Below are 282,196 nucleotides of genomic sequence, written 5' to 3' on the forward strand. Positions count from 1 at the left end.
ATGGACAGACAATGTTAACCACTACCGTTACGGAGCATCAGTGTTTTGTGCCTGAATGCTGGGAGCTCGCACTACGGAGCGTCAGTGTTTTGTGCCTGAATGCTGGGAGCTCGCACTACGGAGCGTCAGTCTAAGGGTCACAGTGATGCTCGTCCATCTAAATGGAGCTTTAACATACTGATTTTGAAATGTGAGCTGTGCTTAAACCCAGCCAGTCAAGGCAGAGGGCTGCTCATCCTGAGTCTGGTTCTGCTGGAGGTTTCTTCCTGTTAAAAGGCTAAGCCTTACTCCGCCTGTCAGCGCCTGGGGATAGCCACACGCATGGTCCTTATGTTGGATTACTGGATCCCGCGTCTTCCGTACCTGGGGCTGGCGGAGTTACAGCAGGAGGCAGAGCGGGAACGCCGGACAGCGATCGCCATGCTGAAAGGTAACCCTCTGCCTCCCAAGCCGCACAGTCTCTCCGCCAGCCCAGACCCAGCTCCAGCTCCGGAACCAGTAACTCCAGTGTCTCCGGGACCCTCACCTCCAGAGTTCGCGGCAGCGGATCTTCCGCAGAACGGAAGATCTTCCGCCGCTGAGGATCGTGCACCTCTCGTTGCTGCTCCGGATCTTCCGCCTCTCTTCGCTGCTCCCGCGCCAGAGACTGCTCCAGGCTGACAGGCGGCCCCGGTTAGTGGGTTCTCGGCTCTACCAGACTTTCCCAGTGTTCCTCCTGAGCCCCCCAGTTTTCTTCCAGAGCCCCCTAGTTCCGTCCCTCCTCCAGAGACCCCGCCTCCTAGTGCTCCTCCCGAGACCCCACCTCTCAGTGCTCCTCCCGAGACCCCGCCTCTCAGTGTTCATCGCCGCCTCAGGGCAGCCCCAGAGACTCGTCGTTGCCACCTCCAGCGCCTGGCTGTCTCGTAAGCACAACAAGAGGAGGGTGTTCCTGGAGCAGCTAGGAAAGGCACTCGTAACTCCACTCATTGAAAGAAGGAAGCACATCCCCTGCACAGAAGCTTCAGCAGCAGTTGTGAAAGCTATTCAGAGTGCAGCAGCTCCTGATCAAGCTGGGGATCCATCTACCACAGCCACTTCCCCAGCTAGGGCAAGTAAGAGGAAGAGATGTCAGTTCTGCCCTCAAAAGAAGGACTGTAAAACACATACTTTGTGCTGCAGGTGTAAGAAATATATCTGCTAAGGCTGTGCACTTGCATACTGCCCTACATGTGCTAATTAGTTGAATGGGTTATGTTATTTTTCATATTTTTGTATTGTACAGTACATTCTCTTAAATTGTTCACTGAAGAAAAGTAAAAGAAAATGAGTCATTGAGATGAATAAAAATGCATTCGAAACTCCTTTTTGCACATTTTTTTCTTTTCTTAAGCTATAGAAATTCAAGTGGAGAGGGAAAACTCAAGTATTCACACATTTTGTGGTGAATTACACTATACAAGTTGAAATTTGGTGTTTAAAATTCAATTAAGCTGCTTATATTGGGGGTTTAGAGAAGATGGGTCATTTTGACCCAGAGGACACAGGGTGTATACAGAAAATGAGGACAACAGGAGGCTTTGGGAGAACTACCCCTCACCAGTAACACCAGTAAGAGGAATGGCGTTCTCTCAAAGGAGGAAATAACAAAAGGCATGACTTCTTTCACCTGCATTTACATCTGGTAACTGTTTAATTGTTGTCCCAGGATGAGCTCAATCTGGCTTCTAGAGAGGAGGAGGGGCTGACTAAATGTTCTATGTTAATTGGGATTGTCCAGACTTGCATATAAATTAGTGGTGCTCTGATTACAACAAAAGCTGTAGAGTTATCACTTAAAGAGAACCAGTCTGATAACATGAGACTCACAAAGCAACACATCATGTTTTGATCAAAATTAAATCAACAGATGAGACACCAAGTCAGCGAGTCACTATCTATCAGTCTGGAAAGTCTTTGGATGTTCAGAGAGAAACATCCACAACAACAACGGAGAACCTTTCTGAGGAGCCAACCGAACATGATTACTCCAAAAGCTCAAAGGCGACTCATCCCGGACGTCACTTAAGACCAGAACAACATCTAAAGCTTTGCTGCCTCGGTTAAGGTCAAAGTTCAAAATTCAACACAAATAGACTCGCTTGGACAGTTCCAAGGCCAAAACCATAGCTGACCAAAAAGAACATAAAGGCCTGTCTCACATTTTACAAACAACGTCTTGATAACTTTGGGGAAAATATTCTGTAGACTGATTTAGAAAACATGCAATACTGACAGAGAGCCACAAAAAAAAAAACATGTGACGTTGGGTTAATCTACTTATTATAGTCTAAATAGAGGAATAGATGGGAAAGAAAGTCAGGTCCAGATGTTCATTAGACTGTAACAAACGCACTGCAAAACACCAGTTTTAAAGTCCCTCCACTGGCTCCCTGTAGCTCAAAGAATAGACTTTAAAATACTGTTGTTAGTTTATAAATCACTGAACGGCTTAGCACCACAATACATTAAAGATCTGCTGTTGTTGTATCAACCTTCCAGACTTCTCAGGTCTTCTGGTTCTGGTTCTGCTCTGCATCCCCAGAACCAGAACCAAACAAGGAGAAGCAGCTTTCAGCATCTATGCACCACAAATTTGGAACAAACTTCCAGAAAACTGTAAAACAGCTGAAAAACAGACTTCCTTTAAATCTAGACTAAAAACCCATCTGTTTAGGATTGTATTTGAAACGTAATCAATTACAAATTTATTGATGGAACTTGACTTAATGTCATGTTTTGATTGTTGATTCTATGTTGCATTGTGTTTCTGTGTTTATAATGATGTAAAGCACTTTGAAATGCCTTGCTGCTGAAATGTGCTATACAAATAAAATTTGATTGATTGATTGATAGTTAGTTAGTTCTTTAAATGAAAAAGACAATAAACTTATAAATACTCAGGGATGGCAGTAAAAGAGAGAGAGAGAGACAGAGTGGGGAAGTAACAAGAGAATCCAGAGTAGAAAGTAATCTGATTACTGACCAGAACAGTGGCTGACTGGTGCAGGTGAGAGAGAGGAGCAGGTACGCTCCTACTGGCTCCTACTGGCTCCTACTGGCTCCTACTGGCTCTTAATGGGACCTGAGCGAGTAAAATGGCTTTTATAGGTGTCAGAATTAAATGCACAGGTTTATGTGTATGCATAGCCATAAATGATACATGCTGACAGCATATCTGTATAAATATACAGAACTGGAGATGAAGAAAGGGCAAACACTTTATATCCAGTATATGTCCACAAACATTTTTTTAACAAAACGTATGACTTTTAGAAGGTAAACATATTCTTCATATACCTTGCCAATCATATTCGATTTGTACAACAGCATTTTAGAACCACTGTAGATAGAAAAATATATTTTTTTAATTTCCGTAAAAGAACTCTGGGAACAGATGAGAGAAAAGAACTGGGAGAAATTTTGTGAATCTCAGAAATTAAAAAAAAAAAGTTTACTTTTTTTTACTTCTGAAACTCAGAAATTTTCAAACTTTTCTAGAAAAAGAAACAACCTGAAATTCATCTAAAAATTTCCGAGTTGTTATTTTCTTTTGGCTCTAATACACAGTCATAGATTTGATATGCTTTGATCATGAGGTGAGTTTTACAATTTTCCTTTTGTCCTGCTTCAGGTACAGTGCTTAAGTCTTCTTTTGCTTTAAACTCTAAAAACTACAACTGAAAAAGCCACAGAGTAACTGCCTATGGCTGCCCAGTGTTATGAAGGGATCCTATTGGCTGCTGCTAAGAGACCTGAACAGCATCATTAGCCTCATGCCAATGCTGCCTTATTCCAGGAAGTTCTGATCTTTTTACTGATTCAAATTGAATTAAAGTCACAGTGCTCTCTTGGCTGCACTGAGATTGCTTCTTCATGAACCCTCCAGGGTCGGAGCACGAACATGTTTTGGATTGTTGAATCAAATCAGTTCTATTTACACAGCTCACTATCAAACATAACTGACTGCGAGAGGAACACAGCATCAAACAGCGCCCTCTATCCTGAAATGTTGAGTTAGAAAAAAATGAACTAAAGACATTACAGGAAGAGAAAAACTCAACCAATTTTAAACTTTTGTTCCTGAGGATGTTCACAGAGAAACTGACAAAATAGTACATTTTTGGAATTAATAAGTAGATATGACAGAGACATTCAAATTTATTACCTCCACAAACAACCAATCACAGAATGCAGGTCTAATAGTAGACGTGTAGAACAACAAACATACTGAAAATATCCAGCAAGTCCCATTGGTTCAGCACATGCAAACCAGGAAATACAGCCTTCTTTTACAGCTGAACACGTGCAGAATGTCTTATACGTGATATTGATATGTTGCGTCAGGTTTAAACACCTATTGAGACAGATTTAACAAACACAAGAAAGACAAGAGAGTTAGATTCTTTTGTACTCGCGAGGAGAACAGCCAGAGATGTTTTCAGTCACACATCTCTTCCGTTCTGAAAACATATGTGTCCGTTCTCCCTTTTTATTGCTGTTAGGATCCCTGTTACAGAGAGCGTCTCAAAGGGGACGCTCTCTGTAACAGCGTTACAGAGAGCGCTGTTATGCTGCTAGTCACTAACAAAACACATTGAGTGCCTCCCTTCCTATTACCTCTGGATCCTAACACCAGAGTGCTAATCCCAAATCAGCTCATCTCTGCAGAGGGAGAAATCACATACAATGTGTCTGCAAGACTTCTCTTTTATTTACAGGAATTACAGCATGCATAATGGCACAAAGTTCCTCTCCCAAATGGGGGATGGGTTTCCGACCTATTGATAAAATCTCAAACAGTTTTGTCGGAAAATTCCACACAGCATCACATTGGAGTCACATTCTGCTGACTTTCTAACATCAAAGAGATTGGGCTGACCACCTGTGGACAGGAAAACAATGGGCATCTGCAGCATTACCATTTGGCTGGGGGTTGTGAAACCAGGAAAACCTGTTTGCAGCCAACAAAACAATGTTCCCTGATACTCCAGTGTCTATATAAAACTATTGACTTTTATTTATCAGATTTGGTGTTAGCAATTTTTAGTAATCAATTTATTAATTTCCCTCCTTCTTTTACATACAGGGAAATCCAGAATACCCTGGTCAGACACCGAGAGAAAAATCATCAACCAGCATTTCAAGGACTTCTTGAAGAACCTGAAGATCCCTGGGAAATTGGACTGTCAAAAATGCTTAAATAATAATCAGATCCTAACGGATAATGGAAGAGACTGGAAAGCAATAAAATATTTTGTGCACAACAAAATTAGAGCTATAAAGAAGAGCTAACAACAGTCAGGCCAGCAATGATTGGGACCTAAATCCTGGTACTTCACATGATGGACTATCAATGTTAACCATCTGGACACTGGGAGCTGGCATTACAGCAGTCCATGTAAATGGATCATCAGCATTTTGAATTTAAAATGTGAGCGGTGGAGGTTTTACGCCCCTTATGAGTAAGGACTCTATCTGTAGGGGAATAATAAAAACACGGACACGATGTCACTGCTTTCGTCTCCAGTGTTGTAATGGAGGAGCAGAAGCGTCGCGTTCCCCTACATCCGATCAGACAAAACCAATCGAAACTCGAATGATTAAACCCTCATAACTTAAAATCTAAAAGGTTGAACTTTTCAAGAATCATAACCAATGTCACCGGAAAAGTGACATTAAAAAAAAATACATTGTTTTTAAACTTCATTAAACTTAGGCTACCCTTTACTGTATCTGTCTGTAGCACTGAACTTGAAAGACCAAAATAATCGATCGCAGATCACTAGATCTTGTTTTCCCTTTTGGTTGTCTAAAATAGTTTTATAACCACTACACACTCCCCTTCAACAGAAATGTCGTCCTCGACATTCAATAAGGAAAGGAGTAAGATGACAAATATAATCCTTAAAACCATAAAGAGATTACTTGGTCCATACACAGGCACTTGACCTAATCAAAGTCTTTAAATGCCAATACTAAGTCCAAAAGAAAAAGGTGGATCAGCAATACACAAACACAGGATCGTAGGTGGACACCTGAACTGGCTCCGGCCACATAGACCTTGCTTGAAAGGGTCCACAATAGTGCACTGGGTCAAGCCAATATGTGGACCTTGGTGGAAGTCCCAAACTGTAACAAGATGGATAACCCAGTTCCAGTGTTGTATAAAGTACTGAAATCTCAGAGTCAAGTAAAAGTATAAGTACCTCTCCAAAATACGACTTTGGTAAAAGTCCAAGTCACTGACTGAAATGTTACTTGAGTTAAAGTCTTAAAGTATCTGAAACTTCTTGTACTTAAGTATGGAAATTACTGTAAAAATGGATGTACTCAAGTAATGTAATGAAAAGTACAAGTAAAAAGTAAAACAAGGCAAATGCAGTTTGAATGACTTTTTTTATATTTTGGTAATCTTGTCAAATACACTTAAAATAATGTACCCAACCAAGTGCAGGCAAAATTAAACCTGCTAATAAATTGTTCCAGTTTTAAAGAGTAGCACATGTTAATGGTTTGTGGTTTTGAACTTGCATGCCTTTCCTATATTCGTTAAATTTAGTCTAAATTGCTATCGCTATGGCTTCTGTCCCCCATTGAACTAGGGTGACCAGATGTCCTCTTTTTCCCGGACATGTCCTACTTTTCAGACCTAAAAAGATGTCCGGGGGGAATTTAAAAATTGTCCGGGATTTTGGTCAACTGCCTCAAACACATTACATAGTTTACAGTGCATTGTAGGGCGCTGCGCACGGCGCTGCGTGTCACGTAATCCCTGAGCCGCGTCAGTGCGGGCAGCACTTCCCCCCCGCTGTAAGGTGTTCTGGTTTCCCCAACAATGGGAGAAGCGAAACAGGTGTATCCTATTGGTGGTGACGAACAAGCCCAGGCAAGCAGGCTTCCGACTTTGTTCAGTAGCCTACTTGCTACTTGCTAATCAGTAGGTGGGATCAAAACACTTTGTTTCTCTCTCTCGCTTTTTTGTAACGAGTAACTAAACCACACATTGAAAATGTATCGGAGTAAAAGTACGCAATTAAGTTCGGAAATATAGTGAAGTAAAAGTGAAAGTCATCAAAAATTTTCATACTCGAGGAAAGTATGAAGTACTCCAAAATATACTTAAGTAAAGTAGTGAAGTATTTTTACTTCGTTACTATACAACACTGCCCAGTTCATCATAGGTAAATCGCCGTGGTGGTCGCCGTTCTCTCCTAGGCCTATCTTGTACTCGCTCATCTCCACCGTGGTTCTCACATGAAGGAGGTGACATGGATGGTGGTAGAGGATTGTCTCCACAATTTTCCAGTTGTTCAGGCACTCCATCTTCCATTAGCAGGTCAGGCATCGCTTGATCTTCCTCCAGATTTAACACTGTCTCTCGGTCCTCTTCTGGCCTTGTCCCTCCCCTTGCTGATGTGGGCTCAGGGTCTGCCGACACATCAGTGTGCTCCTCAGCAGTGGGACCTGTTCGGTTGTGTGGCTCAGGGCATGGGTAGTAAAACCATTCATCCTCTGAATCCACACCACTGATGTCCTTTTGTTGACTATTATGTTCACTGTCACTTGTTTGTGTCGAACCTTTTTTCCGTGATCTGGCAACTTTTAGGGGAACTTCCAGAGGTAGGTGGTCACAGGGAAGTAAGAGGTTGCGGTGTAGTATCCTACTATCTCTCCCCTTTCCTTGTTCAGGTACCACCTCATATACAGGAGCATCCTTATTTACTCGCCGCACAACCTTGTGGATGATGTCCTCCCAATGACTGCGGAGTTTACCAGTCCCACCTCTCGGGGTCAAATTCCTAACCAGGACACGGTCTCCAGGTTCCAGCTCTGAGCTCTTTATTTTGCAATCATGGTTTCTTTTGCCTCTTTCAGCTGATTTTCTTGCATTGTTCCGTGTTATCTCATAAGCTTGTTGCATCCCTTCTCGCCATTTTCGCATGTACTCTCTGTGATCAGGTGTACCTGTTTCTGGTGTCAAGCGGAAGAGTACATCAATCGGCAGTCTTGGAGTCCTTCCAAACAGAAGAAAGAAGGGGGAAAAACCAGTGACTTCACATTTTGTGCGCACACAGTTCCACCCTGCTCTGCACATCCCAGACCATCCTGGTAACAACCAGCCTCTAGTTGCACACTTTGCTTAATCTAGAGAGTCTGGGCTCTAGTTGCTGAGGAATGATGGCTTCCTGAAGGCGTGGGCATCTGGCTAATCCCAAATGACAAAATCTGAAAACAGGAGAAGTTACACTGCTTGCTCTAATAGTCTAAAAATGAAAACAGTAAACTGCTTAATTAAAACCGTTTGTTTAGTATCCCCTGTGTTTACAAAGCAAGACAAATATTTTCTGTCTTTGACTGTTTTTTTTTTCAATGTGATGGAATAATCTGGTGACCATTTTGATAGATTACACACATCTGACCACTTGGTGCAGATGTGCAGACAGTTCCAACTTTATGCACAGAGAAAATCTCAAAGGTCACTATATCAACAAACAGAACAGAACAATAGAAGAATTTCCATCACAGTATCATCTCTGATCCGGACACTATCTGAGAGCTGATGACAGCATGTTGAAGAGTTATGGACCAGAGACGTTGGAGCGGATCTAGAACAGCTGAACCACTGATATGAAGAGTCTTGCCAACATCTAAAAACTTCAACTGGTGAAATATTGCATTTCAAATTGTCATCACTGCAGAGAAAAGTTAAATATATTAAGTTTGATAATGACACAATGTGCATTTTCTCTTCCAATTGTTGAATATTGATTGAGCAGAATAAAAATGAAATGCAATTACATATCATTAGCACCATCTAAAAATTTGATGGGGAAAAAAATGAACTGACAGGATCTTTTGTGACACAGTTTGTTAAAAGGACAGACAACAGAAAACTCTAGAGTGACCTCCACTCCAAACTGGGATTTCTTTTGATAATTTGTTTTGTTGTTTTTTGGAAGCTCAGCAAATAACTTGGTAGTGTTTTACCTCTCCCACTTTGCACCAAATCAGAGTACTTTACTGGCATTGGGCCCAGAGCACCACTAATTTATATGCAAGTCTGGACAATCCCAATTAACGTAGAACATTTAGCCAGCCCCTCCTCCTCTCTAGAAGCCAGATTGAGCTCATCCTGGGACAACAATTAAACAACTATCAGATGTAAATGCAGGTGAAAGAAGCCATGCCTTTTGTTATTTCCTCCTTTGAGAGCACACCATTCCTCTTACTGGTGTTACTGGTGAGGGTTTGTTCTCCCAAAGCCTCTTAAAGTGGCTGAAGATCTGCTGTTTGTCCTCCCAAAGACACAGAGCATAAAACACATACATTGACATTTAACTATGCAGTTTTGGGCCACATGGAGGCTTGTAACATGTTCTGGAGACAAATGAAGTTTCATAAGTATGATTGCTGTTGATCTAGTTAGTTAATTCAAAGAAATGACATTGTGTAAACTGTTTCTGTCAGCCAACAGAAAAGGATTTTGTAGAGTTTGAACATGACTGCCAATTTGAACATTTCTAATACTTCCCAAGTACTTTAAGTGCAGCCATGTCATGTAACAGAACCATCAAGATGAGTTGGTGAATGTTACATGAAAGAATCCTCAGAAAGCAGAAAAAAGCTTTGACCACTTAAAAATCTTTAAATGTACATACAGTCCCCCATTACTGTTATGCATCTATTTCAATAATGAACTTCAGTGATGTCACTGAGGGCCAAATGAGCATTATTGTGGCCCTCAGAGGGCCAGTAGTAACTGTATGACAGGATATATGTTACTAAATGCAATGTCATATAAAGTGAATGTAACTGACTCATGAACAAGATATATTTCTGTATTTAACTATTTATCTCTGTAATGACTAAATTCAAATATTTCATTGTTTTGAGTAACAAAGAACTTAGCTGGAGTTCAGATAAATGAGTCGTCCTTTTCATTCTTGTCCCCCTCTTGCCTCCCATAGATATTTTTCTAGATCCGCCCCTGCTTGTACTTTTATCTGTTTGGTATTGGTAAAAATTGTTTTAGATTAGAATGTTTTTGTGGGATATAACATGTCCATGTTGAAATCAGAGAAGTAAAAGCATACATCTAATTCCTCTTTAAACCTCTCATGGCCACATTTGGCCTGTGGGCCTTCAGTTTCACACTTGTGATGTAGATAAGGCCCCCAGTCGTTTGCTTAGTGCAGAAGTTGAGTACCACCATTTAAAAACAAATGCAACCGTTCACTCTTTTGTTCTTTTGAATGTCCTGGATTCAGAGAGGACTGCATATAATCTGGGCTCCTTGCAGAAAGAGGCATTCTTCTTTCCAGAGGGACAGAACAGATCTCACATTTTCTACTGTTTTCACTACAGATTTTTGAGGATCTGTTGGAATTGCTGAGCACAGCCACATCTGAGAGGACAAAACTCAAACTTTGATTTCTTTCAACGAAGTACTGGGAAACGCTCGGCAGCTCCAGGGACTCGCTTTTTCTTTTTTTGACCAGAAGAGACTGTTTTTATGTGCTGGGTGATCTCGTGCTGTGGCGGCGCCGGACTCCGGGCTTCGACTGGTTCATTGTCGCTTGTTGGATGAAACAGTGACTCACCTGGAAGTGCCTGGTCCTGTCGACACTTTTGAGGCGGTTTGAGGTTCTAGCCGAAGGAGCTGTGTCGGTGTGAGACTTCCGTTGTTTGCTCACCAGCAAGCACAACCACAACAGTTTCTGGGCGCTTTGAGCCATGCCTGGCCACAGCTCAGGGGCTCCCCAGACGTCCTGTCATTCAAAGCACCACACCTCCACCTCTCAGGGCAACCACAAACCAAGTCGAACTATATACAGGGAGAGCACGGGCTTAGGTGACCTCAGAGATCTTCATGGGGGACATTTCCGCGAGCACCACAACGACCACCCTCGGCATTCAGAGAGCAAGAATGGCACCAGTAGAACTTTCTCGAGAAACCGCACGGCCCGGGGCTCAGAGACTATAGGATTTATTCCAGGATTGGCTGACAGCGCGCCGGCCAGCAGGCCTTCATGTAGCTCCTGCCCCTCTATGGGCTGGAGTGCCTGCAAGGCCTTGCTCTGCGGTATGCTCAATTGTGGCTGTTGTGGCAGCCGAGAGCTCTCTCTGCCTGTTAACGAGAGCTCAACAGACCACCCACCCAAATCAGGCAGTGAGCCTTCTAACGGCATGGCTCTGACCAACCCAACCTGTGGTGTCTCCATGGAGCCCAGCAAGCCCACCAAATCTGCCAGTTTACCCACCAGCGAAAGTTTCCGTTACCAAGACATTCGTTTTAGAGGTGAGATTGTAAATTATCCAGTGAATCCTTCCAAACGGACCTGTCCTCCCGCAAAAGGGGAAAGCCAGAGACTGATCAGCAACACCAACCTCTTGTCTAACGACTGGTACGACTTGGACGACCCGTGCGACACCACAGACGTTGACTCTCTTATCACCAAGAAGCTCTTGGAGCTGTACGCCTTCCATCAGATCGAAGAGCTCGCCAAGTGTACGTCCGACTCCTCTTTCATCCGCAAGACGAACGAGATAAGCGACCTTATCTCCAACATTGCCCAGAACTACAACCTGGAGGAGCAGGAGGCCGAGTGCAAGCTGGTGCATGGGGTCATCCGCATCAGCACGAGGAAGGCCAAGAAGAAGGCCAGCCACCAGCGTCCTAACGGCAGGAACGACGGGACTCTGCCCGAAAGCGGCAACGAGACCATGACCCAAACCTTCATGAGCAGTGATTTTCCAGAGGTGAAAGTGTCTGAGCAAACGCCGTCAGACGAGCTGGTGAGGAAAATGAGACAATACGGCTCAAGGACATATTCCTCCAGCACTTCCACAGCCTACTCTCCCTACCAGCACAACACCAGGACAAACTCTTCAAAGAGCTCCTCTGCTGATTTGAAAGGCTACGCAGAGATTCAAATGTCTATATGCTGACAAATCATGTAGCCTCCTTTCATTTATACTTTTACTGAGCAGAGCAACTTTATCCTACGTGGGTATAGTTCTCCTTACATTGGTCTTAATATTTTTTTTAATCTTTCCTTTAAAAACCACCAACAGAGGAGCTTTTCTTTTGTTATTGTGTCATTTTCTCATGGCAGAGGGATGTGAGTTGTTTTTGTTTTTTTTTATCCACGCAGTGTTTTAGGTTCAGACAGTAAAGGCTCAGTATTCAGGAGGCCAGAGCAGGACAGAACCGTCCTCGTTCTTATCTTTGTTTATACAAGTTGCCTTATTCTGCATGTACAGCTTAATGTCTCCTACCATTTTGCTCGACTGCTGAGGGACACTTTGGTTTGTTTCACCCGCAGACTATATTGTTAAAAACCATATTTTGATGTACTGTATTTTCCGCACTATAAGGCGCACCTAAAAACCTTCAATTTTCTCAAAAGCCGAGAGTGCGCCTTATAATCCGGTGCGCCTTATAGATGGATCAATATTGAGCCACATCAGGTCTCGCAACTACGGTAAGCAGCCGCCAACTTCATTTTCCCCCATAGAAGAAGAAGCGCGCGGTGCACTCTGGGTTTTGTGTAAAGACCCCAAAATGGCTCCTATTGAGAGACACGCTTACGACGCAGAGTTTAAGCTCAAGGCGATCAGTCACACAGTAGAACACGGGAATAGAGCAGCAGCCAGAGAATTTAACATGAACGAATCAATGGTTATAGCGGAAGTGGATATATATATATTGTGATGGCACTAACGTTTGATTTACCGTAACATTATCAGACTGTTTTTAACGTGTTTATTGAATCGAGGAAAACTTCCCCTCCACTACACGTTATTTTGGAGGACAAAACATTTTGGAGGACAAAAACCAGCTTGGAGATTTTTCTGCTCTTCATTTTGAGCTCATAACAACAGGTAAGTTCCACACTTTACCAAATTCCTCCCTTGTGTTTTATTTAGTCTGTAAAGCAAAAATATTAATAGATTTGTATCTTTTCATCAAGTCACATGTATGCTTTTGTTTGAGAATATAACGTTTTCTGTTTAATACCCTGAAGCAGGTTCTACTTTTAAAGAACCTCATTTGGGTTAGTGTGGAGTACGACACTGAGCTGCATGTTGCTGCAGTCTGTGTTTATTATCTATAAAACTATCATGTGTTCTCAAGGAAGGTTCAGCCAGTTTGAACATTGTGGGACTGTAAATGCAAAGCTCAATGAAACCCTGGTCATGTTTTTCAGGTTATGGAGTTATTGCCACCAAAAACATTGAGCCAGGAGAATTCTTGCTGGAGTATGTTGGAAGACATATCTCTGCCTCTGAAGGAGAGGACCTGGTTAAAACTATCATTACCAGGGTTTTCGACCTCCCCCCTGAAATCCCGAAAGAGGATCAAAAGACCCTGAGTCCAAACTGACAACTCTGATGGCTCAAATTAGCATCCATTCTTCAATTGTAAATGTGGCCGTTGACCGTCAGGCCAGAAGGTAGGAATGTGAATAGTCCATGTTGAGGGTGGGTGCGATCTATGATGGAGGCAGCTCTACAGTAGACTCTCCTGTGCTCTTCAATTTAGTTTTGAAGCATACATGAAGTGTTTTTGGAGAGATGTGACCTTTTGCAGCTGATCCATGATGTTGTGCTGCATTATCCAGGTCATTTTGCCAAATGTACATAGAGTTTGCAAAACATACAATCTGTTTCAAGAAATATGCAAAGGTTTTTCTAAAAGAAATTAGTAATGTTTTTCTTTTTAAATAAAGCTAAGTGGGTTTAAAATGACAGTTTAGAAATAAACTAACCAAATTAATTGTGTTGATGCACCTCAAAAAAATCATGCAAAAAGTGTAAGCAAAAGAGATCTGGGAGACTTTGCACATGCAAATTTGCATGTAGCCTTTTGTGCTGTGGAGGATAAATAGGTGACTGCTTCACCTATTTAGTTCACAAGAACTAATGGCATTTATTTCAGTCATTATCTTGCGGGGGGTGACCAAGGTTCCATCACTATGTGACAGCTGATCAGCAAACCTGGCAAACATGATTGACATGGCAGCACTGAATGCACATGTGCTTTATCAGGCATGCATTGGGGTGCAGGAGAGACGGGTGGACTTCCTGGTTGAGCTTGCAAAAGAGTTGGGTAACTCTCATGTGAGTGAGAAGAAGGCACACAAGGAGAAACTGCTTCGGCAACAACCTTCCACACCCAGCTCAGGCAAAAGGGCGAAGTGTCAGGTCAACCATCGATGCAGGAACAATTGTGCAACTGTGAGATGCATTGAGGCCATTACCAGGGTAATTACCAGGGTAATTACCAGGGTAATGGCCTTATTTACAGAACAAAAGTGCCTGTTCACACCTGCTTATAGGATGCTAACTAAAATCCTTCAGGTCAGTCGACCCATCTCTGGACTCCAAAGGTAGAAATTTTAAATGACCTTTCTCTGGTAATGCTCTGGTAAGATTCATAAATAATGATCACATCTAGCCAAACAGAAAAATTAAAATGGTAAGTAACACAGTCAAAAGTCTCTGTTAATTTAGTAACTGTTTCATTTAACAAACTGACTGAAATAATTTGTGAAAACCCCAACTGTCAATGGCGACAGGTATGTAACTATTATTTACATATATTTAGATTTTATTCAAAACATGTTTTAGCAAATGTCATGAATCTCAGATATTACTTTTTCATCTCTCATTTTTACTATATTGTTAATGAGCTTTAAGTGGCGTAAATGTTTGTAAACATGTTAAAACTCAAAATGCAAAAATTCTTTCAAAGATTAGAACAGTGGTTCCCAAAGATTTTCTGGGCCCCCTGATTACAATCCCCCCCCCCAAAAAAAATCAACTGGACACACACATCGTTCAACCAGACATAAATCTATACACATATTTTGTTTTCAAACTCCACTGAAGTTCATTTTATATTTCAGGTTTCAACAAAACAAACTACAAACCATCTTAACAGTGAAACACTTTTGTGTAACTTCTTTTTTTTTCATTCATCTATACCCCCCCGACCCCCCTGCAATGGCACTGCAGCGCCCCACACTTTGGGAACCACTGAGTTAAAACAAACTAAATTCTGTATAATAATGTAATGCTTTTTTTCACAAAACAGAAAACAAGACAAAAGAATAAAAGTTGTATTTTTGTTTTGTTTGTTTTCCTGGGGTGTTTTTTTTTTTTTAGGGGGATAATGATTAAATGATTACCGTAAAATGTAATATCTAATGACATTACATTTGAATCATTTATTTGTCTATCCCATTTGTTTGGTTTTCAGTTACCTCTATAATTCTAATTAATGTACAAAAATACTTTACTTTAACTCTGCTGTGAGATTGAGTGTGGGTCACAAATGCAGTTTGTTCTTCTTACTGTGTGTGTATGTGAGGGCGTGTTGGTGATAAAGTTGCTGTGTGTGTGTACGCGTGTGTGTGTGTGTGTGTGCACATAATGATTACAGCATCCAGAATGGCCTTCTGTTTGACTTCAGTTTATGGAGGTTTTCACAAAAACAGACAGATGAGTTTAATTTTAGCTCTGCTGATGGTTGTTATGATCACAAGAACAGAGCGAGTTTAGCAACTTGTTAGTTGTACTTCATTCAAGCTCAGCATGCAAAACACTAGAACTTATGAGCATGCATGTGAGTGCTGTGTGTTACACACATGTGAAGGAGTCGCCCAGAGCAGAAGCTCTGTGGACTCCAAGCAGCACTGCTAATAGAAACAATGTGAACCTCCTGAGGTCCTGATGATGTGTTTTCCCCCCTGTGGGGAACTTTGATATGTGCTGAATACTCCGCTGACTTCTACCACCACATGCCTGCACTATGCTAACAACAATTCTAAAATCATTCCTGATAATGTATGTCACCTTCAGCAAGAAACATAAAAAACAAAAATCAGCTGAAGAGGAGACAAAGGGCCTGTCACGCAGAGGCTCAGTGTTTAGAATGAGGCGTGACAACAAAAATGCAGTTGAGGTGGATTTATTCAGGAACTGCAGGTCACATTTACACCAACATCATTTTACAGAGAGCCAAAGAAGCTGGCTTTTATACCTTGAGCAATTTCACCATCCATACCAAGGAAATGGATAGTCAAAGTTAAAAAAAGAAGTAAACATTATTTACACAAACCTAACACAAAAGCAAGAAATGGTACCAATAAATAATATATAATAAATAATAAATGTGACATTTAGTTGAATGAATGATCAACTAAATGTCACAATGCAACTGAAATAAAGAAAGGAGAAACATTTGAAACAACATAATATCAATATCACGTATAAGACATTCTGCATGTGTTCAGCTGTAAAAGAAGGCTGTATTTCCTGGTTTGCATGTGCTGAACCAATGGGACTTGCTGGATATTTTCAGTATGTTTGTTGTTCTACACGTCTACTATTAGACCTGCATTCTGTGATTGGTTGTTTGTGGAGGTAATAAATTTGAATGTCTCTGTCATATCTACTTATTAATTCCAAAAATGTACTATTTTGTCAGTTTCTCTGTGAACATCCTCAGGAACAAAAGTTTAAAATTGGTTGAGTTTTTCTCTTCCTGTAATGTCTTTAGTTCATTTTTTTCTAACTCAACATTTCAGGATAGAGGGCGCTGTTTGATGCTGTGTTCCTCTCGCAGTCAGTTATGTTTGATAGTGAGCTGTGTAAATAGAACTGATTTGATTCAACAATCCAAAACATGTTCGTGCTCCGACCCTGGAGGGTTCATGAAGAAGCAATCTCAGTGCAGCCAAGAGAGCACTGTGACTTTAATTCAATTTGAATCAGTAAAAAGATCAGAACTTCCTGGAATAAGGCAGCATTGGCATGAGGCTAATGATGCTGTTCAGGTCTCTTAGCAGCAGCCAATAGGATCCCTTCATAACACTGGGCAGCCATAGGCAGTTACTCTGTGGCTTTTTCAGTTGTAGTTTTTAGAGTTTAAAGCAAAAGAAGACTTAAGCACTGTACCTGAAGCAGGACAAAAGGAAAATTGTAAAACTCACCTCATGATCAAAGCATATCAAATCTATGACTGTGTATTAGAGCCAAAAAAAAATAACAACTCGGAAATTTTTAGATGAATTTCAGGTTGTTTCTTTTTCTAGAAAAGTTTGAAAATTTCTGAGTTTCAGAAGTAAAAAAAAGTAAACATTTTTTTTTGAATTTCTGAGATTCACAAAATTTCTCCCAGTTCTTTTCTCTCATCTGTTCCCAGAGTTCTTTTACGGAAATTAAAAAAATATATTTTTCTATCTACAGTGGTTCTAAAATGCTGTTGTACAAATCGAATATGATTGGCAAGGTATATGAAGAATATGTTTACCTTCTAAAAGTCATACGTTTTGTTAAAAAAATGTTTGTGGACATATACTGGATATAAAGTGTTTGCCCTTTCTTCATCTCCAGTTCTGTATATTTATACAGATATGCTGTCAGCATGTATCATTTATGGCTATGCATACACATAAACCTGTGCATTTAATTCTGACACCTATAAAAGCCATTTTACTCGCTCAGGTCCCATTAAGAGCCAGTAGGAGCCAGTAGGAGCCAGTAGGAGCCAGTAGGAGCCAGTAGGAGTGTACCTGCTCCTCTCTCTCACCTGCACCAGTCAGCCACTGTTCTGGTCAGTAATCAGATTACTTTCTACTCTGGATTCTCTTGTAACTTTCCCACTCTCTCTCTCTCTCTCTCTCTTTTACTGCCATCCCTGAGTATTTATAAGTTTATTGTCTTTTTCATTTAAAGAACTAACTAACTATCAATCAATCAATCAAATTTTATTTGTATAGCACATTTCAGCAGCAAGGCATTTCAAAGTGCTTTACATCATAACAAACACAGAAACACAATGCAATATAGAATCAACAATCAAAACACGACATTAAGTCAAGTTCCAACATTAAATGTGTAATTGATTACGTTTCAAATACAAACCTAAACAGGTGGGTTTTTAGTCGAGATTTAAAGGAAGTCAGTGTTTCAGCTGTTTTGCAGTTTTCTGAAAGTTTGTTCCAAATTTGTGGTGCATAGATGCTGAAAGCTGCTTCTCCTTGTTTGGTTCTGAGGAACTGCTACCTTCCGCCTCCCACTCAGCCACTCCAATATGACACTCAGAGCAACTACTGGATTATTTAAACAACACATGTCAGTATTTCTTTATCAAAGTTGTTTTTCTCTAACATGTTGCTCTCCGGAGAGGAGGAAGCAAACGGTGTTTTACACATTTCTATAAATGTTTATTATTGTCTCATCATCTGTGTGAACTGGTTCTCCCCTGAAGCTTTGTTGGCAGCTTGATGTTTGTGCTTCTTGATCCGTGACAGTTTTCACACACAAGTTTGATTTGGACCGACATGGTTGGTGCATCTTTGTTTACTGTGGGAAGGAGAAACAATGTCTGCCCTGCACTGGCTCTCCACTCAAACCAGACTGCTTCCTCCTGAAAAATCTCATTGATGTCATTTTGTTTCTAATAACAATAATAATAATAAAATGCTCCATGCAGTTTTGCATGAGAGTCTGCTGTTTCATATTTAGAATGAAATACAAAACAAAGATCTCTCTCATTCTCTGGGTCTGATCTTTTTTATCATCACATTTTAAAACATTATAATTTCTGAGTCCAACAATGGTAACTATCATTCTCATGATAAAAAATTATATTCTATATTTTACTCTGCAGCAGCCTATGCTCCTTATTTTCAAGGCACCAATTTTCTCGTCCGCCTATCAATTGGAAGGTTAACACACACACACACGCACACACACGCACCCACACACACACACACGATTTTTCAATACAAAGTAAAATATGTAAAATGTGTTTTGTACATTTTTATGTTTATATAATCATGCTTCTAAAAATCACATATCTACAGTGAACTGCTTCATGCTTTGTAACTGTTTTTCACTGAATAAAGTTGTTCCATGTTGCTGATGGATGATGTCAGTTCCAGTCTTAACAGTTAATCATTAATTAACGGTTGACCTGTTGAAGACATTTAGGATGAAGTGAAATAAGTGACTCAAACTGTAGCATCATTGTTCTAAGAAGGTTGAAAAAACAAACACTTTTTCAACACTTACTGGCACAAGTTCACTCTCAGTACATTGGTTATTTTGGGTGAGACCTGCATACACTGTACGACTAGTATTTAGGTCAGTTTTTAGTCAACACAAGACAATCACCAGAAAAGAAAACTTTAAACACAATTCAAATCATTAACTAGAAAATTTCTGAAGAAATTTTAACGGGGCCTGCCAAAGTGTGCCTGTCGGTTGGCACACTTCATGGGCGTTCTGATGCTACAAATTAGCATCAATGCTAAAGTAAGCTACAATGTACTCAATAGCATGTGGAGATTGACAAACATGTTGAGTAACATGGACTTATGCCATTCAGTATGTTGAAATTAGTGTACAAGTTAAAATGAGCCAAACTGCTAACATTAGGCAAAATGCTGTCAGTAGCATGTGGAACATCACTCCATTCAGTGTACTAAGCATGGCTAATAAATAAGAAAAATAGCTAAAAGCTTCTTTTAGGGAAAAGGCTAATGCTAATGGGGGCAAGGAAATGCAAAGGTTTGTGCTAAGGTTAATTCACTGTCTTGTGCAGTAGGGCAGTGCAATAACCTGAGAGAAAAAAGATAGTAAAGGCTAATATCAGTTAGCACTACCCTGAGAGGAATATTTAGGCTTTTCTTTTGAAATTCTTTTACAAAACTTAACGCGGTGTCACTGTTGCTCCCCGTGATTAAGCTCATAATTACAACCCTCTGTACTGAATAGCTCTCTGATAGCAGACGGTGTCCATAAACAAGTTTACTAAATATTGTACAATAACTGAAAACAGAGATGTAACTTCTATCATGAATATAGATTAGTCAAAAACCCTCCAAATTACAATGAAATACTTCTACTTCTGGTGGGCAACGGAAGTAACACCCTTAATCGTTTCCCCAGTAAGCCTCCCAGGAATAAGGTTGATAGAATGTTCAATTCCAATGTCATTCAATGTCATTGTCAATGTCATTCAATTCCAATGACGTCAGCGGTTCTGACGTCACTCTATGATACCACAAAGGAGTCTCTCTCTTGAATGTAGCTCGCAGACAGCGTTTTCTCAGACCTGTTCCTCAGTTCTATCGCTACAGATCACTCTTCAGAGCACGTTTGAAATTAATTGAAACAAGCAAGATATCGATTCCAGATATTACACGCCTTTCAGAGAAGCAAGAATTTACCACAATATAGACATGAAGAAACAACAGATTGTTTGTGAACATGAAGCTTTTCCAGCTGAGCTTTCATGGGTCGACATGATGGACCTCAACATGCAAGTCGACTACGACGCTGTCATTTCTTTTGAAGATGACAGCGACAGCCCCATTAAACCGGAAGATGAATCAGTAGAGATCCAGGGGGAATCAGGTCCTTCTGGCAACTTTGAGAGTCCAACATCATTGGAAGTCAAGCAGGAAACAACTCCCTCTGCTGGCTTCGAGATGACCCCCTCAGTGGAAGTTGTGGAAGAAACAAGCCAACACGTCATCGATCTCACAAAGCAGGTAGACGATCTTAAAAGCGAGTTGCAGAGTAAGATTTTTGATCTCCATGAGGAAAGAGACCGAAGGATTGCATATCAGGCTGAAGTCAAATCACAGCAGGAGGAGATTCAAAAACTGCAAAAAATGTTAGTAAAAGAACATCACTTGTGAGTCAAACGTGAACATGAAAGAAACATGCCAGAGATTAAAGATGTGTCAAATGTTTCTTGCTCTTCCAAAGTTACAGCCGACAAGAACATTCTTCAACAGCTGGAGTACTTCAAGAGGGAGGCTGAAAAATACGCCTTCCGCAACAAAGGTCTGATAGAAGTCATGGTTGAAGAATACAGTGTGAGACTTAAATATGAGGAGCAGCTCAAAAGTCACACTGAGCAAGCTTCCAAATTCAAAGCACAGGAGGAAACGATGAAATCTCTGCAGGGTCAGGTTGCAGACCTGAAGGTGAAGTTAAAACTTGCTCTGGAAAACAACCGTCCTAGAGTCTCCACCCAACCAGAGGTCCCCCTGCAAATAGAAGGCTCCCTACGACCAGAGGAGTCCAAGGAAAGACAGACCTCCAATCAATCAGGGAGGTCTAACGAAATACAGACCTCCAATCAACCAGGGGTCTCCATGCATAGCGTGGCTCGGCCTTTGCACCAACCCACACCCAGGTTGCAATCAGAGGAGTCCACGCAAAGCCAAACCTCCACACAAACATGGAGGTCCGAGGAAAGACATACGTCCATGCGACCAACCTCCACTGGTTGCATGAAGGGGCTTCATGTTGGCATTGGTATGAAGGCCAATCTATGCCCGGCTCGGCCTTTATGCCGACCAACACCCAGGTGGCACTAACCTAGGTCACTATCCAAACCTAGGTTTTGCTAACACTCGGCATTAATTGCTTGATTAATTGATCTCTCTAAATTGTCCTAAGGTGTGAATGTGTGTGTGCAAGGATAAGTGTGTTAGATGATGGATGGATGAATATTTGTTGAAAGTGTCTGACAGTAGAATATGAAACAGAGAATCTGCGAAAATGCATCTAGCTCTGCTACTGTCCACAAACAACCAATCAGAACCAAAAGGCAAACTTTTGGTTCTGATTGGTTTCTAATGCGTTGAATGTGTCTCAGCACATTCAACACATTAGACTACTAGTGTACTGCAGCTACACAATTGGCAGAAAAACACCCTAATATTATATCATCATTGTGTATAATGATTTAGAAAACAAAATGCTGTACAGGTTTGTCAAAACTATTTCGACCCATATTAGAACTTTGCATTGATTTCCTTCATTTTAGTAGCTGTGATTTTGCCTAATCCACACATTTTCCCTAACCCCAAACGATACTAGTCTATTCCTAACCCTAACCCTATCTAAAACGTAATTAGCATCTTACCTCTAAACGTTACCCCTGACCCAAAGCAATGAGTCCATCATATTAGGACCAAAATCTGGTCCTAATATGATGGAACTAATGCAGTGTTTCTCAATTCCGGTCCTCAGGCCCCCCTGCCCTTCATGTTTTTGTTGTTCCCCTTCTGCCACACACCTGGATTGAATCTGTGGGTGATTAACATGCTACTGCAGTACTTGATGACTGCAGAAGAGGTTATGCTGTTCTGGAACAGCTGTTCTGAAACAGAGACACACCTAAAACATGCAGAGCAGGGGGTTTAAGGACTGGAATTGAGAAGCACTGACCTAATGTGACACTGGACATAATGGTGCATTCACACCAAATGCGTTTTGAGCGTCAGGCGCGTCTGGTTTGCATTCAAAGTCTATGTGGAGGCGCGTCGAGGGCCGTTGCGTCGCGCTTCAAGCCTCTAGCGCGGCGCGATTTGAACCGTTTGGAGTGTTTGACACATCTAGCGCATCCAACGCTTCACATAGACTTTGAATATAAACCAGACTCGCCTGACGCTCAAAATGTGTTGAGTGTAGCACACAGGCTGTTTTTCAGACCTGTTCCTGTTTCAGAGTTATAAGTTATAAGTTATGAATCTTCTACAGGAGTATTGTTAAAATGATGTGAAGGCACAGAATCAGCCCAGTACAGGTTCACATTCTCAGGTTAGAGAGACTCATCTGGTATAAAGTTAATTTTTTGGTACTGGAATCACACCGGAGACAAATTAGTTTAATCAAAGTATGTCATGAATATGTGTGCATGTACTCCATCTTAAGTCCAGAGCATACTAGATTTTTGTTGCTTTTGCCACCATTTGATGATATGCATATAAGATATAACATAAACAGCACTATTCAGAGATGCGATGAGTTTATACCAGTTGTTCCACTATGTCTGTAGTTCTGACGTTCTGCCATCACTGTGGTTCTAAAGAGCAGCTCAGAGAGGCAGACTAAATTCTATGTCTATTTTGAGTCTAACTGACACTGTTTTGTGTCAGTTAGACTTTTGTTTTGAGTTAAATTTGGCTCGTTTTTTGTTAATTATGTCGCCACAGTTACTCGAAATGCCAACAAAAGTAATAGCTCCCCTCACGGGATTGAGCCGCACGTTTAGATATATATATTGTGAGGGGGCACGCAGCGGTACGAGCCGCATTAACGGTAGTAGGAAGGGGCAGTTATTTTGAGGTGTAGAACAATAGGGGCCTGCCATGCAATGCATAGGGATTACATCCCTATGCATTGCTATGGGCAGGCCCCAATAACTTCTAGAGTGTCTTGTAACAGATAATGACTAAACCTTCTTAAAAGGAACATGTAGCTGACGATGCTGTAATAAGTGCAAAGTTTGTAGTTTTCTCTTCTTTGTCTCATTTTCATCCGTCTCCATTTACACCCAATTTAACCACAACAAAGAAGAGAATCTTAAAACCAATCAAAGTAACATCAAAGACTCAGAGTTTGCAAACAGAAAATGAGCTACAACATTTAGAGACAAATGAACAGATGATATTCAAAGCAGAGACAAATATATTACACACTCAGGAGACAGTTATAAGCTCCAAAAATAAACACAAGCCAATGAATAAAAGAGGCAATATAAATGGATTGAATGACAGCATAAATATATGAAAAATATCAATTTAGTCTGCAATGAAGATTAGATACATAATCACATTTATTTTCTTGCTTATTGTCTGATCAGTGTCAAATGAGGTCATCAGAACATTTGTATTGTAAAAAATGTTGGAATAACTTCCTTTCCTGATGATAGCGGTTTGCTTTTATTTGTAGTTTCATTATCAGCATCTCAGAGGCAGAATGAAGACTCCTGTCCAGTGTGTCCGCCTGCAGACATGTTTATTTTCAGAAAATGAGACTCCAGCAATTTGCACTCTGAGGAAATAGAAACCAGTGGGAGCCGAGCGCCTCCGTTATTCATTTCAAATATGCAGTCGCTCAGCAGGAGCACTGAAGCACATATTCACTGAAGCCTGCATCGGGTTATGGTTCTGTTTCAGATCACTGAGGCTCCTGAAGCCTGCTGCAGGGACACCGCCTCCCAAAGCTGCTCAGAACCCTTCAAGTTTTTCACACTTTGCCACCACACCAAACTGAAATGTGTCATCTTTTGTTGTTGAAAGCAGGAGCAAGATGCAGGTAAGAACTTGGTATATTAGAATGTTGAAGATTTAATGAAAAAATTTTATAAATAAAAATAAAACAACCTTGCTGATCTTGAACAGGCTGAACAGGACATGTAGCACAGACAGGGTAATGGAAAAATTCAGCACTGAGCAATAGAAACCAAGACATTAAATACTGAGGCAGGGGGGTGAAAAATGACAAAGGAACCAGGTGAACTAATCAGAGGCGATGTGGAACAGCTGTCCCAGAATGAAAGCAGAGAAACTTGAGCAGGAGAGGGAGCTTCACTGAAATACAAAAGGATCTTCAAACCAAGAAGACTAAGACACACCTAGAATAAATCTAAATGCACAAGAAACACAAGAATAAACTAAGAAATTAAAAACAAAAATATTAACTAATGTGGGAACACCTTGCTAAATTAATGAACACAGAGAAATGATTTGAATATGTCAAGACCTAACAGAAATTATTAAAAAGAAAAAACACATACATGAATAAAACCCCAAACCCAACTGCTCAAGGATGGGCAAAATGTTTTTTGTTGAATTTTATGTGATATACCAATACAAACTAGTGCATAATAATGAAGCAAAACAAAAGAAAAAGGCATTTTCTGCATTTTTTTTTCATAAATCTGAAAAGTATTATGTTCTTTGTATCCAGCAGCCCTGAGTCAGTACTTTGTAGAACCAACTCCTGCTGCAGCTGCAGGTTTTAGGGGAAAGTCAAACAGGTTTGGCCGTCTGGCTAATTTTCCTTTACAGAATATTGTAACTCGACTTCAGTCAGGACGATCGAGAGCCGCTGAGGATGAGCAGGTTTTAAGTCTTGCCATAGATTCTCGATTGAATTGAAGTATAGAATTTGACTAGGCACTTCTAACATATTCAAATGCTTTGATCTAAACCATTTCAATGTAGATCCTGGAAGATGATCCTTCTTTATTCTTGTGTCAAGTCCTTTAAATGGGTTTCTCCCTGTTTGTCTTTTATTGAGCTCCATGAACTCTGAGCAACTTTCTCATCGTTGTTGAACAACAATCTCCTAACAACATGATGCTGCCACCACCATGTTTCACAGCAGCACCTTCTTTCTGTGTCCTATGTGGCTTAAGGCAAACACGCTTCTGCTGGCTTGTGGAGTGCAGGCCTAAAAGTGTTAATGCTTTTCTGGTTAGTACGCCAAGAAAACCTTTATCCTCTGTCATCTGTGGCTATGCTAACTAGCCTTAGCATTAGTGGCAGGCTGTTGTGCTGAACCAGCTGTAGCTTAGCAGAAAGCTAGTAATGTAAAACATGACATGTTTTGGTGTTCATTTGTTGTTTACTTCATATGGTAACAGAGTTGCCAGTTGAGAGCTAGTGCCAAACGATGACAAAGTCAGCATTTTGTGAAAAAACATGTCAGAGCTCTTCTACTTCCACATGCAACATGCCTGTTCTCCAACTCCCAAACCTCCAGGCAGTTTAGCAAAAAGTGGGTATGCAGTGTATGCAACGCATAGGGGCGCTGCACTGAGGGGGCGCAAAAACGATGTGGGGAATTGTTTTTCTAGTCAGCATTTTATGTACTTAACAGCTGTTTGTGTATGAAATGATCAATAACAGAGGAACAGCACTGATTAGGCGCCCCTCCTCTCCTACTAGCCGCTCTACCAGCTCATACAGACCGAGACCAAATGAGGTTGAATTACGGGATGACCGAGACCGTCAAAAAGTGGTCTGGAGTACTACAACACCTTTCTGTGAGAGACGCATATCAACAGATGTCTACTTTTTAAACATGCGTGATATTTTACATTCAACTATAATATACTTGTTGTCTTAATCTATATTTATCTGAAAGCATTTTTTGTTGATTTGATGAAAAGGACCACACTTGGTTTATATGGAATGACAGGGATCCACTGATGGCTGTTGTAAAATGACATAAGTAGCACAAAATGACTTGCAAAGTCCAAAGTTGCTGAATAAAAAAAATATTATAATACTACAATTAACCCCTTATGATTTTGTTGTTGTTTTTAGACATTTATACAGCTTTTGAAATCAGCAAAACTCAAGAAAGAAGTTCCCAAATGCAGATGTGTTTGTATTTTAAGTCAAACTTTATTTGAAGTACTTTGAACTGCATGCAATCACACAATCATAAGCTGGGAGTTTCTCACATGCTTTTACTGCACAAATGGCTTTTCACATAATAAACTATCAAGACAGATTGTCAAATGAAGATTCTCATAAGCTGTACAGTAGTACAGTCTTTGCACCCTCAGTGATAAAACTTTTAAACAATAATTGATAAAAAATAAAACAATCATAATAATACGATTTCAAAAACAGTGGTTTTAATATTTTGACAAGAACCACAAAAAAATAAGCAAAAAAATAATTAGGACCTGACAGAGAAGGAATTAGTTTAACTATCCACAACAATTCAATTCAGTTTAGCCAAATCCCAACAAATGTTCTCTCAGGGCACAACAAGGAAAAACTCCTTTTTGACAGGAAGAAGCCTCCATCAGAACCGGGCTCACGATGATCAGCCCTCTGCCTCCACCGCTCACATTTTAAATTCAAAATGCTGATGATCCATTTACATGGACTGCTGTAATGCCAGCTCCCAGTGTCCAGATGGTTAACATTGATAGTCCATCATGTGAAGTACCAGGATTTGGTCCCAACCATTGCTGGCCTGACTGTTGTTAGCTCTTCTTTATAGCTCTAATTTTGTTGTGCACAAAATATTTTATTGCTTTCCAGTCTCTTCCATTATCCGTTAGGATCTGATTATAATTTAAGAATTTTTGACAGTCCAATTTCCCAGGGATCTTCAGGTTCTTCAAGAAGTCCTTGAAATGCTGGTTGATGATTTTTCTCTCGGTGTCTGACCAGGGTATTCTGGATTTCCCTGTATGTAAAAGAAGGAGGGAAATTAATAAATTGATTACTAAAAATTGCTAACACCAAATCTGATAAATAAAAGTCAATAGTTTTATATAGACACTGGAGTATCAGGGAACATTGTTTTGTTGGCTGCAAACAGGTTTTCCTGGTTTCACAACCCCCAGCCAAATGGTAATGCTGCAGATGCCCATTGTTTTCCTGTCCACAGGTGGTCAGCCCAATCTCTTTGATGTTAGAAAGTCAGCAAAATGTGACTCCCATGTGATGCTGTGTGGAATTTTCCGACAAAACTGTTTGAGATTTTATCAATAGGTTGGAAACCCATCCCCCATTTGGGAGAGGAACTTTGTGCCATTATGCATGCTGTAATTCCTGTAAATAAAAGAGAAGTCTTGCAGACACATTGTATGTGATTTCTCCCTCTGCAGAGATGAGCTGATTTGGGATTAGCACTCTGGTGTTAGGATCCAGAGGTAATAGGAAGGGAGGCACTCAACCTGGGGCTGGAGCAATCTGATTGAAGATCAGCTTCTTTACTATTTTTAATACTGCAAACAGTATCCCATATAGTGAATTGACTAACATACCTGTTTTCCTTGATGGCAATGGCAAGAGCCGGAGCGGAAAACAACTTCAGAAGGACCTAAACTGTACCCTCAACATTTCTCTCCTTAACACTTTGAGTTATTTGTACCAACAAAATTAAGCAAAATGTGATTCTGGGGCCCTTTAGTTCTAACAATGTGGACTGGCTGCAATCAGCAGTCTGATCTTTAGATCTTTCTCACACATGCTATAAACTTATTGCATCTCTGGCAGTGCTGTTTACATTATATACATGTTTAATATAGGATACATTTATTGGCCAACTGATTTATCGACCAGTTGATTTCTGGGCGCTGATAGCCTTCATTTTGGGGGATCGTGATTGGTTGATTCTTACATGTGAATCCCATCTTAGGCCAGTTTGGTTTGGTCTGTTTTACTTTATAAATAAAATCCTTTAAAAACGTATTTTACTAACTCATGTAATCTTTGTTTAGCTACATTAATTTGATGATTTGAAATATTAAGTTAGTTAAAAAAACAAAAGAGAAGATATATATTAAGTGAATACTTAAAAAAAACAATATTAGCAAAACAAAGTGAACACAAGGTTTATGTTTATCTGTAGAAGATATTTTCTTGTTTCAAAATTAACTGAGCACCAAAGATAGTAAAATCTAGATTGTATCTTCTACAGTATGGTCTGTCACTGAGGTTTTTAGTTTCAGGTGATTTAATTACACTGTAATAAAAAAAAAGAGTCAAATTATAATTATTCAATATTTCTCAGTCATGCACATCATCTTTGCTCTTATACACTCAAGAAGCTTATTACTTCTGCATAGTAACAATATCTGGCCCATCAGAGATCTGACACACACACACACCCACACACACACACACACACACACCCATGAACATTGAATCCTGAGATCTGATGAGAGTAAATCTCACTTCAACAGTATATTACTTTCCTGTCCTCAGGCTCAATTCCAATCGGAGCCAGCTGCTGATAAACTGGCTATGATATCAACTGCACAACACACGCCTCACAGACACACACACCCCTACACACTAAAACACTTTGGTTGCCACTGCAGGCATACACACAGAATTACCGACAAAGGAAACTTTTACTTCAAAAGCACACAGGGAAATAATGCAGGATGTACAGATAGTCTCTCAGGCAGACTGGGGGTGAGGGTGGAGGCGGGGGGAGGAGGGGTCATTTCAACCCCCATCGGCTGGGGGGGGGCAGGAATGATGGAGGCTAGATAGAGCACAGTTTGGGTCGAGCAGGAGATCATGGAGAGCTGGGGGGTGGAAAGATGCTGCAACACACACAGAGGGCAGACATGATGTATAAACAAGTGTTTGTTCTTCCAGATGTTTGCAGTGCATTTCGTCTTCACACTCAGTTACCATCTGGTTCATCATCTGACGCACCAGCCTCTGCATCACGTTGGATCACATGGTTCAATGTATTTCACCAAATATGATTAAAAAAATCTCCATCTCCCTTCCATCATCAGAGGATGAAAAACAGTGAGACAAACTTGGACAAACTGAAAAAGGGTTTTCTGACATCAAACATTTGTTTGGTGTGTGAATGAAGTAACTGCTGCTCAGGGTGTGGTGGTGGGTGAGTCTTTTGTTTTTACACAACTGTATTTCATTAAATAAAACATAAAAACATTAATTTTAATGAATTGTTGTATTTATGTCATTTTACAATCTCCTGAAGGACAGAAGGTGTAGAACATAAAACCAGACATAATGGAGATGGTATAATTAGTTTTTAATATGGTTGTTGATTCAAAAGATAGTGTTTTATCTAAAATCATTGTGTTTATGATCTGCATTCATAATCACCACAAAATGAGTGCAATGAGCCTGTCTGACTTTTTATGAGAGCATTTTAGCTGTTTGTTGAAACAGCCTGAGGAATACATGAGCCCCTAACCCTAACCCTAACCCTAACTACAGGAGCGTTTTGTGATGAGACCTCAAGTACTGAAAGGTGATGAAGATGGAAATGAACTTTGTTTCATCTGCAATCAGGAAAACTGTGGAGCTGCAGCTGCTTCTTCATCCTGCAGGTGAACATTTAATGTTTATCTTTATGAAATGATTATATACTTCAGCTTCTCAGGCTGATTAATTAGCTTTGATTATATTCATCATGTGTAGTTTATACATAAAAATGTATCTTCATCCTATGCATTTGGGAAGGTGATGAGTGACAGAATGCCTTTACAATGCACTCTGGACATTTTGAACACCTAGTTAGGACTTTTGGCTTAACTGACGCCTCAGTATTTTTCAGGGACTAGTTAACAATGTCCTCAGGGACATTCTGAACAGATTTGTCTTTGCCTACTTAGATCAGTTTTTCCCAACCCTGGTCCTCAAGGCACACTGCCCTGCACGGTTTAGGCATCCCCCTGCTGGCTGGCTAACAGGGTGTTACTGAATTGCAGTCAACTGAGTGGGGTGTGTTGAAGCAGGGGAACATCTAAAACCTGCAGGTCAGTGTGCCTTGAGGACCAGGGTTGGGAAAAAACTGACCTAGATGACATCCTGATCTCCGTCAACTGTTGAAGCAACATGTCAGAAATGTCCTCCAAAGACGACTCAACACCCCTCTTATGTGATGAACGTGAATTTTATTACTCAGTCTGTCACCTTTCTGGACTTCATTCTGTTTTGACCTCGGGCCTCAGTTAAAATTGTGTTTTTGCATTAAAAACTTCACAAGTCTGGAAGGACTTTTGTTAAGGTGTTGGTGCCAGATGTTAGAGCCATGAAGGACTGATTAGAGGAGGCCGGTGTAAAGGCTGTTAATCCCACAATACACTACATTGATTGACTTTCAGCTTCAACAGGAAGAGGAGTCCAGAAAGCAAACGTATCATGAGGAACTTAGAATTAAGGACTGAGACAACAATCATTATCTTTCTGTGGCCCTTCTTTGGAAAGCACAAATTGTGCAACCCAGGGCCGGCCCAAGGCATAAGTAAACTAAGCAGCCGCTTAGGGCCCCAGGGCCATTAAGGGGCCCTCTCACTGGAGCTGATTTTTTTTTTTTTTTATTTGTGGGTAAGACTTTATTTGATGGGGTGTGCATTAAGACTGATATGATACTGTCATAAACATAACACCTCCAACATACTATGTTAGTATGTCAGGAACATACTAACAGGTGTCATGAAGTGTCACTCAGTAAATAATGACACTTTTAATGAGAAGTTACTTTAAAAGTTGGATAACAGGTGTTATTGTCAGGTTTACAGCCTTAAAATAGACAAAAGAAGAGAGACAAATGAATTGGATTTAACTTGCGAGGAGAGCAGAGAGGAGGGTCTGATTTTCACAGTCTTCAAACTCGCTCTGAGAATCCTCTCTTGCTTCTCCTCCTTTATTTTGCAATCATGACATCCTAATTTACATTGACCAGCAGCTGTTAAAAGAGGTGACAAAACAAAACCCAGCTGCTAACACACAGTCATAAATCTTTCTATACAATGTAATCTTCCTGTCTGAGGTACATGTGAGGACATCAAAGCAGTTCTCGTGTCTCTCTGGGTCACAAGCTTTGACCTTTTAGCCTTTTGGTGTTTTACTAAGAGCAGTTCTTAGTTTTGTCTCCAGAGTGGCTGGTACCTGCTTCCAATCTGGCACACTTATCAGTTTCCTGCAGACATCTTTCATAGATTCTAACAGTTCTCAAATATAATGATTAGTATTTATATAGGTTATTATTTTAATTCTATCAGTTATGTTTATGACAGTGTCATGTCAGCCTTATGACCCCATCAAATAAAGTGTTACCAAAATGGTAATATATTGAAAGCACAATGTAATTAGTTTCACCTGTAAAGTGTGTTGTAATTGATCCTTCTATGTTGTGGTAGTCTGATGTGTTTGCAGTACTGTAGTGTGTATGAAGCATGTAATGTACAAAGTGGCAAAGCAGAATAATAAAAGACATTAAGTAACTAAAAAGTGTACTCCATTAGCAATTATAATAAACCAAAAGTATTATTGTAGCATACTGTAATCACACTACTGATATATAAGATATGTAATGCCAATATACTTAAAATACATTCTAAGTATATTTTAAATGTAATTCAATCACAAAAATAGTACACTCAAAATATACTAATCAAGCATGTTTATATTACATAAAAAACAATATACTTAAAGTATACTAAGTTCAACTTAAGTTGTCCAACAAAAGTACGTTGAAGTATGCTTAGTACACTTTAAATTGTAGTTTAGTACAATTTAAATACTATTAAAGTCACTAAACACAAAATTAGTTGTTCCAAAATGTCACATTTTAAGTTAACTAATCCTAAGTGAACTTGAAGTATACTCATGATTAGTTTGACTTAAAGTATACTCAAGTATGCTAAATTTAACATATTTAATACATTAATTTTTCACCAGGGTACACTTTTTTCTTTCACCCACATTCATGTTACTCCAGATTAGATTATTCTTTTATATTTCAGAAGGACTTTAATAGAGTGGCAAATTGCAAAATAGGAGAGATGGACTTATTAGATCACTCTACTAATGATTGGAAAAAAAGAGAAACTTTTTGGAGATGAAATACAAGCCGCATTCCCCCCTTCACAGAGCTGAAGGCAAAAGGAGTTCGCCCTGCAATCAGTGGATCTTCAATTTGATTCAGCGGTCTGCCTGCCCTGTTTTTATGAATTTATGGTTTTTGTTCTGCTCTGGCTCCCTGAGGGGATTTTTTGTAATTTTTTGTAAAAACTATTGGCTTACAAACTTAACATGCCAACAATTAGAAAATACAATCAATAAAATAAAAGACCCTGAAACCAAAAGAAATTCTCCATGAGGAAATTCAACATGCTTATTTACAGAAGATCTATATACACACAACCAGAAGCAGGGGGAGAAGGTGTATTTTTTCTAAGTGCATTAAATTTACATTTAAAAATTAGTGAAAATCAAAACTTCTGATGAATGGAAAGTTAGATATTGTTTGGAGTTTTTAGCAGAAGATAATGGAGCAGAGTGGAAGACAGTGCTGTTACCTTAGGAACAACTCTTTCATTGGCTTTCATGACTTTTTAATCCTCTTATTCTGAGCAGACTCAACAGGAGTCATTTCAGACCCAGTTTTGATCCTATAGGCATGTGTGTATCAAGGGTGTTTGTTTGCACAGCTGTGTGTATGTATGCATGAGTAAAGTCAGAGATTACCGTGAGAAAAAAAGGAGAAAATGATCTGGAAAAAGTGTTGCGGCAGGAATGAATCTGTTTATGTTTGCCAGGTTGAGAGCTGAAAGGAGTCGTCTTATTTCCGTGGCTTCCCTTCAGCTGCCATCATTTGCCTCACTGGGAGTTGCAGCCAAAGACAACATGAGGAGTTGCTGCAAAACTCCAACCTATTCTACAGGCGAAACAGACAGACACAGGCTACAGACAACCAGTCTAAAGGAAAAGGCTTTTATTGTAACACATCTCAATGGGCCGCCCCTGCTGGCTGTTTCAGCCCCTTGTTAAAGTGGATTTCTTATCAAATTAGTTTTTCTCTAATATTCTGTCAACAGTGCTGCCAGCATTTAGAGGCACTGCTGTCATGTCTTTCATACTCTGAAAAGAGAAGAGACATTTCTAAATGAGAATACCTCTGCCTTAGTCAGAACCGGCTGGTATCATAACGTACAACTAATAAGATCTCTTCATACTGCAATTTGATTAATATTACTACTCATAAAAGTGTTAAGGTTTGACTTTCTACTGTAATTGGTAAATTTAGTTCATAGAGTTCAAATTCTTTGACCTGATTTTATGGCTGGTTGTTATGCAGCAGGAGCACACAACAGATTATAATCTGCTCAGCCTTTGCTGTTAGGGTAGAAAACATTCAACTCAACAGGGGGGCAGGGATAACTAGAGAGGGGTATGAATACTTTTCTAAGTGCCCATTTAAGAGAGCAGGAACACGTGGAAAATCAGCTGTGACTCAGTGGTTCAGACAAACACAACCAGCTGGGTCAAACCGGACAGAACTTCAGAAAATAACTGGCCCACTTAACTGCCTCTACTCCCATACAGCGGCATGTGTGTATATATTTAATGCAGGAAATAAATATGGAACCAAAGCACTATGTTTACTCTGGCACCTCAATAATCTTATTGGTACATCTATCCTCTGCAAACCAGCAGAGTACAAAAATCTGATGAGACAAAAATCAAAAAGATTGTTACAGTAGTAACGATCTTTGTGTTACAGTAGTAACAATCTTTGTGTTACAGTAGTAACAATCTTTGTGTTACAGTAGTAACAATTTTTGTGTTACAGTAGTAACAATCTTTGTGTTACAGTAGTAACAATTTTTGTGTTACAGTAGTAACAATCTTTTTGACGGATAATAATTTTGCTGTTTGTGAATGAACAGCAGGAATCAGCAAGACTGACAAAATGGCAAGAACAGACAAATTTAGCTCCAGGGTCATTAGATTGTATCTGATGCTTTTCATCGAGAATTTATATCCACCATCCTCCCACCACCTTTTGCTCTCACACAGACACACACACGCCTGCACACCCCAAACTGGCAGGATATGAAGCACACAGTGTGTGTGATACAGGGAGCAGCAGGTTGGTGTTGATTCAATAAGAAAGCTATTTTCTCCCCCTCTGCATCTGGGCTGGAAACAATCAGTCTTCAGGGTGATGTTTCTCTTCCACCTATTGATTTTATACGCACATGCATGTGTGTTTCAGTGTGTGTGAACGCACCAAATAATCCTCATTCATCCTCTCGTTCCTTCCCGCTCTGGTCCAGCTGAGTTAACCTATCCAATTGCAAAGAGTGCAATCAATGAGTGTCCACACACACCCAAACACACGTATCCTTGGATCAGTGACTTTAGCTATGCATTGGTTTGGCAGACTCAACGATGGCCACAGTTTGTGTTTACACTGCCACTGCCTGTTGGCGCTCAAAGATTTATGACTGGCTCTCTTGAGACCTTTTCCAGCTTCCTCCTGCTCACAGACTGCTGCAGGTTGGAGGTTCTACCAGACCTGTTTCCACTACAAGGCAGCACCGGCTGCGTTTCCATTAGAAATGTGCAACAAACTTTGTCAATATTCCACTAATGTCCAAAAAAAAAAACATTTTCAAATGCCGTGTTTCCATTTAAGAAGAAACAGAATTAAAACCACACGTGAATAAGTTTGTTCATGTGATAAGTCATTAAAAAACGTGAGGTCATGATCCTCCTACTACTTCCTGTCATCTTCTTTTTCATGGGTTGCACCAGTGGCAACATCCAGTAGTTAGTCACGTGACTCGTGTGTTGCAAAAAAAAAAAAAAAGTGTTTCCGCAAAATAAACCAATTTCAATATGGCTAAAAGCCACCTCATTTTAGCACCCAAACTTTTCAATCAAAAATGTAGCAAACGTATTTTTGAAATGGTCAATGTGTCAGGATTTGTTGTCGTTGAAAAGGAGTAGAGTGACTCAGATTTACGGTGAGGATGAAAACACTTCTTTAATCTCACAACTGTGATCATGATCAAACACAGAGTAGTGATCTAGTAGCACAGGAAAAAATTCAAAGTTTCCAGGACGGCCTCACATGAATGACAGACAGCCACTGACAAGGGACCAGCAACAACAGAGGACAAGACGAAAGACATGTGGACATAATCAGGGAACCAGACACTATGTTGGAACTGGTTAACCAGTAAGGGGGGGGAAACAAGAAACAAGAGGACTGAAAGTAACACACAATCTATACAATATCCTTAATCCCCACACAATGGAAACCCAGCTAGTGAGACCCACACCCAGGTTGCAATCAGAGGAGTCCACACAAAGCCAAACCTCCACACAAACAAGGAGGTCCAAGGAAAGACATACGTCCATGCGACCAACCTCCACTGGTTGCATGAAGGGGCTTCATGTTGGCATTGGTATGAAGGCCAATCTATGCCCGGCTCGGCCTTTACGCCGACCAACACCCAGGTGGCACTAACCTAGTGGCACTAACCTAGGTCACTATCCAAACCTAGGTTTTGCTAAAGCTGGGCATTATGGAAATTCGAGGCTTTACACAAATTTGGGAAATAAAAACAGACACAACGCAATGCCTCAATGCAAATAAAAATCATTGAATGTGTCTCAGTACATTCAACACATTAGACTACTAGTGTACTGCAGCTACACAATTGGCAGAAATACAATCTAACATTATTCCATCATTGTTTATTTATAGAATGATTTAGAAAACAAAATGCTGTACAGGTTTGTCAAAACTATTTCGACCCATATTAGAACTTTGCATTGATTTTCCTTCATTTTAGTAGCTGTGATTTTGCCTAACTAACACATTTTCCCTAACCCCAAAGGATACTAGTCTATTCCTAAACCTAACATTAACTAAAACGTAATTAGCATCTTACCTCTAAACGTTACACCTGACCCAAAGCAATGAGTCCATCATATTAGGACTGGACTTTGGTCCTAATATGATGGAACTAATGCAGTGTTTCTCCATTCCGGTCCTCAGGCCCCCCTGCTCTGCATGTTTTAGTTGTTCCCCTTCTGCCACACACCTGGATTGAGTCTGTGGGTGATTAACAGGCTTCTGCAGTACTTGATGACTGCAGAAGAGGTCATGCAATCATTTGGATCAGCTGTTCTGAAATAGAGATGCATTTAAAACATGCAGAGCAGGGGGTGTAAGGACTGGAATTGGGAAGCACTGACCTAATGTGACACTGGACATATAATGGTGCGTTCACACCAAATGCGTTTTGAGCGTCAGGCGGGTCTGGTTTGCATTCAAAGTCTGTGGAGAATGTGGCATGTCTCCAGTATGTGGTATGTAAAGTATGTGGAGGCGCGTCGAGGGCCGTGGAGGCTCGCTTTAAACCTTTTGGAGAGTTTGACAAATCTAGCTCATCCAACTCTCCACATACACTTTGAATATAAACCAGACGGGCCTGACGCTCAAAATGTGTTTGATGTGAACGCACCATTAGGATGTTCAGTTCCACTGGTAACAATGACATCAGCAGTGATGACATCACTCTTTGATGCATCAAATGAATCTCTCTCTTGAGTGTAGCACACTGACTGTTTTTTCAGACCTGTTCCTGTTTCAGAGTTATAAGTTATAAGTTATGAATCTTTTCCAGGAGCATTGTTAAAATGATTTGAAGGCACAGAATCAGCCCAGTACAGGTTCACATTCTCAAGTGAGAAAGACTCACCTGGTATAAAGTAAATTTTTCGGTACTGGAATCACACCGAAGATAAATTAGTTTAATCAAAGCACATCATGAATATGCGTGTATGTACTCCATTTTAAGTCATACTAGGTATACTAGCTTTCTTGTCGCTTTTGCCACCACTAGATGATATGCACATAAGATATAACATAAACAGCACTATTCAGAGATGCAATGAGTTTATAGCAGTTGTTCGAATTATCTAATTGCCTGTTGATTTGTAGTAATCCATGTTAGTAGCAGATATAGAGGGCCCCAAATTAAATTCCGCTTTGTCCCCATGGAGGCTTGGGCCAGCAGCCCTGATGGCAACATCTCCAGAAAACATATTAAAGATTATGATTGTAGCATGTTTACACACACCAGGACTGGTGTCAGTGTAACAGATGCTGATTTTACTGTAGAAAGTATAGAACAGGTAGGAGTGATGAGGCAGAAACAAATCTGTGCTTCACTGATCCTCCTGGAACCTGGACACAATGATTATTTTGAAGAAAGATCAGATCTGGTGCTGTTTGAAAATGTATAATAAATGTTTAACCAGAACAGGTTATTTTCTTTGTCATTCTAGACAATATACTTATTTCTGTAATAAACAGTTTTAGATCCTTTAATACAAAGGTACAGCTTATGTCACACACTTAAGTCTCAGAATAACCCCCATTTGTTAGCCCATGTGCTACTGCATAAATCATAGACAATATATTAGCATTTTTTTTATCTGTACACCAACATGTTCACAGAAAGACACAATATAGCTAAACAGATTCGACTCATTTTTTCATCTTTTTAACGTAAAAACGATATAAACAACATAATATTACTTTCCAGTCTACTTTCAGAACCGTTTTATTTCATAGCTGATAACTGACGGTGTATTAAGCAATCTGTACATAAAAACAAATCGCAACAGCGATTGTGTCAGTTAGACTTTTGTTTTGAGCTGAATTTGGCTCATTTTTTGTTAATTATGTCGCCACAGTTACTCGAAATGCCAACAAAAGTAATAACTTCCCTCACGGGATCAAGCTGCACATTTTGATATCTATATATTTTGAGGGAGCACGCAGCGGTACGAGCCGCATTAATGGTAGTAGGAAGCAACAATTATTTTGAGTTATTATGACTGACTTGCTTTGCTGTGAAATACTGTCTTTTTTAGATACATACTTACTGTATGCAATGCTAATTTAAAGCTTCTACAGATAACCTCTGTCCCCAAACCAAAGGAGACCTGCAGTGAAAGTCAGAAGGATTATTGTTAGTAAGTTCACCAGTTGGTACTTTCTGACAGTAACACGTTGTTTTGGTTCAAATCTCTGCAACTCGCTGGATATTTTCTCTTTTTCAGATCAATTTCTGCAACTGGAGGCCGTTGGTGTGTGAAAGTCCCAGTAGATCACCACTTTCTGAAATACCCACATCAACGTGTGTTAATAATCATATCCAAAACCTCTTTCTCCACCACCCTGACTGCTCACTGTGAACTTTACTGGGTGACATTTGCCCTGTTTAAGTGTATGACTTCACTGCGTAGTTTCTATGTGATTAATTATGTTGTCGACAACAGAGTTTATGTTGCTACTTATCTTGAAAAGTAGTTGAATGACTAACTAATAAATTGTGAGTTTAGGTTAAGAGGTTCCTTGGTTTTTCAGCAGATGACATCCTGCTCTGGATGCCTGTGAGTGGATGGGATCAGGCTGTGAGCAGCGCCTGTACCATGGTCTCCATGTTTACCGCAGCAGCATTTACAAATGCCAGCTCGTAATATGAAAAGGCAAACAGTGTTTGTGCACAGCAGCGGCAGCCATATTAAAATGCTGAGAGCAAGGAAAAATGAAATGACTTATAACCTCCACAGGTTTTCGTCCTTTCATACAAATTCCCTTCAGTCAAAGTCTCATTAAATATGCAGGAGTGGAAAAACAGGGTAAGCTCACAAACAGGCCTTCCTGTGTGTGTGAGCGGCCCAGTTTGCGTCCTGAGTGACTGAAGAAGGGCTGGTCAGCGAGACGCAGCGAGTTCTGATCCACTCCGCAAATCACCGTTTTAATCAGCCCAATCAATCTTCACTCTGTCCCAGCTCTCCATACTAAATACACACTTGTGTGCCTCCTCGCCTTCTTCACCACTCTTTGCTGGAACATTTATTTGCGGGTACTTGACTCCCCCCTCACGATGAGCTGGTCTACAAGCAGGCTAATAAAGCGGTTAATTGTGTGGTTGTCAGGGCGGGATTGATTTGTCTGTTTCAACACTGATAACACAAGCAATCATCTCTCTCTGTGAAGCCTCCACACGCCGCCGTGCTCTGCCGTAACCACTGACATTTGACAGCTTGTTGTGTATGTGTGTGTGTTGGTGTGCGTGTATATCTGTGTGTAAGAAAAAGACACGCCCTTCTGCAACAAACTCACAATGGCAAAAAGGACAAATGAAAGTTTACAGAGGACTTTCTTGGCAAGTGAAGGACATTAACTAGAGAACTACAGTAATTCTATGATACTAAGTGGTGGACACACATTAAAGCTGCGATATGTAACTTGTATTAAAAACATTGTTTTTATATATATTTGTTGAAACTGTCCCAGTACATGATGAGACATCATCTGAAAAAAGTTTAGCTTTCCTGCCTTCTCCGAGATTAGATCAAATCAGATCAGATCTCAGTCAGGGCCAGGAAGAGGGTCTTAATGCTGTCAATCACCCCTCGGTGGCGCTGCTCATTCTTCATTCTTTAGAAGATAAACAACAGATTCTTGTTTGGATTCAGTAAAGTTGGAAACTAAACTGTTACAAACATCACCACCTATTCAGCAGAACAGTGGGTGAAAAGCCCACCGTTCTGACTTGACAGTACAGTCAAGTCAGAAAACTACAGCTACAGCAGCCACAAATCAACACAAATCCATCCATCATGCAACACGCTTATCCTTGCAGGGTTGTGAAGGATCTGGTGCCTATCTGCAGTGGTCATCAGGCGAGAGGCGGGGTCAGCCTGGACAGGTCGCCATTCCATCACAGAGACAGACAGGACAAATAACCATACACACACACACACACACCCACCCACGCACGCACACACACACACACACACACACACACACACACACACACACACGCACACACACACACACACACACACACACACACACACACACACACACACAACATGCAAACTCCATGCAGAAAGACCCCAGGCTGGGATTCAAACCCAGGACCTTCTTGCTGCAAGGCAGTAGTGCTACCAACAAAGACAAAAAAGACCAATGGTTGCTTATTAATTTAAATGTTAGTATGGCATAAAATTAATATTTGGCAATATTAAATGATCTCTTTATAAGTTCTGTTCTGTGACAGATAGCTGTCATATCACATCTCAGTGAGTTTGTAGAATGACTGACATTCCACTTGTGATGGAATGTTAACAACTCCACTGATTACAACTGACTTTAGCAAATTAGAACATTTAAAGCCAAAAACACTTACTGTACATACATGTCACACACTCTCTATATTAGTGAAAACAACACTTTTTTTCACACAGGGTCGTGCAAGTTTGCATTGTTTTTCTCTCTTAATAATAAGCACCATTAAAAACTGCATTTTGTGTTTACTTGTGTTGACTTTGACGACTTCATTGCTTAAATTGGTTTGATATTCTGGAACACTGAAGTGTAATAAACTTGCAAAACAGTAGGACATCAAGAAGGGGGCAAACACTTTTTCACACTACCTTATGCCATGATCTCACTTCAGAGGAATATGATGGAAATGTTCAGTGATATTTGTCCAGATTTTGCTGTGAGTATACAGTAATAAGAGAAATATGAGACTAGATGCGTTATTTCAGCCTCTGTTCATCCGCTTTGGTTTCAAGATAATCCACAATGAATTCAAACTGATGAAACCAAGTCTGGTTTTAAAGCTTCATGTGTCTTATATTACGGTTTTATGTGAAAATACAGAATAAATGAAACGGATCAAACCTTTCAAGCTTCTGTCTTGCCGATGATGAGTGAATGTAAACCTCTAACCAGCACTTATGTTAATGTAATTGTACTTTTAGCCTGAATTTTCTTTGCCTTGTAGATCAACAGTTTTTTCCTTTCTACACAGAGATTACAAAGATGACAATGTTCTCAAACATTCCTGTGGGCAAACAGTTCTCTCTGTCTCATCAGTAATAATAACCTCCATTAAAACATTTATCTCCCTTCATCCACCTTCAATGATCTCTAAATCAAGTCCCCTCTAAGTAGAGATTGTCCTTGCTTTCATTTGTCTTTATTATTTCTCTCCCCCGGCATCCTCCCTGCCTCTCTTATCCATTTTAAATGCTTATCTGAGCCTGACAGGTATTTCCACAGTGGAGCTGCAAATTGTTACGCTGCTCAATCGAATATAATCAAACACTCTCCAGCATAAATAGCTTATATGCATAGTCTAAGGGGCACAGCCACTAAAATACACATTGTCTGGTTTGTTGCAGGACATGCAGGAAGGTGCAAAATAATTCCTTATATAGAAACTGGGCATAAACAGTCTGGCTGAGAAGCAGACCAGAGGGAAGATGTACCAGCTTCAAAAAGCTTCTGCGCCCTGCATTTTCATCCTTGCTGTTTTGGATGAAGGTTGAGCTGAAGTGGGCTCCACGAACCGCATTTCCTTTTGAAAAGTCGTGCTAATTAAAATCACCAGAAAACCAAAGAATCAAAACAAAAGGCTTAAAATGGCTCATTTTCCCAGTGCAGCTTTGAATACAGATTACCTCTGTAATCCTTGTGTTGCACTGTGCTCAAGCATCACATTGATGGACATCTTGTTTCCATTTTTTACATCAAGGTGTGCATATTTACCTCAGCTGTGAAACCCTGGGAGCCCTGTGGGTGTGGGAGGTTAAGAACAGATGCTTCCTCCAAAGAGAGATTTTGGTTTTGAAGATGAAAGTGAATTGTGCCGATGAATCTGGCTGCTTTTGTTTTACCTTATATTTACTGTGACAGTTGTCAAAACCAGAGGCCTATTTCACAAAAGAGCTCATCTCCCCTCTGGGAATCCCTTTAAATGCCTCAGAGCGTTTAATTTGAACCCATAAACATTGAGTGTGAAAATAAGACTGTTTTCTAGATAAGAGAGGAACAACATTTTGCTGTTTTTCTCATGAAGTCCATCATGTTTCAGTACATTAATCCTGGGGTAAACGGTGGTTGAATACAGTTAGACTTTGGATCTCTATGAGTTTGCAGTTCTATGGACCGTGTCTGGTTTGATGTTGGGTTTTGTGTCAGCTGAATGAAAACTGATGCAGACCAGCTCATCAGTCCATTTGAATGTATCAGAATGGAGTGAACCTTCTGCATCAGACTGGGATGATCCTGTTGTCATTTTGTCGCTGCAGACTCATTCAGCTGATCTGGGGGATTGAGACCACCAGCCAGGGACAATTCACATATCATCACCTTTCTAACACAATGGCCTAAGTCACTTTTTGCATAAAGAAATCCCGCCCCCACCCCAAGTCATCTTTTGGCAAAAAATGCATTTGCTATTATTTTAGGAAGGTGATGATAAGGACTTGTTTTCCCTACAGTTAGCCAATCCTGACTGGCTGAAGGGAAGCTGAGATCTGGAAAGACACTGGAACTTAAGCAAACCGATTCATTACAAGGAACGAACAGAGACTCCTTGACAAATAAACATGTGTGTTGGAGATAAAGTTCATTAATAACAGCAAGTCTCTGTTACCAGCAACTACTGGAGATATCTGTGAAATCCCTTTCAAGTTTAATACAGTTACATCTTTTTGGGCCCTTTGTTGTGACTAAATATTTCATTATAGTTGTATTACTAACAGTTACAGCTTTCAATTTGCCATGGGAAGTTTATCTCTGTTTGGATGAAATGGGAATGATTTGGAATACATTTAAAGTAACATTGTACCTTTTAAACGCTCGTATCTTAATTGGCCAGAATAAAAAGAATGTCGTTTCTTTTACAGTTCATGCACACAGCCCTTCTCTTTCAGGTGGCCTCAGAAGATAATTCATCTTTTTATGTAGAGCTCTCATCTGCAGGCTTTTTCAATGTCACGTCTCTAATTCTTTCTGCATGTACAGCCTCATACCCTTACTGTTCCTTCTTCATGGCTCTCTGTCAGGACGTTGTGCTCAACATTGTTGCTCTGTAAACATGCAGAAGCCTGTCTGAGTTGAACAAATCAACTTTTTTTCTGGCCAAATCCTAAGTCACTGATGCCCATTGAGATTCATGTTCTTCAGTGTTAGGTAAATTGTAAATATATTGTCAAATATTTGTTGTTTCATGTTATAATGTTCTTGTCTTATATGCCTTTATTTGTTTTGTTTCATCTTAGCATAAAGAAAGTTTCTGTGTTGTTGAATTACTTTGATTCCTTTCTCAGAAGGCCTCTCTGAGGAAGAGCAGAGACAATCGTTTCCAACAGGTTATCGCTCAGCAGAAACCTCTTCATCCTTGACCTGCTAGATGGCTATAAAACCGTCACCGTGAAGATGTACAACTTTCTCTGTTTTACCCTGTGTCTGGAACAGAATAATCTAGTGCAAGATAAGTGATTGTCATTAGCACTGCAACTAAGTGATGAAGTGTTTTGCCCCCACCCCTTAGAGTTGCAGTGTTCTCTGTGATAGGGACTCCGAAAGTAATAAAAAGAGCGGAGCAGACAAATGTGTTTTCAGAGCGGTTGGAGATTTGTGACTGGAAACACATCTGTATCCGTTCTCCTCATGAGATGAAAAGAATCTAACCTTCTTGTCTTTCCTGTGTTTGTTTAAATCTGTCTTTAATAGGTGTTAAACCTGACATTCAGCAATCTCTAACTTCCTGTTGAGTGCAGAGCAGGGAGCAGATGTTTTACATGCACATCTTCCAGACAGGCTGACATTGTAAAAACTGTTCAATCTGAAAAATGTTTTGAAAAACTAAAAAAATTAAAAAAACTGTTTTCCAGAGATGACGTTTGATAACTTTCCGTGGATCTCAGCTGTTTTTACTCATTTTCCAGCAATGTTTAATACGACTATCTCTCCTCATTTCTGTGACATCTCAGCATCATACGTGCTGTGTCCCCTGATGCCCTTTTTACCCACCTGGAAGCAGAACTTTGGTTCTCAAAGTCATTCAGTGACTTTGAGTCAGTGTTTACTGGGGCTATTAATAATGTAAAGAGGATGCGGATCAAATCAATGTCCCAGTCAGAAAATAACTTGCTTTGATTCCAGATCTGAAAAAAGAAGGCTATGTTATTCAGGGCTGAGTTTAAAAACATGTCATTGTTTTACAGTTTCACATTGTAATGATTTTATTTTTTACCTCCAACATGTGTGGAAGTCATTATTCACAGATTTTACAGACTTTGATCTTAGTCTTATATCTCAGAAGTGTCACAATCTAGATCTCATATACAGTATATATGTCACACATTTGTTCCACTGCTACAGAACTTTTCTGTTACATCTCCAATTGTCAGGTCTAAATACCTATTAAACAAACTTAGGAAAGACAAGAGAGTTAGATTCTTTGTTTCTCGCGAGGAGAGCAGACAGAGATGTGCTTTCAGTTACAAATCTCCAACCGCTCTGAAAAACACATCTCCCGCTCCTCTATTTTATTGATTTCAGGATCCCTGCCACACGGGGCGCTGCAACTCTATGGGGTGGGGTCAAAGCATTTATCATATGGTTGCAGCGCTAAATAACATTCACTAGTCTAGACACATGTTATCTATACTCTAAATCTTTCTTGCTCCAGGCACGGTGTGGAATAAGACACGTTGCATAGCTTCAAAGCAACGGCTTTGTATCACAAAGCAGCACAGAGCAGAGCCCATTGTCAGGCCTGTAAAACTCTGCTGGGAGCAATTAACACCTCTGTCTTGTAGGAAGTCCTGCAGGGCAACAGCTGCTGAGAGTAGCTGTCACCCCTATTTCCCAGGGAAGTCTCAGGATAGAATCAAAGTTATTTAACACACAGAAACATTATCTAAAATGTAACTACAAGGCTACATGATACAACAAATATTTGATAATTACTAATAATACAATTTATCCAACACCAATGACACAGAAATGACCCAATGCCTTATGCCTACCCGGGTCTATATACAAAATAATATCACTGTCGCATTATTTTAATAAATAATATCGTACATACGGGATTCAGAAAGGGTTTCATCCATACAAACCCACAAAAATCTGTCCCTGAGCGTTGTTTTAAAATTGCCAAACCCATAGGTGGCAGTATAGTGCAAAGCAAATGTCCACCAAACAGATTGCTTCAAAACAAGCGTTAAGAATTAAGATGACGCCTGAAGGTTTGTGTTTGTGGACAGATATGTAGATTGGACAACGTTTAAATAACGTATTAGAATATACAGTTGATAAGACACAAGACAATGTCGATTGAGAATCATGTGAAAGCACCATGTGGATATATTGGAGCATCATTTGTAATGCTCAGGACCCCAAATCTTTATTTTCTCATATACACACTCCATCACAAACATGGAGTTCTTTCAAATCTCCACTTTGGTCGAAGGTTTTGTAAATCATTTTTAGTGATGTTAACTGGAGTTTTGTGTGGATGAAAGACCACAGTACATAATAATGCATTAGGTTTTCACACATATCCAGCTATGTATGGACTAAACCTTAATCTGTGTGGACCCTTAGTCTGCGCTGATGAAGATCCGCTCACCTCACTATGCAGAATGACTAGAGAGGCTCCAACTACAACAAGCCAAACCTACTTTCTGAGTAATTTAGTTAATAATTAGATTTTTATCCCCACAGAGATGGTTTATGCTTATATATGAAATAACTAAAACAACACAGTGACACAGTGTTCAGAGTAACATACTCTTCCCTAATGCAGTTAAATGCTATGAATTCTACACCCTTTATCACAAAAAACACACTTTATACCAAATGGGTTCACATGAAGAATGACATACTGTACATCCTTCAATAGATTGACAAGAGTTTTTGTCATTTTTTCAACTTTGGACCAATGTGGCACACGTTTATGATACACCGACATGCATGACAATACAGAAGTCCCATAATTAAAATTTTCATATCAAACTATTGCACATCAGTCTTTAGTTTTAAATAAGACATGATTCTTAAAAAAAAAAAAGTCAGCCTGAAGCAGCAGGTACTTGGGTTTCTTCAGTATTTTGTGACTGTGTGACTCTCCCCATGTGGTCAGTGGGTGTCTATATGAATCCCAGAGCAAATGTATATTTGGTTTCAGCGTTGACTCAGTTTGCTTATACAGTCAGCTGGCAGAGGTCATGCAATCCAGATGCTTATTTCTTGGCATCTCGTGAGCTGCTAAGCTATTTCAGGCAGGGCTAACAAAGCTCCTGATATGTGACACACAGAAGGTCCCTCTGTACTGCAGAGTCCAGATCAATGTTGGGGATCACATTAACCACAAGAGGAGACGTTTAGACCTTTACAGAGACAGCCGAGGTCACTTTAGATTCTAACTCATGTTGCTCATATTTCAGAATGCTTAAAAAACACCACAATATTTTGTTGCTAATATGTAACAGTGCGAAAAAGTCAGGAACATCACTAGCCAGATTTATTTCATTTTTTAATTGACTGATGAACATGAGCCACTTCTAGTGTATGCTAGGATAAAGTCTCCGGCGAGCTCCAAAACATCAGGGCCTCGTTTCAGAAAGCAGGATAAGTGAAAATCCTGAGCATATTCTGGGTTTTTGGTTTCAGAAAGACATACAGTAGTTATCCTGAGTCAGCTTACTACTGAAACTTACTCCATGAACCAACCCTGCATGGTAGCGGGATTGTCTGAGCGAACCCTGAGTTGGTCCTACTTTCTACTACTTTCTTTCACAAGGACAGTGTCTGAAGAGGTGTGTCTCTTTCGGGGCGAGCCTGTAGATGTTGGAGAGTAAGTTCTGTGCAAACTTCTGTCAGAAGACGGTGTTCACACCCTGATTGGATCATTTCTGTATTAATATGTTTTTGAGCGTTACTGTTTTTCACCACAGTCAGTTTATCTCTATTGAATTTCAGTCCACGCATCTCTCTTAAGACACAGTGGACTTTATTTTAAAACCAACAGGATCCTGTCAGGAATGTTACTGCATCATTTCAACTGTTAATATATAGCAGAGGTCACATGTGACCTAATTAAAGAGTTGGTTGTGTGTCTCTCATGTAGCAGTGTGTTGTTTGTCTCCACCTGTCAGATGAGACACTGGGGTTCAACCTCCAGCAAGTCCCCATGATCAAAGATGATCTGTTTTTCTTGTTTCTGTTTTACTTTAGTTCAGTCCTTTCTTATTGTTTCTAGTTTATTATATTTAACAGTTTCTTGTGTCTGGTAATTCTCTGTTACTCTAGTTTAACTATGTTCCTTATGTGCTCTTAAAACAGATTAAAAACAACACATGATGTGTTAAATTTTAACACATGTGCCGAATCAGCTCAGGGACAACATGTGTCGTTTTAACACAACTATTGTGTCAAATCAACACAAACGTGTTAAAATGTGTCATTTTGACACACGTATAAAATGTGTTTACATAGATTAGGTAACATAAAAATGGACATTTTCATATGAGAATATAAAAATGCATACTTTTATTAAATTAAATACATGTTATAACAATAAGTTTTGCGACAGCTACAATATGTGATTCATATATTGTAGGAAAGAAATGTATTTATTTTTTCTTCTTCCAACAAAAGTATCTTTGTAAACTTTTCTCGTGTTTTACCATTAGGACATGAATTTAGTTATATATTTTTAAGATTTTATTTACAAAGATCACAAATCCCTGGTTCCATATAAATACCTTCGTCCATGTCTTTGAGTTTTGGTATGATGTCGGCTTCCCATGTCTGGCTATTCATCTGTTAGCCTTCCAAACTGAGTCCAGGAAAGCAAATTTTTATTTAGAAAACTAGAAATAGATCATCGTTGTGTCAGTCATAATGTTACAGGGGGAAAAGGAGCAGACCTGCCAGATTTGACATGTCCAGAAACCATTAATATTCATCCAGCCTATCTGCATTATGAAGATAATTGGGAAAAAAAGAACAGCATTCCATCTTAGTGATTCATAAAATAAGATCACATTTTACTGTCTCAGCTTAAAGATTTGTAAAGAAACAAATTGCAAAGTATCAAAAAGAAGCTTGAAGTCAGCAAATGAAATTTTTAAAAACGGGACTACGTTTGAAGATTTGATTTCCCATTACATCTGCATTTCAGAGTTTTAAACAATCACTTGGAGGATTCAGCAAAAGGGGATTAAATAAGAATAACATAAAAGCAGTCAAATTTCTCAGTCTTCTTTAACTGAGGGCAATTTTTATTCCACAAAACCGAGCAAACTAAATTCCTGTCATACTTTTGAATATTTCTTGAATATACTGGTATTAGGACGAAATAAAAACAGTACAAAAGTACAAGTGTTGCGGTTCCTTTTTGTAACTTTTTGCAGCACCACATGGCTCTAGAGTATCACTGCACATCAACGTTAGCTTGAAGCTAACATGTTAGGAAGGAAAAGGAAGCTAAGTAACTTCCTTTTTACTGTCAGTCCTGCACTTTATATTCTATATTTATATTCATATTTTATACTGTATTTTATTTTATTCTGGAGTAACCTTACAACATTGAAAGCTCAAAACACTGTCCTGAGCCGCATGCAACGAAATTTCGTTCTGTATACACCCTGTGTATGCAAAATGACAATAAAGTCAGTCTAAGTCTAAGTCTAGGTCTAAGTCTACAACGTCCGCTAACGGTTGGTCTTAATTTTTCAACGAGGTCATAAAATCACAATTAAATATTACCAGGTTTAGCTTGAGATGGTCAACTTGATCCATACTGCGGGGGAAATCCTTCCTCCAATCAGAAAACTTCATTTGGTGGCTGAGTCCCACCCAGTTATGGTGCCTTGATGTTGCCGCTTGCTTATCAACCAGTGTGAGGTTGTCAGCTAAACTTTCGTAGTTCATAGCCATTTCTAAATTATATTTATTGTAAATGTTAAATAATTGTCTGTTTTTATAGCAAACAAAATTATGTAAAAAATCTAAATGTATAATGCATATTAGTTTTGAAGATGAGTAAATATACAGTGTAGTACAAAAATATTTTTGTACTGCGTCATTTATAAAAGTCATTAAATCCTGCCACAATACAGTAATAATAATTGCATTTTTAGATGAAGTGAAAATTGCTATAAATACTAAACAAAAAATTTTGAAAACCATTTTAGAAAAAAATGCTGGAAACTATTATTGAGAGAAATTACACAATCTGATGTCAGCAGGGAGTAAATTCTGCCTGAAAAACACAGATTAACACAAAAATGTGTTGAAATATTCAACACAGCCAGTGTGTTACTATGTTCTGTACATTTTAACACCTTCTGTGTTAAAATGAGCACAAAATGTGCATTAAAGATGATGACACATTTTTTGTGTTATTTTTTAACACATCTGTTTTAAGAGAGTGTCTAGTTATTCTTTAATATTAAATTAATTTCACAGGCCCCAGTGTTCTCTCCCTCGCCCCCTGTGTCACTTTTCTCTCTCTCTCTTCAGTCTGCCTTCTGCTCTCTCCCTTCACACCTGCAACTTGTTAGCTAATCAGCCCAGGTCCTTTGTTCCAGCATTCACTCTCCCAGTACTTTTCTCCTTTCACTCCTCACTGGTTCCTCCCAGTTATCTCTCTGTTACCTCCTTGCTCCAGGATTCCTTTGTTATTGTTCAGCTCTGACTCTCTGTAATTTTTGTAAGAATTTGATAATTTTTTAAATCTTCCTTTAACCCATTTAACCATTATAGTCTACTATTCTAACATAACCTTCACTGGTCTCAATTGTTGTCTGTGCTAAACTCTTAATCCCTGTACCATCATGTCAGCTCAGCATTAAGAACTGCTGCAAAGTCAGCAGCATGATGTCTGCGATTCTCCAGACAGTAGAGCTCATATCCAGGAGGAGCGAATGTTGCAAGACAGTAGCCAGATGAAATCTCATGGGTTTCTTCAAAAACCTTTTAACCAATTTGAATATTAAATTAAGCTCTGGGTCCATTAGTTGATAACCACGATCAATTTGGAATGCATGAAGTTGATTTGGAATCAATCTGCATGATTGGATTGAATTGTGATCCTGAGCAGAGTTTTTAATGTAGCAGGATACAGCATGTGTAACTCCTCTCGTTTTTCACGGCACCAGTGTAGCCTTCCTTGCTTGGTTGTTTGTCACCTAGTACGATACAGAATGAAACACTCTTCACTATGTGACTTTGACTGGATGCAAATGGCCCCACAGCTCCACCAGCATTCCTTAGAATTCTTTTTTCTTTTTTTAAAGTGTGATCATATAGTTTAAACAATAAACAATTAACAATTCCTCAAAAACAAAACAAAACACTCTTATTCCATGAATCATTCAAAAATAACATTCAACAACACAAAACAGTAAAATAACAGACAACTGCCATAGCAGTTAACAGAACTTTCACAAAACACATTTTTATATATATATATTCATAAATGTATACTTTGAACCCACCTAGTACAATACAGTATGAAACACTCTTCACAATGTGACTTTGACTGCAAGTGACCCCACAGCTGAAAAATGAAAGACACAGTTAGTGTCGTGACTGAGTGGTCAGCCACGAACACCAACTGGTGCAGCTCCCACTAACCCTAACCACGAGAAAACTTTACAAATTATATTCGTAGATGTTAAATGATCTTACAGTATTTCGTTAATTGTTGAACTAGAAAAATATGACCCTAAGTAAAAAAAAGAAAAGTAGTGAAGAGCTGCTTCACTCGGACCTACCTCCACCAGCATTCCTCAGAATTCTGGTGGGGGAAGCCGTGAGAACGCCTGAAGGACCTGTTGCATGCAGTTACTCATCACACAACTAGGTGGCTCTAAACGAATGCATCGATTAAAAATCTCATTATAAAAACATTATTATTATTATTATTTTGAGTAAAATTCACATATACATACATACACACTTTTCTCTCTGTTACACATGACCTGCTGAAAGCAGCCGCTCAGCTGTCACTGAGCTGTCAGAAGTTAGGGTTCCAATGTTTCCTGTCTTCTAAAGTTACATATTATTATCATAAATCCAAAATAAACAAACTAATGCTTCACTGTATCATGAACTCGCTCAGCAAGCAGTTGAAATCCCCTTTCGAAATACAAGCCTCATTAGCAGAAGAAGGGCTTTTTTGTTCAGCTGGTTGAGTCTGGAATTCCAAAAATAGCTACTATTTCAGTCAAACACAAAGCAGCGGGAAAGTGAAGACAATTACAAATCCCAACAGATACAGTGAGAGTGTGTGGTTAATTGGTAGGCATGTTTCTTATTGGTGTGTGCATAGATTGTAGAGCAGTGTAACCTTACTGTAAACACTAGCTGTAAACCGGCTGTACACCTCCCATAGAGAGCAATCAAACGTCATTAACTTTTAGTATTAAGCAAAATCTTGCTTACAGAACAATAAAGTTACTGTTACTCAACAGGTTTGGGGTACATTCTTCTGGGAGAGGGGTTTTCTAAGCTTAAATATGAAGGGCCAAAAGGCATAAAATTCAATAATTACATTGTTAATTAAATATTGTAAGAAAAACTTGTGAAAACATGTCTTTTTATACCATATTTAAGATGACACTACTATTTCTCATGTTTTGCTATTGATGGCATCTTTTGTAGTCTTGTTGATCTATTCTTTTATTTTCTTGTGCTAGATGCATTTTTATTTTGGCTCCAAATCCTTTTCTACAAAGGATTGTTTTAAATTGGGTTCCATGAATGAAGAATTGACAAATAAAATTAATGAAACAATCAAAGTTCTGCCATGATCCTGGCAAGGTATGTCAGCAAGACATTTAAACATACATACCTATTAAAACCGTGGATTACGCCTAAAAAAATACCAACAGAATTCCATGTTTATGTAAAAAAGAAACAAGCAGATTTGTTTGCATTTTGTCTGCATTTCACAAACCCTGACATTAGTGGCTATCCACCAAAAACATGCACACAAGCAGAACCGCATGCACATGTCTATGTGCGCATGCGGATGGTGATTGTTGTCAAAGTATTTGAACTTTTGGATGATACGGGTGGATTAGAAAAGAGATCTAAGCTTGTCATGGTCACAACTTTTTACATCACTAACTTTGGATTGTGGATCTGTAGAACCACTTTAAGATCAATCATCTGCCTTGTTGCCATGATCGTCGTCAAGGCCATTATGTGGAAGTCAAAACAAACGTCATCTGGTTTATTCAGTCTCTGTTGCAGAAACAGACTGTGGCGGTTATCACATGCAGCTGCTGAGCCTATCCTGGCTGTGGACAGGTTAATAAATCTACCATCACCAGCCACAAGAGGCCACTGTAAGCAAACAAATGGGAGATTTCTATACAACCGGAATATTTTAATTTAATCAAAACATAAAGGAAATAAAACATTTTGTAAAACAAGTTGAACATTAGATGACAAATTATAAATTGTGACAAGACTCGCAGAAAGCAATAAAAATGTATTAACAAACAGAAACAACCAATGTAGTTGTGCTTTTTTTTTAAAAATTTTTGACTGGAACTTAAAAATAGGCAAAAACTACATGCATGAAGATCTTTTTTCTCATGGAAAGTTGCTTCACTTTGAACTTGCTGCTATTTTGTTGACATAAATGATTTAAAATGATTGAACAGAAAGTTTGTTATTTTGAAAGTCCTGACTTCAAAATGAAATTCCAGGATCCTGGATGTTAGAATGACCTTGGGATGACCTTATATTGTTACTTGGAATATCCTTCCCCACCACTTAGCTGAAAGAAAGAGTCCACAAGACGAAAGGGAAATGCTCACATTGTGGAAAATTAAAAATCATCATTAAGAGCCTTTCACTTTGTTCTCTGATTGCGTCTTTCAGAAGTTTTTCTTTCTTACACAGTCAAATTGCTGTGATAAATGCAAGAGATAAAAATCTATTGTCTGATCAGTGTGTTCAACGGAAACTGTGCTGGTTAAATGTTAGGCTCTCAGGTTTTGGTTTAAGCTGGCCCATTTTCCTCCCAACTCTCCTCCCCTCCATTTATCCACTCTGCTGGATTTGAGCACAGCTCACAGAAAACACACAAAGTAAATGTTTGCTGAGCAGCCTCTCTTTCTCACCTCCGAGGGATGCGTGTTAGACTGACGGAGCGCAGATCTGTTTTCATGTTTCTTCAAGCACTTTAAAGAGACGTCTTTAAAAGAATTGCACGCTAAACAGGCAGTGGTAGTTTCACAGCTATTAAAGCGGTTGCTAGGAAACAGGTTCATCCAGTTTTTGTATGATATACACAAAATGTATTCACAAACAGGCAGATGGAACTACACTGATACAGGCTAGCTGAAGTGTGGAGTAATCTCAGCATTTGGAAAGTAGGGAATTACTGTACAATCCACAGGAGAAAATGGGATCATAAATATGGAGAACTTCCTGGCAAATGCAGTAATTTCCTCTTTAAAACATTTTATCAGCCTTGTAGCAGTTCACCTGGTAAAACATATCCTTGTGACATCCAGTACACAAACGTTAGCATTGTGTTGCATTCTGATCAACCATTGTGAATTCCTCTTTTTTCTTCTGTTGTATTTGTTATTTTGTTAAGCCATTCCTTCGGGGATTTCATAAGTTTAAATGCAGGAAGTCGGCAGAAGGAGACCAAAAGCATTTAGAATTTCGCTTTAATCCGAATTTCTTCCTGCAGCAGCCTGAATCACTGAATCAGAACAATAGTGATTCACTGCTCTTTCCATCTGTTACATTTCTTCATGACTGACGGGGTCAAAAGTGATGGAATCATTCACCTTTTATGTTGTGATTTTACAGAATATTGCTGTTGATTTTTTGGCTTTCTTAATTCTTGTTAATCTTCAACTATTTGAGGAACAATAATTAAATGGGGGAGAAAATACAGTTTTTTTTATTTTTCATTCACCTTTCTGTAAAACCAGCATTGTGTGACAACATGAATCCCAAAAATTATAAAAAAAAAAAAATTCAAATTAAGATGTCAGGTAGGAAGGACGATGAAAAGCTTCTGGTCCAGTTTTAAACAGGCTTACAGTCAATCCATCCTTTCTAGTTTCAGACTTATTTCTATGGAAGAAGAGCAACTTTAACTGAAAACATGTTTAAGCACAAAACATTCACTTCCTATTTTAGCTCAGTGACTGCCAGATGCAATTATATAGTGTTGTTCATTTACCTGTTAGCTGTCATCATTTAATGCCTGGTCAGAGAAGCCTGTCTCTTTTGACCTCCTCTTGTTTCTTGCTGTTCTTGAAGCTAATGAAGAACAGAGTTTTTCTTTGAACTTCTGTAAAAAGAGCCTGGAGAGGCAGACAGCCCAGTTTCCTCCCTACTGCTAAATGTTCTGTCTCCCCCTCCCCCCACACAGCAGCTGCTTGCTGCAGGTTAACAAGCGTCCTTCCTCTTCACGTCCTTGGAACTTCAACATTGAGGAATTTGGAAAAGGCTGCTGACTCAAATCCTGTTACGATTCACCAGGTTGTCAGCTTCTTTGTTTCTTTTTCTCCTTTGATTTCTGCTCAGTCTGTCTCTCAAGGTGGGACGGGATCCGTCTTTGCATGGTGAGTGTTGCCTAAAGTTAGGCTTTCATGAACTGGGCCATGTCTACTTCCAAGTCCCCCTCCCACCACTCCACCTCCTCCTTTAACAAGATGCTGTAAAAAGAGAATACTTTTGTATGTTTAAACAGCAAATGACAATATGAGTTTTATTGTGCATAGTATTCTCTACTCCTTTCATGACATTCATTTTTCTTCATGTGATCATTGTGTGAATACATCAGTATAACAGAGTGGGGAGCTGTGAAGTCATACTGCGATTGCTTTCATTGATTTGCTGTTGAAAGGTTACCGTTATGCTAACTGCAGGTCTGTCGGCTATTAATTTGATTTGGTGGGTTGCAGAAAGATGAAAGGAGGGAGCTGCCTCCAGTTTCCCCCTCACGGTGAGATCCCATCGTGACAAAATACAAAATGCTGTTGAGAGGATGGAATACTTTGCATGCAAAGTGTTTGTATTTCTTTATTTTGGCAGGTGAGGTCTGAACAGCCGCAGCGTTCAGACCTGATCTGTCTGCAGATCATTTCTCTGCAGACGGAGAAATGATCAAAGCTGTTATGGATCAAGCGAGTTGCTAAGAATTGCCTGTATGTCATTTGATTGACATACTTATAGGTTGAAAAGTTTACTTAAAAAAAGAAAAGTAATGCTATTCAGGGGGAAAAAAAGTGAGGTATTTCAAAAAGCCTGAAGTTTCTCCTTCAGGTAAAATGGTCATCTGTAACTATGGACCATTGTTCAGCCTCGGAGCTTGATTTATATTTAAATCTTATATGTGCACATAAGAATCATTGTGTGGAACCAAACACACTGAAGCACGAACACATCGTTAAGGACGAGTGTGTGAAGATGTAATTGTTGGTCTAGAACACAGGAGGAACGTATGAAGCTTTAAGTGATAGTACTCAACACTGATGACTCTTACTCAGCCTGCTGTGTAATCACTGGTCACTTTAGTTATATATAAATGAACCAGACCAGCAGCCAATCACAGGCAATTCTTTTTAATCCAGTCAGATTATTTGTAGGGAAATGCTGCACTAGCTAGAATGAAAAACAACCAAACAGCAAATCAAAATACTGCACAAGATAGGCTCGTACTTCTACATTCTTTCAACAACTATGACATGTAAAAAACGATCAGCAAACCGTTCCTATGATTTAATGTATTCTTAAGAAAGTTCTGGAGTGATGTGGCAAAACGAGTTCTGAATAACCAGACTCAGCCATGACAGGCAGAGCCACTCAGGACGGTTTGTTGTCCCATCACTCAACCTCAGCAAAATACATTAAAGTTTGTGTTTTTAATGTGACAAGACAAGCTGAAAAAGTTTAAGGAGTAAGAATATTTCCTCAAAGACACGGGATGCTTATACTCACATTCACATGTACAACGATGTGAAAATAGCTAGAAATGAAAAGATGAGCATAAAATCCCTCATGAATCATTTACTTATGTACAGAGTGGAAATTCTTGGTTTAGTTGTATATAACACAGATTGTAAACAGCTGGTGAGCTGCAAGAATATTGAAACAGAGGTCAGGTAAAGGACACAAACAATCCTGTGACAGGAATCATTGCAATATTTGTACCAAAAAATATCTGTCAGATCTAGCAAAGCACTTATATATTTGCTATATTTAACTGTTAATAAAATTAACATCTCTTGCTCTTGTAAGCGGTTAATGTATTCAAAATTAAATGTAAATATAAAATGTGGAAACAACTGAATTAAGATCACAGAGATATTAAAATTACTGCTTTTCTACATCAACAGCTGCTTTTCTTCTGGTGATAGGATGAAGTTTTAATCTTTGTCAGGTGTTAATACTGTTCTCAAACATGATGATGATGATGATCATCAGATCTCTACGTTCATGTCCTGAGGGGGGGGCAGCGATTGGCATCACAATGAAGACAGTGAAATGTCCTGACTCTAAACATCGACTCCTCCCAAAGCCATCTTCCTGCCATTTTCTAAAAGGAATGTAATTTCTTCACAAGTCAAAACAAAAAGCCAAAACAAATCTCTTCGGAGGCAATTTTCAGCTATTTACTTGTCAGCCTGAGCTTTTAAAGATGCCAGACGACTCAGACAGCAGCAGACAAATTACAAAAGGACACTTGAGCTGCACACAGAGTAAAGACAAAGATGAGCACAAAGTATTCAAACACTATCAGCCAGCGCTGCATGCAAGCATCATTGAGTCAATCATATCATTGACTGCACACTGCTTTAGGACAATGCTGCTCCCACCTCACATCGTTCCAAAACAAAATAACGCTCATTTAGAATAGAACTTTTAGAAAAATCCTCAGAAAATGTTAAAAAAGGAACAGGAGTGACATCTGAAAACACCAGTCTGTATTTCTCAGACTGGTCTGATTTTTATCATTAACAGATCAAAGTAATCTAATGGCAAAATGTCAACAAAAAACAGCAACGTGGGGCCCTGATTGGGTCAAACTTTCTCTGTTTTACCAGCAAAGACATGGAGCCAAGACTGAAGTACACAGTGCTGACCATGTCCAAGCTTAACACCACATGGCGCCAGTGGTTAGCCGCTCTAGCAACCTATGTCTCTGATAAACAGTGATACCAGCTTGATAGAACAAATGTTGATGCAGACTTGTTGGTCAGTAACTTGGGGGAAGAAGAGGTATATAGGGAGCAGATCCCACACCGGAGGGTCTCGGTCCGTCTGTGGTCACAGAGCAGTTAGAGACGCTGCCTACATAGGTAAATCTATTGGATGGCTCTTCACAGTGTTTAGCGGAGGAGACGAAAAGTTAAAACACTCTACAACAATTGTCTTGTAAACAAGTTCTAATTGGCTAAGCCCAAGATAACTAAGTCTTCTTAAAAAATAGGGTTTCTGGGAACATTTCTGAAAAATATAATTAGTGTTTTCAGCGAAGTTGAGCTGACTATCCAGAAATGATCCAAAATCTTTAAAATTCGCCACAGTTCCAACAAGTTGGCCATCGAGTGAAACTGGCCCCATTTTCAGGTTTTGTTTAGGTCATTTAATTAGCTTCCCTCAGACTTTGTGCTATTCTGATTTAGTAATGTATTTATGTTAGTTGTGTTACCACCAACATGCCACTAGAGGCAGTAGTACCCCCGAAAAGATTCAACTAAGGAGCAGATTGTTATGTTTTGAGTTATTCCTGTGTTGTTTCTTTAGTGTTTATGTTATGGAGCAAACAATCAAAAGAGGTTAGGTAGTTGATACCGCAACATTCAATTAAAGCTCTGCAACACAAAATAACTCAGTTGAGTGGTACAGTCATTACACTCATATACATCCATCTTAGAAAAGCTAATCTCTTCAGCTGTCTGATAACGCGATACTTCCTGAAGAACTCCATTTCTCCCTGGATCTCTTTGTCATTGATGGAGCGATACTGACCCCTACTGGCGAATTACTCACATAGTTGCCAAACAGTGACTGGTGATGAATAACATTGTTTTACCAAAACTTTTACTTTTTAATTTTAATTTCATTTATTTATTTATTTATTTATTTATTTATGTATTTATTTATAATTAAAATTTGAGTTTTTTATGCTCTAACCCTAAAAACACAACTAGTAAAGAACACAGAAAACACAAAACAATGTAAACATACATAAACGATTATAATAGAAACTATGACCTATATGCCACCTTTACATAAGTTATTGTCTACCTGCATACTTCTATATTTGTGCCTTTAAAATTTGCTTTGTCATTTTAAAGATATTCAAGTGTAAATATTCAAAGGTCATGTCTCCTTATCTCTAGTTGGTTTCTGTAAATTTAGGTTTTTAGCCTCTCTACTTCCTGTCCTCCATCTCAACAAAAAATGGCAAGTGATAAATAAAGGCTGAGGCTCGGCAAATGTAAGTCCGTTTTGATTGTTTATAACAGCATGAAAGTTTCTGCTTGTCACTCTGAGTGATGGATTGTGGGGAAATCATCCAACTCAGAGGCAATGGACACATGCAGCACATTTCTTGTCAGATGTACAGTAACCTGCACTCTTCAGCATCCAAGTTATATTGATTATGGATGGGTTTTTATGGCTTTTTAACAAATATTTGAACCATTTCCATTTTGGGGGTGGACCAATATAACAACATAGAACTTCAGTGATTAAAAAATCCGAAAAGAATTGAGTGCATTGAGTAATCTGAGTGCAAGAGTTTGGGTTTATTGTAGTTTTTCTGTAATTCACAGAGATTTACACAATTCTGTAGTTTTGTGGATTATGGACTTCTGTTTTTGTTTAGTTCCTCTTAGTGGTGCCCAGCCAGGTGCAGCAGGCGTCTAACTGATATTCTGGGTGTTCCTGTACCATCAAGCCTAAGAAAGGTAACAACACCCAAAAGAATCAATTTGTGGACCCTGAGTGGTGTGTGTGTGTGTGGAGGGGGTGTGGGGGTGTGCGGATGTGTGTAATGGAAGTGAGTCCCTGCAGCTGCACATCTGTCCTACTCAGTAAATTTGTTCAAATCAAGTCATTTCTTTTTTTTTTCTTGCATGCTGTGACAGTCCTGATGAGGAAACGAAACCTTTCTGATTGCTTTCATGCAATTGTCAAAATGCGAACAGTGTTGTTTTCTCTGCCTTGCCCCAGTCTGATAAAAACATAGCATTTTCACTCTTTGAGAAGGAGCAACATGTCTAAGCTCCCTTTATCTCCCTCTCAAGCCTTCACATTTTTTGTGAAGGTTTCATCTGAAACCAGCATTGCTGCTATGTTGTGTTTCTGTGGCTGTGCGTCATGTTCTCTTGTGTCTGCTACCCTTGAAGGATTCAATAACACATTCATTTTGACATAAAGCAAAAGTTCATGTTTTGTGTGCCAATACAAAACTGTCAGTGGGAAAAAAAGAGAAAACCTCCATTACTCTGTAATCCTTGCTTTTTACTTTTTTGTGTTGGAAGAATCAAAGTGATGGACAAGAACATGAAACTTGCAATTCCATGCATGTCCAAGTCAGCAGTGATTCTTATTGAATCCTTGTCTGACTGTTATGGTCTGCTGTGAAGAGACAAATGTGTTTTAAGGAGATCATCATTTCCCATCTTTACCTCTTTGATCAATTTTTTTTATATATTTTGATCTTAACTGAGAGTTTGAACCACTTTAGATCCAGTTGTCTTCTACACATGCCTGCATGTTTTATTTTAAAAGCTCAACAAAGATCATAAGGTTTTCTATCCTAACACAGAAAGAAACTTCAAAGAAAGAAAATACATTATTATTTTATCTCTCTAATATACAAATTCACAATTTGATTTTGACGTCTGGCAAATTCTGTGAGGCATTTCAATGGAGTGAACTCAAACAGGAAGTTTAAACTTGATCTTTTTAAAATGTGGTTAATGCAGCTGCAAAGTACCTCCACTGTGATGGTTAGGACTACCAGCAGGGGCAACTAGCACTTTGTCCTACAGGGTCAGATTGGTTTGGATATAAGAAATATATGACTTAAAACATTTAGGTGTATTCATGTTTCTCACTTTCACAATGTAAAGTTTTTCTCAGTCTGAATATGATTAGATTGGCGTTTGATCTTAAATTCTGACCACTGGGAGAGTTAGCATTGGAATCAGAGGTCAACAACCTGCAGTGTGCACACCTTCTGTCACTGGTTTTCATTTTAATATAGTAGTACGTAGGGAAAATAAAGATTTTGGACTGAAGAGCTGCAATTTAGCCATACAAACATCTTGACGGTAAAGGAAAAGTCTGAGAGTGCTTTGGTCTGGTCAGGCCATGGATGACTCCACTGATCTGCTGAATGTATTCTGAGTGTTCGTAGATAAAAGCCACAGTGCAGCTTTTGCTTTTATTGTCTGTCTCCTGGCTGTCAGCTGTAATTATACAGCAGTCACAGCATCAGTCCTCGGCTCTCAGAAGCAGATTTAAAAGCTGGACTATATCCACAACTGCCATCCAGATTGTGTGTGTCAGAAAACATTCATGTGCGCGAGTGAAAAAAGCTGCTGTCAGGACTGTGAGTCGAGATAAAGGTGAAGAATAATGCATATGTGTGGAGATGAGAGACACATGGTCAGACAGAAGGTGAGACTGAAAGACAAACAGGAAGCAAAGTGGTGTTTAGTGAGACACAGAGACAGACGGCTGGGCTCGCTTCACTGGAATGCTACGGGAACATAAGGGTAGCATTATAAAGTTAAAAGAGAAAACCTAATTAATTTTATCTGAACGTCCCCTTGGAAGGGAGTTAAAATTAAATTAAATTAAATCAGTGTCAGCTCAGTGGAGACAGCGAGAAAGGACCCAATTACAGCTCAGAGCTTCACCTAACCAACATGTCCTACACTGATACTGCTGCACAGGTGGGCTCTGCAGTGTGACACATTGAAACATGAAGAAAGAACTTTCTTCCTCTGCTCACCTTGAAAGGCTTCCATGCATAAAAAAATAAATGCTTGTTTTCTGTGCAGTGGATTCAACATTCACTGCCAGTGAAGAAAGACGTAAACATGAAATAAACTGCGGCTGACAGTAAAGAGACGAGATACGGAGTCTGATGAGAATTCAGGCTTTTCTTTTAGTTGCATTGCTGAGTGACTGCCTATAATATTAGCTTTCTTGCCATTTAGCTGTTTTTTTTTTTTTTTTTTTTTTAATGACTAGTTCTGAGTCACTTTCTGGTCTCTGTTAGTTCCCATTATTTGTGGAATAAACCTGGAGGGAGAAAGGGGGCGGAGCATGTTTGGAGCGTTGGTGCCTCCATAGCAGCTCCTGCAAAATCTTAGTTCAGTTCCTCTTTTCAGGACATTCATCCACTCTTAATAGCTGATTCCAACTTAGTTACGTTTATCTCAGAACAAATAGATTTCTACTTGGAGATCAATCAATCAGACATCAGCCTCATCTTTATATGAAGCACTAAAAGCTTACCTCAGAGGGCAGATTAGTGCATGTAATAGGAAGGTGTACTGTAGGGATATTATGGATGTGTCCTCTAGGATCAAGACTGTTGTTGAACTCATATCAGTGTCTGTGACTTGATGAAAACCAGGATAACCCTTCAAGACAAAGCAGAACTATTATTGTCCACTGAGGTAGAGAGGCTTGTATTCAAAAACGGGGAAAACCATTCAAAATGATTGGCTATCCAGCTCCGCCACACAGCTGCATCCTACTCTATACCACAGATTAGACTGTCTGACGCTTCACTAAGTGAAGATCATCTGACAATAAACAATCAGTTTAAAGACTTTTATTTAGAAATACAGTACAGACCAAAAGTTTGGACACACCTTTTAATTCAATGAGTTTCCTTTATTTTCATGACTATTGACATTGTAGATTACACGAGGATGATTGACAGCGCTACGACCCTCCTCCTGACTCTGATTGGTTATTTCTGACTCAATGACCAGTTGGTATATTTCTGTAGATGGCTGTGGGATCACAGAGAAAGCAGATTATCTGTCTCATAGTATACTGTCAACACATGATGACACTTTTAACAAATATGCAAAAAAAAAACTTTAATGGAAGTTACATACTGCAGCTTTAAACAGACTGTTGAATATGATGACAATGTACAGATTGGTAATGACTTCTTAGGCAGAGCTCTCAGGTCAGGCTGCAGCAGAGGTGGTTTCCCTGCTCATCTTCTTACTAATCAGGAACACTTTGAAAAAGACTGAGAATACTATAAGATAATACTGTGCATTTACTGGGTACCGTTTCACCAGCAGTCCAGGGAAAACCAGAGGAAATGGAGCTGTGAGGAGCAGGAGCTCCGGTACTAACTAAGGATGTTTCCACTCACCACTACGATGATTGGAAATGATCATCCACTGGGAAATGGATGATCATGTTGTCTGCAATCCGGGGGTTGGTTGGGTAAACAGTCCAGGCTCGTGAATTAACAACGAATCAAACAAGAGAAAAAAAGTGATAACTTCCTGGTGCCAAAATACAAAGTATTCATCAAGACTTGATGTTAAAACTGGACAGATGTAAAGATAAAAAGGTTTGCTGTTTTTGCTGTCTTCGCACCCTCAGGGTGCCTCAGGGTGCGAAGACAAGATGTCAAACTTTTTTATTGGCATCAAAGAAGTAATTTAAGTACATGCTCTGAAGCACAAGAAAATGAAAAAAATTCAAGTGGCAAAAGTGAATTATGACTTAAATCAGCATATAAAACTAATACTGAACTACACTTAAATCAGTCCTTCATTTAACTTTAATTAAAATGACGGTTTACAGCTACAACATTAAAACATCTGTGCCAAAACCTTTTTCTTCCTCATAGCTGAGGATGTGATGACGACAATCTGAGTCCCACCATGTCAAATACACCTCACCTTTAAGAAACTCTACAGAATCACATCAGCACAGGATGTCCTTACTCAAAGAAGGAATAAATTGGGCATTCAAATTTAATTTATTTGATTTGATTTTAGATTCACTTCAAAGAAAATTAGATTGTTGGAGTCTGATGGGACAAGAGAGGATATTAAACAAGCAGAGAACCGCACAGTGGATGTCTACATCTGTAGATATAATTACAGCTTCATTAAGTGAACAAAGCAGTGTGTAACAGGAAGTGACATCCAACGTCGCGATACAGATGTGACCTGGCACATCAGCCGTTTCGTCTCCCGCTGTGTGGACGTGACAGGGGTCCGTATGGAGGGATGACGCTGGGAAATGAAAGCGGATCTGGAAAGTTGCTGCCTTCAATTCACAGTCAGCTGAAAAAAAACAGCTGCGACAGAAAAGCTGCAGAATCAGTTTGGTTGGAGCGTCTGACTCCAGCTGGAGATCATGTACCTACATAATGTCTCATTAAGTTGTGCAGCTGCAGCTGTAAGCCAGCAACACTCCTGCTTAGATGTAATCTCCTTACTCAATTTGCTTGCTCATTACTTTATTATTGCTCCTTGTTTTGTGAACCTTGTCTTTGTCTCACTGTGAAACATTAGCTTCCAGTACAAGTGACAAAAATGCAATAAACTGTTATTAGTCTTGTAATGGTTTTAGTTTGGGCCAGGTATCACCTGATACCTGATCAACAGGTATCAGGTGATACCTGAAAAAAGAAATATTGCCGTTATTAGCCAAACTGTAAAAAAAAAAGCACTTAGAAGGTTTGCAGAAACAAAATCAACAATTGTTATTTGGTCCACATTAGTTGTTTCTGCTAAATCCCATAAAAAACATCATAATAAGCCAAGAAAATGTAACTCAGATCACAGAAATTCAGCTGGAACTCTTTAACAGTCAGAGGTGGTACTAACTAGCATTACTAAGTTATACTTATTTGAGTAGCCTTGAGGAAAAATATGTACTTTTATGAGTAGTTTTAATTAAATCTGTTATTATTATTATTATTATTATGAAGGATTGCTACTCTTGCTTGAGTACAATTCCTGGCTTCTCTAGTCGCTATGTTTAATTTCACTGAATGAAAAGCAGATACAGATTTAAAGTTCATGTCAAGGTGAAACTTCCTGTTTGTATTCAAGCGTTTTTGCTCTAATGCTGCAGTGAGCTCAAACTTTAGCTAAAGAACGCCCATGAGCAAATGCAAGGACTATTTGAGTAGGACACAGGCTATTGATATTGACTATAACTGATTTTAAGTGTGTACTAGAGAGGACTGAATTAATTTAATTTAAAAGTTAATTTAAAGCATGCTTCAACAAAGATTTATTTTAAGGCTATGCACACTACTTAAACCAAGTTACCATCTCTTTTTTTGATCTCTTTTTTTACATTTTCAGCTGTACAGACTACATGCCACATAAAAGGTGGAAAATGTTTGCAAATGATTCACTCTGGTTTCATGAACCTGATGTTTTATCAGAGACATGTAGACTTCTAAGAGCCACTGTGCAAGATGAAAATATGCAAAGGGCAGTATGTGTTGTGCTTCTTGTATTGCAAACAAAGACATATTTCACAGATACCATATACAGATTCCCTCACACATGAATTATTAATGTGGTTTAGTTCGCAGCGGGAGACTCCCAACCATCTGCAAAAATTTGGATTCATGATAGCAATGTCAACAAATTTCACAATTTAGCCGTTTCTCATGTTTCTCGTATTCACTCCCATCAGACTGGCCCGGGGCAGCTGTGGCTACAATGTAGCTCACCAGCATCAGTGTGTGAATGTGTGTGAATGACTGAATGCAGAGTTCTTTGGAGTCCTCTGCACTTGATAAAGCGCTATGCAAAACAGGCCATTTAACGTTTTTTCTATATATTCAGTCGACTTTGTCACTTTTGTCCTACAAACAGTTGAGTGAACCATCAAAAGCGGTTTGTGAAAAACCCACAGCTACTGATTTAAGTCAAACTCCAGCCTGTCAACTCTTTAGTACTCCACTGTCTGTCCTTCCAAAACTCATCTTGCCAACACACTGAAAGCATGACTTAAGTCCCTCTTACAGGTTCAGCTGTAAAGATTTCTGCCAAGCGCTTTTCCCTTTTTACATAGATTGTAACAGCAATCAACTATAAATACTCAGCTTATCTGTCTAGAATATGCTCTGTTTAATTAAATATGGATGATGCCCTCAAGCAAAACCTCTGCTCATTGAACCTAGATTGAATTCGTGTCAAGTTGAAACGAGTTTCACTTCTTTGGTTGTTATCTGTGGTTATCAGAAGGTCAGTTTCAAAACGTGTCTTTTCTCGGCTGAACAGCCTTTGCATTACCAATATCTGCTCATCTGAGATGGGTCAGCTGTCTGTGGTACATGACTCAGCTAGAGCTTCAGAACAGCCTTCAGTTCTTATTTTACACAACATTCTGGTTTGAATTTGACCTAACTGTCAATGTTTCTCTGTGTCATCCAGAACAGTCGCTGTTTATCACCGGTCTCTGAATCCTCAGGGCTCGATGATGAGATCCCTTCTCTTTACAACGTAAACTGGCTGCATTTAGACTCAGTCATTACTTTTGTAGGTGTGGCAATGCAACTTTCTTTCAAGGAGAAATATTTTACATTCTGTTCCATTCTTCTGCATATTTTAAAACCTTAAATACCTTTTGAGATTTAAGTAGAGTGTGCAAAGATAAACAAGCAGTCGCTATATCAATTTTGATCAGACTTATCAGATTTGTGCTTCAAAACAAATATATGTATGTGCACAACAAAAATCGATTTAGTGTGTTACTTGCAGTGAGGGCCAGAGGAATAGGCTGCTTTCTCTAGTTCCAGTTGTTCCTCTGTCACCAGCAGTCACAAACCTTAGTGACTGCTGAATCAGAGCTATCCACCTGTAGTAAACTCATGCAGCCGCTCATGCAGGCTCCAAACAGAAAATCTGTAAAAAGCAAGAAAATGAAAAAATATCTGTCCAGATAGTCAGCTCCATTGTGTGTATAAAATAGCAGGAAAACACAGAAACACAACACATCTAAAATAGACTAAAAAACAAGAAAAACACGGAGAACTGCTGCAGCAGGCTGCCTGTTCTTGTGGCGCCAGGAACAAGATTATTATTGCTAGTTTCATAATTGGTTCTTGTTTTATGGTTTTACCATATCATAAGCACTTTGAACTGGCTTGTTGCTGAGATGAGCCATACAGATAAACTTGACTTCACTTATCCTTATGATTATTGACCCCAGAGCTCCTGTTTGATTGCTATATGGAACATGAGTATTTCAATAATGCCTGTGATTTGACATACAGCTTTACTGATTGCTTTGATTCAATCTGCTATTTTCACTCTTGTTACTGTCCTTGTATGTTGATGTAGTTAGTACTGCATTTTATAAAATTGTCTAGGCTGACTTGTTAAATGTGTCTCTTCTCTACGTGAATAAATTGAACTCACTTGTATTGTGGTTTCACTCCCAATCACTGCTTAGAAATAATAATAATAATAATAAGGCACTTTGAGTCATAGCTGCCAAACTCTAAAATTTGTTGCCTCTCTCATCAGACTGTGATGTACATATGAGAATTTCAGATTTTTATATATATATGTTTTTTTATTTTATTGCTTGCTGATAATGCGCCATTTTACTAAAGGGATAACAAGATCTTGTTATACACTGCAAAAACACAGGAGGATATTTGACCTAATTTCTGGTGCAAATATCTTAGTACACTTGAAATAAGGCTAAACTAACTTACAAGTAAGTTTTCAGCAAGAAATGGGAGCTTGTTTGAAGTCAATAATTCCTTTGGCAGATTATTTCACTTAAAACAAGACATTTTTCCAAAGTTATAAGTTAAATAATCTGCCAATGGAACTGGTACTTTTCCCTCAATATTAAGAAATGATTGAGTCAAAACAGGTTCCTACACCAAACTGAAAAGTTGCTTCTATGTGAGTTTTGTCTTATCTCAAGTGAACTGAGATATTTGCACTAGAAACTAGACCAAAAATATTTGGTCAGATTTCGTGTTTTTGCAATGTACAAGACCTCACGATATTCAAATATCACAATGTTCCTTGTTGACGTCGCTGCTATCTCACGAGCTAATTGCGGTTAGCATGTATTCTCCTGAAAAAATTATTTGTTTTGACTGAATTTTAAAGAGATATTAAAAAAAGATAGACATCAATTTATTGAGTTTATTTCAAAAAACTTTTAAAATGCAGCAAGAAGGCCTTATTTGAACCATAAATCTGAGATGCTAAGTTTTCTGAAAGTTATGTTAAAATTTTTTCTCATCTCGTTCTTTTGAGCTCAATGTGGTTTCCTGTCTTGTCCCTACTTTTCAAAGTTTTCCTATTTTGCAGTTTTCATATTTATCTAGTTGTATTACAGATCATCAACAGTTCACTTTGGATCTGCACTAACAGCTCAGAATGTGTAATAAAAATGAACATAATGGGACTACAGACTCCCCATGAGGTCCGTCACACACAGACACACACACACGCACACACACACACCCACGCACGCACACACACACACACACACACACACACACACACACACACACACACACACACACACACACACACACACACACACACACGGTCCTGTTGTTGGTTCTGATGAAACAATTTGAATTGTGTTTACTAGAATGTAAACCTTTGGCCTTCACTCGCTGCACATCAAGCACCAATTCTCCTTCCAACTAATGTGGGTATGATTCACATTAATTGTCTCAGACTAATGTTGTCCAATCACGCGATCACTGATGTATCCTCTGACTTCACCTCATTAATCAGTGTTAATTATAACTGCCTTTTCTAGTGCTTTCCTTAATTGAATTAGTACCAGGAGACCAAGGTAAAAGAGGTCAGCTTTAGAGAAAATATGTACTTGGATGTAGAAAAAGAGCTGTGGCAAAGGAGAAAACTGCAATCAGAGAGGAGAAGTGTAAAATGGGAGGAAGGAGTGAGTGTGGACAAGAGGAGGGCATGAAACAGGAAGTTTGATGAGAGGGAAATCATGGCAGACTAATCCTGAGAGTTTCTTGTAAAAGTGATTTCCCAGCAGACTGCATCTTGTTTCCACTTTAATTACAGACACAGGAACATTTTTGGTCTGAAGCTGAGTTTCATCCATTATTTTCCTTTTGCTCATATGAATTCTGAACACAGATCTTCTCCCCATTGGATATAATAATATTCTCTTTTGCTTTCTCAACCTTCTTCTGGTCTGTTTAGATATAAACCCAGAGCCCTGTCTTCGTGGGAGCTGTTATATCAAGCGCCTCTTGTGTCTTGTGATGTAAGGGTGATTGTGCTGAAGCCAAGCCAAACGTGAGTAAAAAAAGATCCTCCAGTGTTAATGTGTGAAATCTGGCATCAGTCAATGTGTTGCTTCAGGCTGTGACTTGCAGCAGAGCTGCAGAACTGATCCACAGAAAACTTATAGAAACCTGGCAGAACACAGGTCATAACATGATGCTGTTGTTTATTTATTACAAAAGGGACAATGCACATCACATAATGCGCCAGAGTTACTACCTCAAGCTACAATCAATACAAATACATTATATTACAGTGCAATATAGACACTTCCAAAAACAAAAGAATAATAATGATAGATAAAAGCATTTTTTATCTAAAAAGAACATAATAAATTACAATTTTAAAAAGAATTAAACACCTTCTAGCACAAAGGTTCACCACAATACAAACAATAAACCAAAAAAATGAATAAAAATCAGAATCCCATGACCAGTACCAGCATATTTGATTATCAAGGAGCCATATTTTTCAGTTAGTAAAAAATGATTTAAGACTCAAACTTATTTTCGCTCTCTGGTATTTTATCCCAGTCATTGTACAGCACATTTTCAGCATCAAGACATTAAACAGTGATTTTCATGATTAGAAAAATAAATAAATAAATAAATAAATAAATAAATAAATAAATAAATAAATAAATAAATAAATAAATAAGATGACAAGCAAGTAAGAAAAACTAAACTGCAGTGGCAAATGTATAGCTTTGTACCATCTGCATAGCTGTGACTATTAAGTGTTGCAATCTGAGGAAGATATTAGACAAAAGGGCCCTGAAGATGAAACAACTGGGATAAAATTGCTTTTCACAGATAACCTGACAGAGCTTGAGCTTATTTTGCAAAGAAAGGTTTTGGTGTAGATGCAAAACTAGTAAAAGCTTCATATGATTTTCAGCTGTAATTGCAGCAAGTGGAGGCTGTATGAAAAATGTACACCAGAATTTTCAGATTCTTCTTGGTCAAAAAAAAAGGAAAACTATGCCTGATTTCCTATTTCTGCCACGTAAGTCTTTGTTTTGGCCTATCGCATAAAATTACAGTCAACTTCTAGGATTGTTACGACAAGATGTGAAAAACTTCAGTCAGTGTGTATTCAATCGCACAACACTGAACATGATCATAAAACAGATGCACTCCTCAGTAGGACTCTGAAAATCTCTGCCTTGCATCCAGCCCGTCTTACTTTCAGAAAGGTTTCACATGATCGTGTAACAAATTCCCTTTTCTGTAATGAGATTCAAATGTTGTCACAGCTAGTGAACATATATCAGAAAGTCAGCTAATTGCTTAGATCCTCTCCTGAGGCGAAAGCAATGAACCTATAAATTCAGAGTCAGGATCTGTGTCACCTCAGGTTCATTAAAACCAGAACAGAAGGTTCTGCTTCTGCTGCATCGACTCTTAAAATAGAAAGAGAGACTAAAAAACAGAGTTTATTTATTTATTTTGCTCCATGTAAATATGTAGTATTTGTACCGGCTGATGCAGAGCTCCGAGTTTGTGCTGTAGCTCCTTTGATCTGTGGAGGCAAATTTGAGTTAATGAGGGAGTTGGGTGCAGCCCTTTGCAGAATTCTGCTGGTTGGATGAACACGTCTCAAAATGAATGGATGATCCATTTTATGAGAAGAAGAAAAGTCCTTGTTGCCTCTGATCTCAAGCTCTGCTTTCCAACATGTTCCCACATGTAAATATGCTGCACTCTAAACCGCATTTCAATACCAGGTTATAGCTTTGCTATGCTTTCTCACTGATAAAAGGTTTCATACCAGTTTGTGTGTTGTGTGTGCGCGTGTGTGTGTGGGAGGGGGTGTTAGGGGTTTGAGTTGTATTTCATCCCAGATCTGTTTTTTGTTTTCACCTATAAAGAAACAGCCAGTAATACCTATTGTGTAGTTTAATTTAACAAAATTCAAAAAAAAAAAATCCTTATGAAAATCATGTAAGTATTTGAACTTGTATAAGATAGCTAGAATTCTTGCTCACGCAGATTGGTTATGAGTCTCAGTTTGACCAGGAGATAGACAGAATGATATGAAGTGGTAATTAAAGAAAGAACTGGTGGAAACAAAAAGTGAGAACCACAGAGAAAACACAGAGACGTAAGAATGATGACAAAGAACAGAATTCAGACGAAGCAGAAGAGAAGTCTTTGGAGGGCAGCCCAGAGGTCACCGGACCCACTGGAGAGGTCATTCTGGAGAAGGTCATGTGCTCCAGACCTACCCTGTCCCAAAGTGAGGGGCCATCAGTCAAGTCCTGTTTTTTTGTATCACACAAGGCAGTTCAAATGCTTCACATGAGAAGTAATGATGAGTTGGAATCCAGGTGAGAATGAATCTATTTTCTAGTTACTGTGAATCAAAGGTAATTCTAAATGGAATTGTTTCTTGAGCTTAAGGAACTCAGTATTTCTGCAATCTTGCAGTTTTCTGGAAGTTTGTTCCAGATTTGTGGTTCATAGCAGCTGAATGCTGCTTCTCCATGTTTGGTTCTTGATGCTGAGCAGAACCAGAACCAGAAGACCTGAGAGGTCTGGAAGGTTGATACGACAACATCAGATCTTTAATGTATTGTGGCGCTAAGCCGTTCAGTGATTTATAAACTAACAGTATTTTAAAGTCTATTCTCTCAGTGTAGGGATGTTCTCTATCTTCCTGGTTTTAGTCAGAACTCCAGCAGCAGTGTTGTTCTTCACAGTTTCATGTACATTTTTCCAAAATTGAACAATTTTAGGACAGTACCAGAATATGTGAGATTGATCTGTGTTCATTGATCCACAATTCCGCCAACACCCCATGTTTGTGTCCTTATATCTATTCTTGACTTTAGGCGTAATGAAAAATCATATTAGATTTTTCCATGTGAATTCCCTCCATATCCGCCAATTGGTGAATGTCTGATGTGTTTTCCACATATCCAACCAGTCTCCATCTGAAATTGTCATGTTAAGCTCTGATTCCCACTTTTCTTTTATGTACTTAGTTGAATGTTTGTTCGTCATCAGTTTTTGATATAGAGTAGAGATTATTTTAATTTTTGTTCCACTGAATGAATTTATCACAATTTTAATCACCCCATTCACTTCCACAGAGGGATCCCACCTGATTTCTGTCTTATAATAGTCTCTCAATTACAGGTACCTGTAAAATTCATGTTTATCTAAATTATACTTCTCCTTCATTTTCTGAAAACTCTCCAGCTCCCCATCTTTCTGAATGGTAAACCATCCTGTGACCCCTTTGCTTATCCATTGTTTGAACCCTTTATCATACATTGCTGGTTTGAAATCACTATCATATGCTACCCACCTGAGCATTTTCATTTCTTTCTTTATCCTGTGCTTTTTTTAATGTTTTGAACCACAATTCCAGTGTAAACACTGTAATTGGATCCATGTATTTCTTGATCTTCTCATATCTATCTTCATCCCCAATAACACTTTGAATTGGGTATCCTCCAAACTCTTTCTCCATATCTTTCCACTTAGCTATGTAGTCTGGTGTGCACCAGCATATGACATGTCTGAGCTGAGCTGCACAGAAGTACTCCCTTAATTTTGGGAGGGATACCCCCCTTGTCTTTTGGTAGCTGAAGAGTTTCATATTTCACTCTAGGTTTTTTGCCACCCCAAATGAATCTTGATATTATCTTGTCCCACAAGAACCTCTATTGGTAATGATTGGAACAGATATAGAAGTTTTGCTTGCACATTTATTTTAATAATTTCAATTCTTGAGTTCAGATCCAAGGGCAAAGTAGTCCATCTATCTATATCTTTTTGTATCTCCTGGCTTATTTTATCGTAATTTGCTTTATACAGTGTAGATAACCCTTTGGTAATGTTAACCCCTAGGTATTTAATTTCCTTCATATTCCATTTGATGGGAAATGTTTCCTGAATTTCTTTTGATGGAATGTAATTGAGTGTTAGAATTTGTGTTTTGGTTACATTAATTTTATATCCTGAAAGACAGCCATACTTTCCAAAGAGATTCATCAGCGCTGGTAGCGATTCATTTGGCTGTTCAAGGAAAGTTATTACATCGTCTGCAAAAAGCCTTATTTTGTGTTCCTCTCCATTTACTATAACTTCCTTAATTTTATCGTCTTGTCGTACTGCCTGCGCCAGAGGCTCTATAAAGAGGGCGAACAGTGTAGGTGATAGACAGCACCCCTGTCTGGTTGATCTTTGTATGTTGAATTTGTCAGTCAGGCTTCCGTTTATTTTAATTCTCGCTGTGAGGTGATGATATAATGTCTTTATACACTGTATTGATTTATTACTGAATCCAAATCGCTCTAATGTTTTATATAGAAATTCCCAATTTACTAAACCAAATGCTTTTTCTGCATCAACACTTACTAGTATGGTACTTTGCTTCTTCAGCTGCGCTTGATCTACTATATGTAGAACTCTTCTAATATTATCATGTGTTTGACGTCCTCATAAATCCTGTTTGATCTTCCTCTATCAATTCTGTTACAAAGGTATTTAATCTATTAGAAATAATGGTTGTGTATATCTTATAATCTACGTTTAACAATGAAATTGGTCTATAATTGCCACAGTGTTCCTGATCTTTTTCTTGTTTTGGGATGACTGAGATGATAGCTTCACTCCATGATGGAGGGATTTGATTGTTATTGAGGGTCCAATTGAAAGAAGCTGGAAGTACTGGTGTCAACGCTTCTCTAAACATCTTGTACCACTCTGCCGGGTATCCATCACTGCCTGGCGACTTATTATTTTTTAATGTATTTATCGCCTGTTTCACTTCCTCTGTTGTGATTGCTGCTGTCAGTGCCTCATTTTGTAGTTTGCCAATTGTTGGTAAGTCTAATGCATTTAAAAAGGTTCTCATTTCCTCCTCATGTGCAAATTCAGGTTGTGTATACAGTTTCTCATAATATTCTCGAAAAATGCCCTCTATTTCCTCTGGATTATCTGTTAGTTCACCTGTGTGGGGGTTTCTAATTTTATATATTGCATTAAGTGTTTGTTGTTTGTGTATACGTTTAGCTGGAGGATTTATTTTTAACCATGCTTTTCCACAAGTGTTGTGTGCATGAATATTTTGGAGCTATTTGGTCGAGAATGTGTTCTGACGAGGCTTGTTTATTAGATTAAAAGTACGTTTGAAACAGGCATTGAACATACTTTATACTAAGCCCACATTTCTTTATTGAAAGGATTTTTCTACTTAGAATAGAATAGAATAGAATAGAATAGAATTACTTTATTCATCCCAGCAGAGAAATTATTTTGCAGTTACAGCATAGAGACAAGACACACAACAACCACCACTGAGTAGCAATTGTAGACAAGATAAAAAAAATAAAAATAAAATATAACATGCTGTCAATATAAAAAGCAGCTTAGAGCAGTCCTTGCAAAGATTAAAAAAAAATGCAGATACAGTATGTATATGTAAATATATGTACAGCAGTGTGCCACAGTGCAGTTGTGCAAAATTGGACTGATTAGTGCAGAACAATAATTTAGCTTTTATTGTACAGTGAGATGGCATGTGGCAGGAAGGATTTCCTGTATCTGTCCCCACGACAGCGGAGCTGGAGCAGCCTATGTGAGAAGGTGCTCTGCTGTCTGTCCACTATGTGGTGGAGAGGGTGCTGTTTATTGTCCATAATAGACAGAACCTTCTTCAGTGTCCTCCTCTCCACCACAGTTTCCAGGGACTCCAGCCTTAGTCCCAGTACAGAGCCAGCTTTCCTGATGATTTTGTCTAGTCTATTAGAGTCGCTGGCTATGATGCTGCTTCCCTTACTTGTCTGAAATAATATTTTTTATCTTAAATGTGTTTTCATTAACTATAACCTAAGACTTATCAGTCTGTGTGTGTGTGTGTGTGTGTGTGTGTGTGTGGGGGGGGGGGCTGTGTAATCGATTTATATGACGTGTTTCATGGAGTCACTGAATGGTTGTGTATAATGTTGCCAGAGTGAGCTGTTCTTGGCAGCAGACTAAATAATGAGTCAATTAAAGGAATATTAATGTACAATCCAGAGCATGCTGAACTTAGAGGTAATGGCCAGAAACCTAATGCGCAATGAAAGGTTTTTGGGGTCACGCTGTGAGAATCTCTGTGTCAATGAGCGCTTTGACAAAATAAAAAATGGATTTCAACTCAGTGCTACCTTTCATTTGTTGAGTGGCCAGCTGATGAGCAATGCACATGGGGTCCAGGTAGACCTGCTGACGTCTCAAACAATTTAATTGCTATATTAGCTAAAAATATGCATGAAAAAGCAGCAGGGATGCTTTTATTGTGTCACACTTTTGAGTCTTGTTTTAATTGATGTGAAGCTCTGAGTCATGAGCTGTGCAGATGGACTCAGGAGAAATTATTCATGGACTAGAATGTCAACCAAAATGGAAGCTGAAGCTGAAGGATTGGAACATTTACTGTTTTGCAGAGAACTTGATTTGCCTGGGTCCAACACTTCTCAGTCTTGGTTCTGATGACCCGATGTGTTTCACATGCTGCCCTGCTTCACCAACTTCTTTTAGCTGATTGGTCATTACCAGACTGTGTGATGAACCTGCAGACCCGCCTCCATTTGATAGCTTTTTTAAGGGGGCACAGAAAATTGGATTCTTGTTTCATATAAGTATATAAACAAATGTTTATGTAACTTTTCTAACGTGTTGTTTATTCATACTGAATGAGCAATAATGATGTAAACATTGACATGTAGAAAATGCTGAGTAATTATCATCAGACTAGCATAAACGTTAGCTCTTGTGTGCAGAAATTTAGAATCTGTTTCCAATATCTGGAGTCTAAAGACATATTATCATCCTACATTATGATTAATTAAATATGACTGTGTCTTTTCTTTCTACATTGAAGTTACTTGTATTGTAAAAGTAACAACATTACTCAGGAACAAATAAAATGGACTGTGCATTAAATCATTACTCAGATAAATGTAACTGGTACTACCCACATTCTTGTTATCAATGATTTTGTAGCACAATCTGCTTGGTTTCCATAGAAACTTTTTAATTTACTTTGAATAATTAATTGAGCCTGCTGTATATTTGATGACTAGGATCAATTGGAATATACTGTATGTTGTGTGTATGATTGAATTGAAGTTTTTTTGTGAAATGCATTCAGACAGCATTTGTTTTAATTGGTGCTATTTAAATAAACTGAACTGACTTGAATGTGATTTATTTGACTATATTCCGTACATAGATTGTGTTGTAGCCCCTCATAGATGCTTCTTGGCCGGGAGCATTCAGCGTCCTCCCTCTATTATTTTACATTTTTCTTGGTGGCTCAATGTAACAGAGTGTTACATTGAGTTACCTTTGTGTTACAGAGTTACAGAAAGGTTTCCTTCAGTAGTCCAATATATATATGGCTCTATCAGACACTGAATAATGGGCTTTAAAGAATCTTTATTTTCCTTTTCTTCATCAAATTTTTCTTATTTGAGATTCCATATACAGTATTGTTATCAATGTCCCAAACGGTGTAAAAAATCTACAATCAAATATGATTTTTGGTACAGTAGTATTTTCATAACAGCACAGTGTCCCATTACTTCTGAGTCTAACATTGCTAAGTTTTCCTTTCAGGCAGGACTAATGAAGAGTGATGCATCTGTAGGATTTTTACAGGCAATCCGTCAGTCCTGTAAGCAGTGTTTCTATTCCCTACAGGCACAAGAGTGATTACCTTGTCTGTGTGCTGCATGTCTTTTTGGGCTTTTGTATGTTTTTCCTTCTCCTCTGAGAGGTGATCCTGGACCGAAGATGAATTTAAATGTTACATGTTGGGATGATAAACCTGATTGTCGATTCATCTCCATCTCTTCCGGGTGATGATGTTCAACTACAGAGACAAAAAGAGAAAGAGAGGAGAAATCACTAATAAACCCAGGATCTTATAGTAAGGTGAACCCACACATCAAAGACTGCGTATTGCTCTGAATAACATTCAGCTAATAATCCCTTCAATTCGACGTTAGTCTCTGAACTGTTGTTGCCAACTATAGCTAGAAGCAGCTTATTTAATTTCACAAGAACGCATATAAATTAACTGAAAAAATAACTACTACAGAGTTGAACTCTTCCATTATTATAGTAATTATGAAAATACAGATAAAATTCCTTTTATGTAAGAATTCACAGCCTTTGCTTATTACATTACTGATCCAGACATCTCTGCAGTCATCTTTCATTCTGTTCTGACTGATCTGCTGCTTCAAAACATCCCCATGGCATGATGCTGCCACTACCATGCTTCTCTGTGGGGATGGTGGAGTTTCCTCCATGACTCCTGGCATTCACAGAGAGTTCAACCTTACTCTCATCGGACCAACAAATCTTGTTTCTTACAGTCAGGTGCTTTTTGACAAACTCCAGATGGGCGGCCATGTTCCTTTTTGAATAGAATAGAATAGTATTAGGATTTATTGTCCCACAGAGGGGAAATACAGGTGGAACAGCAGGATCAGGTACCCCCCCCCCCCCTCCCCCCTGCACACACACACAGAACATGCCTTCTCCACTCAGTTCCTCCACACTAGCAGCAGCGGCAATTAGCTAAGTCCTGGTGGAACTGCAACTCTGCTGAGCTCATTGTAGGAACTTCTTCCTTTTATGAATGATGAAGGTCATGCTGTCCTCACAGGGACCTTCAAAGCTTCAATTTCATGCTTAGTGTTTGTGCCCTGACATGCTCTTTCATTCTTTTCTCCAAACATTTTGATTTTCAGCTATGTCCATACTCCACAAAAACATGCCCGCTTTGTTGGGTTTATGGTGACAGTTTCCACAAAGTGTATAGGCTGCTCTAAAGTTAGGCTGCACTTCATAAATTTCTAATCTTCCTATCCATTTTATATGGACAAAGTATTCCATGACAAATCTATAATTTCAGAACTATGAGAGTTCAGAATAATCCACTGAAAGTTTTTGTTGTCTCCAGCTTCCCCAGGAGAGGCTGTTCTGACAACAGTCACCGTGACCAGAAAGTTTGAACTTCAGATCTTTTATGACATGATATGTGATGTGATATAATATGATATTCTTCTACATGTGTTTAAAGAGAAAGATGCACTTCAATATATTCACCTCTGGCCCATCCTAAACTACTGGGCCAGTAGTTTAGGCTGAATAGAATAGAATTCCATTCTATTCTAAAAATAATAGATTCTATTCTATAGAATAGAATAGAATTTGGTTTGGATCACCAGAAGGTCACCACAAGTTAATTTCTACAAATGTAAATTTTAAAGACTCTCTCTCACACACACACACGCCCACCCACCTGCGCCCACACACCCACACACCCCATTTTCCTGACATATACTACGTTGTGATAGCTGCGCAAACATGTGGGTTCCCACAAGGTATTAGAAACAAACGTGCCCCCCCCCCCCCCCCCCCCCCCCCCCACACACACACACACATACAAAACCTATAGATAATTGCACAGGAAAACCAGATTCTAATGAAATAGTTGTTTTTTTCTTCCATACATCTCATATTGCACGCTTGACTCATCACGCGGAGTCATTGCGTGTGCGAGGAGCTTGTTGGATACCTGGAAAAGGAGAGAGAGCGAGAGACTCTGGCACGCGCCTTTCTAAGTGTATCTGCGCGTGTCAGGAGGGAAGGAGCGGGGCCGTTTGAAGGTTCCTCAGCAGCAGTCGCACGCGCCCGGTTTGCTTGAGCCAGTGGACCCACGAGGCAGCTGGAGTGGATACGAGACGCACGTGCCAGAGCGCATCGTGCTGCTTTGGAGTTGCCCGTGGAGGTTCAAGTCAAACAGAGACATTCTGTCGGTGCGTTCTGTAAGACTTCGCCTAAGAAAGGAAGAGGCAGACAGTCCAAACTCACACCGACAGACAGACAGACAGACAGACCACCTGGAAAAGTTGGCTGGGGGCAGCGCGTGGACGCTCTAACAGGAACGGTCAAAGTCTTTCCCGGGTCTTTCTCAGCGGATTCCCGAGGAGCTCAGCGGAATGTTCGCCCCGTGACGGACCGAGCCATCAGTCCTGCTCTGCTCTGAGTCGGAGGGGGGTCGGCTCGGGGATCCAGGCTGCGTTCGCTCCACCATGTCAGCGGAGCCCGAGTAGACAGACAGAAAGAGAGAGAAGAGAAAGGTGAAAAAGAAGTACAGCAAACTGAGCAGAGGGATTACAGCCGGACGCGACATGTTCCTGATTAACATCATCTCTGTGGTGTTTGTGTTGGGTGAGTACACAAGTGGCGCGTGCACACGCCTACACACACGCGCGCACACACAGCGGAGGGCACTGGGTCTCGCCCGCGTGCACTTTGGTCCGTCTCCCCCTCAGCCCTCCCTTTCCACGAGGAACGTTAAACCCATTAAGATGTCACCCACCAGCCCTGTGTGAACGGGTTCAGTGGGGGGCAGCCTGCCGTGTCAGTGGCAGGCTGTTCTATGTGGAGATATGTGGGCTGGAAGCACTGTGACACTTCAGAAAACTGGTAGAAAATCAACTGAAAATATTTGCAGTTATTGCATTAAATCAACGCGCTTGTTGGACAAACATGATTCCTGTCTAAGCAAACTGCTTCACTGTTTGAAAGAAACTTTCTTTTTCTTATTTCTCCATTCTGTGTAATTACCGGGCAGCATTTCCGTTTTTAGTCTGTCTTGCTTTTCTTTGTCCGGTTTCACTTCAGTTTTATCTCCATGTCTTGTTGCTCTTTTGTATTTGCAAGACAATCTGAGCGCATCATTCCCACCTGGACTCTCTCTCTCTCTCTGAGGCAACACAAGTTTATCTGATCTGATCTTGCAGTCGCGGAACTCCTTCTAATTTACACGTTGGGTGGATTATTTCATTCTGCAGCAGATCATCAAATTATACAGGATGATCACGAGACATTAAACAAGCATATTAAATGCTCTTTAAACTTTTTTTTTTTAACTTTTTTATTCAGATTTTCCAGTGCATGTCACATCTCACACATCTTACAGATTACATAAATGCTCTTTAAACTTAAAGAACACTGAAAATAACTGAAAAGAGTTATCTTTTTGAGAACAAAGTATTGAAGTGTAAATCTTTGCTGCTGTGGTTTTCTCCTAAACGATCCTGAGTGCCGTTTAATAGCCATTGTTTGATGTTGTTGACCATTCGCTCCAGCAGAGGGCCTTTATTGCCCTGTTGTACCATAAAAAACAAATCCAGTCATAGATCATTTTTACAACCTGAATGAGGTAATTTATTAGTAGGTGTATTATTTTGATGCTCAACCAACCACAGAATGATTGTTAGCCTTGTTAAAACCAGCTGACCACAGCTAGTCACCTGCCCTACCTATGAGGAACCCTGAGACAGAACACCAACTGGTCACTTATAAATGAATTAGATGATTAGCAGATGGTTTTGAAATAGAGAAGGAACACAAATAAAATCTAGATTTTTCTCAGAGGAAATAATTTATACATATTTTCTTATTTTTATTCCATAAATCTCAGGTGTAGGTTAGATATTCATTAAAACCCCCAAAACCCAAACGATCAAATACATCACTCAGCAGATTTCACAGTACCACTTAGCAAATCAATCATAATGCTCTTTTTTGGCATTTAGTTGTAAAAACTGAAAAATGTTCCTGAGATTTTGCATAACATAACATGCAACGCTACAGAACCTGTTCAAAAGCTGCTTTTATGATCCGTTTTCGAATTTGCCTCCGTCAGGGAGCGGAGGTCTTCACCTCTCCAGATTTTACAACAGATTGCAAAATTAAATAAACATGTTTACTGGCAAAAAAAGAAAGATTAAGTGTAACCACCAGAAGAAATTGTCTCACTTAGATATAATTGGTCACACATGCAGACCACCCACTAATTTACAAGAAGCTGACATGTCAAGAGGGCAGAACTAGTGACATGCCAAGTGGAGTAATGGTGTTTCAGCCACACAGTAAGTATGACATTAAGTATGTCTGGTTACTCACTGTTTTGATTGACTGTAGGCTGCTTTGGAAACTGCCTGCTGTCCCAAACTATGTTCACACCATACAACTCATCCTGCGCAATAACCTTAGTGCAAAACTCTGAAACAGAAGAAAAAGAATGAGGTCATATTCAGAATCCTTTTCTAGTAAAAAGGTTGTGTGCTTTTGCTCTGAGTTTCACATACAAAACTAGATGCAACCAGCTGAAGAACAGAGTCTATCTGTGTAATTAAAGTCACAGTACAGGAAAATGTTCTGTTTTTGGCCTCAGAGGTTCTTTAAAAAACAGTAGAGAAACAAAGAACATCATGATGACCAGGAATAAAGCAGAGTCAATGTTCAATTTGTAGTAAGACACTTGTGGTTACATCAGCAACAGATAGTGGTTCTAGAAAGCACTGGCAAAGTATTTCTCATGAAGAGTGTTTCAAACCATCTATCATTTTTTCTGGCACATTACAATGATGTACAGCTTTTTTCTTGATCTCAACCATTTGTCAGACTTCCTTGTGGTTGCAATACGCCAAAAGACCAAAAAATATGGGCCTCACTACGTTTGCTAGGCACTGTGGAGGGACTGTAGCTTTAAAAACTCATAAATAGACTTTGTATTACTGCATATCTCTCTTGAGATTTACTGTCCAACCTTGTTCCGATGACAAATATCACACTTGCACAGTAGCTCTATCTGTAACTATCAGGGGTGTATTACCTCTGAAGTGACCTGTGTCTGAATGATTGAATACTATAGTTCTTAAATCCCACTTGGTTTAAATGAAGATCGGTGAAATTTTCAGTGCACTTACTCTTTTTATGTAAACATTTTGGCACAACCTTAACCTAGAAATTTTGTTCAATTATTATTTTAAAATTTTTTCTCTCCAAAAAACCTGGACCATACAATCATGGAAGGAGATAATGGCAAAATAGAAGTGCAGGTATTTTAAGATTTGGGGACTTAAAACATTAGATTTTTTAAAATGTTTTTTGCAATATACTTAAAGGTTTCATCCTGGCCTTATACAGTATTATTATAATATGTGCCATGAAATCCTGAAATTAATGGGGGTTAAGAACCATGAATAGCTGAAATCTGTGAATACGGTAGACTCTATACATGCTGTTTTTGTCTGTTTTTGTAGTTCAAGCATACCAAAATATACAAATATACCGTAATACACACAGTGGAAACCATCTTGGTACTACAGCACAACATCTACTGTCTTCCTTATCTCTGCTCTTGAAGGAACAGCCAATCAGCACAAAGAAAAATGAACGCTGCCTCTCCATTGGCTGCTTTACAAACACCAGTCAAAAGCATGTCAAGTATTTTAGAGACACTCAACAGAAAAATTCTCAAAATTGTATATTTTCTGGTAGTAATTTGGAGTTATGTTCCACTGAAAAATGTGTTAGTACTGTACCGTTTCCAGGCAGGGGTTCACTGTGCTGAGTAACGACACGGTGGAATGTGTGGTGTCTGGTTCTGAACACTTGTCTCACCTTAGGGGGCGCTGTGTCACACAGTGAATGAAGCAGGCATTTGTCACAAGCCCATTGCTGTCTCTTTCAATATCACCAAAAGACATGTTTAATTACATGTTTCATGTATGCTGACATTCCACAGTCTGTCTACTACAATGAAGAGCGCCTTCATTCCAAGCAGTAGGAAAATATGAAAAAACACAGTGGTAGTAGAACCGTTTAAGGCCACTCCTTCTTGCCGATCACCCTCCTCAGCCATTTTCACACTTCTTTGACAGTAGGCTACCACAGCTATCAGCAGTGTTTTTGGAAGAGGCTGCATGTGACTCCTGTCCTGGGTGTGATAGCATGTTCCAGACTGCACTTATGTCGGTACATTAGTGAGTGTTGGAACACATACATGGACAATTACCTTGTTATTGGTTAGGTAACTCAGACAGACAGAATTATTTCCTAGTATCGACAGAAAGGTGGATTATTAATAACTCAAAGTGGCCTGCAATATGCCACATGACAGATAAACAGAGCCAGCAAATTCCTTAACAGTCAACCAAGTAAACCTGTGTCATTGATGCTGGGGTCAAAACTCATCACCTTACTGACGACACAGTTGATATGTTGATCAATTATTTAATGCACCAACGTTTAATTTGCATAATTGGGTGTTTTCCACCATCAGTAACCTTGAAGGTGAATTTAGATTTAGATTTAGTTGCTCTCTCCAGAGCTAATTAATCCCCACTGCTGCCTGTTGATTTCTGCTCAGTGATCTGAGCTGCTGGCAGAAACCAACAGTAAAACTTCTATTTGCTGAAAGTTATTTACGTCTACAGAGGTCAGCCAGTTGTGTGGGTGTCTGTTTTGGCTTTTGCCAGATGCACAAGGAAGAACTGTGAGGTGAAGGAAGGCATCTGTTGTCTTTGTATGACTATTATAGTGATTTTTGTATTTTTGCAGCTCAGGTAAAGTACTGTAAGACTTTGCCTTTGTTTGGAGTCTGGAAATAACATACCTGCATAAAAAGCTCAGAACAGATTCCCTCCTGATCAAAACCTTTGGAGAAAATACAAGTATTATCCTTTTTTCCTGGTTGTTCAGAAGAAGGTTTTAATTCAAGATTAAAAATGCAAGAAGAACAGGGGAACAAGAGACAAAACTTTGGATCCTTTTTTAGGAGTGGGGAGAATAGGCAATGAGAGGAATATTGGCTTTCCGGCTCCAAGTGATAACACCTTTTGTAATTGTAACAGAGGAAACAAAAAACATTGGAAAAAAATCCAAAAGGGAAATCTGATAGAAAACCCCTACAACTACTTATATAAAGAAAAATCATATCCCCCAATACCTAGGGGGCGCTATTGCAAAATATATTGCACTTTGGCTAATAACTCCTAAACAATAAGTCCTACACTGAAATACTTTATATTAGCTTAAAGCTTTAATAATTCTGCATTTTTACATTGAACATGTCTTTTTTCTGCTTTATTAAAATACTTTTTAATTAAGGCAACAAAGGCAAAACATAGTTGTTATTGCTCTGGTTACATTATACGCTGGATCAACATTAAACTTATCATCTCCTAACAAATCTAAAGTAGTTCATTCCCAGAATGACAAGGCAATGTAGAGTTAAAAATCACAGGAAAAACCACATAGTAATCACAGGTACTTTAGCAAAAGCCTAATTTTGTAACATATATTGTAAAACAAATACAAAAGAGAATCATTCACTGAACCTCATAAGTAGATAGATCTTCATTCATGTCTGTGGGAAATAGACCCTTTAAATAGAAGATCCAGATTTTCTCTGTCTTTTTCCTAGGAAGGTTAATATTGTCCCCTGTTTTGACTTGTCTCAGTAGCTTCAGTGCTTCAATAAAAGTGTGCTGCAATAATTTTTCATTAATATGTCGTTGAACAGGACTGGTCAAGTCAATCGTCTTTGTAGAACTGAGAGCGGAAAGACTGACCTCATAATTACCTCATAGCCTCATAACAGCAATAGATCCCTGCCTTCGTTCAGCATCCACAGAATTGTTGTTGGAACATAACTCCAAATTATTTGCAGAACATTTGCCAACTTTTAATACTAGGTCTGACCCTGGATCATTTTTAGACTGAAACCTAAACAAAACATCCAACTGAGCTCCACCCGTAGCCTGAACCTGGACCTGGTCTGCTGCTCGACGTGCTCCATCTGGCGCAAACTTTAACTTTCTGCCGTTGCTGTCTTTCTGTTTATGCTTCAGATGTGTGTGTGTGTGAGTCGGCGCTGGGATCTCCCGGCTGGAGGGAACCTCCCGACTGCGTGCGAGCTTCAGAACTGTGCAACCAGAACAGCCAGTGTAGCTCCCGCTACCGGATCATGCGCCAGTGTCTGTCTGGCGGGGACAAGGAGCGCAGCACCATGCTGGCCTCCAAAGAGTGCCAGGGGGCGCTAGAGGTGTTGCAAGACTCGCCGCTCTACGACTGCCGCTGCAAGAGAGGCATGAAGAAGGAGCTGCAGTGTCTGCAGAACTACTGGAGCATCCACATGGGCCTGACTGAGAGTAAGCATGGGTGGAGCTAATGAGGCCTCCTGCTGCCTGTTGATGATATGCTTTAAAGTTTTAGGCTGCAGGTTGGTTCATCTTTTCTGTGCTTAGGTCTAAGATGTTCCATATCGATTGCTGTGTTGGAGCCTGGAAGTTGTTGCCTAAAGAAAAAATAGGGAATAAAAAATGTTGTTCATTTTTGTTTGTTTCCAGTTGAACTCCATGGATTTTCTATATCAGAGTGAGTCAGCGTTGTAAGTACTCGAGACCGGTTTTGGTCTCGAGACCGGTTTTGGTCTCGAGACCATTTTTTGATGGTCTCGGTCTTGGGCGCTGAGGACTCTGGATTTTATTTCAAGACCAGTCAAGAAGTTAACTGTGAAAATATCACTAAACTTACAGCACACTATCCAGTTTATTTGTTAACATGTTTGTTTTCACTGGATGCAAAACGATTAAAATCCAAGCAATAACGTGACTTACCAATTACGTCTTTCTGTTTCTCCCCCACCCCCTCCTCACCTTTCACTCACACGCAGCGCTCTGAGACATGCGCAGTGGCTTGCGCAAATAAATAAAACTTTTGCTCAAAGTGGCAACTGTAATGTCTGCCATGATGGTAGACATTACAGCTTTGTGCTGCCTGGCTTCATGCAGTGGGAGAGAGGGTGAGAACAGTCATGGTGTGCGCCTTGTGCTTGGTTACTTCTTGCTTGTTGCTCCTTGGTCAGTGTTCATAGTTGAGTGTTGTTAACAGTTAGTGCATTGCCTTAATTACTATGTTTAATGGTGCAGACAGAGGTAGTTTCTGACATGAATGATATGGGCAACCGCCCAGGGCGTTATCTTTTTAGATAAGCAGAACAAAAGGTTTGTTCTGCTTTTAATATTGGTTAAATTTATTTCAACTCTAAGTATTTAATATCTTAGTGTTTTTATGGGAATGCAAATCTTTCAGATCAATTTGATTAGTAATTTTGATCATATTTCACATTTTATTGTATCATGTAGTGCGGGGCGCTGGTCTTGGTCTTGACTCGGTCTCAAACCCTAAAAGTCTTGATCTTGTCTCGGTCTCGATGCACTCTGGTCTTGATCTTGTCTTGGTCTCATGTTAGGTGGTCTTGACTACAACATTGTAGTGAGTTTTAAAACAGTGGAGAACTGCCGCACTTATGGAAGCACCTTTCACACAGACATCAGGCCAGGCCTAGATCTCTGCCACCGCTGACCAAAAACCCCAACATCAAAGATGCTAATAAAGTTTTGGGCAATAGAAGCGGTTTCTCAGAAAAAGAGCTCAGTCAGAAGTGTTTCCCGCCCTGCACCCCACCAGGACAAAAGAAGGAACTGACCCAGAGGATGCTGTTGAGCTGTTCAGGAGCTGAAATAACATGAAAATGTACGACCCCCTGAACAGCGTCTCCGTAAGCTGCAGCAGCAGCACTGCAGTGACAGGTCAGCTGTTTGTTGGACTTGGTCATCACTGCAGTGTTTGCAGTCACCTGGCGTGCTCCTGTGGCTGCTCCACAGTCCACTGCTGGTTCTGCACTCTGCTGCAGTGTGTGTCAGCACCACCCGCACCACCACTACCACACACTCATGCACGGCCCGTTGGCTGGCCTAGTTTGGGTCCCAGCAGTGGCAGAGCTCATTAAGAGCTTCTCTCTTTGTTCCCTGTTCCACTGAGGATGCCTCTGTGCTGCTAACAGTCCTCACACACAAACACACACATGCAGGAACACCCCGGCCGGCCGGGAAAGGCACACACACTCTCTCACACACACAGAGCTCGCATACAACAGAAAGGCTCAGAAGACTGAAACAGCTTCAATGACCTGGAGTACTGTGAAGAGTTGCAACTCTTGGAGCGTTCATGTGCTTCCGTAATAGCAAAGTGTGTGCTTTCCATTGACCATATAATTGATCAATTTGACATTTAGCTATTTGAAATAAATTCATTAAATGAAAACTCTGCAATTCCAAAGAAAACTCTCATCTTTTGATAAGAAATTTTGGCACTAGGTTCAGGTGTGCTTTTTGGCTATATGGAGACTGGATTATTTCACAAAACTGCAATTTAAACTTTTTTTTACATCATATGAGTCACATGTGACTCATGATACACAGCCGGATGTTGGCACTGGCTCAAAGAAGACAACAGGAAGTAGAGAATGAGGGCGCAGCATGTTTTTTGATGACTTATCACACAAACAAACTTATTCATGTTTGATTCTAATTGCATTTCTTATTTTCTCATTTAATGGAAGCACTGCAATTGCAAAATTGTGTTTTTTCAACATTAGTCGAATATTGACCAAGTTTTGCAAACATTTGTAATGGAAACTCATCTAGTGTGTGTTTGTTTTATTTCTCGCTATGCTAACACAGTGATGCGTTTTGGAGTTTGAGGCGTGTGTGGGTGTGCGTGTGTGTGTGTGGGAGGGTGTGTGCGTAAACTTCTGAGGGATTTCTGCATGATTTGTATGTGACTCAGACTAAAAATTACAAGTTGGTTTCAGTCCAGCAGCAGCTGGAGAGCCGTGGTGAGATGCAGCAGGTCAGGACACTCTGTTCCACAGCACAGCGCTGTGAGGATGCTGGGCCAGAGGGATGTTGGCTTCATTATCCTCAGGAAGCCCAGTCCCAGCAGAGTCTGTTCTTTTACTATCACGGTTGTGTTTTATAAATAAACACAAATTTAGCAAAAGAAAAATTATGAAAGTTTGTATTTGGTTTGTATTTTTTTCCTTCTTTTGAAATCCTTTATGGAAAAAAAATGTTAGCTTTTGAAAAGTGTTTTTATTTGGTGTGCACCAATTACAATTTTTTTGCCAAACGCCAATCACTGATCTTTAAGTAGCCAGACATGCTGATTCCAATTTTATTGAACCTTTTACCGTGTCATGACATTATAGTTTGAGACAGACAATCTGTGAAAAAAATGAGCTTCTCTGCCTTCTCCCAGTGCTCCCAATGCTGACCAGAAACACCCGACCAAAGCCTGGAGGAAGGTCTTAGCGCTGTCAGTCACCTCTCCATTTAGCGCTGCTCATACCCCCTCTTGCTCTCTTTTGCTCTCTGTTAATGCTTATTGCCACTGAACACAGCAGATAAACGTTTTCTCTGTAACAATAAGTTATTGCGCTGCCATTAGCACATTTAGCAGTGAGTACATGAGCTTGACAGCTCCTGGCTCTGATTGGTTGTTTTTGCGGTGCATTTCTTCAGACAACAATAGAAGCTCAGGGAGACGGTAGAGGAGATCGATCTTTTCATAGATTATCTGTCTCATAACATACTGTGAGAACATGGTAACTGTTTTAACAAATATGTAAAAAATTTTCTTTAGAAAAGTGACATTCTGATTATGTATGCTCTTTTAAAGGAAAATAAACATTGTAACAGGCCAAGATTTATTGCCAGGAAACATAGACACAACAAATAAATAATCACTACATCATAAATATTATTCCTTTTTGTGAAACGCACATTTCCATATTAGTACTTTACACAATTATGCATCAGGTAATTAATAGTAAATGTGTTAGTTTTTAGGAGTCCCTGATCTGTTGAGATTCACATTTTCAGGTGTGATCTTATCATTATCAAATTCTTCTAAAATGCTGCAGTGTTAATAGCTGAAAGCGGCAAAGAATGTTTCCACTTATTTGTAATGATATACAAGATATATTTTAAAATTCATGTATGTCTAGGTTTATACATTGCCATCTATTTATAAATGTATTGTAATGCCATGAAACTTTTACAGAATGTCAGTGGTACAAATTCTACAGGTGAATCAGTTCACAATGCATGTTCGACAGCAACATGCTAGTTTATTCATCCGCTCCAACAAATCTCCACCGAGGAGATGAGTAATGATCCAGGTGACAGGAAGTTAGTTTTGGGAAGGAGATGTGGGGGGCGTGAGGGCTGAAATGAACTCTTTGACCTTTTCCTTATGCTTTTCTTCTTCATTATTTTCATCCAACAATAATTTATAGCCTGAGATGCAGCAGGAGAACCATAGCTGGGGGATACAGACTTATTATTTTGATATGTGGATAAGGAATGTGGATCATAACATCTTCCATAAGAGAGGAAGGAACCCTGAAAATATCATTCTAAAATTTGTTTATGGAGCAGAATCACATTGTGCTTAAAATGCTCACTGTGCATTCCTTGTATGTCTTTGGTTTCCTCTACCCTCTGACTGTAATGCTGCTACTGAGCATGAACCCCTGATGGACTACTGAAGCTAATTAGCTTGATGCCTCTGTTAATACAGCCAAGGCAAAAATTAATACTACAAATATTTTTTCACAATAATGTATGAGAAGTGTGTTGATACCAACCTAGTGGTCAAAGTGTAAACTACACAGTTCATGCAAGTGGAAGTGTGCAGTGGGTTGATGGCATGGCATTTCACTGATAAACTCCGTAAATAATCTTTACCGTGAGCCAGGTTATGAAATAAAAATGTATATACTGACTAATATTTTATAGAACTGACATGTCAGAATAGACAACACGTGACCAAAATTGTAAAAATAATTTCTCAGTTTAGATTTGAAGCTTTTTAGATACACTAGGCAGCCAAGGAATGGAAATGAGTAGTACTAGTATGGGTATAATTGTAGAATCATGTACATTGACTTTTCTTTTTTCTTTCTTTTCAGGAAATAGAGCTCATACGAATGTGCAGCAATGGAATGTTACCGTATTTATTTGTATTTGAAATACTGCAATGACAAGAAGTGATGGTTATTCAAAAACATATATTTTGATAAAATTTGCAAGTACTTTTTATCAATAATGACAGCTAGCTAGAAATTAATAAGCAAACTTTTGACCCTCTTCTGCAGTTTGAAAAGTGGTCAAATGGTCCCTAACTGAACTTATCCTGTGTGCGTGTCTGGTGGGGTTACACTGACCCTGTGTGAGCTGACGGGACACCCCCATCGCTTCTCCATTGACTGACTGTGATATCTGCTGCGCTCTTCCTGAGGGTCTCGCTAAGACTGAGCTATGACTGAGCTGAAGGAGCTAAGAATGAGAGAGCTAGAGCTGAGGAGGGTAAAACAGTTAAATCTAGTGAAAATGTTTGCCAAAAAGAGAAGAAACGAAGCGAACATTGTCACTCCACTCCACCTCCTCCTCCTCTGGAAGTCTCAGACACACAACCTGATCCTGGGAATCTCTGTCTTCCTCCTCCTGTGGATCACACAGATTGACTTTACTTTCCTGTCTTTATTATTGAGTATAATTTGTAACAGAAAAAAAGCAGGTTATGCAGGTGTGTGAGTGTTTGAGTGTGTCTGCTGTTTTTGTGGATCATGCTTTCTAATGTATTTCTTGTCCTTCGGAAACATTTTCTATTGTTTTGATGATAGGTATTATTAGCATTACACGCTGATAAAGCTTTCCTATTTAATGCATTCAGACATGTTTAGAAACAGATATTTTATGCATTGTGTGCCACTGTTTTAATGAGGTACACAATGTCAGAAGTGTTGACAAATAGGTAACACTAGCAACTTTCACCTCATTATTTTCAGTATTATGGATGGTTTTTACATGGAAGCTCTTTTTTTCACTTGCTACACAGCAGCTGTCTTTCTCTAAGTTAGGTTGATATTTGGAATTAGATGCTGTGAGTTGCTCAATCGTTTCTTGGTGCTTTATTCCACAGACTATGCCTTTATGCTTTGTTGTGTGCTTTCCATCTGAAGTCATTCCTGCAACTATATTAAAGAAGCTTGAAAGTCAAGCAAACCAAAAAATGCATTGTCTGGAGACCACCTAGTAAGAAAAGCAATATTCTACCCAACTTATTGATGACAGGTTATTCAGCATTTCAGAGGACCACTGGCACAAATAGATGGATCAGAATTGTCAACCTGCTCCCAGGAGAGCGAACAGTGCAAAGCAGCTGCATGAATGTATTCACACATTTAACAAGGCACAGCAGAGGAAGAAACGTCCAGGGTGACAGCAAACACAAAAGAGATGCAGGAGGCAGAAGTCATGAAACGCCTTTACAGTAACACTTATTTTACACAAATAACCAAAAGTATATCAGAATGCATTATACAAAACCTTATAAAGAATAAAACTTTATGTGGAGCACTTTTCATTCTGCTGTGTGGGATTCAAAGTGCTGACAGCTGTCTGAAACATGCAAATAGAAGTGAACTGCTTTTCTAGGTCACTTCTGATTCAGGAACATTCTCACTTGTCATTTTTGTGTTATTGGGGCCTGCCATGCAAAGCAATGGCAGGAACCTATTGTTATTGTCGGAGAAAGTGTTTCTTTATTGGGGCCTGCCATGCAAAGCAATGGCAGGAACCTATTACTATTGTCGGAGAGAAGCGTCTCTTTATTATAGAACTTTATTTTTCTTCCGTAACCGTTAATGCGGCTCATACCGCTGGGTGCACACCTACAAATGAGGTATCAAAACGTGCAGAAAATTCACGCCATTGGAGCTATTATTTTTGGTGGGATTTGGGCTTAACGTGGCGACATAATTCGCAAAAAACTACGAAAAAAACCCCATTATAACTCAATGGGAAAAATCCTAGAAATACCCTATTTTTGAGGATTTGCTGTGTCGTCACAAATTCACCTAGAAATGCCATTCAAATTTCATTTTGTAGATACGTCTGTGATCTCTTCGAAAGTGAAGACGGCTCGTCGATACCAGTTACGGTTTGTCCACAATTTGCCTCTAAGCGACCCAAAGTTTCTCATTTTTCTTCACATTACAGTGACAGCCCATCTCGGTTCATATCTGGGCACAACATTTCTTTCTCTCATCACTGTAAATGCTCTGAGTGAGGTACAGATATGAATCTCGGGACTATCGCAGAAGACACATTGAACTGTCATACGCTCGAAACGCTTTTCGAATATGTATTACGGTTCCCGAACAAGAAGGATTTGTTTCCAATGCTTTTTTTCAGTAAAGTGTGTTTGCTCAAACACACTTGTGTGTTTGAGAGCTCACAGCTCAGAGCTCACACCTGCTGAGACCATTATTTGCCATAGCAACGGAACTCAAGAGGCTATTGGCTGCTGGTTAGGACTACGAATACGCATCACTGTAGTTCTATCTATCCTCAGTTGAAACAGATCAGGACTGAGAACTGGCCTTTAGAACTACTGCTGCTATGGGCTGTATATAACTGATTTAACTCAGTAACTGTTACACATGGGATTAGTTTGGAACTTTAAAATGGAGCATAATAATAATTTCAAAATAAAAGCCTTGAATATTTTTACATCAGGTAATTGCTGTTTTTGGCTTTATTTGACGTTTTCATCCAAAGCACTGTTACACATGGGATTACTTTGGAACTTTAAAATGGAGAATAATAATAATTTCAAAATAAAAGCCTTGAATATTTTTACATCAGGTAATTGCTTTTTTTGGCCGTATATGACTTTTTCATCCAAAGCAATGTTACACATGGGATTAGTTTGGAACTTTAAAATGGAGAATAATAATTTCAAAATAAAAGCCTTGAATATTTTTACATCAGGTAATTGCTGTTTTTGGCTTTATTTGACGTTTTCATCCAAAGCACTGTTACACATGGGATTACTTTGGAACTTTAAAATGGAGAATAATAATAATTTCAAAATAAAAGCCTTGAATAATTTTACATCAGGTAATTGCTGTCTTTGGCTTTATTTGACTTTTTCATCCAAAGCACTGTTACACATGGGATTAGTTTGGAACTTTAAAATGGAGCATAATAATAATTTCAAAATAAAAGCCTTGAATATTTTTACATCAGGTAATTGCTGTTTTTGGCTTTATTTGACTTTTTCATCCAAAGCACTGTTACACATGGGATTAGTTTGGAACTTTAAAATGAAGCTTAACAAAAATTTCAAAATAAAAGCCTTGAATATTTTTACATCAGAAAATTGCTCTTTTGAGCTTTATATAACTGATTTTATCCAATGACTGTTATTCATGGGATTAGGTTGGCCCTTTGAAATGAAGTTTAACAAAAATTCCAAAATAAAAGCCTTGAATATTTTTAAAGCACTGTTACACATGGTATTAGTTTGGCCCTTTGAAATGAAGCATACTGAAAATGTCAAAATAAAAGCGCTGACAATTTTTACATCAGGTATTTGCTGTTTTGAGCATTATATAACTGATTTAACCAAATGAATATTAGACATGGGATTAGTTTGGCCTTTTGTTTGGCCCTTTGAAATTAAGCTTAACAAAAATTTCAAAATTAAAGCCTTGAATATTTTTACATCAACTACTTGCGTTTTCAGCATTATATAACTGATTTAACCCAATGACTATTACACATGGGATTAAAATAGACTGTTTTGCATGAGCAGCAGATAGATCCTCTATTGCACATGTGTCAAACTCAAGGCCCGCGGGCCACATGTGGCCCGCTACGTCATTTTATGTGGCCCTCTCCCCCCTACCACCGTTTTACAGCCCCATTGATTGACTTAAAATAGTTTTTGAGCACGAATTGACTACAAACTACATATCCCATAATGCCTTCCGATTCTTACCAACCAACATTACGGCTTCTCGCCACTAGAGTGCAGCAGAGTCACCTCAAGCTGATTATTAATTTTCCCAGCGAATAAAACTGAAACATCGACAAGCTAACAAGCTAAAGAGCGAAGTCCCGTGATGTTTCAATCGAGGACTTTTACCGTCTACTGCCCCCTGATTTGATGCCACAGCTTCGACTCCATGCAGCTCGTGTTTTGTCCACGTTTGGAAGCACCTATCTGTGCGAACAGATGTTTTCAATAATGACTTTAAACAAGACCAAGCACAGATCGCGCATTACTGACGAAAACCTACACGCCGTTTTGCGGATTGCCACAGAATAGAACTAAAACCAGACATCGACGAACTGACCAGGGGAAAACGGTGCCTGACATCCGGCCAGAAAACATTGGTAAGCACAAACAAACTAAATTTAAATAGAATGAATGTAAAACCAAAACTCAGTATACTGGAATATGCATATAGTTTATTGATTTTGCTTGTGTTTTGTTTATTTACAGAACACAACACAATGAGGATGTGTGTGAGTTGGTGACAGGGTGAAGAGGGATCAGCGTTGTGTTCAAGGACAGGCAACGTCACCTCATTGTTTTGTTATGTGAAATGCATGTTCGTTGTGTAATAAATAACGAAAAAGTTTTGTGAATGAAGTTGAGAGTTAATATCAAAACTTGTTTTTTATTATTTGTCTGCTTATCTTCAAAGCAGACAAAGAATAATTTTCCCAGCGAATAAAACTGAAACATCGACAAGCTAACGAGCTAAAGAGCGAAGTTTAGCTGAGCAGATTAAAAATACTGAGCATATTTTTAAACTGCTCAGTTTAAAAATATTGTAATTTTTAAACTGAGCAGTAATTTTACATCCATGCAAACTCAAATGTAATATTTAAAACTTGAATACATAAAATCAGTTATTTAACAATATGAGGTGTTGTTTAAAAATAAAAAAGATAGCAATTTCTTTTTATTGCAGAGACATTAGATTCTTAAATTTATGGTATTCTTTAAATGTTGTAATTTTGGTTCATTGTAAACTTTACCTGTAAAAAGTTTGTAGAAATCTTTAACATAAGGTCAATATATATTTTTAAACTGTGATATGTTGTGTTTGTGCGTTATTGAAAATTTATATTTGTGACAATCATTAGGTAAATGCTAATGAACTGCCTTCCTGCAGTTTATGAGCATTGAACTGTTACTAAACAGTTCAATGCAAGGTTCATTAGCGTTAGCATTTTAGCTTCAATAAGCTATTAGCTATTTATTTTACTTTTTAGCAATGTTTAGTATACTGAATGGAGTAAATCAATTACAGAAAATATCCTAGTGATTTCCCACATACTGATGAAAGCAATGACGCTAACATTAGCGTTTCTGCTGATTTTAGCTGATATACTTACTTTATAATACTGAATGGTGCACGTCCGCCTCACTTAACGTTCTTGCGATTCTCCGCGTGCCACTGATTACGTCGCGGCGTTCTTTAGCGTCGACGCCGATTTGTGGCGTGACGACGCCGGGCCCATGCCCGACGGGCGCGCCTTGGCAGGCCCCGGCTAAATTTCTTCCGAAATTTTCTAGTTGGGGCCTGCCATGCAAAGCAATGGCAGGAACCTATTACTCTACACCCAACAAAGTGTCTCTTTATTATAATTCTTTATTTTTCTTCCGTCACCGTTAATGCGGCTCATACCGCTGGGTGCACACCTACAAATGAGGTATCAAAACGTGCAGAAAATTCACGCCATTGGAGCTATTATTTGTGGTGGGATTTGGGCTTAACGTGGCGACATAATTCGCAAAAAACTACGAAAAAAAACCCATTATAAGTCAATGGGAAAAATCCTGGAAATACCCTATTTTTGAGGATTTTCTGTGTCGTCACAAATTCACCTAGAAATGCCATTCAAATTTCATTTTGTAGATACGTCTGTGATCTCTTCGAAAGTGAAGACGGCTTGTCGATACCAGTTACGGTTTGTCCACAATTTGCCTCTAAGCGACCCAAAGTTTCTCATTTTTCCTAAAGTTAGAGTGCTTCTCTCGCTGATTAGAGTGAGAGATCAAGACAACTTTTTCCACCCAAATCATTTTTGAAATCGCCATCACGGCCACAAATATCGCACGATTAGTATCAAAATCGGTCCTGACATTGATACGCCTGTCTGCTCCGGTAAAATGTTTTCGAAATTTATCTAGACCGTACGGTTTTCTGTCACGGTGCTTCAGAGCAAAGTCATGCGACAGGATTTTCTGAGGCTCTCAGGCTCTTTCACTAACACTTCACACCTTGGTGTGAAACTTATTTGCCATAGCAACGGAGCTCAAGAGGCTATTGGCTGCTGGTTTGGACTACAAATACGCATCATTGTAGTTCTATCTATCCTCAGTTGAAACAGATCAGGACTGAACTGGCCTTTATAACTAATTGCTGCTATGGGCTGTATATAACTGATTTAACTCAGTAACTGTTACACATGGGATTAGTTTGGAACTTTAAAATGAAGCTTAACAAAAATTTCACAATAAAAGCCTTGAATATTTTTACATCATGTAATTGCTCTTTTTGGCTTTATTTGACTTTTTCATCCAAAGCACTGTTACACATGGGATTAGTTTGGCCCTTTGAAATGAAGCTTAACAAAAATTTCAAAATAAAAGCCTTGAATATTTTTACATCAGAAAATTGCTCTTTTGAGCTGTATATAACTGATTTAACCCAGCAATTGTTACACATGGGATTAGTGTGGCAATTTAAAATTAAGCTTGATGAAAATTTCAAAATAAAAGCCTTGAATATTTTTACATCAGGTAATTGCTGTTTTTGGCTTTATTTCACTTTTTCATCCAAAGCACTGTTACACATGGTATTAGTTTGGCCCTTTGAAATGAAGCTTAACAAAAATTTCAAAATAAAAGCCTTGAATATTTTTACATCATGTAATTGCTCTTTTTGGCTTTATTTGACTTTTTCATCCAAAGCACTGTTACACATGGTATTAGTTTGGCCCTTTGAAATGAAGCATACTGAAAATTTCAAAATAAAAGCCTTGAATATTTTTACATCATGTAATTGCTGTTTTTGGCTTTATATGACTTTTTCATCCAAAGCACTGTTACACATGGGATTAGTTTGGAACTTTAAAATGGAGCATAATAATAATTTCAAAATAAAAGCCTTGAATATTTTTACATCAGGTAATTGCTCTTTTTGGCTTTATTTGACTTTTTCATCCAAAGCACTGTTACACGTGGTATTAGTTTGGCCCTTTGAAATGAAGCATTCTGAAAATTTCAAAATAAAAGCCTTGAATAATTTTACATGACGTAATTGCTCTTTTTGGCTTTATTTGACTTTTTCATCCAAAGCACTGTTACACGTGGTATTAGTTTGGCCCTTTGAAATGAAGCATACTGAAAATTTCAAAATAAAAGCCTTGAATATTTTTACATCAGCTACTTGTGTTTTGAGCATTATATAACTATTTTAACCCAAGGACTATTACGCATGGGATTAGTTTGGCCCTTTGAAATGAAGTTTAACAAAACTTCCAAAATAAAAGCCTCGACAACATTTTAAATCGTACCGAACGGTGCACGTCCGCCTCGCTTAACGTTCTTGCGGTTCTCCGCGTGCCACTGATTACGTCGCGGCGTTCTTTAGCGTCGACGCCAATTTGTGGCGCGACGACGCCGGGCCCAAGCCCAACGGGCGCGCCTCGGCAGGCCCCGGCTAAATTTCTTCCGAAATTTTTATAATTCTTTATTTTTCTTCCGTAACCGTTAATGCGGCTCATACCGCTGGGTGCACACCTACAAATGAGGTATCAAAACGTGCAGAAAATTCACGCCATTGGAGCTATTACTTGTGGTGGGATTTGGGGTAAACGTGGCGACATAATTCGCAAAAAACTACGAAAAAAACCCCATTATAACTCAATGGGAAAAATCCTAGAAATACCCTATTTTTGAGGATTTGCTGTGTCGTCACAAATTCACCTAGAAATGCCATTCAAATTTCATTTTGTAGATACGTCTGTGATCTCTTCGAAAGTGAAGACGGCTCGTCGATACCAGTTACGGTTTGTCCACAATTTGCCTCTAAGCGACCCAAACTTTCTCATTTTTCTTCAAATTAGAGTGACAGCCCATCTCGGTTCATATCTGGGCACAACATTTCTTTCTCTCATCGCTGTAAATGCTCTGAGTGAGGTACAGATATGAATCTCGGGACTATCGCAGAAGACACATTGAACTGTCATACGCTCGAAACGCTTTTCGAATATGTATTACGGTTCCCGAACAAGAAGGATTTGTTTCCAATGCTTTTTTTCAGTAAAGTGTGTTTGCTCAAACACACTTGTGTGTTTGAGAGCTCACAGCTCAGAGCTCACACCTGCTGAGACCATTATTTGCCATAGCAACGGAACTCAAGAGGCTATTGGCTGCTGATTTGGACTACGAATACGCATCACTGTAGTTCTATCTATCCTCAGTTGAAACAGATCAGGACTGAGAACTGGCCTTTAGAACTACTGCTGCTATGGGCTGTATATAACTGATTTAACTCAGTAACTGTTACACATGGGATTAGTTTGGAACTTTAAAATGGAGCATAATAATAATTTCAAAATAAAAGCCTTGAATAGTTTTACATCAGGTAATTGCTGTTTTTGGCTTTATTTGACGTTTTCATCCAAAGCACTGTTACACATGGGATTACTTTGGAACTTTAAAATGGAGAATAATAATAATTTCAAAATAAAAGCCTTGAATATTTTTACATCAGGTAATTGCTTTTTTTGGCCGTATATGACTTTTTCATCCAAAGCAATGTTACACATGGGATTAGTTTGGAACTTTAAAATGGAGAATAATAATTTCAAAATAAAAGCCTTGAATATTTTTACATCAGGTAATTGCTGTTTTTGGCTTTATTTGACTTTTTCATCCAAAGCACTGTTACACATGGGATTAGTTCGGAACTTTAAAATGGAGCATAATAATAATTTCAAAATAAAAGCCTTGAATATTTTTACATCATGCAATTGCTGTTTTTGGCTTTGTATGACTTTTTCATCCAAAGCACTGTTACACATGTGATTAGTTCGGAACTTTAAAATTAAGCATAATAATAATTTCAAAATAAAAGCCTTGAATATTTTTACATGACGTAATTGCTCTTTTTGGCTTTATTTGACTTTTTCATCCAAAGCACTGTTACACATGGGATTAGTTCGGAACTTTAAAATGGAGCATAATAATAATTTCAAAATAAAAGCCTTGAATGTTGTTACATCAGGTAATTACTGTTTTTGGCTTTATGTGACTTTTTCATCCAAAGCACTGTTACACATGGGATTCGTTCGGAACTTTAAAATGGAGCATAATAATAATTTCAAAATAAAAGCCTTGAATATTTTTACATCATGCAATTGCTGTTTTTGGCTTTGTATGACTTTTTCATCCAAAGCACTGTTACACATGTGATTAGTTCGGAACTTTAAAATTAAGCATAATAATAATTTCAAAATAAAAGCCTTGAATAGTTTTACATCAGGTAATTGCTGTTTTTGGCTTTATTTGACGTTTTCATCCAAAGCACTGTTACACATGGGATTACTTTGGAACTTTAAAATGGAGAATAATAATAATTTCAAAATAAAAGCCTTGAATATTTTTACATCAGGTAATTGCTTTTTTTGGCCGTATATGACTTTTTCATCCAAAGCAATGTTACACATGGGATTAGTTTGGAACTTTAAAATGGAGAATAATAATTTCAAAATAAAAGCCTTGAATATTTTTACATCAGGTAATTGCTGTTTTTGGCTTTATTTGACTTTTTCATCCAAAGCACTGTTACACATGGGATTAGTTCGGAACTTTAAAATGGAGCATAATAATAATTTCAAAATAAAAGCCTTGAATATTTTTACATCATGCAATTGCTGTTTTTGGCTTTGTATGACTTTTTCATCCAAAGCACTGTTACACATGTGATTAGTTCGGAACTTTAAAATTAAGCATAATAATAATTTCAAAATAAAAGCCTTGAATATTTTTACATGACGTAATTGCTCTTTTTGGCTTTATTTGACTTTTTCATCCAAAGCACTGTTACACATGGGATTAGTTCGGAACTTTAAAATGGAGCATAATAATAATTTCAAAATAAAAGCCTTGAATGTTGTTACATCATGTAATTGCTCTTTTTGACTTTGTATGACTTTTTCATCCAAAGCACTGTTACACATGGTATTAGTTTGGCCCTTTGAAATGAAGCTTAACAAAAATTTCAAAATAAAAGCCTTGAATATTTTTACATGACGTAATTGCTCTTTTTGGCTTTATTTGACTTTTTCATCCAAAGCACTGTTACACATGGGATTAGTTTGGCCCTTTGAAATGAAGCATACTGAAAATTTTAAAATAAAAGCCTTGAATATTTTTACATGACGTAATTGCTCTTTTTGGCTTTATTTGACTTTTTCATCCAAAGCACTGTTACACATGGTATTACTTTGGCCCTTTGAAATGAAGCATACTGAAAATTTCAAAATAAAAGCCTTGAATATTTTTACATGACGTAATTGCTCTTTTTGGCTTTATTTGACTTTTTCATCCAAAGCACTCTTACACGTGGTATTAGTTCAGAACTTTAAAATGAAGCATACTGAAAATTTCAAAATAAAAGCCTTGAATATTTTTACATCAGCTACTTGTGTTTTGAGCATTATATCACTATTTTAACCCAAGGACTATTACGCTTGGGATTAGTTTGGCCCTTTGAAATGAAGTTTAACAAAACTTCCAAAATAAAAGCCTCGACAACATTTTAAATCGTACCGAACGGTGCACGTCCGCCTCGCTTAACGTTCTTGCGGTTCTCCGCGTGCCACTGATTACGTCGCGGCGTTCTTTGGCGTCAACGCCGATTTGTGGCGTGACCACGCCGGGCCCGAACCCCACGGGCGCGCCTTGGCAGGCCCCGGCTAAATTTCTTCCGAAATTTTGTTTTTCTAGTTATTATTATAATTCTTTATTTTTCATCCGTAACCGTTAATGCGGCTCATACCGCTGCGTGCACACCTACAAAAGAGGTATCAAAACCTGCAGAAAATTCACGCCATTCCAGCTATTACTTTTGGTGGGATTCGGGATGAACATGGCGACATAATTCGCAAAAAACTACGAAAAAAACCCCATTATAATTCAATGGGAAAACTCCTACAAACGCCCTAATACCCTACTGGCTAAAACAGAGAATTGTCTCCCCCAGCTGGCTCAAATGAAGTATTGTAAGTCTGAAAAGCGAAAAGAGCAAGTATGAAAAAAAAAAAAGATTGTGCCTTGGATATACTGGATTAAACAAAACTTTAAATTTGATTGGTAAACATCCAACAGGTAGATGTGAGTGTGGTATGGATATGGAAACAGTAGAACATGTAATAATTAATTGTGGAAAATATAAAGCAAGTACAATAAATTAGGAAATATGATATAGAGACATTTAAACTTAATAAGATATTAATTAAACACAAAATAAATAAAGCGGTTATTACATTTTTGAAGGTAACAGGATTATATGTAAGACTTTAGATTGGGGAGCGGTTAACTGAAACGTGGGGCGTGCTAACCCCCTGCGCCACCACAGCACGCCCCATGAATATTTATGTTATTTCATAAAATTTCTTAAGAAAACTAAACTGATAGAAAGGATTTAGTGTTTTTTTTTTTTAAGTTGCGCCCTGATCCACACTCCATACCAGTAGGTGGCGGTAATGCACACCATTAAGTTGCTTGCCAACCGCCATTAAAAACAAAAAGAAGAAGAAGAGCTTTCTGCTTCCGACTGCTTGGTTAAGGTAAGTATTATTAGAACTGCTTACAGTTGTTAAATGTAATGTGTTCTTTAAGAAATGTGATCGATTTTAAAAGTTTGACTGCTGTGGGATATTTTGTTGTGGCTCTGATAGCGTAGCTGCTAGCTTGATGGAACCACAATTTGTTCACATGTTAGCACTTTGCTAACTGGCTTTCGTGAAACCTGTTAGGCTACAAAATCTCTGTTAACATCAATCTGATCAGCTGAAATAAGGCAATTTTGTTTTACCTCAACCTAGAGCTATTGTGACTTGCAGAAATTGCCACAAATAACCGGAACTAGCATATTAAGCTACTTCACTGAATCAGTTGCTTCGGATACAGATACTCTCAGCTGCCGTCTTGTGCCGACAGTGAAAAACAGCAGAACTACATAATATTACCTTGGTATGATGTAAATTATAATTTTTGTTTGAATTACATAAAATAACTTCATGATCTGAGTTTTTTTTCATTATGCTTGGCCTATCAATAATTTCAAATAATAAAACATAAAATATCTGGGTTTATTTTGTTCATCCGAACCAGAACCTCCAGGTTCTCCGTTGTAGAGTTTTACTGAAAATCAGCGGAGAAATATCTGTAGCGCAGCAGCTGCGGTACAGTCTGCCCACTAGAGTAGAAGTGAACCGAACCAAACATGAACGTATTTCATCGCCTAACGAAAGACAAGGAAGCAAAGAGATTTCGGCTAAAGAAATCTGAACTTGATTACATTGCAGCATCCTTTAGCGTCGATGCCAATTTGTAGCGTGACGACGCCGGGCACAAACCAGACGGGCGCGCCTTGGCAGGCCCCGGCTAAATTTCTCATACCGCTGCGTGCACACCTACAAATGAGGTATCAAAACGTGCAGAAAATTCACGCCATTGGAGCTATTACTTGTGGTGGGATTTGGGCTTAACGTGGCGACATAATTCGCAAAAAACTACGAAAAAAACCCCATTATAAGTCAATGGGAAAAATCCTAGAAATACCCTATTTTTGAGGATTTTCTGTGTCGTCACGAATTCACGTAGAAATGCCATTCAAATTTCATTTTGTAGATACTTCTGTGATCTCTTCGAAAGTGAAGACGGCTCGTCAATACCAGTTACGGTTTGTCCACAATTTGCCTCTAAGCGACCCAAAGTTTCTCATTTTTCCTAAAGTTAGAGTGCGTCTCTCGCTGCTTAGAGTGAGAGATGAAGACAACTTTTTCAGCCTAAATCATTTTTGAAATCGCCATCACGCCCACAAATATCGCACGATTAGTATCAAAATCGGTCCTGACATTGATACGCCTGTCTGCTCCGGTAAAATGTTTTCGAAATTTATCTAGACCGTACGGTTTTCTGTCACGGTGCTTCAGAGCAAAGTCATGCGACAGGATTTTCTGAGGCTGTCTGAGGCTCTCTCCCATGTATTTGAATAGAATTTCAGATCTGGGCACAACATTTCTTTCTCTCATCGCTGTAAATGCTCTGAGTGAGGTACAGATATGAATCTCGGGACTATCGCAGAAGACACATTGACCTCTGATACGCTGCAAACGCTTTTCGAATATGTATTACGGTTCCCAAACAGGAAGGATTTGTTTCCAATGCTTTTTTTCAGTAAAACGTGTAGGCTCAAACACACAATTGTGTGTTTGAGCATGTATGACTCACAGCTCACACCTGCTGAGACCATTATTTACCATAGCAACGGAACTCAAGAGGCTATTGGCTGGTGGTTAGGAATACAAATACGCATCACTGTAGTTCTATATATAGTGGAATACTCAGTTGAAACAGAGGTTGACTGAACTGGCCTTTACAACTAATTGCTGCTATGGGCTGTATATAACTGATTTAACTCAGTAACTGTTACACATGGGATTAGTTTTGAACTTTAAAATTAAGCATATTGAAAATTTCACAATAAAAGCCCTGAATATTTTTACATGACGTAATTGCTCTTTTTGGCTTTATTTGACTTTTTCATCCAAAGCACTGTTACACATGGTATTAGTTCAGAACTTTAAAATGAAGCATACTGAAAATTTCAAAATAAAAGCCTTGAATATTTTTACATCATGTAATTGCTCTTTTTGGCTTTATTTGACTTTTTCATCCAAAGCACCGTTACACATGGTATTAGTTTGGCCCTTTGAAATGAAGCATACTGAAAATTTCAAAATAAAAGCCTTGAATATTTTTACATGACGTAATTGCTCTTTTTGGCTTTATTTGACTTTTTCATCCAAAGCACTCTTACACGTGGTATTAGTTTGGCCCTTTGAAATGAAGTTTAACAAAACTTCCAAAATAAAAGCCTTGACAACATTTTAAATCGTACTGAATGGTGCACGTCCACCTCACTTAACGTTCTTGCGGTTCTCCGCGTGCCACTGGTTACGTTGCGGCGTTCTTTGGCGTCGATGCCAATTTGTGGCGTGACGACGCCGGGCCCAAACCCCACGGGCGCGCCTTGGCAGGCCCCGGCTAAATTTCTTCAGAAATTTTGTTTTTCTAGTTCTTCTTTATTTTTCTTCCGTAACCGTTAATGCGGCTCATACTGCTGGGTGCACACCTACAAATGAGGTATCAAAACCTGCAGAAAATTCACGCCATTCCAGCTATTACTTCTGGTGGGATTTGGGCTTAACGTGGCGACATAATTCGCAAAAAACTACGAAAAAAACCCCATTATAAGTCAATGGGAAAAATCCTAGAAATACCCTATTTTTGAGGATTTTCTGTGTCGTCACAAATTCACCTAGAAATGCCATTCAAATTTCATTTTGTAGATACGTCTGTGATCTCTTCGAAAGTGAAGACGGCTCGTCGATACCAGTTACGGTTTGTCCACAATTTGCCTCTAAGCGACCCAAAGTTTCTCATTTTTCCTAAAGTTAGAGTGCGTCTCTGGCTGCTTAGAGTGAGAGATGAAGACAACTTTTTCAGCCCCAGTCATTTTTGAAATCGCCATCACGCCCACAAATATCGCACGATTAGTATCACAATCGGTCCTGACATTGATACGCCTGTCTGCTCCGGTAAAATGTTTTCGAAATTTATCTAGACCGTACGGTTTTCTGTCACGGTGCTTCAGAGCAAAGTCATGCGACAGGATGACTTTGTCGGAGAAAGTGTTTCTTTATTGGGGCCTGCCATGCAAAGCAATGGCAGGAACCTATTACTATTGTCGGAGAGAAGCGTCTCTTTAATTGGGGCCTGCCATGCAAAGCAATGGCAGGAACCTATTACTATTGTCGGAGAGAAGCGTCTCTTTAAGTATTATTGGGGCCTGCCATGCAAAGCAATGGCAGGAACCTATTACTATTGTCGGAGAGAAGCGTCTCTTTAATATTATTATTATTATTATAGAACTTTATTTTTCTTCCGTAACCGTTAATGCGGCTCATACCGCTGGGTGCACACCTACAAATGAGGTATCAAAACGTGCAGAAAATTCACGCCATTGGAGCTATTATTTTTGGTGGGATTTGGGCTTAACGTGGCGACATAATTCGCAAAAAACTGCGAAAAAAACCCCATTATAACTCAATGGGAAAAATCCTAGAAATACCCTATTTTTGAGGATTTGCTGTGTCGTCACAAATTCACCTAGAAATGCCATTCAAATTTCATTTTGTAGATACGTCTGTGATCTCTTCGAAAGTGAAGACGGCTCGTCGATACCAGTTACGGTTTGTCCACAATTTGCCTCTAAGCGACCCAAAGTTTCTCATTTTTGCTCAAGTTAGAGTGCGTTTCTGGCTGCTTAGAGTGAGAGATGAAGACAACTTTTTCAACCCAAATCATTTTTGAAATCGCCATCACGCCCACAAATATCGCACGATTAGTATCAAAATCGGTCCTGACATTGATACGCCTGTCTGCTCCGGTAAAATGTTTTCGAAATTTATCTAGACCGTACGGTTTTCTGTCACGGTGCTTCAGAGCAAAGTCATGCGACAGGATTTTCTGAGGCTGTCTGAGGCTCTCTCCCATGTATTTGAATAGAATTTCAGATCTGGGCACAACATTTCTTTCTCTCATCGCTGTAAATGTTCTGAGTGAGGTACAGATATGAATCTCGGGACTATCGCAGAAGACACATTGAACTGTCATACGCTGCAAACGCTTTTCGAATATGTATTACGGTTCCCGAACAAGAAGGATTTGTTTCCAATGCTTTTTTGTCAGTAAAATGTGTTTGCTCAAACACACAATTGTGTGTTTGAGAGCTCAGCGCTCAGAGCTCACACCTGCTGAGACCATTATTTACCATAGCAACGGAACTCAAGAGGCTATTGGCTGCTGATTTGGACTACAGATACGCATCGCTGTAGTTCTATCTATCCTCAGTTGAAACAGATCAGGACTGAGAACTGGCCTTTAGAACTACCTGCTGCTATGGGCTGTATATAACTGATTGAACTCAGTAACTGTTACACATGGGATTAGTTTGGAACTTTAAAATTAAGCATACTGAAAATTTCAAAATAAAAGCCTTGAATATTTTACATGACGTAATTGCTCTTTTTGGCCGTATATGACTTTTTCATCCAAAGCAATGTTACACATGGGATTAGTTTGGAACTTTAAAATGGAGCATAATAATAATTTCAAAATAAAAGCCTTGAATATTTTACATGACGTAATTGCTCTTATTGGCCGTATATGACTTTTTCATCCAAAGCAATGTTACACATGGGATTAGTTCGGAACTTTAAAATGGAGCATAATAATAATTTCAAAATAAAAGCCTTGAATATTTTTACATCAGGTAATTGCGCTTTTTGGCTTTATGTGACTTTTTTATCCAAAGCACTGTTACACAATGGAATAGTTTGGCCCTCTGAAATGAAGCATACTGAAAATTTCAAAATAAAAGCCTTGAATATTTTTACGTCATGTAATTGCTCTTTTTGGCCGTATATGACTTTTTCATCCAAAGCACTGTTACACATGGGATTTGTTCGGAACTTTAAAATGGAGCATAATAATAATTTCAAAATAAAAGCCTTGAATATTTTTACATCAGGTAATTGCGCTTTTTGGCTTTATGTGACTTTTTCATCCAAAGCACTGTTACACATGGGATTAGTTCGGAACTTTAAAATGGAGCATAATAATAATTTCAAAATAAAAGCCTTGCATATTTTTACATCAGGTAATTGCGCTTTTTGGCTTTATGTGACTTTTTTATCCAAAGCACTGTTACACATGGGATTCGTTCAGAACTTTAAAATGGAGCATACTGAAAATTTCAAAATAAAAGCCTTGAATATTTTTACATCATGCAATTGCTGTTTTTGGCTTTGTATGACTTTTTCATCCAAAGCACTGTTACACATGGGATTAGTTCGGAACTTTAAAATGAAGTTTAACAAAACTTCCAAAATAAAAGCCTTGACAAAAATTTTAAATCGTACTGAATGGTGCACGTCCGCCTCGCTTAACGTTCTTGCGGTTCTCCGCGTGCCATTGATTACGTTGCGGCGTTCTTTGGCGTCGATGCCGATTTGTGGCGTGACGACGCCGGGCCCGAACCCCACGGGCGCGCCTTGGCAGGCCCCGGCTAAATTTCTTCCGAAATTTTCTAGTTTGAATCTAAAGGCCAACTGTGAGTTTAGCATGAAAAGGTCTAAACTACATTTCACATTAATTGCAGCAGGGTGCACAGCTTCTCTGTTTCACTCACTGGGAGTCTGTAGTGCACAATTGGAGAAATGTATTTATCCAATAAAAATAATGGGACTATAGTATAAGAGCTTTTCATACATACTCATCTGAAAAGTGTTAAAGCAGTGCACTTTTCTCATGGGGGGAGAGGGAGGCGGCTGTAATTATGTTATATGGGAGCACAGATGGAAAGAGGGGTGAAATATGGAGTTTCCCAGCCAAACCAGGAGACTTGACAGCTATGCTCATCAGCAACCTGTCCTGCTCACAGTTGTGTTTATAGTGTAGAGGTTTGGAGTTGTCATAACTGGATTTCTTTGTTTAATGACAATAATATTGACTCTCAATACGTGAAAAACCACTCATAATTAATTATTAGTAGGCTAACTGATGAATAAAAAGTGCTGCATAAAGTACGAAGCGCTCTCTCTCCTCTCTCACCTCCCTCCATCTCTGCGCTCCTCATAAACATCCTTCTCTAGTATAATGGCAATCATATAAAAAAAATCTCCATAATAAATTCTTAGCTGTCTTCTCTCTGTGTTTATTTGCATACAGCACAGTTAGTTAGAACACATTTAAATATCCTGTCTGAATGGCGCATTTAGAGCAGGACTCTTGAAATCTGATGGGCTGAACAACCTGTGTAGCATCAGACATCGTTATAGTGATTTTTTTTGTTCACTGATATTGGTGTCTTAATTGTAATGTCATAGTGGTGAATTAAGACTAACCCCCACTGAAGGCCCAGGTACCAAATGCCTGCCACTGTAATAGTCTCAGTGGAAACCATCTTGGCGCTTGTGTGGAAGATAAACAGGGCTCTCAAACTCCAGTCCTCAAGGGCCGCTGTCCTGCAACTGTTAGATGTACCTCTGCTGCACCACACCTGAATAGAATAATTAGGTCATTAGCAAGACTCTGGAAAACTGATTTGCACAAGGAGGAGGTAATTAAGCCATTTCATTCCAGCGTTTTGTACCTGTGGAACATCTAAAAACTGCAGGACACTGGCTCTTGAGGACTGGAGTTTGAGAGCTGTGATCTACAGCCTTTCTCAATTCCACTCTTAGAGATTTAACCAATCAGTGCTAAGGAAAATGAATGGTGCTGTTAACGCATCATGGTGGTACATAGCTGGGAGGTGCATTTCTGTGTGATGACTGTGCCAAAGATCCTCTCTCTAACATGAACACAAAAACTATAAATGGCTGGGCAAAGTGAAAGTTCATTTATAAAATTGACTGAAAACTGGAGTATAGGCAATTTTTTAGAAGCGTCTTTGTAAACATGCTGCTTCATTATAAAGTCAAATATTATTTAAGACTTTTGTATAGTTTTTGTCCTGGTTAACTAAAAAAGTTAATTAAATTTTGTAAACTACAGAACAATAATTGTTAGGGATGCACAAATACGAACATTTGGGCCATTGTTGATATCTGCTGTTAATGCTGCTGCTATGGCAAAATTTACTAATATTTTTTTAATCAAATTCTTTATTTGATGATTATTCAATTAAACATCAGAATAATTGATAGATTAATTGAATACTAAAATAATTGTTTACTAAAGGTCTACTACCATTCATTTCCTATTGGTGCAGGATAGCTAGGGGAGCTAGTCCTTAATTTAGAGCAGTCAAAAGGCAAGTTGATCACAAAGACATTAATGACAAACAACCATTTAACAACCAATTTAATGCAGCCGATTAACCTAACAATATGAATGAAGGGATTTGTATGTTTAGCTTCTACCTAATTTTTTATATTCTAAGTCAGGGCTGTGTACATTTAAATAACAAAAGGCGCAATAATAAAAAAGGCACAACTTTCTTAAAAAACCCATCACAATAAAAATGCATTTTTATTGGAAAATAATTCGTTTCTGAAAAAAAAACCCTAATCTATTGAGGTGTGTTTGCACAGAAAATGTAAAACTTTCCAGAAAGAGCAACATGCCAGGAGGAAACAAGAACTCACATGACCGGTCACATCAAAGCCTGAAATCCAGGGAGTTTGAGGAAAATGTGAACATTGCTGATGACAGAATGAGTAATTTTAGAATGTGGACAGGAGGAAATGAAAATAGAGCATTAGAGATCAGAAGGATCAGATCAGATGGAGGGTGGGGAGCGTTGGGAGCTGAGATCGAACCCCATTTTATCCTTTTCCTGGTTCCTGTTCATTAACTGACAGAATAGTGTCTCAGAGGGAGGCTCACCCAGGATTGGTCTATAAACTGCCTTCTGTGTAGACTGCTTGTTCCTCTGCTGGAGGTTTGAACTCCATCCAGAAAACCAGACTTTTTATTAGTTTTTCATCCATTTGGTTGTAAAAACTACAACTTGCAATACATCTTTCTCACTTCATTGTGCTGTTAAAAAATGAAGGTGATGTTTGGAGATCTGGTGTTGGACTGGTTCATCTCTTAGGCATTAAATATGTTGTGTGTGATGTTTGTTCATTGGTCAGTTAAATCCAATGTTAGATTTATTGGTCAATAAATCATCCCACAAAATATTGCAATAAACAATATTGTTTTCAGACCATTTTAAATAAGATACAGATAATGGCATAATAATGGAAGTTTGGCCTCTCAAAGATTAATAAATGTTATTTTTGAAAACCATAAATAAAATGTAGTATGAATTCTCTTAAAATAAAATAGTTCTTACAGATAGTATTTATACATGTAAAAAATAAGAAAAATAATAGTTTGCATAACCTGTTATAACAAAGCATGGTTACAAGAGTGTTCAGAGATGTCTTTGTACATAAAGATTGAGTGCCACATTACGCAGATGTTTGTCTCAATGTGCCAAATTACCTTTAACTTTATCTGGTAATTTCATCAATGAGGCAAAGTCAGGTTAAACTGTTACAACACTGCAAAACATTTGCAGACACATTTAGTTGTGTCTACTATTTTCTGCTCTTTAAGTCAAATAAATTTAGCGAGTTTTAGATTTTGAACATAAAAGTATGAGTTTGTGAAAGACAGACTTAACTAAGTGAGTTTTTTCTTGCATATTGTGAAGTAATTATTTTGTTTGAATTTCATCATTAAGTTAAAACTCATAATTCAAGATTAATTGAATCATTACTTCAAGACTTGGGCCCTGATCTAAACCAGGCATCATCTTGTAATAGACAGTCCACTTTGTGAAGAAGAAGGGTCACCGTATGGGTGACCCTTCTTCTTCAGTCAGGTGTCAAAAGCCAGAACAATACTTTTAGAGCTTTCAGAAATTAAAGGAAATGTCTGGCAACAATTGTTGCTAGTGTAATTAAACAAGTTAATGGAAAGAAAATCTGAATTCATGTTAAGCCGTCAGCCGTGGCTACAGAATCTGACCTTGATGAATGGTGTTTCTGGACACAAGTACTGGTCACAAGAAAAATAAGTCAACAAAGAAGATGGTAATCTAGATCTTTATGATTTGAAGAGACAAATAAATTCGGCATCACCAGAAATACTGAGAGCTTGAGTTAACAGGAGTTCTTGTGCAGCAGTCACATACCCTTTCTATAGCTCTTAGCAGGTCATTATCCCAGCAGGAAAGGCTCAGGTGAAAGTCATTTCTGCTGCAGAGTCCTCCTCTATTCTTGGTGCTTGTTGAGTTTCTGTCATTATCCTGTTAGACGAGCTCTGGAGTGTGAATGGGGCCATTTTCAATTGAACAGCATCCACTTCTGGTTTAGAGACAGTTACTAATTTCCATCCAATCAGTCAATCAAGTCAAATAATAAACTTGATTTATACAAATAAATCAAGTTTATTTGTATAGCACATTTCAGCAACAATGCAGTTCAAATTGCTTTACTTCATAAAACACAAAAATAAAGTCATAAAAACAGTTGAGAAATCATTAACAAACATTACATTTTGTCGAGTGCCATCATCAAAATCATCAAAATGTCTCATTTATTATGGTTCTAAACTAGGTTTTTAGTCTCGAGTTAAAGGAACTCAATGTTTTGGCTGTTTTGCAGCTTCCTGGAAGTTTGTTCCAGATGTGTGGTGCATAGAAGCTGAATGCTACTTCTCCATGTTTGATTCTGGTTCTGGGGATGCAGTGCAGAACCAGAAGACATGAGAGGTCTGGAAGGTTGATACAACAACAGCAGATTTTTAAGCCGTTCAGTGATTTATAAACTACCAGTATTTTACAGTCTATTCTCTCAGTGAAGGACTGTAGAACTGGGTGATGTTCTCTATATTTCTGGTTTTAGTCAGAACTCCAGCAGCAGCATTTTGGATCAGCTGCAGCTGGATGATTGATTTTTTTAGGCAGACCTATGAAAACACTGTTGCAGTAATCAACTAAACTAAAGATAAATACATGGATGAGTTTCTCTAGATCTTGTTGAGACATTAGTCCTTTAATCCTGGAATTGTCATCCATGGTGTGTACATGCATATCCTTGGAGGGGGCCCGTCTCCAGGGGCCATTGGGCAACAGGAAGGATATACCATGGACAGGTTGCCAGTCCCATCTCTGGGCAGCACAGGGACACAGAACAACAATGCACATATTCACTCACTCTGGGACTACTTTAGAGAGACTAGTGAGTATGAGTCTGCCCTGTGGGAGGAAGAGGTTGTATCTAGAGAGAAAGCCCACATGCATGGAGAGAGAACATGAACATTTCATGTAGAAAGACCCTGTTATGGATCTGAACCAAGACTTTCTGTCTATGTACCAGCAGGGGATGTACAGTAGACAACCGCACTAACTGTTGCTAGAACTGGTTGTTTTTGGTTTGATTTTTGATTTCTGGATGATGGATGATTGTTTCTAACGCTTCATTTCTGTGTGTTTTATCTTGTATCAAGGCCTGATTCTAACCCATGTGAAAGTGTCTAACCGTTTTCATCTGTGCTTGCTCTGTGTTCCTTAAGCTGTGCTACATTTGGGGGAAGATTAAACCACATGCCAAAGATTTTGGCAGATTTTTATGGAACCCTTGATAATTTCATATGTGTGCTTCTGTTGATCATATTTCTGGGTGTCTTACAAAAGTATTCATTAGTGGTGTTGTGATTGATGGGCCACCAATCATTATCTTTAAATTATTTAAAAAGTAAGTGATCGGTGTTCACATACTGTGGTCACTGTCTTTTATTGCCAGTCACAAAACCTGAACTGCCTCATACTTTGCAGCCTGCAGAGGGCCTGTGTGCAGTGCAGTGTAGCTCCTGGTTTCCTTTCCAGAGCCTTGTGGAGCTTCTACACCATGCGGGACAGTGATGTGATGTTTGCATCCTGCAACACATTCAATGGAAAAGCACCTCACAGGGGAAACACGTCAAAATCCTTCAAACTACACATTGAATACGACATTTAAAAATATACTCATTGGGCTAGATGACCAGCCGTTCTCAGTGGAGGAAGACACCGGGTTTCGCTGACTGCTCTTGCTCTTGGAGCCACACTACATTTCACTGGGATGTAAATGTTTTACAGATGTAGCTTTGCCCATTGTCCTTCTTCTGTGATACACTATCTATTGACAACAATTTACACATTATAGCATGAAAAAGAACAGAATGCACACAAAAGTGTGTAATTATGAGTTTGTCAGTGATGGAGGGCAGTTTGCATTGTTCTGCACAGAGATTGTATAAGTGTACCCTAAAGGGCATTGATGTGAGGCCAAGCAGCAGGCGGCAGCAGTAGTCATAGCAACCTTGCTCCCTGAAGAGGGACATAAATCTACCAGGTGTACCAGTAAAAGTCCGCTGCCTGCTGTCAACTACAGCATAATAATAAAATTACTGTAATAATAATAACCAGCTGTACAGCTGTAATATTTTTAGTGAGCTGGTAGGTAGGTTGAGAGTTACAACAATCAGTCAGTCACAAGGTAGCCAGACTGCCACAGTGTGCGGTGGCTGCCTGGTGGAGAAAAAACAGGGTTAGATGCTCAACCAGCTCATCAAACTTGCTAGTATCTACCTTTTGGGGAATGAAGGAATTTTTCCTAAGAAATGTACACAGCTGGTACACTCAACTCTGAACCCTCAATCATCCACAGACAGTATGTGCAGAGTCCGAGCAGCTCACAGAATACGCTGTATTTTATTTTTTTTTAAGCAGAGCATTTTAAAGAAATGGAAACCTTAAAACCAGAAACTGGTCTGTGCCTTTTATTTATTTTTGGTTGTGGTTTGGTTGAGATCCTGTGCTTGATTCATTTTATGATTCTCCTCTGTGCATTTAGTTATTTACTTCTTAAATTTCTATCAGCTGCAAAAAGCCTTAACCTTTTTCTTTGAATAATCGGGTAAAAGACAGACTTGTGAATGTGAAAATGCTGATGTGAATTCTTAAAACACAAAGCCATAGATCCTTACAGTTGCAGCCTTTTCAGCTGCAACTGTTGACTTCATAAGCTCAGTAAAGTAGTTTTGCCTCTAAGGGCTTTTATTGAACAAAACTGGGAGATACACTGCAGCTGGGTGAAACATTCATACAGTGAATCATTTTAGAATGCAGAACTTGCAAAGACATTTATGAAACACACAACTTCAGAAGTATGTTTTAGTTGTTACAATTTTATTTTGTGCCATTTTTCTAACTTTATGCGTCATTTTTAAACTTTAAAACTCCCACTTGTCGCTCCTGTGATGACAGGAAGAACAATCCAGGTGGTGCCACATTTCTCCAAAATCTGCTCCAGTTTCAAATCGCAGCCAGCTGTGTTTGTTTGAAGATGGAGATTAAAAGGCCTACAGATTAATACATGGTGCGAGTTATAAGTTGATTACACAGGCTCACAGTGCTGAATAAAACATCCAGCTTTAAAACATTGTGTGAGATTAAAGGAGGCAGATTTTCCAAAATGTCATTACAAGAAAATCTTAAGGCTGAATCATATTTACACTCCTTGCTTCCATCTGCCTACAGGAAGGAGTTTGATTCTAAATTAAAATGCCGATCCGTGTTCAAGGAAATTGAAACTTGAAAATTGGATACTGCAGATGTATCTGAGATTAACGTCTGTGGTGATCTTTCTGAGGGAATATCACAGCGTTTTCTTGGAAGCAGGTATAACAAATAGGATTGACATTTTTGTTATGTTATTAAAATGAGATTTTTTTAGATGTGCATTCTCATTAGGACTCATTAGCAGGTTTTAAAAAAATCTACTTTGCTCTTGTGCAATCTTGTTTATTTTGAAATGATTGATATCACTTCCTGTTTCATTTGCACACTTCCAGAAGACTCTGTGTACTACAAGTTCATGGAAAGCACTGAAGTCAAGCCGGTCCCCCTGTTGTCCTTTTTTAAGAATTATCCTCTAAAGAAAAGCGTTTACAAAAAGGTTTGTCAGCAAAGTTTAAGTTGACCTTATTAAGGAAAGGTCATGAAATGTGCATTATTGTCATAACTGAAAGCAAGTAGTACAATCATGGTGCTTTAGAGAACTCTTCATTTATTTTCTGAATCCATCCATCCATCCATCCATCCATTTATTTCCTTATGCTTATCTGCAGTTGGGTCGTGGGGCCAACAGCCTCTCACCTGTTTTATAAGGGAGAGTCCAGCTGCATTGGAAACTCAGTTTGCTTATCCATGATCTTGTTGTTGCAGTCAGTACCCAAAGCTCATGACCGTAGGTGAACGTAGGAATGTAGATCGAGAGCTTTGCCTGTGACTCAGCTCTTTACCACAACACACTGGCACAGCCTCCGCATCACTTCAGACGCTACACTGATCCACCTGTCGATCTCCTGCTCCATCTTTTCCTCATTTGTGAACTCAATTCAGAGATACTTCAAATCCTCCACTTGGGGCAGGACGTCTTACACTTTTCTGGCTGAAGACCATGGTGATGGAGGCCCTGACTTAACAACTATAGTACATTAGCTATGCTACAAACTTTACTTTGATGAGTAATGTGGTGGTGTTTTTATATCGTCAGATCTGGTTTAACATGAATAATAGGCATCTATTATGTGCCCATTATTAATATTTAGTTGTATTTTTCTGCATCTGACATTGCAAACGTTGGTAAACATAAACAAAAAACAAAACTAAAACTAAATGTTTTTATAAAGTAATTTTTTAAATAAAGTTTGTATATTTCCATGTAGGTCAAAACCTACATACAACAAAAATGTATGTAAGTTTTGAACTTCTAAATGACCAATTATCGGTGTACTCCATGTATTACAAAGAACATGGATATCTCATAAGATTGTTTACGGTAACAGTAGATGGAAGGGATGAATGAATGCCTGAGGGGGAAGTTTATCTGCAGCCACTTGAGAGTATGAAAACAGCTTAGCAACATAAAAGTTGTCCAAAAAAGTGGAAAGTTTGAAGATGCATGTAAACAAATTAGAATAAAGCATTACATTAATATGAAACTAAAAACTAAAAGTGTCAAAGTGGCATTGAGCCAAATCTGCCTGAAGATTTTCTTCATGGAAGCAGAAAAATGAAAAGAGGAATTCTCAGAAATAGATCCAATTATAAAAACAGGCACATATTGTGTTCAGAACGGTATGTGCAGACTGAAGTTTCATCGGCCGACCTTCAGATTAAAAAGAACATTTTTCAATATACAATAATTTTTCTAATTACTTCAAAAGTACCAGCTGATAGAAGTAAAATTTGGACAGCTGGTTCAGTGAACTTTGGATGTTTTACTGAAATGGGTTGATTTAAAAAGCTTCAGGCAGAGCTGCGGACGGTGCAGGACTCCATGCGGTTCCAACACCTTGTGACCAGGTTTTATTTAAGTAATTGCTCCAACTCAATTGGTAAATCCTTCAGCTAATAGATCAGGTCAGTTGGTATGCCTGCTAATGTGCAGGTCTTTAAGTATTCTGTCCAATAACTGGCCCTGTGCAGCACCTAATCACAAAAGTATTTAGAGTTCAGCCTGTTAAATTCCACATTTAACTCTGACGTTGGTATTTAGCATGCAGCCAAATAAATGGCTAATTTAGCAGTCTGACTAATGACTGATGTGTTTAGCATGCGGGCTAATGAGCGAGCTGGAGGCTGATTAGTATTGCTCCACAGAGACACACCAGTGTTCTGTTTACTCATCTCATTCTCAGCTGCCTGATGGATACACACACAGAAACAGTTACTGGGATTTTGGAAGTGTGTTTATACATGTGTGTGTGGTTATCTGAGTGTTTGTTGAGGATAGCAGTGAAAAATAAGACTTTGTGCTGTTGTGGTTCATTGATTCTAGTGAGGCTGCTCCATGGACGCTGAAACCGCACTCATTATAATTTACTTAGTCCATTTAGTAGAGGTAGTTTTGTGTTTGACTTTCAAAAAGAACTGCAACAAACAGGTTGTTAAACTATTTATAAATTAAAAAAATAAATCTCTAGCAGGTGTTTTTTCCTCTATCTGTTAATTTACTATTTACAGTGGGTTCAAAAGTATTCACACCCCAAAGCATTTCTATATATTTTTTTTACAAATGAAAATGAAAAGTGCAGTATGTAGAAGTATCCAGCCCCCTGAGTCAATCCTCTGTGGAACCAGGTTCTGCTGCTGTTGCAGCTGCTAGTCTTTAGGGTTTGTCTCCACCAGCTTTGATCTGAAATTTTTGCCCATTCATCTTTGCCAAACAGCTCAAGCTCAGTCAGACTGGAGGCATTGTGAGAGCGTTTGTGAACAGCAACTTTCAGATCTTGCCACAGATTCTGGATTGGGTTTAGCTATGGACTTTGACTAGGCCATTCTAAAACATGAACATGTTATGGTAAAGGTGGTTGTTCTGCTGGAAGCTGAATCTCTGCACCAGCTTGCAGTCTTTACACTCCTACAGGTTTTCTTCCAACATTGCTCTGTATTTGGCTCTATAGGGATGTGCGCTGATTTGCCCATGTGGTGATGAATAGGCAAATCAGCCTAAGCCTCTTCTAATCTTCTGTCTGCTGTGTTCCTTGGACTTCATGATGTTTTTGCTCTCCAATATTCTCTGAACCTCTGAAGCATGACAGAGCAGCTGGATTTGTTCTGACATCATGTTTCACACAGGTGGACTCTATTCAGTCATTAGCAGCCATCAGGCAACTTCTGAGAGAAATTGGCTGCACTCACACCAATTTTATTTTACAAATAAAAAAACAACATTTTTTATTGGTAAAAAATATTTTGAATGGTGGATAATTTTCTACAATTGTGGACCTTTGTCTTGGTCTTTCATATTCAATTCCAATGAAATATACTTATGTTTGTGGTTGTAATATGACCAAACATGGTTGTAAATAGATATGGAAAGGTTCAAGGGATATGAATGCTTTTGTAAGTGACTGTATTTGTTGTGCTTTTTGCAACTTGACAGCAGCTGGATCACATGTTCAGTGCAGAACATGACAGCTTCTTTGGTGACCTTTTGGTTGTTGGGGTTTTACAGTGCATTTAAGAGCCACACTCTGATTACTTAATCATGGTTTTATTAATGTCAGTAAACACACAAAACCTGATTCAGGAAGAATAAACTGGGCTTGCCTTCAGCATCACTGCTCATCATTTGCTCCCACAACCTGCTCCATGTTTTAAGCATGGTGAAATAAAATAAAATAAGTAAATGCTGACAGAAATGCTAATGGTATTTTTATTTGTCTTATTTCTGCTCTTCTCCATGATGTGGTCTTGGTATACTGAGGTCAGATTGAATCTGCTGATGCAGATATGCTCACACATTACAGAAACCATTCAATTATGACCATAGTTGGATATGTGAAACAATACAGTAGATCTCTAGTATTTAGTAAGGGACTACAGCCATCCACGAATAGATGAAATCTGCAAATACTTCCGACATCTCTACAAACAATTGCAACTGCTTATCTTAATTGTTCAAACGCTAAATATACTACAATAATCATTAATGTACATGGTGGAAACCCCTTTGCTCTATGGTAGAAGCTAACATTTATAGTCTTCATTGTCTTGTCATTGTCTACTTGTGATGATACAGCCAATCAGCACCAAGGAAAATGAATGGTACTCCTGGATTGGGTGGTTTGCAAACACCAGCGAATAGCATGTCAAGTGGCATTGCTTCCAGGTTTCTGCTTCCCAAGCAGCATTTTCTTGCAAATATTTTTCTACCAAAGTTACGTTCAGGAGAAAAAAATCTGTTAAGTGGATTTATGAATACTGAGACACTAATAGACTGGGTTCCACTGGAGTTGCATTAAAAAACCCCCAAAAACTGAAAATTAGGCTCAACAAACAAATTCCACAAAAACTGTTTAAATAGTTTAATAAAACTGAAGTTTAAACAAACTCAGACGTTTAACTTCTGATCTCAGAGTTGTCCCTCTGAAGTCAGAAGAGAGCTTTGTCTCCGTCTAACAGCCTCACAACAATACTGATCATCTGCAGCCTCACAGTGGAACACTACTAAATTAATGTTTGCTTGTTCATTTTGGTTACTGCTGACATCATGTCCCTCAGGAAAAAAACTGACGTTTGTGGGTTCTTAGAAGTGCCAGCTGGTAAATTTCAGTCGACCTTGCAAAGAATGCAGACGCTCTGAAAATACATCTAGAGAGAACATCATTTCAGCAGCAAAAATCAACCCAAGAATAACTAAATGTTCAACACAGAACTTCAAAAATGTGAGTGTGAAAAAAAGGTTTATACTCTTATTTCCAGACCAGAAGGTTTTATTTGGTTTTATGCAGCCTGCTGCCCAATGAAACACCAGTTGCAAAGACATTTCATGACTTCATGAGCTGTTAAAACAACATTTTCTGCTTTGACAAAAGAACTTTTAATACTGCAGGGCTTAAAGTTCTGAATTAGAAGTCTTCTCTTGATAGTTTATTTTTCCTCTTGCAGATCTTATGTTTGAAAATTAAACATTGAATCTATGAGCACAAAATGTTTAACCACCACCTAACTGATTTAGTAAAACAATTATAAGCTTTAGACAGATCTTGACCACATTACTGATAATTATTTGACATATTTATGAGGCATCAGGAAGTAACTTTAAAAATGTCTTTAAAAAATCTTTTTTTTTCAATGGTTATAAAAATCTAAATGTCATATATCTTTAAATGTCAAGCATGAAGTGGTTCATACATGTGCCTGCTACCAGACCTGCTGGGGTCAAAGGTCTCTGATCAGTTTTACGTATTAGCGGATGGCTTTGTACCATCAAAGTAAGAACTGTGTCTGAATCTTGGATAACGTTGGGATTCCCAGTGAAGTGGCTGACACAGCTCTCCACCACCAGATGGTGGACTGCTGTGTCACGAGGAACACAAGTGGGAGAGGATTTCCATTCAACTTGATGCTGCCGTGCCGGAGCATGTATCCGAAGTGGCAGGGAACTTTGTGGCAATGTGTATCAGTGGTATATCCTAAGTGTTTGAGTACTGGTGGTCCATTACCAGTACTCAATGGATCACCAGTCCATTGAGTACTGGAGCAGCCCCTGGAGAACCAGGGGCTGCACCCTAGGCCACTCCTGGAAGGTTGATACAACCTTCCATAGTTTAATAGTTCCCATTAAACTATTTGACAGTGACAATAGTTTAATGGTCACTGTCCCACATGGGAATCGAACCATGTGTTTCCATGTATGGTTACATCATACATATACACGGGCTGAAATCTTCGACTGTATAAACAGTGGAAAGGGTCTGCCGGGTGGGAGGCAAGTGCTTTAACCAGTGCTACGGAGGTCACGTGACTTCTTGGGCCACATCATTATCATGTATATAAGCAGACAGGCGTCCTGACAGCTGGAAACTTCTTTACTGCTTCATCATTGTGAGAGACACGACCGGCAGCACACACGGGCTTTGGTAGGAGTGAACGGTAAGTTGTTTTTAATGACTGAAAATTGTTAAAATGTGTTTATTCTAAGAAAAATAAGTAACTGCATTTTTTTTTTGGCACAGCGGTCACATGTCCTCACAGCTGCAGCTTGTCAACTGCACCGGCCATACAGAAGCAGGAGCTCTGCCACTGCAGGTCACATGACATGATGACTCATCTGTTTGATGGGGCAGGTGCAAGTTGTTAGCTGCTGCACTCATTGTGAGGGAGACGGCAGAGCAGTGAGCAACAAGTGGAGAAACCGGAGCATTTTGCACGTGCTTTTCTTGAGGGAGAGACAACGGTAAGTTGTTTTTAATGGCTTAATAGCATTAAAATGTGTTTATTTCTGAAGATATCTAAGAGCACACGTGCCTGCCTGCTTCAAAATGGCAGTGAGTGGCTGCCATTTAGTATCATGCTTGCCTTCCCCTACATTGCAGGCACTTAATCGTAAAAGTGTTCAATGACATCCATATGAATACTGACTGTGGGAGAACCACAGTGCTGGTTCTGTTGGACCTCAGTGTTGACCATGACATATTACTGAATCAACTGGAGAGTTGGGTCGAACTCTCCGGTCCAGTGCTTAACTGGTTTGAATCCTACATAAAGAACAGGGATTTCTTTGTTTCAATTGGAAACTTCTCATCAAAGAGGTCAAAGGTCATATGTGGGGTACCCCAAGGTTCAATCCTAGGACTGCTCTTATTCAATATTTATATGCTCCCACTAGCTCAGGTTATAACAAGAAATAATATTAGCTACCATAACTATGCAGATGACACACAGGTCTACATTACTATGTCACCAGGTGACTCAGAGCCCATCCAATCACTGAACAGATGCTTAGAACAGATAAATGTGTGGATGTGCCAAAACTCTCTCCAGCTGAACAGAAACAAAACTGAAGTTGTTATTTTTGGACCTAAAGAGGAACGATCTAGAGTCAATGCACAGCTTCAGTTATTACAACTAAAAACCAGCGATCAGGCCTGAAATCTGGGAGTAGTGATGGACTCTGACCTGAACCTCCAGAGCCACATAAAGACAGTTACAAAGTCGGCCTTCTATCACCTGAAGAACATTTCTAGGATTAAAGGACTAATGTCTCAGCCAGATCTAGAGAAACTCATCCATGCGTTCATCTTCAGTCGTATTGATTATTGCAACAGCGTCTTCACAGGTCTGTCCAACAAATCAATCAAACCGCTGCAGCTGATCCAGAATGCTGCTGCTCGCGTTCTCACTAAAACCAGGAAGATAGAGCACATAACACCAGTTTTAAAGTCCCTACACTGGCTCCCTGTAGCTCAAAGAATAGACTTTGAAATCCTGTTAGTTTATAAATCACTGAACGGCTTAGCACCACAATACATTAAAGATCTGTTGTTGTTGTATCAACCTTCCAGACCTCTCAGGTCTTCTGGTTCTGGTTCTGCTCTGCATCTCCAGAACCAGAACCAAACGAGGGGAAGCAGCTTTCAGCATCTATGCACCACAAATTTGGAACAAACTTCCAGAAAACTGTAAAACAGCTGAAACACTGACTTCCTTTAGATCTAGACTAAATACCCACCTGTTTAGGATTGTATTTGAAATGTAATCAATTACAAATTTATTGATGGAACTTGACTTAATGCTGTGTTTTGATTGTTGATTCTATCTTGCATTGTGTTTCTGTGTTTAGAATGATGTAAAGCACTTTGAAATGCCTTGCTGCTGAAATGTGCTATACAAATAAAATGTGATTGATTGATTAATTGTGATTTCACACCAATTTTTCATATTAAAATAAGTAAAACTGTCTTATTTCTCCTCATCAGTTTGCCTACAGAAATGAAGCCCCCAAAGTCTCCTCCACACTGCCCAATATGTGAATATCAATTCATTTATCTGGGGAAACACCTGATCAGCAAACATTCAATCTCAAACAAGTTGGAGAAAAGAATATTAATTAACTATGCCACAGGGCGAGTAAATTTTCATCACCTCTCCTGTCCAGTAGAGGGATGCGACTTCAGCAAAACTCGAATTGACAGACATCTGGAGATCGGCCACCCGGAGCTGGGTGAAGAAAAGGTGAAGGGCATTGCTGATGACCTGAAAAGAAAGGTCACCATAACCAGCCTGAGGACCCTCAGGCTGGCTATGGTGCCTGCCCATGCTTTCTAGCTTGGACATTGGCCATGATGAAAATGAGATGCTCCGGGATGTGTCAGATTCCTAGGCTCCCTCCAGCTCCTCCTGCTCCAAATGCACCAAAATGGCAGCGGATACTAAGGAGCTGTGGAGGAAGCTGCGGAACAGACAGAGGTGGATCAAGAAGGCCAAGGCCAAAATCAAGTCCTTGGAGGAGGTATGTAAAATTCTATAATATATTCAATTACTTACCTTTTTTCCAGATGATCCACAGTGAAAAAATTCACAGATGATCCCAAAAGGCAGGCAAGAACATCATTTAATGTTGTCTTTTTATATTTCAGACAATAGAACTCAAGGACACGGACAACTCCCATAGCCCTCTTCCAAGTGGGCAAGGTGACTCCACCACCACCCAGGACTTGCAGGAATCAGAGGACGCACAACCCACCACCCAGGACGCACCGCTAAAACGAGGATTGAAAAAGGGTCTTAATATTCTTCCTAATTGCAGCCCCATGTTAAAATACATGCTGCTCAAAAAAATGCAGAAGTACATGCCACAAAAGCGGCTCTTGCATGCAAGGAGGGTTGCAAAGAAGTAGTTTAGATCTTTTTTTTTTTTTTTTTGCATTTTGAGTTTGATTTTGTTTGCTGTGCGTGTTGTTTATATTGTACTTTTATTTTGTAAATTTTGTAATATAGTTTAAGTTCCTGGAAATATATTGTTGTTTTTGTGTAATTAAATGTAAATATTCTTGTTTAAGCAATGTCTCCCTTTTATTATATCAACCTGAGTTTCTGCCATGGAGCAGCATGTGTAGATGCTCCTAAATTGCACATTGATCAGTCAACATCCAGTGTCGCTGCCTCTGGAGCTTGACCACTGTTGGTATTTGGTAAGGTGATAGGTAGTGATGGCAATAGTGCTTGCCATTTTCAGAGGACTCCTGGATGATCCCGGATGGCTCCATAACCAGCATTGCTCTGAGAGGTAGCTCCTACAATGAGCTCAGCAGATGTGCAGTTCCAGCAGGTGTTTGCTAATTGCTCCTGGCTAGTCTAAAGGAGCAGAGTGGGAGTTCAGAAGCTTGGAAACTGCAGCTGTGGGGAGGCAGCACTTGGTCCCACCAAGTGTTTTGCACAGCTGAATGGTTGCCATGGGACATTAAAGAATTTATCAAACATGCATGATTCCCTCATTAGAAACATTGGTTTTTAATGAGGAAATAACATTACAACATGATGTAAAGCTAAAAATAGTCAACTTTACATAACACTGCACCTTTAAGAGTGCCCCGCAGGAAGAACCAAGGCTCTGATCTAAGATCACCTTGTGCTCTTTATGTTATCAAAGCCAGAAAACGTCCCATCAAAGGTTAGGGTCAGCCGTTTGACCTGTGACTCATCAGCGTACTGCACAGGGAAACACTGACTCTCTGCCTGCAGACAGCATCCTTACCAGCAGATTAAAGCTGCTCCTTCACACACGTACACACACGCCCTCACACCTAGACACACACACGCAGTACAGTTTCTCTTCTTTTTGACTAGCTTTGGGTTTTAACTTTTCATGTCTGCAGTTCTTCATTTAATCTGAGTGTCCAAGAATTATGTTCACATGAATGCTCACTCAAATGAAATGAAAAATTACTGCAAATCACATGCCAAGGTAGGACAGTCTGATATTAAAATGATGAAACTAATATGGAATTTTTGGACATAAGGACAATTAAAGCATAAAGATGACAATCACAAGCCAGATATAGTATCAGTCCACCTCATCAGCTGATTTGGTGGATCAGATGATCAGCCAACACAGAAGTGTACTTTTCTACAACATGCTGCTTGTTTCAAAAGCACCAGCTTCCACATGGGAACATTTCCAGAAATGTTTTCATCCACTCAGAAAAACGACCCAAAATGCAATTATTTCTCCCTCAGACCTGTTGGTGGCGCTGAACCTGGAGTATGGGACATGGGCCTAAAGCCTTCGCCTGAAGTTAGCCGTAAACACAGCAAGAAATAATGAATGGTGAACCACTAAGGCGAGCTGAGTCTTCTGTAGAGATTCCTTATCAAAGGTTCTGCAGTAGCTGCAACTTTATCACAAACATTCACTAAAATGCAGTTTCCATGTGGACAGATGATTCAAATCTTTCCCATTTTAGAAAAACAATGTTCCACTGAAGAAGTTAATTCTGGTTCTGATAGAAAGGTTCTACAGTACACAGTGTGTACAAAGCTGTGTAGTTGCAGACCAGTCATGGCGGCCATGCTGACCGCTGTCCAACATGCTGCCAAAGCCTCAGCACAGGCAGCCGGGGAAACTCAGTGTTGATGGCCAGTGGAGTCGGTCCGGCTGAGAATGCTTGAGGTAAAGTTTGGGTGGAGGTCGAGGTGGTGTACAAAAAAATTTAACAAACATTCCATGAAGATTCTCCACTGCTTCCTCCAGCTATTGAGCAAGATCATTTACTCTTACTGCCACCAGCAGACTCTCAAAGTCCCCAGCAGTTCAGATCCATGTTGTTTCCAGAGGGTCAGATGCTTCTGTCATTTTCTATGTGGTGAATTTCTGCCAATGTATGTAAATTGTAGACATGAAGTGTCAGTAGGTAACTGACAGTGAGGTCCAACAGAACCAACACTGAGGTTCTTTGACAACTTTAGGTACAACTGTGCAAAACAAGCTGGCAGTCGGTCCAGCCTTCACGCCTCTGCTCTAAAGCCACATCTCTTCTTGTGTCACAGAAAAGACAACGAGCTGAGAGAATGTGTGACAGGCTAATAGAGTGAACCAGGAAGGTCTCCAAGTTTGATTGCAGACACACAAACTCAGGAGATACAATCTAAATAGAGAGTAGGAGAGAATCACCCTGAGCTGAAGACAAACAACTGTTCCCAGATAGCATTAGATAAGCCTTGTTCCTGGTGTCTGGCTGAGAAAGGTCTGATTTCTTTGTTTGCTTTCCACTCTCACAATGTGACCATTTCAGTCTGTTTGCTGCTACAGTTTTACAATCAAATTGCTCAGCTGGAGCTTTGACTGCTTGTTTACAAGATGCCATTAATCTGAGTTCTGATCTCTGCAGCTGCATTAACAGCAGAACTAAAAGGAAAAGATTAAAGGAAGAATCCTATCGTCAGTATCAAAGCAAAGGTTTTAAAGGGATCTTATTCCACCTGATACCAGCATCTTATATCCAGCAATATGACACAATACTGAGTTGTTTAGCCAGACAAACAATTAAAATAAAAATAACGTCATTCTTTTCCAGCAGTTTGAACATTTTATCCTCCTGCGAACAGCTGCAGGTTGAAACGTTTTGCAGATTCTCTTCAAAAACTTCAACGAGTCAATGAGCACAATCAGACCTGCAGGCAGCAGAAAACCACCAGCCATTACCTTCTCCACAACCACACCGGACCTGAGTGCTGTGTTTTCAGGTGTGTGTAGAGCTTGAGTAAGCAGAGCGGTGTGCGTGTGCGTGTGTGTATGCCCACAGGCTAAATGTACATATTACAGCTTCATACATAAACAGCTTGTGTGTTTACCAGCTCTGCTGTTGCTGCTTGGCCCCCGGCTGGATCAGCTGTGCTCCCTCACATCTCTGCCTCCTCATTGATACATCACTACAGAGGCTGGAACACACACAAACACACCCCCGCACACACACACACTCCTTCAGAGACCCTCCGCTGGTTCCAAGGTGGCTCATTATTCAGGAGCAAATGAAATATTCATCAAGTGAAACACAGAGTGTTATCATTTGCTGTGCGAGTGAGCAGAGGATTTCAATAACAATTAGCTTTAAATTGCACCTTTGCTCTTCATGTCTATTTATTCCAGATCTTTAGTCACCTCGTAGGGTCAGTGCTCATATTTTCAAACATTTCTCAGCGCTACCTCGTACATTGCCATGCTAAAATATTCACACCCCTTGAACTTTTTCTCATTGTGATTATGACAGCATGATGGGAAACTTTAATGTATTTACTTTCATGTGACTGTCAACACAAAGCTAAGGCTTTATGTAAGAAGTGATTCGTCTGTGGGCTCAAATTGCAGTAATAAATATTTGCTGCTGGTGAATCAGACCGTGTTGTGAATGGAGTTCTGTAACCTTGTAGAATGACATAACTGAGAATGTCTGCTCTCTGCATGTTGACATGGGAATGTGTGTGAGGGCGTGTGCGTGGGGATATGTGTGTGTGGTATATAAATGTGTGCCACTAAATCAAAACGTGCAGTTGTAAATACATGCAAATAATATCTGAGATTTTTTTACTTTGTGCATCAATGAATTTATGTCTGAAAAATATTTGTATTTGTAAAAAATAATAAATATATTTTTTGTTAATGTTTTGCTCCTTCAAACAGGTTTTGTGATTGTAGGATTGCCCTATATTGAGCTCACTATCATCCATCCCCTCAGCATCATACTGCCACCACCATGTTTCAGTGTTGTCAGATTTGCCATGGGCCGCTTGAGTGTGTCTCTGGTTTAAAAAACGATTCACACTCCAGACTGGATCCAGTACAGGTGTACCATTATATCATTTAGAAGTTTTGATTAAGAAAATACGGGTATGGATTAGTTTAAGGAAAAATTATGTAAAATGAGCATTAATTTGGAACGTTTTTATTTACATTTTAATTTAAAAAAAAGGTCTGTAGAAAATGAATCATACCATTCTCAATAATCTGTGGAAGAATGTATTCAGCAACAAAACGCTTCTAATAATTGCTAATAATTGATGAGAAGCTTAAAAGAAAACCATATTTATGCTTTTTAAAACTCTGAAATTTCCAGGTTTTTTTCTAGAATATTTTTGATTATTGTCAAAACAGATTAATGTCTGATTTGAGAATCTGAGATTTTTTTTTTTTTGCAGAAATGTACTATGTAATACAATAGCTGTAACATGCCATCATACATTTGATCAGGTTTCCAGTTGAGTAAACATTGATGAGATGTTGACCTGTCTGCTCTGGTCCTTGTTCTCTAATAAACCTCTGAGGCCAAAACAGAACATCTGCATTTATACTGAGATGATACAGATGGACTCTAATTAATAACGTCTGAAGCCATTTGATTGCATGGAATTTTATTTAGTGGCATCAGAATTAAAGAGCTAAATAAAAATGTACTTTGCTATTTTGAAATGTTGCCTTATAGAGCCCCCCCCCCTCCCCCCCCCCCCCCCCCCACACACACACACACACAGACAGTATGCTTATTTGAGTAGTGATGGAAAGTTGTTTGTGCCATTTTTCAGCCTCCAAGCTTCACATTGTTGGATGTTGCTGAGGAAAGCAGAATAATTTTTCGTTTTATTTTGGGTCTTAAAAGTCATTTCTAAAAGGGGGAAAAAGCAGCTCCTCCAAATGTGGCTCCTGCCAGTAATTCCAGGCTCAGAGCAGCACTCTCCTCAATACCCCTACTTCTTCTTTCATCTTCACTCAGCACCAATCTATGGACATTAGCTCAGCAGCTAGAAATAGACTGAAGTCTGCATGTCAGCATTTATTTAGAGAGGCGGCAGAAAACCGTCCACCCCAGTCCACATTTCTGAGAATGGACTCGGGGACATCTGGTGTCTGAGTCCCAGCACACCAGAGCAGACCGGAGCACCATCGGACTGTTAGCCTCTCAGAAAACACTCAGTGAGAGTGAATTAGCTGGAACTCTGCGGGTGTGATGGTCCCGTCGCTGTGAGCAGAAGCATGAGCCGAGCCAGAGGAGCGGCGGGAGGCTGTGTGCAGCTAAATGCCAGACTAATGTTTACGGGTGGTAAATGACTGCAGGGGGAATTCAGGCCGGCGTCGATACAAAGCCGGAGTAAACAAGCCCTGCGGTTGGCTGGCATGCTAAAGTGTGGCGCAAAGATTAGAGACAAAACTGTGAATGAGCACAAGTTGTTATTTGGAGATCCTGGCTGCTCTCCAACACTCCCACACACTTCAGTGGAAATGTCATCTGAATGCAGAGTGAATAAGTGACTCTCTGCTGAGTGTTTACCTGCTGGATAAAAGGACATGTGGGTTAATGGAATCCTCAGATTTGCTCATTTTAGCGGGGAAAGTGTCAGTTTGCTCAGCTGTGGCTCAGAGGGCATTCGGTCGCTCTGATCTTTCACCGTCAACACATTCTGGACAAGGTCAGCCGTCTGTCCACCAAGGACCTGGAATGACCGAGCAAGGAATTATCCAGAACAAGAGCAAATCAAGGTTTAATGTAAAATCTAAAACAATGACAGTAAACACTCAGAGAGCTTTATCTTCTACAACAGGTTAGATTGTAAATCCACCAGGGCAACATCCTCTGAGTTCAGCTCTTGCTCATCCATCCTCACACTCATAACACTTGTTGGATTAACTACATGATGTAAAAAAGGATTTTCCCCCCAACGGGGAGAAACATTTCTATTTCCATTTCAGTTTTTTGTCATTGAGCCACAGCCATCGGAAATCTTTAAGACAGTTGATCACGTTATATAAGTTGTTAAATGATGTGAAATATTTCAGTTGGACAAGAAGCCAAGATAATTAAATTAACTATAAAGCTGAGATATTTAATGCGTTACCCCTTAAATTTGCCCAGAACATTTCAAGTATCATATTTCCATTTCTCCTAATAAAATGGTTATTTTTAGCCACAGCATTCCTGATCTGCAGACTCCAGCTGCTCCAGCTGGTGATGCTAGAGCCTGTGACAGAAAAAAGTTAGTCAGTCTTTGAAAATAAGCCTCCAAATATCAAATGGGATATTCTGGGAGGTGTAGATAGGTCTGGGAACCCTGGTAATTGCTGACAAGACGTGTTGGGAAGCTGCAGGGTGCTGTTATGAAGACATCTACAGCGTGCAAAGTTTAAGTCTCCTAAACCAGAGAGAACAAGTTCTTACTATTCCCAAAGCATTTGGAATTGAACCTGGTGGAGCTGGTGAAGGATTCTGTCACCTCATGGTGTTCATTCTCAGCATCACAACCAAATTAAGTGTCTGATTTTTAAACAGAATGTACCTCTGGATTCTCTGAGATCGCATTTGTTTTTAATTGGCACTCGATCAACAAAGAGAATTGAATTGATCAAACCAGCAATCGTATTTGTTGGTTTTAAGTCCCAGTTCTTCTTTCACTTCTCCCAGGTCAATGACCAATGAGCAAAAGTGCAATTCTCAAAGTAAACTGAAAACTGTCTCTGATTAAAGCTGAACCACGTTTCTCTCAAACTGTTTCCTCCATCATTTTCTGCTTGGATTGTCAGAGTTTTAAAAATGTATATTTTTAAACTATTAATGCCTTGGGAGCTAAGTTAAAGGACACTTGTTAAACTGACTGAAGCATATTTTTGTCCTTTCTATGGCATTGTTATGCCTATTAAATAAATAATCTAGAATAAAATGCGACTATACAAAGACGAGCAATTGTCTTTGGAAAAAAGAAAAACTCAGAAGGAAGTGGTGATTCATGATAATAAAAAAACAAATACCCTTTACTGTTATCTTGACTAATATTCCATGTGCATGTGGGGGTGGTCAGGTCAGAATATTTTTTTCACCCCATAAATGTCAAACAACAGAGAGAGCATCACAGATCATACAGAAGCTTTTTCATGTTGTCAGAGTGATAATTTCTTTGGTGTAAAAATTTGCATAAGTTGCTTGAAAAATTGATTCCAAATAACTAAAACTTTGCTTCGATCACCTGCTGATTTCTATTTCAGAAACTTGGCGCTGTGATATGAAGGAAGTCTGTTTATGTGAGTATATAAAAAAAGCAACAGGCATAAATTATGTGATAGTGGAAATGAGTTTCTCACTATCTTTGGGTTGATTCCTCACCAGGCCAATATTATAACAACATAGCTGAGGATGGAACTTGTCTGCAACTCACAGCTCCTCAGTAGATCTCACAAGATTACAGTGATCTGTGTTGTTTTCTAATTAATCTAACAGAACTAAACGGAGATGAAGGAAGCAGGGCGTTGCTGTTGCTCTGTTACCTTCTGTGATGGGTTGAAAATGCTGTATAACAGTTGTCTAAAAGTCAGGATGTTGATCTTGTTGAACATTAACATTGGGAATACAGAGATCTCTAAGCTGACTAGGTTATTGCAACATACTGTATGCTGGTTTAATAAGAAATGGTTAGTCCATCTTTTAGTGGTCCAGAATTCTGCTTCCTGGTCACTGACTCGCTCAAACAGCAGAACCATATGACCCCTGAAACCCATGGAGTCCAAGGCTGTCCACTCAACTCCACCCCAGACTAAAAGCTAAACTCAGAACACATCAGTCATCAGACACAGAGACTAAATTCACCTCTCACAGATCTCAATACTACAACCATCTCAACCATCTGGTTTATCTATCATGTCTTACTCACAGAACCTGACTCAGTTCTACAACATGCAACCCGGATTTCATCCTACATATAAAGAACATCAAACAAGTTATATCAGCAGATGAATATTCAGACATTGTAGAATCAACTGGATTTCAAAAAGTAACTAAACTGAATTTAAACCCAGTAGGAACTTTGGTGGAGGGTTAATGTTCTTTCTCTGGAGAATGTTGATAGCTGTGACTGTGAGTCAGTTTATCGTAGACTCCATGTCACCATTTGCAATATGTGACATATCAGAGCCAGTATACGGGTTGTGTTTCAGGAGCTGAATCTGTCAGATCAGACAGAGATCAGAGAAATGTTGCTTAAAATGGTTGTTTTTTTTCCCTTTTATCTCAACCAAAACCTCAACCTGCCAAAGCAATTTCTCTGCTCATGTAGCTCTGCAGCCACTAACGCACATTTGCGTTTGTAAGTCATTCTGATTGGTTGCCTGAGTTTCCCTGCTTGCTTAATGTCAGCATGGTTTCTGCAGGAAGAGAGGAGCTGATGATAAGCTCTTAGCCATCAACGTTTTGTGGGAGATTCTCCTGAAGTGACATTTAGTCATTTTAATGTTCTGTTTGTCTTACTGCTGAAAACCAACAACAGAGCAGCAGCAGGAGCTTCTGATGGCTGACTGGGAAAACAGAAATACAGAATGCAGAAAGTAGGATAGCAAATATATTTAGATATATACGCCAGCAACAACTACAATGTAATAACTTGCAGTGAGTTTTTTTTTCCAGCTGTGGAGGAATTTTGGTCACTCATCTTTGTTGTAATTCATCCATAATGACCAGTTTTCTAACATGAACAGCCACAGCATCGCAAAAGGATTCATATCAAGACTTTGACTAGGTTATTTCAAAGTCTTCATTTTATATTTCTTCAGAGGTGGACTTGCTGTTGTGTTTTTGGATCATTCAAAGTATCAAAATCAAATCTCAGTTTATCGCTGCAGCATATTTCAGCATCAACACAATTCAAAGTGCTTTACATCATGAAAACATAAGAACATAATAAATTGACCATGTATCTGACAGCCACCGAATGTGAAAGCAGTAAAAAGTATTTCATTTTCTCAAATGCCATCATCAAAATTGTCAATACACATCAAATATTTTGATCAATATTCCAGTTATTATTTGACTTGATCCTGCTGCAGAACCAGAGTTGGTTTCAGTTCAAGGTCTCCAACAGACAGACGTTTTCCTTCAGGAGTTTTTGGTCGAAAGCAGAATTCATGGTTCCATTTATCACAGTGAGTCTTCCAGGTCCTGAAGAAGGAAAAATCCCAAGACCATCACATTACCACCACTGTACTTTAACTAATGGTATGTTCTTTTTCTGAAATGCGGTGTTACATTTATCTCAGATGAATTTGAAACACGTCTTCCAAACAGTTCAACTTTTGTCTCAGCGGTACACAGAATGTTTCTCCAAAATTCTTGGGGATCATCAAGATGTGGCCTGGAAAAACTGGCCCTTCAAAATGCCGGCCCTCCAGGACCACTGTGGAAGACCCCTGATTTAGACTGCATTTGAAATTGAAAGTGCGGACTAGGCTTTTCTTTTGCCCTTCAAAGTGCTTTTGCAAAGTCCAAAATACAAATACAGTGAACCCTCGTTTTTCGAGGGGGTTACGTTCCAAAAAGAACCCGCGATAGGCGAAATCCGCGAAGTAGGAACCTTTATTTTTAACAATTATTATACAATGAAATACTCCATAATACATTGAAACCAAAGAACAAAACCTTTTTACAGGCCCAAACATTTGTTTAACAAATAAAAAGTACTGTATAAACATTTTATTTTTTTTTTTATAAATAACTACTGTACTGTAAAATAATCATTTTAATATGAAGTGAAAGCGGATTCCCGTGCCCGAATTACGGAGATCAGCGCCGCCCCACCGCGACCTGAGTCATTGGATTAGAACGGGAGAAAATAAAAAATGATTAGGAAAAAAAACTAAGTACAGTAGGACTAATAGTGACTCACGTGTATTTCACTGCTCTTCTGACTGAGCCGCTGCATCCTGACTCCGCTCTGTAGCGGGTTTTTTTTTCTTCTAAAGCCCGCGGTGCAGGTGTTTTTTTTTTGAGAGAAGAACATAGTTATCGGTAGCTGTTGTCGCTCTTTTTTCTAATGGGCAAAAAGATTCTTATAAACCGACATGCCACCATCGATTATGTTAAATATGGCAAGCTGTTTTACGTATGTGTACATATTAAACCGTAACGTTGTTGACACACAGGTAGAGAAGAAGTGGAGAGACTGTTTAGCCAATCAGAATGCAGAACACAATGCATGATGCAAATCCGCGAAGCAGCGAGACCGTGAAAGGTGAACCGCGAAATAGCGAGGGTTCACTGTATAAATATAAAATATATATATAAAAAAACATTATTCAGTTCAAAGGTCTGAAAAATGTGAAGTTTTTCAAGGCATTCGTGGCCAAACCAGAGGCTGACAGGAAATCCAGCTGAAGTTGTTTTAATATGCAGCTGAATCTTGCAGTGTTCTCTGATCTTCACAGTTTCTCCTGTATTTCCTCCCGGATTTTTTCTTTTGTTGAACAAATCTGCCAAATGTGTGTGGTTAGCTTTTTGTGTAGTAAAGGTCAACCAGCATGTGTTTTTTTTTAATGTTTTTTGGGCTCTAGTGGCCTTTACTGACAGCTACCAGATAAGACGGAGGCAGAGAGAGAAGGGAAGACGGGCAGCAAAGGAATCAAGGTTGGGAATAAAACCCAGGAATCTGTTAGCCTCTGTATGTGCAGCGCAGCTCTCTACTGCTGCACTTCAACGCCCCAGCACAGCGATTTTAAAGACATCTCCATGTTGATCCAGATTGTTGGGTGGCTCAGTTGTTGCTGGCTAATTCGTGCACCTGCTGAATGCTTTTCCTGTTTCTGCTGTTTCTCAGGTGAAGAATTCTACGAGACGTCTCCATACGAACCCATTCATTTCTCAGAGGAATTCAGACACGCCTCCATTATCTCAGGTAATACTGTGTGTGTGTGTGTGCGTGTGTGTGTGTGTGTGTGTGTGTGTGCGTGTGTGTGTGTGTGCAATGCATTAGTGATTCTGTGTTTTTTCAGTAGAGTTGAGACTTACAAACACACACACACACATTCAAATGTTTAGGTTGATGCAGCAGTTGTTTGCAGATGGGACATTCCCAGGCTGGGTGGGATAAGCCAACAGCTCATTCTGCTGGCTCCTTCTGGGAGCCACTGAATGAATGACTTTGTAATTACAAATGTCAGCGAGGGAAAAATGAGACTGTGAGGCTAAACCAAAGCTTTCATGAAGCCTTCCAATATGTACTTCCAAAGTCATCATGGAAGACATCATAGTGTCATTTAGCAGGCGAAAGATTTTTGTTTTACAAATGAACCATAGGTCTACCTATGACCTGGTGAATACATACTAAATGTTGCAGCTCTGATCAGACTGCAGCCATGACGATAAGACGTCTGATATGAGAAAAAAAAAAGAACAGCAGAGTGGAACACATCTGGAACATCATAACAGGCTTGAGTTAATGAGCTGATCACTAATGATGGGACATTATGGATTTATGTTAACATCTGTTCGGTATGAACCTAATGAAATGTTACAGATGTCATCTAAAAACCATTTTATTCTGTCTGATTTGAATTTGAGTTCACACTGCAATAAAAGCAAATATGAAACAATTGGGAGCACTTGGTGTGCCATATAGTAGAATAGAAATTACCTTTATTGTCCCACAGAGGGGAAATTCACTGCAACAATTTTTGGCAGCAGTGTTAGGATTTCAACATCTATTTATAATTATATGATGCTGGGTCTTGATTAAAATTTTAAATCAAATTAATTGCAGGGTCTGCAGTTAAACATGTGTTAATCAAAAGCCATATATCGACAAAAAAGCATTTGTAATTTATAATTGAGCAAATAGAGATAGGAGCTCAACAACAAAGTTCTAAACCATCAGATTGGAGAAAAGTTCTGTTCTCTCCATTCGTCTTCCCAGAGTTTCAGGAAACTCTGATTATTCATGGAGCTTCTTTAGAAATCTGGACTGTGGACGCTGACATTAATGTAATTTTAGGCTCAAATAGCTTCGCTAACAGGCTAACTCCTTTTAGCACAACCTGAACACAACAGTAGTCCAATCAGATCAGAAATGGACCCTCAGTGGGCCGAGAGAAACCTCTTCGTCGTCCATTGCTGCTGTTTGTGGATGTTACATGTGCATCAGATTTGCTTTTGGTATTTTAGTGGGATGTCTGGCGGAGGAAGAAAAAAACACATGAACACCGTACATATGGTGAAACATGGCTGTGGCTCAATGGTGCTTTGGGGCTGCTTTGCCTCAACTGGCTCTGGAAACCTGCAGCATGTGGAGGCCAAACAGATCCAATCAGATCGCTGAAAATCCTCAGAGAAAATGTCCTGCTGTCTGTGAGGAAGACGATGGTCAATGTCATGCCCAATGGCTGGGGATGACATTGTTTGATGTGAGGAGATCACCAAGGCCTGGCTTCAGAAGAAACCAAGCCAAGAAACTAGAGACCATCGTTTTAACGCTGTTGAAAATCTCTGGTGGGTTTTGAAAAATGTGGTTGCAACAACAAACCAAAAGTGTTAATGAGCTGGAGGGCAGGAACACTGATGGTCAGTGAGACTAAAGGTTGCTTTACTGAGTACTGAAGATGCTAGACATGGATTTGCTCAACAATTTTAAGATTGTATAGTTATTAAAAATGGCACATTTGCTTAACTTGAAATATTTAAGAAATTGAAATATATACTGTGTTATTTTTTGGTAGTTTATTGCAAACAGCTGCTGTTTTTCTTGACTTAACCTGAAGTGCTGGTGGCTACATTTTAGGTGCAACTGTTTAGTTCACAATAACTGATCCTGATGATCATCCACCAAGGAAGGAGTGAAAATTTAGATTTTTTCTTGTTAGTAAACAACAGTCTCTGGAGTACCTGCTCTGTTTTCTTGCTTCCTGGTTTGAAAACGTGACCTTCTTAGAATAGTGCAGCTACTTTCAAAGTCATACAAAACATCTGCACAGGTGTTGTGTTGTATTTCACTTCTGGACACTATGATAATAAGAGAAAGTGTGGTGCTAGTGAGCTCAGCATGCTGTCAGATTGATCTAAATTCTGCCTTGTTGTTTATGAGCCTGCTGTTTTTATCGCCACATGATGCCTGCTGCATAATAATCTCATCTATCAGAGTTCAGTCAGGCAGCATCGATTAAACCACTTTTCAAAGATTTGATGTGTTCGGTCCCATCATTTTCCATCACTAATTAAACCAAAGCAAACACGTGACGCCAAGGCAAACAGAGACACGTCTGAACCAAGTAAAATGTTAAACAGCGTGAAGTTTTGACGCGACAGTGTTGGATGTGGTCTTCGCTTTCTGATTGGCTGTGCGTCACTGAACCTGCTTCACAACTCGTGATGTGTAAGGGGTTCATGCGCATTTTCGAAAAGTGTTTAAATGTCAGAAGCCCCGAGCGATACGTCATCATTTACACTCTGCGTGTGTGTGTTTTTCTGTGTTCAAACAGCTGTGAAATAGACTCACAGTTCTGTAAATTGGCCTCTGCTCTCTCAGATTAACACAAGTACAAACACAGTCAAAGCAGGAGAGCTGCAACCAATGCAACTTCAAAAGCACTTTGTGTTTTCATCTTCTACATACACACCCCCTCGCCCGCACGCACACACACATTGATAGTAGCAGGAGGCTCATTTTTATACCTTTTCATATATTTGTTAATTCGAGGTCCAAAGAGCTTCAGAGAACATAACATGGATGTTTGATGATGCATGTGCAGGACTGTTGCAGGAGCAGTCTGTGTTGCTGTTTGCGGTCAAATCAACTGTCAAGCAGAGTGTGAAAGCGTGATGTGAGCATCAGCAGAAAGCCTGTCTGCCAATACCTAAGCGGATGAAGAGAGGGATGGAAAGAGAGGGGGAGTGTGTGATGGGAGGAGGGCAAGATGAGAGGATAATGCAGAATTGTGTTAAATAGCAGTGGCAGAAGAAAGAGCACTGGAACATTGAAATAAGTTTCAGACAAGACTGTCACGAATTGATTGGAGAGCAAGGCTGGGCATGACAAAGTGTGAGTCTGGAGTTGTGTGTTTCTGTGTGTTTTTCTATGAAAAACAGTGGGCTGTGTAGAGCCCTGAACGCAGCAGCTAGAAGATGTGAGTGAGGGGTAAATAGAGTTGTAGTCATTACTCATACAAACATGGCTGTGAAATTTAAATGTCAGCACTGAATCTGTAATGTTGTCCTATGCAGCTTTTAGCAAATGAATGGAGTTTCAGTTCCCATCAGAACACATTGTTTCATGGTTTGTTCACATCGCTTGTGAACACACACACAGTTGAAACCAGATATCTACATACACTACATGCTTTCTTCCAAAGTTAGAAGTTTACATCTTCTAACAGTAGGCTTTACATCAAATGTAAAGCCTGCTTGATGATGATGATGTCATGGAGTTGTAAATCTGTGATTACATCATTAACTGGGCATCTGGTTGATTAATATTTCCACTTCTATGGCTGTTTTCTAAGACAATACCTCACACACACTGCTTCAATATGGGATGTCATGGAAAATCATGAGAAATCAGCCAAGATGTCGCCTCCAACTAGTCTGGTTGCTTTGTGGGTAATATCTGTTTAACAAGTATGTCCAAGTATAACACCATGGGAATGTTTCATCACCGGGGAAAACAGAGGCACAAAACTATTCATGCACACACTCATACCCAGGAGTAATTTAGAGGGACCAATTGATCTAACAGTCATGTTTTGGCAGGAGGAAGCCGGAGTACCCAGAGAGAACCCACACATGCACAGGGACCTCAGGACCTTCTTGCTGCAAGGCAACAATTCTCCCCACTGGGCCACTGCTCAGCCCCACTCTGCATTTGTGTCAATTCTATTCCCCTCATAATTGATTTGGACTGCAAAATGTCCTTGTTTAACTCTGTAGTAGAATTTTTTATTGGTAATCAGCAGCAATTTCCCAATCCTGAAGAGAAATGTCTTCTCTTTCAGTTCGACGTACCAGCAGAGGGAATGTGGAAGGATATTAGCCAGAGTGACACTGTCACACATTAAGACGCTGAGCTGATAGAAGCTATGTAAAAAAAGAAAGAACCCAAAAGGCTCAGTGACCAGTGGAAGAGGCATTGCTTCAATAGAGTGAGATATTAGTGCCAAGAATATGACAGCCAGCAGAGGTAATATGACACTATCAGGTGTTAGAACAGAAAATGAAGCTGAACAGAAAACTGCAGAGGTAAAAAAAAAAAGAAGATTAGACTGACAGTAAAGAGAATCAAGAGAACAACCTCTGAGCTGGAAACTGTAAGAAAATCAGCTCAAGTCCCTGTAATTGGATTTTCACCAATCATATGTAGTAGGTGTTCACTTGAGCCAACTTACCAATTCTTTGTCTTCCTGGTTTATTTCACATTACATCTGATAGTGTCATTGCGATGTTATCACCAACGCAAGATTATCTAATATTATGCAGCCATTACAACCATACTTGGAATATTCACAAAAAAAGGTATGATCAGTGCAGATTAATTGTCAACAAGATGATTGCAGTGCAGCATAACCTAAGCTGATGTAGGCCATCTGTTCAAAATTCTGATATGATTTCTGATTTTGTAGACCAATTTCTACCTTGACTTGGTGAATAATGGAACATTGTGGCTCTGCTTTCACATTGTGGTTCATGACTACCACTCTACTCTTCTTTTATTTGTTCCACCACATAGTGAGGTGTGTGGTAGTGAGGTACATGTACATGTAATAATCAATGGGAAAATGAAACTGACAGCAACTAAACCCAAATAAAAACATATATCTGCTGAGCTATGAATAAATTTGGACCTAGACGTTTCTCTATTTATTTAATATTTAGAAAACATATATATGTTTTTACTTTCAACATTTTCTTGAATTAAGTAATCATAATTAACTTGTAAAAAAAAGTCTTAGCAGAAGTGATAATTGGACAGTGTGATGTATAGCAGGCACATCTTGTATTGAAGACACTGACTTCTGACTTGGATGCAGCCATCAAAGGTTCAAATCCCAGCTGTGTCACTCATGCTGCATGTCCTCTACTGTCTGTCTGAGTATTGTGATTAAAGGCCACAATAATCAGAATAACCAGTCTTATTCTACCAGGTAGTAAAGTTATACACCAGATCACCTTACGCTGAATAGACCATACCCAGCATTTTGTTTGTTTTAGTTAGAAATAACTGAGACTAAAAAGCATCTAGCTATTATTTCCTGATAATCATGTGGAGACCCGACTTGGTCATTTTGGTCTTAATTTCTAATTTTGTTAATATTAGCCTTTGGGATTTATGAATGTTTATTCATTGGTAAATCTAGCCTATTGTTACACAACAGGGTCCAGTATGTTGGCTATTGCTCTTAATGGAGTCGTGTTGTGTTTTAGGTTTTCCATTGAGCTTCAGATGTTGCTATAGTTAAACATATTGACAGTAATTTAATCTATTTCAGGGTGTTTTATGAACATTTTCCTGTTAATGTTGGATCTGTACTCTATTTGTTGGTTTATTTAATGTTTCTTCCTGGTTTTTGGAGTCATTATCAAAATCAAGAACATATGTGGCAATAAGCAAAAAGGTGTCCTGTAAAAACCTTTACAATTCTAAAATCTGCACTTAATTGCACCATTCTGATCCTCTTAGGTACCTGACCTGATCACTTAAGTACTAGATCTCAGCCTACTTAGAAAGCAAGAAAGGGATTGCAAAGGGAAGCACTGCAAAGAAATCTTCGAAGAAAAGCGGACAAGGAGAGGACAAGATGAAAGGTGACAAGAAGAGACTGGACGGGATGATAAAATGAGAGGAGGTGAAAAGGAACAGGAAGAGAGGTGGAAATGAGTTGGGGAGAAAAGATAAAATGAACAAAGGCAATATGGGACAAAAGGAGGAGAGGAGAGCAGGGGAGGGGGAGAGGAAATGTGAGACGAGAGCTGGAGAAAGCAGAAAGCAAAGGAGAGTTGATGGCAGCAGAAAAGAGAGCAGAGCAGATAATCTATCCACAGGGGAGAGAGGTAAGACGTTTCCTCCTGACACAGCTTCATCTGTGTGTGTTTGTTCAGGATGTGGTTCACATGGTGACCTGAACACTCAGTTTTTTGGGATGTCAGAGGGAGATGCTATCTTCCAAAGACATTTGGCACAGTGGATCACAGAATACAGGAGCAGAACCTTTCTGGGGTGTTAGATATTTCTATGCCACAAAAAAATGTAGGCAGTTCTGATGGCAATCTGGCACTGGCATGTTCTACTTAATAGGGTGGCTAGTGAGTTGCTCATTTCAAACATTTTTTAAATGAACATCAACTCTGTGAACTGATTGGACTTCTATGTGTTTCTCTAGTCTGATATTTTGCCTGGCCTGTTTTATCTGTTTTAATCCAGTAGTTTTTGTTCAAATGTTCAAATATTTCTGGTGGTAATCTTAGTCTGTTGGTGTTTCAGTGGTTTCCCATCCACCAGGACTTCAGGTGGAGGTGTTCCACTGGGAGGTGTAGTGTGGAAAAGTGAAGTCATCCGTCTTCCTAGGCTGTACAGCAAATAAAACTGCTTCACTGTTTTCCAGGTTCACAGCAGCTTTCAAAATGGCAGCCGTCCCATCAGTCTCTCCCCCACGTCAAGTCCACATTCAAACCCCGCCTTCAATTTAAATCAACCAAATTCACCTCACCCTTCCAGAGTGGGAAAGGGAAAACTAATTATACTTTTACATAAATCATGTAAGTTTTAACAATTATTAATAGTGAAATATCAATGAAACATGTTGTGTATATCCCTTCCTATAAAAGAACTGGGTTTGAGGCAGGCCTCCTCTTTAGCTGGAACACAAGATGGCTGCCACAGAGGACACACCCCCATGTTAACGAATACTTCAGCAGTACATTGGTACACAACAGAGTGTTCACAATTTATGCCACTCAGCTGATCCCTACTGTCATAATGTTTAATTCAAGGTAAGCAAGATAAACAAGGTGGACCAAGCTTTTATTTACAAAAAGAACAACAAGCAAGATGAGAGCAACTGGAGCATGAGTCAGAGAGAGAAGGAGAAATTGTATCAGGAAAGTGAAATTTCTTTTGCGTTTTGTGTTTACATGAAAGTTCCACATATAAAACAGAACTGGCAGAGCTCAGGATCAGGTTTAAAGCAACGTACTGCTGCTTTAAGCTCTGATTCTGGCTTGTTGACCTGTCTGCTGGGTTTTGCTGGGTTCTGCTGGGTTCTGCCGGGTTCCTTGATGGGTTTTAACACTTAGTGTTAGAACTTCCCTAACACTTCCAAGGCCTTTGAACTAGTTGAATTTCCTTTAAATATTATATTTATTAGCTTTTCATTTAAAGTTACAAAACCACATAGAATTGGAAAAAAACAAAACAAAATCACAATACTGGCAGAAAGGAAAAATAGAAAAACAACAACAACAAAACCAGTAAAACAAAGACAACGTGCAACTGGACTTTGATGTCATAAAATTATTAAGTGGGGCAACAATCTGATATATGAGCTCATGTTATCTCAGTTAACCAGACTGTGTGATGATTTGATAATGAGCCAGGAAAGGTCCATCTTTTTCTGTGTTTTTGATTCTTGTCCAGACAAATACGTTCCAGTCAGATAGCGGATGCCATTTCTCCTGGTCAATGTTGGAAGATTTTTGAAGCGGTAGATTTTCTGTAGGATTAGCTTTTTAGCAGTCACTATCAAAGTTGCAAAGCAACTTGAAGTTCCTAGGTAAAGTCCAGACCATCCGTGGAGCATCTGAGTCTTGCAATATTTTAAATGTCCATTTGGAGAACCATCTGAAAACTGCAGACAAATAACCAAACAGCTAAGGACAAAACCAGAAAAGGTCCCTTTAGCGTAACCATGCTCATCACTCTGACACGATATTGATGGAAAGATTTCTGCTTGACTTAGTTTTTGAATATTGTAGTCTATGAATGACGTTGAATTGAATCAACCTAGAGCAAGAATGTCTGCAGCCAGAGTGGACCTGTGATGTGTCGCTCTCACACAGTTCTGTTGATACGTCTGTCTGACTGCCCACGGTTCCCGCAAATAATCTGAGGACACAGGAAAAGTGAAACAGTTGACAAGTTTAGACATCAGGTGTTTGGAATCTGGGGCCAATAATAACTTATCATAAAATAAATGTGATGTGGATTCAAATTGCTCAAACCTTTGTTTCACATAATTTGGAGATAACAGAAAGAATGTAAGTTGGGAATGTCATATTTATTATACAACTGCACAAATGAGGCAAAGCAACAAACCACATCCAAATCAGTTATAGTTATGATACCTTTATTTTCCCAAATAGCACATGTATCATCTAACAGCCCAGGTCTACAAACAGGATTTTGGCAGATTGCGGCATATATAGAGTGTTGGTGAATCTGATTGGCTTCTTTAATCTGTTTTAATATTTGCAGTGTGTGACCAGAATAAGTTACCAGTAGGTGATCTTTAGTTACTAATTAAAACATTTCTGAACATAATCGGTTGGATTTTACTAAGGGTATCAGAGTAAAGGGGGCACACTTTTTGGGTTTACATTCGTAAAGAATTTTGAAAACCACATCGTCCTTTTTTCAGTGCAGTTCAGGGTGTTTGTGCTACATTTTGTTGGACTGTCACAGACATCCCAGTTGTTTGTGGTTGTAAGGTGAAATGTGAACATATTCAAGGTCAGATTTACTTTTGCCAGCAGGTGACACCCGAGGTCAACGGGTTGTTGGACAGAACCGAGTTACACATGGCTGCTTCTCCTCCCTTGTCTTTCACAGCCTGACCTCTTTTCCTCCGTCCTCGCTCGTCTCCAGTTCCAGTCCCCCTGTCTCTGCTCTCCTTTACGCCCACCTCCTCCCTCAGTTCTGCTTCTGACCTCGTTATATCATGTCTCTGCGGTGTGTAAATATATATCTATAATAGACACAGAAGCTCAGAGTGTTTTAATAAAACATTGTGTGAGGGCATATACGGGTACAAGTGTGTGTCCCACATACACACCGGCGTACGGCTTTGTCTCCACATCCTGCTGAGGCCGTGTGTGAGAAAGATAACGGGACAACCCAGGGCGACTCTCTAATTGGCCTACACTCCTGCCCCAAACACTCAGTTTCTTCTTCTCTATATATATCTGCTGCTTTTCAAAACCGCCCTCCCCTCTGCTGCGCCTGCTGGAAGGGACTCACACAATGAAATGAGAGGTGGAGGGGGGAGGGCTCAGAGGTGGTGTCTGGGTTGAGAGGGTTAAATAGTGATACTGACTCTAATATGAGTATCAGACCAAACAGGCAGCTGTGTATCCAGTTTGTGTCAACACCTGGTCCTGGTCTCTGTTCAGTGCTCAGTTATATGAGCTGCTGTGGAAGCATTTTGAGATGAAAAGGGATTAAACATTGAACAGGAGCTCTGGTTTAGTTTCCTGTCCCTGGCAGAGGGAAGTATGCTTTTTGTCTGCTTATCTGTAATTTATGACAGCCTTTTTTTCTTCCAGTTTAACAGTTAGTTCTTGCACTTTGCAGTTCATAAACAAGACTTATAATCAGTTGTCTCGACTTCTGTTTAAGGAGTTTACTCTCTTTCTGTCAGATGAACTCTTCTGTCCACAGCTACAACTGCTGGGAACCTTTGTTCTTTGGTGCATGAACTGGATGTTCCCATCTATCAAGGAAGCAAAAATATCAATGTAAGACCAGATGCAGATGTACAAACAAAGCACAGGAGCTGCATATGTTCATGGTTATGTCGCAGACAGGATGGACAGTTAGTGACACTGACATGAAGAGTTCCCAAAAATAGTCAGTGGAAGTCCAACTAATCCTGTCAACACTGATATGGACTTTGATTGGATTCTGAGCTGGAAACACCTGCAGTAACTGCTCACTGTATTCTACAGTGGATCCGTCCGTCCAGACAGACAGACAGACAGACAGACAGACAGACAGACAGACAGACAGACAGACAGACAGACAGACATATAGAAAGATAGATAGATAGATAGATAGATAGATAGATAGATAGATAGATAGATAGATAGATAGATAGATAGATAGATAGATAGATAGATAGATAGATAGATAGATAGATAGATAGATAGATAGATAGATAGATAGATAGATAGATAGATAGATAGATAGATAGATAGATAGATAGATAGATAGATAGATAGATAGATAGATAGATAGAGTTAGCATGTGGATTCAGGTTCATCTACTTCATAGGAAACTAATCTCTGACCAACCCTTTTATGTTAGCCTTGTTAGCTAGGGTTTCCTATGTGTTTTTTCTGGATGTTCTCACCATGTTAGCAGACTTTAAAACTTTCAGGAGCTGATGTTTCCATGCTCAGATGAGACTCAGGAAGCGAGAAGCTGAGTGTGAGTTATTGTAGCGCTGCAGCAATAATAAGAAGAATACAATAATACTCTACTCATTCACATATATGTGGAAATGGGAATGGGTAAATCAGCATTGAATTAGTATTTTTAAAATTATTCTTTTTAGTAGCAATCATATTAATATATTGATTTATTTCTTTTTACGCTTCCAAGTGTATTTGATTTTCTGTTGCTTGGACACTCTGTGCAGTTGGAACTTGTCACATGTTGCAGGACTGACTGCTTGACTGTGTCAAAAGAGACAGAAAACAGCCATTCCTCCTGAGTTTCATCCAAACACTGACAGCTGGACGTTGTGTCTGTGTTTTACAGTGTTAACAGCTGAAGACAGATGGGAACAGTTGCAATGCTAAGACTACTGGAGTTCAACAAAAAATAATAATAAAAAAGAAGAAATTAAAATAATCCCAGTTTAAGAATTGTCAGCTCTGTAATGTCACTTTTACTAAAATAAGAGAAAGGAAAAACCCTTGCTATATATTTTATCCTGTTCTTTCTCATTCACACCCCCCCCCCCCCCCCCCCCCACACACACACACACAAGGGTGTAAAGTTGCAGTTCTGAACAGCAGGAAAGCTTGGCTACCAACACATTTAAGCTGTAGCATTTCAATCTCAGGAATTGAAACTCAGGATATTATTAAAGACAGAAATCACAATTAAACCACTGACTGGATGAATTAGAAAGGCCATTGGACAGAATGATTCATTTGGTCTTGAAGTTGATATCTATCACAGGTAAAATCTTTCATCTTGTTTTGTGTTTTGGACAGTTTCTACTACAGTTTGGAGCATTTATTGTTTCTTCTATATTGTTAACGCTGCAGGTTTGTGTTTGCAACTCACTGATTTCTAAGTTGGTTAAGAATTTGTCTTGACTTTGAAAGGTGAGTGTTTAAGAGGTATTATTTAGACGAGGCTTTAAATGATGGAGTTCTTACAGAGGTTTGGGTGTTTTTGCTGATTTTAATTTGACAAACAACAGGAACAACAGCAGAGATCAAAGATTTGTGGCCAATTGTGTAAAGCTTTCACTGAAATCTGTCTGTGAGTGTGTGGAGCAGTCACTGTAAAGAACGGCTTCCCCAAATTAAGACAAGTGTAAAGGATGTAGACTTAACATGTTATTTCATCTGTCATGGATTCACACTCCATGCATTTCAATACAGTAGCTTTAAAAAGTATTCAACCTTTAGTAGTTTTACTCCTTTATTGCTTTTTAATATCAATCAAGAAAATGTTTTTGACAAAAAATCTTAGTCAAAGTGAAGATTTGACAAAGACAAGAAAAAATATGTTATAACATATACTGTATGTGCATATTATAAGCATGGGGAGACTCCATGGCAACCAGCTGTGAAACAGTTAGCTCTCCTAATGTCGGCAGAACTCTGGATCAGCTTGTTCATCCACAGGTTGAGGGAAATGATCCAAAGAATCGATGCAATGATGTCCTGTGGTAATCAGCTACATTTCCCCTGAAATTTCAATTCCTTTGGTCAGTTTTTGTGAACATGCACAATATGGAGTCTGAGCTGTGAGTTTTCCCTGTGCAGTGTCAGTGACGACTCTCTCTGCAACACAATGTGGGAGTAAGGCTGCTATGGCAAAAAGGAAAAAAAAAATTAAAATAAAACAAACAAAAAAAAACTCTTAGATGATTTTGATACAGGAACTGCAGTTTGTAACTTTTGAGCCACAGATCAGTCCATGGAAAGGTTAAACCTCAAACAGTTTTAATAGGATTTTAGCGAGTCAGTCTTCAGGATTCTTCTGCTTTTGGAGTTACAGGGGGATAAAAGAAGGAAGGACAGCTCTGGACTAAAACCTGGTCTTCTAGTGATAAACTAGAGTTTATTTCACACGGATAATGCAGTGAAACTGGATTAGAATTCCTTCAAAGTCAGAGGAAGTTTTTCACATAAATAAAGACGTGTCCCTAAGAGCCACCAAGCTGCAGCGCTGGAAATGATCCACCTTACAACATGAACTATTTAGAATCCTAGAGCTCTTCCTTTTTATACACACACAGGTGTGAACAGATGTTAGCATTTTAATCTCTTTAAAGTTTTAGATTAAAGGAAATATGAGCTGCAGATTGATTTATCTAGATATGACTGAATTATAATGCTGGAGAAAAAAATGAATCCTAAAATTCCTGGGGAATAAAATTCAAAGTACTACCTCCCTATACCAAGGCCTATATGGGGTACATTTCCAGCCCACCTTTGGTTTTTGTGAGGGTTAGGGACCACACCCACATGTAAATAGCTGAAATCCATAAATTTATCAGATACTCTCTAAAAACATATATAAAAGCCTATTTAAATACCAAATACAGTCTAATATGCACAGAGGAAACTTTCTTGGTACTACAGCAGGAGCTCAGATTCACTGTCTTCCTTATTTCCCTTCTTGGGTAACAGCCAATCAGATTTAAGGAAAACCAATGGCAGGTCTGGATTGGCTAGTTTGAAGAATTTCAGCTTCCAAAGCTGCTTTTTCTTTTGAATATTTTACCAAAAAATTCACAATTAGGTAAATTTTCTGTGAATAATTTAGAGTCACATTTCACTTTAATGAATCCTGAACTCAATGTTTTTACCCTGATAAATTCAGTGGAAATCCAGGGGAGTAATAATGTCTCCTGGAGCATAGAGAAGGTTATAGTAGTGGCTCTAATGTTGAGTCATTTTCCTGCAAGAACCAGATCCACACTGAAGAGTGTTTTGTGTGGTGGGAGCAGGAAAATCTTAGGAATATTATACTTGGGTAAGAAAAGATTTCTTGTCTGAGCTGCTGATACAGGAAGGTGAGTTGATCCTGGCCACCAGCCGATCCCTCAGTTAATCTTTAAACAGCAGAGACATTGGTTTAAAATTGATAGAAAAATAAAAAAATACCACATTATTTGTCTGTACTGTCCTTTTAACCAGCCTAAAAATGTAGGGAAGTGTCATTGTAAATCTAACAAGTTGCATTACATGACATCAGAAACCTGCTTTATCATAACAATGGTAGATAAACAAATCATACTCATATGTGCTATGCTGAGCTGATATCCTCACATTACTCTCCACTCCTGGAAGCAGCTGCAGGCCTCCGTTTGCACAGAGCATTAAGCTAAGTGCTTCCAGCAGTTAAGGCCTGCTTCATTTCACAGAATCAATAAGCTTAAATGTGAGATGGTGTTAGTTGTCCTTCAGAAACCAAACATGCTCATTTAACCGAGTGCATTATGGCAGGACTCTGAGAAGGGGATGCAGGAATTATTCATGGGAAGAACACATACAGAGCTCTAGGGGAGAAGCTTTCTGTGCATCCCTGAACTCCTCATGCACTGCTTTGGTTAACAAGTGCTTGACAAACCTCTGCGGTGGTGAGCTGACTTCATTTAGATTCCTGAGCAGAAGCTGCTCAGTGCTGGAGCATGTTCTCTGGAAGCGTGGTCCCACTGGAAAGCCAACTTGGTTTGGATGCCAGGAACGGGTCAGCGGTTCTGTAGGGATACAGGCATGTTCTGGTTCTTGTTCTGGTTCTGGTTCCGCCCGGGAGCAAACATTCACAAAATTTAGATTAAAATAATAACTTTAATAACTTTAAATAATATTGTATATTAACAGAACATACAGTATTAGTTCCAGACTGTCTCAGCTGCTGCAATCAGTCTGAATAACTCCATCAGTCTGAGTTCGGAATGAAGCAAATGTGTTTAGAGAATTTAAATTATTTTGATTCATTTGTTCACCTGCTACTAATGGTGAGCAAGCTCTGCCCTGGTGGCAGCTAAGCCTGTCACAAAAAGCAATGAATTAGTCGCATGATAAGTTAAAATGACTTATCATGTCATTTCTTTTGTGATAATTTATATTTTTGAAAGACAATTTAGTTTTTCAAAGATATCATTGTTGTTAGTTTATGAATCACTGAACAGTTTAGCACCACAATACAAAGATCTGCTGGTGTTGTATCAACCTTCCAGACCTCTCAGGTCTTCTGGTTCTGGTTCTGCTTTGTATCCAAAACCAGAACCAAACATGGAGAAGCAGCATTCAGCTTCTATGTACAACTGCAGAGACATTGGTACATAGAAGCTGAATGCTCTATGTACCAATAGAAGCATTGGTACAAGATCTGGAGCAAACTTCTAGAAAACTAGAAAACAGCCAAAACACTGAGTTCCTTTAAATCTAGACTAAAACCTACTTGTTTAGAGTTGCTTTGAAACATAATCAATGAAACATTAACCAACATTGTGATGTGTAATGATGACACTTGACAATTGTTGACTGTGTGTTCTACAACCCTGTAATTTTTGTGTGTTTTATGTTGTAAAGCCCTTTGAACTGCCTTGTAGCTGAAATGTGCTGAACAAATAAACTTGACTGATTGATCATAATCCATTTTATTTCAGTTGCTGTGTTTTATTTTGGATATATAACATTTCTTCCACTTCCAGTATAAAGTGTTCTTTACAAAATTAGTTTATTGGTCATTGAGACGTTGATCTTGCATTATTAGGCCATTAGCAATGTGTTACTTGGAAATGATCTCCAAAAACCAATATTATCATTTATGGCAATCATTTCTTGGACAATCTATTGTCCAGTAGGGTTTGTTTTTGTGGCCATCTTTATCTCACTGCTCAGCAGGAGTCAGTCTTGGACTTCCTTTAAGCGTCTTCAGTGCAGATCAACGTTTCACTGGTAAACTGTCAGTGATCCAGAAAACAATTCCTTCTGACACATTCAGTGTGGTAATAATTACACTGACCAGGAGATTTCTGCTCAGCAGCTTCACCTGAGTTCACAAAACAGCAGATTATATTCAGCCAGAGCAAAAACAGAAAAAAAGCTTATTACAGAGAAATATATTTAGATATGCTCCTTTTAGAGCAGAATATGGACATTGAGAATACTGTACTTACTTTCATATTAAGTAATCTGATCCTACTAATTTAGTAATTTCAATGAATCATTTAGATCTGTTGCTATAGACCTTACAGTGAAGTAGAGCGTTGACTTAAACTATTAAGATGAAGATCTGGGATCATTTAGAGAGGAAGAACCTTCAGGAATAAAAGGTTCACCGAGTATAAAATGTTGATTAAATATCCAATCAAAATCTATCACATCTTCTTCTCTGCATCGCTGCACTGCTTATTACAGCAAGAGGGAAGTCAATAACATATCACTGTAAATCACAGGGAAAACATTGTGAACATCATCTGTAATAATGGAACATTGAGAAACATCAGCACTGTTGTCAAAGACAAAGACAGCATCTGTTTTCACATATCTATCCAGCAATCTGATGGACCTTTACAGTTCCACTCAGCAGCTCTCCTCTCCTCCTCTCCTGTAGCAGATCTCTCTGTCATTTCTGACTTCCAGTAGATCCACTTGGGTATAAATAATTAATCTGCTTAATCAATCAAAATCGATTCATGGTTGACCAGAGGAGGAACACATGTCTTTGTTCTGAAAGAAAACATTTTAGGAGAAAGTCTGTGTTTTAAGTAAAAATGATAATATTTGAACATCTGGTTCTCATTTTCCATTCTTTTCTTTTCATTAATTTGTAGCTTTTTCTACCAGCTCAAGAAAAATACAAAAAGTAATTCACCCCTTGTGTACTTTTCTTAACTTGATTTTTATAGTGTTTGTGTTTTAACACTACAAATAATTTGCAAAGGTTCTACACAGTTTATTAATGTGGCTGTTAAGTAGCAGACAAGGACAGAGTCAGCTGTGTTCATGGAGTTATAAAAAGGGACAGGATTACACCAACTAGCGGAGGAGGAGGAGGAGGAGGAGAAGGAAGAGGAGGAAGAGGAGAAGGAGGATGAGAGTGAAGCAGGAACCACTAGGAAAAATGTTCCAGATTCAGTTTAAAATGTATTTTTCTTTAAGCATTTAATTCTTCACAGATCTGTTATTAAATTTCATCCAGTGAGTTTTTTTTTTACACATTTCCTGATGATAGAGACTGACTTCAATCATTTTGTTTATGTTGAGGAATGTGTTGGATCACAAGCATGAAGACCTACTTTGTCATGAGAAATGTAAGTAAATATTATCAATAGTCATTTTCCTGTCTTTTCAACTTCTGAAAAGCCTGGATTTGACTAAGGTGCTCCAGTGATAGGAGGTTAGGATGCCGGCATCTATTTATTGTCTTTCATTGGGAGGTTTCATGATGAAAAAACTCTGTAGCTTTGGGCAGATACCGGTGAAGTGTTCGTAGTAAAAGGAAGCCAATACTCCAAATGGATGCCACGTTTCTGCAGTGCAACGCAAAGGGTGAACCACACTTCATAAAGGATTGTGGTGGAAATACACCAATAAGTTATTTGCTGATCCTTCAATAACAAAGACCCAAAAGTATCTGAAGAAGGGAGACGTTAGATGGCAGAGCTCAGTTCAGAGCTCAGGCTGCGCTGAACTTTTTTATTGTCCATCATTTTGAATAACGGTGTCAAAAAAATCCTGTCCTAATCACCCATCAGTTTTTAAAATGATGATTATGACATTTAACTGCATTTCATTTTCATTCTGTTTAATATTAAACAAGGCTGTAAACACACAGCTACTATACAGTTTAGGGCTTTGTGTGTGTAGGCGTGTGTGTGTGGGTGTGGATGGTAAAACTGACAGTACATGTTTGAATTTCTAGTATAACATGTTTTATTACAGTCGACTTTGTCAACTGTGATAAAATGCTATATCAAGCTCTACATTTCTTCTCACTGAGTAAATCCCTACATTCAGAACACACAATCAGTCGGGGTGTGTGTGCGGGGGTGTGCGTGTGTGGGCGTGCGTCTGAGAGTGTGTGTTCGGCCTAACAAGCTCCAAGGAATTTTGTGTGAATGTGTAAGATGCATCAAACACACATTTACTGTGTTGATTTTCTATTATTTAAAGATGAATTTGAATGAGGATTCACGGCTGCAGTCTCACTGTCAGCTTTTCACCTGAAGCACAGAAATGAAGAGGACTCAGGAGTTTTACTGTTACTTATTTGTGTTCTATTTTTATTGAATCCATGTTTGTAATATGTTCTGTCGCAATAGATCTATATTATTTTATCACTGCACATGACTTTTCACAGTGATCTTATTGTTTGTGGTATAAAGCAGTCAGGTGTGATGGGTTAGACCTGGTGACTTGTCTGTCTGTCTGGCCTCATCTTTCCTTTCTGTGCATTTGAAGTCAAATCTGACAGGCTGTCTGATGAGTTATTACATATTTCAGTCAGCAAGAATTTGTTTGCCTCCCAAATGTACATTTATGAGAGAAGTTTATGACAGTTTTGCGGCTGATGGCTCCGCTTGCTGCAAACACGTCAAGTCACATTTTTATGCAAAAACTCCTGTTTTAAATTCTGGACTAAAAATAAATAAAGTTCCAAGCAATTTACTTCTCGCATTACTCTAAGATGAAATGAAGCAACAATTTCACCCGTGGTTACCTTCTATAATCAGTGTACTGAAAGCATTTTTTTCTTCACCTGAACTCATCCTCACTTTACCCAGAGAAGCAGGGACATTATTTTCATGGCAACAGTAGAAGTTATGCAGCAGAAAACAACCTTGAGCTCAGATGACTTTTTACTGGGCTGTTTTTTTTCTGGCCACATTTTTTTTAACTTCATGTCAAAAGTAGCTTTGAAAGGATGAAGCTGGCTGAGATTTAAGCTACATTCACACAGCAGGTCAATTCCAAGTAATTCTGAAGACATTGTCCGAAAGAAACAAAAACAAACCATTAACCTCCTACTACTTCCTGTCGTCTTCTTTGGCGTTTTCATCAGTGGTAACATCCGGTGACTGATCACATGACTTGTGTGATGTGAAAAAAGTGTTTTGATCCGGCTGAAAAACCACATCATCAAAAGTATCTAAAAAAATCTAATCATGTCCTCGTGATGCAACTTGACCACATGTAAGTTACTTTCTACTTAGGAGACTTTTAACAATATTTTAAGTTTTATCTCTAGTTTCTGACACTGAGTACAAAAAAACCACAATAAATTCAAACTTCTTGTGCTGAGTTCTTATGTTTTATGCTCATTATTCATCCCATACTGCAAATAGTACAATTCAAACAAAAGCCCAGAGATAGATTACATTCATAAGGTCAATGCATTTCCTGACCAGAACTTGATGCAGTTTAGAACAGCACACAGTGAAACAATAACTGCCTGTTGGGTAATTGCAAAGTAATATTTAATTGGTTTCAATTATAGAAGGCTGACCTTTTCAAATAGCATCTAGCCCAGTGGATCCATATCATTACATGGCAGATGAGACTCACTTCATTATGTGCATCAGAAAATAATTATTTTTTTCCCCTCACAAAATAAATTGTAAAATTGATTCCTCTCAGTACAGTCATGTGTCAAATGGCAACATTTTTATGACAGATGGACAGAGTGATGTTAGAGTCAGACATAACGTATTTGCTTTAACAGTGTGAGCTTTGTGGGCCTGACTACACCTGCCTTCACCTCTTACAGCACCAGTAGAAATCTCTAAACCAAAACCTGGAGGCACTGTTTGTATTTTTACATGGGGCTCTCTTGTCTAGTTGTGCGCAATTAATGTCTTACTGGCAATGCAGAATTCCATCAATGTCTTTGTTCTGATTGGACAGAGGCAAGTTTTCCTGAGGGAATTAAGACAACAACTAATCCAAGGTGGACCAAGACCAAAGTGGGTGTTTGCCATCTTAAAACACTTGTTTATTAACTTTTACAGTTCTGTCACTGTTGTGTTATGAATTACAGTATATTATTTACACCAACCTACAGGGTTCCTTCAGGTTTCAACATGTGAAACAGATTGATGAGGCGGCAGGAGATATTTGCTCTCTAACAAATTTCCTCCTTTTATTTTTGCTTTTTTTTCTCACCCTTAAATGTTTCCAATCATTAAATAAGTCATGAAATAACTGTTTAATCATCATTTTCACAATTATCTGAAGTAAATCAAAAGAAGTCAATGACATCTATCTGGACTGGTTACATATTCATTTCTAAGACTTTAGTACTCCGGTGAGAAAGAGAACCTTCAACCGGTCAAAATGAACCCAAGAGCTCATCAGTAACCAATGACCCATCCAGGAGGTCAAAGAACAACCGGGAGCATCTAGAGCTCTGCAGAGCTCACTTGGCTCAGTTGAGGTCAGAGTTCAAGTCTCTACTAAAAGAAAGATTTGGTAAAATGACTTCCAGGAGAGTGTTCACAGGCCAAAATTACTGCTGACAAAAAAGAACAACACAATCACCTGCACACTGCTGTCTGAATGGAGCTCAGCTTGGAGTTCCTCCGTAGAGGTCGGCCCAATATTCTTACTTTGTTCCTCCTTCTGTCCCTCAAACATGCGTTCATGCTGAGGGTTTGAGTGTGTAGTGTGTCCTAATTCTCTGCTTTCATCTTTAGCACCGCCCCTTTTATGTCCTAAAAGGGGCGTGGCTACATTTGCCACATAACTGTACTGAGAGGAATCGTATGATGAGGCCTTCATACGGTCTTATCACTTATGATAAGACCATATGTAGGTGGACTTCAGTGAAGTATATTACCCATAATTCATTGCTGCATGTGATGTTTGAATTAAAAGGCGGAAAAATGGCAATGTGCTTTTTTTGTCATTACTGAATATTTAAAGAAAATTACATGGTAAGGCACACATTAGTAACAAAAAGTTTCATATGATAAACTGAAGAGAAAAAAGAATAAATTAAAAAAGAATAGCCACAAACTAACTTTGAGGAAAGTGAAACAAAATGTTAGAAATGCAAGAGGAATTTCAAATCTTAAATGAAACTAACATGTCGGTATAAAGATCAAGCTTTTACGTTGTTGCAACATTAAAGCACTTCCTTAAATAAAATGATTTCATTTATTTGTGTATTTAGGTTTTACTTCAGTGATTCAGACATGAGATTTACTTAAAAAATGTTTCAAACCTTTTTATTTTAAACTGAATAACAATCTGCAAATACCATTAAGACATTATGACCATTTCTGTGGGATTTTCATTAGTCACAGTCTCAGTATTTGGTACCTATGAAAAGTACGCATCTAAAATCACAAATTGCATCTAAAATCACAAATCTTCCTGTTTTAACGCCCATCTTTAAATGAGTCATTTTGCCTGCTCTTAGATGTGTTCTTGTGCAGATTACAGCCAAGGCAACAAGATGAAAGAGTGATGCTGTTTGAAAAGCTTCACTACTCAGGGTAGCTTTGACAGGAGGGAAAAAAGGGAATTGTGTTGCAGAGTTGACTTTGGAAACAGAAAAGTGGAAATGCATCTTTTGTTCCAATCATGTTTGCCTGGAATTGTTCCAAAAAATGTCTGTAATATGCATCTAAATTGTGTAAATTGGTGTTTCCTAATTTCACAATTAGAATCAGTTTTACTGGCCAAAGCTGTGTGAGCAAATTCTTAAATTTGACTATGTTTCCCAAGACTCACAGCAAACAGACATTAGGTATAAATATAGAAACTTTAGAGTAAGTAAAACAAAGAATGAAAGGGACAGTACGTTCATGAATGTGTATGCACAACCCTTTTTTAATAAATAGAAAAGAAAAAAAGACAAGTGGTGGTAGTGCACATGTTTTTATTGAGTTGAACACAAATACAGTTGAAATCAAATATTTGTATACTATTGTCATGTTTGGTTTTAAGGCGAATTCAAGTGCAGGAAACCAGCAGAGCAGAACACATTTTTAATAGAAAATAAACAATGAAACATGCAGCAGAGAACAACAAAGACCAAACAGTGAGAATGGAACAGGAACAGTACTAGTTGATTCCATGGAAGAAATGACCAATGAAGAAAGGAAGCTAGACATCCACTGATGGAGTGGAGAATGACCAGGGAGCCAGAGCTGAATATCTGCACAGGGAGGCAGGTGGAGGTAAGGATAGATAGAACAGAGGGAGCACAGGAAGAGAGGTAAAGGAATGCAAAAGGCCTAAAACCAACTTCAACAAGAAACAAAAAGAAAACATGAATCTAAAGAACAAATAATAAGAATAAATGAACACACAAGGAATCAACCTAAATGACAAGTTCTAAAGAGACGACAGCGACATGCTATTGCTTATGAATCTCAAAGTCTCATTTTTTAGTCTCCCTTTAGGAGAAATGAAAAATTTGTATTAGACAACACAGAACAAACTGCAAATACAACAAAATAAGCCGTGTGAAAAGATCATGCAAAAATCTAAAAACACACCAACATTTCAGTCATCTTGATAGGTATTAGGCTTACCTAAATACAAAGAAAGAACCACAGACAATGTTTATGAGTTTTTAACTAAGCTTTTGCAAAAGGAGAAGACACAGCAAACTGTTCCTCTGAACAGCTCACCATGTGTTCTGAAACTCTGCAGTAGAATTTGCCTTTTATTAACACAAAACAAAAGCAAGGGGCCTGGTGCTGATAAGATTAGGAGCCCCCAGGAACTAACACAAACAAAAGCAGTTTTACGACTAAGGAATCTCTACGTAGGGGGGCACAGAGCATCAACAAACACAGGTTTACGATTAAGGAAACTCTCAGAAGACCATCTTCAAAGAACATGTTTTAAGGGTTAAAGGGAGGTCATCTCTGTCTCACATACATGTTCACAATTAAGCTATAGATGACCCTTGTAACACTACTAATGTAACAATGATAATAAAATTATTCTAACACATCTCCTGTCAACTGGTCAAGATACAAATCTTGATTAAAAGAAGTCAACAAATATTTAGTCTTTACATAACAGAGCCCTTGAGTACATTCTGCCAGACTTAAATAAAACATAATTTTTCATATGCATTTGAATGTTTTTCCTGTTTATTGATGGTCTGTTCAAAAAGCTCTTTAAAGCTGGATGTAATCAGGCTTTTGTTTTACTCCACTAATTCTCTCCTCTCTGTGGATTTCAGAAATAAAGACATCCTTCACAATATTTTGCTGGGAATAATTTCCAGGTCACTGGCAGCAGGACTGTCGAAAAAGGGGAAGAGGAGGCATAAATTAGACTAATGACATGAGCCTGATGATAATTTACACAAAATACCCCTATTTATGCAGCCAGTAATGACAATTTAACGTCAGCCAAAACACAGTTCTAAAAATGTTCAATCCTCCATTAACTCTGTCAGACAGCCCAGAAATGTGTGTTTGTGTCGGTACATCTGCCTAAATCATCTTTCATCTACATTCTCCTTGTTCAGACTCATCCTTGTTGAAGACGAGGCCCTGCTCTGAGGTAGGGAAACCCTGTAACCCCTGTGTGGATGCAGCTAAAGCCTGTTACCTGAACGAAACCTGCAGGCGCCTGCGATCAGCCTACAACATTATCTGCAGCAAGGTCACGCCCCCACAGGCCCCTGCAGCCAACCAGGAGCCATGCAGCAGGAAGAGGTGTCAGAAGGTAGGCACAGACATGTTTCATGCTAGCCTCTGAAGTTGGTGCACAATACAGTTTGAGTTAGCCACCTCTACTCTGGTGTCTGATACTGAAGTTCCAGTACTGGCCTGGAGCAGTACTGGAACTTCAGATCCAGTACTGCATTGGTGTCTAAGTAGTCTGGTAAAAACCAGCTCCTTGTTCTACACTTTGCTTCATCCAGAGGGTCTGGGCTCTCGACTGCTGGGAAACGATTGCTGCCTGGAGGCGTGGACTCTGAGATGTTAAATTTTCAATTTTAAAATTGCATCGAACTGGCACATGTGCAATGTGTCAGTTAGAGGCTGTTGGGGTTGTTGATGTTAATTCATTATTTGGGAGTGCGACCAACACAGACTTAACACCTTCGTTCACTTCCTCCGCTGCCATTGCTAAAACTACAGGCGGACTATAATTCTAAATACATGTTTTAAATACTTTGTAACTCAAATTGTATCTTTGTTTAATTATATGCCAAAACTAAAGTTATTTACTGTAGTTCCCCATCACTATCCTGCCTTCTTTTTCCTTGGATTTATGTTTTTAGTTGTGCTCTGGCTCCCTGTGTTCTGTGCTTTTGTAAGATTATTTATTTCTTTTCTCATTTTTTAAATTAACTAAGGACCACTTGCCACCTCTGTCTCCCTGCATTTGGGTCCATCATCACTCCACTACACATTATGACAGTCAGAAGGTGAATGGGATTTTTGACACTCAGTGCAGCTTACATTCAGTACAAAGTTGTTTGTCTGATGCCACTGGGGAGAAGTGTCAACCACTTATCAGACCCACTCTTTCTTTATACACACTGAATTTTGTAAGGAACACTTCTCTTGGTGCTTTTCTCAGAAAAGTGGCCGAGTCATTTCATGTGATAATAAAAATGGGTAACTCTCCGATGGGAACAGAGCAAGAGGTTACCTCACTATGTCTCCCACCAATCACTGTGATTGTGTTTTCACGTCGTTGTTTTATATGAAACATGCTTTTGTTGTGTGAACGCAGCTCTGTCTTCCTTTGGGAAGCTGTGTGTTGGAACAAATAGAGAGCAAATTGTTTAGACAAAAAACAAACCTTAAATAAATTGGCAACTTAGGGAAATAATTTTGTCTTCTTCCTTACACTAAATAAACGCTTAACGTTTTATTAAAATCTAAAATGTGCTTTTCCATTCAGCTCCCTGAGATTACCTTGCAGAACCACAGTGGTTCTAATATCTTGGAATATGTCTCCACCAAAGTCTTTGTAAAACATCACTAGCTGAACAAGAGTCTCTTGCATCCCCTAAAAGATTTTCTCAGTATTTTTCTCAGTGTTGTTTGTTTCTTTCTTGATTTTTTGACTTGCATATGAAAAAGTCAATAAATAAACTTAAACTTAAAAAGACTCATTAATTACATCCTAGCTCCCATTAATTGTGTAATATATTGATAATTATATTTTCCTTTCTTCAGGGTAAGACCAGAGTCTATGAAGACTGAGACAAAATCGAGACTTTCAGAATCCCACACTATGACACAATAAAATGTAAAACATGATCAAAAGTGCCTCTCAAATTGATCTGAAAAATGAGGGCAGAGTAATGAATTTTGATACTGAGGCAGATTGCTCACATTACCTAGCTTGCTTTGCTAATATCACTTACACCTTTTTTGTGCGTTTTTTCTGAGCAGTGCAGAGAAAGACGGTCTTAGTGCTGTCAATCACACTGGTGTAACTCAACGTGCTAATAACAGAGAAACATCTGTTAATCTGCTGTCATCAGTGGCCATGTTAACTATCCTTAGCAATCATGGGTTCATTGTGAGGAACAAACTGTAGCATTGTAGACACAAAGGGGAGAGGTGGGAGCAGCACTTACAGAAGGTTGATTGACAGTACAAAGACCCTCCTCCTGACTCTGAGGTTGTTTCTGACCAAGCGGTATATTTCTTTAGATGGCAGTATGACCACAGGAAGAGGCAGAGGAGCTCAAAGTTTTTAGAGCTTATCTGCCTCATACTTTATTGTCATGACATAGTAATAATTTTAACAAACTATGTAAAATGTATCCATCCATCCATCATGTAACACGTTTAGTCTTGCAGAGTTGTGATTTTTTTGTAATTTATTTTGACATCAGTTGTTAGAATGTTTCATTTTCCTGCTGACAGCCTCCCTACCTTTTAGTGTTGCCACTGTCATGTCTTAACTGGGTTAGTTTTCCTTTTTGCACGTGGGCTAAAAGTTCCAGGGCCATGAGTATTTTACAAGCCCATGTAGGTGCGTGTGTGTGTGTATGTGTGTTGTAATTAGCATCAGTTGTGTTTCCCTTCCCTCTCAGGTTGTTATTGTAAATAAGAACTGGTTAATTGAAGGTTGAATGAATTTCCTCCCGGTCTCAGGCCCTGAGGCAGTTCTTTGAGCGGGTCTCTTGGGAGCTGAGCTACCCTCTGCTGTTCTGCTCCTGCCTGGACCAGGCGTGTGCTGAGCGCCGCCGCCGCACCATCATCCCGTCCTGCTCCCACCAGGAGAGGCATAAACCCACCTGCCTGGAACTCCGACGCACCTGCCGCTCTGACGCCCTGTGCAGGTGAGCCACACTCAGCAGCCAATCGGGCATCATCACACCAGCACTCATTCCCTTAACCCTGACTGAGTCTTTCTCACTGATTTTAAACATATCTTGGGAGGAACTAATCAGCGGAATCAAAAGTCAAAGAGCTTAATTGTAGCAAAATGTCCCAGCCTCTCAGGTCAAATTTGCACATTTGATTTATGACTCTTCAGAGGTTGGAAGAGGCACAAGAAGGAGCAGTTAAAGGAGCACAACATCTCTCAGTGATGGCAGCCAAGGTGCCCTTCAACTGAGAGCTGTTGGTTGTTTTTCTTTGTGTGAATAGGCTGAATGAGATTAGGGTAGAAAGGGAGGGCAACTGGAAGCCTCAAAGCTTTTAAGAAAGAAGAGCTTATTTCTGTTCAGTTGCACAGTTTTTTTTTTAATGCAGTATTTATTTTTGTAGACAACAAAAACTGACAGAGGAGAAACAGTTACAGTGAGGAACCAGTACTTCCAAATTCATTGGGAAGGATTTGAAAAGAGGACCAGATTTTCTGCTGTTCATTGCATGAAGTATATAAAACATTATTTTGACCCATGTGGAGTCCATCATCTCATATCCTGCTAAACCAATGGGCCTCCGTCAGTTTTCAATAGACCTTAAACAGGCCTTTTGTGCTCACAAGTGCTGAAACGTTGCTAAATTGAATCAATTCAGCAATTGAATGAAATGTGTCTTCTTCTCACTTTCTGAATACCTTCTGTTTAGATTCTTCAGATTATTTAGCTAAAAACATTTTATTCATGTTTTCCATTCTCTTTGTTTGCTTGGTTGAAATTTGAATGACATAATTTCTCCACAGTACTGCTGGTAACTTTAAAGCTGCAACTTCCAAAGTGTGAGAGACTTAAAGAAATGTTGGCTTCTTGGAAACAAGCAATTGAAAAAAGATGAATCAGTCTTTGGAAAACAACTACATGTTTTGGAAAACAACATTTTTGAGAAAGCTTATCGCTGTCAGAAGACAGTTTAACACAGTTAAACTGTTAAACTGTGTATCATAGTTTAACACAACTATGATAATTCTGGCAGGTTATAATATACAAGATTAACTTATTTTAGATGTGTCTTTTTGAGGAGTTGAAAAAACCCAGCCAGTATTTTTAGGAGCTCACTACAGGGTCACGTTAACTGAATATTTATCAAAGACGGTAACAGAAAAATCTGAAGGCCATCTGTTATTTTCACAGTTTATAATTTAAACTCCTGACCACTTGATTTTTAGCTTTACGCACAGCGTACATTGTGGAGGTAACTCAATCCATCAAAAAATAAATAAAATGAAATAAAAAAATACCATCATAGTGTCATGTCAGGTCGGGACACGGTACTCAGTGCTTCTCGCTATCTGGCTGCTGAAAACATGTTGAAGAGTTATGGACAGAAGACTTTGGTCCCAGATCAGTGCAGCTGGTGCAAAAGGAAACTCCTCATTCAGGGAGTCTTTCCAACTTTTGATCACTTCACTTGGAGAAATATTCCCTGATTTCCAAACTTTGGTTAAATGTAGCTTGTAACTCCAGTCTTCAGTGTAGCTACAGAGTGTGGATTCAGCCTCCAGATCAACATCCAACCCTTGATGAAAGTCGTCTCTCTGAAGCAAAAGTCCCAAACCTCATGGCAAAAGCCTCTGCAGCAATCCCTTTGAGACGTCTGACTAGTGGCGCACAGTTCAGGTCCATGTAGACCAGGAGGAAGATGAGGGGTTGTGTGTTCAGACCACTGCAGGTCAATCATTCAGAATTTAAGGGCACATTTCAATGTTTAACTGCAGCTACTGGGACAACAGTCATTGTGCAGAACAAAGTTGCATGTTGATGTGAGGTGGTACCTCTGTTCGGCTTGTTCAGACTCAGCATTAATTAAACCGAATGAAAATTAAATGCATTCATATATGTCATAGTAATTTCAAAAATGCTATTGAAGAAAGTTAAAATTGGGTAAAACTAGATTTTGATCATTTCAGTCAGAATAATGGACAACTAAAAAGGCTAGAGCAGCCTGAGGAGTTCATTCTGCCTGCAGGTCTGATGGTTTAGCCTCTGTCTGTCTGTTTGTCTGTCTGGCTGGAATCATTCCCTTAAAGCTCTCTTTTCCTTTGCAGATTTCCAGGATTTTGCTCTCTGGTGTTTAGATTTCAAGTCAGTAATTAGAAATGGAAAATGCTTGTAAAGATGTGTTTTCCATCTGCACTTAGTTGCTCTAGATCAATCGCTGTTGATGGCTCTAATAACTCAGACAGGCTTTAAAAGCTGTGGGATCTTCATCAGCATGTGTGGGAGTCAGAGTCAAACTCTGTGATCTTCTAATGTCTTCTGAATAAATATGTATCACTTCCCTGCAGCAAAGGGCTTGCTCTCACAGAGAAGGTTAAGCACTTAATACATTTGCTTTCTGAGTACACTTAGGCTGGGTGCGTTTTTAACAGTTTTGCAAATCATTTTGTAAATACATGGTAATAAATTAAAATCATAATTGAATCTGCCTTGAAACACAGGAAATAACTTGATTAAAAAGTAATTTCCAGTCATTTTGGCATTTGTGGGAAATTGAGAAAAATTTTATTTCTAAATAGGGACACTGACTGTGTCTCTACCAAGTTTCAGAGTAGATTTTGATTTAAGTGTTTATTGATTTAAGTATCGATAATATTATGTGCAATTAATGTCTGCAGTTTTGTTTCATTTGTACATTTTATGTATTTAAACCCTCTATTTTTTGTGAACTAATTTAGGTTTGTGTTACCTTATTTTCAGTTCTGACAGCATTTTTTAGGGGCTTTATAAAGACATGCCCACAATAAATGGCTGTTGATACCAAGAACTCTCAAGAGGAGTAACACCAGGCTTTGTTTGGATGCTGTAAAAGAATCAAAAACTGTCACAAGCAAACATCATATAAGATCCAACCATAAAGACCAGCCAAGATTCTGAGGGTGTGAGTAACAATCCAACATGCTGTTCTGCCTGAAAGGAGTTCCTAAAAGACTTAACATCCACATTTGATTTTCCTATTGTTACATATGTAGAGCTTGATTGAATATCAAAGTCAAATTCAGCAAAAGTAAACTATAATCTTGCACAGCAAGGGGGTCCATCACATTCAACAGCCACTTTAAGCTGAGTGATGGGGCTTTTAACACGTCCACATATTTATTTATTTTAATGAATATTGCCTATTATGTCACAGAATAATAATAAATCTTACCTTCTAATAGATATTTTAAATATATATTTTTTCCCTTTTGGTTGGGTTTATTTATTCAAGTTGTTTTAACTGAATACATAAAAGAATAAAATAAGAATGAAGTTAAATGTAGCAGAGCTTGTGTGGAGAACCAGGAAACGTACCTGACAGGTGTTCCTCAGGGCCCACCCACTCCCACAGCAAAGCTCCACAGACCTCACACAGAACACAATAACTACAGTCAGAACTACAGTGTGGAAAAGAATGTCAGCCATGTTTTTGGGTGCTGAAGAGCTTTGGACATTAAAATCTCACAGTTGTACGCAGTTGCTGGTGTTACCGTGGAGACAATTTAGTGAAACTGACTTATTGGTACTGCAACGTCTATTGAACGATGTGCAACATATGAAACAGCTCTGATAAGAGTTACAGTGGATACTTTGCACTCAAATACAATCCTGTTGGAAACAGACATCTGAGCACATGTATCGCAAAGAACAAACTATGGCTGAACATAGTTCTAGTGTAAGGTTGGGACTAAGGCAGAAAAAAACTATCATTTTAATCTAATCAGATAAAAAAAAAAAAAAACTGGCACATTTGGCAAACTTTTTATTTTACCGCTTCAGTTGTGTTTATACAATATTAGAAAAACGTAAAAAGAAAAACAACAACAAAAAAACAAATAAACTAAAGTTTCAATTCCTCTCAAGAAAATAATGCATTGACTAACTGCATTATTATTGAACACATTATTGATCATTTGTGGCAAAGGATTCATCTGCAGCTAAATAAAACCTGCTGACACCAACTTGTGACAAGCTGCACCTTTTCTGCTTGACTTATCAATACAGTTCAGGGCTGATCTGGTCATTATTTTTTGACTAATCAATTAGTAACAGATAACCAAAGATGCTGAACAGAATATTTTGGGTTTTGCAAATTCTGAAGCTTGACCTTCCCTTAGCTGTACAGATGTGACAGGAAGTCACACCTGTATGTTTTTTTGGGTAGAAAATATTTACCCAAATAAAGATTTTTTATTTTTCTTCATGAAAAAATACATATTTTTTTGTACAGTTTTAGAATAATTATTGCTCTGAGTGTGCTCTTTCAACAAATGGTCCTATTTGAGTCTGTGTTTTCCAGTTAACAATCAATTGATTACTAAATTACATTGAAGATTATTTCAATAATCGATTCATAATGATTAGTTTGATCAATCGTTTTATCTCTATAATGATAGTCAATACATCTGAATTTGAATTTGTGTTTTTAGCATCACATGTTGTTTCCAGTCCTTAAGTAAAGAAGACAGAATGATGAAAACACAACTGAAGGAGTTAGCTTAAATTGCCAGCTGCGCTGCTGTTAGTGTGTTTTTCTCTTTTGTGTTTAAATGAATGTGTGTGTTGTGTTCAGCATTTAACATTGCTTTGTATTTTTTGCTCAGAGTGGATATTTTTAATGGAAACACATGAGTGATAGGCAGAAGAAGAAGCTAAAAGCAGATGCTCATTTGTTCCCAAACCAACATGAGCGGCTCCCTTCAGGTAGACAACAAAGCCCCGTGTGACAGATAACAGCTTCGCCCTGAGTGTGGAGCATGACTCATGTTTTATTGTCTGGAAAAGGAAGCTCAAAGTAAACTCCTTCAACTTTTAGCCCCCATTAACCTCAAATGGGTTTTGAAGAGCTGCATAAATCCTACAGGTCTGTGGGGACTTTCCGGCGCAGGAGGGTGTCCAGCTCCTGCTGAGGCTGAGAGCAGGCAGGACGACGCAGCTGCGGGGAATCACTCTGACTGACACACACAGTAATTAAATACAATCACTGTAAGGAGTAATGCATAAGGAACCTACGGACAGCAAGAAAAGTTTTTTTTCGTTTCGTTTCTTTTTTTCTTTTTTTTTTTACAAAGAAGTTCATTAGCATATTAAGTAGAGCCTAAGTCACACCTGTTGCTAATCTTCAATAAAAGCAGAATGAAATAGCAGTACTGTCAACGTTCCACTTGAGAAGGTTCAATTAGGGTGTGAACAGTATTATCATCCTAAACCTCATTGTTTGACAACCGATTTTTAGTTCTCCAACTAAATAACTATATATTCTCACATATTCTGGGTGCTTGCTGCTGTCCTTTCAACCCAAACCATTCAAACCTTCTCAATCAAGCTTCTAACATCCCTCACTTTAACTTTGACAAACCTCAACACACACCACACCTCAATGGAGCAATCATTCCTCAACAGCTGAGGGCCCAGATGCTCTGGATGAAGCAAAGTGTAGTTTTACCAGGTTCCCAACTGCCCAGATCACCGCAAAAGCTTCCTAAGATGGGCGTATAGGGCACCCCTGCTCTAGATGATCTTCTGCTGCAGTGTGGTGTTTCACTTCGTTCTGAATATGTAGAACTCCTGTAGAACTATGGAAGACTTTCTACCATATTCTTAACCACACTATTCTGTGTTTGTTAGACAGTTGAGACCGTTTCTCTGTATTTTTTCAGCTCCAAACCCTCTGCAGTCATGTCAGACCTGATAGCAGATATCTTATTCTCCAACATGGCCAGACGGTCAACAAGCTTTCGCTCAGGGAGGTTAATAGGTCACTCTGAAGAGACCCTTCGTCTCTCAGAAAGCCTGTTGCCTTTGGGTCTACATTCCCCCTACCGCGACCCTTCACTCAAGGCCGAGGCTGGAGTTGGAGTTGAAGGTCATGTGGTTAAAATGTCGTTTGCCACCCTTTTCATCATTGCCATCTGCGATAATGTGGCAGTTTATTAAATGTAAAATTTCCAAGTTTTTAGACTGTCTCAGAAAAAAACATTTTTACATAGTTTTTCTGCAGTGCTCCAAACACATCTAGTCCTGATAATCGCTGAACAGTTCCCCATTAAAAGTTTTATGATAATTCATTAAAGTTGATTTAATGTACAAATTCTCAAGATATACTTTGTCTGCCAATGAAAGCAGCTAACTCTTTCTTCTCCAAGAAGCGATGTCTAATACACAGCCAAATGTATTGAAAATGGTTTTAGATGACAAGAATAAATTATTTTAGAGCATCAATTATGTTTTATTTTTGAGGAGCAGTATGACCTTCACCTTGTTCATGAGACAATGGACCATTGTTACCCTTACAGACTCACTGATGGAGTCATGGGGATTTGAATTCTGTCCTTGTGTGCTGACAAGGCCCAATACTTATCCTTGCCATATTATCCCACAATAATTGTTATGATATTATAGAGGTGCAACATGTGGGAGAATCTGTGGGAGTTTTTGGGCACATGGATGTATTTCAGTTCACTTTGTATTTTCAATTAGAAACATAAAAAATCTGACATGTGTATTCAAAGAGAACACAATAGCAGCACACAGCAGCGTGTTTTGCTTAGGAAAGCTTAGGGTCTCATTGTCGGTATGGACATTGATGACCATCAACAAGCACTGCAGCAGTTCAGCCTGTATGGAGCAGAGAAGGCTCCATACAGGTTGGTTCTAGTAAGGCTGAGGCTGTGGTCCTAAACTGGGAAAAGCAGCAGTGCTCCCTCTGGGCCAGGGATGAATCTCTGCCTCTAAAGAAATCCGCTCAACTTTCTTGACATCTTGTTTGAGAGTAACGGCAGAATGGAGATAGTTCAATGGATCAGGGCTCTTTGAGTGATACTGAGGGTTTTGTTTCAGTTTGTGGTAATTTACTCATCTGTCTGTTTTCAAGCAGTCCGTAATAATAATAATAATAATAATAATAATAATAATAATAATAATAATAATAATAATAATAATAATAGCACATTGACCCTGACAGTTGGACTGTAGACTTGTCTATCCTAAATGATCACTGTTTTCCATCTACAACTTTCACTACATTGAAATTTTTTTATTTTGAGAATTTCCTAATGTAAGGTGACCTTGACAGTCTTTAGAGGTATCAATATAAAAATATATATTCTAATTGTTATTACCAGATGATGAGGCTTGGGGATCTGTTCAGAATGTTCCCTGGTGGTCAGTGTTTGGCTACTCACTGCTCGTCCCTCTGCAGACGGAGAACCTGCTTCCTGCTCAGGTCCCTAATGAGGAGCTGAAGGGCGTCACGGCATCTAGAATGCTGTCCTCAACCTGTTAACCCAACGACACAATTATGAATAAGTAGACACTGAAGGTATTGTAGAACAGCCTGTCTGTGGATACTAATCTAACTGAAGCTCTGCTTTAGCGGCTGTATTGTGCAAGTTGGATGGAAAGTTGAGGAAATGACTGTGATCTGGTTGTAATACATGGTTCTAAGCTGTGCTAAAATATGCCACTGATAATAATGATGTTGGATTTACCAAAAGTGTCCCATGCAAAATTGATAAAGTATATTGTCTCTGTGCTTGTCCCATAATAAATATTATGGTATGATGCAGGTCTATCTATTATCTGGACGTGCAAAGGGCAGAATTTCTCCTATTGGAGAAATCAGAAACATTGGAATTTATAATCAAGTTGTGACAGTTTAATTTATGGTAGATTTTCTTACTGTGAAGTAACAGAGATTTACAGACATAATTCACCTAAAACTCATCTGTAAATGAAACCTGATGAAACAGATCTGAGAATCCATGCAGGGAATGCAGGCCGGACTTTGAGACGTCCTCACTCAGTGAAGAGAGGAAGCCCTTTTCAAGATGACATTAAACTTTTCACAGTTGATTTAATAGATTTTTTGACTTTGTCTGTCCACACAACTAAAGGAGGGTGATCTGCCAGAAGTGTCTGCTGATTACCTTGAGGAGATGTCTGCAGCACTCCCACACAATTACCGGAGGACTGAGGTGCAGTTGCTGCCTCTTGTGAGCAGAGAAAAAAAGTGTTCAGTCATTACTGAATGACAACAGTTCAGAAAAGGACAATGTGAGAGAATCTGGTTCTGCCTCTGACCTGGAGTTGTCACAGTCATGCTGCCTGCTAAAACTGAGCCACCTTTCAAGGGGATCAGAAAACAATTATGTTTATTCCCAAACTTTACACCAATGAAGTGAAGCATCTCGGTCACTCATGTATGGTAGCGGCACAGAGGGGGAGATGGGTAGATAGACTGGAACCTCCTCTGCAGTGATGCTGCTCTGTTTCGTTGATGTGAGGAAAAAAAACAATGCTCTAGATCTTCTGCTCAGTTCTAACCGTCACTTATGCATCACTTATGCGTCACTTATACATGTAAGATGTGGATCACAATTAAAAGAAAAAAAGTAGCTGATTTAGCTCTACTCTGTACAGTTCAGGTGGTTTTCCTAGCTGTTGTAGGTGGGATCTGTAAATATAGTCATATAGTTGAGCGGTCCCAAACTGAAAAGTAGTTTGACCTGACTGACACCAATGGAGGACGTGGAAGCCATATTGCTCAGTGTGCTATTATTCTTAAAGTTGTTGGGTTTGGAGTTCTGATGGAACCTGGATGCCATTCTGATCTGCAGGGATCTGTCTATTATCTGGACAGATACACAACAGGTATCTGATAAGCACAAAATGATTAATACCCAAACCTAATTTAGACTTTAAATTAATTTCCTTCAAACTTTTTATATTTAAATTAGGAACATTTATACATTTAATAAATATTATTTCCTTTTAATAATAATTTTATTTACATTTAAAAATGAAATTGCATATTGAAAAATATTCATACTATATTTGTAGTAATATTTCTTTTGAAATTTTTAAATGTTTATCTGCATTTGCTTTTTTTCTATCAGATGTAAAGTGCATCTTTGCATCCAAAGTTGCTGATAAACTCTCTAAATAGGTTATTTAGGTTTCTAAATATACAGTATATTCCTGTGCAAATTTTGACATTTTTGTGTAAATTTATTTAGTTCTGCAATATTTAGCCGTGCTGGGCTCCTCAGGATGAACAGTATGTCATGAGGTGCAGTGTGAGGTGGTGAGGCAGACGCTGTAGACCCAGGTAGAAATGAAAATGATGATTTTGATCTTGAGAATAAGCAAACAGAAATCCAAAAAGTCCAAAACCCCGGCAGCACTGCTGAGCCGGAAACAAATGGCTCAACACAGGTAGCAACGGAGCAAACGAATGGACTGACGCTACTGGCTGAGGACATTAGACGAGGACCCGACGAGGAACAAGGAACACAGGTGGAGTTAAATACACAGAGGGTAATCAAGGAAACTAGACACGCCAGGGAACAATCTAGGGGAAGACAGGACAACACGGAGACTCAGAGACACAAAAAACTCAAAATAAGCACACAGAAAAACACAGATCACGACACAGTAATTTTTCTGTTAGTTACAGCGATACAGCTTTGTACAACTTTGTCAGAAAACCATCTCAGTCAGACAGGCAGTCCTGCCTGAGTCAGAAGCTGGAACAGCGAGCGCTGCAAGATGCTGTTCTGTTCATGAAGGTCATCAAGTCAATTCTACAGCAAAACATTTACACAGCATGATGCTGCCACTCCCTTACTTTACAGTTTGGAATGATGTTAGTTTTGCCAACCTTCCCCTTCTTTTTTCCCAATATGAAAATGGTTATTATGACTAAGCTTAAAAATTTTAGTTTCACCAGACTACTAGACATGTCTCCAGAAATGAGTCTTTTTTTGTGTGAATTTACAAATAGGATTCTGGCTTTTTATGCAGCTTTTGAAGTGATGACCTCTTCCTCACTGAGTGGCTTTTAGTCCATGTCAGTGCAGGACTTTATTTTCTTAACAGCTTCAGTGGCATCATCTACACCAGGGATTTTGCTTTTGTTCAAGGGTAGACCACATTCATCTCTGGGAGCCAGAACACATCTCCTTCCTGAACACTATGAGGTCAGGACATTCCCATGGTATTTGTTTAACTGCTTAAACAGATGAACACAGCACTATTAGACATCTGGAAATGACACCCAAGGAGAGTTCAGATGTGGGTGAAAAACATCCAACCTCTAGACATAGTGTCCAAGCCTGATCCTGACTTATTAACTTTAACAGAGCCTGAAAGAAGGAAGATTTATGTTTTTAGACCATAATTTGAATAAACGGTGTAATATCTCCCATTTTTAGCTTTTATTTAAGCTCTGCTGTTGCTTTGTAGCTGGTGATGGGGGTGCAGATCATCAGGGATGTGTGATTTACAGGAGCTGAGCAGGGCAGAGCGGTGCAGCTTGTTACAGTCTAATGAACATCTGTACCTTACTTTCTTTCCTCAGCTGGATAAGCTGCCAACTCCTCTACTTAGACTAGAATAATTAGACTAACGCAACCTTATATTGAGGATTCTTGTTGGGTTTCCTCTGTTCTGGATGTATTAAACGTTGCACAGAAGCCAGAGCCCAACCTGACCAACAAGCAAATTATTTTGACCCAGATGGGGATCTGACCTAAACTCTACCCAACGATGAACCCGACTTGTTATGGTCCCTGAAGCTCTTCTGCAGGGAATCGGTGGGCTTTTAAAAAGGTTTAAGGTGTGATAAATTAAAATGATCAAATTTAGAGGCCATTAAACATGTCAAATTGTGCAATGATGGATGGATGGATGGATGGATGGATGGATGGATGGATGGATGGATGGATGGATGGATGGATGGATGGATGGATGGATGGATGGATGGATGGATGGATGGATGGATGGATGTTGCTCTTTAACTGATGATGTCGTTGCTGTGATTGGATGATGCCTGCAGTGTGTTGACATGTTTGACCTTGTTTTCTCCTGAGCTGTGTGTGAGTTCACATCGGTCTGTTTGGCAATCAGCTCCACCAGTTTGACTCCATGTTGTCTTTAACTAACAGTCCCACAGTGCGCCTGCTAATTTGCAAATTTACATATTTGCATAGCTTATGAGCTGCTGGTTGCCGCTCTTACTCAGCATCAGGGTATTTTGCCCTTGCTCGCCCCTTTTCTTCTTCTCCTGCTCCGGTCACATGAACACTTTGCCTTCATCCTCATGTTAAAAATGTATCTGCTGCTCATCATCGCTCCTGTGAACCAACAGGACACTTTCAGATGAGCACAGAGGAAATGAGACGAATCAGAGGATGTCTTTGTGTAAATTCCCCCTCCCACACACACGCATACACACACTCCCTGAGAGAAAGTGAGCGGAGCTGCTGTGTTACCACCGTCCTCTGTGACCTACAGAAAAGAGGCTGCTATTTCCATCACGCCACCACCTCACCTCAGTGACCGTGTAATGGAGCGCTGCCGTCACTAGATTGGCTCCCTCGCCTTAAAACACACTCATCACCCGCTCCCCGCGCCGCCGCCATCAGCTTTGGAAAAGCAGTTTAGCTCAGCATGCCTCAGCGCGCGGGGCAGAGTGTTTGCATGCACAGCGGCGTTGTTAGAGCGACGTGCGTCGTTTGATGGAGGTCATAAGGAAGTCGATACATATAAATCCTTGCATTTGCCAGATGCGTCCTGATGGAAACTTCCAACAAGTCTATTAGATGTAAAGTTCTTCATCCGACCCTGTTGAAGGTCTGTGAGGGTCACCTCATACCCATTACAAAAACATTGTTCCTGGAGTGTGTGTGATGGCACAGGCTGCACACACGCTGTGCACACTAACCCTTTACATTTGTTCAGAGCACCACACACACACACACACACACACACACACACTGCAGGTTTTCACCGCTGCACTAAATGTCTGCACTTTGCTTTCAATTACACATTCTGGTGAATGTCAATGCATTAAAATGAACTACTGTCATAATTGAAGTTAAATATTTAAGTGGTTGAATAATGACAGGCATAAACACTGGTATGACTCCTTGGTCAGCAGTAATGTCTGTCCACTGATCCATGCTGGGTCTCTATGGTAACCAGCTGTCATGCTGGCAGATGATTGGCGGTTTGTAACTGCATCAGGTGTTAAATCAGACATTCAGCTCAGCTTCAGGGTATCTGACAGCAGATGGACAGCTTTGCATTCTGGGAGAAATGTGTTCGCTGACAGCTCTGCTGGTATCAGCTGAATTCACACACTCTGTCCTGGAAAAGGTAAACAATACAACCACAGCACTCTGGATTTTTTTTATGGTGTACATGCATTTATTTTGTGTTTATAAATATTCCATCATGTTATAATCATTTTTACACTTTTCTAATAGTTTCACCAGCATGTTATTGATCCCGATTTTTCCCAGTTTACCCAGTATGCTCTGTCCTCCCAGTCAGCTTGATGCTGTTTTATCCTCTGCTGTTCAGCTGCCTGTGCTTTTGGATTTCCATTTTAATAACTCTTTCTGTCATTTTATCCTATGTGTATTAGTTCACCGTTACTCTCCAACTTCTTATTTTCCCCATCTGTAAGTTTTACAGAAATACTCATTGCTTTTGTTGACCTGCATGATCCTGATATCAGGATGTTTTAGACTACATGATTTCTTTTTGAACCTGGAAGAACTTGTTGGCTCCACCAGCTCCTTGCAAATCAGATCATTCCTATGCCCATCACTGACCTGCATGCATACTAAGTTTTTCTAAATTGGAACATTTCTTTTTGTCCAGGCCTGATAAAGTCCACTATCTTCTCACATTTGATTCTGATTGTACAAAAGTGGAATTTTATTTTCACAGATTAAAAACCTCAAAGTTTTCCTTGGTTTGGTGTCACAGAAATATTTAAGGAGAGTTCTGCTTCAGTGTACAGGGAGACTCAAATAAATATTTGATGCAGTGTCACTGCATCTAAAATGTAAGTGCACTCAGAAAAAAGCAGCACATGCTGAGGCATTCAAGTGTTTAAATTAGAAGGGAAGGTGTCTCAGAGGTTGTATGTGGCAGGATTCTCAGACTCAGCCTGACTTCTGTTGTTCAGATCAGACAAGTGAATTTGACTTCTTCCTTCTCTGTGACTTGTGTACTTTAACTTTGAGTCAGGAATGTGTGGAGTGCTCCTCTTTTATCTGGAGGTAACCAACATCCCTGAGTCACACAAACAAGAAGTTCTGATTTACCAGCAGGTTGTTCAGGAGCCAATTCATTCTTTAATCATAAATTTGTTCCGTTTTTGTGTTCATGAATATATTACCAGAGGTATTGAATGTTTTTAATCTTTATCTGTAGGAATGGCAGGACCCTCCACTCTTCCATAAGTAGGTCAAAAATAATCTGGGCTACAATCAATGCATTTTGATGCTATTTTAGTCACATCGGTTAAGGATTATCATTTGTACTATTGCATCTCAAAAAAATTAGACTACTGTGTAAAAGTGCAATATTCCTTGCACATTTACACAAGAAATATTGCATAAAAGTTTCACTCAAAAAGTGAAACTGTCATTTCATAGAGATTAAAATATTTCAAGCTTTAATTTTTGTAATTTTAATGATTCCGGCTTACAGGAATAAAAGCCCCCAAATTTTGTCTCACCTAAGACCAATGGATGTTTTAAGTACAAATGTCAGGAGATGTACACAGGTGAGTGCAATTGTTAGTAAAGGTCAGAGGTCGCTCTGGGGAGCGCAGTGCTCAGGCCAACAGTTACTGAAGGCTGTGTTGTTCCTCCATTTCTTGCTGTCCCTTTAAAGATGACAGAGTCAACAAACAACCTTTTTCACAGTATTCTAATTTTGTGAGACACTGAATTTTGGGGTTTTATTATCTGTGGGCCACAATCATAAAAATTACCAGAATTACAGGAAAATAAAACTGTGATGATTCTAGGTAACATTTGAGTTTCACTCTCTGAAATGACTGGGAAAATACTGTATATTGCACTTTTATGCAAAATTAAAACTTTTTAGATGTACAGTACTTGTATCTACTGATGTCATTCAAAGTTGAACAGAATCAAATGTTTCAATGAAATTCCATAGGAAATGAATGCAGGTCATTTTTGACCAACTTAAGGATATATTAGTTATCAGTAATTTATGAAAACATGTAGAACACTGCAGGATGCTCACAAGGCTTCGACTTGGTTTGTAAACAAAAGACTTTCAGCAAAAACATATATATATATATATATGTATATCCCAGCTGTAAAAAATATTACACAGCTCTACTTCTGCAAATTAGATAAGCACAATTAGATAACTTTAAACATACTGTGATCATAATTACATCACTATTGTTGATGCCAAATGAATAATTGCAACATTTCAGCAGGCGTGTCATAAATGATAAATGACGCTACACACTGTTATTGTGGCTGTGTGTGTTCTGCAGTTCACAGTGTGTGTGTGAGCATCTGCGTTGTGTTTATCTCTGTTGTTGCAGGTGTGGAAGTTAAATCAGAGATCTCCTGCTTCCCACCGGGACTTATGAGTTTGGGTCAAATACAAAGAGAAGGAGGGCATCACAACGTTCACGCAAAAATACCAAACACAATTTAATTCATTTTATTTAAAGCATGTTTATTCATGCTGCTTCTAGAATAATGTATTACTACCATATTATGTATAGAATTTATTTATATCCATTTTAACTTTGATATATAAAACTAAATGCCCACAAAAGTACTTTTCTAGTGTTAGGCTTTTTTCCTTTTCTGTTTTTTTATAGAATTCTTCAGTGATAAGAAGCTCTTATTATTAGGTAAATTCGTCTGTTTGGGGTGTTGGCAGGAAGAGAACATAGCTATTCATCTGGATCTTTAAAACAGGTCACCTTAATATCAAAGACGGATTATGTGTTTTTATTGATATTTTTTTCAGATGTGATATCTTCTTTCCTTTGTTGGACTGACAAGTGTTTTCAGCCAGCTGAGCAGATGTGCCCAGCAGCAGGGGGAACAGAACTGAGCCACTTCCTCTGGCATCTCACTAGAAGCATTTAAACAAATCTCTGCAGATTTATCAGTCTGATTTTTCCACCACAGATGTTGATGTGTGACAGACACATGACTGAAGGGAGAATATTTTAACTCCTCTACACACTCTTTGTGTTTGTGTCAGTGTGTGTGTTTGTCAAAACCGGACACAAAGTGCATCAGAGTGTGGTTCACATTTCCTTCTTCACATAAACCTCATCATTCTTCACAGTTGAGTCCACAACCTCCATGGAATTTCATTTCAATAGTCATCGGTTTCCCTTACATCACATGCAACACGTTTCAGTGTTGCCTGAGCAACAGATATAATTTGTGAACACTCTACCCAACAAGTCTGGTGCAACTAATATACAAATAATATGAAATGTTTGGAGAAGAACACCTGACTCTATTAGGGTCTATTCTGAGGTTCTATATTGATCCAGTGATCAATATTTAAAGCCTCTTTAAAGGCTCTTGCTTTAAAGGGGCAGTGTCATGTGTTTCCAGGCAAATTGTGCCATTTTATAGCACAATCAACTATGTTAACTTCAGTTGTTAAAATAATTTCTATATCATACTTGACTTAAAATAAATTTTACTTAATTTCTGTGAATTAACGCATTGAAATTGGGCCTCTGTCTCTTTAAAAACTCCTGCTCTTTCTAACACTCCGCCTTCAGGAAGTCATCACAACATGGCTGCTATACTAGCCCATGAACAATGTTTTTAACAGTGTTGCAAGGAGAAGTAGGTCACACACTTCCAGGAGTAGTTTGCTAATGGCTGCTGGCTAGTCTGAAGGAGCTGAGAGGGGGAGTCCCAGGGGAGGAGAAGTCTGGAAGCTGCAGCTCTGAAGAGGAGCTGAGTCTCAAAGGCCTGCAAGGTCCACCCGGGCATTCAGTGCAGCTGAACAATTGCCATGGAGGGATTTCTCAAAGGTCCATGAAAAAATTTTAAGCAACACTCAAAGTACGGTTTTGATAAGGGAATAAAATAACATGATGTATACAAAAAAGTCTATTTTGTATAAGATTCTTTAATTAGGAGTCAGCTTCAGGACCAGTTGGTCTTCTATCAGTCCAAGTCTCTTCCATCTGCCTCAGTCTGAATGGGTCATCACTTCCTGTCTGGTATCTTTCACTCTGAGGTGGCAGGTTGGCTACCTGAAGGTCGTTCCAGTCTGGACTGGTCTGGTTTAAGCTTTAAGTTGTCAGAAGTGCAAAATTTTGGATTAGTGAAAATGTTGGAGACTTTGTGACTGGACCTGGCTTAATCTATCTAAATAAGCCCCGGAACAACTCCAAGACTGGCTCAGCAAGCGTTACAGCAGTCTTTGGATGGAAGCGTGGCAGACACACAAACACACATACTGCTCTGGTACAGCAGAGAGGGGACAGAGAAACAGAACGGATAGCGTCAGCTTGATCCTATGGGATGGGAGGGGAGGTCTTGGATGACTGTCGGTGTGGTGATGACAGGAGAAGACGGACTGGAGATGAGGCGGAGGCCACTCCACCTCCTGAAACGGCTCCACAAAGAACCTCCACGTTCTTAGTGAATGTCATGGATTTTCTCTCTAAATCTCTGCCACAGTGCAACGACTTCTGGGCCTTTGGTTCTCTCTTGTAGCTTTAATCTTAACTTATTTAAAAATGTTTATTGTTTTATGGATTCCATTCCAATGTCTCTTCAACTCTGGAATTTCTATAAAAGGAAAAGCTTGACATCAGTAGACATGCTAGTTCCCTGGTTTAATTTTCTTACATTTATTAACAAAGTGCTTCTCTAACCTACTGCAGCTGAGCTTGGCATTAGAGGAACAGACAGTTTGGGTGCCACCTCACCCAAACAAGTTGGGAAAAACTGTCACATGGAATTTTAATGGTAAAATGATAAATGGTCTGCACTTGTATAACTTGTATATCAAGTCCAGAGAGCTCCAAAGTGCTTCAAACTACATCCAATCATTCACACACACATTCACATGCTGGTTAAACTACGTTGTAGCCACAGTGGTGAGGCTGCAGCAGCGCCACCCTCTGACAGAGACAAGCAAAGCGGGGATTGAAACTATCAACCCACTAGTTACAGGATGAAGCTCTGGGGAGACAGAGCCCCAAGAAGGTGGACAAACAAAAAAATATGAAAATGTAAATACTATGTTCATATGATTTTTCTGGGATATGTTTTGATTTGTTTTATTTTTTGCTACTCTGTCTTGTTGATTCTGATAAAGTCATCTTGCTTTTATCTTATTTTGTCATTCTAAAAATAAAATTTTTAAGTAACTCTAAGTAGTTTTACTTTACCTCAGTAAAGCTGATCTGTAACACTTTATTTGAAAGATGTGCATCAGTCTGGAAAATTTAATGTTTGTGACTGTTGTCATTCGGTAAATGATGATACTTTTAATGCACAAGTCTTATGCACAGCCCTTCAAATAAAGTACAACCAATAGCTCAAACACACACACGCACGCCCCCCCACACACACGCACCCCAACCAAATGACCTATATGTCTTCACTCAAGCCTGTCAGTCTATATCACTCTGCAGATCTGTAGCCTGTAGTGAACACAAGCTCTGCCATGTGTGTTTAAATGAGGAGCTCTGCCACATGTTGAACATCTGTTTGGTACCTAACACCTGTCCAACCTTCAACATCCCATGTCCTCTCTGGACAGGCTGGAATGCTCCTGAACTGATTCCACCAGGTCTTGTTTCAGACGCTGCCTTTTTTTTTATCTCATCCCATTTCAAAACGCAGAATCTGAAACGGAAGAAAGAAAACACAAGAAAAACTCAAGGCAGCAGAAAGGTACAGATGAAAGAGAAACAGACAAAAAGAGGACAGGCAGTAAATGAAACTGAGCATCTGCACAGTTATTGGCTGTGACGGTTTCTTGTGCATTAAAATATGCATCATGTAGAGGATCCTGCAGGACACACATAATGGAAATGCAAATAATCTTCTGAAATACTGTTTGAATCAGCCCTTATTTCCTGAAGGATTTCGAGCTCAGGAGAGTTTTCTGGGCATCTGTTCCATAGTTTTATGTTTTGCTCAAGGACTTCACACAAAAATGAAGCAGATTTCAGCAGGCTGAGTTGTTTCTCTACATGCATCACATAGACGGAAGCAATAAACATACAATGTAATCATGATGATACATTTCGACAAGTTTTGTTTTTGTCTCACATCCTGCTAAGGCTGTATTGAATCTTCCTTTTTAGGTAATTGTGAGGAATGTCAACTCTGCAGGAGTTTCCATACTGCTAACTTTTCCTTCTGTTGGTGGTTTGTTGGATAAATGGTTGTCTTCCAGGTTCGAGTTCTGATTCCCAGCCAATATGATAATAAGATGAAATGATGACTTAATCCAGGTTCAGATACACACCTGAATTTCCAAAGGACCCACATTTGTGCTCTCTCAACATTTTTCTCCACAAGACTTTGAGTCGTTTATACAAACAAAATTGTTGAAGGATCTAACAGGTGGTCACACCCTAGCTAACTAAAACCAAATTTTTATCTACAAAGTGCCAAAACTCTGCTGTTGGCTAGTGAGAGAAAGACGCAGGGAGAAACATCAGAGAAAGGCAGCACCGGAAGATCTTTGAAATGACAATGAAGCTATTGCCACTGACACTGGTAACAAATGTAAAATCACGGACCTGACACCAGACCGAAGACAACACCAGACACAGACGATGTCAACTACATTCCAGATCACACAGCCTGACCAGAGGTACAGGTCATTCATTGTTTCATTTATGAAGCTGAAGGTGACAGCAACAACACAAACACCAGCTCCTTCTGCCAACTCTGTCCTCTTCCTCTGTTTGGTCCTCCTCACCTTCATTACCTCTTGTGATTTCTACATTCCCATCGATTACTGGTTCAAATTGAAGAGGATTAATGATGTTTTGGCTGGATGGAACTAGCACAATCGAACCTTGGATATGCCATTTACCCAGAATGCACTGCAGAGTAAACAACATGGTGATGCCTGTATGACAATAATTTATTTACATCCATAAAAACCAAACCGCCTATAGTATTTTTTGTATTGTTTTTACATCTAAAATAAATATTTCTCAAATAAAGTTTATTGTTTCCCTTTAAAGCCTAAGTGATGAGTAGATGTGGCCCTAGTCACCATGACAATCTAATGACAATCTAAAATAGAAAGCTTGGAAAAGATTATCACTTTTTTGTGTTGCATCTAACATTTGCTTAAGTAGAGTTTAATTTAAAGATAAACTTTAGTTTGAATTTATTTAACTTATTCTTGAATTGTGGTCAGGGAGGGGGGTCTGTGCACAAAATCAGTGCAAGAACCGCAAATGGCCCCCGGCCCTCACTTTGAACACCCTTGGTATAGACAATAAAACCATGAAGTGCTAAATGTTTTTATATCTTGAGGCCAATATAAGGGATTTTATGTAAACCTTGGAGGCTGGGACAGTTTATCAATATGAAGTAACTGTAATTAGTCGCCAGAAAGCAAATATTGAACAACCCTGAAGGGCTGCCTTTGTGTGTTTTAAACTTTATGCCCTTTTCTGCATGCCATCCAACGATGCTATTTTTAAATAAATCCCATCCTCATGTCTCACCAGCTCACACATAAAACCCAGAGTGAGAAACAAATGACTGCAGAGGTTTAATGTTGTATGTCCAACATATGGCGTCCCATCAGTTGAGCTTTGACTGCAGCTTATTTATGGAGATCATTTTGGTGATTTTTTCCCTCTACAGCAATTTAATGTCACCCAGTAGATCAACACCAGCTGTTTGTTGTATATTTAGCTGCTAACTGAGGTCCAGCACTATTCTGAAGCCATTTTTATTGTTTATTTGAATATTAATCATTTACCCAAGTACTCCATCTGTTTATATTCTGTTAGTATGCAGACATACCCGTGACAGTTAAGGAAGTCTAATCATATTGTAACATCTAAGGATATGTTAAAAGACCTCATCTTTTGTTAGTTATTGCCCTGTTATACTCCAACAATGTCACAAAACAACTACTTTCTAGTCAAAGTTAGACCTTCAGATAAGGGCAACGTTTAGAGTCAGATAACAAACGATTCAAATGAAGCAGAATATCTTAGCAGGGTTTAGACATTATTCTTTTAGGTGGAGATGTCCTGATCCAGTTCAGATGTTTCTGATGTACCAGGTTGTAGTGCGAACCTCTCCAGGTTTCAGTTTTTTTATTTTTTTATGTCAGCTGGTTGTAATTCACCACCTGAGTTTTTCTACGTAGCTCTGCAGCTCATTACTGAAGATCTTATTGAACTATCCCTGATTAATTTATTGTATGACACTGAAATAATTATATCTTCTAGTATTGATAAAATTCAAAATGCTGCTGCCAGGGTTCTGACTAAAACCAGGAAGATAGAACATCACCCAGTTCTGCAGTCCTTCACTGAGAGAATAGACTGTAAAATACTGTTAGTTTATCAATCACTGAACAGTTTAGCACCATAATACATTAAAGATCTGCTGATGTTTTATCAACCATCCAGAGCTGAGAGGTCTGGAAACAAACATGGAGAAGCAGCATTCAGCTTCTATACACCACAAATCTGGAATAAACTTCCAGAAACCAGCTGACAGCTGCCTTTAAATTTAGACTAAAAACCCACCTGTTCAGAGTTGCTTTATAGCCAAAATAAATGAAACATTGACCAACATACTTGATGATTTTGATGATGGCACTGATGTAATGCTTGTTTATTTCTTAATTGTTCACTGTATGGTGTTTTTTTATGACTTTTTAGTTTGTGTTTTTATGATGTAAAGTACTTTGAACTGCCTTGTTGCTGAAATGTGTTATACAAATAAACTTGATTGATTTATTTCAAAGGAAAAAAAAACAAACAAAAAAAAGATTCAATCTGTACTGCGAGGTTTTTGTTATAATATAATTACAATAAGGAACTTGCTTCAAAGATTCCTACTGTTTGATATGATTCAATACACTGATTTCATAAACATTCATGTTTTATAGTATTTGTTTCTAATTTTAGCTAATACTGAATAAGTTTGAGACCTTCATTAACCCTGAATTAGCAGGTTTTATCTGATGATTGGGTTGAATCAGTTTGCTGGCACCATAGACTCGTGAAGAAACACTGCTGACTCAGGTTTTGTCTCAGTTACATAACTAACATTGACTGGCTCCATCAACAGAAATGATAGATCTCTCAGAGGGTGGCGCTATACACACAGCATTCATAGAAAACCACGAGTCAGATCAGGAGTTGAAGAAGAGGGAAAACTAATCATGGGAAGATTAGGCATATCTGCTTGTTCTGATCCACTATTTCTGAAGTCCACAGTCCACCTGCCATCTACCTGGACGTTTTAGCACTTCATGCTTCCTTCTGTTGACGGACCAAGGCCATATCAACCCCTCCCATTATCATTTCTCCATGTGCATTTCATTTGTAGGTTGAAGACTGATATATTTTTTTCTGGCTACTGTAGGTCTCGCCTTGCTGATTTCCACATGAACTGCCAGATGACATCTCACACCGTCACCAGCTGTCCCTATGACAACTACATTGGCTGCCTCATGTCCTATGTGGGCCTCATTGGTAAGGCTACTTCAGATTGCTGTTCTTCAGGGGATGAGACTGAAATGAGACTGAAGGCGTAGTCTTTGGGTGAATGGTTTCCTGCTGGGCGGGCCCATTTCTCTGAACGCCCCCTTCCCAAAGCCACAATACAGACAACCACATAAAGCTGTAAACATGAAGATACCAACTTCACTGTCATTCACTACACATGATGAATAGCAACTACATGCAAACAAGTAATAGGAAACAAGTTTATGTTGTAATAGATGACTCATCTTTGCCATGCTGAGCATTGAGTCATAGGCTATGTTCACACAGCAGGTATTGATCCCCAATTCTGTTGAGGTGTGTAGTCAGAGTCATGAGCAACACAGACTTTCATAACTCTAATTTTTTTTCAGTCATTGTTTATTTCCAGATTTACCATGTCTGGCTTAAATGTGAATTAACTGCAACATGGCTTTTGGGTACATGTCTGATTTAGTTCCACATATGGAAGTGGCTCAAATTGGGGTTTTTTAGAGGGTGACTATATCAGAATTGGGCAAATCAGTCTGTTGTGAAAAAGTTGCATTTGGGCAGGAAATCTGAATTGGACTGCATCATGAATGTAGCCTTATTGTCCAGATCAAAGGCCACCAGCGCAACAGCAGACCAGCTCTTCTATCTGACTGTTCCATGCCTGAACCAATCAGTCAGGAAATTGAACTTTATTGAATCAGGAGGATGTTTGACAGATTGATTTAGCTTTTACAAAAACTTCAGCATTCTTGAGGTAAATATGAATAATGCTGCAATTTCTGATTACTATTTTTGCCATCATTCCTGTTCCCCAGCTGACTATTATCAGCCTAATTCCTCAACCATTTCTTGATCCTTTAGTGTAGTTTTCACAGACATATTGGAAGTGATTCATTTGTTCTCTGTGAATGATCAGGTGCTATTATTCCTAATTTGTTAAAATCCTCTTCAATTTTCTTCCTGGATAATCTTCATCTCAGTTATCATCCCCCTTCCTTCCGGTGTTCTGTCGAAACACAGGCTCAGACGTAACACCGAACTATAGCGACAACAGCCCCACCAACATCACCATCAGCCTGTGGTGCACTTGCAGGGGCACAGGTCATCAGGAGCAGGACTGTGACGCCTTCCATCGGGACTTCACCCACAACACCTGCCTCAGTAAGTCTGTTGCTGGGTATAAACCAAAACTACACAGAAAAAATGCAGCACAAAGTCATTAAACAAAGACTGAGTGAAAACATTTTTATAGAGAAGTCAGGATTACAGTTGGACAGTTCCTGTACTTAGCAGCTAATGAACATATTCTTTACACAGAAGAGTTGCTGAGAATACAGCTGGCTACCTATAATTCACATTCCTTTTGTAGCTCTAATTAGGGTTGTAACAATCCTTCGATTGATTCGAGTACCTTGATTATTAAAATTCCTTTAGGAAAATTTATCTGCCTCGAAACTTCGTTAAGTTATGTTTTATTATTTAGCGCACCGTGTTCCGCCAGGGTCATTATTTGTATTGTGCAGCGCTCTCACTTCCACCTATAAGTTGTTGACAAAAGCTAAGTGTTCGCAGCAGAAGGTCAAATTTTCAAGTTCGGTCTTAGAGGATTTTATTGATTGATGATAATGTCCAGTTTAATATCCCAGCTGCCCAGGGGCCGGCGTTCAGAGCAAAGGGCGGGGAAGAGCGCTGCAAGTGTATTTATACAGGTGAGCAGATAGACTGAACAATGCAGGGGCCAGGCTGTAGTTGAAAATAAATTTCATATCATGCCGGTTCAATAAATGGGTGGCAGAGCGCATCATGGCGGTACATAGCTGGTAGATGTGTTTCTGTGTGTGACAAACGAAGGTGTCAAATCCTGTCGCTAACATAAACACAAAAGCTATAAATGTCTGGGCAAGATGAGAGTTCATCTATTAAATTGACTGAAGATGAATATATAAATTATAAGCTAGACAAGGGTATTTGTGAGCATGCCTTTTTATTATTAAACTGAATATAATTTTAGATTTTTGTATAACTTTTCTTCAGGTTAACATAGAAAGTGAGCTGTTATTGCTACAGGTTAATTTTGTAACCTACAGAAAAGTAATTTTTAGGAAAGCTCAAATATGGAAAATTGGACTGATGTTGAGCAGTTCTGTCTGTCCAGCTCCTCAAGCTCCATCACAACATCAGGGGTTTTATCATCCAGTCCTGTCACGGTGACGATCATAACACAGCTGTTTAACCTGCGGGAGGCAATGGACACCCAAACCTCATATAGCTTATTGGTGATGGATCTGGCGTTGTTGATGAAATGACTGGGCAGAGCCAGTCTGTGTGGTTTACCCCATTTCTGTTTGCCGTAACTCCTCAATCTACTGAGTCGCAGAGGTGTGATGGTAAAAACCTCCTCGGACAAGTTTTGCTTCATTGACTGTCGATATTTCAACATTAATCTAGTCCATATTAGTTCTAAAGACTCCTCTCAATTCCTAAGACATTGTTCAGTTCTGTTTGAGGCTGATATATCAGGACACAGAGCAAATAATGGAGAAGAAAGGTCAGATCAGGTGGAGGAAGAAAACCAGAACTGAGACAATGTGTTCAAGATCCCAAGACACTTTCTCTAAATATCAGTAACCTAGCTGCAGCATGACCTCTGGGCCCTACATCAAACACCAACTGAACACACTGAGCAGCCACGCTAACTGGCTGGACGAACACGGATCTCTGAAATGCTGAAGTGTTTCTCACAGAACGGGTATAAACACTGAATGCAATCAGCGTTTTTTAAATTAAAGAGAGAAACAATTTTCTATAGGAATCAGGTATGTTTAATTCAATCCAGTTTAATTCAATAACACTTTATTAATCCCAGAGGGAAATTAAATGTTGTAAATCATATTATCCAATTTTCTTCAAAGAACTTTTAAAGATGAGAGGAGTCACCAGAAATAGTATTGCTACAGCAAACAGAAGGATTTTATAAGCAGACTTTGCAAACTCTGGAAATCATCATTGTAAAATATTAAGTAAGTATAAAAGTATGAATTGGGACAATATGATTATCTGCTCAGATATCATACCTGCATACAAAGTGCTTCATAGCCTGGCCCACCACCTTCAAAAGAGTGTGTTCAACTAAAGTGAAAGAGCCATGATACTTTCATTGTAGGTGTTTTGAAAAAAACCTTAATAAATTATCAGCTACTTTACATTTGACCAGATTTGACCAGTCAGAGCATATAGGAAGTTTAGAGCCAGAAGGAATCATTTCAGATTGAAGACAGGACTTGGCAGCAACTGTGCAAATGTTTGAAGGTGATCTCTCATATAAGATCCTTATTAGAATGTTTTGAATTTAACAATTCAAGACATTTAATTAAAGATCATTGTAAAGAAAAGCTAGAATAACAAGTTGCAAGAGAAATTAATTTTCCAACATGCATACAATGTGCGCTCACATACAAGTTTATGGACAATTTGGAAAGTTTCATTATGTCGTTTTATCCAACTGTATTAATGAATATAGCTCAAATTGTGGCAGAATAACAAGATGTTTGCTTTGTTGCTGAAGTGCACTGTGCTAACACACTGTGATACTATAAAAATATATACACTCTAAACGACGTAATAGAATAGAATATATTTTGATTCTTGAGGAGAAATTGCTTTTTTGCAGACAAGCTACTCCATCCCAGGTGTAAATGTTAGTAAATATAAATATAACCATAAGCAATATAACATTTATATAAATATATATGTACATGTGATATTGTAGGTGTTTTAAAAATGACTAAATATAACATAAGAACATCAATAATATATAATACACTCTAACCCTGGTTTAACACTGCGCAGCCAATCCTGACCAGCCTGGTATACACTACATGCTGCTCCGCTCTGCTGCGAACCCCAGAGGTTCTCCAAGAAGCATGCATGAGGAATTCAAGATCACACGATAAAGCCAGTGATGAAAAAGGATGAGTGGTGTTACATAAATATACTGCAGATCTAAAATTCCAAAAAAAAAAATTTCTGTCCATTGCTCTCACTTCTTCTGCCTTGACAGATTACTTAGGTTTTCTGAATAAAGTAAATTTATTTTTTGGGATTATGTGTGTATTCATGGCTATAAATGATACATTTTGAGTGCTTATGTATAAATGTAGCCATATACTCATTAATATACCTAGGATTTTAAGAAAATGTAGTCTGTCTTGGTTAATTCTTTTGAAAAAACAGATGTTGTGCTCATTGTCTTTCCTGTTGTTAGATTGACTCAAAGCTTGTTCTGGCGACAGGCAAAAATAGAATCAGTTCTAATTTTGCTGCATAGAGGTGCAGACAAAGTGTGCAGACACTAACTGGCAATAACTGGTGAATAATAATTTGGGTGTGGATGTGCTTTATGCTGCTCTGACAGTCACTGATACACATGTTTATTTTCCACCTCTTCCATGAATCAGTGTGGATAAGAAGGCAAGATAATGTTGGAATTTCAGTTCTGTCCATCAATCCTTCATCCCACCAACCTCATCAACAACTTTCCCAACATAAACAATTCTACTGATGAATTACTTCCCCACTAAATAGCCTAGCTCATTTAGATAACTAAAGAGTCTCCTTTGTTTTATTTCTCTATTTATTTATTTTTCTCATCATGGTTCATTCCACGTCTCCACCTGCCTAAACGGCTCCTCCAACACCTTTATTTGACATTCAGGTTTGTCCTTCACAGAGCTGGACAATGATTATAATTGGCTCCTCATCCAGGTTCCTCAGGGTCGTTATGATAAAATAGATCAAAGACACCAGAGACTGATTCCCACCACCTCCACTAACCTGACCTTTGACCTCTGTGCCACTCTCTCTCTCTCTTTTGTAACTTTCAAACTTTGATAAAATGTATAAATGGTCATAGAGGTGGGACCCAACCAGCAGAAATAAACATGCTAACAATAACATCAGTGAAACCTGTTTTTTATTGCAGAGTGTGTTCACCAATCCTCAAAGTAATAGTATGAACAAAAGATGACAGACTGCTTAAACACAACTGGATCTAAATTAAAAGAAGTCAATCCGAGGAATGAAACCACATCTGCATGTTTAAAAATAGAATGTCCTCCAAGAATGTTTAAGTCAAATAAGAACCAAACAGAACGATCCATCATTTACAAACCAAGACAAAATATTTTAATCTGATCCCAGTTCTTTTTTATTTAAAACACAACATTTCCAAACCCCATTATGAAATCTCCATTTCATAAAAGGAAATGGGAGCTGCACCATTTCGTGATTGTGCAGTCCCGAACTAATAATTTGTGCACAGACCCCCAGGAATGTTTTGTCTGCACTGTAAAAAAATTCTCTTATTTACAGTAAAATACCAGCAGCTGTAGTTGCAGTATACTGTAAAATCCATAAAAACATGGTAAAACAGGCTTTTACTGTAAATTTAAGATGTTTTTTTTTATAGTGTGTGCACACCTCCTGGGAAAATGGTGGCGGTAAGTGATTATTAAAAAAAAATAGATGAACTGCCACATTTTAGGTCCTCAAACTCTTTGCTACAATTTTGTACTATTGCAGTTCAAACTGTCTATTGAAATTCTGAGAGGCCTATCAGTTCCAAACCAAAATAGACCAGTTGAAAACCCAGCTGCTGTAATAACCCAGCTCATATGTACAGCATATGAGCTGTACATACGCTTCTTTAACATCAACTATTAAATATCTACAATATAAATGGAACATGGGCTCATTGTTATGAATCCATCACATTGCACGTCACAAAGGCACATTGGCAGTTCAACTTTTAAGGGTCACAAAAACATTCACCTCTTAACAATTAAAAACCACCTTACTTTGAATAACTGTTTAGGGTGTGTGTAGCATCCCTCATGAACTTCCTATGATGAGCTCTTAAACATGCACTGAATGAGGAGCAACAGACCTTCAGGCTGGGCCAGGCGCTGGGTTCTCTCTTCTCTGTTCCTGCTTTCATAATGCAAACATCCACAGAAATGATCTGAGTTTGTCAGATATTTTACTCTACCTGCTATTGTTACCTCAGCAGTTAGATGTTGTATATTCAGTCATTCTGCTACCATCTTAGGAACCCTCTCCTCTGATCGCTTTGATTCCTATTGATATTGATTCCTTGGGCATCACTATATTAAAAACATGACATTTAAAAAGCAATGAAAAAAATTGAGGGGGTTAATATTGATTATCAAATGTTTATTTTTTTTAACTTGTATTTTTTTGTTTAAACAAGTTCAAAGACTCTGAGGAAACTGACTAGTTTCTTTCCCTCAATGTATTTAGTGCTCTAGCACTGTACATGTCAGTGAGGTTTTCCACAGTGACCTGAATGTTACATTAACACTAGAACATGTCAGGTGCTGCAGAGAGATGTGTTCTAATGCAATATTAACTTTATCTCAGAGGACTGTGATCATCAATCTTTCACTGAGCTCTTCAAAGTAGGTCACAACGTGTTTTCTGCACCAGCCGTTGGATTCCACAGCCTTAAATTAGCTGAAGGAATACCTTTACCTCATGCTTGCTACTGTATCAGTTGCAGTTCAGTGATTTTGGTGTAAGTTCATGTATGAATTTATTCACTGTATATCACAGCTTCTACAGTTGAAACCAGAAGTTTGCACACACCATAAAAAAAATGCACATCTTTCTCACTGTCTGAAGTTAAATCAGACCAATCTTCACTTGGTTCAGGTCAGCTAGAATTATCACAATTATTTCAGTTTGCAAAATGCCAGAAAACTTTTTCCTTTAACTTTCTTTAAATTCAGAAGTTTACATATGTTCGGTCAGGGATAATATTCTTATGAACTGCATTACTTGAGTCAAATCTTTTTGGTTTAATTTCATAAACCTCTCAAAGATTAACTGACACATTTAAGTCAATTTGGACAGACCGCTGTGCATGGAAGGGTAAATGTAATGTGCAACAATGAATAAAAATCTCATAATTTGTTTCAGTTTAAATATGAAATGTTGTTTCATATTGCCATCTAAAGTATCTCCAAAGAATATCATGGATGTATCTCAGACAGGAACTGCAACTAAAAGTCTTTATGATGTGAGATAATCTCTTCTTTTACTTGATTTAATCTAAGTAGCACAAACAACAGATTCTTGTGTCTGAATGTGGCCTTTTCGATTTTGATTTGCATTAATCTCCACATCATTAGTCTGAGTTAACATGTTGTTTATTTCCAATGACTGATTGGGTAAAAAGTTTAAATCAGTTTAAACTTTTTTGACTTTTTTGGGTTTTCTGTCTAAATAGATACAATTCTTGGAAAGCATTACTAATGAAAGCTTTCTGATGGCTGTTTGTGTGTGAAATAGAGGCTGGAAGTGACGCGTTCAATGTGTCACGGAGAGCAAACAGTCATTTTATTGTCACAGTGATGTGGCTTTTAGCATGAACAAGAAGTGATGAAAGAATATTTGTGGTGCAAATCTGAGTGTCTAATACAGCCAAAGCTTTCTGAGCACCTCTCTCTGTTTGGCCTCTCAGAAAATGCCATCCTGTCATTTGGTTATGGATCTGAAGGAGCCACTCCTCCTGTAACCGAGCAACCATCCACTTTCCTGCCACCTGATCAGCCCATCATCTCCAAACCGGCTCCCTCTCTGCACGGCAAGGCCATCAAGCCCGTAGACACTGCCTGCATATTCTCCACATGTGCCAACCTGCAGGTGAGTAAAGAAGCTCGTCTGATGCATCCAAAGCTTGGAGACCAATCAGTGGTGAAATCAGGAGGATCTTCTTCCTCTCTGGACTGCTCTCATAAGGAGTCACCACAGCTTGTTAGTGTTCTATCATCAGACAAAGAACACTTTAACTTCGCAGGATGTACCATTTATTTGACTACAGTAATCCCCAAATGAAGAGGCACGAGAAAAATGTACAGCAGCTCCATATGAAATAAGAGTTGAAGGTTCCTGTGAATCTTAGACTCTATGTATGGAGTTGTGGTGTGTTCACACCCAACAAGTTTTGAGTGTCTGACGCGTCTGATTTATACATTCAAAGTTTATGTGGAGGCACGTTTCCAATGTGTCCGACGCTTCACATAGACTTTGAATGTAAACCAGATGCCTGATGCTCAAAACATGTTTGGTGCAAACGCACCTTTAGGATGACTCAAATGTGAGGCTATCGCTCTGACAGTGGAAGGCTGGCGTACATCAAATTATGAACAAAATGGCTGAAAAAAAAGAGTCAAAGGGTTAAAGTGGCCTAGTCAAAGTATTGTCCTTTAGGCTGATTTAACGGATAAGGAGTGTCCGTCCACTCTTGTAAACATCAACTAAACAATAAATAATAAAGACATTTTGTGGTTCCAAATTTTTCTATAATATTGTAAGAGGGTGTTTTTTTTCATTAAAAAATACTGTTACTGCAGCACTATAAGTTGCCTATTCAGTGAAATATGACACCCATAATAAATCCTGTGTTGCTGGTCTGAGATCACATATTGACATTAATATAGGAGCAGCCATTGTTTTCTGATTCTCAAAACCTTGGAACCAAATAAATGAAACGGCTTATTTTTATTCTTTACAATAAGTTCAGATAACAACCTCGGTGTCCAAGAGGCAGGCTCACAAAGCGGGTTCGTTTGCTGGTGTAAATCAGGTTTACACTATTCCACTGCGCTAAAGCTGTTCTATTTGCTCAAGAGATTAGAAAAAGAAGAAGCGTGCCTGTGTATTAGTTGAACAGGCTCCTCTGATGGTCTTGTAAAAGTCCTCTTGATGCTTGCAAATCAAATTCTTTTTTTATTTTTTTTTTTACCTCCGGCTCTCAAATATCCTTTTGTCCACAGCAGATTGATTTGGAAGGGGCTCCCCCCTGTGGGCTCGTCATTAATATTTCACAAAGATCTGATCATGAAGTTGAATTGGGTGAACCTGAAATAGAATATGAAAAGAACACAGACTCCTCAGCTCATGATGTCATTGTCCTCAGTAATTCAGAGCTGAGGATTCTTCACCACACACTATTAAGATAATCATTTTCATTCTCGTTTCTTAAAACAAGAGTCTTATGGTTGTCTGATGTTTCTTGTCTGATATTTGTTTTCTCAGGAAAAGATCCATAGTGAGTTTGAGGCTCAACTACCAACAATTAATTCACAAACATTAACTTATAAAGCTTATGTAGACTAAATTGTCCTCATTACTTTAAAAGTGTTTAAAGCCTACAGTAATCATTTACTGGGTTTGCAGTCAGTGTAAGTACAGTTCCAGGCAGAGTGTCAATGCAGTGGCTGTTGGCTTTCTGAAATGGGTTTTAAAGCAGGAATCCATCATCTTTTTAAAAGTGAAGGTCATTTCAAAGGCTTAAAGGCCTTACCTCACTGCTGTGCACTTCTTCCTATGTTCTGTGATTTTGTGACAAAAAATAAGATTTTGACTTTAGATATACAGTTAGTGTGTGGGTTTCTAAGAAAGTCAATAAATAGAGCGCAGGGAATGGCAGGGAATCAAAAGTAGCTGGTCTCTTGCCCAAGGTCACCAAAAGAGGGCAGTGTAGTTGAAGGAAGACTGCCATGCATGTTGCAGCTTACTGGCTGTCTGCCATTAATGTCTGTCAGTAATGAAAGCAACTATTCCTACTGTTGCCTGGATACACCAGTGGCTGTATGAGAAACCCATGAAGATGGAGCTAACTAATCAGCTGACTCATCAGAATCAACTTGGATACGTAGCTAAACCCAGACAGCTCCCTGTGCTTGGAAAGAAGGTTCTGTTCTGCAGCAGCATTATTTTCCAAATATCAAAGCATGAATGTTTTCACCATCTGGCTAAAAATATAATTAGGAAAAGTGTCTTTAGCATGCTTAAGTTTGTTCAAACTCAAATGTAAGATTTTTTTCATGCTCAATTATTTTGATTTGTTTTCTTATTATAAATTATTATTATTATAAACTGTTCAGTGATTTATAAACAGTATTCTAAAGTCTATTCTCTCAGTGGAAGGACTTAGAACTGGGTGATGTTCTCTATCCTCCTGGTTTTAGTCAGATCTCCAGCAACAGCATTTTGGATCAGCTGCAGCTGTCTGAAGTGTGGCTGAGCTAACTTCTAGGATTTTGCACTACCATAAGCAATGAAATGTTGTCCCTGTAGCTGGTTTCCATTTGGGACAGCTTCCTGGTGTGTTGGCAAATATGTAGAAAGATACAGTATATATTATGTAAAATATTGTATTGCTTTTCCTCATATTGGTTACGTACTGAGATACTAGAAAGCAGCATCAAAATGTGATCCCATGCTTCAGAAGCAGTTGTGGTTTCAAGCGTTGTGCTCCAGGTTAATCTGAAATTCTCCATTCTCTTTCTTTAGGGCTTGTAGTTGAGTGTAGAATCTTGACACAAATCTTCCATGTTTATGACAATCAACAATAGTTTTTTCAAGTAAATAACACTTTTCAGCATTCAGTTGACTAATTTTAGGCGTAATGCATATTCCTAGATAGCTTAATCGAGTAGGAGCCCATCGAAATGGTTTGATAAATGCTGGTTTTCTCGGCTCACAGGCACTTAAAGGCATTTCTGATTTTCTGTAATTCAACGTATAACCACACCAAATTTGTTGATACAGTCATTTGCGGCCACTATAGACTTTACATATAGAGAGACCCACTAAACATTCAACAACACTAGAACTGTGTTCTGCATGCAAGGCGCCTCATAGAACATTCAACAGTCACAGACTTTGTACCCTGAATTTTACAAAGACACTGAAAACATTTTTTAATGTTTAAATATTTAAATAAATAAATATCGGGAATGAAAAATGAAAAATATTGTAAAGATGTCAGACAGACTCACTATATGATGGGATTGATTTCCTGACCCATGTTACAAAATGTTACTTTTATATTTTTGGACTGTTGCATCCAAACTACTGCAAGCCTTTTTCTCATGTTTTTTTTCCCTGTAATGTAGAAAAATCCTGGTTCTGGAAAATGAGAAATTATTTGCTTTGGCTGTGATTTACATAAATATAGATATGGCTGGGGTTTCTCCTAAATGCGTGGATGATGCCTCATTTAAACAGGAGCAAACTGCATCAGAATGGAGAGAGGCTGTTTGCTTGGGAGAGCTTTTTTTGGAGCAGATCTGGTTATAGAATTGGGTTTCCCATAATTTAGCTAATAGCTTTGTGCATCTGAGATTCTGTCAGAATTGATTCATAAAATACCAAATTATATTCTTCATGTTACATTCACCGTTAAACTTTAAAAAAATCTGTTAAGAGTTTTTGGATGTAATGAGGCTAACAGCACATCTGACTGTGTGTTTTGTCTCTGTGTTGTGTTTTGGTGGGCAGGAGCTGAGATGTCTGTGTCTCTGTCCCACAGCTCACAGCTCATACTCTGTTCTTGTTTTGCTCGTCTAAATTCAGCCCTGCCTCCGGGTCGATGGCGTTTCCTTTTCTGTCCAGCCTGTTGACATTGTGGAGCACAGAGGTGCCAGAGGCTGGTCCTGCATAAAGTTTGTTTTTATTATTTTTACCTGCCTTCAGCTGATATCACCAAGATGCAGCTCTACATCCTAATGGCACTGAGTCCCATTTACAAAGAATATAATAATACAGTAATATGTTTTTATGAAAAATAACTCTGTTTATTTTATAAATAGAAAAGAATAGTTGACAGATAAATGTAAATATGAATATTACTTCTTTAACACCCAGTCATGAAGTCATGAAGGATAGACCCTCATACTGAACCCGGTTCTGGTTCTGCTGCAGGTTTCTGCACTGTTTGATATGTAGAATCAATTGGAATGTATATGTGATTGAATTGAAATCACTTTTTTGTAAAGTGCAAAGACGACATTTGCTGTGAATTGGTGCCGTAGAAATAAAATACAATGAAGTGAACTGCTGAGAGCTTCTCTCATGTCTTTGGGGCCTCATTATGGAAATAATATATTGTGTTTTCCTTAACTTAAAGTCTCTTTAACCATGAAAATTGAGGGCTATGTCTGTATGCCTGGTTTGCATGAACTCAGTGTTGGTTTGGGAAGGCTCCAGTCATAAATCCAATCTGGACCTCAGCTGGTTGGAGGTGTGGCAGAGAAAAGCAGAAACACTGAAAAGGAGAATGTTTTTTGCCTTCCCCGAATTCTCAGTATAATCACTTTAGAAAATTAAAAGTGCAGACATTTTTTTATATTTTGTTTGTGTTTGAATAAAATCTGAAATGTATCTAAGAGAACCATCAAGATGGTTGGACTTTGAGATTAAACAATTTAATTCTGTTTAAAAGTATGTGAACATTACTGATTTATGGGAGGGAAGCTAATAGATAATATGTGATGATTTGATGGTAACTAAGGCATGATGTAATTTACCAACACTAAATACCTTCAAAGACCTTATCTAATGAAAAAATTAAAAACAATGCAAAGAATGTCAACCAGTTAATGGCTTTCCTGTTGTCACTTCTGGCCTGTCTTAGTCTGCAGCGCGGCATGAGCAGGACGAGCAATCACAGCAGCACTTTTCTGAAAAGTTCTTATGTTTTCAACTTGAAGCTTTAGAAGTGACTGTAACTAGAAGTCCTTGTTATAAAAACACGGTGAATGCTGGGATTTTTCTCCTGGTGCTCACATTCACCTCAAGAAAATGTCCTGACTGAGAAAGAAACACTGGTACTCACTCAGGAGGAAAAAAACTACTTAGAAAAAGTTTATTTTTCATCGCAACCATTTTTCTTTTCACCTGATTCCTCATCTTTTCTGAAGTTCTGCCATTTTTTCTTCTGTCCTCTTTTCTCTGGGCATCATCCCCTAAATATAAAATAATTCATTTATATGGCATGTTTAAATTTACGACAATAAGAATCACTGTTACTAATTTCACCAGCATAGTTAAGCTCAGGTGGCCTGATAAAGCAGTGTGTTTAACTATTTGTCATCATCATGCAAAAACTGCTAGGAGCTAGGATCAAGTATGTGCTACCATAAAGAGCATCTGATCTGTCTCTGATTCAACACATCGGTGTTGTGACCCACTGATACACAGGCTTTATGAGGAGTGTGTGGATGTGCCCACTGCTGTGCCTGATGCTCCACAGACCCTCATAGCTCCACCATCTCATTCTGACTTAAACGTTCCTGATATGTGTTTCATGGTTGGATGCAGCATGCCTGCTGCTGTTGTTTACACTGCTGTGCACAATGTGAGACTCACACAACTCTGCTATTTCTTCTGCTAATCTTTAGAATGAAGCTATGTTCTCCTATATTGTTGACTAATAAAATAAAATATAGAGTTCCAAGCCAAAGGAAGCAAGCACATGGCCCATGCAGGCACGACCGTAGGTTCCCCTGGACTGGCAGACTGGGGTGGTGGTCCCTCTAATCAAAACGAACGTGTTCCAACTACAGGGGGATCACACTCTTAAGCCTCCCTGGTAAGGTCTAGTCTGAGGTTCTGGAGAAGAGGGACCGTCGGATAGTTGAAGCTCAGTTTCAGAAAGAGCAGTGTTGTGGACCGAGGTTTGTAACAAGACAAAAGGTTAAAAGTGTACAGTTCATTAGCTGGGACTTACAACATGAAAAGGTAATGTTAAGTATTCCAAGAGTAAAAGAAGAAAAAGCTTGAATTAACAATTGTATTGTTAAAAAAACATTATTCTTTTAAAGTAAATATGATTTAAACATGACTGTCTTTGGTCATTCTCACCCAAGACAGTCATGCAAATGAACTTCATGCTAGTCTCTGATAGACCTGGATGGACAGTGAGTGTGTCTGTGTGTTCTGATGTTTTTCAGGATGGAGGTCAGAAGTGTATACCCTCTGAAGACTATGAGTGTGAGGAGGTGAGTCGCTGATTCATCCCCTCAATCTGATAACACATAATTATGGCTCCAACATGCTTTATGATAATGCATAAATTAAGAAAACACCTTATTAGTCTCTGGTCACACACAGAGAGCGTTGATTTCTAATTTTTATTGATATATTATGAGCTGTCTCTGCTCATTTTGACAGCTTGCTTTCAAATATGTTCTATTTATTTTTTAAACTATCCTTAAATTTAACAAATTAAATCTAATTGATTTTTAAGAATAAAACTGAACTGTGATGGACTGGTGACCTGTCCAGGGTGACCCCGCCTCTCGCCCGCTGACAGCTGGATAGAGGCATCAGCACCCCTCCAGACCATAATGGGATAGGGGTGTAAGCAAATGAATAGATGGATGAATAAAACTGAAATATTAGTAATTAATAAAATGACAATGCAGTTAGAATATTTAGGAATTACGCAGCAGAAAGAAGGGAGTCAAGAGTGAAATGTGGGAGAGTGATAAATCAAAGAATGGCTATTCTGAAACAAGGAAGAACTACATTCTACACACAAGCAGTTTAAGGAGTATCCTAAGATAAGAAGCAGCTGCAGCTTCAAGGTTTAGGGAAAAAGCAAGTTTTGTCTTTCACACGGTTTAACAAATTCCTCCTCTCTGGGGTGTGAATACTAAACCTTTAAATGAAAAACAAACTGGTAACTACTTATGTAAGAATGATAACAAAACATAATTATTCTAACATTTTCCTCTACTTAAAAGATAATGAATGCTAAAACAAAAAATGGCTAACCTGAACTTTAGGACAAATTTTGAACAAAATAGCATCTGGTGTTTGGAATTTTCTGTTTGGTCACCTGGAAGGAGCAGACCTGCAAAATGCATTTTTCCCTCTAACATTTCTCTTTTTCTTCTCTCTCTGCTCAGACTTTGTTAGCCCAGGGGTCAATAGACTCTCAGGATTCGGTGGGACCTAAAAGCAGCAGCCAGCAATCAGCGCCGCTACTCCAACACATTTCTGTGACTGTGTGTGTGTCCATTCTGCCAACACTTCTACACTTCTTGTCATAAATTTGAACTCACACACCTCCAGGCATAACTACATACACACAATCCTAAATGTCAAGCAACAGATGTCCAAGCATCCACTACGGCCTTTTTTTAGAAGAGAGTCTGGAGCCGGTCCAGATGAGCGGTCCTTCTGCACAACATAGTCACACACTGGCCATGGGAGGGAGAACGGAAGCAGCTGCACTTTCGTGTCTTGTATGTGATTGAAAAGAGGAATCAGAAACACAAATGAGAGACTCTTGGGTCTCTGGTTCACAGTGACTTCATTTCAATGCTCTGAGTCTTCACAGTGTGTGTGCTCTCTGTGCAACCCGACTAACTCACTCCCCCAGGCCCGTCTGGATCTAAGACAGCTGGGCCGACAAACACTGGAAGCGAGCATATGACTGCGTGCACACACACACACACAATTTGAGCAGAAGTGTTAGAGTTGGCAGCTTCAGAGAGAGGAGAAAGAAACGACAGGGAAGGACAGCTGGGACAGATCCTTCCATGAGGTTTGTCAACTCAATTTATCCTCCCTCAGACCTCCCTAGTGGCAACAAATCTATACAACATACAAACATCACACAATCCCACCTACATTCATCCTGTCACTTTCCCCTTAGACCTACTTAGCGGGTAAACAGGGTCCCCACATGGACACAAACACTCATGCTGTACACCAGTGTGCTATTTGTGGGTCTTTATCTTCATTTTGTGGTCTACATCCTGTACAAACTTCATTTACTGTGGAAAATGAAAAGTAAAAAGTCCAGTGAATGAGTGTATGCTTCAGCTCAGTGTTCAGCCTTGTGGGGGTGTGCGTGTGTGTGTGTGTTTGGGGGGGGGGGTATGTTTGTACGTCTGTGAATGTCCGTGATGATTGTTGACACATCTGTGCATGGAGCAAATAAATGAAGGAACAGGTGGAACTTTAATCAGATGACAAACAAACTGAAACATGATGCGTAGCCACAGCTTAAAACTTCTGTCTAAATTCAACTTTAATTTAGAGCAGTTGGTTGATTCTTTTCTAGAAATACTTAACTACATCAATGAAATAATTCTGTTTCATAGTGTTCTAAAGTCAAATGTTTTTTGAAAAGTTTACTTTAAGTTGATGGATTTAAGTTGATAGTGTTACACACATTTATTTTTAAAAGCAGACAGTTTGTATGTTTTAAACTAGGTTCTGTGGCGCAGTCATTTCACCTGCACCAGTTCTCAAACAGACATCATCTTTAGGCACTTTGCAAACAAAAAGAGTCTAATCAAACCATTCAAGTAATGAGATTCCAAGTCAAGCGCATCAATTCCAATTGATCCTCATTACCAAACAATGCAGTTTGATAGAAAACTTTCAACCAGTTTGAATAACAAAGGAAACCCAGCAGTCTTGCAGAAATCCCTCCTCCTGCGTATGCTTTTATCGACAGTAGACAGTAGCTTGCATTGTGTTGTTGACTTTGCAGCAATCCCTCATACTGAGCTTGTATGTAGTGGCAGTGAAGAGAAAGGCCTCTCTGCTGTTATCAAAAACCCAATAATGTTCACATTTTCAACATCCTCGACCAACAGTATGGACAGACACACGATCTTCCACTTCTCCCAGGACTCCATCATGTATCCAGTTGCAGTGTCCCACTGGGGGCAAGAGGGCTCTCTTTTGCCCAGGCGTCTTGTCAAGAAAATTTGATTAATTGTGTTGAGAAATCAGCTGAGCAGTTCTATGATTTGCAGGACACAGGACAGAGAGAAAAAGTAGGACAGACTGGGGAGGAAGCAGGAGAAGAAAAAGCGTCTACCTTTACTGAGAGCAGGATGAAACCGACTGGAGGTTTGAGAAGACCGGGCACAAAGAACACAGACACACTGATCCTGGAGTACTTTGTATGTTAAAGAAAGTAAATAGTTAATGGCAGTAAAGAATCCATGAGTGGCATCATCTAGGAGAGAAACACAGCTAAGCGTTTCTCTTAGCTGTGTTTTGTTTCTGAGTCAGTAGGATGAGAGAGAGCACATAGAGTTAGTCCACATAAAGTCTCAGCCAACAGCAAAGTCTGGGAGAGACACTAAAAGACTGGACCCAGTGCATCACTTATACAAACCCAATTCAAATCATTTCAACCTAGATTCAGTTGAATTCACTACAAAGACAAGATGTTTAATGTGCAAACAGAAAAACTTGATTGTGGTTTTGCACAGTAAACGCTGCCGGCTCCTCTGGCCCAAACTCATCTGACATGGACTGATGCAAAGCGGACAAGTGCAATGCAAAGCAAATAACTTACATTTCCTTTAATAAATGATGTGGAGTTTTTTTATCCTATGATGAGCAAAACACTAGATTGAAAAGGAGTACATGGTATTTTTTTTTTGTTTCAAAACCCTGCTTAGTTCGTTTAAAAGTTGCGTTGATACACATCCATACCTTTGAAAAACTCCACAACTAAAAACAATATCTGACACCAGTTCCTGTTTGTTTGTTTCATATGCCATTAAGTCCTAAGAAGCTGACACACAAAGTAATAACATGCTGCTGATGAAAGAAAACCTTCCTGACTGTGTCAGAGCTTCCTGTCAGATTGCCTCCGCTGTTCCCAGTGTTGAGTGAATAAACACAGATGGGTTGACACTTCACAGCAACCAACAAGGTGAGATGCTTCAGATTTCTGTAATCAGCTGTGTTCAGTCAACACGTGTTTGGTTATTTTGAACATTTCTTGTCTCTGTCTTACTTCCATAAAACTGTTCAATGTGTATGTGAGTGTGTACTTTACCTCTGGCCTCTGTATGGAGTATTTTTAATGTTTTGTAGAAGCTACAGACTGGTCATCAGGTCAGTGTCATGGTGGCCGTTCCCTCCTTAAGAGAGGGATCAGTTTCTGTTGTTATGGTGTTGCCTTACTTTATTGTTTTTTATTACCTAAAAGTAAAGATGGTTCTGAGTGAAGTGACACTTTTCCAGGGCAGAAGTCTTAGCTAGCCACACTGCTGTTGAATTAGGAAGACATTTGAATGATCTCCAAAGAGGGAATTTTGACAAATTAATAAACCTACATTTTGTATCGTGACCAAAGCTTGATATTGCTTTTATCTAGGGGTGCACCGATCTATCGACCAGCCCATTTATTGGTGCTGATTTCCTTAATTTTGGGAGATCAACTGATCTTATCTACCTCAGCAAAGGTTTAAAAATCAGCCACTGTCCTCTTCTGCTCTCCAGTGAGAGCTTTGACTGACAAACCGCCCACCAGGTCATGTCTACATGTCTGCTGTTAACAATAGTCACCCCAATGTTGGCAACTCAGCAACTTTCTTGCTATATTTAGCAACATTTCAAACAAATAAAATCAGGTCAAGTCAGGCTTTTTAAAGATTGGCTATCGGCGATCAGCTGGAAAACTGCAGTCGGTGCACCTCTACCTTTAACCATTCAGTGGGCTAATATTTCACACTACAATGGAATCAAAGTCAAACCATTTGTTTCTCACCAACAGATTAATCCTACAAAACTTGTGTGATCCTTGAATATTTAAAGAACATAATTTTTTGGTCTTGCCATATCTTTTAAAAATTTCAGTTGCAACTGATAGGGCAATCCACATTACTATTCCCCAGCAGAAAAAAAACTACTTATTCTTAAACTACTTGGTTTTATGTTTGTGCATAATAATATTTTTAATTGTTTATTATTTGTAAGATTTCATGACCCACAGTGGAAAAAGCTGCTGTTTGTTTAGTTCCCAGTTACATGTTTTACTTGGCAAAACAAACCATATTGACCATATGTTTTGTGATAAGGATCATATGTTGTGTTCATGGTTTTTATTAATGGCATCTAATCAACAGTTGGTACTAAAAACTATCTACCTGCTATCCAGCTATAAACACCACTTGTACATGCAGACTAAAATAACTATGAAAGCAAAAACAAGCCAATTTGGCTTAACTTTGATGACCTTTGTTATTAATTAGAAATAGTATAATGTAACAAAAAAACCTTAATCTCTTTTTGCTTCAGCTCTTTACCTTCTGGATGAAGTCAGTTCCTATGTTTTGAACTATGTTGTATTGTGATCCTCCATTTCTCAAACAAGTATCCTAAGACTGACAAAACGGTGTCACCAGTGGCCGATTCTTTCACTTTCATCTTTCACGCTGGTGGTAATTTGAAAGTTGTCTAGACTAAAATTATCTGCTTTTATCTAACATTGATTGGTTATTTTTTAAGCTCAGCAGTTTTATGTGATTTTCATAAGAAGGGAAATGTATGAAATGTTATTTTCAAAGTTTTCCACTTGTTGAAATAAGGAAAAAAGAAAGTACAGTATAGAAAAGAGTTTGTTCTCTCCACAAGCCTCTTGGCAACACACTGCATGCTGCTTCTTTCCTTCCAGCTGTGGCAGCACAAACAGCAGCTATCAAACATACAGTATACAGCAGCTGTGACAAATATTCACCTCCTTGGATTTTTTTTTACCCTTTTTATTTATGATTAATGTATTTTAGCTTATTTGACAAAAAATATTGTAAAGTAAAAATGTATTTCTACAAAATAATGACAATTAAATAAAACTTGGTAACATAAAATAAGGGATTGCATAAATATTCAGCCTTTTACAATTACTGACTGAATTCAACAGAGGTCCAGTCAGTTGGTGCTAGTGTTTTCAAAATGAGTGCAGTGGAGATCAGCTGAGTGCAGTGACTGCGTCTCAATGATTGTTTTATAAAGACAGTTGTCTCTGGAAGGTCCTTTCTCTGCTCCGTCAGTTTCCTGGCTAGAATGAAAACAGAAGAACATCACAAGCAAATCAGAGAAATCAGAGTAATAGAAAAGTATACTTCAGGGAAGTTTACTTGTAAACATCATCAAGAAACAAAAGGATTATGGTCCATGTGTAAATTTGTGTAAATCAGATCATCCTCACAACCAGGGTGGCAGTGCAAGTAGGAGACTGGTGAGAGAGGACACCAGGTCACCATGACTACACTGAGGAGTTTCCTTAAAGGCACGTGGGAAATTCCATGGTCAAGTGGAAGAAAGTTTTTTGGTCTGATGAGACCTAACGATGAAGGATGAAGCGACACCAAGTCAAAGCCCAGACCTCACTCTGATAGGGAATTTGGGGCTGGACTTAAAAAGAGTTGTTGAAAATTAATCGCCACCAACCGACAGAACTGGAACAGTTTTGCAAGGAAAAATGAAGTAAAACTGCAGATGGTTGAATCCTATCTATATTGACTCCATCCTGTGATTTCAGTCATAGATGCATCTACTAAATACAAATACTAAATACTGACCTTCAGGGGTGAATATTCATGCAGTCACTAATTGTATCTGACATATTTGTAAGTGGTAAATGACCTCTACGTTTTTAGCACTTTCTCCAGTACAGAGGAGTCTTAAGCACTACTTGAGACAACAGTGGTTGGACTTTCAATCGGGGGGTTGCTGGTTCGATTCCCGCACCGTCTGTCTCGGCCGTTGGGCAAGTCGGACCATCTAGCCTGTTGCCAGTGGCGCCTTTGTAAGACTGACAGTGGCTAGTATCCAGCAGCTTATCACCATCAGTGTGTGAACAACTGACTGCAGTGTGAAACCCTACAGCAGGGGTCCCCAAAGTCGGTCTTCGAGGGCCGGCCTCCTGCATGTTTTAGTTCTCTCCCTGGTTTAACGCACCTGGATCAAATGATGCCTCGTTAGAAGGCCTAAGAAGAACATTGACATGGTGAAAAGGTTGGTGGTGCCGCCAGGGAGAGAACTAAAACATGCAGGATGCCGGCCCTCGAGGACCGACTTTGGGGACCCCTGCCCTATAGGCTCCTCTAGAGTTGATAAAATGCTGTACAAGTGCTGGCCATTTACCACTGACACTACATTCACACGTTGATGGTGATAAGCTCTGTTTTAACAAATACAAAATAATACTTGTTATTTTGTAGAAATCAGTTCTCTTATGCAAATGGATTTTCTTGTGATTTTTTTTGTCAAAAAAGCCAAACAAAGTTGATCTTAACTGAGTTGTAAAAGAAAAAAAAAGGTAAAACATCACATGGAGTGAATACTTTTTAAAGGCACTCTGAATGGAGGACATTAGTTTATTTTTATGTTATCCCCCTGGTATCACTGTCATTACCTGCTCTTTAAAGCATCTCTCCCAGTAGTTGCTCAGGTCCTGTTCACATTGAATTTGGAGTGGACTGGACTTCCTTTTAAAGTCAGACTCCTACCTGGGTACAGCTCCAACATCTCTAAGTTGCACCTTAGCTCTTCTGTCCTAGTTGCTGGAATGCGAAAAAATATGAGAGTTTTTCAGATTGCAAGGTCCATGCAAAGATAAATCTTGTCAAAGGAAAACCCTTCGAGGGGGAGGATTGTGGAAATACCTGAAGAGTCTCTCAGAATTTATATGCACCTCAGACAAGTGGTAGTCTAGGTTCTCTTAGAAAATGTTGGGGTATTTTTACAATTGATGCTGCTTTTGCATGACAGAAGAACAATTTAGTTTTACTCTGCTCACATTTACTGTTAACTCGAGTTTGTAAGACAAGTTCAACATAAGGATACTAACTTATGCACCACAGACAGGTTATTGACTGGAAATAACCTCTGTGCAGAACCCCAATTGAAAAATCCAATAGCCTCCATGTATGTTTGACTAAAGGACATATCATCTTCAATACTGCTGTAGAACTGTTTGAGGCCAAATCCAAAAGTCTACTTCATTCTAATGGAACTAGAGTGGACTGAGAAGCTACTGCTAATTTGCCGAATTGATACCAACAGGCTCAACTATCGAAAATGGCATTGAAACACATTTGCTATTCCAGTGGACAAAACAGGACCAAAGGTCGCCTCATTGTTTAGTTACATTCCTGACTGTTAATATCTACCGACATATTAACAATTATAGAATCTCAATGATGCAAACATTTTTAATTTGTGTTGTTTAGAATTGCTAAAGTGATCAAAAGCGACCGTTAGCTTCCAAGAATTTATTTACTTTTCATCTAGCTCATAATTTAAAACATTTTGATAGATGAAGGAGTTATTGCAAATAATAACACAGAACTTCACAATAAAACACCCAAAGTAAAGTTAAAACTGCTGTCATGTCTGCATTTCATATTTATTGATATAAAATCTGTGTTAAAACAGGCCCAGTAGCAGATTGCAGTCTTTAAAATGACCTTAGCATGTGAAATATGAACTGAAAAGCTTATCCACAGTAATTGTGTGTTAATTTGTTGGTTATCATCAAATCTATATTGTAGTTAATTTTTTTCTCTGGCTGTATTTTTGCTACTCTAAGTTCCTCTAGTCAGAGAAGTTTAAGTAGAAAAAGGCCCATTCTTTAAGTAAAAAAATACATCTAGAGTAATGTCTGAAGACTACGTTCTCATAAACTGCTTCAAATTTTTCAGACCAATGTCTGATTATGTTTGAGCCCTGCTCTCACTAACAGGTTACAGGGTGGTTCCATTCTACAGAAACAATCTATAGTCTACATGTACTGAAGATATTTACTTTAAAAACTCAAAACTAGTGCTTTGAAAAATAGGGTGGAGCATCTTCTTTTCTAATTTGCTTTCTGGGGAATTAAGGATTACCTTCTCAAACAAATCAAGGTATTATATACAGAGAGGCAACAAGCAGCAGGTGTTGACAGTGCTGAACCTTGTGTTACAATCAGGAAGAAAATATGTTTTTAAAGTTTTCTTTGTTTTCTATTTCCCTTTTTTAGGGTGTTTTTCTTTTTTATATAGGAGTGTGACAAATTTATGAATTTATACTCTAACTTGTATTTGGACATGATAATGTAAACGTAAAACTCAAATAACAAACCTATAAGTTTAAGTTCAAGGATAAACTGCAATTGCAAGTATAAATGAAAAAATACATTGGGATGCCAAAACATAGTTCATTTGCAAATGTTAAGCAAAAGACATTTTTGGATATTATAATGAACTATTTTCTATTGTTCTTTTAACTAGTCAGCTGCTTTGTCTGCTACAGCCATGACATGTTTACATCATTTGAAGCTAATTCTGCATTTTTTTAACCACTCTTACAAATTTACAACATTTTTTTATGGAACCGGTATTGGGATAAAACTGTATTTTAAAACCCTCGCTACTGCTAGATGTTGGGAAAGAAAAGTTAGTTTGTATGAATGATCTGAGTTCCTGCAGGCTGCCAGCAGAGCTTTCCTGTCTGGAATCACAAGGAGAGGAAGGCTCAATGCGTGGAGTGACAGTGAAGTTGTAAATTTGCTGATCTGTTGTAAACTTTGAGAGCTCTATGGTGTAAACTAAAATATGTGTCTGGAGATCTAAATAAAGTAACATCTGTAACAAACAAAAAAAAACACTCTGTTTTCTTTGTGTGTGAAAAAATTATTTTCAGTTGTGCTGTTTCAGGTCAGTTTTCTTGGTAAAATATGGAGGAACACTGTTCTTCCCACATTAAAAAAAATATATATTCTGGACTTAATTAAAAATGTTATGTCAAGACGTTCCACATAACTCTTTCTACTTATGCACTGTTCATCCTGCCAGTGTTTTTTTTTTCTCCATGGGTTTGAGTTTTCAGTGGTGCTTGATAAAACTAACTGGATCATATGAAGAACCATGTTAAGAAAAGTGGTGAGTTCTTCAGCAGAGAGCATAAACTGTGTAACAGTAGAAGGAATAATAACAGCATGCTACACTGGGAGCTTAGAGACAAGTTAGCATCGATGGGGATGAACTCTGGTCTGGTCCACCAACAGCTGCTCTACAGGATGAGAGACTTCAGCATTGATGCTACATGCTCTTTCTGCTTGATGTGCTTATATCTCTAAATTGTACTTTTCTGGTTTTTCACTTACCTCAACTATTTGGAATCTTTTCAGGAGTTCCATTCTGTTTTTCACTCACATTTTAATATTCATTTAAATGGAGGTTCTCGTCTTTTTAGGGAATTAAAATGACAGCAGAGACCAGAATCATTTGAATCAAATTAGTTAAGCTGTAGTAATTTCATCCTAATGGAAGCAGTTATATATGTTTATTTAAAAAACACAAATTACCGGAACTGGAACAATTAATCATGTAATTAGCAACACCGCCGTCACACAGACTTATTCTCGTTTTTTCTCTGTCCTTTTTTTTAACTGACCCAATGTTTGTCTGCCTGGATCCCAAGGCAGCCAGCAGATGTACCGGTGCTGCAGAGACCACCGGTACATCTGCTCTACTCACACCACACATGAACCTCTGTTCCAACTTAGGTCAGAGTGATTCACTTGGTACTAATCTGTGGAACTGATATAAAAATAAATTACAAAGAAACTTTTTCAAAAATGGTCACAGTTTTATTTATTTATTTATTTTTGTAAGGTTGCATTTAAAAAACAAAGCAGAAAGTCAAGTCTCTGTTTACTTTCCATAAATACAATCACAACAAAAGCTGTAAAAACAGCCACAAAGGATGGGGCAGTTTGAACATATCTAGTGTAGAAGCAGAGGGCAGAACTGGCAGCGTCCTGGGAATCCAACATTCATTTAGAATAATGGTCACCAGGCATTGGAAGGAGGTGTTATTTCTGACATTTTAACTTGGTTACTAAAGAGCAATTGTAATATTTTACAGCCAGAAAATCAAAAATCGTGAAAGAATTAAATGTATAATCCACAATCATGTTTTTTTTTTCTTTTAGATTTTAAAAAGGAACTTTCACAGAAAGACATGCCCATATATGGATGATAAAGCATTGTCTGAACCTACAGAGAGTGACTGACTTTTGTTATGGCAATATATCACATGGATCTGAGCTCTGGTGAGAGCACTATTTCCCCAAAGATCCTGCTTTGCAGGAAAAGTGGACAGGATTTATAAGAGTACATAGGTAAAGAAGACAAATGTTTTCACACCAAATAGCCACTCTGTTCAAAAGACTCTTGCACTGTTTTAAAAAGTTCATGGCCCAAAGAAAATAAGCAACTCAAGGCTGAGGGACAGAAAGACAGCAGAGACCTTTCTACAGCTGCCATGACCAGGCAGCTAAATGAGCTGTTTGTCGTTTCATGTTGGCTTTTTAATGTCTCTTCATAGAATCTGTTGATATACATTTATCACTTTTTAACTGAAATCTCTCTAATTCAAGTGGTGCTGCATTAGCTTAAAATAAATTTTTAGGAACAAGCCACATGGAAACTAAACTAGAGATGGTTTTGACAGCTATATCAAGTTATAAGCGCTCAAAGCTCACGAGTGAATAACAGCTGTGGAAAAACAATTTGTCGTTTCAAATGCTTGTAAATGGGGAAAATGGAATCAGATTAACGACGTAGATCAGAAACAGAGCAGAAATGCTGTGGCCCTGGATATGACTAAAATGGAATATTTTTCAAATATGTTTTTTGTCAGAAATGGTTCTTCACCACTGTGACAAATTCCAGGCCAAATAAGTTCAGCATTTTAACCCTCTGTGGGGAGCTGGTGTTGCCTTCTGGCAGCTTGTTTTTGTTACAGATTCCTGAACTTCAGATATTACAATAACTGGAACCATCAGCATCACCAAGTCTGCACAAACAAATGAAGAAGAAAATTTTAAAACTGAAGATGGATGTCACTCACTTTTTGTCAGTGAGTGTGTTAAAGCATGTACGTACTTTTTCCTGTTTCTGCAAACACGAAACTTTACAGGCAACCAGGAATAAAGAAGGTATTCTTTGTTTATTGACGGGAAGATATCTTGTTGTCTTGATGGCAACAAACATCGCTGGAGAAGTGAGAAGTTTACAAAATGTGTTTCAGTTGAGCTGTGAACCATTTTTCAGACAAACCGCTTTTCAAAATCCAGCCTTTGACTGGATACTTTGTTGCATGTAATTGCCCAGTAAGTCGATGCTGACTGTGATGTGATAGAATCTGTCACACTGGCTCACAATGAAACTGATTACTGAGGAGATGGGCATGGACTGTTTGCGCTGGTTAAGCATTAGAAGACAAACAAAATAAAGGAACAGATTCAATGACCATTCATGTGATACGTGTGTGTGGGTGTGTGCCGTCAATTCACAGCGTTTCTCTCGGATTTTTACGGTCTGTCATTTCTTTAAATCTTCTCCATTCTCCCACAGTCCTCTGTATAATCCTGACTCCCATTCCCAGGTTCTTGTTTAGATCCAGTCATCTATTCACCCAGCCATCCGTCTCTATTTTCTTTATTTCTAAACCAAATTCATACGCACATCTGCTTCATTTACATCTCAATTCCCCTTTTTTGTTCTTTATCTTCTTGGATTATATTTAATCTTACAGACAGTTTATGAGTCCATAATAAAGACTACTTGGGAAATTCATGAAGATGTTGATCTGATTCTATATTGTCTGTTTCATCTGTGAACAGCATGGTGGCATAATTGTTGTCCCCCAAAACCTTCAGACCCCTCACACACATATTTTATTATGTGTTTGAGAATGCTATGAATTTTCATTCAATAGTTTCAGCATGAATGTACAAAATGTAAATTGTTTAAATTTTAAATTTAAGATTTAAAGGAGTTAAATTGAAGTTACTTCAGGAGAGTGCAAAGAATGCTGTTCATAGTTTGATTGTTTTGTTACTATAGCTACTGATGAGGAAAAATGATTATTTTTAGTGCTTAATACAGTTAATCTCACGGCATGTGTAAAAGGTATATTGAACATTCTTATTTTGAACAAATTTCTTAATTTTGAACAGGTTTGTGTTAAGGATTTAAAAAGGAACCAAATGCAGATCAAAAGAGATCTCTCAATGGGTCTCCTGCTGTGTTGTCAGAGCACAGGAGGCCGTAAAATTAGCATCTCCAGGGCACTATCATTTGAGCCTGGAGGAGAGAAGCCTGTTTGGTTCACAGAAGATCAAAAGTCTTCCAGAAACCAACATCTGGGATGGTGTAAAACTGAATACAACATAGAAGGTTGAAACCACTAACATTTAATTTCTAAGACATTTTTCTAAGTATTAATACCATGTTTTTAAAGAAGATTGTATTATCTAATTCTAGAACTACTAAGCTAGTAAATGATGAATGTATTTGAAAACTGTACCATCTGTGACAATATCAGAATCAAATGGAGATTGTTTGAATGAAAATGTTTTGTTTAGTATTAGAAAATTGCTCAGGATTTATGCTAAACAGGGGTTTTGTGAAGATAACCTTTCCTTGAACCAAAATTACTGGATTTAAGTTTCTCTTGAGAATTTATGTAAGGAGAGATAACGGGAGAGACTCCGGATTCCACAGGTATCTGTGAAATCTTATCTCATGTTTCTCTGTACCCAAAATGACCGTAGAATCCAGGAGGCCAGGACGCAGCTGTTGGCTCTTTTGTTTTACCAGAGAGCAAATGGCCTTTGATCTTTGGCGTAAATTAGGGGGAGTTCTAAGTTTCTCTGAGTGTCCAAGGTAGCTTCCAGTTGGTCAGCCGGAGGTACGCCTTAATTGAATATATTAAAAAGGAAAGACACACCTTCAGTATAAGACTTCGTGCACAGGACTAAAAATTCAGAGAGCTGCCACTATTTTGCTTTTTTGCATCGGCTCTCTCCAAAGACGCGTCTTTGTTTTGTTTTTTTTGTTTGTTTTTGTTTGTCTGTCTTTGTCTGTATAAGGTAATGAATATATATCTCTGTTCCTCTGCAGTTTTGTTGTTAATTCATACGTTGCTTTGTATGGGATTAAACTCTGTAATTCTGTGACGTCAACACGCATTGTTGTTTCCTTGTGGCTGCACGTCGCCCGCTGAGAGGGCCTGGGATCAGAGGAAGAGAGAGCCAAACTTTGTTCCAAAGTTAATTTATAAATTATTCTTCCTTAACACTACTATCTCATGCTATATGTTTAATATTGGTGTTTGAGCTTGGTTTGTTGGCAAATACATCTTGGTAAATTACAATTAACACTGACTGCTTTTAAAGGTTGGCCAATTAAACTACCTCCTATCTCCCAGATTCCATTAAATCTCCATTGAATCGCTGCTAATGGTGCTGATGTTCTTAGAAGGAAGAGAGGCTCCATATTCTGGCAAACACTAAACTAGACAATAACACTGTAGATGTACACTCATTTTTGCTGATCTGAGGCGGAATTTCTGTGGCTTTAAGATCACAGAAGGATAGTTTGATTTATATACGTATATCCTAAGTTATAAAACATTACCATTTAATAAAGGGTGCCTTTTTTCACATAGCTACAGCTGTCTGTGGCCATTTCCATCTCTAACTGTTGATTAACTACATATTTTAAAAGCAATTTTTGGTTTTCTAGCTCCTTAGAACATTGGCTGGTCTCTCCCTCTCCCCCTTCAGCAGCACTGAACAGGTTGGTAGGGAGAGAGGTGAGACTCTAATTGTGTAGGACATTTACTGTAATTATTAATGTCAGCTGGACTCGTAGGGACTGTGTCACTGCTCCACCTTGTTTCTATCAGGACGCAAAGGCCAGGGAGGGGACAGCAGGAGCCGCCATAATCAGCCACCAGATAAGGTTGGGAGAGCACAGGCGAGGCTGCAGGCTGTGGTTAATCAGAGCTGACACCTGACAATGCAGCCACCTCCAAACAGAATAATGAACTATAAATTTGGCCTGGCGTCGGTAAAGAAGTCCCACTGACTCACTTATAATCTCACAGCCCTGAAACTTCGCTTGCAGAGCTGAGCTTTAACACATTATCATGCTGTGTTTTTACCTGAGCCATTATTAGATTGTGTCTTTAACAAGTCTTTCAAGAACATCTAAAACAAGCCAATTCCTGGTAAAGAAGCTCTGTCTGCTTCACCAGCAACATGTCTGCCCTGTAGCCTTTTTTTTTGTTGCTTCGCAGAACAAAAAAATCATCCACAACTTCATGATTTACAAAAGTCTCCAGGTTTCAAACAGTTTTTACAGGTAAATTGGTGAAGGCGGCCAATCAACGGCTAACATGCTAGTTCTATTCAAGCTTAAAGCTTATGGAAAATTGTCTACACTGTAAACAACCATCTTCCACTATGAAGAGAGAAGAGCCAATCTGAACGAAGCTGTTAATGTGAATTCATTATTGGCCAACACGGCCTGGACGCTTTGCTCACTTCCTCCGTTGCCATTGATAAAACTACAGACAGACTATGATTCTTAACCAGCTTAGAAAATCAACATCATTGTTCACAACTTCTCTATCAAAAATCTCCTGGAGGAATCACCTTCAATGGGAAAAAGCCCTGATGGATCAATGGATGGATATCTGAATCAAACAGAATTTCATAGGAATGCAAAGGCCAGAGTATAAAACACCCAACCTACTGCAGGCTGAGCTGTAGGCTGGGTGCCAGAAATGTGCTAACAACTGTGAAAAAAATCATTTTTGATCACAAATCAAATGAGATCCTTCAAATAATACAGTTACAGTTAGATCTCAAACAAAATACAGTGCAAACATATCTGAAGAATTTGTAAACAAACGATCAGTGCAAAGTAATTATAAATCTCTGAAATGATAAGCCCTTTCTGTGGTCAACACAATCATGTTGCATGTTGCAAAAGCCAACTGGGTGATTGAAGCAGTGAAGACTGCTGGTCAACTCCACAGCACTTGAATGCACAAGCCATTGTACCTCCTTTTCTGAAGTGATTCAGAGGTTTTTGGTATTGAATAACCACTTGTATTGGACTTTGTGTTGCAAATTAATGCAAAGAACAAATTAAATCAGTTCTAATAAATGACAAATTGTAACAAACAAATGCAAAAAAAGTGGACAAAAGTAGTCAAGTTCAAACCAGCCCGTTGTTCTACGCTTCACTTCGTTCAGAAGGTCTGGACCCTCAGCTACTAAGAAATGATGACTTGCTGGAGGCCTGGACTCTGTTAAGGTTTACACTTTACCCAGTGGCTAACGTTTGGCCGTGACATATGTAACACACCGACTCGAATTGTCTGCACTGTAAGCAACCATCCTGCACTGCAAAGATAGATCTGCTGATCTGAACAAGGCAGCTGGTGATGTTAATTCATTATTAGGAAATGTGGCCAATACAGACAGAATAGATATTTGTAATATTGTACAATGTCAACAACCTGTTCATGGATAAAAACTAGAGGGCATGGTTGAGGTTTCTTTCTACAATCAATTAACAGCTCTTTGGTTTTAGAAACATTAATGAACAGCAATGAGCGCTCACACCGTCCGATAAAATCCTTTACCACAGAGCCATGATCACAATCCTAGTCATCAAGTAGTGACACAATTACAGAGTCATCTGCAAACTATATAATGTGCCTATCCTTAGTTTGATTTTGGCACTCATTGGGTTGTAAAATGAATAAAAATAGTGGAAGGAAACTATGGTAGGAGCAAGTAGAAGATAAAAGCACAGAAAAAGTACCAATAACCCTCACCTCTTAAGACTTGCTAGGGGCAACAATACAGGATTCTGTGTTAAAAATCAACTGGTTAAATCTCAATTAGTTACAAAATGGTGCTGGAGTTTGACCCAAATACTACAGCCAAAAACAGTGACAATCTGCAATGCCATGGAATTATAATTGTCTATAAGAAATATTTATTATTAGAAGCTTTTGTGTACACAGAATGAAAGCACAGTAGTTCATTTTATTAAATCATGTAAGGATTTCATTCCTGAGATTTGAGTTATCTGTCACAAAGCCAGCCAGCACAGCCAGTGGGTGCAACAGGCCTAAATCTAGAAGTGCTGGATTTGGGTACAATGCTGGATATGGCTTTCAGCAGGTCAGCATTCTTCTGTGAACATTTATTTTCAATTTCTGAATTAGACCTTGTTAGGTAACCCTAACCCTTAAGGATGTTGAAAAGAAACCTTTTCAGGGACTGATGAAATTATAACACTTGTTTGCTCGTTGTTCTGCTTCCATTTGGAGGATTTGAATCATCCCCAGCAGTAGTCAGAGGTTCACTCTACATGGCACCCACAACCACTAAGTGCAGTTGGTGATTGTAACAATGAATAAATGGTACATGTCTTACAAGCTTCTTTTCGAGCAGAGTTTCTGCATCACCTTTTACCCCACTCATCAGAGAAGCTCCATCCTAACTTGCTATGTATGTTGTCAGCACTGCAGCCAGCATCAGAGAGGAAAGTCAATAGAGGTGATGTACTCTCCGTCAAGTTGGCTCAAGTCAAGCAATCCGACTAGATCCGCCTCTGGCATGAAACTGCTGAAAAATCAGAACACAGACAAATTTTCCAATGTAATGATCCCATTACATTTGAGGCAAAATCCTGCAGAATAAAAAATATCACATATTTTTCTGAGTTCTCCAAGCACTATGTTTGAATTATTTAATTTTGGATATTGTTAAATGTGTATTTTGTATTCTTTGAAATACTATTCCAAAGAATGGGCTGCTGATAAGGTGGCAGCCCATTCCTCTCCTTAGGCTGCCACCTTATCGTGGTGGAGGGGTTTGAGTGCCCCAATGATCCTAGGAGCTATGCTGTCTGGGGCTTCATGCCCCTGGTAGGGTCACCCAAAATAAATGCCTGGAATTTTAAGTAAAAAAATATTTTTGTTTCATTTTCACAGTCTGGGGAAAATTATTAGGGCTGCAACAGTTATTTTTAATAATTTTTAAAAGTGTATTTGCTCTGATTAATATAGGATCTGAAAACGTACAGTTCATTTGGGAAGGCAGAAGCAAATCTCTCAGGCACAAATATATTCTCATAGTCTAAAGCGTCACACCTAAAGAAGGTGGATCTGTTTTATATACAGGTTGGTAAAGTTAACTATGATATAAGATATTGTGCGAATAATTACTTTTTTTAAGAAATCACGCATTGTTTTTCAAATTTATGCTCATATTTCCCCAGGGTTTAAGATTAAGGCAAACTGATATGATAGAAACTCCAGTGCAGCCAGTTAAGCAACACGCAACAAAATGGACACAATCAGAGATGTTTGTTTGTCATATTTAAGAAAGATTAATAATAGCCTAGAAAATCAAATGAAAAATCTAATATATTGTGTTGCAAGTGTGCTAATTTTTTAAAAACACTTTATAATAATGTATTTCATAATGCCACTCTTCTATGATTTATTTTTTAACCATAATTTAACTATATCTCTGTCAGTTTTTGACCCCTTATAGGTCTTTTAGTACTTGCATATGATTACACCAATAATGACTGAAAGAGATTTTTGTTATTGTCTCTCTAAAGTGCAACAGCTACCAGAGCTGTACAATTAAAAAACCCTGATCTGGTTTTATGTATCAGATCAAGGATAAAAAACATACCATCAAACCCCCAGCGTCATCTCTATAGTTCTAATTATTGAGGATTAAACAATTCAACACATAATAGTGAATCTGAGCTTTTCTGTCTCTGATATTAGGTTAGGGACAATCTTTTTTTGTTCCATTTTGAACTGTGAATCAAATGAAGTCCAGACAGATTGATTTGATGTAGAGGCAGAGGCTGATTCAAGGGTAACATGGTCCTACAAACGATCTCTGTACTGGCTCATAAGAATATTTTTTTATTTCTGCAGTAAATCACGATACTTCTTTTAGCAATACATATGTCAGTAACAGTGTGAACTGAATTCAACATCATCTAAGCTACCCAACAAGCAAACTGAAGATGAAGCTGGATTACATTACAGACACCTTTATAAATCTTCACATATTGGTAGGAGAGTCCGGATACCAGTTTGTCCCCAGACTGAGTACAAGTACTTCAGTTTAGGTAGTTGCTAATATTGAGTAAAGATATTGAGTAGTTGACGAGGTGTTGCGTACTTCACACAATAACTTTTGAAAACAAATTAATTTTGTTTGTTTTTTAACCCTACAGTTCATTTGTATCATGAATAGAGCATGACATAAAAATTGTTTACAGTAGTCTTCCAATAATTTATCAAATTACTCATTATAAGACACATTTTTCACTAGAGTTTAGATTTGAATCCGACCTGAAATTTGGTCTGGGTCAAAATTATTAGCTTAATGGTTTGGTCAGGCTCAGGCTTCTGTGGTCCATTGAATATTCCTGCAATATATACAAAGGGAAGGCCAAAAAAGAATGCAAGACAATGTTTTGTCAGTCTACTTGGCGTACTGTAAATAGAGGAGTAACAGTACTTCTTTCTCCAGGTTCTGTAGATAAATGAGACAGTCACATGAAAGACACAATCAGTTGTTTGAAATTACTAGAGCTCCTTTAGCTTCAACTGTTTCATCTTGGAATCTGGAAGTTTATTTTGATTTAATTAAAAATTTATTTCATGGCCAAATAGCCACAGATATTAGAAACTGTACAAATTGTGGCAAAATGAAGGAGTTCCTTTGTTCTGCTAAGTAAATCACAAAATAAGTGTGGCTGTTAAAAGTTTGGAAATTCTTCAACATCTAAATCATAAGTATTTCACCAATCTTATAAAAAGAGAAGACAGGAACATCTCTTTCATGAAATAACTGCACTCTTCTGGCTTCTTCGCCACCTTGTTCTGATCTTATCCAGCAGTGCATTGTGCGGGCAGGAAACACTCTTATTCTCAGATTAAACAGATTAAACTGATAGTCCCACCTTTAAGCCCAGCAGCTGATAACACTGATACTGATAATACTGATAACAAGTCTCAGCAAAACTACAAGTTCTCTAAATATACAAAAAAAGACTTATTCAACCACTGATTATACCTTCAGAAACTCACAAAAATATTCTGCAATACAGATGACAAATTGCATTTTTCATTTTCCCCTTTCCTGTCCTTTGTAGGAAATGTCACCTTTAAACAAAACAAGCCTGTCCTGAAGCAAAGGCAGCATTATGATAAAGTTGGCCTTGATGTATATAGACAAAGAGGATAAAAAAATGAGGAAGGCAACCAGGAAGATGAAAAAGAACAAATAAAGGGAAAGTAAAAGAAGAGTGCTGCTGCTCCACACATTTATCCGTGCAGTTAATAGCAATAAGAGCCTTCTGTGCCCCTGTAAGCCACAGACATTCTTGTTTCCTTGAATAATGATTGCGGTTAGTGGAGCGTGTCAGTACTTTCTTGCATGTGAAGACTTGCAGCTCTGATCAATGACCAGCTAAATAAAAAGAAAAAATACTGACACACTGAGCTGATTCATTTCACACAAACATGCAATGACCTTTTTGTTTTTTCTTTGTTTTTGTTTGTGATGCAAACAGAAAAGTGACGGTTCCAACAAGATGTATGAATAGAAATGCTGTTGTTTGTTCTTTCAGATTTAGAGTAAATGGTTTGTTAGTGTTTGGACCGTGGAAAGAAGTCGGAGTACCCAGAGAGAAGCTGAGCATGCACTGGGAGAACATCCATGAAGGACCTTCTTGCTGCAAGACAACAGTAATAATAACTGCCACTGTGCAGCCGAACATACAATAATTTACTGATTAGAGGAGAACATTTTCAATAGAATATGGGTCAGGATGCTCACAAGGCCAGTTAAGAATAGTCAAATGTCCTGCTGTTTGTCATTCTTGGATGTTTGTAGCAGTGTGTTTAAGGTCACTATCCTCGGGTTGATAGTTTGAATCATTTTTTATCTATTCTTTGCTTTAGTTATTCTTTGTTTTGATTGGATCAGCCAGGTACAGATGGACCGACTCACCTGGTCGCTGGCAGAAGACTCTCCGGCTCACTATGACACTGCAGTGTGGTAAAATGTCTGACCAGCAAGGTAACACAGTCATTCTAATTGTTCACTGGCCCAAGAGTCCAGAAGATTCACTAAAGAATAACTAGACTGAAGAAACAAACTACAGACTTAGAATAACTAGAAGAAATACATATAACTAGAAACACCAAGAAGGACTGAGCTAACGTAAAACCGAAACAAGACTAATCTAATCAAAAGAACAGACTAAGGCACACAGAATGATCAGTCAAATTCCAAAACAACTTAATATACCAGGATCCTTGCAGTAAGTAAGACATTTTTTTTTTATTTAGCACCTTTGAAAATAAAATCCTTGCAGTAAGTAAGACATTTTTTTTTTATTTAGCACCTTTGAAAATAAAAATTCAACAAAGACAATAACAAATACACAAAGCAAATTTAAGCAAAAGCAGATTCAAAAAGATATGTTTTTAACTGGCCTTTAAAGGAAAATACTCAGTCTGCTGACTCTTTGACTTCTTCTTTCTCTGCTGTTCCATCTCTCTGTCTCTCTCCCTCAGCCTGAGCGCTGCACTCAGTTAGTAATCAGTCCTGGTCTGTTGTTCCAGAAATCATACGCCCAGTTTTTACACTGTGTTGAACTTTATCACACACAACTGTTTGTGATTTGTTGTGATCTATTTATGCATGCACTCTGATGTGTGATTTCTCCCTTTGTGGAGATCTTAAAAAACTAAAGTAAAAGACTTTAAGGCAGCGCATTTTGGATTAGCAATCTGGTGTTTGATACCAGAGGTTAGAGCTGAAAATAACTGGTCTAGCACCAGCTTTATTATTATTATTATTATTATTATTATTATTATTATTATTATTATTATTATATTACTGTGTTATTATTATTATATATTATTATATTATAATAATCATTATCTGTCTCCCTTTTAACTTTTTACCCCAACTCTCTTTCTTTTTTCTCATTTTCCCTGCTTTTCCATCTCCATGTCTGTTACATTTTATATAAACCCACACAAACATCTTCTGGTTCTGGTTCTGGAGCCTGCCCGCTCGGACGCTCCAGCAGCATCTGCTCCCATGTGGATTAGGAGAATATTATTTCCATTGCTTCAGATAACACCTCTCCAAGGTTCTTTTTTCTCTGCAAACACATCTGTTTTTAAGTTAATTAGACAGTGATTTTATCTTTTGCCTCCTAAATTATTCAGTGTTTTCTCTCACTAGATAACATGATAAAACTCTGATTAATTGGAAACATGTTATTAAATATTTAAGGATTTTTCTATGTGGAGTCAGTCTATTACAAAAACAAAAAGCTGTTCAGCACTGAAAAGAACAAAAAACAATCAACACCGCAACTATAGTTAATGATTTATTTCCAAATACACATTAAAACATACTGTAATACACCTTACTAAATGTGTTTAGGTGCAGGTATCCTCATCATGCCTGGGAGTAAAGGAACATTTTGTCTTTGCTATCACTATAGCAACAAGTCAGTGGTTGGGGGGGTTAATTATGAAACAACAGAGAGAGGGGGAGGGCAGAGAAACACAGAGGCATGCAGCAATAAATAAGAGCAAAGCGACTTTTTAAACAGGCTGATTCTGCTGCCTCTGCCTCATTAATTCTCACTTTGATGCTTAGTTCGCCCATCTGTTTGCAGTGTAGTTTGTGTTCTTCACAGTGTAATGTGCCAATCAGAGAGCCAATCATAGACAGCAGATCCAGTGAGGAGAAAAAATCACTCAAACAAAAATACACAGACACAGTATCCTGGGCTGATGAAGGAGTTATTTTAAGGCTGCTGAAGGGAAGATGTTTGTCCTGTTTGGGACAAACTTTTTATTTTTTTCCATTTCATCTCAGCACAAAAAATCTTCCAGATTCTTAAGAATACATTTAGGCAGCCTTTCAAAAACCTAAAGTAAACACTCCAAGGTAGGAGATGGTTTTCTAAATTCACCGTACCCACTGCTAGTACCCCAAAAACCTTTTTTTACTGTTGTTGTCCAAAAAGGCAAACGTACTTCAGACAGCTTAGTGGCTCTTGGAATACAAAGTAAACTGAAAAGCTTCCAATTACTGAGCTTGAAACACTGAAGTAGGACTTGAACTTGTAAATCGTAATTTGACAAGTGGAACCAGAAATGGATCCATCAGAGACTTTGCTGCCAATTTCCATTCAATGATTTTGTACAACGTGGACCAATTTCAGTGCCAACACTGATTTCAGTATTCAGAACTTTAGAACTATAAACAACATTAAAATACAGTTTATTTTGAAAAGATGAACGATTTTCTGATGTATGTATCTTGTCATTTTGGATCTTTGCAAATAGAATTAAGTTTGGTATTTCTTAGTGGCTTAAAACAAAAGAAGTTTGGTCTGATTCAGATTCAGACAGTGATACAAAATGTATCAATCTTTTTCTTTAGTGTATACAAGATTCTGTTTTTAACTGTTCTGTTTTCACACATCTATATAAACTGAAAATTAAAAAAATATGCTTGTTTTTGTCTAAGTCAGCTCACAGTTACAGAAGTGTCTGTCTCTGCATCATGGGTAAATAGTACAGAAGGAGCTTATGGAGTCAGGACAGAGTTTCCAGGGTTTTCAGGGTTTCCTCCAGAAGCCTTGCTAAGCCTGGTGGTCAGGACACCAGTGCAGTCCAGCTTGGTGGTTGAAGATACCTGAAGAAGTGAGAGTCTGGAGTTTGGAATAGAGAGGCATTTCATTTTTATAATAATTAAAAAGTTAACCTTTAAAAAAAGAGGGGATGATGTGGACTATGTTCCCTGTTCTTAATGCATTTCACTTTTGCTTAAATAACTCAGACACAGAGCCTTAAAGGCACAAGAACACAAATTGCATGGGAATATCTGCAAATGGGTGCTGCTAAAATGTCTCTATAAATTCTCCCTTCTCTTTCTGCTAACTACACACACTATTCTATCCGTCCTCAGGGCTCGGCGTATGCTGCACCACTGCTCGGTTCTCAGTCTATTTCAGGAACATCAGCATCATGTTACTGTGCTTTTTTTCTGAACAGCAGTGTTCAGTGGAATGCTGACTGGTAATCTATCCCTGCAGGATTCAGTTCTGATCACACTGATCGTCTCTGGAGAGGCTCAAAGTGAATCATGACCACTGATGCCTTGTCAGAGGATTTTAATACAGTTTGGAGTTTAATTTCACAGTGATTACCACATAGTTCTGTTTGAAACAGTATACTCAACATGTACACATACAAAAATACACACAGTCTACCAGTACAATCCCAATACATAGAAATGTTTTTAGGTCTCAGGTACAGCAAAAATACAGGTTGATGTTCATGGCAAACTATTTATGGGTTTGACGCCAGCCTGAGGTAACAGTGTTCCACTTTAGAGTTGGGATTCTAACATCGCAAAACCCACAAACATTGGTTGCAGCACCGCTCATGAACATTGTTTAAGGATTTACTTTCCATTAGCAAACACCATTTTGTTCATTTGTTCAGCTTAGAGTTGCAGGTGCTACATGTAGCAATGACTCTACATGTGTCTTGTAAAATAAATATGCTTCCACTACATCTTACTACTGCTGATCAGAGGAGCGGCCATATTGAAACATGAAGTCAGCTGAACAAGTCCTAACCGAGGGTAGTAAGAGTTGCTCTCCATCTCCCAATGTGGAATCTGACTTTGGTTACGCATCACTCGCTACATGGTTGCCCAGCCACTCGAAGGGTGATCATGCTGCAGGCTGCTGCAGGTTGCTGCACTTCACTGCAGTGATTCTAGAGGGACAGCCGACACTCTCACCCTGAAGGATAACATCAGTAGAGGCTGTCCAGCCTAGTGCAGTAGAACAGTTTTAAACCTGACTGGTTTAAGTCCTGTTATGTCAAAACTTTGTTTTATTTCAATCAATCAATTGTATCCATAAAGCACCCTTCATGTTGGAGGCAACTCGCTGGAAACACATAATAATGGGTATTTCTGACCAGGGTTTGAACTCTCCAGGGTCACTGTCTGCAGGTGCAAATGCTCCCATATCTGTAAGAGGGCTGGTGGATATTAAAAGCAATGTACCTTCATCTTTTCTTCACTTCCCTGGACTAGCCAGGGGAGTCATTGCTCATATTCTTTGCTTAATTTCTTAATAAAATAATAATCAAAATGCATTTTGATTCATTCTTGATTGACTCAGTGTTTCACCTTAGGTAAAACTTATTTATTTCCTTAACAGTCCTATCTGTCTGACAGATTCCAGTTTGTTCATGTGAATGATAAATCTTCTTCATACTCCGAGGTTACTTGTGGAGTACCACAGATCTCTGTGCTTGAACCAATTATTTTTACTAATCACTTCCAATTAGGAACATCATCAAACACCATGAAACAAATTTTCACTGTTATTCTAATGATAATTAATTATATCTATCCATAAATCCTGATGAATCCAATCCATTAGGCAGATTAGAGACTGGAAAAGGGACTAGGGAAAAACAATCACTACAGAAACACGTCCAATTTTATGCCACAAATCTTAATTTGCAGAAGAAAACTCAGAAAGTAAGATGAAACTGATGTACTGGAAAATCCACAGAGAACATTCTGGTTATACAGCTGAAGTGTTAAATCAAGTATGACTTGTGCTCTGTGGTGCTGGAAGTTTGTTTTATACAAACCATCCTGGCTGCGATTAATGCTGCACACAAAGAGCCAGGCACACTATGAAATAAGACTACAGTCACTCCCAAGGGATGCATCCTTTACCTCAGGCTGAACACACACAGGCGACAAACACACACATTCCTCTGTGGTCACAACCTTTGCAGAAAAGAGGACAGTCAGCCCTAAGCTAAAATCCTGAGAAAGACATTCAATAAACAGCCCAAGCTCTCCCCATTTTCCTTCTGCCAATGGATGCTGTTTATCCAAGCACTATTTACATGTTGTAATTTGTCAGCGACATTAACACGTCTCACAATAGGAATGAACATGCTGTGAATACGAGAGCAGAGCAGGAGGAGAAACCATTTGAGCGCAGGCTCACAGGGAAAACTGATTTACAGACAGAATCAGATCAGGGAGAACAATGAATGTGTAAACATCAACGTATATGAAACCCCATGACTTCATGATGCGTGTTGTAAAATTATACAATAATTCATCTACTCACAAAGGGCCACCACTTGTTCCCGTTTTCACTCCGATCGGCCCACTTCAAGTGTCCGTCTACTGGCCCTGCTCTACACTCCTTTGAAACACTCAAAGGCAGATAGCAACAGAAAAGACCTCAGACTACAGATTACTGTATGTCACTATTACTACATGTTGTATTTGTTCGTATGGGCAGATGTTTGTGCTATCAGAAACAGAATTAGACAAAGTTCACTGAATGCCACCTTCTTTATCATTACGGGGTGAGAAGAGACTGAATAAGCTCAATTCAAACTACTTGTAGAAATGCTTTTAAGAACCAAATCTGAACCAGCATAATTTTAAATGTAATGTAATTTTAAATGTAACTGTCCAAACTGTCTTTAGAGACAGTTTAGAAATTACTATCTCTAAATTGAAACTGAATGTAGTATTTTGAAATGTTTGCATTTTCTTTGCAACTGTATTTCATACAAGTGAAAATGCACCTCTTGAATTTCAGTTGGACAATCCCACTTCAGTTTTTAAATTCAGTCTTCTGGGTCGGACATCTGTGTTCTCAAGAAAGCCACAGAGTAATCGAGTGAAAACTGACAGAACTACGTTGCATTATTCCTCTTACATTTATTAATAACTTGAGAGTTTGGCTGCTGTTTATTTGACACAACAAAACCCAGATAACAAAATTTGTTAGAGTATGTTGCCATAGAGAGGTGACAGAATGAGCAGGAGCTTTTAAAGAGACAGAGGCTCAATTTCAAGGCATTAAATTACAAAGTCAAATTTCTTTTAAGTCATATTCCATATTAGCCTGCTAAAAACCAGCCCCTTGTCCTATTTGTTGTTGATGTTAATTCAGTATTTGGGAGTGTGATTAACACGGACTGAACGGCTTTGTTCACTTCATCCATTGCCATTACTAAAACTATATTTATAAATATAAAGCAGAGCAGAAAACCAACATTATTGTTCACAACTTCTCCTTCTGTTTGCTCATTGGTCAATAAAAAATCTGCCAGAGAGGATCCAAGCAAAGGGGAGAACGTCCCGACTGTGCTATAAGCGAGAATTATTTTGAGCAGACATGCGGATAATTTGATATGTATACCTTTTTCCTAATAAGTGAAGGTAAAATAGCTACTTGATTGTTCTATAAAATGGCACTATGTGCATGGAAAATACATAATACTGCCTCTTTTGCCCAACACCACGTCTCTGGTCAAGAGGGCACAGAAACGCTTGTATTTCCTGCGGAGGATGAGAAGAGCACACCTGCCCCCGCCCATCATCAAGACGTTCTACAGAAGCACCATAGAGAGCATTCTGACCAGCTGCCTCTCTGTGTGGTGTGGAGGCTGCAGCGCCTCCGACTGGAAGAACGTGAGGAGAGTGGTGCGGACAGCAGAGAGGATCATCGGGGCCCCCCTTCCCTCCATTCAGGACATTTCATCCCAGCGCTGCGTGTCCCGAGGCCGAAACATCGTCAGTGACCACTCACACCCCCACCATGGACTGTTCTCCCTGCTGCCCTCTGGAAGAGGTTCCGCAGCATCCGGTGCAGGTCCACCAGGTTCTGAAACAGCTTTTTCCCACTTGCCATCAGACTGCTGAACTCTTAACTGGACTGCACTCAAAAACTGGTCTCCACTTCATACCTTGCACATATACATAGCTAAGTAACTTCCATTTTACTGTCAGTCCTGCACTTTATATTTTGTATTCATATTTATATTCATATTTTATACTGTATTTTATTTTATTCTGGAGTAACCTCACAACATTGGAACCTCAAAACACTGTCCTGAGCCGTATGCAACGAAATTTCGTTCTGTATACACCCTGTGCATGCAAAATGACAATAAAGTCAGTCTAAGTCTAAGTCTAAGTCTTTCGCAGTGTAACTGTGACGTGCGGTGAGGTGCAATGCTGGTGAGGCACTGACTTAATCATAATCAGATATACAAATGTAGACCACCTGCATGTTTACATAAGGAAATTTCGCGCATGCGGACTACGCTGGAGGGCAAAAAGACAATTCTTTAATATGCCATCCATAGCCAACGCTGCATTGAGTTAATGGAATAATAAATCTGTTAACTCAATGAAACGTGGAAATTTAAGTATTATTAATTTTGGGCTATGCTCCACAGCAAAGGGAAAAACCATTGAAGTACAACCAGGGCTGGCCCAAGCCTCCATGGGGCCCTAAGCGAAATTTGGTTTTGGAGCCCTCTAGTTCTGCTAACAATGTGGACAATGTCTGGGATCATGAGCGCCCCCTGTCATGAGGCAAGAGAACTACCTGCCTCACCTCGAATCGTTTCTGATCGCTCCTCAGCACACTAAACACGTTACACACACAGTTGGTGACAAAAACCACTACATTATATGTATGAGTTAAATTATTGAAAATAACTTCATATATTAAATGTTTTTTAACCATTTAATTGACGACGTACAGACAGGAGGAGCATGCTCTCGTAGAATGGCAGCCAGTGTAGTTAGAGAGAGATTGCCTTATCCCAGGTGAGGCCTCACCAGCTGTGCTTCTGAGCATTTGAATGGGAAAATGTGAAAATTCAGCTAATTTGAAGAGAAAAAAAATCAATATCGGTTAAGCTAAATAAAAAATAAATACTTAACAGCAGTGGTCCCCAACCTTTTTGTTACCACGGATCGGTCAAGACTTGGCAATTTTACTGCAGCCCGGGAGGGCGGGGGGGCATAGGTGGAGGAACCGTCAGATAATCCATAATGCTTCTCATGTCACATTTACTTTTGGTGTCCTTTACGGAGCAGAAAGATCTGTAGTAGAAAATCAACATTTATTGTCACATCACCTTATTTTCCCTTTAATTGATTAGGAAGAGCATGAGAGTCATGCATAACACCAATACAGTAATGTAGAATCTCATTCAAGCACACAAACAGTCATCATATGAAAATAACAGGTGAAATATGCAAAACCTCAAATGTAGTCAGGTATAGAGCAGGCAATTTATTGTTTCATCAAAACTACAATCTGCTTTAACATGACTACTAAGTTTATTAAGTCAAAGTATATACTTATATACTGGAATAAAAGAAATTTTGTTTTATTTAAGCCAACAAAAGTTTAGTCTGCATAATTTGTGTGGGTTATACGTTGTTATATTGTCTGTTGTAGAAAATAAAGAAGTTTTGCAGAACAGTAAATGTTACAACAAAAACTGTCAGCTCTGCAGAGATTCTAAATAACAAAAATATCTTCAATTTGTTTTTCATAAGAGTAAAAGTGATACTTGTGTGACTGATCATCTCCACATTTTATTTACTTCACAATATGCCAGTTTGCTTGTGGGTTTGGGAATGATGATTTAGAAGTATCACTTAGATACAATAGTATAGTTGGTGGAAACCTATAAGAAATGTCCTTTGTTTTAGCTTCAAAAACACACACTAAACATGTGGTCTAAATTTGAGCAACCTGTCTAATATTTTAAAGGGACAGTGTTATGTAAAATCAACTTTTCTGATCTTTACATCATGTTATAATGTTATTTCCTTCTCAAACAAAACATAAGGATTGTTGCTTTGAATGTTTTTGCTTGTTTGACAAATCCTTTAATCTCTATGGTAACCATTCAGCTGTGCAAAACACGTGGGTGGACCCGGTGCCGCCTCAAGGCGCAGCTCCTCCTGGATGCTGCAGATTCCGAGCTTGCGCCTCAGAGAGCAGCCCTCAGCTCCTTCAGACTAGTCAGCAACAATCAGCAAACATCTGGTGGAATTGCACGTCTGCTGAGCTCATTATAGGAGCTAATTCTCAGAATAATGTGGGTAAAAAACATTGTTAAAGGGTTAATGGAGGAGCCATGTTATGATGACAGAGGTCCAATTTCAAGCCACTAAATTAACAAATCAAATATATATCACATTTGATATATGTAGCATTTTATATCAACTGGAGGTAACATAGCTATTTGATTGTGATAAAATGCAACTCTATGCCTGGAAAATCATAATACTATCCCTTTAAGCCATTTCTTATTTTCTAATCAAATATAAACATCTGCTGCAAGAAATAAATGCATCAGCAGTAAAAGAAAGAGGCAGTGGAGCTGTGCCATTCACACTCTTGACATTTAAAATGATTTATAATGGAAGAGTTATAAGCGGAAATGGGATGGAAATTTTAGTCCAAGCACATCATCCAAACACACTCCATATATGTAAATGATGAGCTGTAAATCATAGGACCAAATCTGACCTGGAAACACTTTATTCAGGAGGCCTCTCAGATGTTTGCAGTGATGTAAAATGGAAAAATGTTGTGTTGTCAGCTGTGTTTGTGGCCCTGGCTGTCATACTCGTGTCCATACAGGACTTATTTTTGCTATGCATATGGGTGAAATAAGTGACAGCAGTCATATCAACACAGGTCTGAGAAAAGGTTTGCTCAGGCACAACCGTTAAAAACACTTCAGTGCTGCTTCACTGCCTCTGCTAATATTCTGAAGAAAAAGATGTAGGTTATTTTTCCTGCCACTGGAGAGAAAGTTGCGTGTCTGATTTGCAGTTCATCTCCCGAGGCTGGAACTGCTGACAAAGTGAGGAACATTACTGTGTATAGTGGTCATGCCCCACTTTGCTGCAGATGTGTATTTACCATACTCTGTTATAGCCACAGTGAAGTTGTGTTCCAGCTTTCGCTAACCAGTATGTGGCTGTCCTGTTTTACAGTGACAAATGGCAACTTCACACTAATAACAATAAGCAGCATCTGTTTGCAGATGCTGTTTTATTAAGTAGTTGTTATTCTGTCATTATTAAACTCTGATATCCATAATTAATCAAATTTCCATGTCCATGTAGGTATAAAACTTCTTGGCATAAGATAATCAAATAAAGTGGTTGGCTGGCTTCCCAGCAAGGTTCTCAGCAGAACGTACCCTTCCTCAGTATCTTTGCTGTGGAGAACTGGCCACAGCAGACCTCTGCAGACAGACTTCTCAAGTCTGTATGGGAACGCAGAAAAGTAAGGCACTTTTCTGGAAAATTCTCCAGAAAGTTCACTGGAAAACTTTGTGGAAGTTCTTTGTTTCACTTTAGAGGTTTTGAAACAAATCTTCTTCATGGCCAACAGGTTAGAAGAAAAAGGTTCAGAGACTTTGTGTCTCAGTTGGAGGTTGACCCCAAAGACGAGGCTTTGGGATTCACCTCTTGCTTTTGACGTGGGGATCAGTTCTTATTTGATCAACACTGAGTTTTATTGCAGGGGCGAGTTTAGGCAGTGATATCTCCAGCAATGGTGTGTCCAGCACAAGACATGCTTAGGAATTAGATCTGATTAGTTTATGGAATACTTCAACAGACACTGATTGAGAACAAATTCTTATTTTTAACAACAATCTATATAACAAAAAAAAGACATGTGGAATAAAAAAATGTCAATTAGGACTATTAAATTCAAAGACATGATGACATGAAAGAATGTTTAATCATCATTTTACATTCCAGGTTATGAAATACAACCACAATTTCTTCTAGAGTCTCCTTCCAGATGAACATTTATGTTAAATAAAATGTTGTCTAGCCTAACAACACTCTGTTTTGTATTGTTTTATTTTATTGTCTTAAATAGACAAAAAGAGTTGATCATGTGAAAGGTCAATCCCAGGCAGCTGGGGCACCTCTCCATGCTGCTTCACAAAGTTCTTGTATGCCTGGTATGCCTGTCGAATCCCTCCATTGTCAGCTATGTTCTCGCCGAGGGTGTTGTTGCCATTCAAATGTAAACCATTAGCAAGGTCCCAGGAAAAGTTGCTGTACTGGTCAACGATGCACTTTGAGAGTTTTATTGTCTTAAAACAATAGTTTATTTTGTTCATTTTGTATGTGTAGTAGTTTGCCACCTTGTGAGATTGATACAACATTTTTAGTTTGCAGAATTATGATTCCCAACAATCTGTGTTTTAATAAAACTGCAAAAACATAAGCTTACATTTTTGTAGCAGTAGCCACGTCAAATTTTGAGGTTGGTGTTGGTAAGAAATCTGACTTTTCTAGTCAGAAATACAAAGATTGTGATATTTCTATCTTGCAGTGCAAAGATCTTAGTTCAAAAATACCATTTATATTACAATTGTGGTTAGAGGCTGTTGTATTGAAATAATCTCATGATTTGTTTTCTTTGTTTACAAGAGTGAAATCACGAAAAATACCACTGATCTTTGCAGTTAAATACCTCATTGTGTCTTCATGTTTTATTTTCAGATTGTGTGATTGTTTTTACATCTCTCTGAGTTTCAGATGTTTTTCTTGGGGTAATAACATTAAAAATAAAAGAACCTAGCCACGCTTTTGTTCATCTTTGTTTCTCCTCAGTAATCAATGAGAGAATACTGAATTCTAAGCACAAGGGACACCATTCAGCATCGCCACATTAGCTGCCGAATACCTGTGAAAACAGATGGAGGCACTCAGTGGACCTGAAAATGTTCCCAAATATTAATTTCCTGAGTCTCAAAGGTATCAGCTGTCCTCATCTTTCTGAGGATCACATATTCACACAAGAGGTTGGGAGCAAATACACACCAAAAACATCACATTTTGGTCCTGTGCAGCAGCTGTGCTCTGTCCTTTATCTCTTTTCAGTTTCTTCTTCCTGTTGGGAATTCTTTGTTTTGAAGTCATTATTCCTCTCCAGTATTTTATTATTCCAACATTATTTCCAGTCTTATATCACAATAATCAGATAATAATCATTAGTTATTGCTACCTGATCAGCCTTAAAAGTTGAATAAGAAGATGAAGCGGTTAAGTTTAACACAGACGGTCTGGAACAGGATAGCTCTGCCTATATATAGAAGAAATTAAAACAACGTCTCACCAATATGAATAAGAGTTTACAAACAAAAATAATTCAACAGACTCACTAGACTAATAACACTCAATAAAACTATTTTGTACAGTATTAAAAACTAGTAAGAGATGGTTGGCTTGCTGGCGAAACAATCTGAATGAGGACCAGCTTCGTTACTATTTACATTATTGCACTTAAAAACATGAAAAATCTAGAACCCTGAGCAGTTATTAACAGGTTCCACGCCCAACCCAGCTGGTCCAGACCAGGTCCCGCCCCCCCATATGTACAATGAAGTTAGCCTATACGTAGCCACAAATCCGCCCCGTTCCATGACTCTCCTTCCCCCACTCCACCAGCTTGGCCTGGCCAGGTATAATCACAGGTTGACCAAGAGAGTTGTGAATTAGAAAGACAGCGCTTACTCCTTCAAGGTTTAGCAGTGATAGTGGACTGTTCCCCTTCATACTGCATGCACAGTTTCCACAGCAGGAACAGACGTGTTAAATTGCAGAAGAATGAATTCATGGCTCAGGCTAAAGGTTCCACTAACTCATCATAAGTGTGTTTGCAAGGTGGATATCTCTCCCTACCAGAGATACTTGTAACCTCAGACTCTGGACTCTTGGCTGTTACATGGTCAGTGTCTGTGGTGATGAGCTGTGTGTTCTCCCTAACAGGTGAGATGTGTGTTATGTCAGGTTCTGGGATGTCAAGCTCTACTGCCACCCTCAGTGTTGCCAAAAGGTATCACTGATTTAGGCCATCACACATCTTAAATATCTTAAAGTTATTGATGATAAGAATGCGTTGTCAGTTTATTGACTTCTGTTATATCTGCTGTTATTTTTTGTGACATGTCTATGGGAATATTATTCAGTGAATGTTTTTAGAGTAGTAGAGGGGTTGCTTTAGTTTTTATAAATGCCTTGAAATCGGACCTCTGTCTCTTTAAGAAACTCCTGCTCTTTTTAACAGTCTGTTTTCAGGAACTCATTACAACAGGGCTCCTCTATAATGAACTACTTCTCACTATAGGACCAAACACCACCGGGTGCTAATTGCTCTTGGTTAGTCTGAAGGAGTGTGGACAAAATCTGTGTGATAACAGATCAGACTGAGACTCTGGCAAATGGCAAAGAGCAAAGCTTTATTTCATCTGCAGACGGAGAACAACACAGCAGTGAGCTGCTCTGAGTTCTGACTTGGAGCTGCAATATATAGAACTGTATAGAACTATATAGAATTGTTAAGAAAAATAATAAAACATTTTTTACTTCACAGGAGCAGAGTAGTGGAGTCACCAGGGAGGGCTGCTCTGTGAGGCGAGGAAGTACTTTTGGCAATATAGCGTATGTTAGCCTGGTGACTTCCAGTACAATTTTGCTCGATTCTCATGAAGTGGATGAGAATCTGCTTGATGAACGTCCAGGTTTCTTCCAGATGGATTCCTCCAGCAGATATTCTACCGGGCCAATCAGCAAATAGAAGGAGAAGTTGTGAACGATGATATTGATTTTCTGCCCTGTTTTAGAATTATCTGCCTGTTTTAGCAGTGGTAGCAGACAAAGTGTTGGTCACGCTTCCAAATATTGAATTAATGTTAACAACCACATTGTTCAGACCAGCATTCCTCTGCCGGAGGATGATTGTTTACAGCACAGGCAGTTTCCAAAAAGCATCACAGTGTCAAATTAGCACATTATATATACATATATCATGGACGAACATTAGTCATAGGGCAAAATTTAAAACCTCAACAGAAGTCACCCCTCCAGGAAGCAATCGTTTGTCAACAGCTGGGTGTGTCTGGACCCCCAGCAGGACAAAGCCAAGAATTAGAGTCTGGTTTATACCAGGCTGCTTAACAGTGGAGAAAAACATCAGACACATTCTGAAGCTCACAGAAACCGCTTTGACTGTTCAGGAACTTTTTCATTAGCAGCAGGAAAAAGTTTCTAAATGCTCCTGACAGCTGACATTTTCTCTCCTGCCAACTGATGCTACTATGTTAATGCTCATGGTCACGTCAGTCAGTCATGCTGTACTTTTTCCTCATTGGGAGTCATTTTCTCTTCTTTGTCATTGGTCCTTCTCCCCTCTTTTCTTTGGCTCCACTCTGCTATCCCTTCAGTTGTCCTGGCTTTTAGATTCCTGTCAAGCTGTAATCATCACTGTCAGGTACAGCATGTCATTCTCCCCCTCACTGGGTAGTGAAACACATGCCGGTACACAGCACACACATGCACTACTTCTGATGCCAAACCGAGATGCCATGCTGGTGTCAGATGGGAGAAATGGTAGCCATCACTCTGATAACAGCTCAGTGAAACACAATCAGTGTGGACTCCCTCCTCAGTCTGTCTCCTTTTGCAAAAATATTTGTTTTGTTACAGTTTTGGAACTGAACTAACTCATCAGGCAGAACATCAGCAAGGAATGTAAGGGGAAAGCAGAGCTCAGCGACTTCTGCAATTCCTCATTCACAATAATCAATCATTTTAGTTAAGTTTCCATGGTTACCACAGAAGCACAAAAACACAGACATATAAATATTAATTTAAAAGTTAATGGCAGTAGCAGTTCCTTTTCAAATCTAAAGGATGAGAAAGAATACCTTCAGTTACAGTAAAAGCTGAAGCCATGGCTCTCTCCAGGAGAGAGACACGGTTCAACACTGAGAAACAGAACTAACTGCATCAACGACAGAGAGAGAACAGGAAGTTATTGGCAGCAGTAACTCAGATGAGTTCCCCTGCAGGAAGGTGTCAAATCTTAACAGAACTTCAGACCACAAGAACATTGGTTCAAGTTTCTGGGTCAATGAAAACTGTTACAGATTACTTTAATAGTTTCAGTGTTCAAAATACTGTTTGGGCAATGAGTTCAGTTTCCAGGCTTTTAACATGGTGCGACACTTTTACAAGTTCAAAAAATCTCAGACATCAGCAAGGATTAACAGATAAGCATGTGACGCAGTTGATTGTGGGATCATATTTCTCGCATACATTAATTTGTTAATAAAGAGAAGATTAAAAAGGGCTGATGCACAGTCAGGGAATGTTTTTTTTTTTTTGGAATGTCCACACAGTTGCATTTTTCCATTGAGCCCTGCTCATGTTCAGCTTAAATGGAGAGTCTTCTGATGGTATCTTATTAAAACACATTACCTGAACAATCCCCGTCTCCCCAAACCTATTTCATTCAGCAGTGCTCAGAATTTCTGATCGCAAATCTGTTCTCATTATACTGTTTCTCACATACCTCCTCTTTATCTGCCCTGCCTCTAGTTTCTTTATCCTCCCTGCTTTTCTCCTCCCCTCAGGTGAATATAGTAATTGCTACAATTTAACTGCTACTGTGTTGGATCTCATGCTTATCCTCTCCAGTCACTCGATTATAAAAGAGATGAAAATAGAATGCATCTCCCATGAAAGATGTAGTTGAAAGTGTGTGAGTGCGTGTGTGTCTTGACAATTGGGAATTACTTGCTCAGTCTGGTCTGAGTTCTCTTTGTATTTTTTTAATAATTCAATTATTGCCAATGTTGTGGTGAAACTGCAAACTGAAACACGCAAATCACTCCAATCCTAAACCAATTCCTTCCCATTTACCCACAATGACTTACACAGACACTGAGCCATTTTCTGCGCTGCTGTTTATTAGATTCTCATCTGTGGCCCTTGGCGAGTCACTACTGAGGGAGATGATGAAGAAGTGAACTGGACATCTCTTCCATAATGCAGAGGGAAGATGATTTAGAAGAGATATTATGCTCTTTAACAAGTTGACCCAGTTTCTTCAGGTTTTAATGAAATGTCAATGAAATGCTCATGTTAGAATTTTACATGATTACAGTTCTTAAGTCTCACTTATATTTCTCACTTTAAAGGAGCTGACATAGGGAGGAATGAAGTTTTCCTCTTTTATCTACAGATGATGCATTTTTAAAAAATAATTGTTGTATGCACAAACGCTACCCAAACAGGTATATTTTTGGCTATTTACATTTTCCCTTCTCTTTTAAAAATCTCTCTACAAGTCACAAATAACTACATTAAACATACAGCAGTTAATTATTGTGGGCATTTTTTACTGCAGTGTATTGGCTGCAATGCCATGCAATGCCAAGAGCTCAGACTGCTGAACTCTTAACTGGACTGCACTCAAAATCTGGTCTCCACTTCATACCTTGCACATATACAGAGCTAAATAACTCCTATTTTACTGTCAGTCCTGCACTTTATATTTTATATTCATATTTATATTCATATTTTATACTGTATTTTATTTTATTCTGGAGTAACCTTACAACATTGGAACCTCAAAACATTGTCCTGAGCCGTATGCAACGAAATTTCGTTCTGTATACACCCTGTGCATGCAAAATGATAATAAAGTCAGTCTAAGTCTAAGTCAATCAGATCAGTAGCATCTAATTGACGTAAAGGCCAGTCGTACAGCTCTGGTGTTTGCTTTATATCTTCCTCTTCACACTGTGGCTCTAGAAACTGAAAATTGAAAACTACATGCGGATCTTTTCCATCTGCTTCTGTGTAAAGACACTACAGACCAACAATCTCTGTCCTGAACTCAGACTTTCAAAGATGTTTGAGAGTCTTTGAAACATCAATTACACCACAGTAATCGTTGAACTAACAGTATTGAGTTGAAACATAAAAATAAACTAATGTTGAAGATTGTTTTTAAAGTTATTTCTACATAAAACATCTGGCTGGTATTAAAGCGATACAAATAAAAGATGTGAAAGGCTTAAGCCAAAGTGTATTCGAAGAAAGAAATGTTTCAAACTTTTACACTAATTCACATTCAGTTTTACAATAAATTACATGCAATAAATTATAACAAATAAACTGAAAACATTTAAGAAAAGTAATATGTGTCACTTTTAAGAAGGACACATTTTGGACCCACCTCTTCCTTTAGCACCCAACCAGCCAGTTTTGCTTTGGGAGTTTGAACTGTCGCAGATAATTTGCTTCCATTTATTTCCATAACAATTCTGCAGGACCTCAAATATATATTTCAACTTGGAGAGGGGGAGTCATGGTGACTAAGCACCACAGACGATCTGTGTTTGGGCACCCAAACAGTTAGCACTGGCCTGCTGTCTTCACTCCATTACCACTCTAACTGTTGACTGAAATGTCATGTAGGCCCTGACCTTTCACAAGAAAGTAGCTTTGGTGTTTCTTTAATCAAGGTTACCTTCCAAAGCCTTCTTCCTCTGTAAACCACACAGCAGCTTTCACAGACATAAGGAGCAGTGAAGAAGCAGTTAACCCTTTCAGAACAAAGCAGCTTAATTATCTTTCATTTCTTTTTCTTTCCTTAATTCAGCAATTCACTGATAAGGTTAAAACAGAATCCAGATGTCTGCATTGCAGACTGTATTGAAATGCAGACTTTCCTAGGTTCAATTTGCACCTGAGGCAAAGCACAGATCATGGCATTTTCACTGAAAAGCCAAAGAAGGAAAATGAATACAGAGAAATATGAGAGCAGAAAAAGGGCCATGAGAAAGATTTCATATCTTCCCTCTCCTGTGCTGGAGTGCACGCTGCTAGAAAAAAAACTATATTTATTCACAATGATCTATTCAGAAACTCAATTTTAACTCAATTAAAGCTTCTCTCCCTGTCGGTCATGCCTTTGTTGCAGTAATTGTCAGACTCTGCTTCTCAGACTTGAGTTCTTTGAACATGAATCGTGCTAGAGCTCAAACCTTCAGCAGAGCGAGGGGGAACATTTTAATTCAGCCACACAAGAGCGAAGAAAAACCATGACAGAGAAGCAGGTAGGAGTGGGTTTGAGAGCCTGGAGCAAGCAGAGCCAAATACACACACAAACACACACGCATAGTGGCAGAGTAAAGTGAATCTATGCAAATTGTTGAGCTAATGAATTTCTGAATTCCAGCCTTGGCTCCTGCGAAGGTAATGCGCTTATTTTGGCATGAGCTCATAGAAGAAGAGGAAAATGAACAAAATCACACACACATGCACACGCCCGCACACACCCCGGCATGAGCAGTGCAGGGATCTAAGCCAAATGGTCTCCTGCTGACAGCAGCTCATCACACCTCCTCACTTCTTTCTGGTCTGTTGTCTTTTCAACATGCCTTTCTTCTTCCTGATGCCACCTGTGTAAACTCATTAGCACATGTACACAAAACCCACCACAATGCACAACATCTGCAAATCTTTCTTCACAAAAAAGTCCAGTAAGTGTTCCACTCCAATACATGAAGGTGAGCATACTTTTGTAATAGAACTGATAGAGCAATTACAGTAGATCATTCATTTTATCTCCAACCAAAACAAACACATCTAAAGTGTTCACATCCGTCTTTCTTCAGCAAATTGAAAAGGGTTCATGAAAAGGATAACTTCTAATTCAGTGACTTTGTCCTATTCTTTGATTTAAAAATCCCACAACTAAAGAAGCCAACTCTGTAAATTCAGTGAAGCTGAAACACAAACTAATAAAGTGGATTCAGTGGATTTATGTTCTTAAGATCAAAAATCCACAGTTTTTACACTCTTTTCAGTCTTGACACCATTATTATGCATTATGCACTGTAAAATAAAATACCTACTCTGACTCAAAAATTGACCTTACTAACCTTACTACCAGCAAAATGCACTTATGACCTACATGTATTAAGTAACAATTACACAGTGAAAAACACAAAATATTATTATTGGTTTTGAGTGAGCATCATTTATTTAGCGTTAAGCTCACTCACAAACGGTAAGTTACCAACATTTCTTTCACTGTACTTTCAAAGAAGAAGAACTGCGCATGCATTTCAGTCCCTTCTGCTCAGTAACAGATCAGTTCAGCACACAGGATGGAGAGTGGAGGGAAATCTGCTACTTTGACTTTTATGCTCACTTGCTTCTTTTAAAGGATGATAAGGTAAGTCAAAAATTGTTAGCATTCGCTAGCTAGCTTGAGCATTAGTTAGCTTGCTAACAAACCAAACAGGAATAACTTTAGCTTGTTCAGGCCTTAGCTAAGGTGAGGTTGGGCAGTGTTCCAACATAATCTTTATTATTATACATCAAAGCACAGATCATGGCATTTTTTTGTTTTGTGCGCTGCACTTTTCTAAATTTGTCTGTACGCCAAGTTTTAGTGTGAAAAGTGCACACTCTTTTATACATGAGGCCCCAGAAGAGTATAAAGGCCACCAAAAAAGAAAATGTATTCTGCCATTATTATCTGAAGTATGAGAAAAAAGTTAGAAATTTGAGAAATTGTGATTTTTTTTTGTGGAAGCCCTGGGCTGCTACATGCTACTCTTCAACAAGATCTTCAAGGCAAAGAAGGAAGTGTAGGATAGATCCAGACAGAGTTGGTGCAACAAACGGATGCAGATGTAAGTCAACGATGTTCTTCTTTTGTTGTTTTTTCTAATAGTTTTGACTTCAAATAGTCAAAACACTGTTTTGCTGTTTTATTTCTTTCAGCAACAACGATTGTGCGACATCATAGCGTTTGCTCGTTTTCTATAGTTTCCAGAAGGCCTATAGGATCTGTTACTGTTGCCATGTGGGGTTTGAATTTGAATTTGGAGTTTTAAGGTTCTTAAGTTTCTTCTATTTAGTTCTGCCTTGTTTTCCACTGCTGTTCTTCCTTAGTGATTCTAGTTATGTATATTTCATGTTTCTAGTTATTTTCTGTTGTTCTAGTTTTATTAGTTTCCTTTAGTCCACTTATTCCTTAGTATTTGTATTTTTGCCATTTCCCCTGTGTGCTCTCTCTTTCTCTCCTCAGCCTGCCTTCACTCCCTCCATTCACGCCTTCAATCAGTTAGTTCATCAGCCCAGGTCTATTGTTCCTTCGCTAAACCTCCCAGTATTTGAGCTCTTCATTGTTGGTCACTACTCGTCAGTTTGTCACGTCGCTTCTCCCTGGTTTCACTGTGATCTCTTCATATCTCCTGTTTGGCTTTGTTTGGATTTTTTTTGTTTTTTTTGTTCCCCTATATAGCCGTCAGTTGTCACGTGAACAAATTTGCTGCACCTTGTATGCATGTATAATGGAGTAAGTTTCCTGTAGTTGCTGTTGAGGGAGACTACCTCAACAGCAACTGCTTTCTGCTGCAAAAAAATCTGATAATTGTTTGCATTTTAATTGGTTGGAGTGCAGCAGAAGGAGGGGCTTGCCCAGGGAACCATTCCTGCAAAAAGCATAACTTTATGCATATTTGTGTTACAAGTTATGCATACAGATTAATCATGATTTTTCACAGCACAAGAGTGTTATTAATCTAATAAAAATGTAAAATTGATTGACAGCACTACTTTAAACTGAACTAAATGATGGCATTGCTTACTTATGTGGGTCTTTGTGAGAGCTCTTTTCATTGTTCAATAAAAAACATATGCCTTTGATAAAAATGGACCTGATATTAGATAGCCACTTAAATCCACATTACCAACTTGAAAGAAATGACTGAGTAGATCACCCCACACCTCAGCTATTTGCGTCATCCCATTTCAGAGAAAGTGATGGCACATAGACAAGACAGACTTTGCACATGCACAAAGCGAAAGCAGAATGGAATGATGGGAAGAGAGATCGATCAGAAGACAATAAAAAACAGATTACAGGCGGCTGTTAAGTTAAAGACCTGCCACAGCTAAAATCAGACGCGGTTGATGGATGATTGTTTGAACTGAGTACTTTTTTGTGTAGATAAAGATGGTTTTAAAAATAAGCTCAAATAGAAACAATATTAAAAACAAGACTATATCTGAGGGAGGTAACTCTGTTCTGCTACACTGTTGTGCTGCATTTGTGGTTCTGCAAACCTGATTTTTCCTTTGTTTCTGTGATGTTTAAATGATTCTGTCTTTCCTCTGTCTCTTTTATCTGCTCATATGCACACTGCTGCACGCTTACGTGAACATGACATATTTGACTGGCGACAGTCACATACAAACAGAAACCGATTAAGCAGACCAACACTCGTTAGAGAGGGTGCAGAATGAGGAGAAGATGAAGGCAGAACTTGCTCTCCAATCTTTGCTTCACTTGGTGTCGCCCTTAAGGTGTGTGAAGTGGAGCCCAGCGCTGGGCGATGAATATCACTCTGTATCTGTTCTTCAGTTCAGTTCAGTATCTTTATTGTCCCCCAAGGGGGAAAATTAGTTTTGCAGGCATTTCAAACATACAAAAACAGCATAAGATACACAGACAATGTTAAAAACATACAAAACATGCAAGCAGCAATTTATAAATATATAAGATAAGATTCACAAGTTTAGGGACCTGACTGCTTGGATACAGGAAGTTCTTCCATTTGTTGCTTTTAATCCCAGGAAGCCTAAACCTCCAGGCAGACTTGAGTGTTGCACTGAAGGGAAAAAGGATGCAGAATAACATTTCCTTGTTAAATTATTTAATTAGTTTTAGTTATTCAATTACCAAAATAATTGTTTGCAACGGCCCTTTAAAAATGATCCTTTCAAATACTGACAAGCCCTTTCTCTGTGACCTGACCACCCATACTCCTGAAACAAAAAGCAGCAGGACAGCAGTAGTCGTGTCAGTGTCATGCTCGTGTATGCGCTGCTCACAAGCTCCTCCTTGCTCTCTGCTATGCTGCAGCTCCTCCCCCACAGCGGAGCCCACTGTGAATGCTCATGCTAGTTAGTATGTTAGCATGACCTCCCATGATGGTGGATGAACTGTTTTCCTGTAACATTAGGTTCAGATGGCAGCAGGCCCACAGGGAGGAGGCAGAGGAGCTCCACGTTTTCACAGAGTATCTGTCTCATACTGTCAGAACATAGAGATAGTTTAAACAAATAATTAAGAATCTTTATAAAAGATGCCTACTGCATCTTTAAGGTGGGCTTACTTTCTTTTTCACCACTACTGTATAAGACCTGACTCTGCAGTACATGTGCAAAGATGTACAGAAATGTTTTTTTTTTCATTCACATCAAAACTTCAAGGTGATGCTGATGGCTCAAGTGTGATTCTGTTTAGATACAGCGGTCCATCTCCTGTACACATACCAAATGTTTATCTGCTTGCTTTTTCTTTCATGCCCTTGACCGATGAGCTGATATTGTTCTGCCAGGATGGTACAAATGAGAGGAGGAAGTTTAAGTTTGTCTGACTTTTCTTTCTCCTACCTCCAGGCAGCCTAGTGTTTAATTTGGGTGGTCTATTCCTAGCTTTCAGTATTCAAGGTCAAAGTCTAAATGTGTGTTTTTGTGTGTGTTGGTAATTGTGTTAAATATGAACAGAAACTAGGGCTGAAAAAGCAGGGAGATTGGATAAATTGTGTATGTAGACGGCAGCAGCTGGGTGGCATGTTGCAGTGGGTCATGCTGCCCCTAGCAACCGCACATTTTGTCACCCCTCCCCCCACTTCCCAAATTGAAAACCTGGAACTATATTTAATTATCTATACAAATCACTGGCACCAGCATTCTGCATACAATCATCTGATTATCCAAACATGTTAATGAAATGAGCTGCCACGACTTGAAGCCAGGATGCAGAATCTTCGAATTTAAGTCTTAAAAGTTTAGCTTATTAACTCACTTTGTAACATTTCATCAAGACTGCTCAGTCTGTGTGATTCTTAAAGGAAAAAAAGCCAAAGACTCACTGGAATGTGAATTTTTAGACTAAAGACATAAGATTTTCATTTTGTCATTATGTTTCTAGAACATAACAAAATTGAAGTGATATGCTCAGTGATAAATAGATCAATAAATAAAGTCTTAATGAGTCCTCAGGGTGCAGCTTATGTGTGTGAGTATATGTGCAGGGGGGCAGAAGGAATGGAAGGCGGACATCAACATTTAAAAATAAAAAGTGAATAAAAGTTTCACCAGGCTGCAACAAGGCCAGCGCCCTGCATGCACATGCCGCTCCGCCCTGCTCCTCCCTCCTCTGTCCTGCTCCAACCTGCTCCGCCCTGCTCTGCTCCATCAACAGTTGCTGTGCCCACTTCTAAGTCTTGCATGTACTGTAGACATTTAGGGTTCTGAGGAAGGAAGGGTTGAGGGAGTGAAGAGGCTCCGCCGACTCTCTGGCCACCACCCTCTCGCCGCCATTTTAAATGCACAACACGTAACAACAAGCATCAACACCAGCGCAAGAGTCTTCTCAGTTATAAACAATAACTGAGACAGCTATTTAGCTGTTATGTCCTGATGGTGGTGTCCCATTTTTTTTATTTCATCTAGTTTTGTTAATTATTACCCTAAGCAAATATTTATAATCATCTATAGCCAAACCTGACTGACACCAGATCAGCGTTTCAGCTTAGAGGGGGAGTCAAAGTCTGGCTTTCTATGTGAAACTTGGCTGAGAAAGAAAGGGTAAAGATTCTAAAGAAGATCATCTACATTTTAACAAGTAAAGATGTAAAAGGTTGCTGGAGATCTTCTGAACAAGTGTGGGTTTGCTTCATGTAGTATTTTCCAGGTTTAGCTACGCTCGGCTTTGTCTTTCGGTCAGTCTGGAATCCTTTTTAATTTCTTCTTTCATAGTTTGTGGCTTGAGGCAGCAGCTGCCCACACAGGAGCCTGGCTGATGAAGTAGCTTAATCTGGAACCTCTGATAATAAACCCTGCAGGCAATTATTCAGCTCCATGGAATAGTTGACATTTTCTCCTCAGATGCGTCCTTCTTCTACCCCTCCACCTTATTTACCTCAATCCCCATGAATAGAGATTATCAACATGGCAGTTTGCTGGGTGTTAATTGAACAAAGTGGTGCAGCCAAATAACCATGTGTGTTCAGCAGCACATCAGAGGCCATGTTGTTTCCATAGGTGGAAGCATTTGTCACAGCACAAGGAAAGTGTTGTGTTTATCTCAGCTATGAAGCAGAAAGAGATAACGGTAACAGTAAAGGTCATATGCAGGCGTGTTGAATATTGCACAAATAGCCACATAAAAATGAACCACTCTGTTGTTTGGAAAGCAGGATGTTCAAGTAAACTGTGTATGGTAGCTGATGTGGGAGTAAAAACAGCATGCCAAGAAGTCATCATGTGATACTACATACAAGAAAACCAACAGTTGTGTTAAAGTTTAAAGAAAGTGATGAGTCACTTCCCTCTGTTCTTTGTTTCATAATGTTTTGTTGAAACCATTTTAGGGATTTTTAAAATTGTTTCTGCTGCCAGATTAAACATAAGCTCTGGACAACTGCTGACAAACAGTACCCTGAAAAACTATTTACTCCTTGCAGTCTTTTTTTTGTTCTTATTTTTTGTCACATATCATCTAACAAATTTTAATGTCATTCAAAGATAAACTGTTAATCCAAAATGAATCAATGACTTCTTTCATTTTGGGGGAAAAGCTGTAAAAACCCACAGGGCTGAATATGAAGTGTAATGACTGAACCCTGAACCCGATGACTGGGTGTGTCTCCCTTTAGGAAAGCGGAAACAGCCTGATGAAAGTTACATGACAACATCTCAACCAGATTTTAGCCCTCTCTTGGACTAGGCCATGTGTTGTCAAGATTTATTATGTGGCTATGCATACACCCATAATACAAAACAAAAAGTGGATTTCATTGTGAAAGTCAAGTCCTTGCGCTGATGTCGTGGTATAGGAGCATCAGACAAGGCAGACAAAGTGAGAGTAGTGGATGGAGAAATATTAATTTAGACGTTGAGAACTACGATACTTTATGACTCCACTCATCCTTTTCATTACTGGCTTTAGCATAATGTTGCACACTCGAACAAAAATGATGTCGAGACATGCGGTTGTTGTAAATTTTCTTTACTTTACTTTTTTTCTTGAAACACGAACAACATCCATAATCCAACGTGCGTCACACTCAGGCTGCCATCTCCTACTCGGCTTCTTCAACACAGCAAGCACTTAGGACCCAAGGCTGCCCTACACGCCTGTTCAAAAGTGATGCTTTTCTAAACTCCTTTCACTCTCAGCCAGAATAGTTATCAACAAATATATGAATGTACAGCTTCACATGGACAATAAATCACAGTGCTTTTTTAACAACAAAACAAAGCAAAATATCCATAGGAACAAGAATAGAATCATTTTAATGGAAGGGGGGGTCCTTGATCTAAAGTCCCCAGCAACTGGTCCCCCACAATAAGCAACGGTGTGTATTGCTTGTAAGCGATTTGACTGACAGCAGACTGAATTTGTTGGTTTGTCTTGGTGTGACATTGTTCTCATTCTTTTCTCATTTGTTGTAGAAACTAATGTACACTTGAGAAATAGTGGCAAAAAATGAGGAAATTAGGAACATAACATAATGAGTCCAATAAGCATAACTTTATAATTTCATTGTAGTAAAGCTGCCATAGAGTGGAACCCTTAAAAACTGTTATTGAGCTTAAAGAAAAACAAATTAATGTGAACTCTCCCTATAGAGCTCATGTTTGAGCTCTGGTGTTCAGCTACACATAAGAAAATTGAAGCCTTTACATTAAAGGAACTTAGAGTTCTGTTAAACAGCTAATTTGGCTCTCATATTGAGCTTATTCTATCCTCACTTCTCTGGAGTTCTCTAAATGTGAAGCAAAACCAACTGGGCTGGACTGATTATACTGGAGAATCAAGGAAAGCAGAGAAAAGAAAAATTCAAACTTTCTGCTATTTTTCTGCTGTGAACCTCATTAAGAGTAAATATATTGTTAGCAGTGTAAAGATTCACCTTTTTTTTGGCCAAATCTCCTGGGTCAACGTCTCAACTCCCAGAAAGTTTTTTCAGAGTAAAGCTGCAGTCTTGGGTTCTGAATATAAAATGACTCATCAACACACCAGACAGAGTCACTGAAGAGACACCAGACAAGTCACTGAAAGGGAAGTCGTAGGGTGGTGGATATGTCACTGAGTAAATAATTTGTAACAAAAACACAAATGAAATGTTCAGAATGATTTTTACATTTATTTTAAATGCCCAGAAAGCCTATGAGCTAAAATGCAACATATTCATAATGTGTCATTTTTTATATTTATATGAAATTTATTCAATAAATTGTCTGATGCTGAGAAAAAAACAACTGAGACAAAAAACAAAACCATTCATGGATGAATGTAATGGTTAGTTCTGTCAATCAATTTAAAAATGTAATCTGACACAAGCAATTATCTTTTTTATTATTATTATTATTGCAGCAGGAAGCAGCTAATGTAGTCAGTCAGAGCTCTACAGCAACTAAGGGAAACTAACTGCACTACATGTGAACACAAGTAAGAGCAAACTTGTTCAGGAGAAAACTGACAGATAAGATTTACTTTATTTCCTAGTTCATAGGCGCTCCATGCTTTCCTGATGCTGCCCTGGGCAGCTGCCCACACAGCCTATATCAAAATCTGCCATTGTATACACGTTTCCTAAAAATGTTTCGTTTTAAACCAAATATGTCTGAAGATTATCGGTTTTCCAGATTTTTATATTCAAGAAGATTTAAAGGAAGTTATTTTGTTATGTTATTTTAGAAAGATCCAAAGTTTGGTAGTAACTTGTTACATTTACTCGGTTACGTTTATTTGAGGAATTTTTGGGGAGAAAATGTACTTTTAGGAGTAGTTTGACTATGCTGTACTTTTTACTTTTACTTGCCTAATTTTATCATGAAGTATTGCTACTCTTGCTTGAGTAAAAATATGTTTAAGTAGTTCTCTTCTTACTGAAGTACAATTTTTGGGTACTCTGCCCACCTCTGGAAATGTCCCTCTCTCCCTTGCTGGATTGACATCAATAAAATGTAACTCTCTGGTGCGCACCAGAAGGTTAGTTTATTTTTCCTTCAAAGCCCCATTAGATCAGCGTTCTCAAACTGCATTCCTCGAGGGCCACTGCCCTGCAACTTTTAGATGTGTCCCTTGTCTTACAGCTTGGATGAAATGAATAAACTGCATCACCAGCATGCAGACAGGCACTGCAGAGCTCTGCTGATGAGCTGATAGTGGAGCCAGGTGTGATGAAGCAGAGAGACGTCTAACAGGACACCGGCCCTTAAGGACTGGAGTTAGAGAGCACTGCTTTAGGGTCTCTGTAGGACATCACTGTTAGGTCTATTAATAACATCCACATGAAATGAGAGCGTACAAAACACACACTCATGAACAGATCAGAGTAAAGCTCATAGTCAATATATTGGTTTTATAGTAAAGACAAGATTCATAATCACATGAGACAATCGGGATCTCAAGAAGCTGCAGAAACCATCATCTCCAGGACAGCGTGCGTTGGGTTCACAGCTCAAGTTGCTTATTTCAATGAAAGCTCATCAGCATTAAAATAAAAAAGCATGACCATCGACTTAACAAAAGCCATAAGCTGTAATAGTTCCTCTGCTGCTCTCCTGAGCTGCACTGGAGCTTTCAGTCTCCTGAACCCAGTCCTGGGTTTTCCATGCCTGTAGGATTCTCTGTGGGTGGCAGCCTGTGATGTTCCAGTTGTTATTAATCAAGGACTGCTCTGAGCAAATGGGATTTTAGCCTTTTACATGAAGCTTAACTCACTTTTTAAATGAAACTTTAAGTGCTTGTTTACTAAGCCTGGTTGTAGATGTATGTGACAAAGAAAAAAAGTCAAATCACAGATGGAGCCAGTTTAAATATTTACTGTGCCCGTTCTGCTGGAAATCTTCAACCTTTTTATGTGCAGATGGAAAATACGCATAAATTGGGTGAATAGAGCAAACAACACAATCTGCTGCTATCAGGATTATTTAAAAGTTATTATAATAGCTTCAAAATCCCTCTGAGTACAGTCCATGTGAGCAGCAGAAATCAAAGGCAGTTCTGGAGGACATTAAAGGAAGAAGAAAACAATTAAGAATTCAAAAGTCAAGCATTGCTGAAAAAAAATTCAAAATAAAAGCTGCTGTTTCTGTAAGGTTTTATTTTCTTTTTTCTTTTGGCTCTTTGTGTTAGACTGATGTGTGCCAAAGTCTTATCTCAGATTGAGGTAGATAATAATCCAGCTGGACAGATATTGACAAAAATAACACATCTTTCATTTTCTCACCCAGGTTTTCCATTCCCTTCACTTAACCATTCCTGTATTATTTCTCAGTCCGTGCCTCTGTCTCCCCACAGCAGTCCCTCGTCTCGCTGCCATCCACTTGCTCTGCACTCTACTTATTTCTGACAGTTCGACAGGTCTGTAAGATGCCACAAAATGATACCCATTTAGAGCAAAGCATATTCATAATGACTTCAAATCACCAGTAATGGTCCATAATAGACATTTCCCCTGCGCGTGGCACATTGTGTTCTTATCGCTTCTTATTGTGCATGTATGGTCATCAGAACAGTACAAACATTGAATTTAATGTATCTCCTATTGCTCATGAAAATGTATGAACCACTGATGTATGTTGCTGCTGTGCTGTGAGAAAGTATTTGCTCCATGATTTTCTTTTTTCACATTTAAATGTTTTATGTCACCAAAGCAAAAGTATTAGAAAGAAAACAAACACAAACATTTGTAAAGCATATTTAAAAAGTTAATTTTATTATTTTAAGGAAGACATAAATTTTGCTAGATTTTTTTCCTGTCTTTGTCTTGTCCAGCTCCCAGTCTCAGTCAGTAAGTCTGTCTACCTTTAATACAGGGATTCAACGTTTTCCTGTTATTAAAATAAATAAGTAATGTTTGACTGTCACAGACAGACATGAAATAAATTTGAAAAAACTGAAAATAGCCCTTATATTCTAGTTTCTTCAAAGTAGCAACCTTTTGCTGTGATTACTGCTTTGCACACACTCTGCATTTTCTTGATGAGCTTCAAGAGGTCGTCACCTGAAATGGTTTTCACTTCATAGTTGTGTCCTGTCAGGATAATAAGTGGGATTTCTTGCCTTATAAATAGTCAGGAAAATAAAGAAAACCCATTGAATTAGAAGGTGTGTCCAAACTTTTGGTCTGTACTGCATATCTATCTATCTATCTATCTATCTATCTATCTATCTATCTATCTATCTATCTATCTATCTATCTATCTATCTATCTATCTATCTATCTATCTATCTATCTATCTATCTATCTATCTATCTATCTATCTATCTATCTATCTATCTATCTATCTATCTATCTATCTATCTATCTATCTATCTATCTATCTATCTATCTATCTATCTATCTATCTATCTATATATATATCTATATATATATATATATATATATATATATATATGTATGTATGTATGTATGTATGTATGTATGTATGTATGTATGTATGTATGTATGTATGTATGTATGTATTTGACATTTGTTTTAACCCAAGAGCTCAATAAATATGTTACTGTTGCATTCAGCTTGTTTCTAAATGCATCGATCTAAAAATGAGATCACAAGAAATACTTCAGCAGCAGAGCTACAAGGAAAACAGACAGAAAAGGAAAACCCTGTATATGTACAGACAAGTTTACTGCTAAGAAAAGCAATCTACCACTTACAACAGAGCTGAACGTTATGGCTTTTTTGATTAGCTTGAATACCTCTTGTGGACAACTTTACAGTAAACTACTGAACAATGTTACTACTCTTCTGCTGTATGGTCAGTGCAGCATTTGATTTCCTTTCTAGCACACAGTGGGTAGCACAGAAATAACAGAGGGGATAACTGATGACACACTTGGTTGTTACTGAGAGTGCTTTAACACCGTCAAGAGGAAGAAGTAAAGAAGTCCATCAGTATTCTTTCTTCAGCACAAATAAACCCGAACAGAAGAGAGCAGAGTGATTCTCCATGTGTTATGACAACATGACGTGAATCTTTAGCATTCTACTTTCGAGTTGTATGGTTACAAGTTTCCCTTAGTAATGAACAATTATGTAATGTTAGTTATATCTGAATAACTGAATGTTGTTGACGCTGTTGCAGCACAATAAAAATAAAAATAATGGTCAGCGTTGTATTTTCCATAAATTGTGTAACAGAGCAGGATAATGACAAAGGGTTTGACTCTGTAGGACTTTTGCAAATATGACTTTTTTCAGCAGCATCCAGCAGAGCCAGACCTTAAGCTGTAAGGCTTTTATTCTCAACTTGTTTCAGACAAAGTTTTACAAACTTGAATGCCAACCATTGCCTTTCAGTTTGAAACTGTGTAAAATCTATTTAGAAACCAGTGAAAGTTTTCCCCGCCGGTTTGGAGCACTGATTCCTTGGATGTTTGAGATAAACACTTTGCCAGCAAAAAAGTTGATTTTGGCGGTTAGATACACTTTATGTCTGAAATCTGTGTTTTTGTAACTTAGTGTGACTCAAACTCAAGTCAGAATCTCTGCATAATAGAAAAGATTAAGTTCTCCTAGTGCACAGAAGCTAACAAACTGCAAAGCTTTCTGCATGAAGATGTTTCCTTGTTGCTAAATGAGACAGACAGCTCATGAGTTAAGATGAAAAGCAGATAGCTATTTACTGAAGCCATGTTCTTTTTTTCCTCGCTGCTCTTTGCTTAGCTCAATAAACAGTGACTCTAGCGCTTTCATTAACAGACATGACAGTAGAAGTATTGGACCTGTTGACTCACTGTCACTAAACTTTGTAATTAGCTGATGTATTTGCTTTGACAGACAAATTAGTGTGTTGTGTGTGTTGACAGCCTTGTGTTTGGTTGCTGTTGACAGAGCGCTGTCTGCGTGTCACCACTCCTCCCGGCATGCTCTCTGCTTCACACTGAAACTGATTGCTGGCTGTCAGCTCCACTCGTGTCAGCTCCACTCAGTCTCTTTCTGCACGTGTCTCCCTCACAGAGCTGTCACAGCCTCTAATGTCTCATTCTCTGACAGTGCCACTCCTCTTCGTCTTCCTCTTCTTCTTCTTCACTCTTGCCAACTCGCATTCACATTCAATAAACCTTTATTTATGAGAGTAGCAAATCAATAAAATCAGCCAATTCATTTGTCATTAAACGCTTTGGAGCCTTTGAGGCTGCGACTCTAAAATAAACTGATTCTTGCTCATCTTAGATTGAGAGATAATGCATCATGTTCATCTGTGGTCAGATCTCTGAGGGATAAATATTCAGGACTCAGATGCTTCTAAATAAAATTCTGCTTCTGCATCACAATAGTAGAATGTAAATAATTTGGGAGATCTAATGAAATCAGCCAAGTTATCAGGAAAAAAGTTATGCACCAGTTTGGTTCATCCTGGGGAACAAATCCCAGACGCTTCATCTGTTCAAACAATTATAACAAGTATAGAAACAATAGGAAAGTCCAACTGCAATATCACTCAGGAAGAAGACGGGTTCTGTGTTTGTGGAGTTCTGTTTTATCTCCACCATGGATGAGGTGGTTCTACTGCTGCCATTCATTAAAGGACTTTTTCATGTCAAATGATTGCTTCAAATATTAGCTGCTCTTTGATTTAATTATGATCTGAATCTACAAATTAGAGCCTGTTTATGGCATTCTGATTTATCAACCACCTGGTTCTGTTTCGTGTTTTCTCTCAGACTTTCACAATTTTTTTTATCCTTAACAGTCACACTAAATAGGATCATCATTACTTAATGTTTCAGGATTTCTCTCGGTCTCTTGCACTGAACCCGGTTCTGGTTCTACTGCATTTCTTAAAGGGAGTTTTTTTTATCTCCGCCGTCACTACATGCATGCTCAGCATGAGGGATTGCTGTAAAGCAACACAATGCAAGCAATTGTGGCTGACCAGGTCCAGGAGTTAATGCTGCAAGTCAATGAGACGATGCAATCTGATGGGTTTCCTTAGACAGAAACTTTTTAATCTTCTTTGAATTATAAATTCAGCTCATTGTACTGTTTACACAGGAGGCCCCCGGTGACCTGGTGGGTGCCCTGACTTTGGCTCTTTGGACCATTTGGAAACAGATTCAGCTGATATTGAAAATGCACCGAGGGAGGAAAGTCAAAGTGAGGTAAAAGGAATGGCCTAATTTTAACAACGTTTTTTCCTTAATTTCTTTCAAACATAAATCAAAAATACTGTTGTCTCAAGCTTGGTCACCTTGAATCTGTTTATGGGACTATCAGTCTGAATAAAAGTGTAAATGAATTTCAGTTTGTTTGATGTATTATTATAAATCTCCAAACTAAATGGGAAAATGATTATAAGGTAATATTTAGCTAGTTATATAGCAATATATACTGTCTTATTCCATATGCTTGTGAATTCCCACTGAATGAAGCTATTTGGGTTACATGGACAAGGTTGGGAGTTGTTTTCCTGCAGCTGCATGAGAACCAGCCTGTCTCTCCTCTTGTTTTGGATCATTATCCCTGGTAGAAAACTCATGTGTTGTCTCTGCCTGGTAGAGCTTTTCATTCAGGGCTGCTTCATTATTGATTGTCTTACAAGATCTCTGTATTGTGCACAATATATGAATAAACCTGATTGAGTGATTCCACCTGACAGTGCTTGGTGATACATTTTTCCACAACACTAAATATGCAGGAACTTTAACCAAAGCTGTACTAGAATATGAACTAAATATGAAGTCAGATCAATGTTAGTGAAAAAGTGCAAAAGGAAAATTGTCTCTCATGTTTTAAGAATTTTTAAAAATAAATCAACTCTGGAAATGTACCACCAAATGTCACATTGCTAATGGTGAGTGGGCTGCAAAAACACAAATCAAAGAAATAGTGCAAATTAACAAGCAGAGACTTCACATCACCCACCAGTTCACCACATTCCCACATCACAGAGGTTGAAGATGTTTCATTCCTAAACCTGATATTTATTTAAATGAAACACATTGAGCTACAAAATGCACTTTAACAGGTTAACAAGTTACAGCAGTCAGCACACATCCTCACACTCTGGTGGAGATGTGTAAAAACCCTGAAGATAAATTGATATGGTATTACAGCAGGATATTCTCTCACTGATTTCTTTTCTTTTTTTTTTTGATAATCACATTTTTAATTTCACCACATGAAAAAAAACAAGCAGATGCTGCAGCATTTTTGTTTGTCTCTACAAAATTCCTGCTGTCCCTCTTTTTGGCAGCTTTTATTGCTAGTACTTCCTTTTATAAATGGGACTTTATTTTTTATGAGTCAAACATCATTAGTTATGCACTTTGTTACTGAAAGTCGAGTACAACCAAATGTCTTCAGGAGTCACTTAATCATTTATTAACAGAGTAAAACTGCATGTGAAATAAACCCAACAGTTCTCTAAAGGCTTTATAGTGATCTCACCAATATGATTCATCTTTTTTTTTCATGTTTACACATAATGACATTACATAATGCATATATTTTAGGGTGTTGCTTTAAGTAGCAGTACAAAGACAAGAAATAGGTTTAAATAAGGCAGTGGTATCATTTCTGCAAAGCATCTTGATCAGAGGTCTTAACTTTCAGATGTCTCTTGTCCTACAGCTTGAATGAAATGGGCTATTTTTTAAAATAATATTTAATATTTTAAATTCAATTTGACTTCATCTGACATTTTGGGAACCATCAGTCTGCAGAGAGTCCACCCAGAGTGTAAAATGTTGGTGCTGGTTTTGTTGCTTATTGAACTACATACTGACATGACCTCTCCTGCAAGGTGGAGTACAACATGATTATGGTGGAGTGACTCAAAGATCCATCCATCCATTATCCAACACACTTAGTGAGGTTGTGAGGGGTGCTGGTGTCTATCTCCAGTGGTCAATCAACAGGCGAGAGGCGGGGTCACCCTGGACAGGTCACCAGTCCATCGCAGGGCAACACAGAGACACACAGGACAAACAACTATGCACACACACACCCACACACACACACACACACACACACCTAAGGAGAATTTAGACAGACCAGTCATTCTGACGGTCATGTTTTTGGACAGTGGGAGGAAGCCGGAGTACCCAGAGAGAACCCACGCATGGACAGGGAGAACATGAAGAGTCCATGCAGAAAGACCCCAAACCAGGAATTGAACCCAGAACCTTTTGCTGCAAGGCAGCAGTGCTGCCAACTGTGTAGCATGACTGAAAGTTCAAATGTTGAAATTTACTATCATTGGTCAGAGCAGTCCCTGATACTAAGCCCTTTTAAACCTCCGATCTGTTCACTAAAATCTGATAAACAGACACCAACAAACTGATCATCCTCAACCCAAACAACAAGTCGCCATCAGTAAACATTTAGGCCAGAGGAATGATCAGACATGAGGACTTTTTGGTAATGTGCAAGAGGACCAGCCGAGAGAAGGAGGCATTAAGTTCAAAAAGCAGGTTTCCTATATGGACTTCAGATACATTAGCAGACATACCACCACTGTGACCTGAACATGTCTATCAGGAAGACAAGCATGTGATAATGTAAACTTTGAGGAGAGACAGTGTTGACCAGAACGCTGTACAGTACACAGGGTGCTGTCCAGTGATTGAGGGGATTTCACTACATTTGGGCCAAGATTTCCTCACAATTCAGTTGTTTCATTCTAGTTCCATTATTATTGTATTCCTTATTTTGTTTAAATGAGTCTTGTTTCTATTTCACTTTAGTCCTTTCTCAGTGATTCTACTTTACTGTGTTTATGTATTCCTTGTGTCTGGTTTTAAGTTTCTTTTAGATTCATTTTCCTCGCTCTCCTGTTGTGTGCTCTCTCTCGCCCCCTGTGCAATTTCTTTCTCTCTCCTACGATCTGCCTCCGACTGTTTGCATTTGGATCCAACTCAACCTCCCAACATCATGGCACAACCAGCTCCTAGTAATCAGCTTCCAGTCAGTTTTTTCAGTGCATCTCAAATGTCGTACATTTCGATATTTAAGAAGATCTTGTGTTTAAAGTACATAGAACTGCCTTGTTGCTGAAATTTACTCTACAAGATGATTCATTAAAGCCAGTACTTAGGCAGTCCTACTTGTGTGATTTTAGTCTGTCTTGATTTTATTTGGCTACATCTGTTATAAAGAGAAATACAAAAAAAAAGATTTTTGCAGATCGTAGCAGTTTGACTGCTGAAAGTCTGTTGTGTCCTTGGATGGAAAGTGAAACCCTGGCAGGTCGGATCTGCTGCTCAGACCCCTGACCTCCACTCCTGCAGAGAGGGGCCAGGAACCCCCCGGTTTCTCCTTCAGCGAATAACGTGTCACTAATGGTGGAACACATTACCCTTCATGAAAGACAAACCTCTGTGTGCTCTAATAGCTTTGTTAATTCTAATGTGACGTGCTAAAGTGAAGGTTCACCTGTCATATGCTGAAGTAACGCCTGTGGGCAGGTCAGAAGGGTTTGCTTTGCTGTTGCACACACACCTGTCTGTGTGGTGAGCAGAGGGAACATTTCAGCCTCACTGTGAGCCTGTGAGAGCTAAACATAGTGTGAGTCCAGGACATCGTTTTTATTACAAACTGTCCTTTATCTGAACTTGATCACACAAAGTGGGGAGCTGCTGTTAATGAGGCCATTTATTTGCAAGATTTACCATCTGATGCAAGAACTGTGAAGTTGTGTAAATATATTTTATCATGATTTTAAAAAAAAAAGTTACTTTTGAACTACAAAGAAATGAACAGAAATGTTTCTGAGGACTGTGGAGATATCTGATTCATTTTAGAGAAGAAGGTTCCTGCTGACAGAGAGGAGATGGTGTTCAGGTGGCGGTGAGCATATTCACAGAAGCTGAGGTCAGCAGGGGGCCGGTGAGTGGGATGGGTGGTCTATTTCCAGGGTGGAGTGGTGGAGTGATGGACACTGGAGGGCGGACAGACAGAGGAGTGAGCGATGGGAAATTCATGTCGGCGTTTCCAGGAGGGCGGCCTGAGGAGCTGAGAGGAGAAAGTCCTGATAGTATCTGCAAACAGACGGAGGGGAAGAGGAATCTGAAGATCAGGAACAGCGTTATTGTTGATGCTCGCAAACTCACAGGTTCCATTCGCTTGTGAGATGGCGAAGGAGCATCACAGTGCTTGTTGTCCTCATATTTCTCTTCCTATAGATCACACAAACCCACCAGTCACAACCTCTGGTCCCAGGTTGTCATCACACTCTGTGTTCCCTCAGTCCATACAGAATTATTTTCCACACCATCAGCCTGGAATCATCTCCAAAACAAATTTAAACGTCCTGATTGTATTTCTTGGGTGAATTTAAAATGCTGGTCAAAAATATTGAGAAAGTGTCAGTAGACTGTTGCTTTTTTGTTCTTGATCATAATGCTGTTATTATCTTGCACATTTTCTCTCTGCACTGTAAAACAATATGGGTCAGTGGATCTTTCTGGAAGAGGCTCATAGATTTTCAAACCTGGTTTTCAAACTTAAACACAGAACGGAGTAAATACTTTTAATGATATAGCCTTGCAACTGCCTTCTTGTGTAATTCTACTTGGAAAAACAATCCTGGCATCCAGCAGAGTCTGGGCTCACTCCTCTTCACTTTTGGATTCTCTCCAGTCAATTTTCTACCAGGCCAATCAGAGAACAGAAGAAGTTATTAACGATGACTTTTAATTTTCTACGCTTTCTGTAGTTTTAGCGAATCAGCGGAGGAAGCTTTAAAAAACAAACTAGCTCCATCACTCAACCAGTTTCCCTCCTGTACAGCCTGTTTCTAACCCTGCTCCCTCCAGTCAGTCTACAGAGGAACCCATGCAACTCAGCCAAGCCAGTGAGTCACCTGAAGAAAAGCAGCACCGCATGGAGACAGGAGCCAATACTTTGGCCAGCTGAGTCATTTTGGTGCTGCTGGTCAGGGCCACTGCTAGACTGTGAGCAGTTAAGAAATTTGATTCCTGACTGTTTTCTTGTCCTCTTGTTGTTAACCAGAACCATTTTCAGATCTATGCATTTGCTGACTCAGGGTGTGAGCAGAACCTCCTCAATGAAAACTTGGTTAAATAACTTCAGATACTTGATGTTCCTCTTCCCACATTTAAGGTGTCAGCTCTTGATGGCAACCCATTACCCAAGATCGCACACCAAACCAAACCATTAATCTGTTGGTTTCAGATAATCACTATGAGTTGCTCACCCTTTTTTTTGTGCTTCCCTCCCCCCAGACTCCAGTTGCCCTCGGCTTCTTTTGGCTGGCTCTCAACAATCCTCACATAAATTGGAGAGGGAATGTTGTGGGGCTCTGGTTGACTCATTTCCTGTCTCCAGTCGGCTCCAACTTATGGCCGTCATAACCTGAAGAAAAGGTCAGTTCTTCAGCTCTTTCAAAGGTGCTTTCTGAAGACTGAATTAACATTAACAATATTCAGAAACTCATGACTTGCAAAGAGTTTTCAGCAAATCTCGAGTTTCATCTCTACCACCACCTAGACTCTGACTGGGAGGAGCTGGTGGGCCAATCAGCTCCTCCCTGGTGGTCCACCCCCCTCAAACGCCTGTTCAGTCTGTCCAATCCTGAAAGAGAGTACGCTCTCAAGACACTTAACATTTATTGCTTATGACCCAGTCCTCCATCATAGAGGACTTGGGCCATTTTGACTTGGACCAAATTGTCAGCAGTGACTTTGTCGGAAGTATTGCAATCTCAACCAAGATGTGCACAACTGCAAATTTTCATTAATGTAGTGACAGATAAGAGTCAAGTAAACCGCCATGTTCACAGATGTCCACATGTCAGCTGTTATCCTCTCTGCCACAGCTTGCTCTACTTCCTTTTTCACTCATTCCCATTCCTACTTTCAGCCACCATTTGTTTGATGGTCTAAAAATTGCACCAAGTAAAATCAAAAGCAAATCAATTTAAAGATTAAATAAACTGGACATATGAACTACCATTTTAGATCATTTCCACACAATCAGGCAAATGTGAATAAGTTGTAAAATGACTGTATACCTGAATTTATCCTGGGACTTTTTGCATGCCTGGCCCTTTAATGTTTCAATTTTAATTCAGATAGATCAAATGCAAACTCTGAGAGGAAGAGAATGAAACAAGGAAATTAAAACAAGCACCTTAACAGACAGGAAGAATAAAGAGTAGATTAGGGAAACCAGTAAGGCGTGACTGAGGATAAGGTTTTTAAATACTAGGGAGGTTGAATGCTGAGACAAAGACCTGGGCTGAGCTAACTGGTTGCAAGTCTGAGTGGAGAGCAGAAGGCAGACTGAGGGGTGGGAGAGAGAGGGTGGCACAGGGGGCGAGGGAGAAAACACAGGAGAACAGGACGTAAATCTAACACTAAAAAATGACTACATTTAAGAAACATAATAAAACTAGAGTAACTAAGAATAACTAGAAACAAGAAGTACTGAGAAGGATTGAACTAAAGTAAAACAGAAACAAGACTTACTGTATCTAATCAATGAAAAGAAGAAGGAACACAGAATAATCAGTCTAGAATAAATAAATCAAAGTCTAAAACTACTAAACAACCCAGGATCTTAACTAAAGTGTAATCCCTTTGATATAGTTACATGGGTTATATCAGACTTTTGCTTTTCTGCTGATTTTTTCTCTTTCACACCTTTTTAATCCTGGGCTTTAAAAAGCTTCCATTTTTTATCAGCAGGAACTCCCACTCTGTGGCTTGCCTGCTCAGTAGTTATTTGAGACAAACCCGTGTTGCACATATGACTAGCATCAGCATATTAAACAAGAAAACAGTATAATCAGCAATCCCAGAGTGGAGGCTGTAAAAATGCATAAATACAGAGAAAATGTTCAAAAAGACAGACAGCTATTTCAGCAGCTTTGCCCTCATGGCTCTACCTGGGTGAGGTAAAGGACAAGGTCAGGATAGATGGATTCACAGGCAGCCGGCTGGGATGTTAAAGGAAACTCATCTGAAAGGTAGAGAAAAGAGTGATGGAGGCAGAGGGGAAGAGGGCACAAATGGGAGCAGCTAACATTAGTCATTGTGTCAGTGTTAATTGGTGTGCAATTATACGGCTTTTGGTCCTATTAACACTCCTATAGATGAAACATTGTGTCCATCCATCAAAGGATGTGAGCATCCCAAATGATGTTGGTGTGAGAGAACGTTTCCAAGAGCAAACAGGGGCAAGAAGAAAACTGCGAGGGAGTAATAGATAAAGTGTTAGCACAATCAGAAACAATTTAAATCAACAGTTACTGGTTACAAATTTAAATTTTATTAACATTGGCAGTCAAACTAGATAGATAACCTCCCTTGCATGTTTCAAAGACATTAACAGAGTAAATATAACAAGCAGTTTTCCAATGGTGGTTTAATTATTAATCTATCAGCAGCAAGATTTTGTTATTCAGCCATATTGAAAAGTTATCAAATATAAACGGTCAATTTGAGCTTGTCAGAGTTTGACCAAGCTTTGTGTGCTATACAGAAGTGGAATTTCTGGTGTGTTTCATGACTTCCTTGCTGAATAATTGAAGCTAATTTGTGGCAATACTCAAATCTCCATCTGAATTTTCCATAGAACACAGGCTCAGGCTTGTGGTTGGCTGTGCTGTCATTGTTAGGGAAGCTTGCCATCTTCTCAGTTCCCGTCTATACATCTTACTCTGGTTTTATATTTCTGAAGTTTGTCTGCAAGCTTTTCCTCTAAACTCTCATAACTCCTACCTAGTGACTGTAAACTGAGTGTACTCTTTTGTTCATTTATTTATTTATTACAGCCATATTCAATAAATTTGATTGTGTGTTATAGTGGAGTATGAAGATTTTGCCAATTAAAAAACTTGCCAAATCCTCTAAGCCAATGTCAAAAAGATTTTTCTGCTACTGACTGTGATTGGACTGGATAGTTGAGGTTTGAAATGTAAGTTGTTATTCCTTGAACAGGAGCCTCAGTGGTCTGTAGGTCATCTCTTCATCACAACCATAACTGCTTACGGTTTAACTGGTGGCATCACATTTCTCAGCCAGCTTTTATTTCAGGCTTACCTGCAGTTGCTTTAGTCATACTGGCATGAACAGAAAGTGTACCCAGCTGATCCACATGTTGAGGTCAGGACTGCAGCCAAGACTCTACAGGTAGTTTGTGATGAACTGAGCTCTGTGGGGACAGCAGTGCTGCCTCAGAGCTCAGTCCCAAACAGTGGAGATATGGGAGTGCCACTGGTTGTTGTACTCAATACAACAGCTCGACTTAATCCTATAAAACTGTTTGTAATTGGGCGTGCCGTGGTGGCAGAGGGGTTGGCGCGGCCCATGTTCGGAGGCGACGTGGCTGTTGCTGGTTCAACTCCCGGGCCCGGCTACGTTTGCCGCATGTCTTCCCCCCTTTCCTGTCGGCCTACTTTGAAAAGAGGGGACACTAGAGCCCACAAAAAGACCCCTTGTGGGGCAATAACAAAAAAAACTGTTTGTAATTAGTACCACAATCAATATTATAGGATTTACACACTTAAATATATTTTTTACTCAACAAAATGTATTTAAGGGCTAAAAATCAACATTTTGTATCATATGTCCCCTTTAAGTTTCAACAGTTAATTCATCTTCTTTGTATTAGATACATGTCAGTTTTTCCAGTTTCACCTACTTTAGACACAAACATTAGTCAGCACTTACTTCCATAGCGGCTTCTCTTTGAGAGTGACTGACTGACGCTTCAAGGCATTTTAGAGCAGAAGCAGCATGTTTAAATTCTTTTCATTTTAATCCATTTTCTTCTGCCTGTTGTTTGTGTATCTGTGTCTGCATGTTGGAGCTGTGACCGTTGTTTAGAGGTCAGGTGGTGAGCACAAATCAAAGAATTCTTCATTTAACATGTCCAAACTGAACTTGGAACTAGTTCTTGAGATCCTCGAGAAAGAAGTGGAAGAATACTTTCTGGTTTACTTTTGAATATTAAATATTATGGACCATCAATTGTCAACAGTCAGTGAAAAGAAGTGGGAAAAGCATAGAAGTTGTTAGCTGGTGTTTTTATAAACGGTTTGTCTTGGAGTATGTGAATTTTTTTCAGCTTTGCATTTTTCCAACAGTGATATCGTCTGTCTTGACTCTCTGTCTCCTGTTCCAAATTTACGCTCGACTGCCTGCTGACTTCATCATCTGCCACCTCTCCATGTCCCCCCGCCTCGTTCCCTTTATCTGGGCTCTCCGCTGGCCAGTGACTGCAGAGGAGCTGAGGTGAGAACATGCCAGCGCTGATCCTTCTCTGTCACATCAGCATGTGCTCTTATCAGATAGTGGAGCAGGCGTGCAGGTCTGTCTTGGTTAGCATTCAGCCAGCGATCAGCGGCTTGCCGCAGGCCTCGGTTTTGAGTGACTCGGATGGGAATGAGATGTCAGTGAGCGTGTAAGGGGACGAACACCTGCCAGCATCAATCACGGGCCTCCAGCCCCGGGACCAGCACCGACACACACAGATACACAAACAACTGTGTACCACCATGCACACATCATCACAGCCATGCCCTTGTCCTCTTTAAACTGCAATTTGCCCAGCGAGACTCTTTACACAAATACAGTTGTGACTTGGTTGTGACACACATGTCTGGCAGCTAAAAGCTACCATTATTTTTTCTGCTTACACACATTATCACACACTTATTGCTTTCTTTATGATCTCTTAGGGTGTGTAATGGCTGGCTTTTGACACAGATCCCTGTTTTATAACGCAATACTCAAGAAGAAAACAACAGCTAAATAAAAAGAGAAATTGACCTGGACCAAGCATCCATGTTGGTCTGAGTGAAAGTGACCAGAACAAAATGTCAGTCACAGCTACAATGGAACCTGGATAACAACACAGAGGGCAGGAAAACCCCTTTATTTATTTTAGTGTCTCAGATTGAATCAAAAAGAGAATGAAGAAAATCCAACAGGGAGTGAGCTGTTTGAAATCACATCTAACAGATCCAAGTTTGTTCATTTTGATAATACATCTTCCATGCAGGCCAAGGTTAACAGAGGCGTTCCGCAGGGTTTTGTCCTTAACTCATTACTATTAGAAAATAGATATTTACAGACACCTTACTGAAATACTCATGCTCTGATAATAAATCATACCAAACCAATGAGTCAGTTGACATTACAAAAATTACAGAAAATGGCCTTTTTTTTATTTTAAAATGTATTTAATAAAATTTTTATGGACATTTTTCTGAAGTGTAATTAGTCTAAAATTAAAGGGTTTAGGTTTAATAACCATCTGTACAGTTGGAGGAAAAATAAGAGGCTGGCAAACCTAAAGCTGGTCGATACATCAGCCTGGAAGTTGAAGCTTGGGCACTATTGGATCTTCCACATAGACTCTGACCTGAGGATGCCAGTACATTACGTACCAATGGACATTAACACAAGAGTGTTTTAGAAGCGTCCAACACAAAGACTAAATCTCAGGCCCAGGAAAAAATTGTGGGCAGAGCTGAACAGGCTTACAAATCTGACTTGGTTCTGTCACGATGAAGGAGCTAAAATTCCTTTATAAATAGTATAAAGAAAATATACTGACGTCGTACAAAAATTGATTTCTCTTATTGTCTCACTGGTTGGAGTGAGACAACCAGTGTCTCACAATCATTTTTAACAAGTAAAAATGATTGTGGCAGTCCTAACTGACGTAAAAAAGAAAATGTTTAGCCTTATTTAATTTCTGGCAGTGCCTTGATGTTATCTGTCATGTTAAAATCCAGTATTAAAGGTTCCTATGATCTTTCCTTCTTTCCACCATGCAAATTATCTATAAATATCCTCTCAGAGTAAAGCAGGGAAACCTCCTTATGCATATGTTGCTTCTTAGCTGGACTATTATAATTTGATATTATTTGCTATAATCGTTTTAAACCTTCAGTTTTTTTCTGCAGTCATCTCATGTCAGCATTGTGTTTGTCTCATTCATGAAAATATGAATTTGATGGTTTTAAATGAATGAATGCTTGCTTGTTTTTATCTCTTTTAAAGAGATAAAACCTTGAATACCTTGAATAGAGTGGAGTACGCTGGCCTCCAACCAGTGAGACCTCAGTTTGTTTTATAGTGTCTCTGTTCTCCAACTGTACAATACAGTCTGAGCAAATATGTGGCTTTATTAATGTCTGCCTAATGCAGCCTGTGACACTTTTCTAAATCTCCCTGGTTGCAGCCAAGAAGAAAGTCAGAGTGATGGACTCAATAGGAACTGAAGACAAGTCTGATCTCCTGGTTTCAGGATCAGTTTGCATAATAGTTTTTGTTCACAGGTTCATCTTCAAAGTTCCATCTTAATTTCTTTGACCTTCAAGCCAGTTTCTTCAGCATGATGACCTTTTAACTCTTCAAGAAATCAGTTCTAAAGTCCAAGTGAGGAAACTGACAGGGCTAGAGAAGGAGCTGATATCCAGTGTGAGAAAGACTTTTCATTAAAAACAACAGTGGTGTGTGTTGAAATGTTTCCTGTCACTATGATCACAGATTAGTGTGTGGGAACTGAAGTGGTCTAAAGTTCCACATTTCCTGCATGTTCATGTTGTCCAGAGCTGATGAGCCCAGCGTCATTCACCTGAAGGTAATTTCTCTTTTGCTAGCAAACATTTTCCTTAAGCTTCAGACAAGTATTTTAGAATTCTAAACTCTAAAACTTTAGAGTTAAATTTCTGAGAGAAAGATATATTATTTGTTTTGTGGTGAAGTTGGACCTTAAATCAGTAAAAAATGCCTAGAACTTTCATTTCCTCTTCTACTTCCTCTTCTTCATTTTGGAAATAAGTTTAGCTTTAGTATCAGCTCCTATCATGTTTCTTGACTTATTTAATCATAAGCTGTATGAGTGGGATTAATAAGATATTAACTGAGACAGTCTATAAGGGGCCTGGTCTAATTTTAATTGAAGTGTCAATGCTGCAATTCTGAGAAGATTTGTATTTTTTATTATATATTTATCATTTTGCTTTCTGTAAAGTATGCAATTAATGCTGACTGAATTAATAAAAAATTAGATCAAAATAATTACTGATAGATTTTCAATTGATATGAAAAATATATTCTCACTCAATGCGTCCTGCAGACAGGCTCCAGGGCTTAGACAACCAATCAAGTAGGATTCTTATTTTGACTTTTTGTGGTTTTGGTGTTATACTGCATGGCAGCACCGTGCACAGTAAGGTGCAACGCATTCATTCCTTTGGCAGCACAATAGAGACAAGCCAAAACCTTACTCTTTAAAGATTTTATTGTTTGAGACTTTTCTGCATGGCACTGCGATGACATCCGTGTTGGTAAGACAGGCTGTTGCTGTCCGAATCCACCTGGTCTGTTTCAGGAGCTTCAGTGGGATTTAGGTTTCTGCAACAACTACCTCCAACATACTCCTAGATTAGAATCACAGTTTTAAAAACTAGTAGCATGTGTTTATATTTGTCCAGCCGATCATCTCTTTGGACCTGCCCAGGAACTGTACATGCAGAAAGTAGAACTGAAGTTTAAGGTGAGGTAGCTCAGAACTATCCGTCATCTACCTCCAACCCCCCTCCAGCTGTCTCTCGCTGAGCCTCAAGCAGAAAAGTATTGTTTGTTTTGACAGGCACTGAAATCCATTTTCTGTATCTGTCACATGCTGGATGAATCCCTTTGAACTCTATCTGCAGTGTTTCTGCCTCACGGATTTGTTGGAGTGTTTGTAAGTGACAAGAAGCCTCAACACACCAACACATGTCCAACTAAAGATAGACTGGAGAGACTCCAGCCTGTTCCTCCACAAAAATCTGTGGATGTGGAAAGGTGCAAAAAAGACTGCTGAGCGCACATGAATGCATAAACACACACAAATTTGGTGACCCATCCTTTATCTGCCATTATTCAAACATGAGCATACTGCCGTCCCCAGGGAGGGAGCAGCAAATGAGGGTTTGTTAGGACGACAAACCAACAGAAAAGAGCAGATTGACAAAAAGAATGAGGAGGATGGCTAAGAATGAAACAGAGTCAGCAGTATGTTGTCTGTTTTCTTTGGTTGTTCAGATCTCTCCAGACACTTTTAACTTTTCATCTCCTCTTGTTCATTTCATCTTGTCTTGTCGTATTGTTAATGTTTTTTGTTTGACCTGTTTCATTTTCTTTGGTCATTTTGACTTTGTTGGTTGTCTTGTTTTTATGTTTTTCTCCATCCTAATCACATAGAAATCTTGTTTTCTATAACGTTACATCCTACTGTTACCACTGACGTCTCGGGGGATGTGGGAGTTTGTCCCAAGAGTTGTTTCAGAATAAGCACTGATGCATTTGTAGGATCTCCTGGGTTCTCCAAACTGCCTGATCACTCATATCCCAGGTTCTTCTGTCCTCTGCTCTGTCATGACTCCTCAGCCACCTCAACTCTTTCAATGGAAATCTTCTGGACCGTCCACCTGAACTGTGTTTCTTGTTTAGACACGGCCCTCCTTCTAAAACCCCTCCGCCGGTCCAATGTGGATCGTTATGGTAGAACATAGATCACATGGTGGGAGGGCAGGGTAAGCATCTCAGTGCTCCTGACCAACAGAAATAGATAATTATCAACTTTACAGGGTAAACAAACCGAAATTTTAAAAGTAAAATCTTTTGATTATAATTGGTATAAGCAAAAAGGTCTTGGGTTCAAATCCTGGTCTGTGATCTTTCTTTGTGGCTTCCTCTCACAGTTAAAAAACTTGATTGTTAGATTGTTGTTTTTGTTATTACAGTGAGAGTTCCTAGCAAAAGATCTTACATGATTAATAGTAAATGGCTAGTAAGATGCCAGTTACCAGTGTGTGTTTCATAGTTCTGATCAAACCCACAGAAAGGTTTCTGATGTGTAAGCTCTGGCCACTACTTGTCTAAAATCTTGAGGAACTTTGCAGAAACTCCACTGAGAGTCCTGCAACATCCCTGCAGGACCATGTGACACTGTCTGCTGCAAGAATCCACAGACAGCTTCCAGCAGCGACTCCATCCACATCCACTTTGAATGAGTCACTGAGCGCCAGGGTGGCACAAGGCCAGTCACTGTGAGCAATCAAAGCAGAGTAGAGAACCAGACCTGCCACTGTCAATCAGCATAACAGCATCACTCTCACTCATTCACTTCCCTGTCAGTCTGCATAGGAGGAGAGGAGGATATTCCTCTGAAGTGGAGATGATGAAAGTCAGCATTCCATGTACTCTTCGAAACCATTTTGATCAAATTGTACAAAATATGCCAATGTTTTCAGACCCCTTGAGCTTTTTGTAACATTACAATCAAAAATTTGAACATATTGTATAGATTATATTTAAGCCAACAGCAGTGCATTTTGTTTCATGGCATAAAAATAATTATGTGAAGAACTGCAGTGTGAAGAACTTTGGGTCCTCTGGACGTGATAAGGCGTTGTGCGCATACAGAGCTAGTTCTCATTTCTCATTCATTCATCCTGCTTGTTTGCCTATAAAATGATATTTTTCCAAAATACAATCAAATTTTAGGTTTTAACTCCATAATTGTCAGCTCCAGAACGCTTCCATGCAGTTGAATGGGTACAGGAGGAGACCAGTGTTATCATGATGGTTGAAATGACAAAATGTGAGAATGTTCCATGTGTATTAATGCCTTTACTGTATAAGGAAATGTAACTCAAAGTCTCAACATTTTCCTTTTCTTTTTGCACTGTCAAGATGCATTTTAACAAAGCTAAAAGAGAGAGCAACCTCAGATTATTATTAAACCGGCTCATAGATGAAAAATATCAGCCAAATTTTTGTATCTGGAAGTTGATAGTTTACATAGAGAAAAGTCTAATCCACAGTGGGAATATGGAAGGAATATAGAATATCTGAGTTCATCATGGAACAGTTTTCTCTTAACCATAACCGTCTCTGTGTCCCACTTTCATTTGTGTCCCAAATGAATGATTTTTCTAGCATTAATAATTAGACTTAATTGTATGGTAATGAACTACCTCAAGAGTTCACTGCATTTTTCACAGCAAAAGTAAACAGAAACCAAGGAAGCCTCTGCCAGCAGGTATTTAAGTGTGTCTCGGCTGTGTTGTGCACACGAGACACACGTGTCCACTCGCACTTTGGAAGGTTAACACTTGGCTGACCTCTGGGGTGGAAACGTCTAAAACTGCCACCCCAAGACTCCGGCTGATTTACATGCAGCTCCCTGCAGACCTGAACTGACGCCTCACCTCAACACCCATCGCTGCAGAGTGACGGATGGGCAGACAGGACGGCAACATTGGAGCACACAGGTGAACAGGCACACAAGCTGGAAGAAAATTTGCTTTTTACTTTTGGTCAGGAACTAAGCCAGCATAAGAGGATAAACCTGAACTGGAATAATTCCAGAATAAAGACAGATGAACAGAAAAAGAGCTCACTTAAATATACCAGTCTCATTTATTTAATCATTAATTAAGCAATTTATTTACCAATCTGACATGAATTTGTTTAATTACCAGTGTAATGACCAGTTACATGGGAAAAGAGCCCAGGAGCTTCATCTGTTTCTCAAAACAGAGAGACTTATTTTCATCCAGAGAAAAGAACTGTTAATCAAGAGAAGGGGATAAATACAAATGTCAGCTACTGACTGAATCAAGTTATAAATTTATTTCCAGAAATAACTGGACATTATGAAGCTAACAGGCGTACATCCTTACTTCAGAAAACACTGCAGGATTATGTACATGATCAGAGGCATTCATGGCTGCAGGAGTACTTTTCATTTCCTCATAGTCAAGTTTCAAAACTTCAATTGTTTTTAAAAGGCGATCGTGATACATAGCATAACATCAGCACTCAGATCGGGGCCCCTGCAGCCTGGCCCTCCACGACATGATGGAAACAAGCCGGGACTGAACAGTGCTGCATGCCTCGCTGACTAGTTACATCTGGTAGCTGTGATACCTAAAATAAAATAATTATTTATGTCATTCTTTGGGCTGAAAGAAAACATTGTCTAATGTTGTAGTTAATATTATCTTCCACTCATCTAGTGTTGGATCAGCAGCCCAGATTTCAAATGGGGGAAAGGAAGCGTTGCAAAGTATTGTTGTAGCTGTTTAGGTTTGGGGGAAATTTATTAGAATCTTTGAGGCCTATTTTCTCTCTAATCCTGTCTCCAGACAGCCAAACATTCAAATGGCAATATCTTCTTTTTGTTTTGTTTTTAGTTTTTTTAATTTCTGCATTTGACATCAGAAAACCTACAATCCACAACATCTTCTGAATCTGTAAATAACTCAACAGGCCTCAGGGGAGACTTTTTCCTGAGATTGTCATGCCCAGTCACAGAAATCCAAGCAGCAGAGTTTCTGTCAAATATCATTCTCTCCTGGGGAAACCTGTCAAATGTTGGATTTATGGAAAATGTACTTATGTTTCAGTGTTTTTTTTATGTTGGATCATTATAAAGATTAAAAAAAAGGTTTAAAAAGTAAATAAAAGAAAGCCAAGCCTCCGACCCTGTACTGTTATAGTTTTAAATGATCTGTGTTTATTTTGTTTGTTGTGATTTGTTTGTTTCTCCCCATCAAATGAAGTGGATTTCATCAACTGGCACAACTGGACTGTTTCCTGTGGAGGCTGCACAATTAAACACAGTTTAAGGGAATTAAATCTGCTAAATGTATCGTGGTTGTTTTTTTATTGTTATTCTGTCGCACGTTCTCGTTCTTATGCGGTAAGAACAGCTTTACAAAGACATTTAAAAATGTGTTATTAAATTTCATACATTTTTCAAATCATATTTCCAATTATTAAAATCTTTAAGACAAAGGACTAAACTGTAATTGGTAATATAATCCAGAAACTTTACTGTCCAGTAATTTATTTAATATTTACATGTTTAAAGGTTTTGTTTCTGCACATCTAGTCCACAACATGCACAGCAAATGAATTCCTCAACATCTGCACACAAACCCATTAAGATGTCTTTTTCAGAGCTCTTTCCATTTCTTATTCAGCTGCAATTCCATCAATTTTGAAGCCCAGCTGCAAGAACTGCCACTAAGTGCCATCCAGCTTCAGAGGATGTTACATTTTACCAAACGGTTCTGTGCTAGTGATGTACGGCTGCAGTTGCCTTTCAATCTTCAAGCAAAATTTAATGGAAGCTCAAGGATATTTATCCTTAAAAAAACAACACATAATCTCTTGATTACCAATTATATTTTCTGAAATTCTCCCAGGACATTGTGGCCAGCTGTGTGTTCATACAAGCATCAGTATATTCATTCCTCCATTTTTCACAAAAGATCCTTTTGCAGACTAATGTAATTTTTTATCATAGACAAAAGCTCTAAAATTAAGCTAACATGTCAGTGCAATTCAAAACTTAGATGTCATACTAAATGACAAGTTTTGGTACATATCAAAAATTTCCCATAGTTTTTTGTTACATGTGTTTAGCCACATACTTTGTCCTACCAGCTTAAACAGACATTTTGCTACATCTGGTTGCATTGCAGTGTCAGTGAACATGCTTCACTGTTCAAAACGGAAACACAAGGCATCCATCTCGTTGGACTATTGACCTATTTAATTAATTAATTTATTATTATTATTTATTCATCTGTCTCAGGACTCCTACTTCTGCCTGACAGCATATTTAACTGCTGGTCTCCACCAGGGGGTTTAGCTTTGCCGCCACGACAAGTACCAACAACCTGAGGATCAAAAAGGCGACATGTGACTCGGTTGGTTGCCGAGGCAAAATCTTGGGCGTGGAAGGAATTTGGAGGATTTGGCTTCAAGGCAATTCTGGTCCATCATCCAAAGCTGTTTGCAGTTGAGAAGGTGTACCACTACCTCGACTCTGGACATTGTAGGACAGTGGGCCAGTAGGTCAGTACTTGGAAGACCTCCTTAATCCCACCAGTATATCTTTCACTGTGACAAGGCCACGGGGGTGGCTGAGATTCGCCCTCGGTTCCTTAAGGATGAGGGCTTTAAGGCTCTGGATGTTGTAGGGTTGTGTTGGTTCACGCGACTGTGGAATATTATGTGGACATCAGGGCGAATTCCTGTGGAGTTGCAGTCCGGGGTGGTGGTTCCTCTATTCAAATAGGAGGATCTCAGGATGGATCATACTCTTTAGCCTCCCCGTAAGGTCTATTCAGAGGCTCCGGAGAGACGGTCTGTCGAATAGTTGAACCTCAGATTCAGGAATAGTAGTGTGTTTTTTGTTCTGATCATGGAACAATGGACTCTCCTTGGTCCTGGAGGCGGGTCCACAGCTCCTACTGTGCATCATGTAATAGTTTTGTACTTCCTGATGCACAGTTAGTGATGCACGGCTGCAGTTGCCTTCTAATCTTCAACCAAAATTTGTAGCTTTTGACTTGGAGAAGGAGTTGCAACAGTGTCCCTCTGGGAACCCTGTGAGGGGAGCTCTGGGTGTATGGGATACATTTTGCTACCCTTAAGATCGCATATCTGCTTGTTGCATATGTGTATGCGTGATATTTCTTTGTTTTGGCTTGATCAGATTTGGATCTGCAGTTTTTGCTGAAGCAGAGTGTGAAGTGACCAGGATGGGGATCAGTGCCTCCAGATCCGAGACCATGGTCTTGAGCCAGAAACAGGTAGAGTGCCTTCTCTGTGTCGGGGAAGTCGTCCTGCCTCCAAGTGGAGGACTTGAAGTATCTGGGAAACTCACAAATGAGGGAAAAATGGAGCAGGAGATCAATAGGTTGACTGATTGGTTTACTTGTTTGCAGTGTCAAACAAATTAACATGATTGATTGATTGATTGATTGATTGATTGATTGATTGATTGATTGATTGATTGATTGATTGATTGATTGATTGATTGATTGATTGATTGATGTTACAGGAACATGAAGCTCCTTGTAAATTACTTTTAGCCTTTAGCTTTAACATAGAGATCTGTGTTCTTGTTTGGAGCTCTAGCTTTAGCTTCCTCTGCTTCATGCTTAGTGTGGTGAACACAATGTTCCCAAACTACCCAGCAGCTTGTTTGTTCTCCTTAAATTGGCTGAATAGCTGATGAAAAGCTCCAAGGCATCTGTGATTCTAATTAAGGTTAAACCCTGAGCTGAAGTCATGACTATATGATCATTCTCTCAAACAATTCTGCTGTTGCTGTTGTAAGAAAAAACAAATTATTTCTTTTAACTTCTTTATTTATCAGATAATCAAGACACACAGGTAATGATTCCTTGTTTCAGTGTCTTGTAAGAGGGTCAAACAATTTGTTGTACGAAGAAAAAAAATAACATAACCTTCCATGAGAGTCATTTTAGAGCTGTTTCATCTAAGTGCATGTAAAGTTCAGATTAAACCCCTCAATCAGAATTTGTGACCAGTGTTTGGGTTTAGCAGCCATTCAAAGTGCTGCTTTCATCTTTCATAAGGTCTCTATGAGATGCTGCTGGCACTTAACCGACGCCGACTCTCATCTTTCAGCTGAACTTTCACGCATGACCTGCTGGTATTTGGGAGATGCTGCGCACATCTGAGATGGAAGAGAACATCCTCATCCTCGTTCACCTTCGGTTATATTACTGGACTTCAGAATGATAGACGGCAGGATCAATGTCTGGGTAATCTATCACAGTACCACAGCACCCCTCTGTGGTCACCTGGAGATCTACAAGCTTGGCCAAAGGTTTCTAATACAAATAATCGTTCACTTCATATTATTATTATTATTATTATTATTATTATTATTATTATTATTATTATTATTATTATTATTATTATTATTATTAACTGTATATATACTTCTATATTATGATCTGCACCACTTCTTATCTGATTATGCTTGGTCACCATTTGTTACTTCCTGTTTCTCCTCCTGCTGACCACAGGTTCTCAGTGGGGTTAGAATATGGAGGGTTTCTTGAACACAAGGATCCACATTTCTTTGTTCTAATCATTGAGACCTTTTCTTATTTTGCCTTGTGACTATATATGGAAACCCATTCCAGCCAAAATAGCCAAAATATGGAGAGCTGAAGTGGCTCTCCATATTTTGGCTATTGTTGTTGCATTCTTGTAAGTTGCTTTGGATAAAAACATTTGTCAGCTGAATAAACAGAAATCCCACTCATGGATCCAAACAGGAAGCTTTACCACTCAACTCATTCTTGCTCTCATCTTTTCAGCTTCGTTCAGTTCATCTATACATCACCAATTCACAACACGTTGTCTCAATGCACTTTACAAAAAATAAATATAGAATTAAAAGTTTAATCCAGTCTTACAGACAGATTGACAACCAATACATTCCAGTTGATCCTGGTTATCCAACAATGCAGTCAAGTAAATTGGTTTAAAATAATGTAGCATACCATGATCAGTGTGTGAATGTGTGTGTGACTGAGTGAATGTCAGAGTGCTTGATAAAGCGCTTTCCAAATGCAGAACATTTATTATCTACTGAAAAGATTCCTAGTTAAGGAAACTCAGCAAAATCATCAAGCCAACGACTTTCAGCAATCACTCCGCCCATATGAGCAACAGTCTACTGACACTTGTATTGTCAATCAGCAGAAAGTAAAACTCCCCTTTAACTGGAAGAAGCCTCCAGCAGAACCAGAATCAGACTCAGTGGAGTTTAACTGCTGAACTGTATGTTAAAGAAAAGCATGAAGTCATGGCAGCAGTAGATCCTTCACCTCCTACAGAAACAAGCTTAACAGAAGAGCTCTGAGCCAGCTTCCTGGAGACAACATGCAGTTATAAGCAGGGAAAGCTCAGCTGAGCTTAGTTTAGTTTAGTTATCTGTTCTGCTCAGATAGGGTAGCATTTTTGTTTTTGCAAAATGCATGTTTATATTATTAATTTGAATAGCTATTTTAGGTGATTAATTTATTGTTAATTCTGTTATTTGTTCAGCACTTTGGTTAATTGCTGTTGATTTAATAAAACATTGTGACTAGACTTGAATTTTAGAAGGTCCATTCAGAGAGGTCAATGTTTGGTGACCTTTAACACACCGAGAGGAAAACGGTTCATTTTAAACTCCTTCACAATAAGTCTCCAATTAAAAGGACTTTTCCTCAGTCTGAACGCCCTGAGCTCAAAGCTTGATTAAAGCAAAGACTGGCTGTGTTGGCACACTGATGAAATAATAACTTTGTGATAATCATGGGTCATTTGTGGATAATTAAATATAATGTAGCATAATCAGAACAGATTCTTGGCAAATATATGGGCCAGAAGGTTCCCGCTGTGATTAATACTGAATTTCCTCTTGATTTTTTAAAATCGCTTTAATATACAGTAAAGTAATAATTATTATTTTGCCAACAGTTTTTGAACAAAACCTTTTAGTTTGAAGGTTCTTTAGGATTTAGAGTCAAAAACTGTTTTAATGGAAAAATGACAAGAAATGGCAGAATCTTTTGTCCTGTCCTGACCAATGGGTTTAACAAGAGGAGACAAAATCAACATCCCAGATTAGGTGGACCCAGTCCTGATGTCACACAGAAACAATATGTAATCTCATATGACTGATAAAATAGCAGTTGCAGCACTGTTATAGTAAGATGGAGCACCACACTTTTGTTAGGTCTATAGTTGGGAATAAAGGTTTTAACACCTAAAACATGTCTTCCTGTTTTATTCCTGCTTCTTTATACAGGAGTATTCATGGCTGATTCTGCTGCGAGGTGACTGGACTTTACTGCAGAAAACAAACAAACATTATTTCCCCCTCAGCACAGTCCCTGACAGCTGGTGTCCAGCTAATATGGCAAATAACATCTGCGCTTTGGTATTACTTTGAGCACATTGTCCTGAAAGTTAGTTTCAGAGCAAATGCTTTTAAATAAAGTGTAGTTAGTCAGACCTTTTCTGGTTCTGTTCTGGGAACGTCTGTGGAACTGCTGGAGATGATGATGCAAAGAAGGATTTTACATAAAATCAAGAAAGTTACTGGTCATCCTCTTCTGCTGCTTTACAACCACAGTATCTTCAGTCAGAAGCTCCTTCAGAACCACTGCAATACAGACAGCTACAGGAGATGTACTATGAGTTGAAACATTTAATTTTCTACTGAGATGTATTTTGAATTAAATTGCATTTATTAAGTCTTTATTTCAGTTTTGTTGGTTTCTCTGCTTTGCCACTTTAAGGTCTCCAGTCAGTGTCTGCAGCTGCAAGGACAGATAAACGTCAGATCTCACTGCAGCCTGATAAGAAGCTCATTCTCAGTCTCTCTTACAAATATTTTTGCACTTCTTCCTTGGTAGGTTATAAAACATGTCTTGAACTGAGTCAGAGCTAACACTGATGGAGATTTTCTGACACTGTTTGCCCTCGTTTAGCCCTAAATAAAAACTAGTTTAACAGAACTTGGATCATTTCAATTTTTTTCCACAGCACTGTCGACAAATCACAATTTCAGTTCAGCTCATTTCTATTTCAATTGATTAATTAAACATTGGGACATCAGTACTTCAGTTAGTCAGCTGCCCAACATTTCAAAATAAAATAAAAATATGAGAAAAATAGCTGGATAAACAGTAACCTGAAATAGCTGAATAAAGAACTGAAAAAACTTTAAACTTTAAATGATGTATAGTTCTCTTGGTGTGAGCGCAAAAAACTGTGAATGCAAAGTGATCAATAATTTAGGTGTAGTGATATTGGGATATCTAGTCTAATAAAATAAAAATAGGAATAAATAAAAGCTGCTAAAATCTTTCTGAAAAAGAAATTCTTTACCTTCTCAAGGTGTTTTCTTGCAGACGTTATCTACATAATCAGCCATATATGATCACCATGCTCTGCTGTTGTTCCAGGTTTAAAGAGTGGCTAAAAGAAATCTAGTGAAAATGAATTATCTGGTCATATTAAATAAGTAAAATATGCATTTTAATAAATTAATGAGCCAGAGTAATTTGATAGGAATTGTTAGGGGAGCCATGAGGAACCCTTTTCTCAAATGAATGGTTGAGTTTTTCTTAATTTTCAAGGTCAGATTATTCTTCTGTAAGAAAAAGATGAAGGTAAAACCTTGTCCACATCTGGCTATAAATATGTTTCATGTCATATCATACATTTAAACACAGCCATGGTAAAAACAAAAAATGTTCAAAATATTTTCTAAACATCTGGGTTTGTAGGGTGAAATATTGCACATGGCATATTTTGTCATGTAATCCAGTTCCATCTATGTAAATATGCAGATAATAAAAGCCACTAGAAGTACTGAGGCAGCAGCCTTTATTTTACCGTCAGACATGAAACCCGAGGCACCGACAGGAGACATTTAGTAACAAAGCATGCAGTTTCTACTGAACCAATCAATAAGCTCACAGCACATAAACACAAACACAGTTTACACAGATGAATGGGATTTTAAAACGACTCGTACAGAGAGAACAGGAACACGAACATCATTTTACACAATCATGACCTGAAGACATCCAACATTTCAACACACGGAGCGTATTGTTAAAACACAGGCAGCTTAACTTCAGGTGATGGCTTTGCCATTACAGGCATGTCTGGCTTAAAAGGACCACCAGAACAATAATCACTACAAACAATGATAAAGAGCTCCAATCAGACAACAAGGGTCTGTCACCATCACACCGTCCAATCAATGTGCAGCATAAACAAAGCAGTCTGAATCCCTCAGGTTAATAACAAAGCTCTGTTTTTATAGTGTTAGGAATTATTTGAAATTCAATATATATGTATGTGTGTGTGTGTGGGGGGGGGGGATGCGCATGTCTGTGTGTGTGTAACTTTTAAATGTACTTTTGATCTTAAATCTAATGTATTTAAATGATGATATAAGTAAATCTGAAGAAAAATAAATATTTTCAGAAATACAAAATACATACAGAGTGGGACTGTTGATGGAGAATGAAAGTCAGACATAATTGATGACATCAGATATACACATCCAACCAATCACAGGAGGAGCTGAAGGAGAAAACTAAAACTCAGCAGCAGATGTTCCATATAAAGACAGCAATGAAACACACACAAATAAACATGTTGAGTTTACAATCAATGTCAACCGCTCACACCCAAATACAATCCATAGTAATTCAACTCATGGTTTGAAGGGAACAAAGGAACCTTTATAACAAAGTCATACTTCATTCAATATTTTTGTGTCCAAACAGATCTTAACTCTGCTGGACTCATAAACAAAGACGGTTGAATTAAAAACTTTTTTTTTAAAGGCCAGAAGACATTCTATACTTTAGTTTCATTGATTGAGTTCTCTTCATATCTGACATGATCTAAATAAAACACGACAGGCGCTGAGAACAGAACTGAGCACTTAACAGATTTCCACCAAAAGAAAAACAGAAAAAATTGAGGTGAGATCAATTAATTTCAGTATATTTTTAAATGTATCATTCATTCTATGATGTTGATTATCTATTCAGGGACAGCCCAAGGTATCAGCTGACTTTCTGTCAGTCACATCAGATCTTAAATGTGTGCTCTAATCACACACAAACTAAGGAGAACCTTTTCATTTTGAAAGGAATGTTAACAGAATTATAAATTAAAGTTAATTTGGTCAGTTCTGCATCTGCAATCTAGGTTGGGATAAAACTACAGCTTTAAATACATCAATGAGAAATAGTCTTTTTTCCACAATTACCTGTCAACAACAATAAACCAGGAGTGGCTCCATACCTCCACTGGTGTCTACTTCCTGTTTTCAGACATGAAGCTGAAGTTTTTTCTCTCTGGTTCTAAACGAGGCAGATTTGTCTCCAGAACCCAGTCTGTCTATTTGCATGATAAATGCATGTTGTCCTGTTTTTTCTGTCATATGTAAAGAGAAATGGAGCTGCACAGCTCAGACTGTCCTGTATCTTTAACATGGATAAGAGCCCGTTCTGACTGACACCTCGATAACAAGAGTCTGTCAAGAAAAGCTGAAGGAACCAGGAATGACTTGTGTTTCCATGAATGGATCAGCTGGCTTGTTATCTGATTTTATACTGATATGGGCATTAAAATGCATCCATCCAGCTGGCTGCTTATAAACTCAGAGCAACAAACAGTTTCTTTATGATAGATTAGATATTTGACAGAGATGCTGAATGGCAGAATTTTTTATGGGAATCAAAAATCTTCAGAAGCTTTTGAGAAGCTCAGGCCCATTTATTTGGTATTATAAAGCATTTTTCATGCTTTCCTTTATGTGAGCTGTCATAGTTGACATGGATAAACAATGGAGCAAATTTACAAAATGATATCAAAAATACACAGCAACAACTGCGTCTAGATCGCCGTTATAAACCCATCTATACAGGATATTTTTGCAACTGGTAAGAGAGTCTAACCAAAAGTTTAAATGCTTCAGATAGAAGAGCAAACTGGGCCGAGCAGAACAAGGTGAGTTTAATTAAGGTTAAGTTATCAAAATTAAGCTGTTTGATTGAATGATTTGCTCCTTTTCTGCCGTTTTCTTTCAGTATTTTTACTCAACTTTAGCTCACTCTGACTTCCTGAGATTCAATCAGATTTTCTATGCCTCAGAAAGAATACATGTGGAACACACAAAGCACACAGTTTTCTTCATGCGATGACAGAAATGATGTAGACATTCAGTAAATAACAGCGTTCCTGTACACTTCACAACCGATCCCTCAGATGGACTTCAACTCTGCCATGTGCGCCCTCTAGTGGCTGTCGTGTGCGCCCTCTATAATTCATAAATCTTTTTATGAATTATGTCCCAATCATTTTCTTGACACACATTTAGTGTACATATTATTCTCCACAGGAAGCTCCTGACATTTCCTCTGGAGACAAACTTCTAAAAGTCCATTTCTTTTTCTCCTGTTTATGCCGGGATGATTTACCCTCAACGTCAGATGAAAGCAGCAAGCATCGGCATGGTTACAGCGTCACAACACTACACTGTATATACAGAGTGAGACCTTAGCCGGATTAGAGGACAGGAAGTGGAGTGTGTGGATGGGCGTGCGCATGTGTGTGTAGCTAATGTTTGGATTCTCGGGGGTAGAACTCAGCCAGGGTGTTCTGAGGGATTCTCTTCAGCATTTCTTTGGGGAAGATCCTCATGAGCTGCCATCCGATGTCCAGAGTCTCAAACACACTCCTGTTCTCGTAGGCTCCTGAACACACAAACACACACACACACAGCACATGTTAAATAAACCAGCATTCTGTTGGTCTGTGTACAGGTTCTGATCTTTAAACCTTTAGGATGAAGTTTCATTTCAAAACCGTTCCAAGGTCGGAGCAAAATAGGCCATTAGAACGGCTCCAACTGTGATCACCTCGTCTCTCACTAGAGCTAGAGAACTTATCCTCATACTGTATATAACGCATCACAGCTCTGATGTACTTGTGGTACCATATTTTAAGAACATAGTAACCTAGTAGATTTGTTTAGTTCCACCAAGGTAGCTGACCGGTAGGTAACTAACTAACTAACTAACCCCAAAAATAGAAATCAATAAATATCCTTGTACAACTAAGAAGTTAAGTGTGATGCAGTTGGACAGTTTTGTTGCACCAGTAAAACCAGTGCAAAACGTTGGCCCAGAACTTTGCATTGGCATTATATGATTTGACTGAACTGCACTGAATTAAAAATTAGATAAATATTGACTGTATGCAACAGATTCTATCTACATTTATTAATTTATTATATTATATATATTAAATAATTATAATAATTGGATATGAATTGGACTGTTGTGAAATATAAACTGAATTAAACTAGTTACCAGCTGAGTTTTACAGCAACCATTGGAAATAAATAAGTGTAGAATATCAAGTTATAACAATATATCCAGCTCATGAGAAAATACACAAATGTTGAGTTCAGCAGAAGGACACAGGATGAGATTGTATCAATATTTATGAAAATGAATCCCATCTATTTAAAGAAAGGAACTGAAATTTGGTTTTGTGAATCCATGTTTAAATATTCTTCCTACCAAGGTGTAACTTTTTTCATTGTTTGTGTAATTCTGAGGCATTGCTAACACCAAAAAATGACCGTGACAGGATATCAAGGTCAGCGTTGAGTCGTAGTTTAGAGTTTTGAACTAGAGATGAACAACTGCAGTCTTAACTGTGAAAGAACTAAAAGAACATTTTAGCATCAGTAAAACTAGCATCTCCTGAGATACAATAGTTGCTAGCTTTAGCTTAAGCTGCTAACAGTCGGTCCATATATCACAAAAAGAGAGACCATTTTTAATCTATTATATTTAGCCACCCCAAGAGGACAACTCAAGAACTGCTTCATTTTTTCTTACTTCTTACAAAATCAGATTCTCCAGCACAGACACAACAGTTTATAGAGCTTAAAGACTTTGTTTCTCTACCCAGGGATCATAATAACCGCTGACACTAACACCACACAAAGTGAATGCTGAGCAGAACTCCTGACGAGACCTCGCTACACCCCTAAAAGTTGAACAAAGTCCACTTTTGATTTCAAATACACATATTTCATATAAGAACACAAAATATCTGGTCATCACTGCACCTTGGGAAATGAAGTTCTTCTCAAACTTAGTAAGGAACTCCAGATATAGCAGGTCATCAGCAGTAAGAGCCTCTTCTCCCACCACCGCCTTCATGGCCTGGACATCTTTCCCTATGGCATAGCATGCATACTACACACACACACAGAGAACGCACGTCCACAGTACACCCCCACACACACACGCATACAGGTTAAGTAAAGTGTAGTAAAAGTCTGTTTGTGCAGAACAGGGAGAGCTTTGAACATACAAGCTGGTTGGAAACATCAGAGTGGTCTTTGCGGGTCATTCCCTCCCCAATAGCAGACTTCATCAGTCGAGAGAGAGATGGAAGAACATTGATGGGGGGGTAGATCTGACCAGAGGAAGAAGATGAGAACAGAAGAATTAAAATAATCATTAAAATATTCTATTCAATCCATAATAAAAGAAACTTGACATGAAACTAATCCATTTCTTTGTATATTGGAAATCAAATGGAACAAAAACCAAAGTTTTGTTTGAAACGTGGGAGAATGTACAGCTGTTTTGTGGAGGAGGATGTTACCTGTCTGTTGTGAAGCTGTCTGTCCACATAGATCTGTCCCTCAGTGATGTAACCGGTCAGGTCAGGAATAGGATGGGTGATGTCTGAAAGGCAGAAAAAGGCTCAGTCTGTGACAGCCCTGGTGCTGCCACCATGCTGAGCTCCGGCAGAGGGAGTACCATCATTGGGCATGGTGAGGATGGGGATCTGGGTGATGGAGCCGTTGCGGCCCTCTACTCTGCCGGCCCTCTCATAGATGGTGGCTAGATCAGTGTACATGTAGCCAGGGAAACCTCGGCGGCCCGGCACCTCCTCTCTGGCAGCAGACACCTGGGAGAGGACATCCAAAGCTCGGTTCCACTTCCTGCAGTTACATCAGAATGAATGCTAGAGCAGAACATGGCTGACCTCTCGAAGAGCCTCGGCGTAGGAGCTCATGTCGGTGAGGATGACGAGGACGTGCTTCTCACACTGATAGGCCAGGTACTCTGCTGATGTCAGAGCTAAACGGGGAGTGATGATTCGCTCAATGCTGCACAAACCAAGACTTCAGCTTAATTTACACATTATTTACAAAGCCGATATCCAAACACATCTCAGAAAAAAGCCATACGTGGGGTCATTGGCCAGGTTGAGGAACAGACAGACATTGTCCATGGATCCATTTTCCTCAAAATCTGACTTAAAGAACCTGGCAGTCTCCATGTTGACCTAAGGAGAGAGAAAGGATGTGTTGATTACTCCACAGCTGTGTCAAAAATCTGTCAGAAATCAATTTAAAAAGATATCATCATCATCATCATCATCAATCATTTTATTTTGGTAAATTGTCCACATTAAACACAGAAAACAACAAAAGATGTTTCAGCTTTAGATTAACTTCGGTATGACTAGAAGAGCACTATACAGTACAATGGTCAAACACAAAAACACCAAAGTATTCAGAGTCAAATGTGAGTAGCTGTGTTTTCATTAACCGTAAAATTGTGCAAATTGAAATTACGGAAATACATTTGCTTAATGGAAACACTGTCACTTTAGCATGACTAATGTCAACTCAATTCAGCTTAATGTAACGGTTAGGGGGTCAGGGTGGCTGGAGGCGGGGCTTCAAGCCAGAACTTCATCCATCAGGTTCTCAATGGAAACATAGCAGGTTCTGTGTGGAGTAGAGAATGAGTGGATGTGTGGAGCTGGAGCTGACAATGGAAAAGGGGCATTTGTATTTAGGACATAACAGAATAAAACGCAGTGATGTTGGTGGCTGTAACATCAGACAGTATGGAAACATTTAACGTGAATGAGAGTGAACGCACTGAAGAACAGGGTGTCTTAGTCAGAGTGAGTCTGGGACAGAACAGCATCAGGATCTCACCCCCATGGCTGCAAAAACAATAGCAAAGTTGTCCTCACTGTAGTCCATCACATCCTTGGACTTCTTCACCAAACCGGCCTGTCGACAGATCTGAGCTGCGATCTGACAAGACCAGGGAAAAAAAGGAAATGAGTCCCAAACTCTCGGAAAAGGTGATTTATTCGCCTTCCACCTTAATTAGAGACAAAAACGTTAAACATTTTTTCATATGAATAAAATCTCAAAGGAAATGATATCGAATGAATTTATCAACAGAGAGGAAATTAACTTTCTTTCAGTTTTATACAACCAGTAATTAAGCAGAACCTACACATCTCAGACATCCACAGGGAAAACAGAGTCTAGATATTTAGGACAAAAGAAATAAGAAGCTGACTGAATTTTATGAACAAGTAAGAATTAACTTTGAAGTGACAGATAGACATGTTTGATGTTTTTGCTCCCCTTTAATGGAATGTTAAGAAATGAAGACTTTGGGTAATGCTGCTGCAGAAAGATAGCTCAGTGGTACCAAAGAACAGCAGACCACCATGCAGCTTCATGCATTGGTTCAGTTTCCAGTTCAGAATGTATTTCAAGATTCTCTCCATCATTTATCATTTGTCATTAAGTTTAGGCTGAAATTGATTTTTGTTCAGTTTTGGCATTTCTAGCTTGCTAACTTACCCATTTTATTTGTATTTGTGTTTTATGTGTTGTTGATGTAGGATTTTGTTTTTTCATTTTTTAATATTTTTATTTTGCTTTTTATCTGTTGTTGAATTTTTAAGATGTTTTCAGATATATTTGTAAATGGTATGAAATGTTTACAAATGTCTCACATTGCATAATACTTCATATCGGAACAAAACAATGACCTCAGTTTTTATTGGCCATAAGCTTAACTTCATTTTGCTAAAATGGTCAATTAGAATAAAAGCCTGAGGCTGCACAGTTTTTGTTTGGTTCATTAAAAAAGGAACAGTGAGCAGCTTGATCGGCCCTGACGGGTGAACGGCCCGTCACAATGTCAAAAATCAGATCCTTTTCCAATCAGTGAGTGCAACATATGAAAATACTAAATAAAAGTTTATCCATTTGAGCTTTCTGCCTCTGTCAAAGAGCACGATGGGTTTGGAAATCCCAGAGGTGTGCTCCAGATCTACGTTCTCTTTGGCATGCACACAGAGACTGCAGCTTTTCTGATGAAGAACAATTCAAAAAGTACATTCTGTTAACTTTGATTCAATGAAAAAACTAGTTCTGAAAACTGGGAATTTTTTTGTATTAATAATTAATAAATGATTAATGTATTAATACTAAAAAGTCACACTTTTAACAATCTGCACATGCATAAGAATACATTTTATTATTGACTGATTTTATTATTATTGAGTTTTCACAAAAACATAGAACATAACATAAAACATAAAACATAGCCATAACAGTGCAGTGGTGAAGGTGAAGGACTCTATTAGACTCAATAAACTCACTACAGTCAACTGAAGGAATGAGGCGGCTCTAAGGAAGAGTTAGTGAGAGACAGAAAGCTGAAGAAGACCAGAGCTGTGATGGACAATGTCTCACTCCCTCCTTATGGACATGGTGGACAGTCCCAATAGCAGCCAAAGGTCACTGCAGCTCCCAGGTGTTAATGAGGACTGCAAGTCTTTTCTCCCCAAAACTGTCAGAGTTTTTAACATACGTTGTCTCAAGATTTGTGTGTTCTAGATAATGTCAATATTTTTATCTGTCCATTGAGTGATGTGTGTGTGTGGGCGTGGGGGGGCGTGGGTGTGTGTGTGTGTCTTGAGTTATCAATAAAGGGCTACCTGTCCCTTCTAAAAACAGAATCAGTGGGCCAGAACTCAGGAAAACCAGAATTTGGTGTGGGCCAATAGAAGTCTCACTGGTACATCTCCAGAATGAACTCTGTCTGACTCACAGACATTTTGTTAACACCTTAGAAAGTCTGTCAGTTTGTGGACAGAAACTAATCTTTTAGGTGTTTTCATGCTCTGAGATGGGAATACACCATGTTGGTGAATGCATGTGTACCTCATTGTGTGGCAGCCCAGCAGCAGAGAAGATGGGGATTTTCTGTCCCCTAGCAATGCTGTTCATGCCATCGATGGCAGATATGCCGGTCTGGATCATCTCCTCTGGGTAGATGCGACACTGGGGGTTTATGGGCTGGCCTGTGGAACAACACACACATGGACACAGACACACTAAGGAAGACTGTGTCACAGTGATTTTAAAAAAACATGGGGAACCGTCTTTACTTCAGCATTTTACACTGAGTAAATATTCTGAAAAATCACAACAGACATACCCATGATGTCCAAGAAGTCTTCTGCCAGCACTGCCGGTCCTCTGTCGATGGGTTTGCCAGAACCGTTAAACACACGCCCTGAAAATGTATGAAAAATTCTGCTCTGCTGTCTGAGAGGAAACATACTAGACTAAATATGGCTGAATGGAGAGCGAAGACATCTACCCAACATGTCCTCAGAGACAGGCGTCCGTAAGATGTCTCCAGTAAATTCACAGCTGGTCTTCTTTGCATCGATGCCTGCAGTGCCCTCAAACACCTGCAGAGAATTTAGACAAATACAAACAGCAGAATGGAAGCTTATCAAATGAGGTGAGCGGGAGAAATGCAGTAATAATAGAGCCTGTCTAGTTTACTGGAGACAATTTAGCCCAATCTTCTTTAAAATTTTGCTTAATTTTTTTGGTAAAAGGTTTTGGCTGCCCCAATGTCTTCTGATGTTTTCAATCTGTGTGACTTCTAAGCTTTTCCTCAGGGTTGTTTTCTTCAACACCTTGACTTTGTTCTCTCTCAGCCTCCCTGTTGCAGACACTGGATATTTGAGAGTTCATGGTAAAGTCAATCACTGCAAGGTGCCCAGATCCTGTGGCTGCATTGCAAACCCAAATCACCACCTCTCCTCCACCACCGTGCTTAATGGCTGCTAGAAGATATTGGTGCTGTATTTTCCTGTCTTGCTGCTCTGAACTGAAGATCCCCATGTTGGTCTGGGAATTATTGCTGTTTCTCTGGACGTTGCTCTGACAGTGAGACCTCAGAGGGGATTTGCTATAATAATCAAAGATTGTCCTTAATGTTCCCTTTATTTATGAATACAAACAGACTCAGGAGTTTTTAAAAAATTGCATCGCAATTACTAATTTCCAAATAAACGTTCCATGTAGTAATGGTTCTGTAATAATATTATTACTGTACTGAAGCTATCACCTTTTTTTCTGTTCAGTGTTATACAGCTGAATCCAGAAGTTTACATACACCATAAAAATATATATTTTTCCATCATTATCTCACAATAAATCAAATTAGACTGTTCCTGTTTCAGGTCAGTTATCATTATGCAGTAATAATCTTTATTACTGTACAATGATTTATTTTTTATAGTTGGGAATAATGCTAATTACCATTCTTCAACTGATTAGCAGCAGAAGACCAACTTTAAGCTCCAGTGGTGTTAGTGGTGGAGGGTGAACTTTCTTTGAAATATCACTAATTTGTACCTTTTTAGGAAAAGTCAACTGATCAATAAAAACATAAAACAGTAAAAAAATTTACATTATGCAACTAGACATATTTTTAACATCCTAACATTTAAAGCAAATGTTTTTATTTTACAGTTTTTTTCTGTTTTCTTAGTTTTACCTGATAAGTTAAGATACGTTACTGAGACATAAAGTACTGAATTGTTTGGAAGGTTTGGAAATGTCAGTCTCACCTGCACCACAGCTTTGGAGCCAGTGACCTCCAGCACCTGCCCACTCCTCTTGGTACCATCAGGCAAAGTGAGATGGACAATCTCAGCGTACTTTGGAAACTGTTCAAGTGACACATGACCAGCAAGCATTAACACCACTATTCAAAACCTACTGAATAGTCTTGACATGTCATGGTTTGACAAAGACTCAAGAATCCTGACATTTATATTTTATTCCAAATTAACTCTGCAGTAGAAACCCATTGGATGTCATCCCACTGAATCGCCACAAACTGCTGGTGTGAAACATTCTGAGCTGGGCTTCAGGTGTCTGCAGAGGTGAGTCTAATCGTAGTTGGATTAATGTGGACAAAATAATAGTTTCCAGACTCTACACACATTTCTGCTTCTTACCTTGACTTGATCCAAAATCACCAGAGGACCATTGACTCCAGAAACAGTTTTATAGGCTGAAATACAGAGAGCAGCAACCCAGTGAAACACAGCCTTCTTCAGACACACACCTAAATCCAGAATGTTTTTCTTACTGACATGAAGTCAATTAGAATTCTTTGAATTTATTTCAGTCCTGAAAACAGATTTTCTACTGGATATTTGAAGGTTTTTTTGATGGCCACTCCAAATGTAGAGAGCTAATCTGGTTGTAGACCTGGGGTCATTGTTCACCTAGAAAACCTGTTTGTGGCCAAGTTTAGTCATGGCCAATGTCTATAGATGTTGATATGGTGCAGAAAATTCTCTTTTGTTTATCACTTCAACATCTTGCTCTGTTCTGCTGATGGGGATCTTTCTGTATGCTGATGCTGTTTAATGTCTGGATCCAGAATAGTTTACATGTCTGAAAATGGATTAGGATTGAGGTTAATGACCTGTGAACTGAAAAACTGAAGGGAATCAATATGGATGGCAGAATATGCTGAGTGAAGCACTGGGAAAAATAAAAAGCTTCAGGTTACTGAAGTCAGCAAGCAAATCCATTTTATCTCTAATAGTTGTCGGCCTGGTTACACAGAGCAGCAAACAGCAAATCCTTCTCATTTTTCGACTTGCATTTAGAAATATGAGCAAAGTTCTGGCTTTATGAGCCCAGCAGCTTTGGTACTGTTCAGGATTCTGGGGGGAAGGTGGCATAGATCAAATTCTGCCCCAAGCCCTCCATAAAACCGGTGGCCAGCATACAGTAGCCTTGGCATTCCTTGACTGAGACAAAGTTGTTGCAATGTTTACTGTCACTTTAAGCCCCAAACTGTCTCCAAAAACGTCTGAATCAGCTGGAAAAAAATGAGGACAGAAAGACAAAAGTGAGCAAAGGATTCATCTCTATATCAGCTGTTAACAGATGACGTTCAGTGACTGACACCTTTCTGACCTTCTTCTGAGCTGTCAGAAACAAACAGCATCACCACACACATCCACACACTCACTCAGGCGGGGCTGGGAGATGTAATCCCGGCTAACAGCCATCGCATGCTCCCTGGAGGCGGCGGCGGCGGCGGCGGCGGCCGGGTGGACCGGAGCGGCGGCCGTCGGTCTGTTCCCGCTGACGGCCGATGAAAACTCGCTCATGGCCCCGTTCACCATCCCTCTGAGCGCCCTCATCGCCATGTTTCCACCGCAGAAGCCGCAGCGATGTTCAAGTCGTGACAGCTGAGGCGCATGCGCACACCGCAGCAGTTGCAGCTCATTAAAAGGTAATTTAAATTTGGCAGAGATTCTAATCTTATGTTTTCATCTACAGTGGTTAAACTTTTTAAATAGCATATATTAATATATATAATGTTATTATACTTTTAGATATTTAAAATAAAGTAACTGCAAACTGAAATTAATGTGACTTACTTGTGTGCTAAAGTCTTACCGGAGTAGAATATCCGCTTTCCTTTCTTTCTTGCTTTCTTTTTTGGTTCTGGTTCTGGATGCAAAGCAGACCAGAACCAGAAGACCTGAGACATTAGTCCTCTAATCCTGGAAATGTTCTTCAGGTGATAGAAGGCCGACTTTGTAATTGTCTTTATGTGACTCTGAAGGTTCAGGTCACAGCACTGCTCCCAGATTTCAGCCTGATCATTAATGTCCAGCTGTAAAATTACATTACAGCCATACAGCAGAACTACAGCCTGTAGCTCTGCTGTAGTGATTTGTCCAGGTTGTCCAGCAGGCCCCTTCTGGCTCTCACCTGTTCTTCTCCAGGTGTCCAGAACTGTCTGAAGATTTCCTCTGAGGTTTCTTTTCATCTACTTCCTGGTTGATGGATGGACAAGCTCTACACTGGCGGCAATGCACTCTGCAGCAGCAGACCATGCAACAGTTGCCTTCTCTACAGCTGCATCCTGCGACCTTTAACCCCTCAATAATTCAGAAAGTACTATGCCTTCTCGGATTCAGTCTGACGATTTGACTATACTGGCATAAACTCAGAGGATCATTTTGTTCCACAACAAAAATACAGTGAACTTTTTTTTATAAAGAAAATATTTATTATAAAGAAAACAGATGAATGTGTATCTGAGATGATCACATACAATAATTGGAAAAATAAGGGATCTGTCAGCACAAAAAGCGAAACACATCCTCAAAGGGTTTTCACCAAAATGACAGACTTTTAAAGCTGCTTTAAACAACACAAAAAAAGCCAAACTAAAAGTTACAATGAAATAAAGTTTTATTTGGATCACTTAGGGGAAGAGTTGTAAAAAGAACATCATTATATGCAATAAAAATCTGATCTAGAGATGAAAAACAAAAAA

The 282,196-nt window shown here is 38.9% G+C and overlaps 3 protein-coding genes and 1 long non-coding RNA gene across 4 annotated transcripts; 3 read left to right on the forward strand and 1 right to left on the reverse strand.

Moving 5' to 3' along the window:
* Window positions 1-10,752: 10,752 nt before the first annotated feature.
* Window positions 10,753-11,967, forward strand: LOC106700352 (keratinocyte differentiation factor 1-like). The gene has a single exon (XM_023338711.1). The coding sequence runs from the start codon at window positions 10,753-10,755 to the stop codon at window positions 11,965-11,967; it is 1,215 nt and encodes a 404-aa protein (XP_023194479.1).
* A 66,512-nt stretch (window positions 11,968-78,479) lies between these two features.
* On the forward strand, window positions 78,480-198,166 carry LOC102217204 (GDNF family receptor alpha-2-like). Its single transcript, XM_023338157.1, has 10 exons — window positions 78,480-78,562; window positions 84,040-84,339; window positions 132,720-132,797; window positions 155,571-155,770; window positions 158,170-158,357; window positions 179,843-179,952; window positions 180,976-181,116; window positions 187,496-187,677; window positions 193,776-193,823; window positions 194,736-198,166. The coding sequence occupies exons 1-10, from the start codon at window positions 78,523-78,525 to the stop codon at window positions 194,877-194,879; spliced, it is 1,431 nt and encodes a 476-aa protein (XP_023193925.1). The 5' UTR covers window positions 78,480-78,522; the 3' UTR covers window positions 194,880-198,166.
* LOC111609481 lies at window positions 114,544-122,183 on the forward strand. The gene is made up of 3 exons (XR_002753150.1): window positions 114,544-119,556; window positions 121,079-121,611; window positions 121,739-122,183. It is a non-coding gene; the product is annotated as an uncharacterized LOC111609481 (long non-coding RNA).
* Window positions 198,167-269,505: 71,339 nt separating the features above from the next.
* On the reverse strand, window positions 269,506-281,114 carry LOC102217378 (V-type proton ATPase subunit B, brain isoform). Its single transcript, XM_005811622.2, has 14 exons — window positions 280,874-281,114; window positions 279,843-279,898; window positions 279,450-279,548; window positions 278,183-278,276; window positions 278,018-278,095; window positions 277,741-277,880; window positions 275,704-275,805; window positions 274,942-275,039; window positions 274,737-274,860; window positions 274,508-274,658; window positions 274,350-274,432; window positions 274,053-274,157; window positions 273,805-273,934; window positions 269,506-272,416 (listed from the first exon to the last, which is right to left on the reverse strand). The coding sequence occupies exons 1-14, from the start codon at window positions 281,052-281,054 to the stop codon at window positions 272,280-272,282; spliced, it is 1,578 nt and encodes a 525-aa protein (XP_005811679.1). The 5' UTR covers window positions 281,055-281,114; the 3' UTR covers window positions 269,506-272,279.
* Window positions 281,115-282,196: the final 1,082 nt, after the last annotated feature.

This window comes from Xiphophorus maculatus, chromosome 8, assembly GCF_002775205.1.
Source record: "Xiphophorus maculatus strain JP 163 A chromosome 8, X_maculatus-5.0-male, whole genome shotgun sequence".
Classification (NCBI taxonomy): domain Eukaryota; kingdom Metazoa; phylum Chordata; class Actinopteri; order Cyprinodontiformes; family Poeciliidae; genus Xiphophorus; species Xiphophorus maculatus.

Bases quoted from the DNA above. Each gene is read 5' to 3' on its own strand.
- LOC106700352 (XM_023338711.1), top strand. From the start codon at position 10,753: ATGCCTGGCCACAGCTCAGGGGCTCCCCAGACGTCCTGTCATTCAAAG.
- LOC102217204 (XM_023338157.1), top strand. From the start codon at position 78,523: ATGTTCCTGATTAACATCATCTCTGTGGTGTTTGTGTTGG. The intron at 84,340-132,719 runs GTAAGCATGGGT...GCTGTTTCTCAG, and splicing joins CCACATGGGCCTGACTGAGA to GTGAAGAATTCTACGAGACG. The intron at 158,358-179,842 runs GTGAGCCACACT...TGGCTACTGTAG, and splicing joins CGCTCTGACGCCCTGTGCAG to GTCTCGCCTTGCTGATTTCC.
- LOC102217378 (XM_005811622.2), bottom strand. From the start codon at position 281,054: ATGGCGATGAGGGCGCTCAGAGGGATGGTGAACGGGGCCATGAGCGAG. The intron at 279,899-280,873 runs GTGAGTGTGTGG...TCTGTATTTCAG, and splicing joins CATCTCCCAGCCCCGCCTGA to CCTATAAAACTGTTTCTGGA. The intron at 274,659-274,736 runs GTCAGCCATGTT...GTCCTCTCCCAG, and splicing joins ACGCCGAGGCTCTTCGAGAG to GTGTCTGCTGCCAGAGAGGA.